Source organism: Pempheris klunzingeri, chromosome 3 (genome assembly GCF_042242105.1).
Source record: "Pempheris klunzingeri isolate RE-2024b chromosome 3, fPemKlu1.hap1, whole genome shotgun sequence".
Lineage (NCBI taxonomy): Eukaryota > Metazoa > Chordata > Actinopteri > Acropomatiformes > Pempheridae > Pempheris > Pempheris klunzingeri.
In genome coordinates, this window is record NC_092014.1 from 3,216,758 (window position 1) to 3,503,876 (window position 287,119).

At 42.3% G+C, this 287,119-nt stretch overlaps 15 protein-coding genes across 19 annotated transcripts; 9 read left to right on the top strand and 6 right to left on the bottom strand.

Moving 5' to 3' along the window:
- The first annotated feature begins 8,150 nt into the window (after positions 1–8,150).
- On the top strand, positions 8,151–10,668 carry LOC139199047 (homeobox protein Nkx-2.5-like). The gene is made up of 2 exons (XM_070828055.1): positions 8,151–8,815; positions 10,025–10,668. Exons 1-2 carry the CDS (start codon positions 8,389–8,391, stop codon positions 10,663–10,665), a joined length of 1,068 nt encoding a protein of 355 aa, XP_070684156.1. The 5' UTR covers positions 8,151–8,388; the 3' UTR covers positions 10,666–10,668.
- A 14,014-nt stretch (positions 10,669–24,682) lies between these two features.
- Positions 24,683–33,780, bottom strand: LOC139199438 (mitoferrin-2-like). The gene is made up of 4 exons (XM_070828510.1): positions 33,288–33,780; positions 27,934–28,162; positions 27,546–27,602; positions 24,683–25,696 (listed from the first exon to the last, which is right to left on the bottom strand). The coding sequence occupies exons 1-4, from the start codon at positions 33,627–33,629 to the stop codon at positions 25,104–25,106; spliced, it is 1,221 nt and encodes a 406-aa protein (XP_070684611.1). The 5' UTR covers positions 33,630–33,780; the 3' UTR covers positions 24,683–25,103.
- A 1,799-nt stretch (positions 33,781–35,579) lies between these two features.
- On the top strand, positions 35,580–46,729 carry LOC139199437 (ectonucleoside triphosphate diphosphohydrolase 7-like). The gene is made up of 14 exons (XM_070828509.1): positions 35,580–35,692; positions 36,029–36,130; positions 36,247–36,429; positions 37,636–37,841; positions 39,283–39,433; positions 39,752–39,855; positions 40,005–40,064; positions 40,175–40,323; positions 40,479–40,645; positions 41,102–41,303; positions 41,577–41,696; positions 41,807–41,892; positions 42,639–42,800; positions 43,825–46,729. The coding sequence occupies exons 2-14, from the start codon at positions 36,123–36,125 to the stop codon at positions 44,039–44,041; spliced, it is 1,815 nt and encodes a 604-aa protein (XP_070684610.1). The 5' UTR covers positions 35,580–35,692; positions 36,029–36,122; the 3' UTR covers positions 44,042–46,729.
- Positions 46,730–54,414: 7,685 nt separating this feature from the next.
- Positions 54,415–80,239, bottom strand: LOC139199177 (CREB3 regulatory factor-like). Of its 4 annotated transcripts, none has more exons than XM_070828203.1 (10): positions 80,174–80,239; positions 73,914–73,991; positions 73,721–73,785; positions 73,500–73,616; positions 71,479–72,283; positions 66,424–66,597; positions 65,420–65,609; positions 61,137–61,210; positions 56,787–56,915; positions 54,415–56,406 (listed from the first exon to the last, which is right to left on the bottom strand). In XM_070828203.1, the coding sequence occupies exons 3-10, from the start codon at positions 73,727–73,729 to the stop codon at positions 56,291–56,293; spliced, it is 1,614 nt and encodes a 537-aa protein (XP_070684304.1). In that variant the 5' UTR covers positions 73,730–73,785; positions 73,914–73,991; positions 80,174–80,239; the 3' UTR covers positions 54,415–56,290. The 4 variants fall into 4 exon arrangements, with proteins under 4 accessions (XP_070684304.1, XP_070684306.1, XP_070684305.1 ...); XM_070828205.1 differs by lacking the exon at positions 80,174–80,239 and adding an exon at positions 79,355–79,588 and having other exon boundaries at positions 73,914–73,969; XM_070828204.1 differs by lacking the exon at positions 80,174–80,239 and adding an exon at positions 79,355–79,588 and having other exon boundaries at positions 73,721–73,782.
- An 8,653-nt stretch (positions 80,240–88,892) lies between these two features.
- atpv0e2 (ATPase H+ transporting V0 subunit e2) lies at positions 88,893–95,417 on the bottom strand. The gene is made up of 4 exons (XM_070828163.1): positions 95,261–95,417; positions 94,078–94,125; positions 91,124–91,222; positions 88,893–88,974 (listed from the first exon to the last, which is right to left on the bottom strand). The coding sequence occupies exons 1-3, from the start codon at positions 95,362–95,364 to the stop codon at positions 91,129–91,131; spliced, it is 246 nt and encodes an 81-aa protein (XP_070684264.1). The 5' UTR covers positions 95,365–95,417; the 3' UTR covers positions 88,893–88,974; positions 91,124–91,128.
- A 4,450-nt stretch (positions 95,418–99,867) lies between these two features.
- On the top strand, positions 99,868–118,619 carry LOC139198810 (uncharacterized). Its single transcript, XM_070827766.1, has 16 exons — positions 99,868–100,065; positions 110,353–110,435; positions 110,811–110,891; positions 112,322–112,381; positions 113,042–113,215; positions 113,432–113,560; positions 113,760–113,805; positions 114,149–114,239; positions 114,343–114,484; positions 114,624–114,728; positions 115,433–115,520; positions 115,955–115,988; positions 116,177–116,251; positions 116,642–116,744; positions 116,893–117,032; positions 118,007–118,619. The coding sequence occupies exons 1-16, from the start codon at positions 100,020–100,022 to the stop codon at positions 118,131–118,133; spliced, it is 1,524 nt and encodes a 507-aa protein (XP_070683867.1). The 5' UTR covers positions 99,868–100,019; the 3' UTR covers positions 118,134–118,619.
- Positions 118,620–122,889: 4,270 nt separating this feature from the next.
- LOC139199041 (uncharacterized) lies at positions 122,890–127,788 on the top strand. Its single transcript, XM_070828049.1, has 5 exons — positions 122,890–122,992; positions 126,097–126,453; positions 126,587–126,796; positions 126,939–127,292; positions 127,535–127,788. Exons 1-5 carry the CDS (start codon positions 122,926–122,928, stop codon positions 127,786–127,788), a joined length of 1,242 nt encoding a protein of 413 aa, XP_070684150.1. The 5' UTR covers positions 122,890–122,925.
- A 32-nt stretch (positions 127,789–127,820) lies between these two features.
- On the top strand, positions 127,821–171,541 carry LOC139199044 (cell adhesion molecule CEACAM1-like). The gene is made up of 12 exons (XM_070828052.1): positions 127,821–127,848; positions 128,501–128,728; positions 128,871–129,224; positions 129,317–129,541; positions 130,088–130,351; positions 131,460–131,714; positions 165,177–165,434; positions 165,855–165,942; positions 166,028–166,082; positions 166,308–166,462; positions 170,776–170,850; positions 171,415–171,541. The coding sequence occupies exons 1-12, from the start codon at positions 127,821–127,823 to the stop codon at positions 171,431–171,433; spliced, it is 2,004 nt and encodes a 667-aa protein (XP_070684153.1). The 3' UTR covers positions 171,434–171,541.
- On the top strand, positions 136,586–143,773 carry LOC139198728 (B-cell receptor CD22-like). The gene is made up of 12 exons (XM_070827655.1): positions 136,586–136,640; positions 137,483–137,839; positions 137,965–138,195; positions 138,330–138,683; positions 139,028–139,234; positions 140,483–140,737; positions 140,873–141,133; positions 141,276–141,536; positions 141,718–141,799; positions 141,908–141,968; positions 143,356–143,573; positions 143,668–143,773. Exons 1-12 carry the CDS (start codon positions 136,586–136,588, stop codon positions 143,744–143,746), a joined length of 2,421 nt encoding a protein of 806 aa, XP_070683756.1. The 3' UTR covers positions 143,747–143,773.
- A 4,676-nt stretch (positions 171,542–176,217) lies between the features above and the next one.
- LOC139199434 (Fc receptor-like protein 5) lies at positions 176,218–189,994 on the top strand. Of its 2 annotated transcripts, XM_070828505.1 has the most exons (14): positions 176,218–176,356; positions 176,455–176,715; positions 178,469–178,723; positions 178,853–179,110; positions 179,284–179,544; positions 179,674–179,931; positions 187,333–187,590; positions 187,764–188,024; positions 188,154–188,411; positions 188,499–188,592; positions 188,982–189,042; positions 189,133–189,302; positions 189,423–189,505; positions 189,794–189,994. In XM_070828505.1, the coding sequence occupies exons 1-13, from the start codon at positions 176,257–176,259 to the stop codon at positions 189,484–189,486; spliced, it is 2,559 nt and encodes an 852-aa protein (XP_070684606.1). In that variant the 5' UTR covers positions 176,218–176,256; the 3' UTR covers positions 189,487–189,505; positions 189,794–189,994. The 2 variants fall into 2 exon arrangements, with proteins under 2 accessions (XP_070684606.1, XP_070684605.1); XM_070828504.1 differs by having other exon boundaries at positions 189,423–189,993.
- Positions 189,995–190,196: 202 nt separating this feature from the next.
- On the bottom strand, positions 190,197–214,105 carry LOC139199432 (venom factor-like). Its single transcript, XM_070828503.1, has 44 exons — positions 214,026–214,105; positions 213,929–213,946; positions 213,804–213,839; positions 213,344–213,382; positions 212,418–212,607; positions 210,942–211,107; positions 210,706–210,776; positions 210,264–210,355; positions 209,572–209,654; positions 209,333–209,420; positions 209,038–209,140; positions 208,007–208,121; positions 207,408–207,523; positions 207,178–207,321; positions 206,046–206,261; positions 205,705–205,905; positions 205,174–205,329; positions 204,893–205,022; positions 203,822–203,890; positions 202,992–203,306; positions 202,199–202,412; positions 200,145–200,230; positions 199,640–199,779; positions 198,877–199,086; positions 198,668–198,728; positions 197,968–198,051; positions 197,685–197,888; positions 197,206–197,281; positions 196,744–196,903; positions 196,416–196,532; positions 196,120–196,273; positions 195,561–195,724; positions 195,274–195,429; positions 195,030–195,089; positions 194,759–194,849; positions 194,271–194,322; positions 194,008–194,095; positions 192,964–193,053; positions 192,694–192,799; positions 191,864–191,953; positions 191,672–191,755; positions 191,122–191,202; positions 190,795–190,942; positions 190,197–190,341 (listed from the first exon to the last, which is right to left on the bottom strand). Exons 1-44 carry the CDS (start codon positions 214,103–214,105, stop codon positions 190,197–190,199), a joined length of 5,289 nt encoding a protein of 1,762 aa, XP_070684604.1.
- A 1,065-nt stretch (positions 214,106–215,170) lies between these two features.
- On the bottom strand, positions 215,171–219,809 carry yju2b (YJU2 splicing factor homolog B). The gene is made up of 10 exons (XM_070827832.1): positions 219,789–219,809; positions 218,598–218,645; positions 218,422–218,475; positions 218,248–218,330; positions 217,811–217,866; positions 217,650–217,710; positions 217,423–217,565; positions 216,971–217,143; positions 216,588–216,726; positions 215,171–215,975 (listed from the first exon to the last, which is right to left on the bottom strand). Exons 2-10 carry the CDS (start codon positions 218,598–218,600, stop codon positions 215,482–215,484), a joined length of 1,206 nt encoding a protein of 401 aa, XP_070683933.1. The 5' UTR covers positions 218,601–218,645; positions 219,789–219,809; the 3' UTR covers positions 215,171–215,481.
- A 118-nt stretch (positions 219,810–219,927) lies between these two features.
- gtf3aa (general transcription factor IIIAa) lies at positions 219,928–221,364 on the top strand. Its single transcript, XM_070827784.1, has one exon. The coding sequence runs from the start codon at positions 219,978–219,980 to the stop codon at positions 221,058–221,060; it is 1,083 nt and encodes a 360-aa protein (XP_070683885.1). The 5' UTR covers positions 219,928–219,977; the 3' UTR covers positions 221,061–221,364.
- An 8,079-nt stretch (positions 221,365–229,443) lies between these two features.
- On the bottom strand, positions 229,444–234,457 carry wdr83 (WD repeat domain containing 83). Its single transcript, XM_070827951.1, has 10 exons — positions 234,335–234,457; positions 234,024–234,137; positions 233,780–233,900; positions 233,498–233,603; positions 233,358–233,406; positions 232,766–232,892; positions 232,553–232,620; positions 232,322–232,430; positions 231,688–231,802; positions 229,444–230,232 (listed from the first exon to the last, which is right to left on the bottom strand). The coding sequence occupies exons 2-10, from the start codon at positions 234,124–234,126 to the stop codon at positions 230,077–230,079; spliced, it is 954 nt and encodes a 317-aa protein (XP_070684052.1). The 5' UTR covers positions 234,127–234,137; positions 234,335–234,457; the 3' UTR covers positions 229,444–230,076.
- A 163-nt stretch (positions 234,458–234,620) lies between these two features.
- wdr83os (WD repeat domain 83 opposite strand) lies at positions 234,621–239,138 on the top strand. The gene is made up of 4 exons (XM_070827936.1): positions 234,621–234,760; positions 235,668–235,773; positions 236,694–236,791; positions 238,740–239,138. Exons 1-4 carry the CDS (start codon positions 234,711–234,713, stop codon positions 238,804–238,806), a joined length of 321 nt encoding a protein of 106 aa, XP_070684037.1. The 5' UTR covers positions 234,621–234,710; the 3' UTR covers positions 238,807–239,138.
- Positions 239,139–287,119: the final 47,981 nt, after the last annotated feature.

The following is a 287,119-nucleotide window of genomic DNA, read 5'->3' on the forward strand; positions in this document are numbered from 1 at the left end:
CCAGCAGAGAGGAAGCTTTACATTCAAACTCACTATGGGAAGTGAGAATTTTTTTTGGCGCGTAAATCGAAAAATTTGCCCTTTTTTCCTATTTTTCCATGCGTTTTTTTCTATATTAATGTTGGACAAAAAGGTGTGGATGGGGGAGGAGGGGGGAATAAAGAAATAGGTGTTGCTTTAATTTTCCAATTAGTTGCCATAGTGACGGGATGAATCCGGAAAAATCAGAAAGCTGAACTGTATTTTCTGGAGACGTGTGTGGCCGCTTGGCTGCGTCCTGCCGGGCGGACATAGACGTTACGGATCACTGAGATAGCGTCTTCCCACTCGGCTTAATGGAGCTATTACTGGCTGCAGGCCTCTGCTATCTAAACACACGCACGCACGCGCCGCCGCACCCGCGCACGGCTCTTCCTTGGAGCCGCAGGCACCGAGACGCGCGAGCTTTTACGCACGGCTGCCGGACACGAGAGGCGAACAGCGCGAAGATTTATTCTTTATTTACGTGTGTTTTGTGTATTAAAATGATTGTTGTCACGAGAGTTTTCAGGTTTATTAATTGAGGTTTTTTTCTAAATTGATGAAGAAATTCTGTCAGATGGTTCTCTGTGTTTCCATCACTGTGGATAAATCAAATATTAAACCATGAGGGGAAAAGTTTTATGGTAAATGTTATAAATAAAACGTGAATTTAATCGTGAAAACTGAATTAGATTACATTTTTTTTTTTAACGAACCAAGTGATCTATGAAAGGTCACATGAAGCTGTAGATCTGATCAGATTCATTAATTACTTCATTAGAAACACGATCAAGTTATAAAAACAGAGTCAAACTTTTTAAACACGTTGACAAGTTGTTTCTGATGTGAAGAAAAAACAAGTAAATTAAAATTAAAGCAATTAAAAGCATATTTTAACTCAAAACGCGTTTAATAATTAATTAGGGGGAAAAAATAGAATAGAGTAGAAATGAATTGATTAGACCTGAATATCTGCTTTAAAAACCGTGTTTTCCTTATTTAAACAAATCTCTTGTATTGCTTTCAGACTTTCAATTTAATTTGCAGATCGATAGTCCAGATTTTGATTTGTTGGTTTCTTTTATCACTCAGAAACTTTATTGGAATATTTATGTTTGTTAATTTTGCCTGCAAATGTTGTCAACATGAATCTGTATGGTTCTACAGAGCAGCAGCCTGAGTGGATTATTTCTAATAAACTGGGATGTTCATCTGCACCTTAACATATACATTATAAGTGTGTGTGTGTGTGTGTGACAGTTTTCAGAGGATGTGAACACACACACACACACACACACACACACACACACACACACACACACGTATTGAAGCGGTTGGCTGAGATTATCTCTCCTCTCTCTCCATCCACCCATCCAGAGCCGCCTGGCGCCTTCGCTGGGCCGCAAATGACAGCAGACAAGAGGTGTAGCATTTCCTATTGTTACCTCCGTTTGTAACACACACACACACACACACACACACACACACACACACACACACACACAGAGGGAAATACCATCAGTGCATCACCACTAACCCTCCCCCTGTTCTCTAAAACTCAAGAATAATCGACATGTCAGAATAAACACACACATATTTCCACATGTCTCTGCAGGCTTGTTATATAATATCATATAACAGGAAAATTGTAATACATTTATGTAAAATAGTCTTTACCCCTTATCATTATTATTATTATTATTATTAATAAAAACAACTGATGTTTATGGTCAATTTCATACTTATATTTCTACACTGATAGTAAATTCTTTGGGTATTCTGCTTGTCATACAAGGATGAATATTAGAAGAATAATACTAAGACTTTAACTGTAACAGTGGTGCGAAGTAATTAAGAATATTTACTCAAATATAGAATTTGAGTAAAATTTTGAGGTACTTGTACTTTCGAGTAATTCAATTTTACCCAACTTTATTCTTCTACAACACTAAATTTCAGAGAGAAATATTTACTCCACTTCATTAATTTGATATATTTAGTTTTTAGTTATTTTACAGATTCATACTGATGCAAAATATTATCAAACTATAGAATATCATATATCATTATTATAGAAAATAAAAAGGAGTACACAGCAGTGTAAATAAAATAAAAAATATTGTTACCAGCTATTAAAGTGACACTTTAATGTTAAGAATACTTATCAATAACGATCAGAATGATTAATGATTACAATCTATTAATAGAGCATGCAATATTCTGAAATGGGCAACTCTGCATAAGGTACTTTAGGTACTTTAATTATATTTAATTGTACTTTTACTTGCAACAGAGTATTTCTACACTGCAGTGCTGCTACTTTTCCTTTGTTAAGGATCAGACTGCGTCTTCCACTTATTGTGAAAGTCTAAAGTTACATGTTTGTTTCGTTATTTTCAAAATCTTGTCATTTAAGTAAATGATTGTCATTGTTGTAAGTTTAAGTAAATAAAGGTTTAGCTATATGCATACCTTTTGAGGCAATTTAGCCCTTCAAACTTCTGTTAAGTGTTCACTGACATTTTAAACGGACTTATCTGTGTTTGTGTGGGAGATAAAGGCCCAAACAGAAGCCCCACAAAGGTCACAGTCTTTCCTTCCAGCTCTGTCAGCACCAGTCAGGTTGTACAAGCTGAAAAAAACCACAACCACAGTCCTCTACAGGCTTCCCTGCATGGCTTCACACACAATGACAAAACCTCAGGGGCCCCAGTCATGATCCCTGAGGTTCACACTCGCACACTATTCAGAATACATTCACACTGTTTTTTTTTTTAAATACTACAAACAGCTGCCTACTGCTGCTGGAAACAACGTTAATGAAAGTGGAGAGACCGTATCAGATGTGGTGTAAGACCAAAATCATGAGCTAAAAGGGGCTAAAATTGGTTCTGATTGCTCTTCACTGGCTCCCCGTCACATTCAGAATCCAATTCAAAAGTTTCTGTGATCACCTGCGGAGCTCTGCATGGTCAGACAACTGCACATTAGAGATCTACTGCAGCCCCATGGAGAGGAAAAAGCCCCTCCTTTTCTGGGGGCCTATCTCCAGACCTCATTTCAGCAAGTGACAAATAATGTTTTGATCCCCTTTGAATTGTGCCATGAATTATACAAGAAAGTTGCAATTAGCCTTAAAACTGTTTAAGTATAACTGTGTTCACACTAAAAGCTAGATACATTTTTAACCTGCCTTACTTGTTAGACCAACACACAATTTACTTTAAATTAAACTGAATAATTTCACATCATCATTCACGCTGCCAATCTGTCGCTTGCATTAAAAATTTACTGATGTGATCTTGACCTCCTTTAACTCTTTTTCCACGTTGGTGTTGGAGACGTATTTGGTGCAAGGCAATAGATGAGCAGTTCCACACCAAACTAAATGGTAATTTTACTGTCTATATGACAAACAGTGAAGTTTTGACTTGTAAAATTGAAATTTATCATATGTGGAAAATACAAATAGGCTCAAAAATTATTTGGCTCCCCACTTTAACTACCACGCCTACTTTTTTCCAAATAAGGTGCCACATGGTCCACTGGGTGGGAGGGACTTTGCCTTTCTCATTTTGTGACATCTCTGCTCTGCAAAGGTGCTGTAAATATATAAATAAAGTTACTTGCTTACTGTGAAGCAGCAGGATTTCAGGGCACAATTACAAAATGAGAATCTTCCTCTAATGTCAAAAATGCAAACGTATGGTGGATTATTGGAGACATTTTTTTTGCAAAACAAAATGTCTGCTCATCAAGTTTTATGATTTTTGTGTCTTTTGCAGCTTAAAAACATCCAAATTAAAGCTGAGATTCCTGAGAGAAACACAGGATCAGTCAGAGACAGCTTTCATTTCCCATTTACCACCAACAGTCAAAGTGTGGTTTATTCAAAAACACGACCACAATCGTTCCCTAACTTTAAAACAAAGAAAAATGTGAAATGAGCACAAGCTCCTGACACCAAATTATGTGGCGGTGGCACAAAATGAGTTAGAATTACATGCCGGCACCACAAAAACCATCGACTATGAAATGTAATGTCTAACCGCAGCAAGTGTAACGGTGAGAGTGATGGTTGAACAGTCACAGTTTGGTTAGGTTAAGGCATCAAGACACCATGTTTTAGGTTAAAATAAGTTCTCACTTCCCTCTGGCGTTGTGTCCTCGGTAATTTGGAGTGAGGAGCTTGTAGTCATTTCACGTATTTTGGTTATATGAGTCTTAACCTTAACAAAAGTCTTAACAAAAATTGCCTTAACCTTAGCAGAGAAGTAATTTTAACCCAATCCTTTAACGTAACCGAGGTTGTTTTTGTACCTAAACCTAACCAAACCTCAACCCTTGAAGTTGTCACATCATAAAACAGATTCACTTTTCAACTGTGTGTAGCGGTTTTAAAAGGCACAGGCAAATACTGCTGTCCTACCAATCAGTAAAAATCTCCTATGTGTCGTTCTAAAGGTACAAACAACGTCTTTTTTTTTAAAGAATTTGAAGAGCTTGGTTAAAACCAGCTCCAGGTGGCAGAGATTTAAGGGTTTTAGCCTCTTTAAGGAGTTCTTAAAAGTTTCCAGATAAAGAAATAATAGCACCAATGGCACCCATGTGAATTTGACCCTCTTGAACTCCCCATAGGCTCCAGGCGCTGCTGTTTACACTGTGGACAGTTTAATATGATGACATGTTATAATGAAAATGTGCTCAATGAATAGTGATATTATTATTATAATATTGAATTTTCTATTTTTGAGGTGTAAGTTAAGGTTTTTGTTGGTCAGATTTTCTTTCTTTGCTGGTTGATTCTTAACAAGTCTGCTCTTGTTCACATTAGACAACAAATATAACACATGAATTTCCACTGAGATCTGTTCATCCTCCTGGAAACCTTTTGGAAATCTACCCTTTAAACCCCTTCAAGGACTCCTGGAAACCCCCTGAGCCCCAGTTTGACGCCCCTGAATCAGAATAATCATCCTACCAAAAAAACCAAACGTCCCGTCACTTAACTTTAACTAAAACAGTTTTAATTTCTTTCCAATAGCTGTTGTAAAGTTTTGGCCCATCTGACACACAGAAAACACAGCGTTCAGCCTGGCGTCATTGGATTTAATGCTTATTTAAAGTAAATGGAGGCCGCTGGGTGCCAGTCTAAACACTATCCTGCCTTGTTTGGCACTTTTTTACGAGGACGCGCTGATGATGATATAGCATGAATTGGAGAGAGTCGCCGAGGAGTCTACAGGCACAACCACACATATATCTGCCTGTTTCCAGAGCTGCACATCAGGATATTTACTGCCTGCTGGGCTGCATGCAGGGACACAGCTGAGGGGAGACCCCGAGCTTGATCCAGTTTAGAGACAGGTCTAACTTTGTAGTTACAACAAAGAATCAATAAAAATAATTATGATGTGTTGTGGATTATTAAACCCTAAACTGTGCCTGCACAGTGTACTCCTTATACAAAGCTCAAATATGACTTATTTCCTTTGTGTGTGTGTCCAAAAATGTGTTTCTCATAATCTCAAAATGTGTCACTCTGCCGTGGAAGCCTAAATTTGTTATTTGTTCAAATATGTTTTAGATGTGTGCGAGCTCGGACACTTAAATGTCCCCCCAGCTCACAAAACTGGAGGATTTAGGGCCTAGATTTCTAAATTTATTATCACAATATGGTAAAAAGAAATAATCAAAACAGATAAATTACACACCCAAGGACAACAGAGAAACTCAAATGGAGTTGTGACCTTGTTTAGGGGCCTCGGATAGTTTTCAGGCAGCCTTGAACCAAAGGCCCATTTACGCCTTTTTGAGCTGAGATAAACAGTTTAACTGTGTTTTTATTAACACTAACATCAACATTAATTTTGTATTAAACAGGATAAAAGTTATAAACAGTATAAAAGAGCATCAAACTAATTTTACCTGAGGTCTCTGCAGAGTTGACATTATGGATTCTAACGATAAGTTTTATGATCTGAATTCATTTTCACAGCAGAAGCTCTGCTGAGAGTTTTAATTTCCATTTATGCTCTAAATAAATTCTATTTCCAAGCTGATAAAAGCATAATTCTGGGGAAATATCTGTCATAGAGCTACTGAAGATGATCCACAATTTCAGAATAAAAGTATTGGTATCTGCAAAAACCTTTAAAGCCGACTACACTAAACATAATTTACTCATAAGTCATGTGTATGTCTGCCTAAAAATGTTGGTAAACTTAGATGGAGTTGGGTTTAACGTCCACATCATGAGCTTTAGCTGTTGATCTCCAGCTCTTTAAACTGACTTCAGCTGTTTAAAGAGACATTTGAACAAAAATACATACAACAAAAGTAAAGTTTAAGCCCAGACATCATTTTTTCTTTAAAAAAAAACTAAGATTTCATAGATGTCAGTCTAAAAGCATCTTCAGCTTTGGTGCACAACACAACACGCAAAATGTCCCTTAAAAAGCGGCTCTATTTCTTCCCAATCCATGAGATCAGGCTCTATTTCTATGTAAAGAGGGAGTTGTTGTGCATTCAGTATCAAACAGCACTGAGGCTGCTCCAACTAAAGGTCACTGCTGGGAAATACTGGGAGTATCATCATGGTTCCACTGCAGGAGTTTAATAGCTTAAAGAGGAGTTTATATTCTGTTATCACACACACAGAAAATTGTTTTAATAGCTTTCTCCACCAGAATCACATGCTGGTAAAGAAACACGTGGAACATTTAGACAATTAGAAGATAATTATTTAACTGGTGCATGTTTACCTTTTGTCCCTTGATCATAAATACACGGAATACATTAATGTTCCTGTAATATGAATACATATGAAAGGTTTGTTTTTCTCTGTTTCAAAATATTGTCTAAAATCTATTTTTTTCTTTTTTATAATATTGGAGGCTCTTCGTTTGCAGAAAAAAAACCCCAGCAGAAGAGGTGGAAGGGAGCGGGGTGACAGAGGCGAGGGGTCCCGCTGGAAAACGGAAAGGGGAGCTGATAGGAGCAGATTAGGCCGAGCTAAAAACGTCAGTTAGTTTTCCTGGAGGAATCTTAATTGCCCCGGGGGGCCACGCTTATCGGCCCAGGGCGGTTATTAATACAACACCCGTGATAAAGAGGACGGAGACACACCGAGAGCAGCTGCTGGACGACAGGGCCGCAGGGAGAGAACAGGGTCTCACTTTGAGTTTTAAGAGTTTCTAGAATTTAAAGTTATTTAAAGTTGCTAACAGCAGAGAATTAAACCTTAAACGGCCCTTTAAATTTAAAAGTTACAAATCTGTATTTAAAAAAAAAAGAGTTTCAACAAACTTGAGCTTGGTAACATGTCCTTGTAAGGAGCAGAATCCACAAGAGTAACTCCTCAAACTGGAGTCTTTCTAAAAAAAAAAAAAAAAAAATACAAGTGGACCTTTTAGATCGCTTTGCTTATAATAAAGTCTCCAAGACGAATATTGTTATAGAGCCTGACAAAATCAAACATTTTCCGTATGTTTAATCTGAAACACTTTAAAGAAAGTTAAACTTCTTAGCTGAAAGCCAGGCCTGGGTGAGGCAGGTTTTGCGTAATGGTGGAGGAATCCCCCCACTTTTGGTTTATCATTCAAGCACTGGGTGAAGTTAAACTACAAGGCAAAGAGGTTCACTCTCTGACTCTATTGTCCCTTGACCTGACCGCTGACCTTGACGTGCCACCATTCAGGCAAGTGTGCCACATGGTGCGCCTCTCCAAAGAGCGCACAGATTTACGCACGAACCAACCGGAGGGCCCCGATGTTCTGGCCGACTGTAGAGTGATTAAAACTACAAATAACATAATAAGAAGCCAAAGTACAGGTATAGGTCACGTGTGTGCAGTCACGGATCACGGCTATTAACGAGCTTCTTGGAACAAAAATTGTGCGTAAAATGCTGTTGGAGCAGATTCAGCGAGTACGGAAGGATAAACAGACTGGACAGCGGAGTGTCAGTGAGATTTTCTGCCCACCATATTCACACAAGTCTGAAAACAAACCCAGTATGTGAACATACGTCACGTAGGCCCCACCTTCCCTCTCTCGGTACGCTCTCTCTCCCAAATGCTTCCCTTCCAGCAGACACGGACTTTCCATTTCACACACCCCTCCCCCTGACATCAGAGGAGGCAGAGGCGCTCCTTCGCCCCGGTCCAAACTCTACTTACAAAGCCCGACATAATATCTGTCAGAGTGGAGACCTGCGTGGACAAAACCGGGACTAATACCCACGTTTTTGTGCGATTTATGGCGATGAGGGATTCCAGAGGCTTAACGCACCTCCAATTACCAAAGAAGGAGCTATTAAGCTCAATTATTTGTTAGGAAAAATTGTGGAAAAGGAGAAGAGGTGTGCATGTTACTCGGAGGGCTTCATTTCCTCGGTGCTGCAGAGCAGGAGCTGGATGACATGATGCTGCAGAGCCCGCTTACATCCACGCCGTTTTCTGTCAAGGATATCCTTAAAATGGAGCTGCAGCAGCAGCAGTCCGGGTCCCTGGAGCTCCAACACCGGGCCCACGCTCAGCAGTTGGCTGGGTCCCCTCCCCAGCAGCAGCAGCAGCAGCAGCAGCAGCATTTCCAAACCCCGCCGTCCTGCATGCTCGCCGGGGCCCGGGACAGTCCCTCCTTCTCGGAGGGAGAGGACAACCTGGCTTACCTCAGCGCGCTGGCGGTGCGGGAAGGAGAGCGAGGGGAGACCAGCCTGTCCCCGGACATGTACGTCCATCCCGGCCTGCAGGGAGCCAAGCTGGGGGGCGCCGAGCAGGACGAGCAGGAGAGCAGTGAGTTGAAGCACAAGCTGCGACTGTACAGGCCAGACAAAAGGCAACAAAGGACACGTGTAACAATAATGATCAGAGTAAATATCAATTAGAATGTCTTACAGAGGAAATGTGGCAGTGATACCACATGGATGGTAAATGTAAGCAGCTGTTTTACATGTAAAATATTGTGGCTACAAAAACAAAAACAAACGAACCTGTAAAGTTGTGTATAATATATTTAATTATGTAAATTAAAAAGAAAAATCCAAGCATTTTAACAGCTCGGTGACCAAGCAATGAAGGTAATATCTAGACTATTAAATCGGCAAACACAATATGAGCCAACTGAAGGAACATTATGGTGTCATTTTCTAAACACTCCTGCAGCTCTTTTGTGGCGAATTATTCCAGTAATTTTAAAAATCATTTGGTCACATAAAGATCTGTAGCTCAAAACGTTGTGCAGAGTGCAAAATTATATAAATTCCTGTACAATATAGTGAAAAAAAAAACCAGATTGAGTGGCACAGGATCTGTCCTCGGCTGCTCCACCTCCACACACCAGACATTATCGCAATAAAGAGCTATCAAATGGTGGAAGTCACCATCACCGCGGCCAGAGGCCTGAGACGAATCCAGTAAAGTCTGGAGATGTCAAACACTTTCTAGTGGTTCAGCTGCGCGCCTGCTACGCGGAGTCTGTTATGATGTGTGGACCATAAACTGACAATTAGTTTAAAGAGGCTTGTAAAAGAAATGACACCGCGAAGTAGCGCTAATAAACACAGTCACAGAGACACATCTTCCTCACATGGGACATATAATTATTCATTAGACATAAACAGCTCAAGGAACGAGGTTCAAGCTGCTTGTGGGTTTCTAACATGTAAATTATCTGCCTAAAGCTACAGATAGACACGTCTATATTCTGGACTAAAGAGATTATTCTCTGTTTTTTTGGTTTTCTCCTTAAAGATCAACCTTTTCTGTCTCTTTTTTAGAATAATTTCTGAGCTTTAATGTTGTGCACGAAAGCTTTTGAAAGTGTGAGGGATTTTTTTTTAAAAAAAGGAAACAAAGGAGATGTGTTTAAGTTAAGTTAAGTTTAAGTGTGTTGTGGCTTCTGTTGAAAACTGGTTTGGTTCCAGACTAGAAGAAGTGGCGTAATGTTCCTTTTAACGCAAACAGGAAAACAGCATTTCTTATGTGACTTTTCATCCTACCCAGAGAGCTGTGGTTTGGTGTCCCGGGAAGAGGCAGCGGAGGGCGGGCAGGTCGACTCGGAGCGGCCGGTGCAGAAGCAGAGGAGCCGGCGGAGACCCAGGGTGCTCTTCTCCCAGGCGCAGGTCTTCGAGCTGGAGCGGCGCTTCAAGCAGCAGCGCTACCTGTCCGCCCCTGAGCGGGAGCACCTCGCCACCACCCTGAAACTCACCTCGAACCAGGTGAAGATCTGGTTCCAGAACCGCCGCTACAAGTGCAAACGGCAGCGGCAGGACAAGTCTCTGGAGGCGGCGGGGCAGCACCACCCTCCCCCTCCCCGGCGCGTCGCCGTGCCGGTGCTGGTCCGAGATGGGAAGCCGTGCCTGGGCGGCGCGCAGAGCTACGCCGCCGCTGCTCCGTATGGATCCAACCCGTACAGTTATAACGGATACCCGACATACACATACAACAGCCCCGCTTACAACAGCAACTACAGCTGCACGTACACCAGCATCCCCGCCCTCCCTCCTTCCAGCGGCTCCAACGCCTTCATGAACATGAACTTGGGGAACGTGAGCGGCCTCGGCGGCTCCCCACAGGCCCAGACACATCAAGGGACAGCGGTCACGTCCTGCCAGGGCTCCCTGCAGGGGATCCGGGCCTGGTAGCCTCACCAGTGTCTCTTTTTTTGACGGAGCTCTTTCATTTTGGCCAAACCGCAACCTCTTAGAAGTGCGTGATAAGTTGGTCAAAACGGCCCAGAAAACAGAACTGCTTATATAATGGATGTGGGTTTGGATTCACCTGCCAGACGAGATGAAATCCCACTTATATTTCCGGCTATTTCAACTGTGTTACAGCCGAAATGAGTGTGCGTTCAGGCTGGACGTCACACTGTGGCATCTGTGGCGTGAAATTTGGGGGTGAAATTTCATTTTATGGTCCAATAATTGTTGGTGCTCTTGTTTGGCACTGAAGCACACCGGGGAAATTACGCACAAGTTTGCGCATTTCTCCTCATTTGAACTCAAAAAGATTTTTTTTTTTTTTTAATGTTTGTTTTTAACATGGTATATTTTTAGGTCATGGAGAGACTGAATTGCTTTAAAGTGTTTTTTTTTTTTGTGGGTTAAACAGAGAATTGTTCTAGTCTATTTCACATCTATTCAAATAAATCAGAGAAAATGAGACAAGGTGCGTTTGATTTTGTATTCGGGGGAAAAAAATAACCTTTTTTTTATTTTTATTTTTTTGGATGTTAAACTTTCATTGTGTTGTTGGGAAAGAGAGGTCGAATTATTACTATTTTCCAAAGGATAAATACATGAAACTGTATGTTCCCCTGAAAGTGAAAAGAAAGATTAACAATAATCCATGTGGGGTCACTTGTGTCCATAAGCGAATCAAATTCACGCAGGCAAATTTTGCTCATAAACACATAGAAGGAGAGCTGCTGGAGGAGGCCTGGCCACAGGAACTCTTTGTCTCGGCTCCAGGCGACGTGAAAAGAGGAAGTTATTCTCCATTTGAGGTCCTTTAAAGGACGCGATTAAGCACCTAAAATACCCCCGAAGAGCGAGCTGCAGCCGGGCTGGGGAGAGGGAATAATGGCTCTTATTGGATTGTCGGACAAAAGGTGTGTGGTAGGCAGAGCCGGGCACTCAGCAAAGACAAAAGCGCACAGGGGCCGTGAGATTGACGTCCTAATATTCCCATTTGAGGGACAGGCAGCGGGTTATTCTGCGCGGAGAAGGGGACACGGAGGAAAAATGTGGTCACTTTTGTTCCCCTTCAGGAGGCTTTTTTTGTTCGCGGAGAAAGGCTCTCCGAGAGCCCCAGCCGCGAGGCTTCGGGGGCAGCCGGGCTGGAGGTGATGGCAGCGGGGAGGCGTTGGTGTGAAAGAAGGGGGTATTATTGCTACAAGTTTCACCATTTATCCCAATCAGGAAAATGGACGGGAGAATGTTAAGGGGGAGCCCGATGAGGAGGAGGGAGCCAGCTTCGTGTCCTGTACGCTATTATTCCAGTTAAGGGGTGTTATTTCAGCCCGGACCGATGTTATTCTCACAGGTTAAAGTCTGATCTTGAACTGAAAATGACAGAAAGTTTCACAAATATCACAGAAAAACTGCAATATTAAAGTGATTTCACGGGTTCTGTGTGCCAAACGGCCCCAATTACGCACCACGGGAGAAAGAAAAGTTCTGACAGGGATATTATAGGAATATTTTGCTCGGCTGATTCAGTGGTTTTTACAAAGGCACAAAGGATTTCATCGGAATGGCCAGGTAGTGATTCAATAGGCGAAATGATCCCAAAACGAAAGAAATGTAGGTTTAGTTTGGTCAAAATGCGTTTTAGTCGCTCAAAAAATTCAATAGAGAACAAATTGAGTTATTTATCACGTGAAAACGCCTCATTGTAGCTTGTCTTGTGTCATGATTTGCTGCTTTTGTCAGTTTAAAATCATTATAAATTTGGCGTTTTGGTGATTTTTGGACTGTTGGTGGGGGGAAAAAGGTGATTTGAAGACATCAGAGTGGCTTTTGGAAGTTGTGGTGAGTATTTTTCAGACTAAATTAACAGATTCTTAATAAGTACAACTGGGGAAACTAGAGCTGATGTCTAGGAAGGTTAGAATTCGTCTGTATTTAAGGTTGTGCAGCCTAATTGGCGCTGGTAATGAGCCATTACGCGCAAATAAAGGTTAAAGAATTACAAAGAGTAGAAGCAGGGCTCAATTTCAGACCGAACACGTCATAAACCTTCGTTTTCTAGCCTATGGGACAAAAGCCTGCCAAATTAATTTGCTGGAATAATCTTTAAGGACAAAAATGATCGTGGAAGTTGTGTGAAAATCAGGGAGGAAAGCATCAATTGCTATTTTTGTCTGCGCGTAATGGCTCCTCCGGCCTGAGAACAGTTGTTTCCCAAACCCATTCTGCTATAATTATACCCACACACTTTTCTAGTGTGAGACAGCAGCCAAGACAGCAGGAGCCACATTTACTAAGATGTCTCCCACCGAAACCTCCAGACCTCGTTTACACTGATTCATACGCGCTTGATGAAACAGCGGAGCAGCTCTGGTGACTGACAGGAGTTCAGCAGTTAGTCAGTGTGAGAAGTTTTACATCTGTTGAAGGAATTTTAATATTTTAATATGAGGCTTCAAAGGGAGTAATTATTTCCTGACTCATAACGAATTCCGAGCGATTTTACGCACATTTCCTCCTCTAAAGCTCAGATGGTTAATTAAGACCAGAGGAAAAGACTAAACGGGAATAAATACGGTCTTATTGTTATCGGCAGAGATCAATGCGTCTCTCCGGCTCCTGTCCGTGCCAGACAGTCCGGCCTCTGCGCTCAGATTGAGATCTGTCAGTCTGAGCTGTTAACCAGCTGATCTCCTGTGAGGGACTAAACCACGCTAAAGTCCACCGGAGCAGCCTGATGCCTTCTCCTTACTAATGGGGATTAATTGGGGAGGTAAACAGAGAGCCGATAAGCGCTGCGCCCCGAGGTGCTGTCCGGCCGCAGGACACTGATGGATGCAAATAAAGACGAGACAGAGAGGCGTCTGGGAGGTAAACACCTCTACCTGCTGGGTCAGGAGCAGCCACAATAATATCAATACTACTACTACTAATAATAATAATGTTTTCATTCTTAATAATTTTAATTTTCCTGCAATATGCTGATGTGATAAGACTTTTCTTCCTATTTTAAATTAAAAAAAAATACACTGTTGCCCATAAAGTTGGAATAATTGTTCAATTTAAGTTTAAAGTATAAACTTTATTTATCAAGAATAAATCACATTGTCGCAATCATTTCACGAGAAGAGGTAAAAAAAACAAAAACATTTTATTCCAACTTTATGGGCAACAGTGTAGATATACTTACTCAGTGTCATCTTAAAAAGATAAGCAAGAAAAAGTAAAAAATATCAAAGTACAGCCTCCAACATTCATTGAAAATACAATTTTGCTAGTTTTTCTTTTCCAGGAGTTCCCTGTTTTTGTGTTTGTGCCCTGAAAGTCAGTTCCATCTGCAGTCTGTAAATCTGATCTTTGACTTTCTAACCTTGTAATGTTCATCTAGTACTTATACTAGTGCTACTATTGGACTTTTAGTACTGCCACATCTAATACTCAGCAGTGAAAGAAGTAGTAAAAGTACCATGTGTGAGCAGCTACTTTTACCTGCTTTATGAGCTGTTGGGCAATTTAATCTATCAAAAGGCATCATGTTATATATAAGTGGTCGTATATTACTCTGTAAAGTAACTACAATAAGTACAACATTTTCCTCTGAATTGCGTATAAAGTATCAGAAAATGGAAACACCAAAGTAAAACACGTGTAAGTTGCACAGAACCCGAGTGAATTTACGTTGAATTTCAGTAAAATGTCTGAAATTATTAAGTAAAAGTACGAAAGTATTAACAGTAAAGTAAAAGTAAATGTGTGTGTGTACATGCATTACTGATGTTTTAACATGTAAGCAACATTTTAATATTAGAGCTGGAGCTCTTTTTTCCTACTTTATATACTGTTGGATAGTTTGATCAACAGCACACACTGTAAATCTGACATCTTCATGAATGCAGTGCAGTAAAAAGTACAATATTTGCCTCTGAGACATAGAACTAGAAGTAAATACTAGAAATATTAGTATAAATACTGGAATAAAAAGAAAAGACTCGAGCAAAACACAAGTAACACAATGTTAATGCTGCTATTTCAACATGGGAAGTTGTGCTTCGACACTTAAAGTATATTATTGGTGCTGCCAAAGCTCCTCACCTGTAATCACACATGAGTGGTGGTAATAGAAAATGCATTAGGATGCCCACAGGCCATTCATTCTGACACACACACACACACACACACACACACACACACACACACACACACACACACACACACACACACACACACACAGGAAAACTTGTGTCACACCACAGTTTTTATTATTTGCCTCATTTGGTAGCTTGCTAATCTGTTTACACTCAAGCCGACAGCTAACCACAGCTGCACGATCAAACACACACCAGTCATCACCATGTATACAGTAGCTGTGTGTGTGCGTGTGTGCGTGTGTGTGTGTGTGTGTGTGTCTTATATGCACATCTGTGTTTTACATCTACTTTGAATCATTATTGGTCCGTGAAGCAGTCACATTTCTACAACACCGGCAGCCATATCAGTTAATAACCGTCCCTCTGGGCCAACGGCTGCACACATCACACACCCTGAAGGCAGATTGAGCCTCAGTGAAAGTAAAATTATTGGGATTTTGCACTACGCACACAACTGATGTGGTTAAACGCGACAGAGCTTGTTCCCCTCATTCATAATACAAAGTGCAATTTGCAAATTATTACAAAATAAGTGGCATTTACAGATAAAATCTGGAGCTTCTGTTGTGTGAAAAGTTTGATTTGGATTTAAAAAAAAGCTTCCTGATCAGCTGTCAATATTGTTTAAATACTGATTATGTCTTTTAGCATGTTTGTTTTAAGGTGAAAAAGAGGTATCAGTAAAGTAAATCAGTTTGAGCAAAACTCATCTTATCTTATCTAAACCTAACTTATCTGAACCCTGAATAAAAACACCAGAGCACGACGCTTACTAGTCTGTTAAAGAGCCACAAATCATCAGTCATTGTACAATTACTGTACTTTTTACTCCACTACATTTGTTTGACTGCTTTCTAGCGAGCAGATTCAGATTAACAATCCAAAATATAATCAAGGAATAAACAATGACAGTGAGGATTTACTGGGCCTCACAAGCTCCCCAGCAGCATGTGAATTAATATATGTAATTAAAAATAGCTCCACATTTACCAGCTGCAACATTAAAGGTGGTGAAAACATGAATGCATCAATAACTAGAGGACATTTTATTCTAAATCAGCCCAACATGAGACCTTTAAGTATATTTTGATGCGAATACTTTTGTTGCTTTTACTCCCGTAACATTTCCGGTGCAGGGTTTTTACTTGAAGCAGAGGACTTCTAGGTGGTATTACTGTTTTTACTACAAGGATAAGATCCAAGTTCTTCTACCGTTGCTGTTTTCACCACTTCCATGCAGAGCAGAAGCTCTAAGAGATCACTGCCAAGGTGTTACACCCATTCAAAGTCATTTAAAACAAAGAAACTCACCAGTTTACATTCAGTTCCTGCATCACTAGCTAGTCCCCTTTAACCTACAATGTCAAGATAGCTCTATTAAAATCTACTTTATGGCTCTTAGAGGCAGAAAAAGTACTTTACGCTGACAGTGGGCACTACTGCTTGAACATCATGTGTTAATGTATCTTGTCTTTTGTATCATTACCAGTTTGGAGAGTGTTTCTTGGCTCGCTCTCTGTTTCTGTCACAACACCCACATGTTGTTGCAGGAGGCCCTGTATGTGCTGCTGCCGCCTCCACCGGCACGGCTCTCACGATTGGCCATCGAGGAGCAACACTCCGCCTATCAGACGACCATCAATGAGCCGCTCAGGCTGCGGTGCTGAGTACTGACAGGCCCGGACAGGCTGCATTCACACACAGAGACACTTCAGCTTATAGCAGAGTGATCTGAACTTACAACAGAGGCCCAACGGCGGTGTTATTACTGCTACTACAGCTACAGCTACTATTAGCAGCACCACTACCTCACCCCTACTAATAATCCTACTACAGCTCTGGTATTCATGGTCGGACAACCTGAGGGAAGGTCCTGGGGCAGAAACCAGCTGCTGGTACCCTCTCCTCCCACTCTCCAGCAATATGAACAATGTTCAACGCCAAAATATCACCTGGAGCCAGATTTGCTGCTTGGTGATATTAATAAACCTGGTTATTTTAGGAGTATGCAGCAGCACGCAGCTTCTTTCATCGTGACACTGTGTAAACAGTAGAAACATGGCATTCCCATTATAAAGTACTCTACCGGGAATGTGTGCTTGCATGCATATGATCTGGTCTCCACAGTGTTGAGCAAAATCAGATCTTCTCACAGGAATCGCAGTGATTGTGAGGGAAAGTTGTTCAACACGGGTGAATTGTTGGTTTTCTTCCTCTAAAGTTTAACTTTGTGTTTATAAGCCAGGTTTTAGCTGACTTGAGTCTGGGCATTTTAGTCTTATCTTAGTTTTAAAAAAAGAAAAACACACACATGGCTGTTTTAGTTAAGTTTTTAGTCAAAGAAAACTGTTGACATTTGTTTATAGTCATCAGATAATACTGAACATTTCAGTCAGACTTATTCTGTGTAAGACTGCGTGCTATCATTTAATATTTCTTCTGAACAAACACAATTGAGAGCTGCACTGACAATAACAACGTACCATAATGACAACTTTGCCTTCTTGAACAACAGAAATAAAAAGTGCCGAAAGGAAACTAAACTGCTGGAGTAAAATTATTTTGTTTTTTAAATATCATTTCAGTCTCCATCTTGTTTTTGGTTAACTGTGCTGTCTCCTAATTACTCATCATAGTCGTAAACACATTTAGTCATAATGTCTGTTAAAATAAAATGAGCTATCGCAGCTTATTAGCTACATTACACCATCCACTTTTATTACAACCACAGCTGTTGTGTAGCAGTATAAACTTCTCCACAATAGAGGAGCGGTTTGCAGACATTTATGAGACAGGAGTCTCATAACAATTCTACAACAGCTTCCTCCATTTTGGACTTTCAAGCTCTCTGTGCAGCATGCTTTGTTCGCCACACATGAACTCTGTGCAAAAAACTAAATGTGTGCAGATCTCCTTCGTCTACCGATTTCAGTGATGCCATTAAAACTTCACTGTTTCAAATGTTGGTGTCCAAAAACAGAACACAGTCTCGGTGTGACGAGCTGAATCCACAAGAGCAGTGGCACACACTGATAAATGTTCAAATTTAACTCTGCTAAATATCACCGTAAACTCCTCCGCACTGATCTCAGTGGATCGCAGCCTGTGGGAGTTTGGCTTCTTAAATGAGATATCCACCAATTGAAAATTTGACACCTACAAGCTTCAGTGTAAAGTGCTCTTCAGAGACTGCACAGTGTCTTCTAAGTCAGCTCACATGTAATGCTCGCTGACGTCAGCGTAACAGATTTTGCAATGGACGTGGATGTTTGGAAATGTCTTTTTAACTGGGTTCCCGTGTCCTGGGATGGGAGACGGGAGGAAGCCCAGCCAAGAGCACGGCTTCAGCTCGTCCATCAGCCCGAGATATCTAAATATTTATCCTGTGATCCACATTTATCCATTCACTGGTGCGGCTTTCTGGGTCAAAAACGTTATGTTTCTGGGAAGACACACGAGTGTACAGTGTTTATCCAATGCTACCCACAGAGATTTATCCTAAACTGTCACGGTTTACAATAACACACATAAATTGCAGTGTGTGTCTCACTAAAAATCATTAGAATCATTAATTCTGCACCAGCTGGGAAAGTCTGGGCAGGAGAAGCGCTTCCATCAGCAGCCGATATCCAGGCGCTCTTGAGCAAGACGCTCACAACAAAGCTGACGAAGCTGATCAACCAACGGTGCAAGATCACGGAAGGGCTGGAGAAAGATGCACTTCAGATAGTTTTACTTGAGTAAACTGCAGGAGTTTAAAACATCCTAAAAAAAAGAGGGGGAACTAATATTTTAAGGGGAAATAATTGGGTCTTCATCCAGGGGCAGGGTGTGGCACAGAAATCCAACACTCAAGTGGGTGGTTAGGAACAAAAGGCCTTTGGTGAACGTGAGCTAATACATACATGAAGCCTCTCAGAGGAGCGTTGGTGTATTTCACTTATGTATTATACTGATTAATGGCTGAATACCATTCAACTGAGTGCCTGGACTTTGAACGCCACGCCCTATCCCTTATCTTTATAACTGAAGATGCGTGCTTCAACAGACCGAAGAACTTTGTGTTTGCACAGTTTGTTGAGGCTACGTACGTATACGCTTAAATCTGCAACACCTGGTTTTCACGAGCAAACAGTTATATGCATCCAAGAATCAGGACACATCTTATCTAAATAAACATCTACGTGTGTTTTCCTCATACAAACTCATAGGAAAGGTCGGTTTTTTTTATCTTCCGTATGAGCAGTGAGCCATAGAATAACGTTTAAACCAGACAGACGACTTTTTGGTTCAGTTGCTGGCAAGTTGTTTGCGGAAGAGATCAGAAGAGTATTTTTTACATAATTCTACTTATTTCTCAACAACAGTTGGCTGGATTGCACATTCATGCTCCCCTCGGGATAAACCGCAATGACTGTGGTGATATATTAACCTTTCTTCTGGCGCCATTCTCGTGTCAAATGTTCCTGCACTAGTAAATACACAATATCTCCACAATTAATAGATTAATTGCCATAAAGTTTTGCAGATATTCATGGTCATCAGATGATTGACCATCAGGTCATGACATTGTTTTTAGCACTAGTTAGTGAATGTTAGATTGTGAGCACACTAAACTAAGAAAGTGAGTAAATGGGCAAAAATGTCACGAGGGTGTTGCTACATTAAACTCAGAAGCGTTCATCCTCTGGAGAGTCAGAAATACTAACTGAACAATTACATTTTAATATATCTTGTGAAGCTACTTTGTTGACTTTGTCGGTGGAAGACAAGGAAAGATCAGGGGAAACGTCAAATTCATCAGGATTCATCCTCTGGGGATCATGAACGGCTCATGACATATTATAATGATGCGGCCAGTAATCGGGGGCATATTTGGTGCTGGATGGACCGAGCAGTGAACCACAGACCATCCTACTAGTAGAGGTAGTTTAATTCACATGGGAGGAGTATCATTAGGGGACATTTAGTGATTTGTAATAATCACGGAGGACATCTGTGATCTTACTCCCCTGCAAATCTTCCATGTTTAAAATTTGTAAAGTAAAAAAATTCCACTGCACAGAGGTGTGAAAATTGATTGATTAAATATCAGTATTAACACTAAATATCTGCATTTCCTGATTTCGGGTTTGTGTTTATGTATTTATTTGCAAAGTTTTCTGTTTTGTCTGTGTTAGTAATTATAATATATTATCATAACTTTGAAAGGGTTAATCTTGCTACACAGCATGATACCAATATTAGGCAGAGCCTTGACATCATATCCACAGAATAATGTCAGTAAAGTCAAGTAAAATGCAGACATGCGCCACACTAAGAGTCTCCTGGTAATACTGGTCCTGTGCAAACAGGGCTTCATGCTAAAGAACAGAAATATCAAAAGTCTACAAAAAAAAAAGGTTAGAAGTGAAACACTTGAGCGAAGTTGGTGGCACTCTCATATAAGGCCAAACAGATGCATATTCAGTTGTGTAATAGAAGATGCACTGTAGTAGCTGTACTAGCTGGATGCTGTCTGTGGAGTGTAATACATCACAGCACAGGAACACCATTTATCATCCTCGGTGGCTTTCAGGGTGTGTTCCTCTGGAGTGGTCCGACTGTAAAACATGCTGGCGGGTGGAGGCACAGATGCTGCGACACGCCATACGGCTAAACTAAATTATGATTAATGCCGTTTATACACATCTTTACAGTTATATGAAGTGTGGCATCGTCTGTATTTGTGTGACCCGCAGGCGGAGCGGAGCGGATGGAGAGATTAGAAACTCATCGCACATTTAAACACCAAGGAGGCACCATTTATCAAACCAACAGGCAGGTCAGAATCTTCTTCTTCTGCCTTTTCCAGCTAAACATACGCGTATATACTCTCTGGATAACTGTTAGAGGGATGTGCAGAATGTGAGCTGGGTGTCTGTCACCTCATTTGTCTTTGTATCTCATCTACACACACGCCTGATGTTGACCTTGGCTCTGACCAGACCTGCCGCCATGCGCCCTCCAGACAAGGACCTGACCTCACTTGCCAAGACCTTCCTGTCCGACTAAATGGATCGCCTTACGTTTCAGAGCACCGGCGCTGAAGAAAGAACAACAGAGGGAGGAAAGGGGTGGCAGGGGGGGTAAGGTTAGACGAGACATGAAAGACAACATTTCAGCTTGTAGGCCGCAGGGAACGACAACAAACACGGGGTCTCAAGTGAAACAGGATCTGCTGCAGAGGGGAGGTGGAGGCGCTGCTTTCTGTCAGCCTGCCTATGTGGAGGCCTGTGTGGAGGCCTGTGTGGAGGCCTGCCTGCCAGTCAGCGTCCAACCAGGCAGCCTGGAAGCTTAATCTCAACAGAAAACTGCAAAAGCAAGATCACCTACGGAAGCCCTGAGGGGACGCCAAATGATTATTTTCTCATCTCAACCAGAGCTTTTTGTTAATGTGCCACCGTTGAGCAATTCTTCTGCAGCCATGAATAACGTCAGCACGGTTGTTGTTTGCTGTGCCGGGATCTGCAAATGTTAAGACAGACTTTGTGATTACAGAATAACTCATTGTGTCCAGAACATAACCTTTAGTCCGATAAGTCTGCTGAGTCTTTTTGCTGTTAGAGAGACAAAACAAATGTTTTTCTGTGTTATCATCTTGAATTATAATTTTTTTTTAAATTAATTAGCCACTGATTTATCATTAATTTGGTCTAAAATGTTGAAATTTCCCACCACAGGAGCTCAAACCTGAAGGTGACATCTCAGACTAGCTTTTTTTTTTTTTTTTTTTTTTTTTTTTTTTTTTTTTTTAAATTGAGCAACTTGTCCACAAGATATTCAATCTACAATTATACAAAACAGAATCTACAAATCTTTACTTGACAAATGCATTAAACCACTGATCATTTATCAAAATTAATTAAACTTATTAATTTAGTTACTGTTTAAGAAATAGTATTAAAATTTAAAAAAACAAATATCTTGGCCTTGGTATCCATCGACATGCTTCCTGCCTCAAACAAACACACAACTACTACTAATAGTTAATTAATAAGCTAATACTATCAGTGACATCCGCTAGTGTAAATCCTAATCGTTTTTACTGGGAGTCTTATCTTTGGAGCGGTCCCTTGATATCCCAGCTCGCCATCATGACGTGTGTTAGTGTCCAGTGGAGGTCGTCTCTGCGTTAGTGACTCCTGCTGGTTAGTTATCACAGCTGCACTGAACTGGCACAGGCTGCTACTGGAGCTTTGCGTCCAACCTCAACGGTCCTTTGGTGCAGACTACAGTACCAGACGTGTAATAGTGTTCACATTTAACAATTCTCAACCCTGATGTTTTGTTTTAGATGGATAAAAAGGTTTGGTAAATCAGGTTTATAATATAAATAAGTATGGCGGCAAAAAAAGTGCAATTTTAGTTTCCATAAAATAATGAAACTAGTTCACTGGACACCAAAGGAAACATCTTAAAACTGATTTTAAGACATTCAAACTATTAATCACATAAGATGATGTGAATCTTCACAGTTTAAAAGCTGTGGCTGGGTAATGTTTTGGCATTTTTGCATAATAAATATATTGATCATTTGTCAGAACTGTCGTCAGTCAACCAGCCGATGTGTCCTGTGTCGTAGCAAGCTTCTTCATGGGGAGCAAATCATATGTAAATACAAAAGGAATAACATAATAAACTGGGAGTTTACAACAAAATCAAGAGGGCCCTTGACACAACAAAAAAAGAAAAGTTACTAATTTGAAGACTGAAGTCTGTTGAGAAGAAAGGAAGTAAGACAAGAAGACAAAGTGAAGTTCTCTCAGCGCTTGGAGAGCCAGCACCAAGAGAAGACCCTGCTTCTGCGAGGAGCTGCCTTAGCGAGTTTATTTACAATTCACAAAATACAGGTGCCGCTTTCAAACAGTGTTCAAGCATTTCACATTAGTGTCGTCATCTGACAAACCACCGGTTCCTCTCCTGCGTCCCCCCCCCTCTATTGCTCTCAGTCTTTGGTTTCCCAATCTTAAAACTTGGCTTCACGTGAGGAACGTTTCTACAATCATTCTTAAATATTCTTTTTGTTTTCCTCACACATATGGTCTGTCTGAATTTAAAAGAATCCAGGTTTTCCTTGGTTGCTACCTTCGGCTCTGAGGATTTTGTGCGCTTTCTACAAAAACCTGGATTGTTTTACAGCGCAGTCTTGATGAAACTCTTGCAGTTTCATATTTGTATAATTCAACATATGGGTTAGCGTAAAAACTTAGCTGGTTAGATAATTTGGGTTTATCTATATTTGTCCATATTTATATATATTATGTACAATTTCATCCTGTTTTATGGCTTCAAAACACAATGTTACATCTCTGTCTGACGATCTCTAGATAGGAGTTGTGCGTTGGATGTACGGCGGCTAACTGAAGGCAAGTGTAGAAGTAATTTTACTTTAATCTGTACTCATTTTAAAGTCAAACTTATTCCTTTGTCCTGATAGTGATAAAGGTGATATTAAGTGCAAGGATACTGTGCAGTTTAAAAAAAACAAAACAAACCAAACACCTAAAAACTAAACAGAGTGATTGTCTCTGGTGAACACTGCTGATAGACTCTTGTTCCAAAACTCTTCATCTGCACTATGGTGGAAAATGAAAAAGCTAGTAAATAAACACTTCTGTGTTTACATTTAATTAACTAAGGACGCTTTCATTAAATTAAAAACAAAAAAAATAAACAGCTGTAACATAATTGTTGCTGCACTGAATGTTTCACATGCCAGTATGTGGCATCTTCCACGTGACCAACATGCGGATTTAGAGCTAAAAATCTAATTTTTCCAGCGTCAGTCTGCAAGTTTATCAGTAATGTGTAAGCCACTCTGAAAGGCTTGAAGACTCTGCATCCTTCAAAACGTGCTCGTGGATCTGATCTGACAGCACTTTGGGTGCAAAGATACTCAAGCGACAACATGAGACTGTTCAAGCAAAAAAAAAAAAACCTCTCCCTCATGTCGTCCTTAAAAGAAATCTTACTGTGGTCTGATGCCAACCAGCAAAAAAAAAAAAAAAAAAAAAAGTCACTGCTGAGCTCTGAATATCCACTCATTCAGTCGTTCACACACACTCACACACACACACTCACACACTCATACTTGAGTATTTTCAATCCAAAACTCAGTCTGACCTACAAGGCTGTGCGTCGCCCAAATGTCAGAGGGATTTGAGAAATTCCATGAAATTCCTTGTTTCGGTGACGACAAACTGAATACGGTATTGCTGATTCTGTAACCTCCAGTTGTTCTTCTACTGTTTCATTTAACGGTAGAGCTGTGCGCCCCCCTGTGGTCAGAAGGCGGTAGTAATACTTTCCAGAAGTGCAACATGTGCAGTTCAGAGAGAGAGAGAGAGGGAGAGAGAGGGTGTGGGGGGGTTAACCTGCTTCACAGTGCAGCTCTTAAGTACTTGGATAGAGATACAGTTTTGTTTTGGCTCTGCACTCAAACACACCGGATCGTAACTATGAGGTTAAAGTGCTGACTTTCAGCTTTAAGGGTATTTGAGCATTTTCCCCATCAGTACTTCAGGACTTTAAGCCCCTTTCATCCTTTTGGGGAGGGGGTGGGGGTATGTTTAAAAAAATACAATTTCTACACAGTTCATTGGAAGTGAATGTAAACACCCTCAAATGACAGCTCAGAGTCAGCACTTTAACTTTAGAGTTCAAGTTTTTTTTTTTTTTTTTTTGTAATCCAATGTACTTGAGTTCAGGGCCAAAACTGAACTCTCTAACCACTAACTGCACTGTAGGTGGTTCAGGGGAAGAGAGCATCTCTTGGTCTCTTGACTGTTCTTTAATAAATAAAGTCCATAAATATTTAGTATTTTGAAAGCCAAAAGGAGTTTGTCGAATTGGACACTAAAATGAAAACTAGTTAAAGCGTCAGAACGTAGTGGAGCCGACTTCCTGTTGGCCGTTTCGAGGCCCTTCTCTTAACTTAGGAGACGTATCGTCAAGCCCACATCTAATAATGATGTTTTCAAAATAACAGCTGTACGTGTCCTCACCTGCTATGAACTAGATCAGACCGCACGTGCTTCAGTGATCTCAGTAAACAAAATAAAAGTTGACTTCTTGCTCAAAGAATCTAAAGTTCTAGAGCTTTTCGAACCTTCAGATGTTTAGAAATCAATACCGATGACGGTGATCAGTACGGGGCAATAAACCTTTGTGTTGCTGATACCCAATCCTGCTGCCCGCTGTCTATTTGTCTCCATCACGGTCTCCACGCAGCATCCTCTCATGCTGCCGCTTGGTGATGATGTATTTGAAGAACTCGTAGACGGACCAGCTGATGGCTGTGGAGGGCATCTGGTAGATGACCCGAGCTTGGACGCCTTTGAAGAAGGCCGGCATGCCTCCCATCCTGTACACCGTCCGAAAAGCCTCGCCCAGACCGGAGATGTGGCGGCTGCCGGGGGCCGAGGCGGTGGCTGCTCCAACCGCTCCGGCCGCCGTCGCAGACTGAGCCTGGATCACATGAATGGCCTGAGCCTCCTGCGTGTTGAGGAGGGTCTTACAGACGTCAAGGGGCGTGGTGACGGCGGCGGCCAGGGCTCCGGCCAGCGCGCCGGACACAACGTGGGAGGAGGGGTTGTACTGTCTGTGGGGGTTGAGGAGCTCCTGGAGGTACTCGTAGGTCATGAAGTGGAGCGCCTGGAAGGGCACGTTCATGGTCAGCTGGGTGGTGTAGCTGCGGTAGAAAGCGGCTGGGCCCTCGCGCCTCAAAAGCGAGCCCATACAGTCAAGCACGCCGCGGTACGGAGAGTTGAACATCTGCATTCGCTGTTTCACAACTGAAGGTGAAAAACAGGGGAGGGCAGGGAGAGTATAAAGAAAACTGCCAGGAAGATCATTTACATGACTGAAAATGAGGAAGGAACACTAGAAAGGAAGGATGGAGTGTAACCTCTGCCTCAAAAACACCTTTCATAGCACAATCAATAGCCCCTCTTCCACCAACATTTCCAGGAACTTTTATTACCAGGAACTTATTTACCTGGATAAAAGAATCCCTGGTAATCTGTGTGGTTTGCGTTTCCACCGCACCTCAAAGTTCAGGAACATTTATTCAGATCAGGACCCACTGCGACTGTTATGGTCCTTCAGCTTCAACTTTTCATGAATCAGTTTCGGCATGTGTCCTACATTTAGCTCCGCCAGCTTGTCGGCTATTCTCCCACAGACTTGGTCGTCCCGCTGAATTTCTCCCTCAGCAAATACCCTCAAAAGAGCCTGGACTTCGTCGTCAGTCCACTTCTCGTAGCGCGATACAGAGAGCAGAGGAGAATTGTAAACACGCCACCATGTAGACCGTGGTGCCGCTGGGGGGCGGGACACCCCCCTGTTATAATGGTCATATAATATAACTGATCAAAAACACAAAACGAACTGAAGCTCGTAGAAATTAAATAAACAAGTTTGCAGCCACACTGGCTTAAACAACAGAAGAGCGGAACGCTGCAAGTGTGTTCGACCAATCAGCACACAGCCCCGCCCCTCAAGAATTCTGGGTAATCTGAAAAGTTCCTCCTCACTACTAGGAGCTTTTCAGGGGAAAGTTTTGTCCCCAGGGTAATTTTGGTGGAAAACGCGCCGAGGTTTTTCAAAATCCCGGGTCAATGAGAAAAGTTCCTGCGGTGGAAAAGGAGCTAACGACAACAGAGGGTTGAATATGTGGTGCTTAAGTTCCACAAATGAACTGAAAATAATTAGTCATCAATCGAACAACAAATTAGCAAATAATCAACAGTGTCATGCTTTAACATCCAAGATTTAACAGCATGTTAAGTTGGTTAATCACAGCCCTGATCACATGTGCTGCTAGTCACATTATCTGTCCTTCTATTATCTATTAAATTGTAGAAAGATCTTCATGCATCTACATGTTTTAACAAGTTGAATTTAAGACTTTTTAAATTCACCATTCAAGGAAATTTATAGGCAATTTTGCTTTAAAAATAAACATCAAATATAAAAATATAGTCAAACAAATACATATGCTGTCTGATCAATAGTATAAGAACAGTGACAGGACAAAAACTGGTTGAGTTAAAGAGCATTTGCTGTATTTTAATGTGTTTTTTAATGCTATCAATCAGTGCAGCTTTCTCACAGTCGGAGTGGTTATGTGTTCAATGAGGCCGAACTGTAACAGGATGATTGATTTTTGATTGAGTTTAAATGCTCACTTTTTCTTCTTGGAGTGGATTTTAGACCACAACATTCAATAAATAAATATTTGAGATGTTCCCAAACAGAATTTAAGATTATTAAATACTTTTTAAGACCTTTTATTAGTTAATTTCAGACTTTTATTTAAAAAAGGACCCATAGCTAGAAGGCAGCTGTGGGCCAGAAGATTTAATTATTATGTTCAAACAGTGTGAACAAGTCTGTAAATCTTAAATCCGATGATGCTAAATACAAAAGTTAACCACAGCTCTGCAGTAACACAGCTGAGTCTGCAGCACCACCAAGTGTCCTGACAGGAGAAGAACCCATCAGCGGGATTTCCTGTGATGAGCCTCTATAAATAGACCGTTAGAAAGTCTTCGTACAGCGTGTGTGTGTGTGTGTGTGTGTGTGTGTGTGTGTGTGTGTGTGTGTGTGTGTGTGAGAGTCAGGTGAGCTGAGAGGTTTTACCTTCGGCTGGGTTCATGACGGCGTCGTGCAGCACTGTGGCCATGCAGCCCGCCACTCCTGCAGAACCGGGAAAGCAGCGAAGAGGAAGTTAAAGCCTCAAGTTTCCTCCATCTCTGACATTTGTATTTGAAGCATGTGGCTTAAAATGAAGTGTTGATCTACTGTCCAAAGCCAAAATAACACTAAACCACACCCAACATGGTTACAAGTAGTTGTAACTTTCTATCATCTGTAGGTATTTTCATCCTTTAGCTCCCTTCTATTCAATTCTCCCTCTCTTTCTATTCATTTTCTATGGGCTCACAATTGTTGACACATACACTGTAAAATTTGGCATCATGAATGAAAAGCACATTTTCATTTAGGTCTGTGTGTGTGTGTCGGTTACCGTTAGCAAAGTGGCTGTTGGCTCCAGGGTGAATGGCGTCACTGAGCGAGAACTTGATCTTCTCGTAGCAGGCAAAGTAGAGAGCGTGGGCAGGCCCCGCCCCCACCGCCAGCACGTTCACACCTCTGATTGGCCGCCACAGACCCTCGGTCCGCACAATCTGCCGCAGGGCGTCCATCACGTTCCTGTAGCGCGCTCCGGGCTCGGGATGCAAGCTCTGCATGCGAGTCTGAGGTGAGAGGAAGAAAACACAGACGCGTTAATGGACGAGTTATTAATTCAAATTACTTTCACAGATAGTCGGCAGGGTTCTTTGTCATAATTCCTCACTGTAGAGAACAAAGGATTTCTTTGTTTGTAAAGGAAAGTTTAAAAGTAACGCAGGACAGAAAACAAAAAAGGATTGATGGAAATAAAAAATGGGGTTTCTTCTGTGCAAACAAAGGTAGAATTGTTAATTAAAACACTAACTTGTGATTACGTACGCTCCGGTTTTAATCACAAGATGCTGTGATATTTATATGGTAGATTTTACAGGCGTACTCAAAGAAAAAATGCGTAGGAAACCAAGCACGACAAGGATTTGCACTTTGTAGAAGCCTCAGGACAGGATCTGTCTGCTCTCAGCTCTAAAATGTCCTGTTTAAGACAAATGTGACTCCTATCACTTTAATCCCGTGTGTGTTTGTGTCCCCACGGTGTCTACACTCTCTCTTTGCAAGAAATCACACCGACTTGTTAACTTAAAGTAGTTTATGGCTCTGCCTCCACTTCAAACTACAACAGAAACGACTGCAGCGAAGTTCCCGACCACAAACCACGACGGAGGGCAACTAGCTGCACGCAGTGAGGAAAACCAAATAAGTGGACAGGCCGAGTTCATCGGCCTGATAAGCGGTGCTGTTTGTTAATGTGCATGGGTGAATAAAAGCAGGAGAACAGAACAGTGGACACGGTTTCAAAAGCCTGAACCGAGATGGCGCAATCCTCAAACTTTTCCGAATGTGTAATAAGTGAATTGCCCCTGCCTACTCCCTCCCCTCAGGGGTAAATATTTACAGCAGGAGGGGGAGCGCTGCTGCCTCCTGAGGGCTTAACATGGACACTCCCGCTCATGGCTTCTGGGAAATGGTAACTCACATGGAATGTGCTCAGTCATCCAGTGTATTCAAGTCTGGTTTTTCTTTACCCAATCCAAGACTGAGAAAGAGCCAGACGGTTGGTCCAAAGGCAGAATCAGGTGTCAGTGAACAAAACAATACAGAGGGCTTTGTGTTCATGGCACTTTCTCACTGGGAGGAAAATGAATAAAGCCAACAGGGGGGGGAGGAAAAAAAAAAAACCAGTCTATGGATGCTGACATGATGCCAGAGAGTGATTATCGTAACATGTACCTCATTTGGCTTCTGGGGAAAGTACAGACGTTGAAGCTTGACCGCAAACAAGATGGCTGGTGCTATTTTGAAGCTGCATTTGTTGAGAAATAAAAACCATGAGGAAGATTACGGAGCCACTGACTCACTCATGTGACATGTGGCGTTATGTATCACTCATTATTATGGGGCCGCGAAGGAGGGCATGTTAAATGTAGGTAGAACGAATGTGAACAACACTTGTTTTCATCAGACACATTGCAAACTTCTTCCATCTATTATTTCACTTACTGCATGCTGGATGTTCTCTGTGTCCATTTATATCTGCTTTTGGCCTGTAGGCTGACTGACAATAATCTCTAGGACAAAAAACAATGATCTCTGGGGGACTAATCTTCAACCTGGCAGCTTCAGTGCAGGTGGCTCGGACCTGGCTTAGCAACAAACCGTCCTCGATTTGATTGGACGGAATAATGAAAGGAATAACTCTGTAATTTAATACGGGGAGCTCTGCGGTCAAGTCGGTATTGCAAATCTAGTGAGTGAAACACCAGATTCCATTCCTCGGGTCAGTGGCATTACAAGGACAGTGCGAATGTTTTATTTTTATCTTTAAGCCACATGTCTTATTCACCCTTCTCTTTAACATTCCTCCTGTTGGCGTCACTAGATAGGTTTCATTTTCCTCTAATTACAAGACAACATGGTGCCGTAGACTTTTACACAGTACAAAGCTAGATGAAAATTCGTCATTGTTTTGATCATTTACACATTATTCTCACACCCACGTTTTACGTAAGAGCCACATTACATTGTGCTTTGTTAGCTAAACAGTTAGAAGAACATGCATGTGTCTGCTTCATCACCAGTTTTAAACATACAGACTTTATTGTTTCAAACTGGTAATGTGCTGTAGATTAGTGTTCAGGAAGTGGTCCGCCACTGATGGAGTTTTACCAATCACCAACTGAAGTGCTGGCGATCGGGTTGCATCGTGGGTAATGTTGGCGCCAGTCTGCTTGACAAGGAAGCAGACTGTGTAGAATAATAACAAAAAAAAAAACTATATATTTGGTTCTGCTGCATTGATTTTTTACTATTTTTTCTTTAAAACTGTCAATCGTGAGTGCAGCGATGCTACAGGAGTGCAATGCTAATTCGGTGGAGTGCTTTTAGAGCGCAACTGAACACCAGCTTAAAATCCTTCTGCTAACATGAAGTGGGTTAAGTTCTTCCTTGCTCAGGGTGTGTTCAGTATGCTTTGACGCCGCCGTCGGATTTGTCCAGAGGTGCGACAGAACAGAGTTACTCTGTAAAGAGCAATGAGGAAACAGAGCCTGAAATTAGTGGAGAATTAACTAGATAAAGAAGTAGCTTAAGATGTTGGTCGGCCTGCTATGACAACAAAAAAGGAACTGAGATTGTGTAAATAGAGAATTCTCTGGAGAGGAAGTCACCTACAAAATATTGCTGTAATGACTTCGAGCTAAAAAGACTTTTGACCAGAAAATGTGTGCAATGCACTTCCTCCTCCTCCTCCTCCTCCTGCTCCTGCTGCTTCTGGGACGCCGGAGGAATGAAAAAGAGAAGCAGGAAGAAAAAAAGACCATGAAAAATGTTTCACCTCTTCTATAAAGTTACAGTCACACCTACAGTTTATTTTAAATGACATTTCCTTGTTTGTTTGTATGAACCTCAGGATCGTGGTGCCTAATTAAAAAGGGCATGAGACACTCAATCATGTAGGTTTTTGTTGGGACAGGAGTTACATAACCTCAGTTCCTGCCAGATTTAGGGCAGAGATTTTAAAGCTGCCTCACTTTTTGTTCAATACTTTCAAAGAATACGAAACTGATGCCACTTGTGGTTGAGGGGCTGTTTCCACATACAAAGATCTTTCTCTTGACTGTCCACAATAACAATCCTCAATCAAGTGAAATAATCAGTATGAAAAACAATCTTTGAATGCAATTAAAATGAAGATATCTGCTTATTATAAAATGGCATGTAACAATAATTCAATGTGTTTATATACAAAAAGCATTTTTACTAAAAAAGTGCTGCTAGTCAACAAAACTTAGGGGTTCTGTGCGACACAGATAGTGAATGAGGATTAAAAGTAGCTATAATTCAGTCCTGACAGGTCAAAATAATCACCAAGAACCCTAATAAGATGTTTTGCTGCACATGATGTAATTCTGATGCAATGATTTGCAATTGAAGCTGCTCTCATGAACAAGAGGGTGATCAGACTAGGGGCTGTTTCACCAAAAACTTTTATGGTCTGGATGGAGCGAGTCATCAAGGAATTTGTTTTGAATGAGAACCACAGAGGATCGTTTGTTCTTTAACTTCTGATACAACACGAGCAACTTAACAACAACAACGCTGATGTGAGTGGTTCAGTTGGTCGTATAGAGGAGTCATTTTTTATTCTAATTCATGAGGGGTTATTGCTGTCAGTCCAACAGCTTAAAGACTCTGTGTTTTTGGGATCATATAGATAAATATATGTGAAGGTCTGAGGAGATTTAACCTTGTCATCAGGCTCAGTAAACAGTGTTGGAGCATCAACATAAAAAAAAAAAAATACTGTACAGTCTGTGTGGCCATGATTATCTTCATACTAATGTTTTAACAATCGGTGCACCGGATATTAATGTTATTTTCCATTTGGTACAACAGGAAATAATAAACACAAACCAACAAAAGTAAGCAAAACTTTTTCCCTGAGATGTTCTTGCCCTCAGCGCTGCACTGAATCTTGGAATGCCATTAATTTATAATCTTTCAACGTCTGAGCATGCAAACGCTTCCTTAGCATTAGTATGCAATGTTTAACTCTGTGGAATAAGTTGTGAGCACAGACAGGTCAAGGTCCAGACTCAGAGAGCTGTCAGAGAGGGACCCCACAGACACAGCTGTCACATTATATAACGATTCTCTTCACACACATTAAGTTATGCAGTAAAACACCGAAGAGTCCAAAACCCTTTTCTTGATGCGTGATAAATTTAAAGTAACAGGATGAACCCGACTGTGTCTACTCCACTGTTGTTAAGCAAAGTTTTTACCTCAATATAGATTGATATGGTTGAGTAACCATAAAATTATCCAGTTATGATAACACAAGTAAAGATGACACACTGGGGGGGGATCATCAGTCACCATTGCCCTAGTGCCTCATGACCCACCCAGCTGAATTAAGTTAATCATCTACTACTTCTGTCTTTTCACAATAAACTTAACTCATGATCTCCTCTGGCAGTTTCACACTAAATGATATGTTTAACTGTGGACCTCTGATCATCCTTCACTTCCACTGTTACACACACTGCTAATGCTAAATCCTTGTTATCTACACTTATTGCTCCCAGTATTTTACAAACAGCTGATGTGTTTACAATAACCATTGTACTTACAGACATAACATAGCAATGCCCACATCAAACTTACAGGAAACACGGTGGCTATATCCGAATGAATTAGCTAGAGGTGTAGAGGAAATGTTGGGTTACATAATGTGGTGAGACGAAATAAGATTTATTATTTAAGTTAAAGATGTGTCCGATAATGGAAGCGTGTTAGCCAAGAAGCTAGCAGGCTAGTATTAAGTAACGTCAACGTGCTAGCTAAGTGAGACGAGACGCAACTGTCAAACCTGAAGGCATCTTATTTCACAGTTATCTGCCAAAATGAAAGCCTGACTAAGACAAACACATCCACTGGTGCTTTAATTTTCACAATGACCACCTTGTGTTGCGTTATTTCACTATTTCGATAACGTTAGTTAGTTAACTGACCTCTGTTAGCAAGGTTACCCCTGTTAGCTTATGCTAGCTTGTAGCCCAACGGTAGTCGAGCTCAGGCTTATAATCGGGCCTCGGTTAGCTCGAGGTTTTAAGCAACCAGTGGCTGCGTCCAGCTGGGCCTGGGCATGCTACAAAATAAGCGGTGTGTGGTGTTAGTTTGCTCTGATACCTTGACACAGTCGATGGGGTACATAAGGCAGTGCTCCATGATTCCAGCCACGGCTCCTGCCAGCATGTGTGTGCTGGTGGCTACTCCCTGAGGCAGTCCCTCATAGTCTACTTCTGGCTCGACAGTGGTCGAGGTCTCCGGAGTCGCTCGATGCAACACCGGGGCAAAGTCCTGTTCCCCTGACATCCTCGGTGGAAGAGACCCGATAAATCCCCCTGTGGTGTCCAGGAGCCTGCCGCCCAGCCATCGGAACTCCGCCTCGGCTGCAGCGCCTGTGACCCGGCTGTCGACGCCTGGTGTTTCCACGGACGCTCGCCGGGACACGAAACCGTCCGCTTCCATTCAAGCAGGAGAGAGTTTACTCCGGCAAATGTCTTCAAAATGGGCGACTCTAGCGGTCCGCCTGCTTGGTGTAGTCTTCCCGGCGGTTCGATGAGTGTCCCAGCCGACCGGTGGAAGTCTTGGCGGGTCGCTGCTACTGCGCGGCAGGCAGCTGTGTGCAGCGTCCGGGAACCGGGAGTCCAGGTGGGGTTGAAGCTTGTGTGTGTGTCAGTGACTCACACTACAAACGGAAGCTGATTCGTCAGACTGGCTGTCAATCATTAAGAGTCCAGCTCTGATTGGTCGACCCGGTCTGTAAATCAGGCGGGCTGGGTAAGTGGGCGTGGCCTTAGCGTCAGTGTGATTTTGTAACATCACGAGGTCACATGCAGCCTGTGTACCGGAAGTGTTTCACTCAGGACGTCCCAAGTAGGAATTATCATCATGAAACACTTTAAAATAAAATGAAAAAGCGTTTCTACACGCTTTTAAATATGTGAATTTACTTCTACTCCCTTTAGATATCAGTACATTTTGGGAATTTGCTATTCATGGAGGTCAGGTGAATGTATTTTACTGTAAACACTGCTCACATCACTGTAAACTAAAAATATAAATTAAACTTAATTCCCTCCATTGTTAACCAAAAGAAAAATAGTTGAATGAGACGTTGATTCAAATTCATGTCCCTCAATGACTTTGTATGTTCTTATTATGATATTGTAGACAGAGTAGTCCTCGTGATGCTGTGAGTATTCTGCCAAGAAAAATAAATTCTGATACTTCAGTATGTTTAAATCAATTAAAACTGTAACGCACCTTTGACAGTTTGTCTACAGAACAAAACTGACAGAAACAGCTAAGAGCAATAATATGCTATTTTCTATCTCTTTACTCCTCAAATGATCCACTACTAATTATTGTTGTTAATATTGTTATTGTATATTTATCAGTCGTCTTTGTCCTGCTTTCCTATTTTATTTTTTCTATTTACGCCTATCTTGCCTCTGTTGCTGCTGTAACGTGCAAATTTCATCAATAAATAATCAATGATCAATAAAGTCTTATCTTATCTTATTTTATCTTATCTTACTGTGGTTGAACTGACTGATGGGATTGGTGGCAGTCACGGAGGCTATCAAATCATTTACAGCATGTTCTGTCATGGCCACATGGTGGCATGTGTTACCTTCAGCTGAGAGCCAAATACTAAGAATAAGATTTCCACTCTTTGTAATGTTGTAAACTGTAGATCATAGGCTACATAAGCATGTTTCATTGTGTCTGTGGTTTATAACAGCGAGTCAAAACCCAGTGGTTATTCACAGTCTCTCTGTCTCTCACACACACACGCACACAAACACACGTGTGTGTCAGTCATAAACTGAGTGTGTTTGTGTGAAGTGAAAGTGAAATGTTTGTTTCATGTGAAGGGGTGTGTGTGTGGCAGATCCATCTATCTATCTATCTATAGAATCAGTCCCAAAATGATGATATTGTAGCCTATGTTGTATTACTGATCACCGATCATTCACTGATCACCACATTTTCCTACATTATGTACATAAGAGTGTGTGTGTGTGTGTGTGTGTGGTACAAAGTAAGACACAGTATCACTCATTCAAATGCACAGTTTTTTTCACAATCCCCCCCGTTTAGAAGCAGTTTAAGCTTCTAACCGATTTAAAAGTATCACCTTCAGAGCAGTGACTTAAGTAATCAACCCCAAATTCAAAATCCACCCTGTAACCAAATCTGGAGATATTAAAACATAAACCAAAAGAAAAAAGCATTGTATTCTTTCCAGTTACCAGAAGTCGGCTAACTCACATGTGCAGTGCTACGTTTTCCCACACCCCCTGAATGCAAGCAGACGTATCGTATCTTATGACGTAGCCACGCAAGCCGACCGGAAGTGTGATGGAATCCTCGGTTCATTTCCTCTTCTTTACCTCCGTCGTCTTGTTTTAAAAAAATAATCCCCGTGAACCGCAGCGAGAGAGGAAAACATTTTATCATCGTTGCCGTCGAAGAAAAATCAGATTTCACGGACGGACTGTGCTGTCATGGCGGAGGATGTTTAGGTACGTTTGTATCAGAGTGACAGGATAATGATACAAGCTAAGTACCGTTAGCCGGTTTGTAAGGGAACAGTTGCTAACTTACATTAATAGATATAGAACCTAGCTAGTAGTTACCAGTGTTGTAGCTAAAGTGGAAAACACAGAACATGTATTCTTTGTGTGTTGTTCATTCCGTTCAATAGGACAGCTACTCTCTTTAATGTTATATAACTATAAAATCTTCTACTGACCTGAACTGAGCCTAGCTGGGCTAATGTTGACTCTAGAGGGATGTCAGCACCGTTATGCACTGCTGAGCCTTTTCTTCTTCTTCTTCTTCTTCCTCCCTTCATGCAGAAGACAAGTCTGAGCTCTGGACAGCATCCAAACCAGACTGCAGGCACCATGAGGTGACGACTGGGGCATCTTGTATTTTTGCCTACGTGGACATATGGCAAGGTAATAAAGTGGTAATATCCTCTATAAGAGCATTATTGAGACATCCAGTCTACGGCTGGATTTAACTCTAAAACTACTTTAAAATACTAGTTCTTCGTCGTGTTCTTCCTCCACAGGATCACCTTTTCCTGCCTGCCAGCCTCCTGGTACTGCAGCGTGTCCCTGCTGTCTCTGGGCTGTGCTCCCAGGCAGAGGCTGCTGCTGTTGCTGCTCTTCATCATGTCTGCCTTCCTCCTCCTGGGAACCTACCAGAGGCAGCTGTGGGACCCGCAGCGGCGACCCAGGGCCCAATTCAACAAGTGAGGAGACAGATTTACTGATTATTGGAGAAGGAAAATGTCAGAAGCAGCTGTACAGATGCCTTTAGGCCTTGTTACGTTGGAGCTGATATTGAAGATTATCAACAGCTTTTCTTCTTGAGAATGAGATTGGATGTTTAGTACACCCCCCCCCCTTACATGCAAAGCTGGAAACATTTGTACCTAGACTGGAAAGTTCATGGTAAACAGAGCCAGCTGATAATCAGCACTGTGAGAACCGTTATCAAGTTTGTTTTTGAAGCCAGACAGCTAGAAGTGGCTCGAACTTACTTTGTGAGACTGACTGCAGGTGCTTTCTTTAGTAACCAAGGACGGACGGAGATGCAAACAAGACGTATAAAGACTTCGCAACTCATCACTTTACAACACATTCTGTGCATTTTTCAGTGTGTCCTGGTCTGGAGGAGGTTACATGTCCATGCCCTTATAACATCATAATAGTAGCAAGATCTAAACTGTGTGTTTTCACACATTGTTACTGAAAAATGTGACAAATGTGACACACATTTAATATGGGACCTTTAACATTCGCCTCATGAAGGTAATTATTTAGCCATTAAATCTAAAATGCTTTCAACTGCTGCCTTTCTTTTGAAGATGAGTTACAGGATAACTTGAGCTTATGTGCGCCACACATCGTTCCATCAACACCACGATATTAACCGACATTTAGAAAATCAATTCTTGACATTTGTGAATCGAGTCAGAATCGTACAAAACAAGAAATGAGATTCTTGCGTGAATCGATTTTATTTCATTACTCCTAACTAAATTTAGCTTAATTAGACATGAACTGTCAGGAGCAGAGTGCCATAAAACATGTCAGTCAGTTTTAACATCTGTTAATAACAAAACTGAAAATAAGATACAAAGACAATAATAATGTACGTTGAAAATATAGACAGGGGAGTTTGGTACGGTATTGTTGTGTTGGTGTAAGGATGCTAATAATTATTTCAGTCTCATATTTCAGACAAATTCTTTAATCATGCTTTAAAGTCGTCCTTAGTGAAAGTGGACGACAGAGCTGTGATTAAAGATCCAAGAGTCTTTGAGTAATGTGAACTGGAAACTCATCATATTCTCTCCCCTTTGTATCACAGATAGCTAAACATGAAAATAAACACTCATTGTTCAGCAGTATACTCTTTATCTCATAATACCTCTGTGCCTGTTCTCCACCAGGTACCTCTCCATCGCAGAGTCCATGGAGGCCACTGACGTCCACAACCCTGCCCTGAACTATGGGATCGTGGTGGACTGTGGCAGCAGTGGCTCTCGGGTCTTTGTGTACTACTGGCCCCCCCACAACGGTAACCCTCACACGCTGCTGGACATCAGACAGATGAAGGACCGCGACCGCAAGCCAGTCGTCAAAAAGATCAAACCTGGTGAGGACCTGAGCTGTTGATGAGTTTGTTACATTTTGTATCACGATCATAACTTTGTTCTTATGTGGACGTTGGCGCTGTCTTGTTAAAGTGTGTTAGGCAGGCAAAGCTTGTCTCTTGGCTTACTGATGACTTAAATCTCTATATTCATTCCCCGGGAAGTGCGCCAGGCTTTGATGCCAAATTTACGTAGTGCCCAAAAATACTTTTTTCCATAAAAGAGAAGCCTGTAAATCAGCAAATACATTTTTTTTTTTTAAGAGTCACAACCTGCAAAATGACTTGTTTCACCATCAGAATTAGATCCACTCTGCCTGATAACATTTAGGAAGTCTTGATTTGATATTGATTTATTCTATTCTTCAAGATCAAATCAAGTCAAGAATAAATCATTTTATCCCCATTCATTAAAGTGGAGGGTTAACAGGAAGTTAACCGAGATGCTAGTTGCTCCACGAGCCAAACTATGAGGAAGATCCTGGTACTTTTATACCCTGGAAGTCTTTCTTGACTTCCTGTGCCACTGAGCCTCCAACGCTGTATCCAGTTGTCTTTATGCATCGACGATTCATTCATGAATGTTTCCTCGGTCTTCTACTGCAGCTCCTTTGACAGGCAGTGCATTCTGGGAAAGAAAGTGGACGTTTCTGATTATGAAGCAGCCAATCCAAATTTAATTTCAGTATTTGAAATAATTCAAAACCAAACTTAAACTGTCATGTGTTGTGCAAATGCAGCAAAATTGGTGTCGAAAGGACAAAAATTGAGATTCAAACATCACCTCTTTAACTTGGTTCTATATATTGTGTGCCGTTATAATGGTGCCATTGTGTACTTATCGTCTCTCCCGTTGGTTCACAACCAAAGAAGTGAAAGACAAAGGGTGTGAAAAGATCAGAGAGAGAGAGAGAGAGAGCATTCACGGAAAACTGACAGTAGAAAGAAGGAGAAATAATCAAATAATGAAGAGACAACTGTGATGCTGTTCTTCTGTGCATAACTTCTGATAACTTTCAGTTCCTGTGACTCCGTTTTATCTCCGTCACAGCAGACAGATTAGATACAGTTGGTTTGTTCCATTAGCAGCAGTTTAAGTCTGCGTGGCACTTTGAACCCTGGGACATAATGTAACAGCCTTCATGAAAGAACCTGCTTTCACAGCTGCTGTCCTTGGAAATATCACTAGAAACATAAATACATGAATGGATAAGATGAGGATCGAGATGGCTAAATGTGCAGTTTGCTCCACTGAACAACCAAGAACACGTCAGTCTTTTTATGGCCTTTATAGATCCTGATACCATGATGACCTCTTTTACGGCCTCATCTTCTCTTATCTCGACATTAAAGAGACAAAGAGACGGATCATTTCGGTCTGGGCTTCACAATTAGTGATCCTGTATGTCTAATCTCTAATTAGCTGTTTTGGTGCCCCTCTCAGGTATCTCCACGCTGGCGAAGACACCAGCGCAGGCCAGCGACTACCTCCACCCTCTCCTCAGCTTTGCTGCTGCTCACGTCCCCGAGAACAAACACAAAGAGACCCCGCTCTACATCCTCTGCACCGCTGGCATGAGGCTGCTGCCAGAGAGGTAGACGGAACAGCATGTGATAGAGTAGTGGACATGTCTGCTTCTTCACTGTACTGTCCGTCCAATAAAGGCAAAATACCACAAAAAACAAACAATTAAATTAAACTATTATGAGTCTATGTGATTTACATGTGGTTAAAATAAGGAAGCTGACATTCTAGTTTCGATCGCAGTTCACTGACGCCTCTTTATTTTTTTTTAAATCTCAGCCTCCACGAAAATGAAATCCACATATTTGGTATTCATTCCAGAGGTATTGTGTTAGACTTGACTGCACACAGCATTGCCTGGTGTTCTTTCTTGTTTCTCCGCATGCAGCCTGCAGGCGGCCATCTTGGAAGACCTGGTCACCGACGTTCCCCTGGAGTTTGACTTCCTCTTTTCCCGTTCCCATGCTGAGGTCATCTCCGGGAAACAGGAAGGTGAGATGACTATGAAGCCAGCGCTTGCTGGTCCTGGTTCGATTGTAGATTCACTGAATTAAGAGACTACAACGTTAACCTTGAGCCTGTCATTTCTAACGGCCTGTTTTTTTGTGATGACACGTTCCTGCCGCCTGTTGACCGTGAAGGAGTGTATGCATGGATTGGCATTAATTTTGTGCTGGGCCGCTTTGATCATGCTGATGAGGGTGAGTGTGAAGAGGTAACATGACTCACTCATGTTTGTTTTGTGACGTCACTCTCTTCAGACGCAATCACAAACTAACGAAAAAAACCATCATTCCTCCGTGTTTCTCAGAGGACGCCACAGTCGAGGTGACGGCGGGGTCTCAGAACCAGCAGCCAATCAGCAGGCGGCGCACAGTGGGCATCATGGATATGGGTGGGGCCTCACTTCAGATCGCTTATGAGGTGCCGAGTGCCATCACCCTTAGTTCACCACAAGAAGTAAGGAAGTGCACGGAGACACTTGTTTTCATTCTCATCTCAAACCCACAAAAATATTCATTTTACAGCGAAGAAGCAGCAAGTCCTCACGTCTGATTGCTTGGCGTTTTTACGATGGAGTTTATGTTGAGCCCTTGTGATGGTTTGGTCCACAGGTGGAGGCAGGGAAGAGCGTCCTCGCAGATTTTAATCTGGGCTGTGACGTCGAGCACACGCAGCACGTTTACAGAGTCTACGTCACCACGTTCATCGGCTTCGGAGGAAACATGGCCAGGCAGCGCTACGAGGACCAGCTGGTCAACAACACAGTGGCCAAGAACAGGTTTTACATTTTATATCTTGTAGCTGCTCTGTTTTTTTTTTTTAAATATCAACACTGCATTTCTCATAACGCTCGTCAATGTTTAGCTCTTTAAAGTTAGGCATGTGAGAATGTTTTCAGTCTCCCGTCGGCGCTTTACTCCTTCCAACACCTGTCAGTGTGAGAAAGTTTCAGCTGTGTTCTCCAGTGAAAGCAGCAGCAGCATAAAGCACACCGTGCATATTTTCTGTGAAATCCAACCAGGTGGTGCATGACAAAAAAAAAGAGTTTACAAGCCGGCCTAGATTGGCAATCTGTTGTTTATGGCAATTATAATAATATCTCCAAATTAAAATGCTATTGAAGTCTTAAGTAGTTTAATTAATGTCTATTTTAATGATTATTTTCTAAAATGAGGCCACAGATTTACTGTAAATGCTGCACCTAGAATAAAATCATCTGTTCTTTTTTGGCCAGGTTTCTAACCACACAAACAGGCCTCAGTGAGGACAAACCGTACCTGGACCCATGTCTGCCGGCCGGTCTGTCGGACACGGTCGTGAGGGACAACCACACGTTGTACCTGCGGGGTCAGGGTGACTGGACGCAGTGCCAAGAGGCGGTGCGACCCTTCCTGGGCCTCCACAACGGCACCATGTCACTAGGGGGCGTCTACCAGGTACGAATCTACATGTTGATACAAAGCGTTTATGATAAGTGGAAGTCATTTTTCAGAGCTGCCTGTAGGTTATTATTAACATAATATGGTGGCATAATGTCTTAACATTTCATTCATGATGCATTTCCTTCATTTGATACCCTGTTTTTACAGGGGAGCTCTTTACTCATGAGCTCACATTGAAGTCACTGCTCGCTGGGTGACCTGATGTGTTTCTCCACGAAGCAGAAATCCCCCAAAAAATTACTTTTAATGCCACGTTTTTTTTTTCAGGCTCCCATCAATTTCAGCAACAGCGAGTTCTACGGCTTCTCCGAGTTTTTTTACTGTACGGAGGACGTGCTGAGGTTAGGAGGACAGTATGACAGCGAGAAGTACTCCCAAGCTGCTATGGTATGCAGACACACATTACATTAGTTAGCTGACTGAAAAATGTATTTTTTTCATCATAGAAAGTTTACTGATTGTGTTCGATGTTTTTTTTTCTTTCTTTCGCCCTGCAGGACTACTGCTCCACCAAGTGGTCGACGCTGAAACAGCGTTTGGACAACAAGCTTTTCTCTCAGCAGGCCGACATCAGCAGACTCAAGTAGGTTCTTCTCTCTCTTCTCCAAACTGTCTTCGTCCTCGTTTGTCATTCAAGCTATAATAATAGTGATAATAATGTGTGAATGAAATGCATCTTTCATGGTGTTTTCTGCTGATTTTGGGTGTCTAGCTGGTTTTCACTTCTAATTCTAGATTACCTGCTTCTTTGTGCATTTATTCTCTGCAAAACTCTCATTTATTTAAAATGATGCATATTGGCATTTTTAAGTTGAAAAATGTAAACCCCTTCCCAGATTATTGTGTCTTACCCACTATATTTTCTAATGGATACATCAAGATCTGGGTTTATTTTTAGATGTGAAGCTTATTTAGTCACAAACTCACCAATTCACATTTATCAGGCTGCAGATTGCCCACAAGGAGGTGCTGTTCAGTCACTGTCGGATTAATTCTAGCAGCAGGAAAGGAAAGTAGCAGCGGCAATTTAGTCTAGCAGGAGAAGTAGGTCCGTGTGCTCCCACAATGTTGTATTTTAGGACCCAACTGGTGTCTAGTTAAGAATCTTTCCTGCTGCCAAAGTCCACGAAGGCCCTATGGGGTCATTTGGCATAATAATGTTGACGCAATTTCATTGTTTATTGTATTTGGACTGAAACTAGTCTGAAACAGCTTGACATGCAGCTGAACAACCGTCTGACGTTCACCGTCTCCTTTGCAGACACCTGGAGAATAAACACCTTCCACTTGTTCCCTCTCTGACACGTCATTCTGCTCTTGTTAACCCAGGTATCAGTGCTTCAAGTCGGCCTGGATGTACGAGGTGTTGCACTCTGGCTTCCGTTTCCCCACCAACTACCCGAGTCTGAAAACAGCCCAGCTGGTTTACGACAAGGAGGTCCAGTGGACGCTGGGAGCCATCCTGTTTAAAACCCGCTTCCTGCCTCTCAGGTAACTCCATCATTACAACACACACACACATGTAGACCAGGACACCATGCTTTCACAGGAATAGGTATGATTTCCACCTTGTAACACTGCCACAGCGATAGTTTTATTTCTACAGCTCCTACCCAGTGTGATCTCATGAGATAAACAAGCAACCAGGTCTATGGAAACAAGCTCAAAAGAAACAACATGGTGCTCATTTATAAAAGGAAAAAAGCCCCAAACAGGCGGCCATGTAATCAGTTTCTATAAATATGTTTTCATTTATTTCGCATTTCATAAGCAACCAACTGGCCAATAACAGCGGGACCAAACTATAATGCATTTAAATGTTCAGGGTTTTTTAAAAACAACATGCACCTGCCAATATTTCTAAGCAACTTCACCATAAAAGCCCAAAGGTTGCTTCTAATAAGCAGACTTGGCAGCTGTCCTGCACCTCTTACCCTTGAGGCTCAGGAAACAAATGAGCAACTTGTTTCCGAGGAACATGCAAAGTGTGACATAATGAAAGAATACTAACCCCCACCCCACCCCACCCATCTAAACTTTCTATCAGGGTGCCTCCCTTCCTCTAGACTCAAGTATTTATGCTGCATTTTTTATTTCTTTATTAGACAGAAATAAAACCTCCAACGCTGCATAAAAGTGATGCAATAGAAGATGAACCAGATTAAAAATGGAACCACAGGCTGGTTTTCCACTTGAAGTAATTCCTCCTTACGTTGATTTACTAATTATGTCGTCTTTTTTTATCAACAGAGGGTCCCCACGTTAGATAATGGTAGTTCAGTAAAGTAGCTTAACCACCTCCACTTAAAACCTCTAATGAACTTTGAAACACTCAGGTTGGTGTAGGCTAACGTAAGAGACTCCATACTGGGATAACTGGATTCTTTTATGTTGAAGGACACAGACAGAGAGCCGATCCTGCTCTGTTCGTCAGTGAGGATTAGTTTTTCTTCAGGATTAGTTTATTTTTCTCGTCTGTTCACACCGTCTGCTGCCCCTCCTGTGTCGTCTCCAGGGACCTGCAGCAGGAAACGCTGCGGCAGAGCCACCCCAGCTGGCTGCGCTCCTCCTTCGTCTACAACCACCACCTGTTCTCGCTCTGCATCCTGGTGGTGCTGCTGGCCATCCTGCTGTACATCCTGCGCCTGCGGAGGATCCACCAGCGGGAGCAGCGGCAGGCCGAGGCCCTGAACCTCCTCTGGGCTGAAGAGGGAGAGGCCATCCTCCCCTGAGGGAAGCACATCTGATGGGAGGTGGTAAACCGATAAGCTGCAGGGTTAACTTGTAACTAATGAATGTGAGTGTGGAGGACGGATAAGAAATCTGGAAATTACTCGCCAGCCAAGGGTGAGACTCGGTCAATCAAGAGCCAAGATTTCCTCACAGTACTGAGACGGTTCTTAATGAGCCTGGAAATCAAACTCCTCTTTATTTTCTTTGATCATGCAGCTTTAAACACACTCACACACAGTCTGGCCAATCTCAGACGGGAAAGATAAGGTCTCTATAAGACAATTTTGGGAGATAAGAATCAACTTGACATAACAGGACTGAAGAGCTTTCATTCATTTACCTCCTTAGATCCAAAGCCGTGTTTCCATGTAGGAGCTCGGCTTCGTTTAACGGACAGATAACCTGGACTCAGTGAATCGATAAATATCTCCACTGCTGAGCGACGAGACGAGAGGCGGTGAATTTTAAGATGGAATCGTTAAAGACTTTGAGGACCGTTCAGAATCCGTTCAGGAGAAGCCGTCTGAGGGCACAGAAGAAATTCAAGTGTAGATGAAAAGTTATCCGTGTGGTCAAGAGGTGTGTTGAAGGCTGCGTCTCCACCAGTCCTGCAGCCGTGACTTCGCTTAATCCAGTGCCACCAAAGTTACACCCGTCCGACATTTCATTTCATGAGAAGATACCTCCAAGACACCTCTAACCAGCTGTACTTTAAGATAAAGGCTCACACACCAGAACGATTGAGAGACATGAAACCAACTTTTTCACGTCATTGGATACAAAACATTTGTATGATTACGGTGTCGGCCATTTTAGGGTAAAAAATATTTACTTGACTACTTTAATTGACCTGAAGTTTGGATGATATTAGTCATTCAGGAACCTTTTTGGGCACTTCTCTATTATAAAGTCTGCAGAATCAGAGTTAGAGGTGGTTACGTAGAAGAACTGGATGCTGACCACCAGTGTTAAAAAGCTTAACATTAACCTGCTGCTCTTAGCTGAGATGTTGACACTGTTACAGTTAGCTGGACTAACTGCGATGGACCTTTTAGCATGTTAGCATGTTGATTTTTAGCTTAAAGCACAGCTGAAGTCTGACCATGCAAAGCTGAGCCTGACAAGCTGATACCGAATGCTCCCAAAATGGCTACTGTGGAGATGTTCAGGGAACAAGTGAACCTTTCATCTGAGGCCAAACTTGACGTGTTTTCGTGTACACGTGACTGTGGAGTATCTTTCCTCTGGTGACAACTTGAACCTGATATTAGAAAAGGTGAAGAGGCTGGCACTAAGCTGGGAACCGATTTTCCTCCGCTAAAATGTTCACGCCTCCAGAGCGATTCAGAGTTGCCCCTGAGCGTGTGGTGGCATCACAGCAGTGCAGCATAGTGTTTCATCTACACCCCTGTCTCTCTCTCTCTCCCCCCCCCCCACCCCCACGACCGGGATGAGTTTCTGGAAAGCAGTCCAGCAGAGCGATGATGTCAGCTGCGGAGCGAGAGCCTCAGATTGCGCTTTGATACTTGAATGCCACTGTTGTCCAGCCAAGATTTTTATCAGAGGAAAGACGGAGCCAAGAGGCATTTTAGCTGAAATTAGCGGAGAGATCTGCTCAGTGTTTGGATGGACGGAGGCGCTGAAAGCAGATGAAGACCCCGGAGGCCTAATTGAAGCAGATGCCATTTGATTTCTGAACGTAATAATTCCATGAAAGGGAAGAAACTCTTCTTGCCACAGATCAAAATCATCGATTCTGTGACATGGAAAACAGCCCTGAGAAGATCTAATACAGTTTTTAAAGCCATTTTTGTGGAGAAAGGCCTTAAAAAACGGTCTTTTTGATGTCTGCTGTATTCCACAGCTGTAAATGAAGCCACTGTGTTGACTTATTTTTCTTGTAGTGATGGACTGATGCAGCTGTGCAGCAAACCATGACGATGCAAATATGTGTCTGAGTAAAACCTGATGAAACTTCCTGAGAAGTTAAATCATTTGTTTGTTTGTTTTTTTCAATACATCCAAATTTGTAATTAATTTTAGTGAGAGTCAGTGTGGAACATGATTCATCAGATTAAACGATGATGACTCCATTGTTTTAAAAGGGAAAAAAAAAAGAAGCTGTTTTGTAACCTGTGCTTTGGTTAAAAGCCAGAAGGAAACAGTTTGGGAGCTTTCTACAACTTCAAAACCTCCTCCCACTTTGTGCTAAATATGTTCCGTACACGCTCGGTCTCCTTCTCTTTCCCATCTGTCCTGACGTAGATGAGCTCTGACACGTCCCTGTCAAACTGTCAGTGTGCGTTTGGTGACTTTCGTCCCCTCGTCCTGTTCTTCAAAAAATACTTTTCCACGTGTGTGTGTGAGAGTCGGCGACGGGAGCGTCTGAAACACCAAATTCAACACTGACAGACTCATTTGTGTCTGATTTCTGACGCCCTCCTGAAACTGTGGAGCTCTTCCTGACGTGGTTTTCCAGGATTTCTGCTGCTCCTCTCATGTTTTGACTCCTGAAAAGGGACCAACGGTTGAGCGCGTCTTTCCAGCGCTGGGCATTGTGCAATGTTGAACAGTAATTCACTGGAGGGGACACTTGACTATAATGATGTTTTTAATGAAGGTACTTTACCACCAATGTGAATAGTAACAATTCCAATCCAATAAATGATCCTTTTGTAGTGAAATCAGTTTGGAGTCCTGTGTGTGTGTGTGTGTTTGGATTAGTGGGCTTTGTACCCTCAGCACTGTCTTACAGACAAACTCAATCTCTATGTCTCTATTAATCAACTGCACCCCCCCCCCCAATCAGGTTAGAAATGTTACCTGTGGATAGAAATTCAGAAACAGCAATGTTACTCCTCACCAAAAATGATTGAAAGCTCCAGAAAAGCTACTAGAGAGCTTTAAAAAAAACAGATTTTATTGGGGTTTTTCTAGAAGTGCTGTTCTTTTAGGCTTTTAGATTAGAGACGAGGTTAAAGAGTCAGTTCAGACTCGTTTAAAAAACAAAACAAAAAAAAAGAAATCACATATTTTCTCACTTTGCATCTGGTGGCGTTTAGCTACGCAGATCAGTTTGATTTGATGTGCCCGGGTTTTTTTTTTTTGGAGACATTCATGTCTCAATTAGTCAGTATGTTCCAAATCACATCCACTTCACACCACGACGGGCTGGATGTGATTTTTGTGAAGCGAGAAAATGAGCAGGATTTGAACTTCTTACGTTCTCCATCTTCCACAGCCCAACACTGTGAACGCTCTCTGGGAGAAAAAAGATTGATCGAAATTGTGCGCCATTATCCTCATTTGTAGTTTTATTGCATTTGATGGGAGGCTTTTGAGTGCAGCTTTTTTTTTTTTGCCACTATAGAGTTTTCTGCTCAATAACAGCCGTCCTTAGTGAAGCCTGTGGATTAAAACATAATTCATCTTAATGATGTGAAAATCACTTGCAAAATTCACCTCCACTGCACTGGGGGAACTTTTTCTGTTTGATGCCATTAAAGATGAAGTTGCTGGAGGAGGAGGAGGCTGACCAGCTTGTTAACATGAAGCTGGTACGACTTGGATCCTGTGGGGAGTCGTTGCCACCCCGCAGAACAATCGCTGCCAGTAAAAGTTTCAAACGGGCCTGTGCGGGTCCTCAGGATGAAGTTATGTAAAAGCTTCTTTCATAACGGATGCAGTGACTCTGAGCGACCTGCTGTTGGTGCTGCGCAGTATTCATGAACTTCTGTTGCTACAAAGGTGCTGTAAGGTATAATGAACAAAAAAGAAATGAATCAATTAATCACGGTGGCATGTAAAATGTTCATTACAGGAATATTTCTGTCGAAGAACATGCGACCACATCACTGTAAATTAAAGAGACACAGCCCCCGTTTTTTATTTTAAAAATATACTTTAATACAACAGCTGCGTATAAATATTAAAATATACATTATACAGGTGTACAGTACACTCACACAAAACCAAAACAAAAAATATTAGGCTTCTATTTGTACGGCACTTCTTGTAATTTTTTTTTTTTTGTGTATTGTTTGTTTTTTTTTTTGTACTATTTTCTTAAAGGTTACTTAACTGACAAAGGAGTTGTACATAAAGATGTGTTAATGTGTTAACAGGTCCGAAGTATTACTGTAGTATTGTGATTACTGGGTTACTGAAAGACAGACAGACAGAGGGGGAGGAGGGGAGGAAAAGGGAGGAAGAGGAGTAAGGGTTGCTGTACAGTATATGACATGGCATTGTGGAATGTTTGCTAGTCTCTTGATTTTCCTTTCCTCCCATCATTCAACATGTTTTCAGACAGGTTAAAGACCCAGCAGGGATGTGATTACTCAGTCTTTACTCCCTCCACAGGACGTCTTCCTCGGATACCAAAGTATCATTGAATTTCTAACAAGACATCATGTTTTTTTTTGTGTCCTTTTCCTGCTCACATCCACCACCGGCCTCTGATCTCGACTCATCGATCTCGACAGAAACGACTGACTTGGTTTCGGTGAAAGCCACGAGGTGTCTCTCTCTCTCTCTCTCTCTCTCTCTCACTCAGCTGCCTCTTGTACATCAATATTACATTTGAGATGCAGAGCCGAGCATCTGTGTTTCAAATCTCTGGCGATATTTCAGAGAGGTCATATTTTTTTTTTTTTTTCTTGTGACGTGCAAAACAAGCAAAGTAGATGTGCCACTTCCAGCTACCATCGTTTTTTGTTTTTTTTTTATTCAGAGGGGACTCATAACTTGGAAAACAGGTGAAAACCCTCTGAGAAAATGCATCTAATTGAATGTTATTTGAGAGACAATTCTGAAAATACAACACTAACTGCTGTTAAAGCCCCTGAAAACGTGGTTTTTATTCTGGCATGTTTCACGATGTCATCGAAAATTCATGACTAAGTAGACAACAATCAAAGTTTAAGCTTAAAAAAAAACATCTTTACCTCAGTCAGAAACTTATTAGGAATGTGTGGTTGTGGTTTTTAGCAGTTTTGATTAACATCCCTTCTTTTCAGCTGGGCCCCGCCCACCTCAAACCACTGAGATAAACACAAATACAGACATTTCTTATGCAAAATAACCAAAACTATTCTAAATTTGGCAGAAAAAATATGGGCAAATGTTTGAAATGTAAAAGGTAACCTATATATTTTTAAACCTGGGCTGAACTTTGACATCTTTTGGGTTTGAAATGACTGGTATGTACAAGAAGTTTCTGGAATTCGGCTCAGCTGGCAGCCAAGAACAGGCTGCAAGAGAGCTACAATAGCTGCAGTGTAATCTGGAGCCCGATCAGTGTACTTCCACTTAAAGTACTTTTTTTCCTCACTGAAAGGCACAGATTGTTATTCAAAGTGGCTAACAACATTACAGAAGGGATCCCTACAGAGATAGACCTGTAGGATCCTTCTTGTTTAACCAGAAAAAGCTGTTACGTTGCACTCCTCAGAGCCACCAGACTCCACTGACAGAAACAGTGATTTTACCTTGCAGAACAAAAGGAGCTGCTGGTCTACTGCTGCTTCGAGTGGTTAGTTTGTTTGTATTATTGTGTAACTTTGGTTTTAAGACTTACTTTGGATCTCAGCTAACATGTTAAAACACCAAAGTCACAGCACCTAGACTAGGGAGATGTCCTGTGTTCTGTGAGGTAAAATTACTGTTTTTGTCAATGGAGTCTGGTGGCTTTGAACCAAGTGATTAAAGTGCCGTTTCTGGTTAAACACAAGTGATCTTAGGGGTCTACCTCTGCAGGGATCCTTTGTGTAATGTTCGTAGACACTTTGAATATCAATCTGAGCCTGTCAGTAACAAAAACACTTTCAGTACACATATGTTGATGGGCGAAGTTGCCCCAAAGGTTTGCATTTACAGCGATTATAGCAGGTTTGTGGTCACCTGCTGAGGAAATCTACTGGATCTTTTGAACCCACTGGTCATAAATCTGACCTAAAATGTGTAAAGATAGAGCCATGGTTTTAAAAAATCTGAAAATCCTTTACAAGCTTGTAAAGGAAACAGGTTTTTCAGGGTGTTTCAGAGGACCTCCTCAGTTTTTAAAAGATCACCAGAGATCAATATTTCATTCAGACAGATGCTTAGCTCTTAAAAACTAGTGATATGACACGAGAGGCACAAACTGGAGCTAGCTTCAGCCAGCTACCAACACCTCAGCTTCACTGATAAGAAAACTTCATGTGGATCTGCAGGTCTAAACCGACAACTTCCCCCATCTGGCTTCTTCCCAGATGAAGGTTTCCAGGTCAGTGACAAAGGAGATGGGGGCATCAAGATGCAGGCTGCCATAGCAAGCAGCAGTGATTCCTCCTCCTCCTCCTCCTCCTCCTCTGCAGCTGTCAGAGTGTGAAAGAGGGGCGGAGGTGGTGGACGAGGAGATTAAAAGGTTTCAGATAAACTATTCTGAAGCCTCGGCTAAGTGCCGTTTCCCCCGGCCTCCTCTGCCCAGAGGCCTGTCGCGTTTGAAACCGGAGAAGCCCGAGTGTCTCTGACAATGTGAGCGCTGGGGCAGAGCGGGGACGGGCACCCGGAGGTCAGCAGCGTCCCACCAGTGTAGGCTTACTGATGGGTCTATTCAGCCCACCGGTCCACAACGCCTCAACGCCCTGGTACAAAACCCCACTCCACACACATGGAAGGTGGTGAGGGAGGCCGGCCAACAGCGTCTCCCTGCCCGCATCACTCCCAGCGCTACTTCTCCATTCGCCTTCCTCGACTCAAGTTAGTGTTTTCCAAGCAGGGGCTATTATAGACCTCGAGTATGTTAACCCAGGCATCCCAGCATGGGCACAGAACAGAGGCAGCTGTAAAACTGTTCAGGCCAATAAGGGTGCAACTAACAATTTATCTATTCATTGTTTAGTTTATTAAAAAAAAAAGGTCAGAAAATAGTGAAAAATGCCCAACAGGAGTTCCCAGAGCCAAAGCTGAGGGGTTCAAACTGCTCGTCTTTCCAACTAATGGTTCAATACCCAGAGATATTCAACAGAAATGCAGCAAATCCTCACATATCGGAGGCTTGAACAGCCAAAGTTTGGTTGTTTTTTTTATTATTTAAATGATTAATCGATAATCAAAGCTGTTATTTCACATCATTTTTAAGTTTTTCCGGTGGCTAACCCCAGATGACGACTGCATGTGGCTGCATCACCTTCACCATCTCTGTCAAACGTGGAGTTTAGAGTCGCTTTGCTGTCATTTTTTTGGGCGTTTTACAACCAAATTGAAAACACAGTTGCTGCTCTTTAATGTGTTAACAAGCACCGTGTAGTGGTTTTAATTACTGCACTACAACAGCCTGTTGTCCTCATTTTGTATCGGTGTTTTTCAGCTGAAGGAAAAACACAGGCATCCCCTCTCCTGCTTTACACATTTTGGAGAAGTAGCGACATGACAAAGCAGTCAGTAGCAAATGTAAATGCTTCATTAGAAGGAATAGTTTTGTGAGATTTGCTTTCTTGCCTCGGGTTAAAGATGAAACGAGGGACGGCTCAGCTTAGCATAAAGACTGGAAACAGGAGGAAACAACTAGCTCAGTCCAAAAGGTAACAAAAGGCCAGATTTCCCACAGCATGGCACTCTTAGCCGATTGTCACGGTGACATCGCATCATCTTCAATGCGACACAAACACAAAGGAGTGATGGAGGATGCTGAGGGGATGGTGGTCCTGATTCTCTGTACGTGGCTGTTTGATTTTGCAGGTTTGTCGACGGTAGCTCGGCTGTTCCGACGACGGACAGCTCTTTGAGAAATCGACTCAGCTCGCTTGGACCCTCAATGGAGACGATGCTGAAAACAGAACCCTGCAGTGACTTCCTGGACCCCTTTCATCACTTTGAGACTGAAAGGTCAAGGAAATTAAAAAGTCCTGCACAAAAAAAAACCCCAGACCCATAAATAAGTATGTTAATCAGTGGGCTTTGGAGGTGCTGGTAGGTCAGTGTGCTACCTTTAGACAGAGCCAGGCTAGCTGAGGCCCTCTGCTTCCAGTCTTTACGCTAAGCTACGAGCTGCTGAGCGACTGGCTGAAGCTGCACAGTCAGCAAGAGGCGAACAAGCACGTTTCTGAAAATGTCAAATTATTCCTTTGGATGTTTGACTCGTGTTAGATGACTATAAATATCAGCATTTAAATAGATTTGGAAGTGAACTGCACTGGTGGACAGCAGATCCTCTCCGGCAGCCGCAGCAGAGCCACAACACAACACAGCCGGGGGCTGGGGGGGCAATATTTGACTACTTGCTCCAGCAAAACAGCCAAATATGGAGGAAAGTAGGTCCTCAGAGTAAAGGGTAGTTATCCACAGAGGTGACTAACAGCAGATCACAGCCAAACACTACCGGACATTAATTAATTAATTAATGCATTAAACACAGATTTCCTCATTAGCAGCCCAACTGTGACACCAGCCATCTCAAGGAACATGAGGTAAAGCTCTTCTGTCTGTGTGTGTGCTCTCCAGGGGTTCAAGCTAAACTTTCTCTTTCTCAGGAAGAGAAATCAGTGACAGACAAGTTTCTGCTTACTTCTCTCCACCAAACGCCCCAACGAAGGAAGTAACTCAGATGAGAATCATCCAGTTCACCTAAAGTCACCGTCCGTACCAGGCCTGCCTCGGCTGAGAGCATCACTTCTGTACGCTTTAAGTCTCAGCAGTTCCTCGTCTCGACCCAGGGCCGACCCCACCCTGTAATGACCATCATGAAAACAGTTAGAGACCAAACAGCAGACATCTTTGGGTCATTCCAGTCCCCCCCCCCTCCTTCTCTCATATCTGCCTCCTGCTTCCAGGTACACATAAACAGAAACTTTCTGGGAAACTAAGTCAGGAATGTGAGCAGAGACAAGTGGCCTTGCCAAAACTGGCCACTCCCCATTAAAGCTTTACAGTTAAAGGGATATTCCACGATACAAAAAAGTCAAAATGCTTCATTTTTTAAAGAGGAGTAATGCTACAGTATCAATACAACCCTTATACCAGATAACTAGCTGCGTAAAATCCGCCGTCATGTCTTGTTTGTTGTTTGGATCTGTGGCAAGAATTCACTGTGTTCTCTGCAGATCAGTTTTTGGCATATAGATGAATGTACACAGCAGATGGTGTCTTTTGTTACTTAACACCACTTTAGTAGAAGGAAAACATCAGGACAAACTTGCGCACTCAAAGTGGAATCCCTCTTAAATCCCAAAGGCGGCGTCCTCCTCCGCCGTGACAGATGGGGGCTGCGCAACATTAGAAACTTCAGGGATATGTACAGTTGTTTTCAGCTGTTTCCTCTCGTTTTGTTTGTTGCTGCGTGAGGGCATGTGAAGGGAGCCGCTGCCAGCACGAGATCCTGTGACTCCGCTGGCAGCCTCGCCAGCTTCCCAAGCCTCAGGACAGAGTGGGAGGAACTACTTCTCAAGCGGCAGAGAGAGTGCACCTTCACCAAACAGGTTTATTCTACTGGCCGCAACGACCTTCTCCTAGATCATCTGGCTTTTTCACTGTAAAATGATCACATGAACCTGACCAGTTCTTTAAGAAGCTGCATGTGCTGCATCTCGCAAAGCCACAGACTATCAGTCTTTAGCATCAGAGCTTAAAAAGCTGCAGAGCCCCACGATGAAACCTCTCCGGCTGAGCGACAGGAATCCTCTGTTTACAGTACAGTTCTACACTCGCACAGCCCACGAGCAAAACATTTCCCAGAAGCAAAAGGAAACAGAAACTTAAACAGGAGCGGGGACAAGCTGCCCAGGACTCTCGTATCCACAGCTTTTAAAAATGACCACGAGAGAGTCCTCGAGGAGGTGAAGAGTTTAAGGTTAACTGCTCCTCTCCTGGTTGAGACAGGAAATGGACTTTCCATAGGAGGGGAACAGCGTGTTACGGAGAAGCAGCTTTGGAACGCAGCCCAGCCGAGAGCTCGTCAAGGCTGAAAAACAAAAGGGGGGATTGCTTAGCTAACAGCCACTCCTCTACTTATATTTCCCAGAGATGATGTTCACAGAAACCGGCGCCAGCTACTGTTTCCATGTATAGGTTTTAATCTGAAAGCAAAATATTTTGGTTGACTTTTTTGGCTGAATATGTGACAGATGTAACACAGGCCTGCAGTTTTTTTCTTCTTCTTCTTCTTCTTTTTCTTCCTCTAAGTAAAGTGAAGTGAGGCCAAGCTCGGAGCAGTAGTCACGGGTTAGGTTTTACCATGTAATAGGGTTTAAGATCAGGCATAATAACACAGGTCCCTGTGGCTTTAAGCTCCAGGCACTTCAGAAAGGCGTCATTATGCAAACAAACTGCCTATTACAACAGTACGTGCTCGCAGGCCAAAACCCAGTCAGCAGTTACTGCCTGATGCCTCCGCTCAGGTTTGCATTGCTTTTTATTTTTTCATCATACAGTAGCACCACGCTGGAACAAACCGAGACCACCATTCGGCCACAGAGCACCGAGCGCCCACGGTCTCTCAATCAGTGTCTGTCTTTAGACAAAAGGTGCCAAGTCTTTTTTTTCTCTTTTGGAGGATCTGAAGCCCTCTTCGAAGGTGCTTAGTTGCTTCTTTTTTTTTTTTTTGTTTTTTACCACAGTGCAATTCAAAGGGTCCTTGACTTTTTTTTTTCTTTTTTTTTTTTTTCTCTTTTTTAACGTCCAACAACATTTAGAGACCTTGGACAGGTTGGTCTACAGCTTCAGCAAAGACCACAGAAGAAAGGCAGATTTCAAAACTCTCAAGACTGACGCCCACTGTGTGGGCTGTGGCATCGCCAAATAACAATAAAAATCAAAATAAAAAAAACAAAAAAACAAATTAGACTTATTTGCTTTCTAGATCTACAAGTGTTTTTCTCTATATGTCATTGCAATTCAGGAAGGTGCGCTACATAATCAGGTCAGGGGTTGAGGAGAGGGCTTGGGGAAGGCATTGAGGACACTTCCCTTTAGTGGGTACAAATAAAGCCACTGCAGATACGCTAAAGGAGCACCAGGCTGCAGAGCTAAAAAAGGTGACCAAATAAACTGTCAGTCACAACACGGCCTCTCAGGTCCATGACAGTAGTGCATTTAGGTGAAGGGGATCAAAGTCCGTTCAGTGATGCCGTCCTTTGAGGACGCATGTGGGTAAACATGGCAACAATCAGAATACTTCAGTCACTTATCCCTCCCTTCCCAAAACAAAATGATGTGTTAATGGTTGGCAGCATCTGAAGCAGTGAGAGGTTTTGGTGTCCGAGTGGTTCAGCAGTGTCAGATATCTTTGGTCAGTTTGAATTAAGGTGCAATTTTCTCTTTCATTTTTAACTTTGCTTACATTTTGATGGGGTGATGGGGTGTTGAAGTGGGAGTCAGGTGGTGGTGGTGGTGGTGGTGGGGGGGGTTATTAAAGCTCCAAGGACTTTTTTTTCCGCAACAAACAGGCTGTTGTTTCCATCAACAGCTGGTCTGGCATCAGGACTCCATCACTTGTTGTGGGTCACAACACTTACTGACATTTCAGATGCTGATGGAATCTGAATGGTATGCAGTGCTTCTATAGGAGCCCAGCCAACAAAAAAAAAAAAAAAAAACACACACACACACACCCGCTTCTTTGTCTTTCAGGCCTGGGCTCCTCCCACTTCCTTATTTTAGCACTTCCTCTATCCTCAAATGCCCCCTCGCCCTCGGCTCACTACCGGTCCCCTGCCGGCAACTATGACCATCTACAAAACAGTGCAATGTCTATTCATAGGCACACTGGGATACAAATACAGCACACAGAGGGAGAGAGGAACACTATACACGCTCATACAGTATGTTACATGTCCAACACCCACACACACACTCACACAGACAGACAGACAGACAGACAGAACATATAATACAGAGACGTCAGCAGCAGCAGCAGCTCTGGCCTGGTGGTGGTTGTGGTGCAGCCTGCAGAGCGGTGAACACGGCTGCTGTTTGGAGGGCCAACAGGAGAGGACCAAGGTGGCAATTTACTCCCATTATGTTTAGGCTACTCTCATTCCTCCTCCTCCTCCTCCTCCTCCTTTTCTTCTTCTTCTCCTTCTTCTTCTTTCCCAGCATCTCCACCTCTTTGCTCTTCTTCACATGTGTACACATGGGAGTGGAGGCGGCGTAGGGGAAGCTTGGTCAGGTCAGCTTGGTAGGAGGCGCTGGGAGAGGAAGGTGTGGTAGAGCGCGGAGGAGGAGGAGGAGGAGGAGGAGGAGGAGGAGGAGGGGATGCTGGGATGCGAGTTTTAGCCTGCCGCCTCATCATCTCCCTGCGGAGGCTCTTTGCGCTGGTTCTGACCACCGGCGCTGGCCGCCAAAATCCTCTGCACAAAGTCTTTGGTCCGCCCGGCAACTAAAGGACCTGCAGTTGTCATGGAAATAAATTTGTGTGATGGACAGAAATATTTCTTTATGAAAGAAAAATCCAAAAATGAGGGTAAATGTGGGAGAATGTATCACTAAAAATAAAATAATGCAGTTTTAGTGATGGTAATGCTGTTTTTAATAAAGAGTCACAAAAAGTACATTTAAAAACATCACACACTAGTTGATATGTGCAAAGAATACAACAATATGTAGGTGCTTTGTAGGAAGTATTTACTCCAGCTGGTATTGGAGAAGCTCCACTCACTGTTTTGCTGTGAATGCATGAATGACTTGGGGTAGTGGGATCTATATATTTATAAATTTATAGCATGACAGGACAGGACTGTATGCACTTTGTGTGTTTGTGTCTCTCACCACTGGAATCCCGCAGGATGTCCTCCAGGCGTTGGGTCATCCCGCGCTCGTCCGTGTCCTCTTCTTCGCTGCTCTCCACCCGCCGTCGGATCACCTCCTTGATCCGCAGCAGAGCTCCCAGCAGGTTCTCTGTGCAAATAAAAACCAAACAGTTGTCATCTCAAAAGCACGACGGGCCAGAAAGCTGTTGCCAAAGCAGGTATTCTGGATTCTGGCTGCAGTGTCAATAACACTGACACCAATTTTTCCTCACAAATCCTCTTTTAGTTCATTAAAGGTCACATGTTCTGCTCACTTTCCGACTCATACTTGTGTTTGGAGGTCCCACTGGAACAGATTCACATTATTTTTCTCCTACAGACATGACTGCTGCAGCCGTTTACAGCTTCTGCCTGCTCACTCCCTTTTATAAGAGCACAACAACCTGCTCCTCTTTGCTCTGGAGTCAGTAAGGAGATGTTTTCAGCCTGCTGAAGGGCTGGAGGATAAAGGGATCATAAAGGGTGTCAAATCTAAACGTTTTTCTTTTTTACTCGCATTTAGTGAGAGACGGAGCAGAGAGAGAGAGAGAGAGAGAGAGAGAGAGAGAGAGAGAGAGTTTGGCAGTGTGAAGGGTCCCATATTTATGTGGAGAAATAATTAAAAAGTGGATTTTGCTGAATATGAGACGTTTAAACAAAACAAGCTCAGCTATTCAAACACATCACATTGTTTTCACACAAAACAGCTGTAGAAGAATGTCGCCAAAATAAAACCCTTTTCACTGATTTGATTTAACAGATGATTCTGACAAAGCATTCAACGCCAACTTTCGGTTCGTGATCATTTAAATCAAAACTCGGTGCCTTAGCTTTTGTTTCTCAAAACTTTAGAGCACGTTTGTCCAAAAACTCTGCTGCTGCATTGTAACGAACAAGATGTTCGTCTTTAAGAGCAAAAGGGAAAGGAAAGGGAGAGTAAGCTTAAGTGAAAGTGAAAAGTTGGAGTGGGCTTGTGACCAGAAGGACAGATTCAGGAGGAGGAAGTGACAGAGTATGACGTGTCCTTCCTTCTTTAGAGCCACAGTTGACTCCCAGCTGCCCCAGTGGAGCCAACAGACCAGACTGGGGCAGCTTCTACCTGTGAAACTGCAACGATGAAAGCAGATGTTGAGCAGATGTTTCTGAGAAAGACATCAGTGCTTCCTTGGTTATTTTTTGCTGAGTAAACATGTTTCCTGTGTTTGTATTGTGAAAAACTGCAGCAGATTATCATTAGCAATTATTCTGATGGTCGATTAATCGTTTGAAGCCCGACTGAGTCTTTGCTTAGAGCTTCTCTAGTGTGAAGATCTGCTGGAAAATATCATTGCAAACTTAAACTAGAATCACCGCCTTGGTGTTGTGTCTCTCCGCCAACCTTCAGTTCACACCCACATCCGATTAGTGTCACCAATTCAGTGTCCAACATGGTCTCAATCCCCCCTTCTGTTCCCGGATTATGGCGTCGAATAACGGCCGGAAAAGTGTTTTTGCTGAACATTAGATTGTCACAGTGACGTTTGACCTTTGACTGATATAAAATGTCATCATCTTCATCATTTTATCCTATTAGACGTGTTTGCGTGTGTGAAATGTTGTCATGTGTCACATGTTGTCATTGACCTTCGACCACCAAACTCACAAAGTTCATCCTCTGAGTCCGAGTGAACGTTCACGCCGAATGTAATGAAACATAACGCCTAACTACTGTCGGTGCTGAGGCAGAAAAATGTGGGTTTTGGGGCAACTGAAGGCATCACAGTTCCTCAGAGCGCCTCTGAGGAACTGTGATGACATTTAATATTAACAACACAAATAAAGATTAGCTGCAGCCCCGACTCAAACACTGTCGAACGCAGCGTGACCAGCTTTTTCTGCACCACAGATAACCAACTTCCACACGTTCATTTGGACATCAGATCCTTTCCGCTCCAAAACAAAGGATTTGCTTGAGGTTTATCTTCTGTGATTCTGGCTCCTCCCCCTTTGTGGGGGTCATGTGACCAGATGGCGCCACGACAACCCCACCCCCCCGCCCCGCCCCTGTCGGTGTACATTATTCTCTTATGGATCTGATTCCTCTTTTGTCCAGCGCTCGTCTCAGCATGGAGTGTGTGTGTGTGTGTGTGTGTGTGGGCGAAGGGCCACAGTGGGTTTTACTCGTTTCTTTTTTCTGACACTTTGGATATCCCTCTCTCTCTGCCACACACACACACACACACACACACACACACAGTAACTGAAGTTAGGAGGCTTCCCGGCACTGGCATAGCACCAAAGTCCTGCTTATTAGAAGTTTCCTGTTGAATCTGCTGCTGTGCATGTAAAGAGTGTTTTGTACAGATGCAAATTACAGGGATGGGGAGAGAAAGAGAGAGAGAGAGAGAGAGGACACAGAGAGCAAGTGAACGTGAGAGAATGAAAAAAAAAGGGAAGAAAGAGTCACAGGAGGAAGGAGAGGGGAAAGAGGAGGGAAAGAGGAAGCGAGGGGATGTACTGTATGAGGTTAAGCCTTGTGTGTTTTGGCTTCCCGCCAGCAGCACAAAAAAATGTGCAGGAGCCACAAGTAAAGCTTTCGCAATGAAATGCCGGCCCGGGATCAGGAATGAAAGGAATGTTAAAAGACGGGAGGGAAAAAACAGGGACAAAAGGAAGCAGGACGCCGGTTGGGGTTGAATTAAAAGACGTCGACTCGAACCCGAGGAGGAGGAGGAGGAGGAGGAGGAGGGGGGACCCGGCTGACAGATTTGGCAGAGTCGAGGTGTTGATTATCATGAACGAGGTGAAGACACCCTTCTCGGGTTTTTCGTCATCCAGCGTGTTTACACGCTCCTCGGTGATCTCGTTATAATCAGCCTTCTGCAGTAACCTGATTTCTTAAACAGGGCATCTTCAAAGTGGCCTTGGGAAGACGCTTTCTCAGTAATTTACAGCCCGATTTGTGTTTTATTCCTCTATATAAAAAGAGGCTGGAACATGTCAGCTCTACGGCACCGCAGACGTGTTATTTGTTGCATGTTGGGAGGGGGGGGGTGTGATTTTTATCATCAATGACTTAAACTGCCGTGTGCGAGTAAAATAAATAAACTTAGGTCCAATCTCCACAGCTGAACACAAGGTTATTTCTAAGATTTAGACAAATGCACACAGTGAGAAAAAAGTGGGCGCCTGTAGGAACCTTTCACTGGCAGGTTTTTCCACAGAGTATCATATTGGCCTCGTGCCGTGTCGCCTGAAATAGAAGAGCGCTAACTGATATGATAACACTTTTATGAAAAATAACATCAACCTTGTGGGAAAGAGCAGAAACAGCTGCGTCACGGCAAAAGGTCAAACATTCAACGAGCGAGCCTGCTGTCATGTGGTGACCAAATCAATAATGAGACAGCCACCAGGATGCATCTGGGGTTCAGAGCAGGAAATGACGGTGCTGGAAACACAGCGTATGTTTGCTTGGTGGCAAAGTCAGAGATCAGAGCGGCTAAACGTAAGGGATAAGAGACGCGCCGGCTGTGGCTGTGTCATCAATCTAAACGCTCCAGGAAATACTTCAAAACAATAACAAAGACAGGCATGGGTGAGGTGGCTTTGGTTTTTCTGGTTGGGCCGGGGACTGATGGGTTTCGGGTTGCCAGGCAGTCTAGGAAGCACGGCTGGTGCTGGAAATACTGATAAGGGCAATAACCAGGCGTGAGTCTGACGAACTGTTTAACTATTTATCCAATAAGCCTCCACCTAAAGGTTTCATGCATCTCCATGAGTAAAATTCTTTACATGAAGGATGTAATGGGTCATTGTTCGAGCAATGAACCACAGAAGTTGCTGTGAATGTTATCTAGGTTGCACTAAAATCAGTGGACTGGGAATGATCGATTAAAAATGGGATGCAGTGATCTGTAGTGTAAAGCGATTGTGGGTCAGGGGCGTAAAGTGGACGCCATCATGGTGACAACATCCGTCCACACACAGACATATAAACACACGCACACAGACTCCCAGCGGCTGATAAAAGGTCATGCATATTAAAATAACAGACTCTGACCTCAATCTGCTCTCTCATGGCCAACCATATTTTCCCTTTGAGTGATATCACTGAATCATAAGAGGGTAAAAAAAAAAAACTTTTCATGAATAAAAGGAGCACAGTTTTTTTAAATTGCTCGCAGCGCGTTTCTGCGTTTATCCAATTTGAGCCAAACGAATTCAATAAAAGCACCAAATTCCTCAACACAGACAGAAGAATGTGATCCTTCAGTTGGAGTCAGAAACCTAAAAACCCTCAAAATAGGAGAATTAGATGTGTGGTGTGTTCGCAGGCCGCAGGACTGACCATACTCCTGGTTGAGCCCCCACAGCTTGATCTTGTTAGCTTCATGCTGGGCCTTCTTCTTCAGCCGGCAGGCCCTGAAAACACAGGAAAGGAAAACGCCGTCATTCTCTGGAAGAGGAAACTCTGGGCTAGTATTGCCGTTCTCCACATGATCCTGCTGCTGCGTCTGCTGGTTCACACTGGGAGCAGCTGGAGAGAGATGAGCGGAGGATGTATTTCTAAACTGTGAGGAAGATTGACTGGGAACCTCCCTCATGTCTCCGCTCCTCCAGCAACCATTTGACACCGCGACTCCGAGAGGATACGGCCGCTTTGGTTTCAGAATATGTGGGGTTGAAAAACAGCAGCAGAGAATGAATCAATCAATGCATGTTAAATATTAATGCGTCTCATGGGGACTATTCTATGCAGCTTGCAGAGAATTCCTCTTTTCTTACAGCTGTGAGTCAGCTGAGTGAAACGTGAGGAAACTAAACACTTAAACGCCAGTAAGTGTTGGACAGAATACATTTTTTTTTTGCATGTTGAAATGTTGGATTTCGCCTCTCAAGACACATTTTTCTCTATTAGAGTCCCAATTCATACCACAGTCCCTGCTGGTTTAAGGAAATGACGCTGAAGAGCAATTTAGCCGCTCTTAATCATTGCTGAGACGAGGCTGACAAAGTACAGAGGATGTTCCAACATGTACCACATGTTTTTAAAATTGCAAATGCGTTTTCCTGCCTCACCACAAGAGCCTAAACACACCAGCAATGTGGAGTTTTCTTTTTCGAAAACAGTCTCTGCTCTCAATGCAAAAACCAAAAATAGACCCAAAGAAGACACGCTGTTCATTGTGATGGCGCACCTACAGCTGCAAATTGATTTAAGTGGCCTGCTGAATGAGAAGTGGCTGCCTGGAAGGTAGGAGGAACACGCTCGCCAAATTAAAAGCTTGTGGTGGCGGGGTGGGTTTGTACAGTGGATACTCAGAGGTGTATCCACGTCTGAGATCAAACCCAGCAGCCAATCACACAATGAGAAGTCCAACTGCGTCTTCAGAGAAAGAATGGCCCAGAAGGCGCACAGCAGGGCCACTGCCATCTGAACAATAGCTGTTTTCTTATATGAGCTCCGGACGATATCCGAAGAATCTGGTTTAGACGTTGACCTGAGTTGCCCTTTCACAAGAGCACAGCTTTCATACAGCTTTTTAAAGAGCAAGACTTAAGCATTTAACGGTACTTAAACTCTCAAAGCCTCTATCATCACAATGCAGTTGTGAAAAATACAGATGTTTGCTTTGATCCTCATTATCACCTGGTGTGAGACGGCAGGATTGTTGGATTTTTTGAAGTGATTTTTGAGTCACAGTGTGGATGAAACATCAGACTTTGTTGAAAATCAAGTATTTTTCATGGATTATTATCACATTCAAGCACAGTTCTAACCTTGGCGGTTGAAATTAACCTTCTAGCACACAACATATTTATGAAATGTTTGGTGCGTTCGCAATGGTGGCGCCGATATCTGTACCACTCCATGATGTCATATCAACATTTCCACTCGCTTTCTGTCAGTTTTCCAGGAAATAACCCACTTTTTACACACACGGGCTCATTCGGACTTTACAAGGACTTTGTATCTGGCAGGTTGAAGCATGTTTAACGTCCAGTCCGACTGATTCAGACCTCCGCCTTCTAAATAAGAACAGGGTAGCAGCGCATATGTGTGAGAGGAAATAATAAAACAGACTATTTTACAGTTCACTTGGGAGACAATAAAGGAGTATTCATATTAAGTCTTGCTCAGTACTGCATGATATTAATTTTGTAAATTATGGTCTCATTTAGGAGTAGAATAGACGACGAAGCAGGCTACCTAGTGACTAACCAATCAGAGGAGGGGAGAAAAAAAACTCACGTATCCTGATGAAGTGAGTCAGAAACTACTGTGACAATTCTGAAAATGGTAAACTCACATTATCAGGAGTTAACACCAACAGGGAATCTCATTCACACAGTGCCTTCGATAGGCCGATATGACTGACTGCAGACCACACTGCATCTCTAATGTGGAGCAATTTACACTCAGGGAAAGGTTAGAGAAGCTAATATATGGCTCTGGACTGTGTGATCCATCAAAGCTCAGCACCGTCAGCACCGTCAGCACTGCAGGCAACTGGTCAAGGGCGCCAAGTGGCATTTGTCACATCATCAAAGTTTGCACCAAAGCTGCAAAATTCCAAAGTAGTTTATGGGTTTTTTGGCCTAAAAGTTTGCTGGTATCAACGCAGCGTGTAAGTAGATTAAAATCTACAAACTATTCAGTCAGTGTGTGTTCAGTAAAGGTTGTGGTTCAGGTCATATTTAGCCCAGCTCTGCATGAAGGCTTCCATCAAAGAGGAAAAACACATCTACCAATGGCTCCAAAGCGGTTTTGTTACATATTGTGTGTTGTAGTCAATAAACTAACTGCTGTGGGTCAGTGAATCCCTCCTGTACAATCTGCTCACTTAACTACAACATATTGTTTTCTATTTCTATGCAGGAAAGATGCATTTAGACATATGGCACATTTACATGTATTCACTTGGCAGAGGCTCTTACAGAGAACGGCCGTGGGAGAGCGAGGACGACAGCAGTAGTTGGGTAAGTTACTCTCAAAAGGTTTTCAAACAGCTTCTGAAGATGGAGAGGGACCGAACCGAGTTCAGTAACCCGTTCCACCCCCGAAGGAGGAGGAGAAGAGACTGGGCTGTGATTTCCTGCCCCCCCCCCCGCGGTGTCTGAAGTGTGAATGAACAAAAACCCCGTGAGCTGTTTGAGGCACCTTTGAAGGAGCTACGCTAAGAGTTTCCACCTGCTTCCACTTTTTTGAGCTAAGCTAAGCTAAACATCTCATGGACCTTTGCACTGGACAAAGAGACGACTGCGATATCAATCCCCTCACGTAACTCCTGGTTCCCGTAAGTCTGTGGTCTCCAGATCAGCCGCCAGGACACGATGTTTCCACAGCTAACTGGGGAGAGCTAGCTCATCGCCGGGCGCCCGGTCCAGCTGCAGGCACCACAGCTATGAGCCGGGCGAGTGTTTTTCCTCTACAACCCGCCCCTGAACGCCTCGGGCCGGTTGTTTTTGACAAGACTGACAAAAAAACGGGTGAGACTGGGGGCGGTCAGGATAATCCCACTGCTAACTCTGACCTGTTCTCAGGCAGCCACAAGAATGACAGTACAAAAAGATGCGAATCTTCGCAGAGGAAATTCCTGCATATTAAATTAAAAGGTGAACTCAGTCACATTGCAGTACGAGCGCACAGTGACAGCCTACATCCACCCTCGCTGTCTGTCTTTTTCCCCTCCTAACTTTCTGTCTGATGGTGTGTTTGTGTCGTGTTTAATATATGTTTGGAATAATAAGATATTCCCAGAGTCCCTCTCCTCTTTAAACCGCCTCTAATAATGTCCTTTACTCCAAATTCTCCCTCTCCCTCCCTCCTTCCCTCCACAGATGAACTCTCTATGACCCTCCTCTCCTTCCTCATCTAACTCCTTGTCTGCCTCCTCACTCCTGCCCTGATTTCCTCCTATTCAGCCTTTCATCCTGCTTCCCTCCATCTCATCCCTTCTGTTGTTTTCCTCAGCTTCCCTCCATCTTTCCTTCATTTATTCCATTACGCTCATGTCCAACGTAAAACTGGCAGAAAAAAAGGGGCTCAATCGGCTCAAAAATACATGTCATGACCAACGTTTTTCATTTGTTTTGTGCGTGTCACGCTCAGGGACATCTTTTAAATGTCGTGCAGTGCAAATTTAAAATGGATAGAAGCTTATTATGGCCGTTCCCCCAGAGGTTGGGTTTTTTTTCTCCAAAGGTCATCGTCAGTGCGGCGCAGTGTGCTGCACTGGGGAGGAGTTGAAATCAAATGCTTCCTGACACTTCAACATAAGAATGCTAGATACTGAAATTAAGCCCACTTTCCATCAAATCAAATCAACTATGCCTTAAATTCCCCCGAAGACTAGATGTTTTTCTCAAAGCACTTCTAACCGTGTCCTCCAGAAGCAGCATTAGAAGGTCAACTATTTAAATGCGCCGCATACTTGAAAGCTGATCATATGAAAAGACTGCCGATACCAAACCACGGATCCCTGCAGGATTCTCTTCTGTACTTTTCAATTCACAAACACAGAAGAACTCTCAAATTGCCCACTCATGTCTGCCCGATCGATACAGAAATTCTCCGGGGTTCGGACTCGGCGCAGAGGAAGTGGGTGGGCAGTAAGTGGAGTCTGCTACCTGGAGGCCAGCTTGTTCTTCTCCTTTCGGGATCGGGCTCGAGCCACGGCGGGCAGGTCGTTGACGGGACCCATGCCGTCGATGGCGGCGTTGAGCTTCTGCAGCTGCTCCCCGATGTTGTGGAGCTTCTGGGGGTTTGGGGTCAGGTCGCTGGCGTCTGTCTTGCGAGCTTTGCGGCGCCCTTTCTTGCCTGCACAAAGAACGATTGAATGAATGAAACAAGTGGCTGTGAAAGCCGTTAAGCCCGTTAGTCAGAACCACCAAACTTTGTCTTAATATTCTTGTCAAGGTCTCAAATCCAAACCATTTATAAATCGACGTGCAAGACATCCACATTTTTTCAACTTGCTGTAAAAGCGCAATTACAGAAATGGCATCCAACCCTTTTAATAGCCCTTTAATATCTCAATTAACTGGTGGAGGAGTTGCAGAGACATGTGACAATGTTCATTTTTGATGCAGCGGTGTGTGATGTGACTGGACTGGATTAAACATAAATGAACTGTGTCGTGTTTGATGCCTGTGAAGAACGCAGGCTGCCAAGCTGCTGCTGCTACAGTCATGTGTGACGTTCAGGGCCCTCTTATCAGGGAAAAAGCTGAAAAATTCAGATTTTGACATGAAAGTTGTATGTAGGGCACGTGCCTGAGGGTCCTGATGTGTCACAGGAGAGGGAGGAAATGGGACACTTTGAGCTGCAGCGCGGATGTCAGCTTAATGCCTCCCGCTGCTAAAAGGCTCTCATTCAATGGGTCTTTACATTTTCATTTACAGCCTCACTTTACAGCTCTAATCTATGTGATTAGAGCTGCATCTAACCATTAATCTATCAGTTATTGTTCTGATTAATCAGTTAAACAGAATGACAAATTGCTTCCATTGTCTGTGCAACAATCAAAAACAACTATATGGCATTTTTATACTTAATAAGTGACTGTTTTGTTTACTGCTTGATGGTATAGAGATCTAAATGTCGGAGTTGGTCGGCTCCGCTGTGCTCTCACCCTCGCGGCGGTACAGCGTGCTGGGCAGAGTGCTGGAGCTCCAGGACAGAGACCAGTGGACGTCTCCGCCCAGCTTCTTCTTGGTGGCCGTCTCGTGGGCGCGGCGGTACTCCCAGAAACAGCGACGCTTCGACGGGCGCTCGCCCGGCTGCCTCACTGGCTCGGCCTCCACCTCTGAAGGGAGACACATCCAAAGAAACACAGTAAAGTACAGACTGATGTGAAACTCTATGAAGTTATCCCACTTGGAGCCTTCCGCTCTATTCTGAGGGGACAGACAGCGTGAGTCCACTGAACAGTGCTTGTGTTTTAAATCTTGAAATATTGTTTTGCTGTTGTGTTAAAGCTCCGGCACTTTCTTATTGAAAACATCACTGCACCTTTAAAATTGTATGTTTTAAACTGTACTGTCATTTCTATGTAACTGTTCTTATGACATGTGCTGCTGACCTCTTGGCCAGGTCACCCTTATGAAAGAGATCTTGATCTCAATGGGTCTTTATCTGGTTAAATAAAGGTTAAATAAAATAAAAAATGACGAAGGGGAAAACATTATTAACTGAAAGATGTAAGCAGCATATGGAGCGAGATTAAAAGTCTCTCAAAGTAGAAAAGGAGTCAGTGAACAACAAATATACAACTTTTCTAATCTTACATTATCACGACAAGTGGATCAACATTGTGAAGTGTGATTTAAGCCCTGCACCAGAAGAAGAGAGAGAGACTCTCGAGGAAGCGGCAAAGTGTTCAGGGACTTGTTTGGCACCCATAAGCCTCATATTGACCGGAGGGTGAGGAGAGGCAAGAAGAAATGGCAGAAGGAAATCAAACCCATAAGTATTTAACCGTGACTAACTTTGTGGGAATCTGGCTTTTCACAATATCGTCAAAAACCAAAATACTGGACCAGTCTGGTTACAGTCCAGCAGCATGTTGAGGTGACAAAAAGTAATTTAGACTTCCAAAGCATCTACTCATTGTTTTTAATAGTTTGTTTAACATAATTATTGTCAAATCCAAGCATGCTGTATATACTGTATCTCTCTCTATATATGTATATTGTTTCTATTTTATTATTTATTATACTTCCTCTGTCTAAACCGTAAATATTTTTTACATCCTCTCGTCTGCTGTAACGCTGTAAATTTCCCCGTCGTGGGACTAATAAAGGATCTTATCGTATTTTATATACTGTACACATCCGCATCCTGTCATATCCATAAACCTCATGCTTATAATGGAACCTGTACATAATCGTCCCGTGTTTATCCCACCATCTTTGCCCCGCAGTCTTCTTCATCATCATCATCATCATCTTTCACAGCTGCTTTTCATATATCTGATGAGATTACTGTGCATGAACGCAGTCAAGAAAAGTCAAATTCCTTGTATGTTTGGAGAAGAAAGTCGAGTCTCATTCTGAAAACGAGCAGAATTCATCCTCTGGGTACCATGAAAGTCTGTTATCAAGTCCCGTGGTAATCTATCAAATAGGTTTTTTGATATTTCCCTCTGGTGTTGGCCCAGCAGAGACATCCCACAAAGTCAGCCCTGTGACTTTCCCAGCACTTTGTGAAACAACGAAAGTGTCTCTGCGGTTGTTTTTCTCTTATCGTGTCTGACCTTATCTTCTGGGTTCACTTCACTGTGAAGCGCTGCCCTGCGCTGAATTACAATTAACTACGTAAAATAAGCGACAGAGCAGCCGAACCGTCGGAGAGTTTGTTTAAACCGTAATTGACCTGTGACCAAACATTTGTGATTCACCACAGAGGCTCTTTCAGGTTTGTGATCTTTCCACTTCCAGCAACACAATTACAGTTCAGCAAATCTGATATTATCATTATCATCATCATATTTTTATTAAAAAAAATGAATTACAGGTCTTCATTATTGTGTCCAAAAGCACATTCTTAACATAGCAGGAATTCAACAAGCTATTCATTTTTTACGATTACAGAAATAACAGTTATTAAGTGTAATCTGGGCCAGATGTTGCATCACAGTGACTTGAGGTTTGGGACGTATCGTAGAGGAGCAGTGATATCATGAAGAAAACAAACTCTAATCCATTATTACGGAGGTGGGAAGCATTGACAGCTATATGCAAGATATTTAATAAGAGGAGAAATACCCTGCAAGTTAATATGACAGATGAACCTTAAGCATAACTGACATGTTTTAATCTTTACGTTTCCCTGGTATGAAATCACGCTGTGCACCCTAATCCACAAACACATGCTGTATGTCCTAATGACAAAGCCACCACCGGCTGAAACTGTGCGCATGCACGCCGCTTCAGAGGCGGACACCTACGAGCACACAGACGTCACAGACGATTAGCCTCAGGCGCGCAGAGCCATGAATAATGGTGTCATAAATAATACAACGTGCAAAGCTCCACCAGCAGGAGCAGAGAGGAGACGCTTCTTCAAATCCAGCAGAACGGAGTTTAAAACAAAAACAACAAAAAAACAAAAACATGCTGCAAATAATGAAAATAATGGTGGGATTAAATCAGACTGAAAGTTAATAACCATGAAGTGATCCTAGTCATCAGACAAGCCTGTCCATCTCACACACACACACACACACACACACACAGAGACAGACACAGATGGCTTATGTAACATCATGTCGTCTGGTCTGGTCCAGTCTGCAGTTAGCGCCATTGTCTGCACTCTCAACTCAACTAGATCTTTTCCTCCATGGCTCTTTTTTTTATGGTTTTCAACACACACACACACACACACACTCTTTTCCATCCATCACACGATCCTTTGCAATCGCCACGGGCTAATGGCAGGAATAGCTCAAGCGGGCAAACACACACACACACACAAACACACTGCCGCAACAATACTGAGTGACAATGGTGTCTCGCGACTGTGGAAATGTGACCCAGGCCGCTCTTTGAGAGCGAGCCAGCGACCTCTCCATTACCTTGCAACAAGAGGCCCGAGATTTGTTTATCTAACGTGAGGACGATCAGAGACAGAGAGAGCCTGGGAAAAGATGGCAATCTGAAGCCAAGTCAGTTTACACGTGTGTTATCGAATATACGTGTTTATATTTCGTGTCCTGTGGGGGCGGGACATGAAATCACCTCTGACATTTAAGCTGACGCTCTAAGCAACACAGCAACCGGTCACTTCGTCTGAGGAACAAGCTTCAGTTCATTAATGTGGAAAAAAACGCTTTAATATAATTACCTCGGCCAACTGGCCTTAAACTCAACGTTTGTGTTGATCAGCACAGATTTATTACTGTATGTTCATACAGTCAGACCTCAAAGAAACCAAAGACGAGGCTGGGGTATCCTAACTTTTAGTCCCTAGCATGGATCAGCTTCAAAAACATTGGATCCTATAATTCCCATACTGCAACTCGATACCCTACAACCTAAACCTTTCTAGCTTTATAATGCAGCTTTCTCCATGTGTGCACTCCTCCAGAGCCTCACAAGAAATATATCTACAACTGCTGTACAGGCTAAACAATCCCCTCCACATGACAAGCAAACTGATTTACAATCGGTCCACAGTGAAGCAATAAGTGGTTCAAATCTGAGAATTTTGCAGATCTTACTTGCAGATGTTCGCATGGAAGAATAAATCATGTATCAATGCATGCATCCTCTTTTTTCATGCACCGATATGTACGTACATTCTTTGATGCAGTCAGTGGTTTTACTCTTTTAGGTCTGCATTCAGAGGAAGACTTTCTACAAGCCAGGATTTTAGAAACACCGAGGTCACGATTAAGCCAGTGCCAAAAACATTCTGGTGGAGAAATACTGAATTCTGTATTTAAATCTACTCACCAAATTTAGTCAAAATTAAATATGTCGAGTCTAAAAATACAGGGATGCAAGACACACCCAAATTTTGAGTTCTCAGCATCAGCCAATGCCACAGATTCACATTAATGTGGTGCACGTGTGGCTTTTTGGTTTTTAGGGAATTCTGCCATACGTTCGGTTAGCGGGAAGGTCAAAGGTCAAAGCTGCAGCTCTTGTACTGGGGTGCAACTGATGATCATCACCACTGTCAATTATTCTGACAGTTACTTTCCTGATTAATTGTTCATCTGTGAAACATAGATCTGAATCATAGAGACCTCTCTGATTCCGGCTTCTTAAATGTGAGTATTTCTTGGCGTCTTTACTCCTCTATGACAGTAAACTGAATATCTTTGAGATGTGGACAAAAAAAAATCATCATCCTGAGCTTCAGGAAACACTAGTCGCCATTTGTTCACCATTTCCTGACAATTTATCGATTGATTGAGAAGATAACCAACAGATTAAGCGACTGTGAAAATAATTGTTAGTCACAGCCCTGATGAAAAGTCCAGTTTCTCGAAAACCAAACTACTTCATACGTCTTGTTTTCTCCGACCAACAGCCTGAAACCCAAAGATAAACTTAACTGAGGCTAAAAACGAGAGAAGCAGCAAATCCTCACATCTGAGAAGCTGAAAACAAGCACGTCTTTCACATTTCTTCATGAAAAATAACCTCAAACAATTAATCAATCATCAAAACGGTTGCATGTTTATCTGCTCTGATAATTACTTCGCTCCTACGATAAGTGAGGTGTAAAGAAATAATGAGCCAGCAGCTGAACGCTGCAGTCTGAAGCTGGACCGTCTGCATGTGAGCGTTTGAACCTTTAAAGCTGCAGAAAAAGTTCTACTGTAATGGTTGTTTAACAATATGTACCAACTTTCATACTCTATTTAACACGTTCAACTAGAAGCCCCTGCTCCCCCAACAAAGACGCTCCCAGATGGTATTTGAATACACGAGGAGGCTCCAACCCTCAAAGCCAATTTTAACAGCGAAACTGCAGCCAGTGAAGCGGCGTGTTGTCCGGGAATAACACCCGCAACTTGGGCTTTTAACGTGGTTCTGCTCAGCCAACCACAGCGAACCAGGCGGTCTGAGGTCTCATCTGGACCCGAGAAGGATTAAAATGGTTTTTCTGTGTGGGCAGACGGACCGCTGGCAGTCCTCGCCGCACAGAAACAGGCGAAACTGAAAGCAGAACTCACCACATTCGGTTTCGGAGGAGCTGGAGAGTTCAGCTTCCACCGCCGTCTCTTCCGCTCCCTCCTCTTCCTCCTCTTCTTCTTCTTCCTCCTCCTCCTCCTCATCCTCCTCCTCATCCTCCAGCTCCTCGTCCTCGTCCTCAAGATCCAGCTCAGTCTTAGCCTGGCTCTCCTCCCGACCCCGCACCTCCTGCTGCGCCTCCCCCACGCGCGCCTCCTCCGTGTGGGAGCTGTGACCGGGCCCTGCCCCCGGCTCCCCTCCCTGGCTCAGGGAGTAGTTGTGCTCCTCGCTGCAGTGCTCCAGAGCCAAACCTGCCGCCGCCGCCGCCGCCACCACCTCCTCTTCCTCCTGCGCCACCTGATACACCTCCACCGTGCGCTCCCTCGACATCCCCCCATCCCGTCCTCCTCCGGTTCCACTTCCTGCAACACATAGCTCCCTCTCTGTTGTCGTGGCAACAGAGATACGCCCCTCCTCCCTCCCTGCGGCAGTAGCCTGGACTTCCTGGGCGACGGGAGGCGCCGCGAGTCTGTTCCTCCTCCTCCTCTCCTCCTCCTCTTCCTCCTCCTGCTCCTCCCGGCTTCTCCCCCAGCGGCCCATCAGGACGGCCTCCTCTGAGCCGGCCAGCAGCTCGCCTCCCACCCCGAGGCCCAGCTTGGTGTAGCGGGCCATCTCGTCCAGCGCTGACACGTCCCAGCGCTCCGGATGCAGGTCCTCCCCGAAGCCACCGTCGTCCACCAGGTCGCTTAGCAACTCAAAGGGCCGTTTCCTTGGCGATGCCGGGGAGCCCAGCATGAGGAGCACGCTCTGAAAGGGGACAGAGAAAAACAGACCACAGCTTTTACAATATCCTGCAATTTTAACATCACCTCTGTCTCACATGCCAGCATGCACAGTAAGATATTTGCCCTGCTGCTTGGTAATTAATCTCATCGGTCCACGCGGTGTTTTAGCCATTAGCAAATTACAGGAGGTTGTTCTATACAAGGATAATCTGCAGGAAAATGATGTGATCATCACAGGAAGGCTTATAAAATTGTTTCATTTAATGTTATATATATATATTAGTAATTGAATTATCTACTCAGACAGCTCTTTTTTTATGCCTTTATGCTTTAACAATAAGAGAGAGACTGGTGCCTGCAAAGTGCCCGTGCTAAATGTGTGCGGCTCAATACACATGGAACCAGTTCAGCTCTACAAAGGCCCGGCTGGATCACCTGCGAGCTGACATAACAGAAGCCCATTTAATAAACTTTTAGGTTCTCGCTTATGTAATGTGTTTTTTTTTTTTTCCCCTTCATCTCAAATTGTGCGCTGAGCTGATGGCACCCGGCAACGGAAAATGCAGACAACGGTAAGTGGTGCTTCACTAATTGTAATTTAGTTAAACGCCACCTGAGTTCCACGGCCAGCTATCAACCAGCCGGGGGACTCGGAGGCAGACGGCTTCTGTGGGCTGCCTTCTAAATTTTTCCGTGACTTTCAAGGTCTTGGCAAATTAACTCTAAAATTAGATATTATATAGACCAAACTTTGCATTCATTATTGTGGAGCAAAGGCAATTGTACTCCGGGAAAAGCTCCTTGAACCTGAGGTGCATAAATTAACTTTAACCCAAATAGGCGTTTTTTTTTCCACTGCAGACGTTTCGTCTCATCAAGTGTAAATAATAAAATGAATGAACGCTGAATGTCGTTTGGCTGCTTTGGTCCGCAGGTTGTGGCTCAGTGGGAGACCTGAATGGAATGGAGCCATGGTTAATGTTATTAGTCACACACCTCTGCTTTGAAAACTCAAATTTTCCGCAGGATGTGAGTGAATCCTGAGTTTGACCGAGGACTCTTAGAAGGCTGAGTCATATTGTCGATTAAGCATTTTAATAAAAAACAAGTCTTAAAACTCATTTCCCAAGAAAAGCGAGGGCCGTGCTTTGCTGTTCTCAGACAAACAAACGTCTACGTGGATATTCGCGGAAGTCTCGTGACTTGCGGCTCCCTCCGTCACGCTCACGTCGTCTCACCTGGTCGTACTCGGTCCTGCCCCCTTGTGGCGACATGGCGAGAGTGTAGGGGCTCAGCAGGCCCCTGTGTCCCCCGTAGGCCTCGCCAAACGCAGGCTCCATCCCATTCATACCCGGCTGAGGGGAAAAGGAAACAGGAAGACGCAAAGTGAGAAAGGACGTCCACGGGGGAGCGACGCTCAGAGGAGACTGCAGGTTTCAGCTGTACGCTCCCACGTTACCTGAGGCATGCCCGAGGCAGGAGGGTGTCAGGTCGAGGTCACAGCGTCAGTTCAAGCGAGTTCTGCTGCAAAAAAGAAAAAAGAAAAAAGAACACAACCAAGTTCAGATTTCAGCACGGAGCTGAAACGACAGGGAGAGAAGAAGAGTAGGAAGATGACAGGGGAGGAAGAGGAGGGCGAGGACGTAACTCACCTTAGGTCGAGAGTTGAGAGGGTCAAGGGGTGGAGCTCTTTTCACATGTCGCAGCCCTGCAGCTCTCAGCCTCCCTGCCTGGAGGGAGAGAAGAAGAAGAAGAGGAGGGACGGGCAAGGAGGGGTCAACAGAGGCCACCATGAAAATTATACAGCAATAAACCAGTGATGTAAACACGTGGTTAAAGCGTAGAGACGTACCAGGACGTAAATGTACGACCATGACGCACACATCATCAGACTTTAACAGATACAGGACAAGTCAGTCGCTGAATTGGGTTGTTTGATCGCCATAATACGAAGAGATGACAGCAGTAAAGAAGATGAAATACAGGTTTTAACAAACTTTTGTGCCTTCCTCACACTAATGCGCTTTTTTAAGCCTTTCAAGGTTTCGCTGAAGTTTCTGTTGATTGCTGTGATGCAGTTTTTTTCTTGTATTCCGTGTTTATGAAGTTAAACATTAAGATGTCGGAGATCTTTTTTTTTTTGTCTGTTCAGCCATGACAGGTATTACTGCTTACATTAGGTGGCTAGTTTTTCTATTAATACACCTTTTTATTCAACATGAAAAAACATGTGCTGCTGCCAGAAATGCACAAAAATGTAGGACATATCATTTCCTGAGGAAGACCTGCCAACAATTGGCATTTAAAATAGCGAATGCAGAAGCTTTTATGCACCAGATAAAGGTTGAATTGTGCTGTGTAGAGTATTCATGTAACAATTGTGGATGAATTTGAGGATAATTACCAACTAACATTTGTTATTTCACTACCACCGTGCGTCGTTACTGTCACAAGCTGCATCAATGAATAACTCGGATGTTATTTTGTTGAAAATTACACAACCTGTGCAGGAGAAAATGAAGCAACAGTGAGGGAGCAGGAAAGCAGGAGGGTCCAGAAAGATAAAGGCCAAGATGAAAACAGATTAGAGCCAAAAGTTACACATTTCTCAGAGGCAAAATCATCTCGCTGTTTTTAATTAAACCTCAGAATCTGGAGCGCGTGCTAATCTAGCTACGTTAGCTTAGCGACCAGTTGGATTTAGCCGCATTAGCTCGTGTCGTGACTGCTGTGTTTGTGATTTATATTTAACCTTCCTCCTATTTTACCATTTAAAGGTTAAAAAAACATTTCTTACTGGTAACAAATCCCATAAAAAGACCAAAACCAGCAATGTTCATCCATCTAAACACTTTCTGACTTTATTACTTATTGCTTCTTACTGAAAACATAACTCTTTAAAAAAAAATAAACGCTCAAAAATATAGAAATATAGAATAAAAGCTCACAAATACAATATTAAAAAGCTAAATAATATTCTGTAACGTCTGATCTGTGTAGGTTTGTAGGAGAAATAGTGCATTTGTTGGGGACTATTTCCAGCAGTGGATTAATCCACATTTGGTGCTCTAGTGAGTATCTGGGGCAGCGGACGGTGTATCTCAGATTGAGTCAAAACAAACAACAGCGTGTGTGTGTTCACGGTGATGAAGGAGCATGTCAGCCAGTGCAAACGTGAGGCTTACTGATGTGTTTTTAATAGTTTCAGAACCACAATGGAGCTCTGCAGCACGGAGGAGAGAGACAGATCAGGTTTTTGATGCACACACACACACACACACACACACACACACGTTGATTTCCTTGAAAGTTGCCAGACTTTTCCTTTAACCGAGCTAACTTTCGACTCCACCCAGTACGGTTAAACTGCAACCAATGGGATCTTTTCAGCCCCGTGGAGCAGCTCCACATCAGTTAATATTTGTGTAACCATAAGTCCAGTTCTCCATTAGAGACGAGGCCACAATGCAAGCTAGTGATCAGACTCTGCTGCTTTCAGACGGGGACATGATGAAACACTGAGCAACACTAACACACTCTCACACACACACACACACTCACACAGAGTGAGGGAACAATGCAGACCTACTGTTCTGTACCTGTGAAAAACCAGGAGAAAGCAGCTCACACTGACCCGGGCTCAGTGATTCGAGAACAATGCCATAATACGGTCTCTGTGGATTGACCTCAGGCACACAAGAATGAGGAAATGAGGATTGGCTGGGCGGTTATGACACTGCCTTGGCACGCCACATGGAAATCTGGAATTTGGCACACAGAGCAAGCCAGCTACCAACATGCTGTGTACACAAACACTTATCAGACGCATACAGCGTTTTGAAGTAGATAACAAAACGGGTGGAAGGAATGTAATAATCCCAGCAAGCTACGAACGCACAAAGGATCCACCTCTTTGTCGTGAAGTTTCACCAGCGGTGCTTAGCGCAGGAGTGTTTGAGATACAAAGCAGTGAGAGTTTACATTGGGATTAACTCTATGTGCATTTTATGCTCGTACCACCGGTTCAGCTTGTTAACGTGGCGATGAGGAGCGTTACTACAAACATCCACACACATACAAATAAATAAATAATGTAAGCTACGTGCCGCTCATTCACCTCAGTGACCTACCTACCACTTCCTCTAATCTCCTCTCCCTGACTACAATGCTCTTTCAGGCATCTGCTGTTTTTACAAGGCAAATTTACACGACGGAGCCGCCGCACCGAGCGGATTCTTCCTCCTGTTTGTTCATGCTACAGCTGATATAGGCGTGCTTTTGTGAAACAACAGTCCCGCAATCATTTATTGTGTGTTGGTTCAACATAGGCTTGGTCCGAAGGTCTCCGTGCTCATAAACACACTCTTGACGGGCAGAGTTCACGGTAAGGCAACAGGGAAAACAAAAGGAAATTGCTTCATCTCAAACCAGCGCGGGTCAATAACCACCAATAACCAGCGGCTTCACATTCGGCCAATGATCCATTTAGCCAGTTGTAAACAAGACTGAATACCAACACAGCTGGGCCTTATGCAACAACCACTCCAGATACATACTGACAAACCCAACATGCACGTTTACATTCCCAGTGTGGGAAGATTATGGCTCATGTGAAGCCGTTTGAGCACGACAGGAGTCACATTTACTTGTTATACAGACCAGTTTACAGTGGAGATTTAAAGGCCGCCTCAACCTCGCAGCAATTCCAGTCATTCCAAGCCATTTGGCCACAGAAATGGCAGAATAAGAACGACCCCATATCCTTCAAACAGCTTGCTGTGTAACACAGAGCAGGGGATTCAAATAGAGGCTATACTGTAGAGCTGCAACTTCACATTCTCTCAGTGTGAAAATGGTTTGTTTTGTTCTTTAAACAAAAAAAAAGAAGGCCATAGCAAGTCCAAGGTGATGTTTTCAAATTGCTCAAGTCCAAATATGTGCAGCTATATTCAGTTTATTATCATTCAAGACAGTGGAAAGCAGCAAATACTCATAACTGAGAAGCTGGAACAAGCCACTGTCTGAAAAATGACTTAAACAATCAATCAAGTATCAAGAACTGCTGCAGATTTATCACCTACCAATCTAAGCTCGGTATTATAATGTGTTTGTGGTGGTTTATGGTGTAAAAAGGTGTTTAAAGGTCTTATACTTTCACTGTTTGCACTCTGATGTGTTTGTACTTTAAAGTGTTTCTGTCCCATCTTAGTGAAAACTTGTTTGTTATATAGTAACTTTCAAAATAAAAGGTGTTAGAATAGAAGATTATTGGCTGATTACTACGCACAGCTCCTCTGATCCAAACACGTGTGGAAGGAAGTCACTGAGAAAGTGGACCATGAGGCAAATTGAGAGCATGAGCAGTCTGACCAGACAATGAACCTTTAGCAGCTGGAGGCCTCTTCAGAGAAAAAAAAAAAAAAAAAAACCCGCCTCCAGCATGACAGACTAGAGGACAACACGGTTACGGATGGATGGAGGTTACGCACAGAGAGACGAGGAGGGGTTTGAGAAAAAAGTAAATTAGACAGAAGTCTACAAGAGGCTGAGATGGCGGAGAGTGTGCCCGTAAACAGCGAGGTGGAGACGGGAGCGCAGGGGAGGGGAGACGGTCTGGCGTGGAGGCCAATTTGCCAAATTAAAGCTCCAAAAATCTGGGCGGCGGACAAAGCTCCGTCTCGCCTGGGAATTCTCCCTGTCTCCTCTAATTGAATAAAAAAGACTTGAATTACAGCAGAGAGAGAGAGAGAGGGAGAAAAACAGAGGACAAACACCCTAAACGACCTGGATGCGCCCCCTGTCTCTCCTCTCCGTGTCCTTGGAGCTCCGTTTCCCGTAAAACGATGGAGAGACGTGAAGTGTCCCCGGTCTGCCGCCCCTCGCCTCTGCTCGGCTCCCTGTCCATCCGGAGCGCGTCCAGCTCTCCCCGAAACAAACAAAAAAAAACCCTCAAAACCTGCCGATGAACCGATGGGTGCAGCGGACCTGATGGGGCATGACGGCGCTGTGTGTCCGCACAGCTGGATCCAACAGCAGCAGCAGCAGCAGCGGCGGCAGCACACGGAGCCGGAGCGGGGAAGGGAAGGGAAGGTGCCATGGTGGCAGCCAGCAGCGTGTCCCGCATGGCACGGCACGGCACGGCGAGCCGAGGAGCAGCCGCACTCCCACATCCACACTCCTCTTTTCCCTCTCACCCTGCACATCATGCGTTTTCTGAATATTCATTTTGAAATAAAGCTGAATTTCCTACCTAAAAGCAGCCGCCGCCGCGCGTCGCGGAGTATCCAGCCGAGACAACAGGGATCCTTTCAGCGCAAGACAACAATAAAAATGGGGCGCAGCTGGCAGTGCCACCGGATGTCCAATATTAATTGTTAATACGGCCGATTTATGAGCATGTGGATCCGCTTCTGCGTTAAACTGCTGCAGCCACATGCAGGTGTGAAGTCTGGATTTGTGTCCACTCTCTCTGACTTTCTTTCTTTTTTTTGTGTGTTAAATATTAAAGTTGACGCGAAGAACAAATCCCAGAACAAGTTTGGCTGCTGTTTGTCCACCTGCAGGTGCTGCTGCCGATTGGTGGTGGTAATGTTACTGTACAGGCCCTGGCAAGTTGGGCTCGGCTTTTTTTTAAAAACGAAGGGTTTATTATAATAAAACTGTAAAGTTTAGCAGGAAAAAAAAAGCGCACTGGGAGCAAATGTATGTCCTCCTACATGCGCACGGATATGGGAAATACATGCAAAGATGTTTATACAAGTAGAAATGTTTGATGCACCCTGGAAAATGTAATAAGCAGCAGTTTAAAGCGATAAATATGTCACAAATATTGGTGGATAACAACAAAGAAGAAGCTTCTATCGATCTTTCGGTGCGTTTTAAATAATCCAAGTGTGCCTCTGTGCCATGCATGCTGCTGCGTGTAAATCCGTGTGAAAGTAGCCATTTTTTCATCACAGGAGACCGTTAAAAGCCAACATTATTTCTTATCTCCACAGTGTGGATATTTGTCAGTAACTTCTCCGCCTGCTGAACTTGAGCGTAAACGCGCGTTTGTGTGCCCACTGGCACGGAGCCGCGAGACGGGCTTTACCTTATCGCGTGTCCTCGGGTGTCCCCTCGGAGTTAAGGCTCCTCCGGACCGGGGTAAAATGTCGGCCTCGGCCTCTCCAGATGATATTATTACGCACCATCCACGGAGAGGAGAGGAGAGGCGCCCGCATGGACGGACAGCGGCGGCCGCTCGGCGCGGAGATCCCGGTTCACCTACAGCCACATGCAGGAAGTTAGTCCGCAGCGGGGGCGAGAGCTGGCCTGTATGGCGGATAAACGGGACAGAAAATACGGTTGTAGGACTGTTAAACCCCCCCCACCCCCCTGCCTCCCTCCCTCCCTCCCCTCTCGCCTCCTCCTCCTCCTCCTCCACCTCCTCCTCATGTCTCTCCCTCTCCTCCATTGGTGCAGAAGCCTACCGTTTTGTAGATAGAGAGAATAAAAGCAGCCCCCCCCCTCACCACCACCACCACATCTGAAGCCAATTCCTCTATTAATAAAGTTTTACAGGCTCGTACCGCAGACCCCCCCTCAGTGCAACATGGTGCCGTCCGCAGGGCTCCATGAACCAAACACTTTCTCTTCGGCTTTAAACCACTTTTCTTTTGGAGAGAGACGCGCAAACACACACACACACACACACACACACACAGAGGGGAAGGAGGGCGTGGATGCGCGCGGCTGGACGTGTTGCACAGGCTGTGTGTGTGTCCCTCTTTGTTGTTGTTGTTGTGTTGTGTTGTTGTTGTGTTGGTGTTGTTGTTGTTGTTGCTGCTGTTGTTGTCTGCGCAGTGTTTAGCTGCAGCTTTCAGGGCGCAGCGCAGCGCAAAGGTGGAGAAACGAGCTGAGAGCGACTGACCTGATCGAAACGGGAAGTGTGTCAGCTGTAAAAACAGTTGCAGCTCTCCACGGCGGACAGGGGGGCACTTGAGTTCACCAATAATCCCGCAGACAAACTGTCAATCCGCAGAGATTAGCGCGCCAAACTTCCTGCATTGGGATTTCAGAATAAAAGCCGCGTTCAGGAATGAAGGAGAAAAACTTAGCAGCTTGATTTTGTTGGGAAAACACTTGATTCATAGATGCAAATATTTAAAGGTTAAAGTCCATATCAACAGATGGAGGAATGTCCTTTAAGATATTTGCAAAAATCTCTTTAATGCATTACAAACAGAAACATCCTCAAATGTTTTTCTTCATCTGACTTTTCCTGCTGCTGGAGTCGGATCATCACTCCTGTCTTGTTTGACATCTGTAGTTGTTTTTGTCTTCAGTAACATCAATTTACATTTTTTGATCATCATCATCTTATACGATAAAGGAGGAAAATGGAAATGTATGATATCATACAACAATATAACCATTTTAATAACAACGACAATCACAACAACAACAATAATGAGATTAATAATAATATCAGTTTCATTAGTACACATTTTAAACTAGGAGGACAAAGTGCTTTCTGTACACAGCGTAAAAGAGAACAATCACAAATATAAAGACAAAAAAATACAGAACAACAAAATACAAGCACACTTTGGAGACCATATAAAGTAAAATTTACAAATAAACCACCCAAAAGGAGAAAAAGTAAAAACTATAACAATGATTTTAAAACTAGAGCTGCATAATGTTGTCAACAAAAACGGCAAGTCTGCAAAAATGTGTTTCATGAACCGATTTAAAAGCAGAAACGGTGTCAGCAGATCGAATGCTAACAGGTTAAGTGTTCAAAAGCTGACGCGCCTGTGCAGCAAATTGTCGAATCACCCTTTGACCTGAACCTGGACTCTGGTACAGCAGATCCAAGAGGCCTTTTAAGTGATAAGCTTCATAATTATACAGGATAATTAATCATAATCATGTGTTTGAAATGACTTGCAGTGTTTATACTGATCAGTTCTGCTATTGTTTATGTTTTCACTGTGTTCATGTCCCTGTAAAGCACTTTGAACTGTCCTGAGTCTGAATGGAGCTACATAAATAAAATTACCTTACCTTATAGTGCAGACACTGGATGAACCTTGTTTTATGGATGTGTTCTACGGCTTGAATATAGATTAAAATGGTGCAAACACATCTTTATTTAAAATTGCACTATATGCCACTAATTTACCCTGACTTAAAAATCTCTAATATCAAGACATGACCCATATTTTACTGAATAGATATCAAAGCAAATGCAGAGTGATCTTATGGATGCAAAAACATATTATTTTATCGTGCTGCCAAGTAGTGTGCGAAATGGTACACTTTGTAGGATCACATTTTTCCTAAAAAACTCCAATATTAAAAATTGTTCTGTGGGTCTTTTACTTTGAAAAGCATGCAGCCGTACTTCCGGCTTTGCACTCATTAACTGCTGACGGTTTGACTCGTGTTGAAGCCAGTGAAAACGGATATAGTTTGTATCTACGACACGGCGTCGTCAGAGGGGCGGGGTCACACGACCCGTCTTTAAGGACACCGGGAGGACTGGGCCTGTGAACCCGCTGACCCCTGCAGGCCCCCGGGCAGCTCCGCAGCAGAAGCCCCGCTGCTGTGGAGCTTCACCTCCGTCATGTTCTCCTACATGTGAGCCTCCACTGCAACTTTAACAGCCACCAGACAAACCCTCCCACCCTCTGAGCTCAGTGGTCTTACTCTCTGACTCTGAACCCTCATTGATGAAAAAAAAAAAAGACAAGAGGGGGTGGACAAAATATTAGAAACACCTCTCAGTATGACACAGCTTGCAAAATGATCCAAAAGTTACTTTCAAAAACAGTTTTAAAGACAACTGAAGCTTCTAACTTCAGAAATTGGCGTCTGAATCACTAAACTAGTGGGAAAAAAATGCAAAATCTAAATATTTTCATCATAATAATATATTTATTGATATCACAGCACAATTGATGCATCACCAGGGCGGCAAATCTTAATATATCAGTATCATTGTAGCATATGTTTTGACATAAAGACATGTTTTAGGTCATCAGGAAATGTATTTTAATCCTCATAATGCAGACTCGGCTGCACTACATCATTTAAAATGTATCTGAGGTCTAATTTTCCTCAGCTAAACTTCAGTATATTGTTTTATCGGTGCTGTTTGTTTGTATTCCTCATTGACGTTGGCTGATATGATGATGAATAACATGAGATAAATATCTCTGGTTGTATTTTCCATTGCGGACAATGTTATAAATCAGTGAGCAGGGCGGCTCTATGGGTGCTAATATGGTTTTTTCATCAATGTGATGAAGTGTTTAGTCAATTGTCAAGTGTTTAATTTGCTGTGACATATATCACATCATATATCGATCGCTATATGAAGATATATGTTCCACAACATCACACACGTCTTGCTATTCCTGATAATTGAATTTCTATCCAATTAGATTAAATTAAATTCATTTTACAAGTCTAAAACGCCACGCTAAGGGATCCCAAACAAAACGTTTACTTGTTTATCAAAAAAAGAGAATATCAGTAGCATTATTAGGTTAAATTAACTATCAAATATCAGTTTAAACAGTAGATCCTGTGTCTGTGAGGTCCTACATTGCAGAATATATATATTTAAAGTGAGATTTAAATATGCATTGACAGGCTTGCAGCAGCTCCCCGATGATGAAAAGAAACCTCCCTCTATTGCACAGCCAGTGTTATTTAGGTCAGCTCATATAGATGTTGTTAAATCTTAATGTACTGTTGGAGAAAAGTAGGTTGTCATGGCGCTTAAGCCACGTTTTATGACTCGCACAGAGGATAAGCTGTCTGTTAAAGCCCGTATATGTGGGCCTGTGGGCTGTCTGCATGACGGCCCTCGAATAATGTGCATTCATTTGGTTTGTCTGTTTAAACTGGAATGTGGGCCAAGCTCAGATTTATCAAAGTTAAAGGACAATACCGCCATTTTTGGAGGAGCAAGGTGAATATATTGGTAGCATCCTCTCTTTCTCCCTTATGTGACGCCCATCACTCTGTTGGTCAACCCGCCACAAACACGCTACCGCTTTAACGAAATGACACGTAGGTTTGATGAGCTGTTTACTCATTAATCTGCAGAGCTGCATCGCCACTCATTTATTATGAATTATAAATGAATGTTTGTCCCCTCAGGTGGTGATGAAATAAGAGCTATTTTATATAACATAATTAGAATCCAGCAGAGCAGTTAGCACAGCGTTCAACATGTTGTGTTACTATCATGTTGCCTGCGTGCGTGCGTGCGTGTGTCCGCAGCTAATCTCGCACACTACTGGATAGCATAATATTTTTTATAATAACATTTATGCCGAATGACCTCTCATGGTTGCAAAAACCTATTTTATTGATGGTTTTCTGGTGTCACAGGGGCCACAAATCGTCAAAAATGCATCATCCATCGGTTTGTGGACCGCCGATTTGAAGCCTTGATTTTGGCCTTATTGGCGTCACCATCTTGGTTTTTTGGAGCCAGAAGTGAAGACGGCCTCTGGTTGGTTTGCATACCCTGCTTTGTCACCTATTTTCCTCTAAATGTGACCAACATTTACTAAATGAATGTCATGCTGCATTGAAGAAGACTTGAAACTAGCGAATGAGACCATAAATTCATCCACATTCTGGAGGATTAACGATGTTAAAAAAAGACCAAATATTGACAAATGAGGTGTAGAACGACAAACACACTCAATTATGTCCCATTACAGCATTTAAACATTTGGAATCTGATCTGAATTTACCCATGAAAGTAATGTTTGTGATAAACAACGATGAAAATCCATAGAAAAGTTTGTTCTCCTTTTGAACAGGAGCATCTGCAGTTTAATTCCATATGAGAAACGTTATGATCCACAAAAGTTACACAAGACACGACATGAATGAACTTCTGCTTCTGTTGTCTTTGCCAACATCTGACTGCATGTGAGGTGGTGTTAACAGGCCCAGTGTCTCAGGCTGTTTCCTGTGGTGCTGGTTTAGGGCAGGTTTGGGACAGGTTTAGGTCAGGTTTAAGTCAGGTTTAAGTCAGGGTTAGGTCAGGTTTAGATCAGGTTTAAGTCAGGTTTAAGTCAGGGTTAGGTTTGGTTTAGATCAGGTTTAGGTTTGGTTTAGATCAGGGTTAGGTTTGGTTTAGACCAGATTTAGGTTACGTTTAGATCAGGGTTAGGTCAGGGTTAGGTCAGTTATAGGTTAAGTTTAGGTCAGGGTTAGGTCAGGTTTAGATCAGGTTTAGGTTTGGTTTAGATCAGGTTTAGGTTAGGTTTAGGTTTGGTCTACATCAGGTTTAGGCCAGTTATAGGATAGGTTTAGATCAGGTTTAGGTTTGATTTAGATCAGGGTTAGGTTTGGGTTAGGGTTAGGCCAGGGTTAAGTCAGGTGTAGATCAGGTTTAGATCAGGGTTGGGTCAGTTATAGGTTAAATTTAGGTCAGGGTTAATCCAGGTTTAGGCCAGGTTTGGATCCGGTTTATGTCAGGTTTAGGTAATTTATAGTTTAGGTTAGGTTTAGGCCAGGGTTAAGCCAGGTTTAGATCAGGTTTAGGCTAAGTCTAAAAGAGATCTCCTGGCAGAGATCTGCCCTCCACTGAGTGCACTTTCCTAAAGTTGTTTCTGAACTTCCCTTGTTGTTCACTGTCTGAGCTTGAACATTCATCTAATTCACCAATCTGATAAAAACAAACCACCACGTCTTTGGACTGTTGGCAGGACAGTGAGGTTCACTGTCCTGCTTCTTCTTCTTCTTCTGCTTCTTCTTCTTCTTCTTCTCATCCTTCAAAAGGCTGAAGCTGATTGTGGCAGAACGTTAAAATGAAGAAAAGATTTTGCACACAGTCGATAACTGCAAACTCAATTCATAGAGGGAAAATCCTCCAATAGCTCATTCCTGAGTTTGACGAGCTCAATTAAAGTATTTAAGAGCTCCCTTGTGCAGACGTGTATTCTGACGTCCTGCCTGCAAACCGCTGCAGGTCCTTCCAGCTAACAAAGCTCGTGTGAGCCATTGTGATGAGAGTCTCTCTTTGTGAGCAAGTCAACCTCGTCCTCGAATGCCAAGGTAACTCGACGAAACCCGCCTCAGCAACAACAACACCGGCACAGCGGAGGTCAACGTGCATCGTGTTTATTCTCCTTCTCAGGGCTCCGAGTGACGCAATTAACCTCAAACAAATCATCACGCAGCCATGTTTGTGTTTGTGTTATCGCATCCTTGGGAGATAAGAGCACGCTTGTGTGAGAGTAAACGGTTAAACTTAGGTATTTGTGGAGTGCTGAGTCACGCAGCGGATGTCTCCATCACCCAGGTGTGTGTGTGTGTGTGTGTTTCATTCACATGCCAGCCTGCTCTGGAGGAATCTTAACAATGCCAACAAAGCAGTCAGATCATATTAGACATATATTCTTTATTGGGTGTTTCACATAAAACGCCACTCACGTAGAAGCATCTACTTCACACTAAGCACAAGGTCACGTTTTGGGGATCTCATCTCCACCAACAATCAGATCAGCAAATTAGTACATTTGTGTAACCATGGTGACTCTTCACACACTAAATATCCGTCTCTCCATCTCCATCTACGTTGCCAGGAATGTTTAACAGTGAGCCAGATATCAGAAAAAGGACCGAACAGATTCATAAAACCAAGAATATGACTTTTTTTTTTGGGGCCAGTTCACAGCCGGCATGTGTGGAGCTGCTAAAGTGTGGAGTGTTCACTCCTGTTCGTTAAGTTTGTTTGGCCCGTGGTGAGCGGCGCCATTTGTTTGTCCGATGATTCACTGACACTCAGAATGTGACTCTGACGTCCTTCTGCGCGCTAACTGTGGCGCGCTTCATCATGAGTGGGATTGGGAGCGTAATCCGAGCCAACTGCGGAAAAAAACAAACCCAAAACACGAGGGTTTATGGGCACATCTGATAGCCCTGCAGTTAATGGTTGGAAAGCCTGACAGGAGAAAATGAAGTGAGAGCAAACCGCAGTCTGGACTGATGCTCGTGTTCAGCTTTTTCTTCGTGTGCTTCTCGCCTGGCATCGAACACCACAGACCTACACACTCTGAGATGAGGTTACGGGACCCGGTGTCGGGTTTAGCCGCGACTCTCCAGCAGCGCTGACGTCTCCAACTTGGCCGGTGGACGGGCGACAAGAACTCCGTCCAATAACGGAGCTACGTGTGAGTCCGTGTGGCTTTATTGTTTCCAAGCTCTGCTTCGCTTGAAACTAAATACCGGCGTTCAGGCGAGCGAAGCCTTACTCTGCTGTTGGCCGTGATAAGTTGTGATCGCACTCTGTTGGATTTGGGCCCCCGCTTGTGTAACTGGCTGTCCGGCCCACTGCTGCGTACCCACTTTGAGATGGATGCCGCCGCCACCACAACTACCGAAGAGGGCTGAAGGGAAAAAGATACAACGCAATTTGGTCTTTCTAAAAAGTAGCTGTATATTGATTTTGATTCTTTTTGGCTGAAGCAAAGTGGTTTTAGAGAGGAGGACGAGGAGGGAAGGAGTTAAGGAAGAAGGAGGGAGGGAGGGAGGGAGGGAGGAAGGGAGGGAGGGGCTCTGAGGGTTGGATATGGGGGAGTGGTGAGGGGAGGCGTAGTTGTGGTGGTGGCTGGCAGCTCCGACTCTTAAAGCATCTTATTCAAAGTAAACGTTAAAATGATATTAAAAAAAAGATAATCCAGCCGTTTTGACCGCAGGAGAGGAACCAGAATATATGCTGTTACATGGACCCACATCTGTACCCACATCTGTACCCACATCTGTACCCAAGAACAACTGAAAAACATTGTTGGCGACTTCCTCTCCAACACGACCATAACATGAACTAGATTTCTGGACACGCCAGGCAGTGTGGACGGACCCACAAGTATCTTTTAGACTATCCTCTACGAAAGCAGAGGAGATAACACCTTCCCATGTGACCGCGGTCAGATTCTTCCCCTAAGTCCTTCCGAATTCTCCGTCACACCTTCCCTCGACACCATGACGACGCTCTCCATCGACGTCAAGGAAAAGTGTTTAGGAAAAAAAGAGCTTTTTGAGCGTTCAGTCGCAGCTCCGGCGTTCGATCGGTCATCAGCTGCACAAACTGTAGTCATAACCTCAAACTCTTGACCTCTGGCGACAGATTTTTCCAGTTGGCCTCGAGCGTGACCGCAGACTAATTTGCTCCATACTCGGATTGCATGTGTGCAGATTAACACGTGCTCTCCATTGCACACGGGGCAGTGCTATTAGTACAGTACAGCTAGTAGTACGCTGGACATGCTCACAACTAGTTTCCTGCAACTTTATGACAAAACATTTTGTTTATGCTCGATTAAATATCCAACGCCAGCCAATCAGAGGCTTCCACCACTAACAGGATGGGATTTCTGACAGATCACAGCCACTGAAAATGTCTAGCAAAGCCTGAAATACCATTTTCTTTTGTTAATGTACTTTTTTTTTTCTTCATGGCTTCATTTAAAAGCAGCTATTTTCTCTGCTACAGAAGATGTGCGAGGGGTCGCTGTGCCTTAAAGAGCTCTTAACCCTGAGAGAATTCTTGAGCTGAAGTTTAAATGAGGAATTTAGCTGCTGTTTCAAAGGCAGATTTTTAAGGGAGAATACTAAGGGAGAAAAAGAAAAGGGGGCAGGGGGGGGGTTACATTTTGAGTTATTTTAGATATTATCACCGGATCTATCAGCAGCGACCGGCAGCTTCAGTCCAACAGCGCGTCTCTACAGTACATCCTACAGTGCATCTGTACACAAGCAGGCGAGAACGGGCAGGATTTCATCAAAAGGGGTCGAGTGGAGAGGGACTGAATTGGGCGATGAGATCACCATGGCAACGAGGACCTCCGCGGTGTGGAGCATGAGGGGAGTGTGGGAGGGAGTTTCATGCTGAAGTGGTCTAAAGTGGAGGGAAACGCTCTTCACTTCTTTTTGCTTTTTTCTTTTTTTTTTTTTTTTTTTACGGTTTTGGGAGATTCTCATGGCCGCGATCCAAGCACTCACAGTAATGAACTCTTCACACACACTCACACACTCTCACTTTCACACACGGCATTACATCACAGATAATAACAGTTATATAACGAGACCGCACGGACACTGAGGTAATTACAGCACGCTTACATCAGTGCACGCAGGCCAAATAAATACACTTAAGAAATTCATGTTCCCTGATGGCTGCAACACAAAAATGTAAACAAACACAAACTAAACTGAAGTATCACAAAAACTGAAGTATCTAAGGATTGCACATTTCAGAGATGGAAGATTAATATCTACTCCTAACAGATGGCGTTACAGTTTCACTGGAAATCATTTTTTATCAGTAACAGACAAAAAAAAAAAGTCAAAGCGTTCTTCATTTTTGATTTTTCTCATGAATCCTGCCATCAGCTAAGTCATAACTTCAAACTGTGTGTGTTGTATTGGATTGGATTGTATTCTCCTTGTTATCTAACACTTCACCATGTCGCTCGATAAAAACCTCTTCAATTTTAAATCCCAGGTGCTCTACAGAATTGTAAATATTTCCAAAGAAAAACTGACTTTTCTGCTGTTGTCTCATCAATTTTACACAATGTGTGTGTGTGTGTGTGTGTGTGTGGGCGGACGGGGGATGTTTAATGGTTAGGAGTTACGTTAAAATCAAGTCCAGCCAACCACAGGATAGGAATGATGAGAGGCATCGCAGTCCTGGAGGAGAGAGGAAAACTGATTTCAGCGTGAGGAGAGATCGCAGCGACACAAATAATAATAATAATAATAATAATAATAATAATAATAATTCCTGCAGTCATGAATATAACGTGCAGGCAGTACTGACTGTGGAGGTCAAAGCAAAATGTGAAATAACTCAGTAATTGTAGGGTCCTGTGTGGATCCAAAGCACGAGTGGCTCAGAGCAACGGTGCCTTTGAAAAATCACAAAAGTGCCTCTTTTTTTTGTGTGCATTTCATCCAGCTCATTTCTTTTCACAGAGTTGATAAATATTCACGCCTGAATGCCACTTCTGTCCCTGCAGGGAGTTTTGTGTCAGGGACTTTTTTCCCACTGCACTCCGAGAGAGAAAAATGGAGTGTGTTTTTTTTTTTTTTTTTTTTTTTTTGATTTGCAAACATGCAAATAGAGCACGCAGCCCGGAGGATCAGAAAGTGTTGGCACAAAGAATATACAAACGTATAATGGGTCTCATTCAAACCTCTGTGTTTCTTCTCACTGTTTATTCTCCTCCTGCTCTCCCTTGCTGGTCTGCAACTTTTTATGGAAACTGAAACAACACCAGTATGAGACGCTCGTCTTAAAGGCCCAATCAGATGTGTGTGTGTGTTTTTTTTAAATTTTTTTTCATGATATCACACTCGTTTATTCCCAACCACGGTGATACATAACTTGAGGATTCAATTTATAGAACACAGCATAATGTGTGTTTCTTAACTCCTCATAATTCAAAGTACAGGCCCGGTTTTGATTCACTTACATTACACTCTGTGTTCCAGTGTAGGTGATTTGCAGGCAAATGAGGTTTATCTTTGTTAAGTAGTAGGAATACATTTGCATAAATTGGCAATTAGCACGGGTTTCTCAGACGTGTAAGAGCCATAACAAGATAAAACAATATGAAGACATACGCTGTGATAATATTCTAACACGTGCGATACTAAGAAATGCTTTACTTTTAGGTGAAAGTATAATGCCTTTGGGAGTATTGAATAATTAATGCTGTAGTGGTTGAACTGTCTCAGATACTGTGCTCCGTCACTGTTATTGAGGAGGAACAGAGAAAGAGTGAAGTGATTTTGTTACCTTTGTTATTTTTCACAGTAAATGAAGAATGAAACTTGGCGTCTCTACTTTGAGTCAGACTGAAACTCAGCCGTGGTCAACTAGCCAAAGCCGTCTGTCCCAGCATAAGTGGGATGGCTTCACCCCTCTGAACCGGGAGTCCTCGCTTTAGGCCCTGAGCACGTGCGTGGTTTCCAGCTCAGCACCAGCTGGAAAGAACCTCGGAGGCATTTTACATCACAACCTTAATCTCCAGCCCCGACATTAAAGGGTCGCGTTCTTTCCAGTTTGAGAAGCATCTTGATAATTAGATCCTTTATTACTTTTAATCATCTTCAAGCAGTTATCTGTGCTTTTATCACTTTTCCTCCAGATTATCGTAATGCTGCGTTTACATGACTCAGCCATAACGTGACTGCACGGCTTCGGGGCGCCCAAAAAAAAACCTGGCGTCGCCAGACTTTCAACGAATCACGAAAGCCAAGATCATATCTCAGCTATTTTAGCTTTCTCCCGCTGGCTGTCTGTTAGATTTAGAACTGATTTTAACATTTTAATCTTGACTTTTAAGGCCCTGCATGGTTTGGCACAGAGGTTTTTAATCAGTACTCACCAGCACATAGTTCGTCTCATAAGGCCGAGGGTGACATCTACCTGCTACATGGTTTTATGTGTTACTTTAAGCTGTTTACTGGTTATTGCTATGTGCAGACTTTACTTCAGGTGGTATTTGATTGCTCACTTGTTCTAGTTTGTCTTTGGTTTTGAGAGGTGCTACATAAATAAAGTTATTATCATCATTTCTTTGACAATCTGGCTGTTAGCTGTGTTCATTGTGTCGGTGCAGGTCGAGATTTTAATGTTATTTAGGGACATACGCTACTTAAAAGTGCTTTATTCTCTCTCTTTCACATGTTTGAAAAGTTCTCCTGGTGGACAAATGGCACACAGTGATAATGGGGGGGGGGGGGGGGGGGGGGGGGGCGGGGGGACATCTGACCCTTTTCATTAGACGTAGATGACAGGTTGTGCCTTCAGGTGTTCTTCTGACAAACTCACCTTGTTTACTCCCAGAAGTAGCGCAGATACCATATAGTTTCATTCTTCAGCTGCGGGCCGAACAGAGGGTTGGCTTGGGCCAGAATGGCTATCAACCAGCTGAGGAGAGACAAAGGAGAGGTTATCAGCCTCTATTATGATAATAATACACAGGTGTAATCTATAATTGATCTCCTCAACGAAAGTTCTGCTGTTTTTACAGCCCGGGCCTCTCTGCTGGTTGTAATCATCACCATTACTGTAGCGATAAGGCCTCACTTACCTGGAGGTCTATATGGACATTATATTATCACCCTATTAATCAAGCACGGTTGTCTTTTGCCCCTCTGAGCTACTAATGAGTTCACCCTGCAGGCTGACCTGGATGCAGCTATGTGTTCTTAATGACCTGGTTACCACCGGTGTGAATTCACACACACACACACACTGAGACATCATGCGGATGGATTAAATGAAGCAAGTTTCACAACCTTATAAAAGTTCTTTGGTTGTGAAGCAGTTTTCAGGGCAGCAGCCTCCGTAATAATAGTGGTGAACACAATGCTATTATAACCTTGGAAATGTAAACCTCCTCCCTATTTACTGGACTTTAAGTCAGGCAGATTGTTGGCCGCCTGTTCCAGGGCCCAGCTAGGGGGAATCTACAAAGGACCCTTGGATCACCTGTGCCATGTGCTCTTCAGGTAAAGTGGTTCAGGATAAAAGCTGCTCTGTGAGTGAGCGAGTGAGGGTGAGTGCCTTTGACTGTTTCTCTGGATGAAACAAAGATTTCGTTGAATCACTATGAAATAATCGTGCTGAAAAATAGCTCCAAAGCTTTTGAGACAGTAAAAGCCAAACACACGTGGTTTTACTGTTTGAACTGTTGCTATTTTGTTGAACAAAGCTCGTGTTACAGAAACTGATCACTTTTAAACAGAATCTGGTGATAAAGCATCTTTGACACGAGCCTTAAATCACCTGCTTCCAGCTTCTCCTCATGTTTGCTACGGCTAATTTTCCTGGTTTGATTCAGCATGGCTCAGAAATGGCTAGCTCGACGTTATTAGGCCACTTGGTATTTACCAGAGCCCTTTAACATGCTGCGTTCTGAAGCAGCACGCAGATTTATGGGTTTTTATTTGTTAATCAATGCAAATCTGATGCTAATTTGTGGAAGCTAACAAGCTAAAAGCTGATGTTAATCACGACGGCTACACCTCACTGATCCGAGCACTGGTTTGTTGTATTTCATCTTCATGCCTTTTATGTGTTTTTGTAAACTTTTTGCATGTCACAAGGATTTCTGTGATGAATCTAGTCTGATGTATTTGAAATAGTTAGAATGCGGAGCAATCAGCAGCTGGTACACAGGACTTAAATAGGAACTTGGCCTGTCTTTCTCCAGCTTTGTATCATTACAATGTGGGTAGTTTAAACAAATGAACGATGTTTATTTATCCTCCATGTAGCCTGGACCCAGAGCTCCGTCCTCATTTAGTCCACGAGCTCTAAAGCTGTTTTCTGTCTGCCCACCTCAAGAAAACATCTGTAATATTTTAATGCTGGAATCAGACCTTCGGGGCAACTTGGATGAGCCAGAACACGCCGGGAGTCGAGCACCCCTAAGTGGTGAGGAGCACGGCGCAGTGCATCATGGTTGTTGTAGGAGTTCTACCTTTTGAGCTAAACAGAATACCACAACCCTCTTTCTCTGTCGTCTCTGGTCACGTAGACGACCTGGGCTGCCTTTCCAGCAGTGAAATGTGTCTTTAAACAATGCAGAGCTGTGAAGTAACAACTAAAAGTATGTTAATAAAATAAAAGATGCAACATAGATGATCCATTATCCATTTTTCAACAAATCTGAGTGTAAATATTCCCTAAAGCTGCAGCTGAAGGAGCTGCGGCTCCCTCTAGTGTTGCATTCACACTCCTGCATGCACAGCCGACGTCTCCTTGCTCTCTGCTTCTTCATCACCTCGTCTTCACAGTCACAATCTTACAAAACATCACTAACTTAGAGCTTTTTCCAGCCTGTTTTAGGATAATTTCTTCAGTTTCCAACTGCAGAAAACTCCCGGCGATAGACCTCTGTGTTGTTATGACCAGCTTAGGCTTTCTTTTTTTTTTTCACCACACAATCATAAAAATTCCCTTTGTGTCCTCTGGTGCTCCATAAATCTATTATTTATCTTGCATCTACCATCCAGATCTGTCACTTCTCCCTGCAGCTCGTCTCAGCAGGAGCAGTAGAGCTGCCGGTTTTTTACTTCTGACATCTCTTTTGCCAGACCTGGAGCTTCCAAGGCTGCTACAGACTCTGAAATAACATTGTGTGTCAGCATATTTAGGTTATCCTTCATGTCTCTTGCAAGATCCACTCTGTAGCTGGCACGAGCCTTATGCATGCTCCATCTGAATACTTGCAACCCATTTTAATTGACCTTCCCTTCTCGTTTCTTATCATGCAAAGCTGCAGACATGAAACCGTCGCCCTCATAGTGAGGCGCACTGTAGGACAGCAAGCACAGCACTCACTGGTCATTCATGAAGATCGCAGGGAGACATTATCAACTTGATTTTAAAGTTTCCTAACAACATGCTGAATGGCAGCAGCTCCACAGTTAGAGAGAACAAATAACCAGCATTAGAACATAAACACAAGAGATGCTTATGGCAAACCAAAGTTGCAGTCATGAGTAATCATATGACCACTGGCTTTACATACTCTGATTGTTTTCACATATCTGTGTACTTACTTTGGTAATGAATTCATGTATTGTATTGCAACTGTATCATGTCGTACTGTAGTGCTCACTGAAGCACTGCATTGATAACGTTGGGCCACCAATTTGTCATGACCTGCCCAGCTCCTTAGACAACTGTGGCACAGTTACACCACCGAAGTGTTGGTTAATGTGCACCGTCCCTGCTTGGTAGGATGGATAGATAGATAGATAGTTTATACTTACAATAGGTAACAGCAGATCGCTGTGAGGATGAGACTGGTGACAATCACACTGTCAAAGAAAACAGAGGTGCAGCTCTATTAACACACTAGTAAGTTAGTTCAATACGAATGTTAATCCATTTCACAATAAAATGTCCATACTGAGATGACGTCACAGTTATCAGGTCTGAATGAAGTGGTTCTTAGATCAGAGGGGGCTACTTTGACCTTTCAGATTTTTAAAAAATACTCGACATAATTTAAAGTAGCAACGCACCAACTTTTACAAGCCTGTAATGGTGCTGGGCGCTGTGACGAGGACAGTATGAACATTTATACTGAGGTAGCTCTCACTTTAATATCTATTAGGTGAATCCAATGTTCAGTTGTGGATTGTTGCATGAATGTACCTTGATTTCTTTCTTCTTTTTTTTTAATTGAAGCGGATAAATCCTAAACTGATATTTCTGTCTAGCTGTTTTTAAACTATAAACACTCCTCTAAGTACCAAATAAATTATTATAACACGGTACTATCAATAGCAGAATTTCTAATGATGCATACTAGTAAAGTCTTCACCCACATCACCCTCTCCTGTCTTATTATCTGTTTGCAGATAAATTCAATAATGCAATAGTCATCGAGATGCAAGCAGTGGGGTAAAAATATACCACACTGACCTCTCATAGGTCCCATAGAGTGAAACTCACAGGCTTACAAATTGACCATTATGTCATAATTAGTTAAAGTTAAAGCCTTTGAGATGAAATGATGAATTACTTCCACTCTTATTTAGTAGTTTGAGTGCACATCCTCACTGTTAAACACATGAAGGAGACTCTCAGGGATAAAACCATCTTGAAATTATTCACCCAAAGTATATTTTTCGTGTTTATTTATTACTGAATTGACCCTTTAACCTTACTGCTGTGTTGGGATGGATGGATGGATGGATGGAGGGATGATGGATGGATGGATGGATGGATGAGGGAGGGAGGGATGGACACAGGATGACGCGCAGGGCCTCCATCACATGAGCAGCAGCAGGCGCGTGTCTTTATAAAGATACTGAACATACTGAGCAAACATTGACTTTGCATAATAAAAAAAATTGGCTAATATCTGAATTTGAATATCTAAAACGAGATGAAATCCCGAACAATCGCCGTAAATTGCAGCCAATTAACGGGACCCGGACCACCTACCCCCTGTTGGGTCCTTTGGGCACTAAAAACGGAGCCACGATCCCCACGAGCGCCCATAGCGTGGTGAAGCAGATCATCGGCAGGGCGAGAGAGTGAGACACCATGGCTGCAATCCGCAGGAACAACCGCAGACGTGGAGGAATAAATCTCGGTTTGTCCTCTTGGAAATAAAGCGCATCAATGGCCGCTGAGCCAGCCCGTCGCTTCCGCAATGTCCTCGCCCAATTAAGCCAACGCGGCACGTGATTGGTCCAGACCCCCGAGATAGCGGCGTCTGATTGGCTGATCCGGCTGTCAATCAGTATTACAGTGACGGTGATTGGACGGATGTTTGTGCCAGCAGACTGCAGGCAAAGAGGGAGGGGCGCGTCAAAATAGAGTGGAGGTGTTTACCATCATCAAATTTAAATATTTCAGTTTATAATAAGCCTCTATTGATTTTTTTATTTCCTGTTTTAGGCTTATTTTATATCTTTATATCTTCTGATAACTAACAACCAACACAAAATGTAAATCTCTATGAAATATTGAAAAGAAACGTGCACACAGCTCTTAATAAATAAGATAAGATAAGATAAGATAGACTTTATTGATCCACCATAGGGGGAAATTTGCATATTACAGCAGCAACAGAGGCAGGGCAAGATAAGCAGTAATAGAGAGAAAAGAAATAAATATTACAGATGAGACCTAAGTATTTATATTAATAAATTGTAAATATCTTTTTTGTTCTTAAACATATATTTGTTTCTATTATGTTAATAGATTTTATTTTTATTTTATTTTATACTGTTCTTTTCTTTCAGTACCTCTATATTTCTATATTTTATTCTATATATTTATCGTGGCTTAAAACCGGGACCTGAGAGCGTAATTTCGTACCTCCCCATGTGTAAATGTGTGTTGGTACGACAAATAAAGTTTCTGGCCTAATTACATGTTTATATTGCATACATGCAGTGATTTATTTTAGTTACTGGTATTGAAATTACTTCTAGTATTCTAAATTATTATGCAACCACAGTGCAGTGTATGGGCAAGTGCATAGGAGCCTTTGACAGAAACTACTTTATAAGATGGCATTTATGTGCAGTGGACGTGCTGTTGTCTGGTCACAAAGTGTTTAGCGTTCATATTATCATTGCTTTCAGTTGTTCATGGAAATAGATGCTTAAACTGCAAGCGCTCATTTCGCAAGATAGAGGCCTTAGCTTACATCTGCGTGTTCAGGAGACTCTCTTATGTCCACTGGTCTGCACTTTATGGCTGTGACATGGATCGGTTTGAGTAAAACCTGCATTTTCAGAGGTGTGTGTGAATCTCTGTAATCTCTGACAGAGCTCAGCTGATTGACGAGCGCCGGCGTTCTCATGGTACAAGCCTCTCCTCACCAGCAGAGCAGCGTGAAAGGAACAGGGCAACATTAGAACAACATTTCAACATGACAGGAGCGGAGCATTATGGCAGCAGAGAACATTCACACTGCAATTTCTCCAGAAATTGCAATTTCTAGTATATTAATGCACTTTAGTGACTTTTCAAATTCCAGTGGAACTTCCACATCGTTAGAATCCCAGCTGGTTGGAATGGTGACCTCACAGATGATGTCACAGTTGGTTGGAATGGTGACCTCACATATGATGTCACATATGATGTCACCAGTTGTCATACGGAAGTTTGTATATAGACCTTGAAAAGATCAAACCCACTGAGTTGGAGTCGACCCGACTCCCTTAGATGGGATGATGCAGCGGGTGTCCCTCGACAAACAGAGGCCTCGAGTTGAGCCGCCGATTTTCTGCAGGGTGTTCCCCCCGCTGTCAGATTCAATCGGCGTGCAAGATCGGGTATAGGGGAAGCCAAGCTTGACTCGTTTCCGTAGCGCTGCCTCTGTTTGTGTGCCGCCTGCATCATTCCATCTTCGTATTTACATTTCAAGTATGAATTTTTATCTGGACTCAGGGCTTGGTTTGTGGACCGCCACTTTGAGGCCTTGAGTCCCCCTTTAAGGGCTGTGCCATCTTGTTTTCATGGCCCTCGCCATCTTGGTTTTTAACTGACTGCCATGTTAAAATGACTTTGAACTCTGTAATGCGTTACAAACCTCTTTAAGCCTACTGAACCAAACGTATGTGGTTCAAGGTGGTAAACGGTCACAGTTTCCTTCTGCTCAACAGTATCAGCTTAGTTTTACAGTTGCATACAGTGAATTCTGATTTTGTGGACCTATTGTGGAATTTGGCTTGAGAAGTTCTACATTTTAAATTACTGATACCTGCAGAAAACCCAGGCGTGCTTATTATGCCAGACTTAATATTTCACAAGTTTAATTTAAAATTTTGCATCTAAAACTGCATTAAACATTCAACATGTAGCATTTTCCAGTGCAGCAAAGAATGAGATGTGTAGGGGCAAAATCTGTATTGAATACAACAATCCTCCAATCCAAGAGGTGCTGCCAGTCCAAACACAAGGCCTCGTCATCTTGACAAGTGCAGATATTGTTTAGTAGACATACGCCATTGACACTGAGCCATAAAACTGATCACTGAATATGAATAATTGGCTCCTTGTGTCCTGCCACCTCGTGCTCTATTTTTATACACTGTTTGGCTCGATTGTAATAATCCAGTGAATGTAACTAATTGTCTTTTGTATTTTTTTCCTCTTCTACAAGTGTATGAAGTTCTGGCGGACATGTACTCATCGTCGGTTCCCTCTGCAGCCGTTGTCTGTACGGTTTTGTTGTGACTTCTCTGATGCCGATGATGTGCAGATGATGGGAGGAAAAACGTCCGCTGACAACGACTTGTTGCATAAAAATAGGTTTATTACAAAACGATCAGTTGTCTAACAGGCTCCATGGCTGCCTGGAAAGACGTAACCCAATGATTTGTGTCATACAGACAGAGTATCCCCTAGCCAAATTAACGTCTTCCCCGAGCTCCTCTGAATGTCATCTTTTATACCTTTTTAAAAACGCTTCCCTCACCATATGGTTTCCCTCAGTAGCAAGGCCCAAAGAGGTCTTGCCTTAATATGGAGGGACGTATAGACAGAGAAGACACACACATATAACATAGCAGATGCCACAGTTTCGATCCTTTGTACAAAGACTGAGCTGCATAAAACACTCAGACTAATTCTTTCTCGTCAGTTTCTTTATTTGTTCTAGATTTTCCGCCACACAAAGTTTGTAGAAATGTGCACTCATCCCAACATGCACTCTACCTTCTGATATTACCCGGGTAAAACAACAAATATAGATATATTTGGGGTTTTAGGAGGAAAAAAAAAAAAGAAGAGCTGCACAAAAAATAAAATTGCATCTCAATATAACACAAACCAAAACGTGGATGTACCTTTAATACCAGACATGTGTCCTCCATGTTGAGCCTCCTCACTATAACTGCAGACAGTGCAGCATTACCACCCAGCGTACAACAGTACAGACTACATTCCTCGTGTAGTTTCCTGCAATTCACGATGGTCTTATCTGTGCCCACAAATATTCATTCCATCCAGACCGGAGACCACTGCTCTCCAGTTTTAAGTAGGTCAGCTTACCAGGAAATACCACATGGCTTACAGACTGTTGTTCTCAGGATATTTCTCATTTCTTGGCAAGACTGGTACATTTGTCACTTATGGGGAAAATGGAGACACAGTTCTGAACAGTGGTACTCAGTTTATAAGCATTTTGGATTTCTAAAAGATTGTTTTAGTTATTGGAAAGTTAAACTTTATCATCTTTGTTGAATTGTATGCTTGTCTGCAGACTTACAGTATATAACATTTGTGCATGTAGCTTATCTGCATGTGCACTGACTATTTAACTCCACTCAATTGGAAGTAATTAATTATAAGTGTGCAATCTGGATACTGTTTCCATTTTACTTATTGCAAATATCAATTTATACCAAATTACATAGTTTTATCCAGAATTTTCAGTTATATAAGATCCTTTCTAGACATCTAAAGCAAGCGTGGGAATCCATGAAGTGTTACGGAAGATAAAGTAAAGTGAACTAGAAGGTAAGATGAGAGAGACTTTACTGCCATATAGATGGATAGATAGATATAAATACTTTATTGATCCCCGGGGGGGGAAATTCTGGTGTTACAATAGCATAGGAGTTAAAGTGACCACCACCATGAATACCAACAAATAAATAAGCAAAATAGAAATGTACAAAATGTTGTGAGTTGCAGGTAAATAGCCATCCATCTGTGTACAGTGCAGTGCAGTACAGTACATGAAGGTTTCTCCTGGTCTCTGATGCAAACAGTCAGACAACGTAAGGTGCAAGAGTTGCATAAAAGGTTGTAAAATGAAATACAAATAAATAAATTAAAAAAACTATAGTTTCAGTGCAGTAATTACCAGAAAATTTGAGAAATTAATCAAAGGAATGTGCAGAAAATTATTTATTAAATCACACTGAGTATCATAACCTAATTTGAATCCTTTTTTTTTTTTTTTGGGTGTGTGTGTGGTTTTATTTTGATGGTGGCACCCGGAAGTTGTTTTATTGTGGAAGGCGGTTACCGGAAGCATTGCTCGTCGTGACAGAGCGGAGTCTGGACCGGACCGGACGGGACGGGACGGGACGGGGGTGGGACATTTCACATGAACCGGCAGCTTCACCGGCGGGCTGTCGGCGCTACATGAAGCCTGGAAACCCGTCGTGTTGTGCGGGGTGACATTTTAAGTTCTTACCGAGCGTGTGGGCGGATAATGCCGGGCCGGTGAAAGCTGATGAAGTTCACCCGAGATATCTGCCGGCTGCTGGGCTTAGGAGGCGGTGAGTGACGCTGCCAGTCAGCCGTTAAGTGAACAAGTCGGTCAAGTTTTTGTGGATTTATTTATTTATTTATTTTTATTTCACAGCCAATGCTAGGTTGTTATAGCACTGACAGCCCCGTGCTGAAAACTATAAATTCCTCTAAATAACACAAAAAAAATATTAAAAAAATAATAATAATAATACTCAGGCGTTATATTTAACTCCTAAATTTGTGTGCTAACACCTGAACACAGCTTTTAGCTAACTTACCTGCTGAAACAGCTAATATTTTTTATTATTTCTGCATAAATGGGGTTTTAAAGTGACTTTATAATTAAATTTTATTTTACTTTTATTGTTTGTTTTTTTTTTTATTTTGTGTCTTCACAAATTATCCTGGCAGAAAATGTGATTTTTCATTTAAATCTTATTTTACTTTATTATGCTATATTACTTTAGCAATAAATATGATAGAACAAGCTAGTTTTTTTAAACTTCCATCTTTTAGTTTGGTCACTTTTTAACTTCTAATATTTAATGATGAGAGGCTGGTGGTGTTTGCCTGTAGGAATGTAGAAATAGATTTAGCTCTGTGTTTATTTCAGGAGGAAAAAAAAAAGGTTGTTTTCCCCATCCTGGCTCTTGTTGCAGTGATTTTTCAGGGCTGAGATGAGAAGCTGAACACACAGATGCAGACCAAGTGTTGAGGCCTCCTTAATAACGACACCAGATTGAAGCAGATTATGTTAATTATCAGTAACAATATGGTTTTGCTTGTATAAATGTTCCTGTTCATATGTCCACAAACTGATGAACTACCAACAGAACTGTTAACAGTAATTTGTGCACGATACAAAAACCTTCTGAGGTGACGTGAAACACAGTGTTATATATATTTGACCAATAAGGGAATCTACTAATGCAGATGAATGAGGAAATGTGCCCCAACATGGACTTTAGATGGCGCTGTATGTGGTGGGTCACTCCAGGGCACATTTGGGCCAAATTTGTGTTTCTACTTAGTTGAACCTGAACCCACCGTTATGCTGCTTTCACGTCATATGGGACTTTCTGTAAATGCCAGTTTTCAACTTTCAAGTCATAATAATCACGAGGAAATTCAGATTTTTTTTCCAAAAAGCTCCGATTTGTAGCCGACTTGAAGCCTAACAATATGAAAGCGGCTTAAACGGTGAACAAACTTGGGTGTCTCATGAATTAACGGATCTAGTTTGCCATCTCTACCCTTCCATCCCGTTAGACATGAACTTGGCATGACCGTTACTAGTCTGCAAAGCCAAACTATAACCTGACAATAACTTATTTTAAGCCCTCGCTAGAAATCGAAACACAGACCGATCTCCTCAGAAGACCAGGACAGTGTCCTTTAGTGGACTCTTTCTTCTTCTTCTTCTTCTTTTTTTTTTACTTATTTTTTGGTCCAATAAAAACAAAGGCTAAGATTTCAAACCAAAACTCCAACAAATTGCGCTTTGTGTTCCTCAGGATGTGTACAAATTATTATTATTATTTTTTTTACTTTGATCAGAGCTAACTTGGCAGCAGGTCATAAACCCAACCAGAAATATTTGACTGCCAAATGAGTTGTCGACTAACCCCACAAGAATGTACAAAAGCTGGTTTGACCACAACTGCAGCTCATATGGTTTTGGCCGGACTGAGAATAACTCTGACATTCATCTAACGAAGGTTTAATTAAGGTCTTTGTGAATAGATATTACACAAATCTGCGGGCCGCCGTCCCTTAAACACAGAAAAAGAGTTAGTGTCTGTCATTTTGGCGCCTTTATTGCTTTATTGTTGTTATTTTTTTTAATAATTCAATGATTTTTGCACATTAGAAAATCATGGCCAAAGCAAAAGCATCAAACCTCTGTAATGTAAAAGTGCAGATCAGGACGCTTATTTTCAGTTGTAACCATTCCCATATGAAGATCACATGGAAACAGTTTTTGGCATTTTAAATCACAATCAGATGCACAACCATGACAGTATTCATGTGCACTGGTTTGAGACTTTATCCTCATTTTACAGAAGTAAATATCAGTTATGGAATGAGTGTCCCACATCTTATCAGACATTTCTCTTCATATTACCACGATGTGCTTAAACTTTTTTTGGTTTTAAATGAGTAATGGCTTTGAGGAGTTTTTGCAGCTGGAGGCGTTTCTGGTGAGACAAACGGCGACGTCCTAAACACACAGTTCTCTTCCTGTTGTTTGTTGTTTTTTTTTTTCTTCTTCAGACTTAAATCAAGTTTATTCCAAATCAGTTTCCTACCTTTTCACTTTAACTTCATGTCCTCGAGTGTTTTTTTAAATCAGAAAGAAACCTCGATGAAATCTCTGCACAAATAATTTGCATTTCTTACAAAGTATACAGACGTTTATTCTTGTGTTTATTCTCAATCAGTCAGGGCATTAAAATCTGTAAATAAATAAAACATTGGAAATAGTAATGTGGCAAAATAATCTTGACTTAAGGGCTACTTACTAGCTTTCTGCACAGCTTTTGTTTTCTACATTATAACTACTTTTAAAGGCTGCATCAGTGCAGTGCTGTTATCCCTCATTTGACAAAATAGAATTTAAAAAAAATCTTGATTCAAGGTAGATTTTTACAGGGCTTTCAGCCACATCTGATGGTCTTCATCATTCCAAAGGCCTGACAATTAAAAACAAATCTTACTGTAAAGTCGTTAAAGTTGTTCTGCTTTTCCTCATTCATTGCTGTATTGACTGTGATCGCTGATTTGACAAAATAATGTGGACTCAGTGTCTCTACTGTTCTGTAGATTTTTTTTTTGTTGTTTTTGTTTTCCCCAGAGCTTTCAACTGCATCTCAATGGCCTTCCTCAGTTTGCCCTTCCTTCACAAGGCGACAACACCCACAGTCTATGTATTTAGTATACTAAGAAACTTTAACATTCGCCTACAAGTGTCTCTGGCCTCATGAGGACTGTGAGATTCAGCTGAAAGCCCAAGAAAAAAAGCCAGTAAGTAGACCTTTAGTCCAGGTTATTTTGCCACATTAATAATCCCAACTAATGCAGCTCCGATTGAGATACAGCAGTCGCACCTCACCGTGCTTTTAAAACTCTCCACGTTCCTACGTTGAGCAAGTATCTATCGATGAGTCAGAGGGAGAGCTTGAACCTACATTCTTTTATTTAATGTCTTTGGGTGTGTGTGAGTGAGTGTGAGTGAGTGTGTGTGTGTGTGTGTGTGTGAGATTTGCTTGGTGAATAGGCAGGAGGGGCCGATGATTTACACACAGCTCATTAGCCTCCTGTTTCCTTTTCCCAGAAATGATTTAGCTAATGATGGAGAGAGAGAGAGAGAAGCAACATGCACCCTTTTTGAATGTTAATGCTGCTGTTGTAGTTTTGTTTCTATGACATTCAAATTAGCTTTTGGTTTGTGTGTGTGGACAGGTCGCTCTCTATTTCTGTTGTTTTTCATTCAACAATTCATTCTGTTTATTTATTCAGGTTAATTTCACTTCATTTCTTTTTCATTTAATGCCCTTTGTGCCTCTGACGACTGCGTCTGGAGGCGTCATGTTTTGCAGTTGCCCGAGGAAGTCTGTCTCTATCTCTATCTCAGGAAGTCCTTGAGAGAACTTAAAATTTGGCACAATGTCCGCTCGGACTCGGGATGAACTGGTTAGATTTTGGTGATCCAGAGGTCATAGTGACCTCCCAGAATACGGTTTTTTTTCAACTCAAGAATTTATAGCTGATTATGACAACATTTCACCCAAATGTCTAATGTGATGAAATGAAGTTTGAAGATGAAGATTTTACACCCAAAAGTTCTGCAGAAACACTGGTCTGGTCTCAGAATGGGGAAATTGTGGCTGTAATTCGCATTTCAATCAATCAATCGATCTTTATTGATATAGCAGCAGTTCATAACAAATGTTATCTAAAGACACGCTCCATGAAACAGCAGGTCTAAACCAAAGTGTTTAGTTAAGAGTTGATTCTATCAGTGACTCAACCCAAAGAATGGCAAAGAAAACCTCGGACACAATCCGGCTCAGAGGTGGGCGGCTTTTCCGTGTTGGTGGAGTTGAGACTATTGAAGCCAGAGAACCGCAGCCAAGAGTACCGCGACCGCAGGATCCTGAGAGATGACAAAGCACAAAAAGGCTCCGGGAGAGATGGCAAGTTAGGAAAAAGTGCAACCATATGAGCACGCTCATACAGTAATCACCCATTAGCCCGTGAGAACAGGAACGTTTCGAGTCTGTTTTTAAACGTGGATATGGTCGTGATGGTCATCAGGCAGCTTGTTCCAGAGAACAGGACCACAGTAATTGATCTATGAGCAAGTCAGGAATGTACCGAGGAGCCAAACCATTAAGTGCTTTTTGGTTGGATACTAAATTGCTGGCACTATTCTTGGGTCTGGACAACCCCGAGCTTATTCTCTCCTTTGGCTCTGCACATAAACAGAAAGGCAAAATTGAAAACAGTGATGTTGAGAAAGAGCGAGGGAGGGAGGGGGGGGGCAGAGATGGGTATGTGTGCTGATATGGGTGTGCCTTTTTAAAAGAGGGGAGGAAACCGTCAAGGCCACCCTGTCCGGCAGCCTTGAGAACCAGCTTTCACCGCATGGTGCTGTCATATCACACATGGTTTGTTACACAGAGCTCATTCTTTGACTATTTCCCACCGCTTAACATTTCTGTATTTGAGATAAAGCCACAGATATTAAAGTCTTTTTGCTACAGTGTCACATAATGTCAGATATCAAAAAAATACTTCAAGGCTCTCATGCAAATAACTTAGGAAAGCGTTGTGTTGTGTTGTCTTTCATAGTCGACGGCAACACTGAACATGCTGATTCATCTGCTGGGTGAATATTAGGAATCTATGCTGAAGGAAAACCAGTAAAACTAAACTGAATCTTGTCAAAATTAGTGTTTGAAAGGGTCAAAAGACTTTTTCTTTAGTTATAACAAAGTTTAATCTTGCATGTAAGAGGAGCGTTTAACAGTGCAACAACATCATGGACAGACATTACAGAGTAAAAGGCTCCACCAGTGAGAATGTGCAGTTGGTTTTTATAGTGGGAGTTGTGGGTGTGGCTCTCACACATCCTGTGATCATCTACTGGCGTGAGGCGAAAGACATTTGGGCTATTCAGGTCTTCTTGTCCTTGTCTACACACCCGTGATTGCCACTCTATCCGGCAATTCACGAGCATGTCCTCGGATGGGAATTCTTATACAATTTCATCTGTATTATAATCCTGAGATTTCATGTATAAATGTGCAAATTTAGCATTGTCTAATTGAATATGCACTGATTTGCAGAACAATAATCCGAACGTGATGAAGTCGGGTTATTTGTTGACATATCGGAGCCAAATGTTTTTAGAGGACATGTTGGATTTCTTTTCTCATCACTCCATAATTCAGAAAATACTATTGACACCCTTAAAAAAACAGTTTATCCTCATATTTTTAGGAATAAGGTGTTATATTAATCAGGCGCTGAATGAGATATGAACATACCTCTCTGTAAAAACCTTAATATAATATAGATGGGAAGAAAAGTGGAGAGTTTGGTTTATGTAGGAGCTACTGAAGTGACAATTTTGGCTCGGAGTGAGACTAATTTTGAGAAAACAGGCTTGTAAAGATGTGAATTTACAAGGAATCTGCAGATGCAAATAGACAAAGTGTAGTAAAATAAATACATAACTAGAAAGAGAACTGTTATTGAAGAAAAATAGCCTCAAACGTCAAAACTGACCAGAGAGCCAAAAACCAATGTTTGGTAACGGTGTGTGATGGTGATCGCGATCAGCTAAACTAACAAGCATGAATGCTGGTTTCTAGTCGGTGATGTGGCACTGCTGCGGACAGACGTGGGCTTTCTCTAGGAACAGCCTGTCGAGTCCACCGAATCATGTGTAAACAAGATAGAAGTGGACACACGGCTAAAAACAGATAGTAGATAACAAATAATCATCAAGTGCTTAGTTGACTCTAAGATTAAATCTAAAGTTCAGACAAGAAAGGAGTGTTTCCCAATCTACCTGGATAAGTTACCACTCAACAATAGTACTAATTCTACTACTGAAGTAATGATAAGGTAATGATAACTGTTGATTAATGATAACATTAATACAAAAAGAATCCATAATCTAGCGTTGTGACGGCACATCGCTGCCAAATAAAAAATCCACATGCCCTGAACAGCTGCGCGTGCATATTATTTTTGCAAATGCTTTCACAGCACTTCTCTGCAGAATATCTCTGCTTGAGGACAAAATCATGCTCTCGGGTTGTCAAAACTTTCACCCGCTCACTTGCTTGCGAGCTATTTTTTCTTTCTGGCAGTCAAGATCTGCCAGGAAACAAACACAGTGTGGTCTGAGAAATGCAGACTTGATTGTGAAGTGATTCTCATGAAATGTGGTTTGTTGTAAATGTGAGAACATGATACTGGTTACTTGCTGGAGTTGAATTTGATTACCGCTTGCTTTTTGTAGTGAAGTCTGCATATCTAAATATGTCTTTACAAGCAGATCCAGACCGTCCCAGTGCGGCAGATGGGCAGACGCATAGCGGCAGCATACAGCAGCAGCCAAAGAGGTGCCTTCTAAGTTTCTATATCTATGAAACGCCCACTTGCTGCCAAAAAGAGAAACCAAGTTTTGCCAGCAGGAAAGCAAAGTTTTCTCCTCGAAGGCTGCAGTATTGCCTGTGTGAACAGAGATATTCTGGGTGTTGGTGTGTGCAGCTCCTCTACATCTGCACATGAATCTTATTTTTTTTTAAGAATCATTTCATGCATTTGAAATCAAACTTATACGGTCAGGAATTCCAGGAAAATAGAGATATATGCCCTGGATGTAATGATCTTAAAATCAGGGAGAAACCCTCCAGTCCTACGTGATTAGTTTTTACAGATGTTTTCTGATCAGACGACTCTAATAGACTGCTTCCAGCTGTCGGAGGGGCGATAATGCTACTGCATTAATGGCAATAAATGTATTAGCAAGAGCACAACACGCACTGCGAAATGGCTGGTAGACTATTCTATAGGCTGTAAGTGATTTTATGTCATGTTCTATGGAGGGAGAATGTGTTTCAGCTAGAAACCTATAATTCAGCATGAGCTAAATATGGATGGTGATCCGAACAAGCTTGCTGTCCTCCCACAAACATGGTCTTTCTTGTCTTTCTGTCCCTGTCTGGTTTGGGCTGACTGTTCTAATCAGGAGGCGTTGTGGCTCGTAATGCCAAACAGATTCAGTTTCTTGTCATTCTTACAGTTTGTGAAGTATTCTTGGACAGCTTTCTGTCCCTCCCCTCTCATCTGTCAACAGCGTGTGTTTGAGGGAAAAGAATGTTGGCTCTCCACAACTCTTTTTGTCTGTCATTTCTCCAGAAATTTCTCAGTATCAGCAGTTTTTTTTTTTTTGTCTTATAAAAGTCTTACAACTGCAACCTATAGCCTGCAGATGAAAGCTTTTACGTTTATTGCACTCAACATGTGGCAGAGCTCAAAGGTTATTAAAAAGAAATATACACTACTCACAAAAAGTTAGGGATATTCAACTTTCAGGTGAAATATATGGAAAATGTAAAAAGTGAATGCTACAGTGATATTATATCATGAAAGTAGGGCGTTTAAGTAGAAGCATGCACTGGTTATTTCTTCATTTTAAACAATTTATTTGAAGAAAATCTAACAACAGTGGTAGGTATACCACAACAAAACATGTTCAGTGTCTCAATAAATTGGGATGTGGCCAAAGGACGTCCACTCCTCTCCTTTCTGTGACTCTTCCAGTCTCTGTATCACTGTTCCAACCTCCTGATGACACTCTGTGACCCTCTAAGCTCAGTGAACACCTCCGTCTGAGGACTTCCTGTTTGAAGCCTCCAGTGTTGAGGTGCTGCTGATCAACTGTTAGGTGTCGTCTTGGTCTCATGATGTCAGAATGTGAACAGCAGGATGAGGAGGACTGTTTAAATACCAATTCTAACTGAAGCAGGAAATGTATTGGTGGATTCATGGATCAAACCTGTTGTGAATGTTGCTGTTAAGCTTCTTGTTAGAGAACAGCAGCTGGTGCAGAAAGTACTGAAACACTGAACAGTTGGACAAAAGTTGCACATTAAGTTCACCTGGAAAGGTTAGAATGCATTTTAGATTCATTTCACCTGAAAGCCGATTATCCCTAACTTTTTGTGAGTAGTGTATGTATATGAACCGCTCCGAATGCCTGGAGCACGCTTGAATTTTTAATATTTCAGGACGCGCACACCAGACAATTCAGTCAAGAAGCAAATCCAGAGACTTCAGAAACCTGCGTGATCATGTGGGCAGATAATTTATCTGCTCCTTTTTGTTTAATGTGTCTGAAGGCCATGACATCAACCATTTGTGTTTCAAACACATTGTTAGTGATCGTAGAATTTTAGTTTCGGAGCACAACCGATACTGGATCTTTAAGACTAATCCTGACACCGAAGAACCTGATAAGGATCTCATCAAAATCTCTATCTGGGTGTCGTTTAACGATGAAATTAAAAGAGCTCCAGTCAAACCTCAGTAGGAAACAACAACAACAATGATGATGAAATGTGTTTCATGTTTTAACTTGTCCACAGTTCACTCGTTCGTCTCGTTGCAACTATTCTTTTCAGCCAAAAAAAAACTTAAGCCTTCAGCCCATAAAACTTTTCTTTATGGTTGTTTATTAAAAACTCTGAATGGAAAACACCAAAAATTAGGGTAGAAACTCCCCGACTGTTTATAAATGAGCTAAATCATCTACAGGGGTTTCTGTTCTGGGATTTCTTGGTGCTAACAGATGACGTATGCACAAACACCCATATAATCTGGAACAAGATAATGTCGTCATTTGTATCTGCTCAGCCGGTGTATTGTTCAGGCTCTAATTGTTGTTTACATGCATTTTACAAACAAATCTGATGCTGTGCTAATATTTTCATTAACACGTGCTAAGATTTTTAGAATAAATCCCACCAGGGTCTCCTACAGCCTCTGAAATCCTCCTCTGTGCTTTATTTGCGCTCTCTGATGCCCCTGTAAATATACTGCGGCATGTCAATACTGCAAGGAAAACAGATGGGTCTTGTAGCAGTCACATGAAATGAAAAGCTACCGGCTGTTGTGTCTCTCGCTGCTGCTGGTGTGGGTGCATGGTAACTGATCTGTGCTAATCTGCCAAATGAAACTTTTCACTATTCAAGTTCCTGAAGCCTAGCTGGGTTTTTACCAAAGCCCTGGAGGTCAATGTGTCAGCAGAGTTAATGTCAGTGTGACAACACGGTTCAGGTTTAGACATGGGAGGAGGAGAGGGAAGCATTTCTCTGGAATATTTCTAGAATGCTTCTGGGTACCTGAGCGCTATTTCTGTCCAGAGGCCTTTAGATATTTCTGGCATGGTGACCTCTTAGTCTGGTATGTGGTACCACGCCAGCCTAGCGGCCCATATTAACATGCACTTAAAGTTGCGGTGCACAACTTGCAACTTTGGATAATTAACAACAACTTACAGCACTTTAAAGAAGCAGCGAAAATGTGTCACATTCTGGATTCAGATTTTTCAGTTGATTCCTTATTGACAACTTTCAAATTTCAATGAAATCTCAGAAAAATCTTGTTGCATGCAAGATGCAGCATTTTCTAACTTTACCCATAATGTATTTACACAAAATGAATGTAGTAGGTTTAAAATCTGTGTGCTTAAGCCACTCACGTTTAGGAAGGATGAGACCTGATGCCTTAGATTACAAGAATAAATGTGGAAACAGAATTAATGTTAGAGTGATAACGTGGTTCAGTTATCTTCGGTGTACCTGAGCACTATTTCTGTCCAGAAATGCTGTGACATCTTAGCATAGTATGAGGGGAAGGGAGAAGTATTCCCTTGTTCAACAGTCACAGCTGCCCGGGGCCATATTAACATTCAATAAAAGCTTTTCTCAGTTCCTATAAGCTCAGAAGTCACCTCTTAGGGGCGGTTGTTAATGCAGCAGGTCTGAACAGGATCTGCGTGGCTTTTCTTTGAACATTTGCAGTAAATGCACTCATTCTTTCCCCATAATTGCATCATCCAATCACAAGTTTTGCATGGGAAATAGGGAAGTCAACACACACACACACACACACACTCTAGACAAACAGAAACACTGAAAACATCGTCCATCTTTACAGTAATTCATTCAAACTAACCGCTAGAGAAACTGACAGGAATAGAAGTGTAATCACGTGTGCGTCTGCTTTGCTAGATGGGCCAGGTGAGGAGGAGATGGAGGTTCAGGATGGAGCTCCTGACCCGACGGACAGGAGGAAAGACGAAGGATCATCACAGGTAGACTGAGTTTAAATCAGGGATCAGTTTGTACTCACTTATAGAAACACTATTGTGGAAAATAAGTAAGAAAATAAGTGAATTACTGGTGAAATAGAAACACTAAATGTACTTGTAGGGGGCTGTAAAAACATAGATCACAATTTCCTCATCTTCAGATACGTACTTTTACATTTGTGATGTCAAGAAGCTGATGCTGATGTGTTTTTAGGTGTAGTATCACTTATGGCCACTAGATGCTGCCTCAAAGTCTCTGGCTTCATAGGGATCTTTCTCCATGAATTTGTTTTCCCCACAAAAGACGTTTTTATCTCTCTCTCTTAAGTTAAATCATTTAATGTTTAGTGTGTGTGTGTGTGTGTGTGTGTTGACCAGGCGATGCTGAACAGCGAGGAGGGCTTGGATGACGAGGAGAGAACAAGAAGGAGAGCCGAGAGGAGGAGAGCTAAAAGGAAAGTGAGTGAAAAGAAGTCTGTCTGACTGAGGAGAGACTAAAGAATACAGAGTAAAGCTTCCACATAGAGTGGATTCTGCAAGTAATATCTAGTTTCAGCTATGTGAGGTGGAACCCTAGAGATGGACGTGACCTTTCTTTGGCCCAAACAGTTGTCCAGACAAAGTGGAGCCAAGAAGACAGAATGCTAACTTAAGGATAGCATACATACCATCTATGGTACATGTTCCTGCAACATGTAACAGAAGAAAAACCTTCTAACAACTAGAATATATCTTTGTGTCCTCTTGTCTTATTGAGTGAGTTTTACAGAAATGCTTTCAGATAGAAAACATCATACAGAACAAACTACAATATGTGCGACACTGAATGGGTTTATATGGACATGAGTGTCCTGGTTATGAGGCTTTGATCATTTCAGGATATGGCCTTTACATGAGAAATCTGTCCATCCATGTCCCTATATACTTAATAAGTACTAATATCCCTGTTACAGATTACTGCATGGTTTTTATCTGGCAAATTTTGAGACCGTTGAATTGCCCCTTCGCTGTACGTGTTCTGTAACCTGTATACTGCAGACCGGAAGAGGTCAACTGCTTTGGTAGTATAGTCATCTTTTATCACCAAAAGACAGAACTCTTTCTTCATCACTCTGGAAGTGGAAGTTTCTGTTGCATCACTTGGTTGAAGCTGCATCTTTGGTAGTCAGCAGTGGCCAGAAACCTGGATAAAGTGTACACATGCAACAATATGCCTGTTTCATTCTCCAGCTAGTTATCTGGATTTGTCAAAACCAGGATAAAGGTGTATCCAGCTTTCTGAAATTTTGACATGACGTTTTCATGCCCAAACACACAAAAACGGGACGCTTCACAAACCCAGTAAAAACTAAATATACTGATACATGTCCATGTAAACACATCTCCACATCAACAACATCTCTATCGATCTTTCTTGGCTATAAAGCCTGCTCCCTCCATGATAACAGATGGGCCAAACTAAAACAAAATCAGCCGGCACGTCAAACAAATATCATTTATACAGAGGGAGGAAGTGGAGGTGCGTCTTCCATCATTATACACAGTCTATGCTCAGCCTCCAGTGTGCTCACAGTAAATAGAATAAGTAATAATAATAAGAGCGTGTTGCAGCTCGTGTTGCGTGTGTGATTCCTCTACTAACTGAAATGAATGTTTCTCCTATATCCCCCACATCACCACACCTGTTACCCCACCCTTATGTACTCACCTGTTGCTCCACTTGTTTCATACATTTCACCACACCTTCTTCATGACTTTTTTTCCCCACACTTCGCTTTCCCCGCTTTTTAGCGGTTGACACGCCTTCGACCGCATATCTGCTTCCACACCTGTGTCCCTGCTTGTCTTTGTGCCATCCCACAGCCACCGTGTCCATGCTCTCCTTTCAGAGGCAGAAGGAACGGAAGAAACTGGAGAGAGAGGAGAAGACAGAGGATGTGTCGGAGCAGGTGAGAACACAAGGGCCTAAACGTGATCAGTCAGAAAGTGATCTTTGAAGTGGAGCACCCTTCCTATAAACATCTTTAAAAAGCAGCTAAAGACTCATTTATTTTGTCTGTGTTTGTAACCTTGTGTATTTTTAAGCTTTGTTTGTATGTTTTTACTATTTTTATGGTCTTATTTTAACCATTTTCACCTTTTATGATCTTGAAAGGTGCTATTCTAAATAAACTTAACTAACTTACTTATTGTTATTTCTCTATTTCGTCAATGCACAAAGCCTTGCAGAGCTTGTATGGTGCCATATGTTTATAGAATCATCTTTATGTCCATATGTTTGCTTGCATTCAGGTGCATTTGTACACATAGTGCATGTTTATATTAACTGGTTTAAACTGGGGAATAAGTAAAAGCAGGCACCTGACAATCGAGGTCTATTTGAAAATACAGGGGAACCAAATCCAACACTAAGTTACTTTATGATTTTGTCCAAACAACAAATCCACTATCACTTTCTAATCGGCATGTTATATTTTAAATGCATCAACATTCCTTTGTAAAAACAGTTTTGCCCTCATGTTACATAATACCACCAAAAACCCCCACTAAGAATGTGGGACTTCTTCTTCTGAGTCACATTTTTTGGTAATAATTTTAACCTTTAACAGGAAGAGGAAGCGGCTGGAGCGGTGTCAGAAAGTGACAGTGAGGAGGAATCGAAAGAAGAGAAGCAATGGACGGCCGTTCGTCCCAGGAACAAATGCAGCCCTGAGTCGGTCCCTGCCTTTGTGACCACAACAAACAAGAGCAACCTCCAGCTGCACCACAGGACCTCAGAGGAGGTACACAAGTACATCATTCATTTCTTCAGAATGAAATAAATGGTGGTGTGTGAGTACATTAAGCAAATATTGCAGACTATGGCAAAACATCTCAAGACACACAAGCAACCACCAAGTTGATTTACTAAACATTTTAATCAGCGTTTCGTCACAGCCGGCGTCTTTCCACATTTGGTCAGGCTCTTTTGTATAAAGTGTTCTCCCTGGTGTTTCCAGGAGCCGGAGTGGGACGTCAGCAGTGCATTTGTGGCCAAAGCTGCCAGCCAAATCAAACTCAAAGCCCTGAAGAACAGAACGGCACAGATCTCCAGAGAGAACAAGGAGAACGAGGCCAGGAGCAGCCAGGTATAAGTATACAGCTGTTCCATCCATTCACCTAGTGCGTAGCCGTTTATCCTGCCTTCAAACTTCTTCTGTCCTTTTGGAAGGACGTAAATATAATACTCCAAACACATCTTACTGACCGATTTGTTCTTTTTTTGCTGAAGACGTGAAATCAGCATTGCTTTAACTGTACTAACAAAGCTGTCTGTTGTAATTGCAGGTGGGGAACACAGAAGAAATGAAGAGGAGGGGGGAGTCTCTTACAGGTGACTCGTCGGTTCTCTCTCCTTTTTTAGATTTCGTCTTGGTAGAAAGAACCATGTTTGAAGGAGTGTGATGTGAACAACTTCAATCCAACATCTGATCAGAGATGTCTCAGTCCAGGATGTATACACAGACACAGTTCACAGCACAAGCTTAAACCCACATCCTCCCTGATCACACCTCTGCCGAGAAAGAAGATGGTGGGGAGACAAGCGGGCATTTCTGGGTTGAAGTGCACTATTTTTAAACACTATCAGAGGAGTCTGCTACTCACTCAAGGTCGCTCTTATCTTCTACTCATGGTGCCCAAGACAAAATGCAAATGTGTGTGTGTGTGTGTTCTAGTGCAGGGCATTCAGATGTTCGGCCAAGGCCAGTACAGCCAGGCAGTGGACATGTTTACAGAAGCCATCTACTGTGACCCCAAGGACCACAGGTGACCCCAGCTCAACTACACCAACCCTGTCCTGCCCTGATTGTACCACCTTCCTGTTCATTTAAATAAATACCTCCATCTATGTCACTCTGTGGTCTCTCAGGTTCTATGGAAATCGGTCTTACTGTTACTGGTGCCTGGAGCAGTACTCCTCTGCCCTAACAGATGCTCAGAGGTCCATTCAGCTGGCCCCCGATTGGCCGAAGGGATACTTCAGAAAGGGCTGTGCTCTGATGGGGTTAAAGGTCAGCACCTGCTGCACAACACACTGATACCTTCCAACCAAACAGTAATAATTTCCATTCTTGCTTCATCAAGCAAGTGTATTGTCATGTGTTTTGGTGTCTAGCTGCTGACGCCTGTGTTTGTGTTTGTGTATTGCAGCGGTACAGCGAGGCAGAGAAGGCCATGGAGCAGGTGTTGAAGCTGGATCAGCACTGCAAGGAAGCATCCAGTAAACTCTTTACCTGCCGAGTCCTGCAGCTCATGGTGAGTCTGGAAGGTGCGGCTTCCTCCGAGTCAATGCAACTGAGGCCTGCACGTTAGCTCAGGAGCTGGAATCAGTTCATTTAGCCGCTTCAGATCCTCAGACGGGGGCCCAGCTGGCCGAGGCTTAAATCTAAGCCGAGGCTTAAATCTAAAGATGGCGGTGCTTCTGCCATCAGGGCCCCTCGACTTTGAGATGAGGCTTTTACATCTTTTTCCTCAGTGCTGGTCTCTTTATTCACTCATTTATTAACTGATTTAATTTTAGTTTTTATTGTTTTTATTATTGCTCTTATTTTTGCATGTAGGTATTTATATTATGTTCTATTTCTCTCCCACTTTCTCTCTCTTGCTTTTGTCTTTGCCTATTTTCTTCTTGTCCTAAATTAATTGTTTTGTTTGGCCTCACTGTGGGGCTCTGATGCCCTGATATTCAAGTATCTGGTTCTATCAAAGCACTTTGCAATCTCTGTTCTTAAAGGTGCTATACAAATAAAGTTATTATTATTTCAACACTGCAGGCGTACCGTTCTTGCATGTGATTTTTTGGGGAGTTGATTTAATTTCTTAGAATCTCAACCAGTCGAGTGTCTGTCCAAATGTTGATTTAGTGTTTCAAAAAAGAGATTTATACATGAGGTAACTTTAACGTTCTTGTCTTTTTAATTTTCTCAATTTATTATTATTATTATTTTTTTCATCTTTAGGAGTTGGGGTTTGTGGAAGAACAGAGTAAATTGCTGCTGGAGAGGTTCACCACCGTTAAGGCGGTCATCACCTCACACGAGGCCAAAAGTAAGATCCAGCTGCAGTACCACATCTGCTCATACAGGGGCAGCACCGCCAGTAGTTAGTCATATCAGACTTCAGTAGCAGAAACACTGATGCTGCTAGATAAAATGTATCCTGAGCAGCACACTACTTGCGGTACACTGATGTTAGGACAGTATTAAGGTGCAGAGAAATATGGAGACTGAGTTTTATACTAAAGCAGACATGTATTCTATTCTATAAGTAAACAGCTGTTTGCAAATGAAGTTGATTAATATGATGATAAATGATAAATACAGTGTCAGCACATTGGTGTAGCTCGCCAGACAAAAAGATGTCATTTACAGCAGACCACAGTCGTTTATTAGTAAAAAAATCATGCGATTGCAAAACAGTACAAACAGAGCATCAATGAGGTGCATTTTAAAAAGGTTCATTCCATCTCCTCTTACTTCCAGCACTGAAGCACACACCTCAGCAGGACCAGAGTGGGTAGGTTGTATGGCTTTAAGCAAAACACATAAAAATATACATGATGTCCTCTGTGGGGAATAAAAAATCTAAATGTAAATGTTCAAAAATGTAAGTTACGTTTGATTCCCCGTCTAATAACATTTGTTGGACGTACTTGCTTTCTTCTGTCTCTCTCCTCTCGCCGTGTTCCCTTTTCTGTATTGCAGGAGCTGTCGTTCTCTGTGGGTCGGGAACATTACATTGGAAGTTACAGAGAAAGACCTCTGGGATCTCTTCAAAATGTAAAAACACTGTGTGTGTGTGTGTGTGTACATGTACTAGTAAAAACTGTGGCAGGGTACGCTACAGAGAATGAACAGAAGAGATGGTTGGAGAAAACTCAGTGAGAACGTTAGACTACATGTTGGAAAATGTGTGCTCAACCTTTCAGTTGCACGTTTCTATGAAGCAAGTTAGCACAAGCACTAGTTGTGGCTCCCCCCCTCATTATGTTTACTCACAAATAGACAAAAATGATCTGGAGATCAAACTCGAGCAGGTAAATTGAGACGGGTATTTGCAGCTTGAGACAGAGTTTAAGAAGAAAGCATTAGCAAGACTGTTTCGGTGAATCGGGCCCCTGTGCCACACTGCCCTGCTGTAGGTTACAATCTCTGTCTACATGGCTGCAGGTTTGGTGAGATAGAGAGCATCCGAGTTCTTCACGAGCGTTTCTGTGCCTTTGTCAACTTCAAGAATGCCAACATGGCTGCCAGAGCGCTGGACAAGCTGCAGGTGAGTGATAGGTATGCTAATTTTTCTCGGATGTCATCCAAGAATCTTCACATGAGGTTTTGATTTGCAACAAGGCAGCAGTTTTTCTCTTGTGCCTCTTTGAATATTACGTCAAGCTTGATCAACTGCACTGTTTCCTCCACTCCAGGGGGTGGAGCTGGGGAGCAGCAAGCTGGTGATGAGGTACCCGGACCGTTGGATCCAGCGAACCCTGCCCTCCACACAGACGACCAACAGCAGCCTCGGCTCCACTGCTGCAGGAACAATGCAGAGCTCAGCTGCTGCCTGGTACCAATCTGTGTGGTGTTGTCTTGCAAAAACATCCCCTACTTTGGAAATGTGAACTCGCGCACACACATTACATGGTGTAGTTGTTTCAGCGTTTCGAGATTAGCATCTAGTCTAGGTTAAAGATAGGGGAAGGATTAATGTTGACATGTCGGCGTGATGGTTTGGGTTTTAGGAATGAAACATGATACTCACAAGATAGATATTAAAGCATGATGGTGCCATTAAGCCGTGTGGATATACTGCACTGTAAAAACACTCTATTACAGCCCTGCATCAAAATGTTACTAAAACAAAAGTATGCAATCAGGAAAACTTGAAAAGTAAAAGTATCCAGTGCAGAAATGTTTCCCCTGTGACTGTGTTACAGATATGATTAGATTATATCATCAGATTATTGTTCCTCATGTATTCAGGTAAGAGCAGCACTGTACGGTTGAGGTGAAGCTCATTTTGAACTGCCGCTGATGATTGTTTTCATTCATCAATCCATCGATTGTTTGGTTTGTAAAAATGATAAGACTAGCAAGACGTAAAAACACATTAGAAATAATGAAATAATTAAAACAACAAGCAGCAAATCCTCACATTCATGAAGCTATAAATGTGAAAAATAATTTTTTTTCCTACATCACCCCTGCTCTTCCTTCCCTCCATTGACTTACTGTAAAATTCAGATCCTGTGGATTACATATGAGGCGCTGCATGACTTTGCCCCCCGCTTACATTGCTCATCTCCTCGTTCCTTATTCCACTTCTTGAACGCTCTGCTCCCCAAATCTCGGCCTTTCATGCATTCCCCGCTCCAACTGCAAAACAAAAGGTGATCGCACCTTTGCTGTTTTGGCCCCAAACTCCTGCAAACCATCAGAAATACCGAATCTTTGGACAGTTTCAATCTGCTTTGTCATCGTCTGTTTTAAAAAGTGCTTTAGAAATATGCCTATATGACACAGGATCTTCTGTCCATGCAGGTCCCGAGGGTGTGCGCCTATAAACGGAGACGAGTGCTTCTACTGGCGGACCACAGGCTGTTTCTACGGCGACAAGTGCCGCTTCAAGCACATACCAGACCAAAAAGGTCGAGACAAGTACCCGTGACAAGAAACCTTAAGGAAGGATTTACACAGGAGAGGATGAAGAGAAGCTGGTCTGCCTGAGAACACTGCCGACTGAATGAGTGTGTGGGAAAGAGAGAGTCAGAGATGGTATGTATGTGATGGCCAGAGTCGGGGGTTCGTGACTTGATGAGGAAAGATGCTTAAAAAAAAAAGATAAATGCATCCGATACCACAAAACGTCTGACACAAGGAGCTCCTCAGAGGAATTTAATTTATTGGAAGGGTCACTGAGGAGTCTCTTAGCCTTATTTGGATCCTAGAAAACCCCCGACATGAGCTCGTGGAGATCCCTGGTCTGTGTGGAAGCACTTCATCTGTCGTGAAAAGGATCGACTGCTTGGACAAGTGCGTTTGTTTGAACCATGTTGGAAACAAAACCAAAAACCCAGTTTTGTGGAAAACAAGCTATTTTCATATCTTTAAGATGGATGAAGCGTTTGAAATGTCAACATTTTTGCACAAAACAATAAATTAATGAAATATACATTGAAATGTTTTCGGGTTTACTTTCAACATCTTCAGTCGGGTGATTACAGTCTTTCAGATCCTGATTAATATTCCGCTAATGTTCCCTTTGACATGCAACTGTGTGCACTGTGGCTCTGAGCTTTGTTTAATGGGTCGGTGTCCTAACATGTCCCCATATTTTTACAGCTTTGTTTTCCAATAGGGTGAAGCAGAGACAGGTTTGAACAACTGTTTTGTACAGCTCTGCCAACCACAACGATCTGACAAGGTGTTTTTCTGTCCAGCCCCACATGCTTTTCAAGCTGAAGTAGTTTACTGTAACCAAGCGATGCACATTATTTGCTCCATAGCTCTTCTACCTCAAGTGCTGCAACAAGTGTCTCAGGTAATGTATGTCACATCGTCACATTTACATTTTAGTGCATTTATCAAGCTTCCTCAGCTGACTGGAGGAAACTTCAGAGAGAGACTCTCAGTTTACCACTTTTCTAGATTTTGATGTGTGATGAGATCTGTTTTTCACAACATGTCACTCTGTCCTTTTAGCTAAACAACACTTATCTTAAATAATGGATCAATATGTGTGTTTCTCTTGAGTGCCAAGCTGTGAAGTTCAGTCTGAGTTTGTGGTTATTAAATGGAAATTGGTGTAAAAAGTCATATGTTTGATGCCGGTAAATACAGCAACCTATGTTGTGAAGCAGCAGGGGGCGGGGGTGCTCTTTGCATTGACTGCACAGTACAATGAGAGAATTTCTCATGGACTAAAGCATTTATTAAGGCCTCAATGACTTTAGGATTTATACTGAAATGGTCCACCCCCTTACTCCAATCAGAATTATCCACCATCAAGTATTTAAAAAAGGAAATTCTCTGCTTTCCTCTAAAGTTGCCCCGGTACAATATGTTATAGGATCTTCAATACTAACATCAAGGTTAGCATTTGATGACATTATCATCATTGTGGTGGCATGCTAACATGCTAAGATAAGTACTGCCCGGCAGCTATTGGAGTAATGCTAACGTAGCATGTAACATAGCTTTACATGCTAAATGTCAGTTGACATGCTAACATTTGTGTAACTCAGTGGTACTCTGGAGTGTAATGCTGGCATGTTGATATGAGATCTGTGAGCGTTTTACAATGTTTTAGCTGCAGGCACAGCTGTGGAGTATCTGATAAAGCACGACTTGGGCTGATAAAAGAGTCTGTTCAGCCTAATAAAGCTTTAAAGGAGCTTTAAGGATTCAAGAATTTGAATGATGTCTTTTTCCAAAATGTTGGTCTGCCTGATTAAAACCTTGTGACACAACTAGCTCATTTTAAAAAGCTTGTTTTTTGTTATTACAAGGTAAGTTTGAAACACTTAAATGATTCTAATACTGTCCTAGATTACAACGAACCTGTCCTCACCACATTTTATGTAAAAGTTGATATGAAACGAAAAGTAATGCTGTGATGTATATTTAACATTTTAGTCTGTTTCATATCCCCCATAATGTTACTTAAAGGAGAAAAGGGTCCGGGTTCTTATGGGATACATATGTATATATATGCATGTGTATTTGTATAGAACTGCTCATGAGATAAAGTTCTTCATTCCTCTGCAGTTGGCCTTCACACCTGACCACACAGAGGAAATGAACTTTAATGTGCTACATCCTTCTAGGAAATCTATGATTGACATTTATAAACTTCAGTTGAACTGCAATCATGTTTACAGTTTGCACCTTTATGTTTGCTCCTTTCGCCTCTGATTGCGGTTTCTAATGCGCCTGTAATGTGTTGCAGTGGTGCAGAGCAGGTATGGGATGACCCACAGTTCTGCACAGATCTGTGCTGTGGGAGGATCAGCAGTGGACATGCACTGGATCTACAGACAGCCATCCACAGTGCAAAGGCAAGGCAAGGCAAATTTATATATATATATATATATATATACAGTGTTGCCTATAAAGTTGGAATACAATGTTTTTTACCTCTTCTCATGAAATGTGTATATCTTCTCAACTTTATTGATCAAACTCTTAGCCACAGTAAACAGTGATGTTTTAAGGCCTGATTTGAAACGCGCTGACAGTTTTAGCAGGCCGTAGGTGTTCAGGAAGCTTGTCCCACAGGTGGGGAGCAGAGAAACTAAAAGCTGCTTCACCTGGCTTGGTTCTGATTCTGGGAACGCTGAGTAGACCTGCACCAGATGACCTGAGGGCTCAGGATGCCCCAGACCTTATAAGTAAATCAGAAATGTTTTTGGGTCCAAGACCATGTATTGCTTTGTAAGCAAATAATGTATCCTTTGGCACCCTGGAAGTGTGTGTGAGAAGAAGACCTTAGAGTTAGACTTTCTTTATTGATCCCCCACAGGGGGAAATTCACGTTACAGCAGCAACAATAGAAAAAAGAAAAAGTAAAGAAAACAACAGTAGAAAATAAGCAATGGCAGATAAATATATGTTGTAATGATAAATAAATATTTACACTATGGACATAAAATGTACAAGTGTGGACAGGAATATGAAATTAATGGAATGATATGAATGAAAAACAGTGCCAATTAGGAACTATGTAGTGACTATGGACTGTTCCTCAGTGTGTTAACATCAGCCAGTGATGCTGATGTTGAAGAGTCTGATGGCTGATGGGAGGAATGACCTGCGGTAGCGTTCCTTCTTGCAGGGTGGATGCCTCAGCCTGCTGCTGAAGGAGCTGGGTGAGAGGGGTTGTCCATGATGGACTTGAGTTTTGTTAGTGTCCTCCTCTCACCCACCTCCTCTATGGAGTCCAGGGAGCAGTCCAGGACAGAAGCGGCCCTCCTGACCAGCCTGTTCAGTCTGCAGTCACTACATAGAGGACTGCAGACGCCACCACAGAGTCATAGAAAGTCCTGAGCAGAGTCCTGCACACTCCAAAGGACCTCAGTCTGCTCAGCAGGTGGAGACGACTTTGGCCCTTCTTGTACAGGACATCTGTGTTGTGAGACCAGTCCAGTTTGTTGTTGAGGTGAACACCCAGGTACTGGGTGCAGGTACCACCTGCACTTTAAGAACAAGACAGGAGAACCACTGGCGTACCTGGAGCCACTTTATCTGTCACAGGTTACAGTTTTCACTTTCTAAACACTGAACCACTGGGACATGATATTAATTGTTATGTATTTGCATGTGAATTGTGAATAGTAAAATTTACATCAACCCTTTTTACAGTGTACAAAAGTTGTCGTGTGGTACGTCCCCCCCCCCATGAGCTGGTGCAATGGATTGGATTTATCATCACCTCCAGACTGAAGACATGATGTTAAACAAGCAAAATACTGTAAGGACTGTAAGACCTCGGTTCACTGGAGCACGTGGCTGCGCTTTACCACCACCACTTCACACCCCACCCAGATTGCCAGTGAATAATTCACACTATTCACACAACATTAAACCCATCAGTTCTCACCTACTGACACTGTTTAGAATAAAGGCTTTAAACAAATGGAAACAAATCTGCCTTAGCAGTTTACACAGTAGACCTGGACCACGGTTCACTACCCACATTACACCTCTATCTCAGGGGCTTTATAATTTTCAGTTTTGTCATTACTTTTTATTTGGTTTTTAAGTTTTCAGTTCAGTTTCCAGAGAGTGGGTTCTCTAATTTAAAAGTTCTCAGTTTTGGTTTAGTTTTAATTAGTTTTCAGTATTAGTTTTAGTTGTTTTTTTATAGTTTAGAGGATATTGGTCAGGGGCAGAATTAGGAAGTTCAGTATTGTTATTACAATGGCTCCCAGTTATGTCGACATCTAATGATGTCTCAAACATTTACACCAACATTTCCTTACACTTGTGTTGATTGACAAAGATTAAAGCTAAAGAAGTAGTACACACTACAGTTTTTATTTTTATTTCACTTAACTATCATGTTAACACCTAGTTTTAGTTAACTATAATAGTCTAACTTCTAGATTTTATGTCCTAAAAGTGTCACTGCCAGACCACAAAATGTCTCTTGTACCGTCATTTTCATAAAATGTATTTTAAGGTCGTGCACGATTTGCTTAAGAACAGTAAGAATCATTTCTTCATTTCAGCGTGGGGATTTACAGTCATTCGCCTGCTCATGCATATTAATAATGTGAAGAGGAAGGAAGCCGGGGCTTTGAACAGCTTGATATCTGCGTACCAACCACAAAGACAGAAACGGTTTTCAAAGATCACATCCTTCTTTTATGATGTGCAAATGTTTACTGTCATTAACTGATATACAGTTTTTCTAATGTGTGGGATCTACGTGCTGGTGTGACTTAACCTGAGGAGCAGCTATGAGTTCAACAGCAGCAGCAGCAGCAGCAGCGAGTGGATTTGTTGTCTTCCTTCTGTCTGTACAAGGTACTGTACGTCTACATTTATATTCCAAGGCCGTCTGCACATTTCACATATTCAGAGCGAGGTGGTTTGTTTGAGTAAATAAAAAAGACTTGGTGTGGGATGTTAGGTTATGTGCGCCAGACATTCACTTCTCTTTCTTTAAATAGAAATCTTTGTTCTCTGTTTTTAACGCTGCTCATATATACCTTAACATTATACATTTTTACTCCTAACTTTTTACCCATTGAAGACATTAAAGCTACATTTGTGCTCTGAAGTAATGACTGTACAAACACAGAAAACAAAAATCCTCTAAATCATTTGTTAAATAAAAGAATTGCTCCGTTGAACCTTCGACATCATTCTGCATCCCCCAAACGCAACTTCAGCGAGCGCTTGAGTGCACTAGAGTAAATTTAGAGGCCATTAGCTTTCCGGTAGCACGGCTAACAGAAAATACAGAGTGAAAATAACATATCATATCATTTAGATCAGCAATGAGTCTAAAATGAGTGTATAATGTGGGAAGTGTTGCTTGCTGTAACAAAACCACAGAAGATGATTACCCAACTCTACAGTTTCCCTCAGGCCTGAGTGTTTTAGTATCCCTCAGTTCATTGGTTTGGTTTTCTGCTCTAAAACCACACTGTACACTGTCTGCCCAGCACAAAATGAGACCGCATCTAGTTGCAGAAGAGCCAGATATTTCCCTGGCAGAGACCAGACCAGAGTGAGTGAATACTACTTGGACTAAGATTTATCAGACAGCCAGAAACATGAATGCTAATGATGATCTGTCTCTCCTTGATGCGTAAATAAGCAACACCTCCGCCATAACTCGGCTCTTTGAGGAGACAAAATGTCCATGCTGTGTTTACAGCTTGTTACGCTGCCTCCAAGTGGCAAAACAAATTCAGATTTGTTTTACTAAGTGTTTTTATTCATCTTTAGGCATGAAAAACAAGCCTTTTTTTTTTTTTTTGCACTGCATATTTTATAGAGATATATTTACATGCCAGCATGCATTCTTGTAGAAATACGCATTTAACAAACAATAACCAAAACATGAATAACCAAAACACAGAAATATACGGTGCATCTTTGCACATCCTCAATGAGGTTGGATGGGGAGCGTCGCTGCACAGCTGTTTTCAGGTCTTTCCAGAGATATTCAATCGGATTCAAGTCCGGGCTCTGGCTGGACCACTCGAGGACATTCAGAGACTCCTTTGCCATCTTGGCTGTGTGCTGAGGGTCGTTGTCCTGTGGGAAGGTGAAGCTTTGCCCCAGTCTGAGATCCTGAGCACTCTGGAGCAGGTTTTCTTCCAGGATCTCTCTGTACTTTGCTGCATTCATCTTTCCCTCTATCCTGACTAGTCTCCCAGTTCCTGCCACTGAAAAACATCCCCACAGCATGATGCTGCCACCACCATGCTTCACCGTAGGGATGGTATTTGCCAGGTGATGAGCGGTGCCTGGTTTCCTCCAGACGTGACGCTTGGCTTTCAGGCCAAAGAGTTCAATCTTGGTTTCATCAGACCAGAGAATCTTGTTTCTCATGGTCTGAGAGTCATTTAGGTGCCTTTTGGCAAACTCCAAGCGGGCTGTCATGTGCCTTTTACTGAGGAGAGGCTTCCGTCTGGCCACTCTACCATAAAGGCCTGATTGGTGGAGTGCTGCAGAGATGGTTGTCCTTCTGGAAGGTTCTCCCATTTCCTCAGAGGAACGCTGGAGCTCTGTCAGAGTGACCATCGAGTTCTTGGTCACCTCCCTGACCAAGGCAGCCAGCTCTAGGAAGAGTCCTGGTGGTTCTGAACTTCTTACATTTACGAATGAAGGAGGCCACTGTGCTCTTCGGGACCTTCAATCGGGACAGACATTTTTCTGTACCCTTCCCCAGATCTGTGCCTCGATACAGTCCTGTCTCGGAGGTCTACAGACAATTCCTTTGACTTCATGCCTTGGTTTCTGCTCTGACATGCACTGTCAGCTGTGGGACCTTATATAGACAGGTGTGTGCCTTTCCAAATCAAGTCCAATCAATTGAATTTACCACAGGTGGACTCCAATCAAGTTGTACAAACATTTCAAGGACGATCAGAGGAAACAGGATGCACCTGAGCTCAATTTTGAGTTTCATAGCAAAGGGAGTGAATATTTATGTACGTGTGATTTATTTTTAATAAATGTGCAAAATTTTCTAAAAAACATTTTTCACTTTGTCATTATGAAGTATTGTGTGTAGAATTTAATCCATTTTGGAAAAAGGCTGTAACATAACCAAATGTTTTTCCACCTGTCAACATGTAGGATGTTCACACTACTCCCCAAGATCCTCCCGTGTGCACACTCCCAATGAACCATTAGGAGACTGAATGGTTTCTTGTCCACAATAACTATCAATCTATACCGGTGACTGGAATTGAACTCTGAATAGGGAATTTTACCTCAGTTGGTACATTACTTTCTGCAGAAGTGGCCAAAAATACGATTAAGGGAGTCTTACAGGAAATCATAACTCCGCATATCCAGACACAGATTTACTGCCAGATGGTGCAAATTCAGCAGATTTGAATTTTGGAAGCAAAATTCACTAAGAATCTGAATTTTATGTGTTTGTGTTGACTTTTGAAAGCCACCACCAGTGAAATGCTAAGAAAAATGATCTGATACGGTTTACCTCATTTCTTAACACGGCTATAATGGTGCTTCTCTCTCCTGAATAAGCCTCTTTGTGTTAAGAGACGCCTCGGTCTTCTACAGTCTCCATTCACACCCCAAAACTACACCCTTTTCAGCATCTTTTTATCCAGTGAATACTGTGTTAAAGTACACATTTTCAGTGCACTGCTGTTCCTTCAGCGTAGGATTTCCTGTCTCAGTCCTTTTAGGCTTCTTTGCATTATAGATTCTAATTTAAAACTAATTATTCCCATTTTTGAAGTTGGAGTACAAGAAAAGAATGAAGAGAATACAGAATATATCTTAAGCTATAGTATTAAGATAACGGAGACTGCAGTAAAAGTCTAAAATCAGACTAAAACAGAGATTTGTCAAGCTTGCCTCACTCCCCCCTGATGTTGTTCTGAGTCTGACTGTGGTTTCTGCTGTGCTCTGTGTTACAGTGATACAGGGTCAGAATGACTGGGGAGTGACCTTCACCTCTACTAACATCTGTGCCCTGAAAGGATCATCAGTGGAGCTACACTGCACCTACAGACACCCGTCCACAATGGATGGCCGTGTTGCTGTAGTTCAGAAAACATTCTGGTTTACTAAAATGGGAGGAAATGAACCAGTGGATCTGAGCACAGATGCAGAGTACGCAGGTCGTGTGCAGAACAGGTGTTATGAGAAGAGCTGCACTCTGAGAATCACAGACCTGAGAGAGAGCGACTCAACTGAGTACAAGTTCAGGTTCATAACAAACCAACAAGTTGGAAGGTTTACTGGTTCACCTGGAGTCACTTTGACAGTCACAGGTAACATTTTCATTCATATTTTACTAATTTCCAAATGTTCAACATCCAGAAAACAACAACATGAATGTATCATGTGTTTATTTCCATGTGTGTCGACAGTTTTGAGATTCCTGTTTCTTCTTCACAAATCCAGCTCTGCAGGTGAAGGAGACATCTTCTAATTCCAGGACTGCTCTTTCATGCCACAGTGATTGTCGTCTACCTGATAATCCTTCCTACGTCTGGTACAAGAATGGACAGAAAACTGAGAGAAAAACATCTTCTTACTCAGACTACATCAGTCCTGGAGACAGCTATGTCTGTGCTGTGGAAGGACATGAGGATTTCCACTCTCCTCCAGTGTGTGAGTTCTCCACAGTCTTCTACTAACATGACACCATCTAGTGGAGCCTTCTAACTACATGGATATTAAATATGGAGGCTCCGACTGTGACTCCTCAGCAGCTCTGGTTTAAAAATGATCATATAATTGTTTTATCTTTCAGGTGTCGGTGGACAAAGCTGCAACAGAGTGACTTACACTCACAGAAGCATCTGTGCCCCCAAAGGCTCTTCAGTGGACATTTCTTCCACATACAGCAGTTATAGATCTATCACATCAAAACTCTGGTTCAGGTCTGAACGTAGTCATCAGTGGGTTTATCAGTCACAGCCTGAGGACCTTAGTGAAGACCCCCAGTATGCAGGTCGTGTCCAGGTCCTTGAAACAGAGGGAGGACGCTCCACTCTGAGAATCACTGAGCTGACAGAGAGAGACTCAGCCCAGTATCACTTCAAATTCACAGCAGGAAGCTTTGACTGGAGGAGCAGTTTACCTGGAACAACTCTGACTGTCACAGGTACTGATGAACACAACCTGACGGAGACACACCAACACAGGAGATTTAAACACACCACACATGTTGATAATGATCAACCAGCATGTGTTTGTGTGATTACTGTTGTATAAAGACATAAATACACTTATCAATGCTCACTATTACTTCTAGGAAATGTAGCTTTGGTGTTGAGGTGTATGTACATCATCATTAATGTATTTTTTTAAAGCCGGTGATAATGTTTTTTCTTGTTTCATATCCAGCTCTGCAGGTGCAGGTGACCACAACAACACATCATCAGCTTTATACCGAGGCAGAGCTGAAGTGTAACAGCAGCTGCAGTCCAGCTGGTCGTCTTTCCTTCGTCTGGTTCAAGAATGGACAGAAAAACATGAGGGAGGAAACTTCTTCTTATAAAGACTACTTTTCTCCTGGAGACAGCTATGTCTGTGCTATGAGAGGACATGAGGATTTCCACTCTCCTCCAGTGTGTGAGTTCTCCACAGTCTTCTACTAACATGACACCATCTAGTGGAGCCTTCTAACTACATGGATATTAAATATGGAGGCTCCGACTGTGACTCCTCAGCAGCTCTGGTTTAAAAATGTTCATATAATTGTTTTATCTTTCAGGTGTCGGTGGACAAAGCTGCAACAGAGTGACTTACACTCACAGAAGCATCTGTGCCCTCAAAGGCTCTTCAGTGGACATTTCTTCCACATACAGCAGTTATAGATCGATCACATCAAAACTCTGGTTCAGTCCTGAACGTAGTCGTCAGTGGGTTTATCAGTCACAGCCTGAGGACCTTAGTGAAGACCCCCAGTATGCAGGTCGTGTTCAGGTCCTTGAAACAGAGGGAGGACGCTCCACTCTGAGAATCACTGAGCTGACAGAGAGAGACTCAGCCCAGTATCACTTCAAATTCACAGCAAGAAGCTTTGACTGGAGGAGCAGTTTACCTGGAACAACTCTGACTGTCACAGGTACTGATGAACACAACCTGATGGAGACACACCAACACAGGAGATTTAAACACACCACACATGTTGATAATGATCAACCAGCATGTGTTTGTGTGATTACTGTTGTATAAAGACATAAATACACTTATCAATGCTCACTATTACTTCTAGGAAATGTAGCTTTGGTGTTGAGGTGTATGTACATCATCATTAATTTATTTTTTTAAAGCCGCTGATAATGTTTTTTCTTGTTTCATATCCAGCTCTGCAGGTGCAGGTGACCACAGCAACACATCATCAGCATTATACCGAGGCAGAGCTGAAGTGTCACAGCAGCTGCAGTCCAGCTGGTCGTCTTTCCTTCGTCTGGTTCAAGAATGGACAGAGAATCATGACGGAGGGAACTTCTTCTTATAAACACTACTTTTATCCTGGAGACAGCTATGTCTGTGCTGTGGAAGGACATGAGGATTCCCACTCTCCTCCAGTGTGTGAGTTCTCCACAGTCTTCTACTAACATGACACCATCTAGTGGAGCCTTCTAACTACATGGATATTAAATATGGAGGCTCCGACTGTGACTCCTCAGCAGCTCTGGTTTAAAAATGCTCATATAATTGTTTTATCTTTCAGGTGTCGGTGGACAAAGCTGCAACAGAGTGACTTACACTCAGAGAAGCATCTGTGCCCCCAAAGGCTCTTCAGTGGACATTTCTTCCACATACAGCAGTTCTGGATCGATCACATCAAAACTCTGGTTCAGTCCTGAACGTAGTCGTCAGTGGGTTTATCAGTCACAGCCTGAGGACCTTAGTGAAGACCCCCAGTATGCAGGTCGTGTTCAGGTCCTTGAAACAGAGGGAGGACGCTCCACTCTGAGAATCACTGAGCTGACAGAGAGAGACTCAGCCCAGTATCACTTCAAATTCACAGCAGGAAGCTTTGACTGGAGGAGCAGTTTACCTGGAACAACTCTGACTGTCACAGGTACTGATGAACACAGCCTGATGGAGGCACACCAACACATGCATGGCTTTGTGTTTGCGAATGATTATTGACATTTCTGTTTTGTTATCCAGCTCTGCAGGTGCAGGTGACCACAACAACACATCATCAGCTTTATACCGAGGCAGAGCTGAAGTGTCACAGCAGCTGCAGTCCAGCTGGTCGTCTTTCCTACGTCTGGTTCAAGAATGGACAGAGAATCATGAGGGAGGAAACTTCTTATAAAGACAACTTTTATCCTGGAGACAAGATCTCCTGTGCTTTTAAAGGACGTGAGGATTATCGCTCCCCTTCAGTGTGTGAGTTTACTTCACTGTGTCTGCTACAAATTCTTTTAACTAAATTGCATAATTTTACACCTTCGGGCTGCAGAATGATGTCTAAATGAGACTGGAAAGTTTAAATGGGAAATGTGTCTGTGGTGCGAACAACATCAGCAGACAAATGTGACAACTACACACTGCTTTTTTTGTGAGAGGTCACAAATTTAAAAAGGTTGGAAAGCACTGATTTAATCTTTAATGATGTGTTGTATCTTATACAAAGCTTAATATATTCTCCTTCTTGCATATTATACATACATCCATCAATTAAAAAGTAAATGTAATGGAGTAAAATATAGAATATTTTCCTCTGAAATATGGGGGATTACAAGTATAAAGTAGCATAAATTGGAAATACTCAAGTAAATTATCTCAAAATAACTGCTCTCTAACTAACTAGCTACCTAACCTGGGGCAGCTCCAGGATCAGCCTCTGTGACAAATGCTGGGGATAATCTAAAATAGCAGGTTGTCTATAACACATTCTTATCTTAATATAACACATGTTCATATCTCCCCCAGATGCTCCAAAGCCTTTCTCTGTATCAGTGAACTCCTCTGAAATCATGGAGGGCAGCTCAGTCAATCTGACCTGCAGAAGTGATGCCAACCCAGCAGCTAATTATACCTGGTACAAGGATGGAGATCCCGACCTTAAACCTCTGAGTGAAGATCCACATCTTGTCCTCACCTCGGTCCAGTCCTCCAACTCTGGAAAGTATTACTGCATAGCTGAGAACGCGCTGGGGAGGAGGACATCTGAAAGCATCTCTGTCGACGTGAGATGTGAGTGAAACGGCTTGTTTAAAAATAACAAGCAGCTTGAATCTGTCCAGTGTTTGCAGGAGAAGAGTTTACTGATCATGTGACTGCTTTCTTCAGCTCTAGTCTAGTCTAAAATGCTCCTACACAGCTATTCAATTCAAATGCCATCATGTGCTACTGCAGTAACACACCCTCAGTTAAGAATAATCTCTGTTAACATACTGTATCTCCCCTGGATGCCCCTCAGTCCTCTTCTGTGTCAGTGAGGCCCTCTGGTGAAATCATGGAGGGCAGTTCAGTGACTCGCCATCAGTTCATGCCCTCCACTCCACCGAGGGGTGAAAGGGTGAACTTGTTCTGGATGCACTCTATAATCTGTAATGTTATGGTTTTGGCGATCTATTTTATTCACAAGTTGTTGCTCACATTCTCGCTACTCAAGCGTAATCTTCCCTCTCAGCAAAGCATGTCAGTTACGCTGACACAAAAAGCGTTTTACTTCCCCTTCTCACACACCAGGAGTGGAACTATATGCACTTCACAACCCTGTGGTCAACAGTAGGACCGCATGAGCACACTCATGGCATTTCAGATAAGGACAGAACAAAGCAAACACACAAACAAACTACATTATGGCTCCAACACATACGTAAGGGCAGTGTCTCTCCACACCAAGCCATGAGAATGACACTGAACCCCAACTTGCTCCTGGCTTCAGTGTGTGAATGAGTATGAGAGAATAGTCTCCTCCTAATTAGATTCCTCCTGTATGAATGATGTGTGAATGGGTGAATGAGGATGTCATGTAAAGCGGTTTGAGTAGTTGAAATAACTAGAAAGGCGCTATACAAATACAGCCCGAGCCCGAGAAAATGACAGTGCACTTGTGTCTGCCAAACCTTGGCTCACAAACTGTGGAGAAATAACGCTTTGGAGAGTCAGTAGCGGTCAATAAAGGGGACACCTGTGGTTTCATGTACACATCTGTAATGTTTATCTGTCTACTATGTTATTATAGCCTGCTCGCTGGCTGTGCAGGGGCGACAACAGCCTTGAAATAATTGTATTGCTCATGACAGTCCATGCCTGTGAACAAAGAATCATTAGTTGTTTCTCTTTTGTCCTCCAGACCCTCCAAAGCTTCCCTCTGTGTCAGCCTCTGGTGATATAGTGGAGGGCAGCTCAGTCAATCTGACCTGCTGCAGTGACGCTAACCCAGCAGCTACCTACACCTGGCACAAGGAGAACAGAACGCTTCCTGTAGGATCAGCAGGTAATCATCACTTCACCTCCATCCGCTCTGAGGACAGCGGGATCTACTACTGCAAGGCTGAGAATCAGTATGCCCCGATCAACTCCACATCTGTCCACATAGACGTCCAGTGTGAGTACAAAACATCAGCAAATCACTTTGTTTGTGAAGCAGAATCACAAGAGTTTTAAAAGAATTTTTGTCATGTCGATGTTGATACTACACTCACATGTAATCATCCTGGAATGAACTTTAACTTACAAAGTTCTTCACAAAGTTGTTTTACTACAAATCTTCTACAGAATCCCTTTTAGTGTTTGTCCAGTGACTCTTTGCTGAGCTGCAGCCTCATCGCTGACCTCAGTAATCCAATGCTATGAATCTGTACTCAAACTTAAAGGTATAAAATCAAAACATTATTTCATATCCAGTGTTATCCAGTGGTCGGCTGTACTTTTGCGATCCCACCATTGTCTACTGTCCACTGAGAAAAATTAAATCTAATATTCTCACAAACTGCAGGTTTCAACATAGGAGGCGAGTAGAGTAATATTGGAATCAAACATTCAAACTACCTAATTAATTTTACATTATATGTAGACATCTGTGAGATCCAAAAAAGATGCAAGCTGCTGCTGGATAACAGTGGAACTAAACCTACACAGCCAGGACAAAGATACTCATTCACTTCAGATCAATGTCTCTACTGGTAGGGGCAGTAGAGACATGCTGCAGGATGTAAAAAGAAATCCGATGAATTTAGGTTTACAAACACAATGACATGTTATATGGAAGCCAGATTAAGACTTAAACAGTTCTACCAGCTGCAGACTTAAAGTCTACTTGAAGAGGGTTTGCAGTTTCCTCATTGGGTTTGGAGGAAACTGTGGTTGTGTGACTGCTGTCGCAGTGGAAAAATGGTTGAACGATTTTCACACTGCATGTGTGCATGTCTGCTTTGCATCTCCGTACACATGCGTGCTACCATTATACAGTATGTGCCCTTCCCAGCTGATGCCACTCTCAGAGAGCCTTTGCCTAAAAAAAAAAAAAAAAAAAAAAAAGTCTGCACACATGAGTTTATGCATATTTTTTTTCAACAGATGCTCCAAGACTTCCCTCTGTGTCAGCGAGTCCCTCTGCTGAGATAGTGGAGGGCAGCTCAGTCAATCTGACCTGCAGCAGTGATGCTAACCCAGCAGCTACCTACACCTGGTACAAGGAGGACGAAGACTCACCAACAGCATCAGGACAGATCTTCACCATCACTGACCTCAGAGCTGAACACAGTGGGAATTATTACTGTGAAGCCTGGAACAAAAGGGGACGTCATAACTCCACCTTACATTTGATTTCTGTGTCGGGTAAATCATGCTTATTAACCTAAATGCAGTAAACACTCATTCACTTAATCATTTGAACCTTCCAGTCAGACAAGCCAAAGATGATACCAACACACTGACGGGCCTAACGCTGCTTTAAACACCTTATTTTGTGCTGTTGGTAAAGTAGTTTTCCGGGGGATCATCCCTGTGTTCCCACAGCCCTGTGTTCCCACAGTCCTGTGTTCCCACAGCCCTGTGTTCCCTCATTTCTAAGTAATCTAACTATATAATAGAGAAAAGCATGTCTGTGTGAGGGTTAGGGGATAGGGGTTAAGGGTTTAGGGTTAAGGGATTAGGGGATTGGGTTAAGGGGTTAAGGGTTTAGGGTTAAGGGATTAGAGGATAGGGTTAGGGGATAGGGGTTAATGGTTAGGGTTAGGGGATAGGGTTAAGGCATTAGGGGTTAAGGGTTTAGGGTTAAGGGATTAGGGGATAGGGTTAAGGGTTAGGGGTTTAGGTTTGGGGTTAGGTTTGGGTTGGCTTGGGGTTAGGTTTGGGGTTAGGTTTGGGGTTAGGGTTAACCCAATGAGGAGAAAAGAGGCTTCAGACAGGCAGACACACACATAGACACACGTTTCTCTATTATGTAGTTAGATTACTTAGAAATGTGGGAACATATTTGGGCTGTGGAAGTAACGGTCCGCCGAACGTTTTTTTTTGTGGCACCTCCGTTTGCTTCCCTCTCCTGGAATAACCGGCATATTTAAACAGTGTTTTAGGACTTTTTAACAATGATTTTAATAATGGGTAACTAGTTCCTGTCATGATGGGAGAACACTGTGTTCTATCAGTGTAGATGTGACCGGCTCAGCCATCACTGTATCTTCTCCCATCACCTATCTTTGGATGGTCTCAAATGACCATGTGTGTATGTAGTGATTACACCTGCTATATGCCAGTCATATCTATGTTGGTAGGAAATGGCCAAACATTATGCTACCACGGTCGCTACCGGTTACTCATTCAATAATAGTAATTAGACATACGTATGCCTGGTTAATGTGCCATGTTGTGGAGTTTTATATGATGTAATGTGCAGCGCATCCTACTCATAAACATGCCAAAAATAAAAGTAATGTTATTTTTGGTTATGGACTGGCTATGGTGGCTAACGTTGGGTTAACACTAAGCAGGTTAGGTGAGGCTAGCTGTAATCAGCTTTGGGTAAATCGGCAAAGATGCATGAAATAAACATTTTCCTTTATTTAAAAGGAAAAAACACAACCTGGTGGTATCTGTGTTTCGCTTCTGTCTGATCATTTAGAATTTAATGTCCAATTATCAGCTGCTAATGGACCCAAACAACCTGTAACTCCATAATTAATTGACAGTGTTTTCGTTTTGATCACCGTTTCCCAGGTTCAATGAATTCAGTAGCTGCTGGATCAATCATTGCCGTTTTTCTGGCCCTCATCTTCCTCTTAGCCTTCCTCTTGATTAGGTGAGCAGTTTGGATTCACTATGATCATATCCAGTGATGCGTCTTAAATTCAGTCAGCTGTTTGTTCAAACTCTCATTTTCCCAACCAGAAGAAAGACGTCCTCGAAACAAACCTCAAGAGAGCCGCAAGAGAGACCAGGCAACAAGGCACAGGTGAGGAGGAAGAGCTCAGGTCCACTCACACCTGAAAACTCATTACTTTCTTTACCACCTGTCCCTCTCTGTCCTTTAATCCTTTTATTTCCCTTTTGATGAACATGCAGCCTCATATCTGTGTCATATATCTGCACAATCCCACAGCTGGCCATGAGTTCAGAGTGTGCACAGAATAAACGGGCAGAGGACCAGGATGACCTTTGCTACGCCAGTGTGCAATTCTCTAAGAAGCAGGAAGACCCTCTTTACTCCAACGTCCGTGTAACTCAACCAAACATACACAACAGTGACGAGGAAGAGGAGGATGAGGATGGTGTAGAGTACTCTGTTGTCACCTTTTCCACTCCTTCCTCAAAGTGAGTCCATGAGAGGTTTTCTGTGGTATGCAAAGGTTGAATAGGTCCCACCATTTTATTATTGATGCATCTGTTATTGATGAGCTGTTCTTATATTTTTTTTTAATTCTCTAAAAAGTACTTTTATTCACTCACAGATGTCAAGACGCTGCGGAGGATCCAAGTGCACTTTACAGCACAGTTACCAAAAGATGAGAACAACACGGATCCGCTGCACTTTACAGTGTTTAAGGAGGTTTTTCCATTAATTAGGACTGACCTGGTCCATAACGCACAATAAAGACAACTGTCAAATATCAAACAACAAACAGAATTAGCTCATGACTACTGCCAACACAAAGAAGTTTGTTCACGGGGACCAGGGAAAGACGTCCGCTGCCATATTTAACGTTTGTAATTTATAAATTCCAACACAGAGTTAGCCTCAAAGTGCTAACAAACCATTTCCAACATCTTATCATGTACATTTCTTTAAACAGAGTATATCTTTAGCAGTATTTTCTTGCTGTTTTTTCAGTTTATCTGTATTCATTGTCAATTGCTGCCAATATTCCTCTGTTTATTATCTGTTTTTAATTCTGCATTACCATCATAAGTTAATTTTGTTTGGAAAAAAAACATCTTTTTATGTTCTTATAAATGTATTTCACAGTTTTTACACTTTGCTATAATTTAATATCACTTAATTGCACTGATTTATGTTATTTAGAATCTGATATTTTATTGAAAGGAGATATTCAGTTAATAAATTCTTTCCATGCAACGTGTTTGGTGTTTATTCCAGGGGAACCAGGTGGGTATTGCTCCCCTAAGAGACCTGAATTCCCCTGAAATTAACAAAAGTTTGAGTTTGGGGCTTTGCAAACGCTGGGAAAACTATCAACCATCCTCTGATGATAGCAAAGTTGTTGTCAGACAATTCAATTCAATTCAATTCAATTTATTTTGTATAGCCCAATATCACAACAGAGTGTCTCACAGTGCTTTACAAAGTTCACTGAAACAAACAAGAAGTGTAAGCGAACAAACAATCTAATAAAGAGTCCAGCAGTCGATGAGGCCAATGGATCAGTCCGAGGCATCACCCTCCTTCTTTGGGATGGAAAAACTCTAGAAACCCACACCACAGTGACACAGACGGACATCTCCTTTGCTGCCACCTCCTGCTCGTGAAGTGAAAACCTTGCAAACATGCAAACATACAAACATACATATGCTGCAAGGCTGATGAGAGAAGTTGGAAAGAGGTGAGCAGGTGGGTGGGGAAGGCATGGGTTCAAATTTCCATTTTTGTCTGAGCACTTTGAACAGAGTTTGTCAGCTATGACAACATGGGCGTCTTTAAACAAGCAGACCTTGAAGTTAGACTGTTTTTGTCAACTGTGTTTTCCAAGAATGATCTTTCAGCCCCCCCTCTCCCAGAAAAAAACAAAAAACAGAACATTTCTTCATTTCAACTTGGGAGTGTCTGTTCATGCATGCTAATCATATAAAGAGGAAGGAAGCCAAGCAACCTTATCAGTTGTCTTATGGGGCAGCTGGAGAAAAAACGCACATCTTTTTCCCCAAGACTACTTTAAGCAGAGCTGCCTATCTGTTATTATCTAACTCACATACTCTCTGCTTCCTGATGTGATTTAGCAGACGGAGATGAGCAGAGCAGCGATGGGTTTAACTGCAGCAGCGGGTGGATTTGTTGTCTTCCTTCTCTCTGTGTCAGGTACTGTACATCCTTTATTTACATTTAAAAGTATCAAGCATGCTTATTTTAGTTGATGGACTTCGAGGGAATTTAGGTTTAAGCAAACTCCCAATGAATAACTACCAGAAATTAGTCACAGGAGCACTAATAGATTTGATGATGTTATGATAGAGTCTGATATTTACCTTTTTAAAATCTCTTTAAAACACAGAACATTGTCTGTTATAAAATTTGGACTATGAAAAACCTCATATTGAGCAACTGATAAAAAAAAAAAACCCAAAAAAACCCTTTGGTTTATACCGTAAGCGCACAAAAATAGCCAGTGGAAGAAAACTGAGTTTCGATTCTGCTGAGTTGGTCGGACTGAAACCACATTTTCATCAGTAGAAAAAAAACACATCCCAGCCAACAGAAATCATAATTCAGCCACGTTATTGGTGATAATAAAAAAATACTATCAACACTTCAATACGTGTGTATCAAACCTTGCAATTTCTGGATCAGTAATTAGAGGTAATATTACCAGCGCACTGGCAGTGAAGAGTTTCACATCCTCATTGTGCTTTTCTCTGTAGTTTCACACTCCTGACCCGACCACACAGGAAACACACCATTCACATACCACACCCCCTCTAGTAATTACCCTTCTGATCACCTACATGGAATACAGTCATTTTGAATGTCACCATTTACGTCTGCAATGTTCCATCTTCTAAAAAAAGAACTATTGTCGCTCTCTGTAATTAAAAAATCTCCATCTTTTTCTGAAGCTGGCCCAGGTTACACCTTCTCCGTGCGCTTCCTGTCATTCAAGCCTGAGAGTCTGACTGTGGTTTCCACTGTGCTCTGTGTTACAGTGATCCAGGCTCAGAATGACTGGGGAGTGACCTACACCTCTACTAACATCTGTGCCCTGAAAGGATCATCAGTGGAGCTACACTGCACCTACAGATACCCGTCCAGAATTAACGGCATTGATAGTACTGTTGAGAGAACATTGTGGTTTACTAAGCTGCAGGATGAAGAGCCTGTGGACCTGAGAACAGACCCACAGTACGCAGGTCGTGTGGAGTATTCCTATGATGTGAACGGCTGCACTCTGAGAATCACAGACCTGAGAGAGAGCGACTCAGCTGTGTACAAGTTCAGGTTCATAACAAACCAACCAGGTGGAAAGTTTATTGGTTCACCTGGAGTCACTTTGACAGTCACAGGTAACATTTTTGTGGGAACAGTACTTTGAATCTTCTGTGTGTATTATCGTGTGTGTGTGTGTGTGTGTGTGTGTGTACGCTAACACTTGAACTAAAATTAGATTTTTGCTTCTTTACAAATCCAGGTTTCCAGGTGCAGGTGCTCAAATCAAAATCATGCAGAATTGAATCCTGTGCTTGGTCAGAGCTTAAGTGTAGCAGCAGTTGTCGTCTACCTAGTCAATCTTCCTACATCTGGTACAAGAATGGACAGAAAGTTTTGGGGAAAACATCATCTCATATAGACTACGTTTATTCTGGAGACAGCTATTCATGTGCTGTGAAGGGATATGAGCATTTACCCTCTCCTTCAGTGTGTGAGTTTACTCCACAGTTTCACATGATTTTATGTTCTGCACCACGACTTCTCATGTATTTTACATCAGCAATACAACTAGCTGTGAATTACTGCAGTTTTCATTATGATAATCAAAAATGTTTCATTTTCCAGGTGGCTATGGTTATTCATGCAACAGAGTGACTTACACTCACAGAAGCATCTGTGCCTTCAAAGGCTCTTCAGTGAACATTTCTTCCACATACAGCAGTTATAGATCTATCACATCAAAACTCTGGTTCCGGTCTGAACATAGTCGTCAGTGGGTTTATCAGTCACGGCCTAAGGACCTTAGAAAAGACCCCCAGTATGCAGGTCGTGTTCAGGTCCTTGAAACAGAGGGAGGACGCTCCACTCTGAGAATCACTGAGCTGACAGAGAGAGACTCAGCCCAGTATCACTTCAAATTCACAGCAAGAAGCTTTGACTGGAGGAGCAGTTTACCTGGAACAACTCTGACTGTCACAGGTACTGATGAACACAACCTGATCATGTAGTAAATGTAGCAGAATTGAATGTAGATTTTAAATATCTGTATTTATCATGAGATTATGTCATTCCTGGTAGAAAATGATCATTTTGATGGATGCACACTGAGGTGAAAGTGAAGTTTAACACAAACATGTTTGCTGTTGTGTATATTTTACTTTCATAGAATATAAGAGATTAAAGTGCACTTAGGAAAGTGGTAGATTGTAGATGCTTTGATGATCCTCAACATACACACTCACAAGTTATAACACAAACTGCTGAAATGTGATAATGACATTGGATAATTTTATGTAGCATTCGTTCGTTTTCCTCGCTCACAGATCCAGATCTACAGGTGCAGGTGATCTGGTCTTCTACTGGTCCAAAGCTGGTCTGTCACAGCAGCTGTCTTGCTGGTCGCACTTCTTTCGTGTGGTTCGAGAATGAAACGGAAATCCAAGGAGAAACATTTTCTTCTTATCTGGGACACGTTGATCCTACAAACTGGTACTCCTGCGCTCATGAGACTTACCGCTCTCTTCCAGTGTGTGAGTTTACCCCACTACACCATGATCGAAATGTCCTCTGGCAGAAACTTTGAAGCAGGTATAATGAATATTTTTACAGAAACAATGGCTCACACGGCCACTTATTTGTGACATGATGTGCATTCGCTGCTAGAGAGCAGACAAAAACAGCTAAATAGAGAGGGAATATTGGATTTACATTCATCGGGGGAACTACACACAACTCAAACAACTCCAGATGAATGCTAGTGGGAGTTTCTATCTGCTGGATGTGTAAATACTCACCTGTTTGCTTGCAAATTTAGCCTCAGTGTCTCAGTCTTCTGCCACCAAGTTCAACACATTTCAAGCCTCAACCTCACTGCAGAATAATCCACAATCAAAGTAACATTTAGAGAGACTCGGTTGATATTGTCAAGGGCCTGCACATAAAAGAAGAGTTCATTTAATGTCTATGCAGCTTCCATAGTGGTCGCAGAGGGTCTGGAGCCAATCAAGGGGGGGGGACGCCACAGTACACACTGGACTGGTTAGGCACAGCACACATGGAGACAGACAACCATTCACATGCAAATTCAGCTACCAGTTAACCTAATCTACATGTTTTTGGACCGTGGGAGGAAGCCGGAGTACCTGGAGAAAACCCATAAAAGGAAGGAAGGCATGCAAACTTCACACAGAACGGTTCAGCAGGTTTGACTTTGAACCTACTCGCTGTGAGGCGACGGTGTTAACTGCTGCATGACCGTGCTGCCCCATATAAGGATAGCATATAACATAAATCAGAGTGTATGGTAATGAAGTGTTTACCGCTCAGCCAGTCACTTTGCTCCTCTCAACACTTTCAAACAGCTCTGCAAAGCAGTTTGGCACAGCTAAAAACATGTGGCAGAACAGTTAAGGAGCCATACAACTTTAGTAATGTTGTCATTTGATTGTGGAGGTATTGGAAATCTGGTTAAAATGTTTACCATGGATGTTTATAGTTCATAATTCTTTATTTTTTGTGATAGAAGTAGATAGAAGTGGTTAATTTAAGGTGCCCTGTGGAGTTTTTTTCTTCGTATCTACCACGTGCACAAAGGTGCAAGCTTTGCATTTCACATTGTGCTGTTGGTTTCACATGTATTCCACTGATTGACACTTGGTTAAGAATGTGTTAGTGACAGAGATTGGTGGATGTAAACAAACACAGTTGCCACATATACTGAATTGTCTGTATATGGTTGGTTGGTGAATAACACACTCTCATATTCGTATCTCCCTCAGATGCTCCAGTGGTTCCTTTACTGATGAGGCCCCCTGGTGACATTATGAGGGACAGCTCAGTGACTCTGACCTGCAGCAGCAGCGCTCATCCACCAGCTAAATACACCTGGTACAAGAACAACCTCACGCTGCCCAATAAAGGAACGCAGATTATGTTCAAAAGCATCCAATCATCTGACTCTGGGGAGTATTACTGCACAGCTGAGAACGAGCTGGCAAAGACGACATCTGAATATGTCTTTGTTAACGTGAAATGTGAGTAAAAACAGCTTATTTAAAAGCAACATGTAGCGTAGATTTGTCAGATTTGTTGTTGGTGGTTAACACAGGACAGATTTTGCAGACCTCGGCTCATAAACGTCTGTGATATCTGTAATATCTCTCTTCCAGATGCTCCAAAGCTTCCCTCTGTGTCAGTGAGTTCCTTTGCTGAGATAGTGGAGGGCAGCTCAGTGACTCTGACCTGCAGCAGTGATGCTAACCCAGCAGCTAACTACACCTGGTACAAGGAGGACCAAACACTGCTTGAAGGACTGAAGGACATCATTCATTTCTCCTCCATCAGCTCTAACGACAGCGGGATCTACCACTGCCAGTCTGAGAATCAATACGGACGGATCAACTCTTCATCTGTCTGTATAGATGTCAAGTGTGAGTAGAAAACATCAGCAGATCATTCAGAAATCTACACTAGAGACATGAGAGCATATTTATCATGTTAAATAGAAGCCAGATTTTAATGTGCCTTTTCCACCTGATGCCACATTCAGAGTTCATGCATATTGTCCTCCAGATGGTCCAAGACTTCCCTCTGTGTCAGTGAGTCCCTCTGCTGAGATAGTGGAGGGCAGCTCAGTCAATCTGACCTGCAGCAGTGATGCTAACCCAGCAGCTACCTACACCTGGTACAAGGAGGACGAAGACTCACCAACAGCATCAGGACAGATCTTCACCATCACTGACTTCAGAGCTGAACACAGTGGGAATTATTACTGTGAAGCCCGGAACAAAAGAGGATTTAAAAAGTCTGCCTTACGTCTGATTGTTTTGGCAGGTAAGTTACATTCACCTACACTCACCCCTGTTACAGGTGTTGGCAGAAGTCCCTCACACATCCTTGACCTGATCTTAAACATGCATCAACACCTTTTAATAAAACTGACACTGACACAGTCTCTAAACTTATAGAGGTGAGCTTCTCAACCACTTCTGATTATTTCCTTCTGATCATCCAGGTGCTTGGAAATCTGCAGCGATAGGAGTGACCACCGCCGCTCTCCTGGCTGTCATCCTCATCGCCGTCTTACTGAGGATCAGGTGAGCTATTGTGCATCACTGTATGTGTTCGCTAACGCATCTAAAATGTTGTCGCCTGTTTGCTAAATGTAGAAGCTTATTCATTCGATTGCTCATCCTCTCCTGCAGAAGACATAAGCCCTTCAGACTGCAGTGCTGGGGAGGAGAGAGACCCGACAACAGAGCACAGGTGAGGAAGGAAGAGTTCAAGGATTTCTTCACTGCCCACCCAAAAAAAAAGAATATTAACTTGCTTACCCAAAGTAAGGTAAGTAAGGTTTAGCTAGTCAAATACTTTGCCCAGCTTTTAAGATGTCTCTTATACTGCCACCAAAATATAACGGTGGTGAAATGAACATAGTGATGAGTTATGTGGATTATCTGCATGGTGGAAATCTCACGGCAGAGGCCTCACCTGCATGGCTGGATACCACTAGTTAGGAAAAAATTAAGAGAATTAAGAGCAGTGACTCTAAAACTTCCTCACATGCACGTTTATCACTAAACTAAATTGTGATTTTTTTGCAGCCACACTTCAGGATTAATTAAGTCTTTACTTTACCCTACCGCTTTATTTATTTTCATGTGTTAAGAACATCCAGGGAGAAAGTGTGTCAAGTTTATTCATATAGCTTAAGAACCACTAACAGGAATACTATGAATTTACTGTCCCAAATCAGTATTTGCTCTCAACTTAGCCGAGTTATATAAGAACACATATTGTATAAATGAAAACAGATATTATTTCTAAGTGAAATATACTGTCAAGGAATTCTAAATTCAAGAAAAATATGTAAACGCCTTGGTTTTTTCTCATCAGTGACCATAACACCTCCATTACAGGTGCTTGTTTTTGCCACCATCAGGCTCAGATTGTTTCTGACAACAGAAATATATCTGTAATGTCCTTTTATCTAACCAGAAAGAGGTGTTATAATGCTCTCTTCAAACACACCAGACTCCTTTGACAAAAACAGTATTTTTTCCTTGCATAACAGAGGAGCTGTTGATCCACTGCTGCTTCGATCACTTAGTTTTTTCATGTTTATTGTTTGACTTTGGTCTTTTTGCTGTTTTTGTCACTGGAGTCTGGCTGCTTTGAACCAAGTGATATAAAGACTGTCTCTGTAGGGATGTTTGCTGTAAACACACTATTTGGACACTCTGAATGACAATCTGAGCCTGTCAGTGGCAGGAACAGCTGCTTTTACTGGACACACGTTGACTGGTTGGACCAGTTCTAAAACCTTTTGTACCTGCAGTCATTTGGAACCCAAATTATGCAAAACAATGGGCCAAGGTTTAAAGATAAAGGAGTTATCATTCAAGCATCGTTTGAATATGATTCTCTGTTGGTAACCAGTAGGGATTGCAACAGCAAAAACACATATTTCAAGTTTTAGGACCACAGTTGCCTGACCAAGCAAGTAAGTGTTGTTCCCAGAAAGTCTTGGGGGAGAAATTGTAAAGAACTGAAGATCCGATCCCTGTCGAATGAACCAGGTATTTTACTGTAAAGTCACTTTGTGCAGCAGGGAAATGAAGCTGTAATTGTGCTTGACTGTTGCTTCCGTCAGCTGAAAATGGGTCCAGTGTCAGCGGCAGCACAGAGGCGGCCAGAAGAACGGCAGGGCGACCTTCACTACGCCAGCATCAGCTTCTCTCCGAACGAGGCGGACGCTCTCTACTCCAACATCAGGCCGGCGTGGGCCCGCAGACAAAGAGAGGAAGAGAGCAAGGAGGACGATGTTGACTACACTACTATCAAGACTGACGGTGCCAGCAGCGCCCCGGGGTGAGCATCTCCTCTCACACTGACATTTTAGTCAGTGAACGACTCTGAAAAACTGGAAACTTACAGTGCGGATGCTTCATTTTTCCCTTCACAGACCGACACGCCAACAACATGGAGAGGACTCATTTGCACTGTACAGCACAGTCAGCAGAAGCAACATGAACACACCATGAGTTTGTAGTCGCTCATTTACACATGGATTCTTTTTTTTTCACTGCACGTTGTTAAAGCAGATAACCACACGGAGGTCAGAAGTGGTACTTTGTTTTTGTTATTTGGGTGAAATGAGCATTTATTGGCAGTCAGCTGTAAAACAAATGTACCTGAAACTTTACTCAATGTAACAATCTATCTCTCCTCAGACTTTCCCTCCTTTCCGCCCTCCCCTGACTGCCCCACCTCCTCACCTGCATCTCATTCCCTCATCATCCACTCACCACACTTTGCTCTTTGACAGCCTCATGTCTTTGTCCTGTAGTCTGTATAATCAAACCTGTCTCTGCCTGCCTGACTTGCCTCTTGCCTGAGTTGGATTTCTGCTTGCTCCCTTTTGGATATAATTAGTTTTGGACTGATTTCTCAGGTCGTGACCCACGTCCGCCTCATGATTATGTAAGTCTTGCACCCTCATTCACAACACAAATACACCAGCATACTACAGTGCATAGTGTAAATATATTGTAAGGATAAAAAACAGTCAACATTTGTGCAACATAATTTGTCAGAAACCTGTTGTTGTAAATATCCTGGAGGATTCAGAGGGACTTAAAATGTAAAAACAGGGCCACAGTACTTGTGAGAAGACTAACATTAATGCAGCTAGCTCTGATTTAAAAACCCTAACCACAAAGTCTATTGAATAAGGTTGAAATAAAGCTTCTGTTTTTGACTGTCAAGTAGCTGTGACATAAACAAGATAATTCCCTCTTGGGAACAGGAATTACTGGTTTACTAACATTTAGTTTGTTGGATTAAAAAACAAAACAATTATTACCTTTCATAAAATCTGCATTGTTACAAACTACTGTATTTTTCTTATTCTGTCTTTTTGTGGTAATGTCCTCTTGTTTTAAAGGGGTACCTGATAATAATAATAATAATTATTATTATTATTATATTGTTGTATTTTATCAGTCTTTTTGTCCTGCATGACTTTTCTACTGTTGCTTATCTCGTCTTTGTTGCTGCTGTAACATGTAAATTTCCCCCGATGGGGGATCAATCAAGTCCATCTTATCATATCTTAAATAAAAATACCCACCAATATATAAAGAGTATCTGCGAACTCTGACCTGATACTTATATTTACTTAACCCTTTCATGCATGAATTATGATAACCGTGTTTTTATTCATCTTTAGGCATTTTTTCCAACCCATATTTTATATATAGATTTTATAGATATTTTTACATGTCCAGTAGTTGAAATCTAGCCAGTGATGCATGATGTACAATATAAAATCAATACATGGGAAATTTAGCAAATGCATGACTCCTTAGATGTTACTAGATGTCCCCATATTTTTCTTTCCTGCAAGGGTTTCTCTTTTCACTCTTTTTTTTTTTTCCTCTTCCCACTGGGTAGCAGTCGGTGTATGAGATGATGCAGTAACATCCACTGTAGCGGCTGATGTGCAACTACGCCATCAAAACCCATGCATATACAAGAAAACAGCTTTTGAAGAGCTGCACACTGTAGTGACCTCTATGCATGAGAGGGTTATGGATAAATGTTAAATATGTAACGATGATAATACAGTAAGTTTGAGTACTTTGTGGTACTTGCAGTATATTTGGGCTAAACCACTAAACCACTGCTGCAAATGAGGGATAAAAAGTTTGCCACCACCAGGTAAAGTTAATCAAATATCTTGAAGCTAAAGACCCTGACATTTCCCTTGGGGGAAGTTGGTGGAGACCAAACTGGAGCTAAATTCGTCAAGAGGCAAGTCTCCAGTGTGGCCTCATGTCTGCTGGATGTGTAAGTAAACCTTCCACATTAGCCGTAACAACTTCAGCCTTTTATGATCATAGCATGTCACAGTAGAGCCTTGTCAGCTAGTTATTAAGTTACTCAGGAGCCAAACTTAAACTAGCTTCTATCTATCTTACAATATTTTAATGACATCCAACTGTCTTCATGGCTCTGGACTTCTCTCTTAGATAGCAGGTGGTATGCTTGTAATTTCAAATTCCAATTTAGGATTTTTCCAGTAAAGGGAAAAACATGGAGGGATTTGAAGAACGTACTGTTTGCTGATACAGTTGTAGTTTCTTACTGCTGCTGCTAGATGATGGTAAAGAGCCATATTTGACTCGTAGCTCAGTTTTTTTCTTTGCTGCTCAAATCAAAATTGTAGTTGTAATATTGTCTGTTTCATACCAACAGCCTCAGGACGCCGTATTCCTGCAGTACCACCCTCAACTCTTCCCCCAGGAACAAAACCATCAGGGTTTTTGTGAAGTAAATGAGATGAAGGCTGGTCCACTGTTCTGGAGGCCACTTTGCTCGTTCTGAATACTGAGTTGTCAATCAGCGCCCTGGTTTAGGCTTCAGCAGGGAGGCCGAAGAGCACCATGGAGTATTAATTGCAGTATTGAATAATGTGAAGAGGAAGGAAGTCAGACCAACGGGTTAATGAAGCCGGTGCAGCGAGGGGAACAAGAATACATTAGATCTGTGAACGTTAATGCAATTTAAAGGCACACAGTAAGAGATGACATCAAACGTGGACGTTAACACCCTGAAAGTGAGTCAGTCAGTGGATTGTTACCGGGATGAGATAGAAAACCTTGGATGCTGTGCTGATCGATCCGACCAAGGAGCCATAACAGTGGAAGGAGGAGGTAAACTGTATTTTGGTGGACGGCACAATAGATAAACCGAGACTAATTCCTGTTGCCTTGCTGTATTTGTCTCTTTAACCTCACATGCACACCAACCTTTATGAAGTGCAACCAGTGAGGCTGTTCCTCGTGTGAACAGCATGGCAGCTGTGGCACCTGAGTCCTTCTGTGTTTGGAGGCGTGGACACTTTTTACATTAACAAGACTGAAACAAAACCAAGCCAACGACTTCTCTCTGTAGCACTGCTTCAAATGACTAACAGATGATAAGCTTTTGACAAGCAGATGGTAGTAAAGAGACAGTGTTTTGGGTTTTTTTATCTTTTTTTTTTTAATAGTTAGTTTTTCACTGGTTTTATTAAATCCTCAAATATATATTTAGTTTTTTACACACTGTCTGAATGACTTTTAGTGCTTTTAATATTACCAAATTGGCAGGAACTAAAGGCAATGCACTGAAAAGCCTTCTTCCCAGTTGTTTTCTGGTCAAACAGCACATTTATAGGATGGACTTCACACTTATATCAGCCACTGGCCATAATTGATCAAAGTAAATCAGAATTCCTTTAATAATCCCCAGGGGGGAACTTGCTTTTTGTTATACACAGCTCCAAAAAAATAAGAATAAACTTAATAAACACAAAAGTAAAAAGTATGTATTAAAAATTATTACTCAGAGGTAAATTATTGCACCAGGTGAGTCCAGAGTCCCATAACAACAATAATAACTCTAATTATAATAATAATACCACTACTAATAACATAACATGTACATTCAGAGTAAGGCGTTGAACTATATAATACTAATAATAAGAAGGAGGTATTCGTATAAACTAGACAGCTAGTGGGCTTCTGCTGTCAACACTAATGCAAAGTGTTGGTTGAATTTGTTGATGGCTGACATTTCCTTCTCTCTGTCACACACACACACACACACACACAGCATGAGCTGACAGCTTGACAAGCTGCGACATGGCTTGTGCATTCATTGATCTACAGTGAAGATAAGGATCTGTCATAATTTTACTAGGGAAATCAGCAGCTGACATGCTTTTGTCTCTGCTCAGCTCCACTCCCCAAGCTCAGTGGGCCACTTTTACCATCGTAATCTTCAGCGCTGCTCTTGGTGGTTCAGTTTACAGAACTGGACCAACTTCCCTTTTAATTGTTCCTAAATGTTAATGACATTTAACAACATTAAACATTTGAAAGATTCCAGTATTGATGAGTATTTTTTTTTGGTATTCTAAACAAAGAAATCACAAATATCTGAACATTCTCAATGTAAATGTTTATCCTCGTGTAGTTTTTGTGTTAGAAGTTTAATTTCCACTATTTCTGTTTTAGGAAATATCACAGTCAACAGGAACTGCAGTTGTTCAGATAAAAAATTAAAATTCCTCCCTGACTAGGAACATGACATTCATCACAGTTAATGCCAACCGCAGCTTCCCTGTGCATGTGTGTGGGGAAGCTGGTAAAGTCAAGGTTATTTTATCTCTTTTCTTTGGTACCACAGACTTATTCAACCACCTTTCTCACCTGTTTTGTAGATGATAAGAAACTCTTTTGCATAGATTAGAGTGGCAAGTTCATAAAACAAGCAAACAAACAGATACATTCCATTACAGCACCTGGCTTTGATGTTTACTGGCATGTATATTGCATCATACATGCATAATAAAGAGGAAGGACGGTGGGAGGGTGGGTGGGTCGTTTTAATGACCTGGTCTCGGTCATCTGTGTACAGACAACAGCAAAGTCTGTCCGACCACTTCTTTAAAAAGTCTCATTGTCACTGAAGCGTAAAGAAGCCATGGGTTTTACAGCAGCAGCTAGTGGATTTGTTGTCTTCCTTCTCTCTGTGCCAGGTACTGTAACCATCCATTTTCACTGTAGGTCAGTCAACATGTTTATTTGAGGCTTGTGAGTTTAAAAAGAAATAAAATACTATGTAATACACATCTTTATAACGACGCACCCAATACTCCTTCTTTCAGTTTTCTGTATTATCACATTATTGTGTTCTTTCACCTGAACATTGCAAATTGAAGATTTGAACTGTTTTTAAGAGAAAACGGGCCGTGGGGATGAAACGCGATTGATTCTGAGATGCACTGTAATTTTCTTTTTGTATGATTCCTCTTGAATCAACGCACTTTAAGTTGAGGGTACAGTCGGTGTTGACGAGTGAATGCGACACACCAACCAGGACTTTATTTTCTCATCATTCATGTTGCAGCGTCCACTCACAGTTATGGACAAACTGATATGCTCACTATGTAAAGTATCAAGTACAAAGTACAATAAGCAATATTTGAATATTATTCTGTGTTAACTGTCAGATCGATATCTAGTAGGGCTGCTTTTCACACAATTGACTCTAAACACACTAGCCCTGAGATGTCTGACAGCCACTCCATGATGATGTTGAATCACACCAGTTCCTGCTTTCCAAGCAGTCTCGGGTCAATTTATCAAAAACAAACAATAATGCCTTTTACAATAAATCAAACAGATGATCCGGTCTGTCTGTCAAGTGTTTCCATTTTGTTTTTTTTTTCAATACGCCAACTTGATACCACCATTAAATCTTTTCGGTGTCGTCACTCGACGGTGATGGAAACAAATTTAAAGACGTTCGAGATTGCTTTAAAACTTTAACCCCTTTATCAGGCTAGGCACCGTATTTGGTAACTTAAGTGGGAGTTCAAAATGCCACCCCTTGCCTCACCATGAGGCAGCAGAAGCACGAGATTTCTCAACCAATCAGCGACAATCAGGCTGCACGACAGACAAGAAACCATATATGGTAACTTCATTCACCTTGATTTTCACCATAACGTTAAATTTCTTTCTTGAAAAACTCACAAAAGTAAAGTAAAGTCTTGTAATGACCACCAGTAAATGTAAAAGTATTTCAATGAGTGCCCTATGAAGGGTTAACCTCTTCAGACCCGAGCTCTTGTTTGATATGCATTTTTTTATTTCTCCTTGCTATTTGGGCTTATTGGACCCTGATAAGTATAAAACCTAAGCATCATCTTTTTACATGGTGTAGTTTTAGAGAAACATTATCGGTCTTAATTTCCAGAAAACACAATAAAGTCACCTTTGTGCAAAACTCTTTATTTCCACCCTGAACATAGCAGTTTTGTTTCCTGACTGCTTTTGCATGTATTTATAACACATACAAAACATATTTTGAACATGTTTTGAAAATCACGGTGCAAAAAACAATATGAAATATCAACAATTTTGCCCACATACATGTCCATACGGCCCCAGCTAAGCAGAATTAACTACTATGGTAATATAACCCAAAATGTGATGTCCACGCATGTGTACACCAGGTCTTTAGAGGTTAAAGGAACCGTTTACAGGTCTTGGGAAGTACTACTGCATATGTGGGGTGAAAAAGTTGCATAGAAGATAAAACTGAGGTCATTGTTTTTGGTGCCACAGCAGAACGACAAAAAGTTAGCACTCATCTCCGAGCAGTAATGCTGAAAACCACAGACCAAGCCAGAAATCTAGGTGTAGTCATGGTCTCAGACCTGAATCTGAACAACCACATTAAGACCATAACAAAGTCAGCTTACTATCATCTTAAAAACATATCAAGGGTAAAAGGACTTATGTCCCAGCAGGACTTGGAAAAACTAGTCCATGCATTTATTAGTCCATGCATTTAGCAGCTGATTCGAAACGCTGCTGCTCGAGTCCTCACTAACTCCAAGAAAGTGGACCACATCACTCCAGTCCTCAGATCTTCGCACTGGCTTCCAGTTTCTCACAGAATAGATTTCAAAATCCTGCTGATGGTTTAGAAAGCATTAAATGGTTTAGGGCCGAAATACATCTCTGACCTCCTACTCAACTACGAGCCGTCCAGACCTCTTAGATCATCTGGTACTCGTCTTCTATTGGTACCTAGAGTTAGAGGTAAACAGGGTGAGGCAGCATTTAGTTTCTATGCACCCACTATCTGGAACAAACTCCCAGAAACCTGCAGGTCTGCCAGAACCCTCAGTGCCTTTAAATCAACACTGAAAACTTTCATGTTTGCTCACGCCTTTTATTAACTGCACTGTAACATCGTTTCATTATTTTATATCTTAATCTGTTTTATCTCCCTTTCTGTTTTACTTCTTTTTTATATCTGTGTTAATGCTCTTTTAAATAATGTATGTTTAAATTTGCTTTTATGTTCTCGTTTTGCTGATATGTAAAGCACTTTGAGTTGCCAAATTGCGGAAATGTGCTAAACAAATAAACTTGCCTTGCCTCGCCATAGCCTTTTGTGCCTCTAGAGGGAGCTGTGTGAGTTCTGCTAAATTTCCTCAAGTCAATCAATCTTTATCTATATAGCGCCAATTCACAACAGCGTCATCTCAAGACGCTTTCCATAAAGAGAAGGTTTAGATCAAACTCTTTCATTAAGAGAGAGACCTCCTCATCTTCACTCTTGTCTTAGCATCTCAAGGCTACATTAGCTGCTACTAGCACAACACATCTGAATCTCCAACTGAACTGTTTGCAACCAAACACGGCATTAAAACTTGCCATCACTCCCATATTGATCTGTCTCTTAACTGTAGGACTAAGCAGCAGCTATATATACTAATTTCACGGTTTTGCACACTAAACATGGCTCTATTACAAACTGTAAGAGAATACTAATTCCTATTAATGTGGTCAAAGTGTTGCTAATTAGTCGTAGTCTGCAAAAGTTAAACACTAACATGTGATTGTCATTGTGCAAAAATGTAACCCACAGTCTCTCAACCACGTCTTTACTTAAAACTGCCGTAGAAATGGAAAGTCTGATCAAGATACTGAACCTACTTGTATCTGTATCTTCATTAGACCCTCAAAAGAGGTCGTAGCCAGAGATCCCACAGGCGGATTCTGCCTTTTTGACAAACAAAGTCGAGATAGGTGCTGGAGAGATGTCCGTGTTTTGAGTAGGGTGTTTGGAAACTTCTGGAATCAGACAAAAGCTTAAGCAATTTTGGGAAATGTCATTCAGTTCTGTTGTAGGTTTAAATATTCAACTGTCCACTTGTTATGCATCTGACTGTGGTTTCTCGTGTGCTCTGTGTTGCAGTGGTACAGGGTTCAAATGGCTGGAAAGTGACTTACTCTTCTACTCAGATCTGCGCTGTAATAGGATCAGCAGTGGACATGCAAAGCACCTTTGAATACCCACCCACGTGGAAAGGCAACGTTAACACTTTTTTGAAATCATTCTGGTATGTAACACAAAACTCTGACCTGAAAGAAGACTCGGCGTATTCAGGTCGTGTGCAGTATCACTCTAATGAGAGCGACAGCACAATGACAATCAGTGATCTGAGGGAGAGCGACTCAACTGTGTACTACTTCAGATTTATAACAGATCAAGCGGGATTTTATGGTATAGGTGGAGTCACTCTGTCTGTCACAGGTAACGTTTTCAACCAAATATTTGTTAATTCACTTCCAAGTGTTCAGTTCCTTGATAATACTAGGAATGTTTGTGCATATATTTGAGTGTATTTCTGAATATAACTGACATTTCAGTTCACTTCACACGTATTCAGATCTCCAGGTGGATGTTAGAAGCTCAGATTCTCACCTGGAGTGTGCCAGCAGTTGTCAAGGTCCTACATCTTACATCTGGTTCAAGAATGGTCTGAACATTTTTGTGGGTCCCACCTATAACTATTCAGACAGCTTTGATCCTGCAGGCACCTATACCTGTGCTGTCAAAGGATACGAGGACTTCCCCTCTCCTCCAGTGTGTGAGTTTACTTACAGTCCTCCACTGACATAACACTAATCGGATGGAGACCTTAACCTATTGTACTGTGCCTTAACTGCATGTAACTCTGTGATATTTGGTGATTCATTGTGCAGAATTAGATGAAAACCAAATCATTGCCACGTGTCATATAATTATGTTATTAAGACTTAATTTACTTCATCTGTTCATTTTCTTGGTGAATATGTTAATCGAAACAATCATGTGTGATACACATTTGCATTGTGTACTACACTCATTTATATCTTATACATTTATATCTATTTAACAATATATGAAAATCAATTTCTTTGTATTCTTATATCAAAATCCAATCATGGTTTCCTTTCGTAAAACAAAATATGATGTGTGCTTATGTAGACTTGAGCCAACCCATTTAAACCAATACTATCATGACATCCACCCATCAATCAATCTTCAGCTTTCAGCGTCACAAAGCTAGGATTCATTAGCTGGCTAGCTAGCCACAGCACGGTACATCGGTGTGCTCAAACCTTGTTGTGTTTCCTCAAAGTCCTGTGGTCATGAGCCCACTGGCTACTGAATTTATTCACTTTTAAGGAAAGGGATCTGTGGCTGTTCAAGAATTATGTGCAAGGCATTTTACAATGGGCTGCTGCCATGCCACTGGTGTTTGCTGTCTGGGCCTCTGGCTCTTTTCAATGCTAGAATTTATCTTATCTATCTATTCATCTGGGCTTTAAGTCTGTGATGTTTGTGCCTTAGGTTTTCTGTTTGATTTAAAAAATAATAATAATAATAAGAGCAACATCCCTGTAGTGTGATATTACTAATATGAGGATGCCATTGCAATTCACAAGCACATATTCTTGTGCTAGCCCCTTACCCTAGCCATCACAACTTAATGCCTTACCCCATCCCTGAACTTAACCTAAACCTAATTCTATACTTGGCCTAAAAGTCAGCCCTTTTGAAGTTTTGAGGACTGGCCTAAATGTCCTCACTTCTCAAAACTGTCCTCACTCTGGTAAAAAAAGACACACTGGTCCCCACCTTGTCGCAAGTACATACATACACACACACACACAATACAGCAGCTGCAGTCTAAAAAATTAACAAAATAAGACGGAAACTTCTTAAAAGACCACTCTCCTTCAGTGTGCGCCTCCTCCGCTGTGTCAGTAACAAATTATAAAACTTGTGTCCATGGTAAGAGGACGTCATGTAGGGGAAGAAATCAAGCTCCAGCACTTACTTGTATGAAGAATGTATGTAAATTAAATGTTAAACGTATTCGTGTTTTCTCCTCCAGATGCCCCCACAGGTCCCTTTGTGTCGATGACTCCCTCTGGTGACATAATGGAGGGCAGTTCAGTAACCCTGAATTGTAGCAGTGATGCTAAACCAGCAGCTACTTTTAACTGGTACAAGGAGAATGGAAATCCAGACGCTCAATCTCTGAGTACAGAGAGAGAGCTTTTCTTCGGTCCCATCCAGCCCTCTGACTCTGGAGAGTATTGCTGTACAGTTGAGAACGTGCTGAGGGAAATATCTAAATGCATCTTTGTTGATGTGAAATGTGAGTGAGAAAAGAAAAAAAGCAGTCTGTTGTAGCAGGTGTCTGATGGGCAGTTTCAGCTTCCTCTTTTGTAGTTAATTTTAGTTCTATTGTCCTTTTAGATGGTCCAAAGCTTCCCTCTGTGTCAGTGAGTCCCTCTGCTGAGATAATGGAGGACACCTCAGTCAATCTGACCTGCAGCAGTGATGCTAACCCAGCAGCTACCTACACCTGGTACAAGGAGGACCAGGTACTGTTTCAGGGAGCAGCTGGAATTTATAGTTTCACCTCCATCAGCTCCGAGGACAGCGGGACCTACCGCTGCAAGTCTGAAAATCAATATGGACAGATCAACTCTACATCTCTGCTTTTAGATGTCAAGTGTAAGTAGCACTGTGTAAATCCAACAAGATGCTTTTTGTGTCATACTGTCAGAACTGGACCGAGAACCCAAAATGTGGACACAGGACCAAACCCAAACTCAGGTTCACACGGGTTTATTAACAACAGAGTTAGGAAAATACAAAACGACGAGGCTGCCACTCCTCATGAACAAAAGGGGAACAACTAAGGAACAATGGCAGAGCGCAAAAATAGAAAACCAACAAAAGACAGAACAGCTAACAAAGCGAAACACAAAAACTTAGCTGCCGAGTTACAGGGGCTGATGACTACAAACGAAAGGTGAACAGCTAACAAAATAATCCATAAACTTAGCTGCTGAGTGCAAGGGCTGATCTAGGCAATCAGAGCTCAACAAGGTTCTGAAGCTGGAGGCAGGAGCCGGTATCCAGGACAGGCAAGGCAGAGCAGAGCAGGGGTCGTAGTCAGGGCAGGAACAGGTCTGAGAGGGAACAGCAGAGTTGACAAACTGACAGGGGGTGAATGCCTGAACCAGACTTAAGTAGCAGACAGGCTGATTAGTTGCAGGTGATCACACACAGAGAAAGAGAGAGACACAGAGACAGACAAACAGTGCCACCTCTGGCCATAGGCAGGAGGACACTTTCTTTACCTTTGACTGTTAGAACCTGCATCACAAGACAAAATCTACTCTTCCGTAGCTTACTTTGACTTTTTTTTTTTTTAGATATTTTGTGCCTCTTTAGCATTCAGGACATTTTAGGAGTTTGTTTGATTAAGTGCATTTGGTTTTGTCTTTCTTAATTTCCTACATTTCCAGCATCTTTCAACACAAAGAAAGAATGGACTTGCATTCAGCTGTAGTTTATCTTGGTCTCTACAAAGCCATTTATAACAAGCAACCATACATAACACATCTAAACACCATCTTGCACACTAGTATTAATAAAATATGTTGAAATGTCCTCTTCTAGATGCCCCAAAGCTTTTCTCTGTGTCAGTGAGTCCCTCTGCTGAGATAGAGGAGGGCAGTTCAGTGACTCTGACCTGCAGCAGTGAAGCTAACCCAGCAGCTACCTACACCTGGTACAAGGAGGACCAGGTTCTGCTTCATGGACCAGGCGGCGTATATAATTTTACCTCCATCAGCTCGGAGGACAGCGGGATCTACCGATGCATATCCAGGAATCAATATGGACAGATCAACTCTTCATCTCTATTTATAGATGTTCAGTGTGAGTATAAAACGTCTCCTTTACAAGTCAGGGAGAGCCAGTGGGCCAAAACACTCCTTTTCATTCATTCCAAATGAACTTCACATCTGAATTAGCTTAATTTGCCAAGTATGTGTACACACACAAGGAGTTTTGACTTTCTATGCAATGTCCAGTGTACTCAATGTACTTTGGACAGAGTGGAGGACAGAAATGCAGGTATGAACAAAGATAAACGGAGTAAACATGAATATATAACATGTACATACAAGCAAGGACATTTATATATATATATATATATGCAAATATATAAACAATAAGGTACTGTAGAACATCTTTATAAAATAATTGGAGTGCAAGGAGTGTTGGAATAAATTCTGAATGGATAATGTGATACTTTATATGCATGTAGTAGGTGTTTATGTACAATATATGAATGTCTACCTGTCCATATAGAATACATACAGCAGTCTTGGATTTTTATTTCTTTATTGTTGGAGTCATTCTTACGTCATACTTATACTAATATATAAAGTTAAATATCTCTGCATACGTGTCATGATGATGCAAGTCATTGAGGCTGAGGTAAAACCACTCAAAAGTCGTAGTCGGGTTGATCCTGTTACAATCTTTAGACGACTGGTGTGAACTCGATGTGCTCTGTCATGGTTTGTGCTCCGTCATGGTGTGACTGTGGTACTGTAGCAAGAGAGTGTGCCAAATGAATTGTAACGTGGATAAATGTAACACCATAAATGTGGCAGCATTAAATGCAGTTTTCCCGACAGACTGTTCTTTTTACATGACCCCATGTGATTGGATGCGTGTCATAAATGAAATATACCTCTGAGAACATGTAGATCAGTTCACTGGCACACTAACTAACCTGCTGCTTCCTCTTCCCTCTTCAGTCTTCCTCCCTGAATTTTACAACATGAATGTGCTGTTTTCACCTCGTATTAATTTATTGTAGTTAATACAATACCTTACGCCCACTGAAACACCACATCTTTTAGCTTCACAGTGTTTTAATCATATAAAGTTACACGTATTAAATACATGTGCAATCAGTCCTGTCCATTATTAAATTCAATTTTTGCTTTCCCATCTGGAATCAATCTGGTAAGATTTGATTGTAAATATATTTTTGGATTCAAAGTGTAGACATGATTAATGCAAAATAGGTCAACCAAACCAGCAGACTAATATATTGCATCACTTCAAAAGCATCCCAGTTCCACCATCATCTGTTACTGATTTTTCTACAAGGCGATGTAATAAGCATTTTTGAAAATGTAAATGAATGTGACACTCTACATATTGTCCATCAGATCCTCCAAAGAATGCATCTATGTCAGTGAGTCCCTCTGGTGAGATAGTGGAGGGCAGCTCAGTCAATCTGACCTGCAGCAGTGAAGCTAACCCAGCAGCTACCTACACCTGGTACAAGGGCAACCGAATGCTAATTCGAGGACCAGACGACGTTTATCACTTCACCTCCATCGGCTCTGAGGACCGTGGAATGTACCACTGCCAGTCTGCGAACAAATACAGACAGGTCAACTCATCGCTTCAATTTATAGATGTCCTGTGTAAGTCATGTGATTTACAAGTTCATTGTATTATTAGCGATACAAAAATATCTCAATATCAAGCGTGCTAATATAAATAAAATATCTCTGTATTGTCCTCCAGATGCTCCAAAGCCTCCCTCTGTGTCAGTGTGTCCCTCTACTGAGATAGAGGAGGGCAGCTCAGTGATTCTGGCCTGCAGCAGTGATGCTAACCCAGCAGCTGCCTACACCTGGTACAAGGAGGACGAACTGTCACCAAAAACTTCCGGGCAGGTTTTCGTCATCACTGACAGTACAGCTGAACACAGTGGGAATTATTACTGCAAAGTCCAGAACAGCCAAGGATGGCGTAGCTTCTCCATACGCCTGTCTGTTGTGACGGGTAAGTTTATCCACTGGTGATGATTTTAACGTGTTCTGTACTTACTCTGCTGTATTCATGTTTTAAAAGACTTTTGTCAGGCTGTGGCAGTGGGTCCATGCATGCATCCTGTAACACCCCGATTAACTGTCAGTGTTTTCATTTTATTCCAACTTCCCAGGAGAATGGAAAGCAATAGCTGCTGGAACAATCATTTCAGTCATTTTAATTGCCATAGCCATCGCTGTCTTGCTATGGATGAGGTGAGCGGTAAATCATTGTTTACTGAGACTCTGAAAAATCAAGCAGTCAACTCTACGATTAATTTATTCGTCCTTATTCGTCGTTTTTCATTCATTCTCCCAACCAGGAAGAGGTGGGCTCCTAAGCAACCATCTGAGCTAAAGGAGATCGATCAATCAATCAATCAACCATCTGAGCTAAAGGAGATTGATCACTCAATCGATCAACCATATGAGCTAATGGAGACATCAGGCCGGAGCGCACAGGTGAAGAAGATCAGCTCAAGCACAAACGATGTTTCCACCAAGTGAACTTGCAGTAGTACCTCAGGGACATGTAGCATGTTTATAACTAAACTAGAACAAAGCATCAGGACTTGTTTTATGTTACCTGATTCTGATTCATTCGTCTTCTTATGTGAGCTAAAAGATCGATCATTAGGCTTCGCTGAGCTGCTAAAAGATACAACTTTTTTTTTTTTTTTAATTCCTCCAGCTGGTGCTTTAACTCACAGTTGCTGTGACTTCTGTTTGTCAGCTCCAGAAATATGAGTATTCTTATTTGTCTAATTTCTGTAGAATCAACCAATAGAGCTGAAGGATGACATTCACTATTCCAGCATTGACTTCTCTAAGAAACAAGCAGATCCTCTCTACTCCAATACCACAACAGCTCAGCCCCAAACACACAAGAGGAAAGAGGAGGAATACAGTGTGGAGTACGCTATTGTCAAATTTAATAGTGGCAGAACTACACCAGGGTGAGCAGCTCTTCACACGGGAGCATCATAAAACCAATTCAGGGCTTCATTGAGTGGATTCAGCTACTGCACAGTTAAGGTCAATGGTTACAAACTGTCATTGCTTCTCTTTCTGCTGAGCTTTGAAGTGGTACAAAATGTATAAATCAAATGAATAACCTCACTACATTTCCCTGTATGCAGATGATGCCTGTATGTCAGTCTGATGTAACATGATTATAAGATTTTTTCCAGTGCATGTTGCACAAGGAGTCCCTCCTTTAGTTCACATAAATCAAGTTCAGGCATCTTTTTATTTAATGTCAGGAGCTTCATCAACTGGGGATCAGGCAGTGCCAATATTGCTAGATGCTGATAGTATGAAATTGTTTTTTTTTTCTTACAAATGGTTTTACGCCAAAGTTTACACTCTTAGGTATTCCTCGGCAAAACGACTGTAGTCTAATACAAAAGGTCTATGATTAATCCTCCCTTTGTGATGGTTATAATGTTCAGTTTTTGTTGAAACTGTTTTAAAACAGTATGCTCATTTTGAAGGATGTAGTTTGTGGTGCTGTTGGACTGTATTGCATTATACAGAGAGGTGTTTCTGTTATTTAGCCTACTGTCACTGTCTGTTATAAAAGCAGTATGAAATAAAGAATAATAGAAACACGTGCCAGAATAACACAGTACAGTCCAACACCACCTCACACTGCATCCTCCAAAATTATAATGGATTATTTGTAGGTTAGGTGCACATCGTATAGTTTCTTATCACTCTTACAATATATCAATAAAGACCAATATTTTACATAGCAACATTTCTCTCTTGTACAATGTACCTTTGCTGGCTCTATCTTAATAAACACAACTGATTCTTTGTTTATATCTATTGTGGATACTAATTTCTTAATTTGTTCACTGCATTGCCAACACAATTCATTACCAACTAGCATATATACATATTGTTGTGGCCCATCAGTCATTCTATATATGTACTCTGGTTTTATGTTGACTCGTTTTCTGTAAATTTAGTTATTGGATAGCCAAAAGAATGAAAATGTCTTTTCCTTTTTCCCCCTCTGACTCCTGTTTGGTCCGATGAGTCAGTTTGTGTCTGGCAAGAGAAAATCACTATTGTGGAGAGAAAAAAATAACAAAAAATCATCACTTAAGAAGAAAACTTCCACTAAATCGCAAGAATCCTAAAACACAAAGTACAAGGTGAACTACGGCTCGAAGCTCTTAAAAAAACTCAGCTAACTCAACTAAATGCTGCTCTGACACAAAGGAAAAGACGAACTGGCACAGAACAATGGACATGGATTATCTATATCTCTATCTCTATCTCTATATCTATAGAGAGATAGACATAGATATATATATATATATATATATATAGATATACTATACAGTGGAAAATGTATCATGAAAGTAGAGCATTTAAGTAGAAGCATCTCAAACACTTTATTTAAACAAAAGCTAACAACAGTGGTGGATTTACCACAACAAACAACAACAGTGTCTCAATAACTTGTCATGAGTCCTTGAGCATCAATTACAGCTTGATAACGACGTCTCATGCTGCTCACAAGTCGACTTATTGTCTGCTGAGGCGACCTTGATGATGAGGCCTTGATGAGCTGGGGCATTGTCGTCCATGAAGATGAAATCAGGCCAGTGTTGTTCATGCGGAGGCACAATGACTGGATTAATGATGTTATTCAGGAAGTATCGGCTTGTCACAGTGCCATTCACAAGGTGTAGGGCAGTTCTGTACTGACTAGACACACCTGCCCACACTTTAACACCACCACTTCCAAAGGCTCCTCTGGTGACATCCATCCATCAAGGCCTTTGTTTCTGCTCAATGTGAATCGACTTTCATCAGAGAACAGCACTGAGGCCCACTGGTCCCTCGTCCAGCACAGATGCTCCCTGGCCCATGCAAGACGATGACACCTGTGCCTGGTGGGGTGGTCAGGTACCCTTGCAGGTCGTTTAGCACGCAGACCATGCTGATGTAAGCGGTTTCGAATGGTCTGACGGGACACTCGGTTGTCTCTCATCTCCCTTAAATGTGTCTGGAGCTGAGTGACATTCACCATCCGGTTCTGCAGGTCACTGTTCACAATGAAGCGGTCGTCAGTGTGGGATGTGGCCAAAGGACGTCCACTTCTCTGCCTTTCTGTGACTCTTCAGTCTCTCTGTATCTCTGTTGCAACCTGCTGATGACACTCTGTGGCAACTAACCTCTGAGAACATCCCGTTTGAAGCCTCGCAATGGCCAGGTACTGTTGATCGATTGTTAGGCGTCGTCTTGGTCTCTTGATGTCAAAATGTGAACAGTACGATGAAGAGGACTGTTTAAATACAAATTGTCACTGAACCAGAACATTTCCAATATGCTCACTGCAATAAAATTGTATGCAGTGCTTTATTTTACAGCCAGAATATCTACAACTATACTGTATTTACAGTAACGGTCCATATTAACATGAGAATATGTTTAAATGGTTTTCAAAAAATAAGACAATGCTACCTTTTAAATAAATGGTGAGAGTTTGGAGGCAAGAAACGCAAGACGAGTGATGGCATGGAGGTAATAATTTAATATAACTGCAGGGCACAAATTGCTGCAGTGCATCTCTTTGAACTCATGATGGTATAAAAGCTTAACATGCATTAGAAATGTCACATCTGTCCTGTTTGAACTGTGGTTGAAAAAGAAATTGATAATGTCTCATCCCTTCTTGAATGGTTTTTTCTTGTATCAGTGGGATGTTGGCAGCCAAACAGGTTTGGCTCTGACTTGTTTCATACTTAAGTGTGCAGCTCATCGTGCATAATAGTCTAAAAGAGGAAGGAAGTCCTGCTGTTTAACGGTGTGATATCTGTCTACTGCTTTCACATCGGGCATGTCTTATTGTCTCTGAAGCCTCACAGAGAGATGAGAGGAGCAGCTATGAGTTTAACGGCAGCCGCGAGTGGATTTGTTGTCTTCCTTCTCTCTGTGTCAGGTGCTGTATATCTACGGTTGTAATCATTTGATTAAAAGAGGGAAGCCCGGGGAAAATATGGGACTAGATGATCAGAGTTGTGTGAGGGGCAAATGATGATGTTGTTGCCTCTTCTGCTTGTTCCTTTTGCATATAGTATCTGTGTGCTAAGCACTTTTTCATGCTGTAAAGCCTGTGAAAACCTGTCACTGCTGTAAAACCTACATTTGCTGTGAAACCGACCCTGGCTGCAGAAGTGCCAGCTGGTTAGTTTCTGTCCACAGGTACTTTTACTTGACTTTCATCTGCATCAAACCCTGCTAGTTTCGTCTATACTGTATGATCTCTGTGTGCTGTTCCCATGCTCCGTGTTGAGATTTTATCTTATCTTTGTATTACAGCTGCTGACAGACTTTTGTCAAACTTCATACTTCTGCATTTCTTTGTGTTTTCAACACTTCAGACAGACGCAATATGACCACAGAGTGAACAAAGGGGAAACTAACTAAGAAGACAAGTCTTAAATATGATAATAATAATCGAATACTTTAAAGTCAGTAAACTGTATCAAAGAACATAGTTCCACTACATTTTTGTGGTGTTCATCCACTCCTGTGCAGTGACTGTGTAACTGAGCAAGCACTTTGTGGACTACTCTCTGCCCGTGTTTACCCCCAATTCATTCAGAAATAAAGTCCTGAAGCATTGTTTTTACCAGGACTAAGGAGGAAGTCAAAAAGGGTGTTGACATCGGAAAAGAATGCCTTTTATTCATTTTCTGTTTAGAGGACTTTTTGTTGACACATAAGATGCACTTTTCAGGAATTTTGTTGACACCTCAAGTCCCCTCACTTCACCTGAAGGCTGCTCCTGCTTCAAATGCTCCACAATCATTCTGGTCCCCAAGAAACCCTCTACCGCAGGATTAAATGACTACAGGCCCATCGTCCTGATGTCTGTGTTCATGAAATCCTTCGAGGGGCTGGTGTTGTCCTGCCTCTGGGATACCACAGGCTCTCTGTTGGGCACTCTGCAGTTTGCCTACCTGGCAAACAGCTCAGTGGATGATGCAGTCAAATTAGAACTGCAATACATCCTGCAACACCTCAACTCCTTAGGGGAGTCCCAGCCCCCACTCGTCAGTGGATTATGATCCTGGATCCTGATAGAGGGGAGGCAGCAGGTGAGGCAGGGGGACATCACATCCAGCATCCTGTCAATCAACACTGATGCTCCCCAGAGACGTGCGCTCTTCCCTCTGCTACTCTCTGAAAACAATGTGCAATAATCCTGTTACACCAAACATCCAGTGCACTGCATTCATTCTTGATTTTATTTTTGTGCTTTATACACACAGTTGCCAAATATAAATCTGAGCACACTGTATGTACTGTATACATCCATATCCTAAATATCCTAAATATTTTCACAATCTAAATGTTTGTGTTTATGTTTATATTGTCCTTTTCTTTTGCTGTATGTTCAGTGGAAAATATGATGTATTCCACTTCAGTTGAATGCATGATTTGGAGCTTTTTATGACAATGACTGCAGATAATTGGTGTGATGATTGAGGAATTTGAAACTTTGCTTTTGCCCCCAAACCGTACTGGTTGTATGATACAGTTTGACTTATTAACTGACTGTTAACTGAACTGACTGTTGTTCATTTTGATCCTGTGTACTCTGTGTTGCAGTGGCACAAGGTCCAGAGGGCTGGAAAGTGACTTACTCTTCTACTCAGATCTGCGCTGTAATAGGATCAGCAGTGGACATGCACTGCACCTTTGAATACCCACCCATGTGGAATGAAAACGTTAACACTTTTTTGAAATCATTCTGGTATGTAACACAAAGCTCTGACCTGAAAGAAGACTCGGCGTATTCAGGTCGTGTGCAGTATCACTCTAATGAGAGCGACAGCACAATGACAATCAGTGATCTGAGGGAGAGCGACTCAACTGTGTACATCTTCAGATTTATAACAAGTCAAGCGGGATTTTATGGTGTAGGTGGAGTCACTCTGTCTGTCACAGGTAACATTTGTATCTAAATATAATATAATATAATAATAAAATGCTGTGAATGTTTCTGTAAGTCTTTGAATGTATGTACGAACATAACTAACATGTCTGTTCTTTCTACACATATTCAGATCTCCGGGTGGAGGTGACGGGATCACGATCACGTTCACTTTCACTAAAGTGTGTCAGCAGTTGTCGAGGTCGTCCTTCCTACATCTGGTTCGAGAATGGACAGACAGTTTCTAAAGGCACATATTATACTTATTCAGACCCTGCACATAACTATTCCTGTGCTGTCAAAGGATACAAGGACTTCCCCTCTCCTCCAGTGTGTGAGTTTACTTACAGTCTTCCACTGATATAACACCATCTGGTAGAGCCTTTAATCTCTTGTACTGCACCTTAACTGCGTGTAACTCAGTGATATTTGGTGATTCGTTGTGCAGAACAGGATGAAAACCAAATCTCTGGCCAATGAGATTACACACACGTCATATAATTATCTGTTATTCATCATTTTCACTGGTGTTAAGTCTGTGAGGTTTATGCATTTAAGGTTTACACACACACACACACACACACACGGTGCAGCAGCTGCAGTGTAATCACAATAATGACTGAAAGAAGATGAGGGAAACTTCTTAAAGGACCACCGCTCTCCTTCATTGTGTGTTTACGTGAACTGTTGTCCATTTAAAACATGTTCCACTGCAAAAACTCAACCTCCTCTTCAAATTAAAAGTTAAATGTGTTCATGTTTTCTCTTTCAGATGCCCCGAGGATTCCCTCTGTGTCAGTGAGTCCCTCTGAGATAGTGGAGGGCAGCCCAGTGACTCTGACCTGCAGCAGTGATGCTAACCCACCAGCTACTTACATTTGGAACACGAAGGGAAATCCAGATCCTGCACCTCTGAGTAAAGAACCGCAGCTTTTCTTCGGTTCCATCCAGCCCTCTGACTCTGGAGAGTATTTCTGTATAGCTGAGAATGTGTTGTCATGGAAGACATCTGAATACGTCTTTATTAATGTGAAATGTGAGTAAAACACACATGATAACTACATGGATCTTCAGGGGACACAAACCATCAGTTACCCTGAAAACCTAGCAATGATGTTCATGTACAAGTAGTTTGTTCTTCCCCATACATTTTTTGGACTGTAGAAAAGGCTAACCATACAAGTTTCCTTCAGTTCAGCCTCCTGCCTGTCACAAAGCCACCTCAAGAGTTTGAGATGCTTCCACACGCAGAACTATTACTCATATCAACACAACACGTAGCACCAAAAAAAAAAAAATCCTCATTTTTGTTGATGTATTTTATGTTTTTTCAGATGGTCCAAAGAATGCATCTGTGTCAGTGAGTCCCTCTGCTGAGATAGAGGAGGGCAGCTCAGTCAATCTGACCTGCAGCAGTGATGCTAACCCAGCAGCTAACTACACCTGGTACAAGGAGGACCAGGTACTGTTTCAGGGACAAGAGGGAAGTTATTCCTTCACGTCCATCAGCTCCGAGGACAGAGGGATCTACTATTGCAAGTCTCAGAATCAGTATGGACAGATCATGTCATCGTCTCTATCAGTAGATGTCCAGTGTGAGTATTAAACAGAAGCATATCTGGTTTCCTCGTGATTAAGTGGCATATGCTCTGTAGCCACAGTGTACTTGGTATTTTTTGGTACAAATCTACTCACAATGTCCAGAGAAGTATTGTGAACTCATTGTTTAGTTGTTTCAGTGGTCTATTTGTGTAGGTTGACAGACAACGATGGCTCTGAAAAGGCAAAGCACAAGTTTTTGTTCACAAAACTCATGCCCTCAAACAAAAATGCAACATTTGCCATGTTAACAATTAATACGTACATCATCTTCTGATGTGAATAACACATGTGGTCTCTTTAAATCTCCTCCAGATGCTCCAAGACTTCCCTCTGTGTCAGTGAGTCCCTCTGCTGAGATAGTGGAGGGCAGCTCAGTCAATCTGACCTGCAGCAGTGATGCTAACCCAGCAGCTAACTACACCTGGTACAAGGAGGACGAAGACTCACCAACAGCATCAGGACAGATCTTCACCATCACTGACTTCAGAGCTGAACACAGTGGGAATTATTACTGTGAAGCCCGGAACAGTAGAGGACGCCATAATAACACCTTACATCTGGCTTTGGCAGGCAAGTTAAGATATATTACATTGTCCATCAATGTCAAGTGTCAGTGATCCAAGACAAAGAACGCAGAGTTCAGTCCAGTATATTATAAATATAGCTAAATATCAATATTGTTATCCAGTATTGGTCCGTCTGTGCAACATGGGCCCACAGGCCGAGATATTCCACCTGTACTGAGCAGGAAATAAATGGATGGAATATGTCTTTTGACTGTTTTGCCATATCACTCCATAGGACCAGTGGGCTGTAAATCAATCAATCTTTAATTCACAACATTAACATTATGTCAAAACGCTTTCCATAAAGAGCAGAGTCTAGACCAAACTCTTTAATTAAGAGAGAGACCCAGTGATTCAGGAATTCAAGATGAAGGATTCAAGAATCCCCACATGACTGTAATCAACTGTCTGTGCTTCCTTTTAGATAAAAGATTAATGAAATTAACAGCAGTTGGAATAATCGCTGTTGTTCTCCTGGCTGTCGTAGCCCTCTTTCTACTCCTGTGGATTAGGTGAGCAGTTGTGATTTCACAGATTATTGAAAATGAGTTTGTCTAAAACATTTGATAATCTTTTTAAATTAATTCCTCTCCCTAGAAAAAAGCCTGAGGAGCCTGAAGAGCCTGAAGAGAGACCAGACAGAAGGGAACAGGTGAGAATGGTCGTGTATATTATTCTAGTAAAAAAAAGAAAATCCACTCCTGTGCAGTCTCATCTTGGATGTAATAGATTCCCAGCACATCCTGAAGTTTTCTCACTTTCTGCCTGCCGTTGTTTTGACCTTCACTGACCTGGCTGCAGTCCTCTGCAGGAATCACATGAAAGACCTGCTCATGCAAAATGTGTAGCTGCGATTAATTTGGATTTACCTGATCAGGAAAAGCCAGAGGAGCAGGATGAGCTTCAATATGCCTCCATCCACTTCTCCAGCGATCCTCTCTACTCCAACATCAGATCAGTTCAGCTCCTCCGACACGCCGAGCAACAGGAAGTCGTTGAGTATGCTGCTGTCAAGTTTAAGGCTCCTCCGAGGTGAGCATCACTGCAAGATTAAACTGACATAACTTAAATTATGCATTCAGCTTAAATGATGAACGCTCTGATTTTACGTTTTTGCTATCACAGTTGAGATATGATGGGAATGCGCCTGATTTTTCTGAACCAGAGGTCAAGAAACTGAAGAGGATCCGGCTGCGTTGTGCAGCACAGTCACCTAAACCCAGTGATCACAACACGGATCGCATTTATTTGTTTCTTTTTAAGATTTGTATTCAAGCAGATTTTTAAAACAGAGTTCTGCTGGCGGGCCTCTCCAAGAGTAAACCGTAGAGACAATCATATATCTCAGAGAAGCTTTTTTTGATAGCCTACATTCAACTTTTGCAAGTGCTCACCTTGTCTTTTTTCCTTTGCGTGAGTCAGCTGTGCAGAGGATGTAAAGTATTTCATGACTTCATGCATTAAGCTGTAAATATAGTTTGTGTAAACATGCTTTTTACGGCCACCTGATGAATGAAAGGTCAGTATTCAGTGAGCTTTTATCCTTGGCTTGAATTGATCTCCAACCACTTGTCTTATTTTATATAGATTCTGATATTTTATGTAAATTTTATAAGCTGCGTCACAAGTTTCACACATGAAATGAAGTGAAATATAGTGCAATGGATTCTATGTGGCATTAAACACCATCTGCATGTTGATAATGTGATATTTTTTTTAAAGTAAATCTCCTTTTGATGGGGTAATTCCGTGTATAGCACTGATTTTATTGGATGCAAATAAAATCAGCTTTCTGAGTTAATCATTGTGGAATGATTCATCCTCATAGATGCATAAAACGTTCTTGTTGAGTGGAAACCTACTCTAATGATATACTTTAATGATATTATGGGGTATATTCTAATCGCTGTGAACTGCCGAATGGTTTGCCAGAACTTCCTTGAGGCCACGCGAAAGTCCTTCTCCGTAGCCTCCCCAAACCACGCGAAAGTCCTTCTCCGTAGCCTCCCCAAACTCCTCCCACACCCGGGTTTTCGCCTCAGCGACCACTGAAGCCGCAAACTTTCTGGCCCCCGATACCAATCTGCTCCTTCAGGATGATCAGATCAGATCAGATGACACGACCACAAAGTCGATCATAGATCTTTGGCCTAAGGTGGTCTGGTACCACGTCCACTTATGAATCCTGAAACCTATGAAACCTGCCTGCTGTGAGAATCCCTCTCACCTCCGTCTCCGTCAGAAGTGTGAGTTCCGTGCCTCCTCTGTCTCATTCCTGGGATACATCGTGGCTGAAGGAAGTATCCAAATGGACCCAGCGAAAGTTTCTGCAGTCACCTCCTGGCCTGTTCCTGACTCCCACAAGCAATTGCAGCGCTTCCTGGGGTTCGCCAACTTCTATCGTTGCTTCATACGCAACTACAGCTCTGTGGCCGCTCCTCTCACTGCCCTCACCAGCTCCAAGATACCAGTGGTCCCCCGCCCGCCCATGAGGCATTCCAGATCCAGAAGTACAGGTTTACTTCAGCACCCATCCTCCAGATACCTGACCCTGATCGCCAGTTCGTGGTGGAGGTGGATGCCTCAGATCTGGGGGTAGGAGGCGTCCTGTCCCAAAGGTCCGCCTCAGATCAGAAGCTCCACCCCTGCGCCTTCTTCTCTCTGCGCTTGTCACCTGCAGAGAAGAATTATGACATTGGGAATAGGGAACTGCTGGCAGTAAAGATGGTCCTGGAGGAGTGGCAGCATTGGTTGGAGGGCACCAAAGAACCCTTCGTGGTTTGGACTGAACTCTTGTCAGGCTCGCTGGTCTCTCTTTTTTACCCGCTTCCACTTCACCCTCTCCTACCGTCCGGGGTCCCGCAATGCCAAGCCTGACACCCTGTCTTGGCAGTTCCTGAAGGGAGAGGATTCTGTTGAGGGGCCTGCTACCATCCTCTCTCCCTGTGTCATCGCCGCCCTGACCTGGGATATCGAGGAGAGAGTGAGGGCCGCCACCGAGGGTCAGCCTGGTCCCAGCACCTGTCTGACCAACTGCCTGTACGTCCCAGAAGCCCTGAGGTCGGAGGTTCTGAATTGGGCCTACACCTCCAAACTCACCTGCCATCCGGGTTCCCAACGAACGCGAGACATCCTCCTCCAGCGCTTCTGGTGGCCCACCGTGGGGGAGGACACCCGAGAGGCCTGCCCCATCTGCAACCAGCACAAAGCTTCCCATCAGGCCCCAGCAGGACTTCTTCAACCTCTTCCAGTCCCTCATCGGCCCTGGTCTCACATATCCTTGGACTTTGTCCCGGGCCTCCCTCCTTCTGATGGGAGAACAGTCATCTTCTCGGTGGTCGACCGATTCAGCAAGATGGTCCACTCTGTGTCCCTGCCCAAACTGCCATCTGCCAAGGAGACTGCTCAGTTGGTCCTGCTCCACGTTTTCCGGCTGCATGGTCTCCCTGTTGATGTGGTGTCCAACTGGAGTCCTCAGTTCTCTCCGGTCTTTTGGAAGGAGTTCTGCAGCCTGATGGGAGCCACTGCCAGTCTCTCCTCCAGGTTCCATCCCCAATCCAAAGGGCAGACAGAGAGGATGAACCAGGAGATGGAGACAGCCTTGCGCTGCATGGTCTCCCAGAATTCATCTTCCTGGTCCCAGCAGCTCCTGTGGGTGGAGTATGCCCACAACTCCCTCACCAGCTCCGCCACAGGCCTTTCCACCTTCCATTGTGTGTATGGTTATCAGCCTCTGCTCTTTCGGGCCTGGGAGAGAGAGGTCTCCTGCCCTGCTGCTCAAGCCTTCATCCGCCGTTGTCGTTGGACCTGGGCCCAGGCCCTCCAGCACTCCGTCGGTCGCTATACTGCCTCTGCCAACCGGTGGCGTTCTTCAGCCCCAGTCTACCAGGTTGGGCAGAGGGTATGGCTGTGCGCCCGGGACCTGCCACTCCAGGTAGAATCCAAGAAACTGGCACCCAGGTTCGTTAGCCCATTCCCCATCCAAAGAATCATCAGCTCGATGGCAGTGAGACTGAGCCTTCCGCGCTCCATGCGCATTCATCCCACCTTCCATGTTTCCAAGGTGAATCCCTCTGTCGCCGGCGGTTCCACCTCCTCGATGGGGGTCCAGTCTTCTCTGTCAGACGCCTGGTTCGTTCTCGTCGTCGTGGGAGGGGACTTGTGGTATCTGGTGGGTGCATCAAAGGAGTGTTATTAACGATTGTGTCAGTTTGGTATTTGTGTCTGTTTATCTAAAGGAATCAGACCTGGGAAAGCATGACCTAGGCAGGAGTGACCTGACCTTTGCCTCCTTATCTGGACACAGAGAAAAGCAGATGTTTATGTTACATTCCTTTGCATTTCAACAAAGACACCAGATGCTGAGCTAGGTGGTCAAGAAGAGTATATAAGGTGACCACAGAGTGGGCTCACGAGGAGACGAGGACAAAGGCAGTAGATTTGGCTAGGGGTTATGCTTTCTGTTCCTACAATTGGCTGAACGTCTTCTCAGGCCTCCATGGTGCCTGTTAGACTACTGACCTTTTTGCAATAAACCTATTTTTATTCATTAAGTCGTTGTCAGCGGAAGTTTCCTTTCATCAGCTGCACATCATCATCATCAGAGAAGATACGACAGACTCCAGTACCTCGTCGACTGGGAGTGCTACGGCCCTGAGGAGAGGTCCTGGGTTCCTGCTCGCCACATCCTTGATCCAGACCTCATCCTTTGTCAGGAAATATAAGATGAACAGGATGAACAAAATGCTACTACAGTTACCCTGAGTGGGTGAGAGGGGGCTGAGATGGTTTGTGACCACAGCTTTCAAAAAAACAGTGGTTAAGCTACCGGCTGTACTGCAAATTGTCACATTTATACTTTTTTTAATGCAAAACTTATAAATAGTAATAGATCTTGCTTCAAGGCATCATATGCAGACTTGATTATTATGTGGTGCATTATTTCATAGTCGTGGTGGTGAGTTTTCAGTGAAAGTGTAAAGTGACTTCTGCAGGAACTTGGTCAAGTTGTTCACTGCTGAGAGGATTAAAGGAACACTTTTTAGATACTCAAGTTTGCCCTCATTTACAATAAATCTCTTTTAACAGCAAGCCACGAGACTGGCGTCCCATTCTGCTAAAAGAAACAAGTCATATTCTTGGCTGTATTCTGGCGTCGGGGTCATCATGCATGGTAATAATGTGAAGAGGAAGGAAGTCAGGTTTATTTTAACAGCCTCCTCCTCACTCTCCAGACCACAGAGAAGACACTCCTTCTATATTGCCAGTAGACATGTTTAAGGTGACTTCTGTTTCTAGCTTGTGCACGTTAATTACTTACATTTGTGCTCTGTTGTCTCCAACAGAGGTGAGAGGAGCAGCTATGGGTTTAACAGCAGCAGCAGCAAGAGGAGTTGTTGTCTTCCTTCTCTCTATGCCAGGTATGTGAGCTCAGAAATCCAAACTAATTTAATCTCAAAATAATCTCAGCTCAAAAGTCCACTGATGGACCTTTTTGGAGGATTAAAAACCAGCTTTTTTTGGTCCTTTAATCTAACTGACGGTGAGGTCCTGTTATAATTAAGGATTAACCTGCTGGTTGTTTTCTGGATTGGATCAACTGCTTGTTTGGTTTGTTAAAAATTCTGACAACAGAGGGAAATGCCGCCATAATTACTGTTACTCACTCAGAGACTCACAATTACTCGGAGCCCTAAGTGACACCTTCACAATGCTTCTTTTGTCCAACCAATAGAACAAAATTCTATATTATCTATGTTTGTTACGTTTTGTGGACAAAAATTGACTTGTAACAAGAGTAACAAGAACAGTATTTCCCTCTAAAATGTGGTGCAGAAGAATTAGAAAGCAGCCTGAAAAGAAAAGACTTCTCAAATTTCTACTTGAACAGCACTTTATACCCTTATACCCTTCACTACATATCTTGGAAATCTCGTATGATGTTATGATAGTGTTTGTAGCGTCTGCTGTGCTCTGTGTTACAGTGGTACAGAGTCAGTATGACTGGGGAGTGACCTTCACCTCTACTAACATCTGTGCCCTGAAAGGATCAACGGTGGAGCTACACAGCACCTACACACACTCGTCCAGAGCAAATGTTGAGAAAACATTATGGTTCACTAAATTGAGTTATGGAACACCTGTGGACCTCAGAGAAGACCCAGAGTACGCAGGTCGTGTGCAGAACAGCTGTTATGAGAAGAGCTGCACTTTGACAATCACAGACCTGAGAGACAGCGACTCAGCTGAGTACAAGTTCTGGTTCATGACAAACCAACCAGGTGGAAGATATACAAGTCAGACTGGAGTCACTTTGTCAGTCACAGGTAACATTTTCATTGTAATTCATCTTTTGTTCCAAATTTTGAATCTGAGCGTAATGACTGCTGTGTGTGAACGTTTGGTCACACTTTTGTTGTAAAGGTGATTGTTCACACTCTCTCTCTCTGTTCAAGAGAGTCAGTTCAGTTATTCATCGCTGAGAGAATTTACAGAACAGTTCTTTAGATGCTGAAGGGTGCCCACAGACTTTTAAAATAGGGAGATGGTTTGATGTGGAAGATACGGATTTGGTGCCACGGGCCACAAAACTCTCTCATTCTGCAAAACAACAAATAACTCAATGTCTAGGTGATATACTGACATCCAATTCGCAGTGCATATTAATAACGTCAAGCAGAAGGAAGTCTTCTGTCTTAACTGTCTTCTGCATCCTGCTCATCGTCCTAACTACAGAATATTTGAATATTTCCTGTCCAAATCTTCAAGATGAAGGTGATGGAACTTTGAATGCATGATGAAGAAAAAGCTGAAGAAAAAGGTCCTTGTGGCTTAAATATGAAATTTAGGTCACATACTGGGGGCCGTAGCTGTAGGATTTCTTTTATTTATTTATTTTTTGGGAAGGCTGGTGTTCATACAGCTGGGTGCAATGCTGCTGACTGCCTCCACATAACCACAGGTGTTGTAACGCCCTACTGACTTCGTGCTTCTCAGTGACAGAAAATTTACATTAAAGTCACGTCATGGCAAATCAGTCGGCTGTGAATGAAGAGCACTCGACCTGACTGAAGGCTCATTAGTGAAATTATCTTTAAGATATGTTGTTCCCAAGAGGCCAGTGTGAACACCCACGCTTTGATACAGTGACTGTGTTTGCGTATTAACATACACTGCTCACAAAAAGTTAGGGATATTTGGGTGAAATTTATGGAAAATGTAAAAAGTTCATGCTACAGTGATATTATATCATGGAAGTAGGGCATTTAAGTAGATGTATGCACTGGTGAATTCCTCATCTCAAACAATTTATTGAAACAAAAGCCAACAACAGTGGTGGGTATACCACAACACAAAATGTCAGTGTCTCAATAACTTGTCATGAGTCCTTGAGCATCAATTACAGCTTGACAACGACGTCTCATGCTGCTCACAAGTCTACTTATTGTCTGCTGAGGCATGGCATCCCACTCTTCTCAAAAGGCGGCCCTCAGGTCATTGAGGTTCTGGGGTACAGCGTTACGAGCCTCTACACGGCGACTCAGCTGATCCCTTAGGTTTTCAGTGGGATTCAGGCCTGGAGAAAGCGCAGGCCACTCCATTTGAGGCACCCCAGTCTCCAGCAGCCGTTCCCTAATGATGCGACCTCAATGAGCTGGAGCAATGTCGTCCATGAAGATGAAATCAGGCCAGTGTTGCTCATACGGAGGCACAATGATGTTTATGTCGATTCATGGATCAAACACCTGTTGTGAATTTTGCCGTTAAGCTTCTTGTTAGAGAACAGCAACTTGTGCACAAAGTACTGAATCATTGAACAGTTGGACATGTGCATTCAAAGGTTTAGAGAAGGTCACATTAAGTTCACCTGGAAAGGCTATAATGGTTGCTTTTCTGGCTCCCCCTGTCAACCAATCTCTCAACCTAAGTCCAGAATGTAACTCGCATAGTGTTCAATTCTATTATAAAACTGCCCCTCAGACAAAAAATAGACATATAGATGTATGATAAGCAGCCAAGCTTCCCTGTGGAAACGACAATGAAATGGAAAAATATGTCCCAGTTGGGAAAGATTGTGCATTTTTTAACTGACTCATGTTGAACTTATATCCTTCCTACAGGTTCTTATCAGCCATAATAATGTTCAAAGAGTTTGTATGCTCTAATTACCCTCTTTGCCGTAAAAATACAATGTTCTTTTAAGTATATATTTTTAAATATGTGCAAACTCAGCACAGACTCAAACAGACGTGCATCAATGCAATGTTTTCAAATTGTTTTATCTTTCAGGTGTCGGTGGACAAAGCTGCAACAGAGTGACTTACACTCACAGAAGCATCTGTGCCCTCAAAGGCTCTTCAGTGAACATTTCTTCCACATACAGCAGTTATGAAACTATCACATCAAAACTCTGGTTCAGTCCTGAACGTAGTCATCAGTGGGTTTATCAGTCACAGCCTGAGGACCTAAGTGAAGACCCCCAGTATGCAGGTCGTGTTCAGGTCCTTGAAACAGAGGGAGGACGCTCCACTCTGAGAATCACTGAGCTGACAGAGAGAGACTCAGCCCAGTATCACTTCAAATTCACAGCAGGAAGCTTTGAGTGGAGGAGCAGTTTACCTGGAACAACTCTGACTGTCACAGGTACTGATGAACACAACCTGATGGAGACACACCAACACAGGAGATTTAAACACACCACACATGTTGATAATGATCAACCAGCATGTGTTTGTGTGATTACTGTTGTATAAAGACATAAATACACTTATCAATGCTCACTATTACTTCTAGGAAATGTAGCTTTGGTGTTGAGGTGTATGTACATCATCATCAATTTATTTTTTTAAAGCCGGTGATAATGTTTTTTCTTGTTTCATATCCAGCTCTGCAGGTGCAGGTGACCACAGTAACACATCATCAGCATTATACCGAGGCAGAGCTGAAGTGTAACAGCAGCTGCAGTCCAGCTGGTCGTCTTTCCTTCGTCTGGTTCAAGAATGGACAGAGAAACACGAGGGAGGAAACTTCTTCTTATAAACACTACTTTTATCCTGGAGACAGCTATGTCTGTGCTGTGGAAGGACATGAGGATTCCCACTCTCCTCCAGTGTGTGAGTTCTCAACAGTCTTCTACTAACATGACACCATCTAGTGGAGCCTTCTGACTACATGGATATTAAATATGGAGGCTCCGACTGTGACTCCTCAGCAGCTCTGGTTTAAAAATGCTCATATAATTGTTTTATCTTTCAGGTGTCCATGGACAAAGCTGCAACAGAGTGACTTACACTCACAGAAGCATCTGTGCCCTCAAAGGCTCTTCAGTGGACATTTCTTCCACATACAGCAGTTCTGGATCTATCACATCAAAACTCTGGTTCAGTCCTGAACGTAGTCGTCAGTGGGTTTATCAGTCACAGCCTGAGGACCTTAGTGAAGACCCCCAGTATGCAGGTCGTGTTCAGGTCCTTGAAACAGAGGGAGGACGCTCCACTCTGAGAATCACTGAGCTGACAGAGAGAGACTCAGCCCAGTATCACTTCAAATTCACAGCAGGAAGCTTTGACTGGAGGAGCAGTTTACCTGGAACAACTCTGACTGTCACAGGTACTGATGAACACAACCTGATGGAGACACACCAACACAGGAGATTTAAACACACCACACATGTTGATAATGATCAACCAGCATGTGTTTGTGTGATTACTGTTGTATAAAGACGTAAATACACTTATCAATGCTCACTATTACTTCTAGGAAATGTAGCTTTGGTGTTGAGGTGTATGTACATCATAATTAATATCTTTTTTTAAAGCCGGTGATAATGTTTTTTCTTGTTTCATATCCAGCTCTGCAGGTGCAGGTGACCACAGCAAGAAATCATCAGCATTATACCGAGGCAGAGCTGAAGTGTCACAGCAGCTGCAGTCCAGCTGGTCGTCTTTCCTTCGTCTGGTTCAAGAATGGACAGAGAATCATGACGGAGGAAACTTCTTCTTATAAAGACAACTTTTATCCTGGAGACAGCTATGTCTGTGCTATGAGAGGACATGAGGATTCCCACTCTCCTCCAGTGTGTGAGTTCTCCACAGTCTTCTACTAACATGACACCATCTAGTGGAGCCTTCTAACTACATGGATATTAAATATGGAGGCTCCGACTGTGACTCCTCAGCAGCTCTGGTTTAAAAATGGTCATATAATTGTTTTATCTTTCAGGTGTCCATGGACAAAGCTGCAACAGAGTGACTTACACTAACAGAAGCATCTGTGCCCTCAAAGGCTCTTCAGTGGACATTTCTTCCACATACAGCAGTTATAGATCGATCACATCAAAACTCTGGTTCAGTCCTGAACGTACATCCCACACAACCCACCACGTCATCAGTGGGTTTATCAGTCACAGCCTGAGGACCTTAGTGAAGACCCCCAGTATGCAGGTCGTGTTCAGGTCCTTGAAACAGAGGGAGGACGCTCCACTCTGAGAATCACTGAGCTGACAGAGAGAGACTCAGCCCAGTATCACTTCAAATTCACAGCAGGAAGCTTTGAGTGGAGGAGCAGTTTACCTGGAACAACTCTGACTGTCACAGGTACTGATGAACACAACCTGATGGAGACACACCAACACATGCATGGCTTTGTGTTTGCGAATGATTATTTTATGATCATTGACATTTTTGTTGTTTTCTCCAGCTCTGCAGGTGCAGGTGACCACAACAACAGATTATCAGCATTATACCGAGGCAGAGCTGAAGTGTCACAGCAGCTGCAGTCCAGCTGGTCGTCTTTCCTTCGTCTGGTTCAAGAATGGACAGAGAATCATGACGGAGGGAACTTCTTCTTATAAAGACAACTTTTATCCTGGAGACGACGTCTCTTGTGCTTTTAAAGGACGTGAGGATTATCGCTCCCCTTCAGTGTGTGAGTTTACTTCACTGAGTAACTAACAAAATAAATCAACGCAACATAACAATATGGGCTTCATCTACTATTAAGCAAATACATGTTTTCTACTTCAGATGCTCCAAGACTTCCCTCTGTGTCAGTGAGTCCCTCTGCTGAGATAGAGGAGGGCAGCTCAGTGACTCTGACCTGCAGCAGTGAAGCTAACCCAGCAGCTACCTACACCTGGTACAAGGAGAACCAGGTACTGCCTGTAGGATCAGCAGGTATTCATCACTTCACCTCTATCAGCTCTGAGGACAGAGGGATCTACTACTGCACGTCTGAGAATCAACTCGGCCAGTTAGGCTCAAAGCCTGTGTTTCTAGACGTCCAGTGTGAGTTTTAAACAGCAACAGTGGGTTCACACACAGGGAACGCATACAGTGGGGCAAAAAAGTATTTAGTCAGCCACCAATTGTGCAAGTTCTCCCACTTAAAAAGATGAGAGAGGCCTGTAATTTTCATCATAGGTACACTTCAACTATGAGACAAAATAGGGGGAAATAATCCAGGAAATCACATTGTAGGATTTTTAATGAATTAATTGGTAAATTCCTCGGTAAAATAAGTATTTGGTCACCTACAAACAAGCAAGATTTCTGGCTCTCACAGACCTGTAACTTCTTCTTTAAGAGGCTCCTCTGTCCTCCACTCGTTACCTGTATTAATGGCACTTGTTTGAACTCGTTATCAGTATAAAAGACACCTGTCCACAACCTCAAACAGTCACACTCCAAACTCCACTATGGCCAAGACCAAAGAGCTGTCAAAGGACACCAGAAACAAAATTGTAGACATGCACCAGGCTGGGAAGACTGAATCTGCAATAGGTAAGCAGCTTGGTGTGAAGAAATCAACTGTGGGAGCAATTATTAGAAAATGGAAGACACACAAGACCACTGATAATCTCCCTCGATCTGGGGCTCCACGCAAGATCTCACCCCGTGGGGTCAAAATGATCACAAGAACGGTGAGCAAAAATCCCAGAACCACACGGGGGGACCTAGTGAATGACCTGCAGAGAGCTGGGACCAAAGTAACAAAGGCTACCATCAGTAACACACTACGCCGCCAGGGACTCAAATCCTGCAGTGCCAGACGTGTCCCCCTGCTTAAGCCAGTACATGTCCAGGCCCGTCTGAAGTTTGCTAGAGAGCATTTGGATGATCCAGAAGAGGATTGGGAGAATGTCATATGGTCAGATGAAACCAAAATAGAACTTTTTGGTAAAAACTCAACTTGTCGTGTTTGGAGGAGAAAGAACGCTGAGTTGCATCCAAAGAACACCATACCTACTGTGAAGCATGGGGGTGGAAACATCATGCTTTGAGGCTGTTTTTCTGCAAAGGGACCAAGACGACTGATCCGTGTAAAGGAAAGAATGAATGGGGCCATGTATCGTGAGATTTTGAGTGAAAACCTCCTTCCATCAGCAAGGGCATTGAAGATGAAACTTGGCTGGGTCTTTCAGCATGACAATGGTCCCAAACACACCGCCTGGGCAACGAAGGAGTGGCTTCGTAAGAAGCATTTCAAGGTCCTGGAGTGGCCTAGCCGGTCTCCAGATCTCAACCCCATAGAAAATCTTTGGAGGGAGTTGAAAGTCCGTGTTGCCCAGCGACAGCCCCAAAACATCACTTCTCTAGAGGAGATCTGCATGAAGGAATGGACCAAAATACCAGCAACAGGGTGTGAAAAGATGAAAACGTTTGACCTCTGTCATTGCCAACAAAGGGTATATAACAAAGTATGGAGATGAACTTTTGTTATTGACCAAATACTTATTTTCCACCATAATTTGCAAATAAATTCTTTAAAAATCAGACAATGTGATTTTCTGGATTTTTTTTTTTTTTTCTCATTTTGTCTCTCATAGTTGAGGTATACATATGATGAAAATTACAGGCCTCTTTCATCTTTTTAAGTGGGAGAACTTGCACAATTGGTGGCTGACTAAATACTTTTTTGCCCCACTGTACGTACATTTCCACACATTTGAAAGATGAACTTATTTACTCACAGTGGAGTATATGTTCAGGCACACATGTGCTAATAGTAATGATTGTCTCTCTGCATATTGTCCTCCAGATGCTCCAAAGCTTCCCTCTGTGTCAGTCTCTGCTGAGATAGAGGAGGGCAGCTCAGTGACTCTGACCTGCAGCAGTGATGCTAACCCAGCAGCTACCTACACCTGGTACAAGGAGGACCAGGTACTGCCTGTAGGATCTGCAGGTATTCATCACTTCACCTCCATCCGCTCTGAGGACAGAGGGATCTACTACTGCAAGTCTGAGAATAAACTCGGCCAGTTAGGCTCAAAGCCTGTGTTTCTAGACGTCCAGTGTGAGTTTTAAACCGCAACAGTGGGTTCACACACAGGGAACGCATACGTACATATCCAGAGTTTTAAACCTGTTCAGGCACACGTGTGCTAATAGTAATGATTGTCTATCTGTGCATATTGTCCTCCAGATGGTCCAAGACTTCCCTCTGTGTCAGTGAGTCCCTCTGCTGAGATAGTGGAGGGCAGCTCAGTCAATCTGACCTGCAGCAGTGAAGCTAACCCAGCAGCTACCTACACCTGGTACAAAGAGGACCAAAAACACATCAGTAAAGAACCACAGCTTGTCCTCACCTCGGTCCAGTCCTCTGACTCTGGAGAATATTACTGCACAGCTAAGAACGAGCTGGGGAGGAGGACATCTGATTGCATCTCTGTTAAAGTGAAATGTGAGAAAAACGCTGTAGAAAGAACAGAAGTCTTAATTCTTAGGTTTCAGTCAAAGGGGTCTTCCTGGGTGTGAATGCTTTCTTAAGCTCCAATAGATGTTTATGGTGAGGTTTTATTCACTGGCATGTGAGGCTGATTTGATATTGAACTTGAGTAAAATCATCTCTTCTAGACCCTCCAAGGACCCCCTCTGTGTCAGTGAGTCCCTCTGGTGAGATAGTGGAGGGCAGCTCAGTGACTCTGACCTGCAGCAGTGATGCTAACCCAGCAGCTACCTACACCTGGTACAAAGAGGACCAGGTACTGCCTGTAAGATCAGCAGGTATTCATCACTTCACCTCCATCCGCTCTGAGGACAGAGGGATCTACTACTGCAAGTCTGAGAATACACTCGGCCAGTTAGGCTCAAAGCCTGTGTTTCTAGACGTCCAGTGTGAGTTTTAAACAGCAACAGTGGGTTCACACACAGGGAACGCATACGTACATATCCAGAGTTTTAAACCTGTTCAGGCACACGTGTGCTAATAGTAATGATTGTCTCTCTGTGCATATTGTCCTCCAGATGGTCCAAGACTTCCCTCTGTGTCAGTGAGTCCCTCTGCTGAGATAGTGGAGGGCAGCTCAGTGACTCTGACCTGCAGCAGTGATGCTAACCCAGCAGCTACCTACACCTGGTACAAAGAGGACCAAAAACACATCAGTACAGAACCACAGCTTGTCCTCACCTCGGTCCAGTCCTCTGACTCTGGAGAATATTACTGCACAGCTGAGAACGAGCTGGGGAGGAGGACATCTGAGCGCATCTCTGTTAAAGTGAAATGTGAGAAAAACGCTGTAGAAAGAACAGAAGTCTTAATTCTTAGGTTTCAGTCAAAGGGGTCTTCCTGGGTATGAATGCTTTCTTAAGCTCCAATAGATGTTTATGGTGAGGTTTTATTCACTGGCATGTGAGGCTGATTTGATAGTTACGTTTACTTTACTTTACTTTTGACTGTTTTGTCATATCACTCCATAGGACCAGTGGGCTGTAACTCAATCAATCAATCAATCTTTAATTCACAACATTAACATTATCTCAAAACATTTTCCATAAAGAGCAGAGTCTAGACCAAACTCTTTAATTAAGAGAGAGACCCAGTGATTCAGGAATTCAAGATGAAGGATTCAAGAATCCCCACATGACTGTAATCAACTGTCTGTGCTTCCTTTTAGATAAAAGATTCTCAATGTTAATGAGAAAAACAGCAGTTGGAATAATCGCTGTTCTCCTGGCTGTCCTAGCCCTCTTTCTACTCCTGTGGATTAGGTGAGCAAATTGGGATTTCACAGATTATTGAAAATTACTTTGTCTAAAACATTTAATAATCTTTTTAAATTAATTCCTCTCCCTAGAAAAAAGCCTGAGGAGCCTGAAGAGAGACCAGACAGAAGGGAACAGGTGAGAATGGTCGTGTATATTATTCTAGTAAAAAAAAGAAAATCCACTCCTGTGCAGTCTCGTCTTGGATGTAATAGATTCCCAGCACATCCTGAAGTTTTATCACTTTCTGCCTGCCGTTGTTTTGGCCTTCACTGACCTGGCTGCAGTCCTCTGCAGGAATCACATGAAAGACCTGCTCATGTAAAATGTGTGTTTGGATTTACCTGATCAGGAACAACCAGAGGAGCAGGATGAGCTTCAATATGCCTCCATCCACTTCTCCAGCGACTACATCAGAGCAGTTCAGCCCCTCCGACACGCCGAGCAACAGGAAGTCGTTGAGTATGCTGCTGTCAAGTTTAAGGCTCCTCCGAGGTGAGCATCACTGCAGGATTAAACTGACATAACTTAAATTATGCATTCAGCTTAAATGATGAACGCTCTGATTTTATGTTTTTGCTATCACAGTTGAAATATGATGGGAATGCGTCTGATTTTTCTGAACCAGAGGTCAAAAAACTGAAGAGGATCCGACTGCGTTGTGCAGCACAGTCACCTAAACCCAGTGATCACAACAGGGATCGCATTTATAGTCGCATATCTCCGTTTCTTTTTAAGATTTGTATTCGATTAGATTCCTTTTATTGTCATTGTAAATAAATACAATGAAATTTAAAAGCACAAAAGTGAAACAGGACCCATAAAAGATATAAAATCAATAAATACTAAAGAATAAATGATATTTCATTCATACTCCACACCCAGTGATCATAAAATAAGGCATTTCAAGCTGATTTTTAAAACAGAGTTCTGCAGGCGGCCCTCTCCAAGAGTGAACCATAAAATGGTGTGCTACCATTTATGGTCCCCAGATACAAATACAAATATTCCCAAATACAAGTATGAACCAGAAAATTAACCTTTAAAGACAAACTATATCTCCGCAGTACTAAATGAGACATAAAACAGGAGGCAAGCTTGTAAATAATATATTTTTTAACCTAATTCCAATATAAGATTTGCTGTTTGAAAGCACATTGAGGGTTTTGGAGAGCAACATGTATTTGGTGATGTGTAGTTTCTTGCAGCTGCCACCAGATGTTGATCAAGAAGCATATTTTTCATTTTTTTACATCTCTTCAGCGTATACGTCTGTTGTTTACAGTTTACTTTCTGTTATTTATCCGCTTCTTGTTACCTAGCTTACATTTTGTACTTATTTTTTATTTAATTAGTTAGGCACTATTTCTTTGCATCCACTTAGACACTCTTTGTATTTGTATTCTGGTAAAATAATTTCCCTCAGGATGAATAAAGTTGATCTTATCTTCTCACCACATTCTTTTTGTCTCTCCTTACATTATCACATTCAATTTTATTTCCTTTATTGTCTATTTGGTCTCAAGTCATTACAACCATATCTTTTAACCTATTAGTATTATTATTAGTAGTAGTATAACCCATCTCTTGCATTTGTTCACATTTTGCGTTAATAATAATTCTGCTCTAAAGCCTTAACCTGTGATGAAAGGTAACAAGCACACATTGCTTCATTTTTAGTGCTCACAAGCAAAACAGGCTAGACGCCATTTTACTGACCGTCATATCCAAAATCACCGTGCAGAGGGACTGCAAGAGTTCAACTTAAATAAAGCCACTGAAAGCTAAAATCAAGTTAAAATCAAACAGGCTTTGTCAGGAGATGAACAGGATGAACAAAATGCTTCTACAGTTGCCCCGAGTGGGTGAGAGGGGGCTGAGATGGTTCGTGACCACAGCTGTCAAAAACACAGTGGTTAAGGTACCGGCTGTGCTGCAAATCATCACATCTATAATTTTTTTTTTAATGCAAAACTTATAAATAGTAATAGACCTTGCTTTAAAGTTTAAAGCATCATATGCAGACTTTATTATTATGTGGTGCATCATTTCATAGTCGTGGTGGTGAGTTTTCAGTGAAAGTGTAAAGTGACTTCTGCAGGAACTTGGTCAAGTTGTTCACTGCTGAGAGGATTAAAGGAACACTTTGTAGAGACTCAAGTTTGCCCTCATTTACAATAAAACTCTTTTAACAGCAAGCCACGAGACTGGTGTCCCATTATGCTAAAAGAATCAAGTCATATTCTTGGCTGTATTCTGGCGTCGGGGTCATCATGCATGGTAATAATGTGATGAGGAAGGAAGTCAGGTTTATTTTAACAGCCTCCTCCTCACTCTCCAGACCACAGAGAAGACACTCCTTCTATATTGTCAGTAGACATGTTTAAGGTGACTTCTGTTTCTTGCTTGTGCACGTTAATTACCTGCATTTGTGCTCTGTTGTCTCCAACAGAGGTGAGAGGAGCAGCTATGGGTTTAACAGCAGCAGCAGCAAGAGGAGTTGTTGTCTTCCTTCTCTCTATGCCAGGTATGTGAGCTCAGAAATCCAAACTAATCTAATTTCAAAATAATCTCAGCACAAAAGTCCACTGATGGACCTTTTTGGAGGATTAAATTAACCATCTTTTTTTGGCCCTTTAATCTAACTGACAGTGAGGCCCTGTTATAATTAAGGATTAACCTGCTGGTTGTTTGGTTTGTTAAAAATTCTGACAACAGAGGGAAATGCCGTCATAATTACTGTTACTCACTCAGAGACTCACAATTACTCGGAGCCCTAAGTGACACCTTCACAATGCTTCTTTTGTCCAACCAATAGAACAAAATTCTATATTATTTATTTATGTCATGTTTTGTGGACAAAAATTGACTTGTAACAAGAGTAACAAGAACAGTATTTCCCTCTAAAATGTGGTGCAGAAGAATTAGAAAGCAGCCTGAAGAGAAAAGAAAAGACATTACACCCTTCACTACATATTAGTGCTACAATCTTTGTCTTGTCTCGTTGGCTCATCGCGGGATGACGCAAGAAATAGATTAGTTTTGTAGAACTATTTGGAATTTGCCCATTTTTCAAGCAGGTTTACAAACAGATGCTCCACAAAATCTTGGAAATCTCGTATGATGTTATGATAGTGTTTGTAGCGTCTGCTGTGCTCTGTGTTACAGTGGTACAGAGTCAGTATGACTGGGGAGTGACCTTCACCTCCACACAGATCTGTGCCCCGAAAGGATCAACGGTGGAGCTACACAGCACCTACAGACACTCGTCCAGAGCAAATGTTGAGAAAACATTATGGTTCACTAAATTGAGTTATGAAACACCTGTGGACCTCAGAGAAGACCCAGAGTACGCAGGTCGTGTGCAGAACAGCTGTTATGAGAAGAGCTGCACTCTGACAATCACAGACCTGAGAGAGAGCGACTCAGCTAAGTACAAGTTCAGGTTCATGACAAACCAACCAAGGAGATGGTATACAAGTTGGAATGGAGTCACTTTGGAAGTCACAGGTAACATTTTCATTGTAATTCATCTTTTGTTCCAGATTTTCAGGATGATAGACATCTGAATCTGAGCGTAATGACTGCTGTGTGTGAACGTTTGGTCACACTTTTGTTGTAAAGGTGATTGTTCACACTCTCTCTCTCTGTTCAAGAGAGTCAGTTCAGTTATTCATCGCTGAGAGAATTGACAGAACAGTTCTTTAGATGCTGAAGCCCACAGACTTTTAAAATAGTGTTGGGGGAGATGGTTCGATATGGAAGATACGGATTCTCTCATTCTGCAAAACAACAAGTAACTCAATGTCTAGGTCATATACTGGCATCCGGTTCACAGTGCATATTAATAATGTGAAGCAGAAGGAAGTCTGGTGGGTTTTTTTTTTAAACTGTCTTCTGCTTCCTGTTCACTGTCCTAACCACAGAGGAGACTTTTTATTTGAATATTTCCTTTACAAATCTTCAAGATCAAGGTGATGGAACTTTGAATGTATGATGAAGAAAAAGGTCCTTGTGGCTTAAATATGAGACGTAGGTCACATACTGGGGGCCGTAGCTGTAGGATTTCTTTTATTTATTTATTTATTTTTTGGGGGGGGCTGGTGTTCAGACAGCTAGGTGTGATGCTGCTGACTGCCTCCACGTAACCGCAGGTGTTGTAACAGCCTACTGACTTCGTGCTTCTCAGTGACAGAAAATTTACATTAAGGTCACGTCATGGCAAATCAGTCGGCTGTGATTGAAGAGCACTCGACCTGACTGAAGGCTCCTCTCTCATTAGTGAAATTATCTTTAAGATATGTTGTTCCCAAGAGGCCAATGTGAAGGCTTTGATACAGTGACTGTGTTTGTGTATTAACATACACTACTCACTAAAAGTCAGGGATATTCAGCTTTCAGGTGAAACTTCAGGATGAACCTAAAATGCATTCTAACCTTTCCAGGTGAACTTAATGTGACCTTCTCTAAACCTTTGAATGCACATGTCCAACTGTTCAGTGTCTCAGTACTTTCTGCACCAGCTGCTGTTCTCTAACAAGAAGCTTAACAGCAACATTCACAACAGGTTTGATCCATGAATCCACCAATACATTTCCTGCTTCAGTTAGAATTGGTATTTAAACAGTCCTCCTCATCCTGCTGTTCACATTCTGACATCATGAGACCAAGACGACACCTAACAGTTGATCAGCAGCACCTCAACACTGGAGGCTTCAAACAGGAAGTCCTCAGACGGAGGTGTTCACTGAGCTTAGAGGGTCACAGAGTGTCATCAGGAGGTTGGAACAGTGATACAGAGACTGGAAGAGTCACAGAAAGGAGAGGAGTGGACGTCCTTTGGCCACATCCCAATTTATTGAGACACTGAAAATGTTTTGTTGTGGTATACCTACCACTGTTGTTAGATTTTCTTTCAATAAATTGTTTAAGATGAATAAAACTACCAGTGCATGCTTCTACTTAAATGTCCTACTTTCATGATATAATATCACTGTAGCATTCACTTTTTACATTTTCCATAAATTTCACCTGAAAGTCGAATATCCCTAACTTTTTGTGAGTAGTGTATGTGTATGAATAGAAATTACATTTCTGTTCCTCCTTCACACACCCAGGTCTACAGGTGTCTCCTCCTGCCTACTGGAATTCAGCCTGGATAACGTGTGACAACAGATGTGTACCTGACAGTGCTTCTTACATCTGGTACAGGAATGGACAGGAAATTCAGGAAAGTCAGAAATATTTTTATTCAAACAACCTTGACCCTGCAGACAGCTACACTTGTGCACTTAAAGGACATGAGGACTTCCACTCTCCTTCAGTGTGTGAGTTTACGCCACAATTTATTATTGTGTTTTAGTCTGTTTAAATCAATGAGATCATAAAAACCTTGGACGGATCTGGTGAATCACTTTGGAAATTTACTGATCATCTGTTTTCGTATCTGTAACTTGTTTTTCTGGCTCCCCTGTCAACCAAGCTGTCAACTTAAGCTCGCATAGTGTTCATTTCTATTATAAAACTGCCCCTCAGACAAAGAATAGACATATAGATGTATGATAACATTAAAAAAGCAGCCAAGCTTCCCTGTGGAAATGACAATGAGAAGGAAAAATATGCCCCGGTTGGGAAAGATTGTGCATTCTTTAACTGACTCATGTTGAACTTATATCCTTCCTACAGGTTCTTATCAGACATAATAATGTTCAAAGAGTTTGTATGCTCTAATTACCCTCTTTGCCTTAAAAATACAATGTTCTTTTAAGTATATATTTTTAAATATGTGCAAACTCAGCACAGACTCAAACAAACGCGCATCAATGCAATGTTTTCAAATTGTTTTATCTTTCAGGTGTCCGTGGACAAAGCTGCAACAGAGTGACTTACACTCACAGAAGCATCTGTGCCTTCAAAGGCTCTTCAGTGGACATTTCTTCCACATACAGCAGTTATGAAACTATCACATCAAAACTCTGGTTCAGTCCTGAACGTAGTCATCAGTGGGTTTATCAGTCACGGCCTGAGGACCTTAGAAAAGACCCCCAGTATGCAGGTCGTGTTCAGGTCCTTGAAACAGAGGGAGGACGCTCCACTCTGAGAATCACTGAGCTGACAGAGAGAGACTCAGCCCAGTATCACTTCAAATTCACAGCAGGAAGCTTTGACTGGAGGAGCAGTTTACCTGGAACAACTCTGACTGTCACAGGTACTGATGAACACAACCTGATAAGGCACCCTTAAAGGGAATTATATACTGTAACTAATGACTTTATGGACCAAAAAATCCTTTATGAATGCTTAATAGATTGACGTTGAACCATCTACATGTCTAAAGGGATTTTTGAGCCACACAGTATGAACCCCTTATACAAGTGCATTGTCAGAAAGTGGTAGAAAAAATCTGACTCTTAGTTAATTCATAATTATGACAAATTGATTGTGTTTTCATGATTTTTGTAGCTTTTGTATGAACCTCTATTCCTACTCTTTCTCTTCTTTTTTGGGTATTAATAATTTTTGCTACTGATGACAAAGTATTTAATTTACAGCTGTTAAGGTTATTGTATGTGTGTGTGATTTTTGTTTTCTCCAGCTCTGCAGGTGCAGGTGACCACAACAACACATCATCAGCTTTATACCGAGGCAGAGCTGAAGTGTAACAGCAGCTGCAGTCCAGCTGGTCGTCTTTCCTTCGTCTGGTTCAAGAATGGACAGAGAATCATGAGGGAGGAAACTTCTTCTTATAAAGACAACTTTGATCCTGGAGACAAGATCTCTTGTGCTTTTAAAGGACGTGAGGATTATCGCTCCCCTTCAGTGTGTGAGTTTACTTCACTGAGTAACTAACAAAATAAATCAACACAACATAACAATATGGGCTTCATCTACTATTAAGCAAATACATGTTTTCTACTTCAGATGGTCCAAGACTTCCCTCTGTGTCAGTGAGTCCCTCTGCTGAGATAGTGGAGGGCAGCTCAGTCAATCTGACCTGCAGCAGTGAAGCTAACCCAGCAGCTACCTACACCTGGTACAAGGAGGACCAAAAACACGTCAGTACAGAACCACAGCTTGTCCTCACCTCGGTCCAGTCCTCTGACTCTGGAGAATATTACTGCACAGCTGAGAACGATCTGGGGACGAGGACATCTGAGCGCATCCCTGTTAAAGTGAAATGTGAGAAAAACGCTGTAGAAAGAACAGAAGTCTTAATTCTTAGGTTTCAGTCAAAGGGGTCTTCCTGGGTATGAATGCTTTCTTAAGCTCCAATAGATGTTTATGGTGAGGTTTTATTCACTGGCATGTGAGGCTGATTTGATAGTGAACTTGAGTAAAATCATCTCTTCTAGACCCTCCAAGGACCCCCTCTGTGTCAGTGAGTCCCTCTGGTGAGATAGTGGAGGGCAGCTCAGTGACTCTGACCTGCAGCAGTGATGCTAACCCAGCAGCTACCTACACCTGGTACAAGGAGGACCAAACACTGTTTCAGGCACCAGAGGGAAGTTATTCCTTCACCTCCATCCGCTCTGAGGACAGCGGGATCTACTACTGCAAGTCTGAGAATAAACTCGGCCAGTTAGGCTCAAAGCCTGTGTTACTAGACGTCCAGTGTGAGTTTTAAACAGCAACAGTGGGTTCACACACAGGGAACGCATACGTACATATCCAGAGTTTTAAACCTGTTCAGGCACACGTGTGCTAATAGTAATGATTGTCTCTCTGTGCATATTGTCCTCCAGATGGTCCAAGACTTCCCTCTGTGTCAGTGAGTCCCTCTGCTGAGATAGTGGAGGGCAGCTCAGTCAATCTGACCTGCAGCAGTGATGCTAACCCAGCAGCTACCTACACCTGGTACAAGGAGGATGAAGACTCACCAACAGCATCAGGACAGATCTTCTCCATCACTGACTTCAGAGCTGAACACAGTGGGAATTATTACTGTGAAGCCTGGAACAAAATAGGACACCACAATAACACCTTACATCTGGCTTTGGCAGGCAAGTTAAATAAAATTACTTTTAAATGCTGTTTTTGTCATGCCATCCTGTAACAGCCTCATTAATTTATCATTCACTATTTCCTAGACACATGGACATTAGCAGCCGCTGGGACAACCGCTGGGACAACCACTGCTGTTGTCCTGGCTGTCATACTCTTCTTCGTCTTTATGCTGGTTAGGTAAGTAGTTTACATGCTTTAACTCATTGTTTATTCAAGTTGAATTATGTTATTATATTCGCTTAAAACTTGGATCTCATATTTCTTTTTAAAAAAAATATAATCATCAGTTCTGCAATCACCAAAGTAATGAACTGGGGACAAATTAGTCCACAGAGGAAAGAAACACGAGATGGGACAATAGTTTAACCAGATTTAAACCACATTTTAGAGGTTAACCTGGAAGGAGGAGGTCTGTGTGTAACCTACAACAGATGCTGAAGTTTCAGCTCGCTGTTGTCATAATTTCTGAAAAGGATAACGGCCAAAACCTAAAAGAGGAGATGTAGATTTTCTTTTCTTAAATCACTGAAAAATAGTCAGTTTGTCTCTTAAATTCTCCCAACCAGAAAAAAGAGGGCGTCCAAGCCGTCGTGTGAGCCTGGACAGAGAGCAGACAGCAGGGAACAGGTGAGGAAGAGGAGTTAAACAATTCTGGTGCAAAAGAAAAGTCCCTGTTTCCACAGTTCACCTTCATGTTCCTCCTTCCTGTTTGCACAGTATCATTTAACCAGTCAGAGACAGCCAGAGGAGCAGGACGACCTTTACTATGCCAGCGTCCAGTTCTCCAAGAACAAACCGGACTGCATCTACTCCAACTGCAGACCAGCAGAGGAAGAGGCCGTCGAGTACACTGTGGTCAGATTTGATAAGAGCAGCACTGCCCCGAGGTGAGCAGCTTCTCTCACAGGAAAATTATCCCGATTTAAGTTACATAAGCTTGAAACAGCTGTAACATTTCATCTCTTACCTGCAGAATTCTCTAATCATTTGCTCCCTTTTACAAACAGGAGTCAGGAGTCAGCGGAGGAGGATTCAACTGCACTGTACAGCACAATCAACAAAACATGCTGACCACAAAGGGAAGTAGTAGTCTAACACTGATTTAATGTATTTGTATTTGTACAAACATACAAAGATTTAAATTTTACAAACTGAAACAGGACATTCAGAAACGTTTAGCTTGTTAATTTTACTTAGAACCAAATAATGTGTAAATGACCTGATGCCTTTTATTGTATATATTAAATGCTTCACTGACGCACCCTTTCCCCGATGTGTAGAAAACCCACTACAATTGATTACGTGAAGGGAATTGATGCCAATAATTTTACATTTATGACGTTTACGACGACGTGATATTACGAACAGTCATTTGTGCTCTCCCTGCAAGCAACACATGCTCTTGACCTTGAAATAACAAGTATGAGTTAAGTATGATAAAGGTGGGGCGCCTTACTTTCATCAACACATTTTATTTCAGCTTAAGTTTAACAGTAGGCATTGTGACAGTTTGTATTATTAACCATTCTATAAAAGCTGTAATCCTCCTGAGGTGGCTGCTGGTGTGCTTTTATTACATTTTTCCCGCAAGTGGTTTAGTTCCTCATCTTATTATATCATTACGGTAGAGAAAACCTCATGAGTAAGTTTCTATAACCAGAAGTTCTTTTTTCCACATCAAAAAGTTGTTTTTAAGTCCTCATTGCACAGGCTGAGTTAAAATGATCACCGAGTCTTTACATGCACGGGCGAGCGGCATGCAGTTGCTGCTCGGGCCCCGTCTACAGCCTGCAGGCGTTCACAGACAGTTCATATGCAGTTTCCCCGAGGCTCTTGCATTTGGCCTCCAGGCTGGGGTTGCTGGAGCACTCTGCGGACGAAGGCCAGCGCTCCACCCACGTGTCCTTTCCTAACATGTAGATGAATCTGACAAACAGGGAGGCAAAGGGGCTCTGTCACTGCAGTTAAAGTATTTCAAGAATAACAGTGGAGTAATTAACATTTCTCTGTCCATTTTAATCTTGTGAGCGATTATAAAATGGTCAGTCAGAGTTTGTGCTTATGAAGTTTGTGATGCAGCAAACACACATTGCTACCAGTACGTAAGACTGAAGGCCTTAAAAGAAGCATGGCTTGACTTTTGATCAGATGGCATATTGTTACAGTTTCTGGTTGTTGTGAAGAGCCAACAGTTTCCCAGAAACATCCCATGTTTTCTATTTTGGTAGCTTATATGCATGGTGGCTGGAAAAGATGCCACATTTAAGGGCAATGTTAGACAAATACTCGTCCACAGGCAGAAACGTATCAGAATGGCCTTCCACTTTTTGTCTTAAGGCTTTGTTATAGATACATTAGTTGTTTTCTTGCTCTCCTTACTTGTTGGTGTCGACATCAACGCTCCACCGATCCTCTTTGGGGCCGATGATTAAGTACTGGGAGCCCTCTTTCAGGCTGAGTCCGTCTCTGCAGCCTCCGTGGGACATGAAAAACCTCTTCTGGCCCACTTCAACTCCAGCCTCCAAACCTGGATGGCAGGAGGAAGACATTAGGATAATATTAAGCTGCATTTTAATGCTATTGAATGGGTCCGTCTAGCCTAGAGTTTCTTACTCTGCAGCTTCCTACCACGGGGGTTTCATTAATCGACAGACCTTTATTTAAAAAGAAAAATATAAACGACACATACTTATGACATTGACTCACCCAGCTTGATAACTTGTGTGATCTCCATCTCATAACTGTCGTAGTAAGTCTGGCGGACGCTCAGCACCTTCACCTGGAAAACTTAAAAAAAAACAAAACAAGAAAAAAGGTCATTTGTTTTGTTCACAATGAAATCGGTCCAGTGAGGATGAATCCTAATGCTTTCACCCACCAGTGGGGTCAAACTTGTTACATGTATACAAAAAATAATGCATCCTGATGGGCAAATTGCCGTGAAATGTACAAATACTGTGTATGTGAATAGTTATATAGCTGAACCAATATCTTATCATTAATCCTACCACCAATAGGTAGTTAGTTTCCCACCTTTCAGGTGATATTTTCCTGTACAGATTCCTCATTTATGTGCTAGATCCAGCCTTCTATTGATCTTTTTCACTGTATATTATACCAAGAATTCATCTCATGTTATCCTGTTAAAGCTTATTGACAGGATACAGGATGTTTAATGGATATGATTGGCTATTCGCTCAAACCAAAACAAACTTAAGAAACAGTTCAGGTGTGTGCATGTTTGTGCATTTCGTACCGTGGTGTAAACTCTTGCAGGCAAATATCTCTCTCTCTTTGTTGGGGAAGTTTTTGCTATCATCTTTGGAGATGCAGCAGTCACCTGCAGTTTATGAGCAAATGGAAAAAAAAAAAAAAAAAAAAAAATTAATAGAAAATGGTGCATTCCTGCGTCCACTAATGCGTCGCCGTGGGAGCACACTGGCTTTACCCTGCGTGCAGCGGCAGACGTCGTCCCTGCAGATCTGAGAGAGCTCCTCTTTGTCCTCCCTGGGAGAGTAAGTACGGCTGCAGCGGTGATCTGTGACAAAGAGAGAGAGCACGGATGTAACACCTGCACTGAAGTGTTTGTGGTAGGGGAACATTTTGTTCTCTCATACTGAGAGAAGACGTTTAGGGAAGTTAACTACCTCTTCTATGTACCATAATCTGTATGTAACTGTGCCAGATGAAAGCATGATCCCTAAAAGTGGTTATTTATAAAAGGCTTTTACATTGCTCAGTGCAAAGCCACCAGACTCCATTGACAAAAACAAACATTTTATATGGTATTCGCTCGTCTACCACTGTCTCGATCAGTTAGTTTGTGTTTTAAAGGGTTAGTTCGGAGCTAATACAATATTTGTGTGATATCAATCTATCATATATAATGCCAATTCACAGCAAATGTTATCTCAAGACGCTTTCCATAAAGAGCAGGACTAGACTAAACTCTTTAAGAGGGAGAGACTCAAGGATTCAAGGGCCAGCATCAGGCGACAGTGGCGGGAAAAACTCCCCTTTAACGGGAAGAAACCTCGAACAGAACCGGGCTCAGAGGTGGGCGGCTTTCTGTCGGGGTCCGTGTGGGGTGAAAGACAACATACCCAAATTACTTAGCAGTCATTTTGAAAACATAACCCTGGCCCTGGTTTTAAAATGTTCAGTGATCCTTTGAGGCTGATCCACAATAATGCCTTACTTTTATATCTAAATTGAAAACATAGTAAGAAGTTACGGGTGAGATCTGCTGTGAAGTGGTGTCAGGATGCGCTCTCATACCTGGGTTGTAATACTCATAGACGGTAACCGAGGATGGCTGGAGGAGGCCCACTTTGAAGTTCTGCTGAAGCCTGAAGACCAGGATCTCTGGCTCTTTGTGAGACACCTGAGGGGAGGACGGGGGGGAGGGTAGTTGCAGAGCCAGAGAAAATATTAATTTAAGTATGAGGTCCTGTTTCAAGAAGCTTGATTTAGGGAGTCAAACCTGGAATCTCCTCAGATCCAGGACTATTGCAAACAAGTAAATCCGACTGTTATTTACAGTTTTACCTTGAACAGGTGGATGATCAGAGAGCCCCGGTCACTCAGGTTATCAACAATCTGGAAGTTACTGATGTAGTGGTCCACAGAGTTGGACAACTAGACAAACACACACATGCAGAGAAATGGTTAACAACCAGGCTGTGGTGTGTGTGTGTGTGTGTGTGTGTGGGTGTCTTCAGATCCTTTACTAAAGTATTTATATCGATACCACCCTGAGAAAATACTCCACTATAAGTAAAAGTAGTCATTCTGCAGTAAAATGTTCCCAGTCAGTGTTTTCCTGGATTATTCTGGATTAATGCTACTACACGTTGAGCTAATTTTAACAACTCTATATGCTGTGGTTTAATCTCCAGCAATGCATCATGGTCTATAAGATCATCATATGCTTGTACCATCCCTTTCCTGTGAGAACCACAAAGTCAACTCTTCATGAGTTCAGAAAAACAGCCTGCTTTTAGCTTCGTGACGACACGTTTCACAGCTCATCTAAGAGTTTGTTTGTAATTTAAATAGTTTATTTAGCTTGAAAAGGAGGACGAATGTCACAAACATTCAAAATCACCGAATTGGGAGATGCATGCATGAGTAAAAGAAAAGTAACTAAAGATGTCAGATAAATTCAGTGGAGAGAAAAGTAAAAATTAGAAGTATGAAGTTGCACAAAATGGAAATACTCAAATGAAAGACAAGTAGCCCAAATTTTAACAGTACTTTTTAGCTATAACAAAACAACATTATCACGATATAGTAAACTTTAACAAACTTCCATCTGAGTTTGTTTCAGTGAGACGTTGCACTGATAATCAGGTGTAACATGTCAACCCCATAATTTCCCATTTTTGACTGTTTGAATGTGGCTTGAATTGTGTAAACGTGTAAAACTACTTCACTTCTCTGTGTTGTGAAACAGCATATTAGGAGTTTTTCCCAAAACAAAAGCACTAAAACTGTTCTATTGTAGCTTTAGCCCTTCAAACAGCTTTCCCATGAATGTAATATAAGAGGAGATGCTCTACTCTACAAGCACTAGTAGAAAAGGCTGATTACCAACTCCAGGTCTGAGTTTTCTGGGGTGAAGCCAGTGGGCAGACTGATGTCCAGAACCACCATCCTGACGTCTCGAGGTCCTAAAGCCCTGTGGAATAGAAAGAGATCAGCTTACTTTTAATGTAAAACCAAGAAAATCACCAAACTTCACTGACAAAACTCTTTAGAATAAAATATGACACCAACCTAAGAACGTTTTTAGTCTTTTAACTTTAATAAAAGTTAAAAAGGTTAGACATAAGTGCAAAACAGCAGTAACTCACCTCACTCTGATGGTGATCTGGTAGGATTTTTCTACATCAGCTGGAGGCTTTTCTGTTATGGAGCAGAAACAGAGCATTTGTACAGAAGTCAGGCTGCTTAACCTAAATGTGTAAAATACTATATTTTATTCAGTTATTCAGCTACAGAAGAAGAAAAAAAAGACATGTACATACAAACTATATCATAAAATGCACTTGCATTCATTTGTTTCGCATTTTCTGGTTTTGTATATTTTACTTTCTTTTCTTCTGTCTCTATAGAAAATTACTAAAATAACTTGTTAATGTTAAATGTTGCTTTATCATTATTCTTGTGAAAATGGTGATTTACATTATAACCGTCAATAAAATGTTCATCTCTGACATCGTTTCCTGCTGTGTTCTGTTTATGTCTTTGCAGATGTTTAAACTTTTTTTCAATTCAAAAAAGGAAATTTGATCAGTTTAAACATTTTCCACCCTCCTGTGGCACTAAAAGAGAGAGTTACCGCTGGATTCTTCTACAGTGACGTTGAGCTCGAAGTTCTTGCAGGGCACTTTCTCATCCACCTCATGCAGCTGGTTGTAATAGGTCACAACCTTCAGTCAAAGATCAAGAGACAGGAAAGGAAAACACCCATCAACCAGAGGAGAGACGCACAGAACCATTATGGTCAAATAAATACTGTAAACCCAAAACATTTACCACTTAGAAACTAACTCATATATATAAAATGATATAAAAAAAATGTTTTTGCTGAACTAAAAGTGTGATTGTACCTCCAGTATTCCCTGTCCATTCCCTCGAGCCACCACTTCCAAATCAAGATCAGTAGGCATCTACAGAACAAAAGAAGCAATTTTTGGTAAAACACATCTGAAAAACAGGACAAATCAACTCCCTGATATTGTTACTGCACCCAGTGGTGTTCTCAAATCCCCAAAACGTCCTCCAACGTCACAGTTTGATGTTTCTAAACTGAAAAAGGAGTGAGAAACACGGTGGCACTCTCATGTCTCTCACCCTGGAGGAGCGAGCAGCGTAGGCCGTCTTGGGGTCGAAGTGGTAGCGGATGTCCCTGCGTCCCTTCAGCCTGACGTCCACGTCCAGAGTGACGTCATTAGCAGGAGGTCTATTGATCAGATACTCCGACAGCGCCTGCAACACCACCATGGTGGACTAGGAGAGGACATCAAGGCAAGACATAGATTAAGAAGGGCTGTAGTTCTTCTGTTGAACCCTGTTAAAACTACTCTAAAGGACAATCAAAAAACGTAGGATTCACAGTTACTGTTCCATCCTGCTGTTACCTGAGTGGAGCCGAAGCCCCCTCCACTCCTTCGCTGGCTGTTTAGCCATTTAAACGGTGCTTCAGCTTCTTCCATGCGTCCCATTTTGACCAGTGCCAGCAGGGCGTAGCCCGTCGCCTCCAAGGTGAACAGGGAGCTGTGAAGGTCGGGCCAGTGGCTGCCACCTGCAGGACCGAGGAAGAGAGACGGAGACGGAGAGCGGCACGCTATCATTGCTTCACCATATCATTATCGAGAGGGACTGAATGTTATTTTCTACTCTATTACTTATGTTCATGGTCAAGGGGACTGGACGAACATGGGAAGAACGAGTATTCAGGCTTTGACGATGCTAATTTGCAAAATTAACAACAACAACATTTAGATGACTGGTCTGTTTGATGTGAAATCATTTATTTGGCTACATTCTATATGCTTGCATCTAATCTGCTCACTCTGAATAACCTGTGCAGGAGGCGTAGACAAGAAAGGAAGATGGGATACAGTGGGGGAGGAACGGAAAATAGAAGCACTTTGTGCCAGCTTTGACATAATTTGCCGAATATTTGTGATGTGATACCTGGAGCTGCAGCTCTGAGTAAAGATGTTGCCAGGTCGTTGGTTTGATTCCCCAGGAGAGCCAGTGCGTAGGAGGCGATGGCCACAGTGTACGGCCTCCTCCCTCCTCTCATCACCGCTCCTCTGAGGTAGTTTGTTGTGCTCAGAATAACCAACTACAGTAGACAAACATGGCAGACGACAGTTTTGAGTACAACTTACTGATATTATCACCATTCATTGTAATAATGAGCTAAAAAGTGCTTCACAGGCAACAGACAACAGTTAACTAAAGACGACCAACTCTCCGTGAATCACCTCCATGTTCTCGCTTGGATCGCTGCCGCAGCTGATCCCTGCTTGCTTGGCCTCAGCGAGCGCTATGGCGACGAAGGCCGTCAGGGTGATCTCGGGGTCGTCGCCACGCATACCACCCTGGAGGCACAAAGACGGGAAGAGAGTTTTTCATTATAGATCTTTATTATGAAGACCTGGAAAGTAAAATAATCCACCTGCAGACACACAGAACAAGTTCATTCCAATATCTTCAGTTTCAACATCGATTTTATAACCATGAGGACATTTGTGTTGAGAAAAGATTCCTTCAGTTGTTAGCATGGTGTGTTTTTAAGTGTGTGAGTCTCACAGTCATGGTCGTGCTGTACACTGGGTTGCTCTCTACGAAGTTCCCCCGAAGCCCCAGCTTGTTCTTCACCAGGTAGAGCAGAGGGTCGCACACTTGCTGCTTGTCGATGCCAATGATGGAGTGAGCCATGGAGAAAACTTTCACCACGTATGCAGTGATCCTGACATCAAGGGGGACATTAGCATATCAGGACATAATGACGATTTCATTGGTTTTCATTTCAGAATGTGGCCCAGCAAATGGTTGTATATATTGTTTATACATTGTTCTTTTTTTTTTTTGCAAAGGCATTGTGTGAAAATCCAAATAATTTATAATTTGTGAATCTCAGACTGATAGAAAAAAAACAAACATATCACCACTGAGACTGAACTAATTATAGAATATCTGTCTACCAGATTATCTTGGAGATCAGGTCATGAGTTTTAGAGATTTTTGTTTTTTTTTTAACTTTGACAGTACCATGTACTGGCACCTTCCTTCCTGTATGGCGGGTAGGAGCCGTCACTCTTTCTGTATGCCAGCTGGTTCTCATAACCTGAAAACAACATGGATGAATTTAAATATGGGATGTGACGGCGGGAGAATTCACAAATATTCAGAACAAAGCTCGGTTCACCCATCCATGTATCCAACTAGACTTTTATCTCTATATTCATCCATCCGACTAGCTATTCACCCTTTCCTGCATCCGTCCATCCATCCACCGATTCATCTATCTATCTATCTATCTATCTATCTATCTATCTATCTATCTATCTATCTATCTATCTATCTATCTATCTGTCCTTCCTCCCAACTAGCATTCACCTATTGCAGTATCATCATCCACCATTGATTCATGTGTCGTTTATATATCCAAATAATCATCTAGCCATCTGTGAAGGACATCCTTCATCCATGCATCCACTTATTCCTGTTTTTTTTCCTTTCTCACTCACCTCTCCTGATGTATTGGAGAGCCTCCACCTTGCGCTGCACCCCTACAGTCTCCCAGTTGTTGGTTCGATCCAGGTAGAGGGTGGCGATGAGCGGCAGAGTGATGGTGGCCAAGTTCTGCTCCACACAGCCGCCGGGCATCCGGATCAGAGAGCCCAGAGAGTCCTCGCTGATGGAGTTATCGATGCTGTCCGCCAACACATTGCCTGGAGAAGAGAAAAGGAACCAGATATCATTCTCCTAGTTTCATTTTCAACCCGTGTCACTGCTCTGTCAGTGACTGACCTCTGACGTTGATGAACGTCTCTGGAACCGAGTTTGGAACGACTGACTCCAGTTCCACTTTGCCCATATGAACGGTCTGCGTTCCTGTAGTGGACAGAAACAGAACCATAAAACTAAACTTCACGACTATCTAAGGATCCATTACTTGAAAAAAGCTAGCATGCCAATACCCAAACCTTCATACATCAGACAGCTAAAGGTTTAGCTGGGCCACGTATGCTGTTTAGAGCCTTCTTACTGAGCTGTGAACCAATATGGAAAATGAATTGTCTCAAAATCTAAAATGTACACAGCATCTACAACATGATTAAGACACACTGAAGTCATCTTTTGTAATTCTGTTAACTAATTAATGATGCAGTATGTGCCATTATGGTACCAGACCATCTACTCCATCTGCTCACATGTGCTCTGCTGCTGTATGACTCTGCTCTGTCCTAATTACCGCCTGCAGCCCCAGGAGCAGAGATACATCACCTTCGCTGGCAGTCACTGTTCCTGACCGAGACTAGTCAGTAAACTGCACACAGCACTCGCAAACACGTCTCAAAATGAATGAATAGACTCTGGATTGCAGCGCATTGAGTCAAAGGATTGCGTGTCTACAACACAACACCAAAATTAGAGGCTGAATCAACATGAAACCCCATAAATGTGGTCCATCAACATGCGTCTAAAATGGTCGCTGTGATCTTCATACCTCCCTCAGCAGACGGGTTTAACACAGCACTCCTAACTTCAGTCTTCTGCACTCCGTCCAACTGTTTGGGTTGAATAAAAGAGTTATTTTAATAGCAGATCTTTACTCAAGTACGTCTGTGACTGTGGATCCCTCCTGTTTTGCACACTGTCTGTAAAGTGAATGTTTTGGGATCACAGCAGTACCACAGGAATAACATTAGCACTCACCACCACCCGTAGAAGTTTTTGGATGCGGTCTGCTCCGCGGTTGTCTCTTTCGACCACCATCACCTCCAGAGGAAGTTTCCCCACCACCAGCGGTACGATGGTGTACGGCACCGCAACAGAGGAGCCGGCCGCCAGCGTTACTTCCTGAGTGTGTCTGTCCTTGAAGGCGATGCTGCATATGCCCTCCGTCTTCATCAGCACCACCCTCACCTGAAACCAGTCAGCACAAGCACAGATGTTCTAGCTTGATTCCATTCAACCTTTTTTTTATTGAAAATTAAGTTTTTAATTAAGTTTAAGTGGAACCAAGATGGACTCAGTATCTGATTTATAGCGAATGGCGATGTGGCAACTATCTAATAGACATTCTTGGTCCCCAGAGGATGAATCCTTCCTCCTAACTTAGTGAAATGTCCCTGCAGTTTGGTGCATGCATGCATGTTCCCTTCCAGTATGAGTTTTTAAGACACCCAGTGCCATTATTTTGGTGAAATGTCTGTATGTCCAATACTTAATACCTGTGAAACAAATGACATTCCCATCAGCCTCTGCTGTACTTTGCGTTTAGTGCTCAACTCCATGCGAAATATTTAAGCAAACGTAGCATTGCCATAAACTCTTAGCCTTGTAACTTCTGTAGGGAGAGATTCTTTTATCTGTCAGGCAACTCATATTGTAAAAGATGCATTTTATATTCACTGATTCCTCAGTTGAAGAAAAAAGCCGTGACGGAGCTGTTTTGTTTTAGAGGTGACCTTCTTACATGTAGGTCCTCGTAGCCATAGTTATGAACCACGGCTTTGATCTCGATCTGTTCGTTCCTCGCCACTGAATACGGCAGCCTCAGGTCCACAAAGAAATGCTTCCACGCTCTGATGTTGTACGGCTCAGCAATACAGAAACCTGCAGACAACCAGAGGCACGTTAGAGGTGGTTGATTTATCGTTCGTGGTTCAATTATCCTTTGAGTTTCAAGATCTAAACTGAGAGTGGGGAGAATTTTTGTCAGCCTTTACTTTTGTAGTAAATTGTAGGATTAAGAATTAGGTTCTAAGGAGATTTAAAGAGATGATTTGATCCCTTCAGTTCTTGCCAAACGTAAAGTCAAGTACATATTTATATTCCAGTTCTCATAAAATTGGGGGCACTCAAAATAATGATGCTTAAATGACATTGGCATTTTTCAGACAACTGCCTAATTTTTCCGTCATCTTAAAAGCCAGAGCTGTCATTACAAGCCAAACATCTTCACCTCCTCCTCCTCCTACCTGTACGAGGTGATGCGCTGACAGCCAGAACTCCCCACTCTGTGATGCTGTCTGGTAAAGGGTGGTCGATGTCCTTAGATGCCAGCCTGTTGAGATCAGATTCGTGTCTGTGTTATCACCAGCAAGGTGAAAAAGCAGCTGTGACTTTTACAACTGATGCAACAAAGAAGTGTACAAGCTCGTCACAGTGAAGGACACACGTAGGTATCTGCATTAGTACAGAACATGAGTGAATAAAACTGGGAAACTGAGCCAGTAGTGTTGATTCTGACCTGTTTACTCCGCTGTTATCACTGACCAAACAAAACATGATGCAACTCAAGGAGCCTCTGATCCATATTTCTATCCTAAAGGCATGGTACGTCAAATGTGACTGGCTGGATTTGGACGTGACTTTGGGGACCCAGTTGCTGCTTCATTCCAGCATTTTCAGATTAACAGGCATGGGGGGTGCTATAGTACAGTTTAAACATCTAGATACGGCAAAGAGGGGATAAGAATCTCGCTTTTAAAATGGGAAGCTGAGCACACAATATCTTTGGCACTCAAGCGGTTTAAATCTTGAAAAATACAATAAAAGCTGACTGTTTACTGCCAGTATTATTACAGGAACAAGATTAAAGACAATAATAAACATTTAAAAGTAACCTTCATCAGTTTGGACGCTTTTCGAACCATCATCATACGTTACAACTTGTTCAAAGTCTCAGATTCATTCAAACGGACACTCAAACGCTGTAAACGGCATCTTTAACGTTGCAAAACCAGTTAGTTAGCAAACATGAGGTCTTTTTGGCCCACTAAATCTATGTGTCATCTTCCAGGCATGACTTGTTTACCGTCTCCTCCCAGTGGGGATGAACAGTGGACTCAAACAAAATGAGTCACCTACTCCCTCGCTGCACTGCAGGCAAATAAAACTGCAAACTTAAACCATATTTATTTTCTTTTTAAATCGGCACTAATGAATCTGGAGACTTACTGGAAAAAATAAAAATAAAAAATACAATTCAAGAATCAAGAATCGTCATTTCTTATTAAGGATAGGAGAAAGAATCCTCTTTAAATCCCATTTCAAATATTTCTATAGACTTTAAGTCTTATTTTCCCTGATAAGATTTTAAATCTCTATGAAGGAAGAATATAGAATATGAAGGAAACTCCTCACATTTTAAAGTTCTGCTTTCCACATACTTGACACTGAGGTCTGACATTTCTCTGTGGTTCTTTGACAGACACACACTACTCACTAAAAGTTAGGGATGTTCAGCTTTCAGGTGAAATTTCAGGATGAACCTAAAATGCATTCGAACCTTTCCAGGTGAACTTAATGTGACCTTCTCTAAACCTTTGAATGCACATGTCCAACTGTTCAGTGTCTCAGTACTTTCTGCACCAGCTGCTGTTCTCTAACAAGAAGCTTAACAGCAACATTCACAACAGGTTTGATCCATGAATCCACCAATACATTTCCTGCTTCAGTCAGAATTGGTATTTAAACAGTCCTCCTCATCGTGCTGTTCACATTCTGACATCATGAGACCAAGACGACACCTAACAGTTGATCAGCAGCACCTCAACACTGGAGGCTTCAAACAGGAAGTCCTCAGACGGAGGTGTTCACTGAGCTTAGAGGGTCACAGAGTGTCATCAGGAGGTTGGAACAGTGATACAGAGACTGGAAGAGTCACAGAAAGGAGAGGAGTGGACGTCCTTTGGCCACGTCCCAATTTATTGAGACACTGACATGTTTTGTTGTGGTACTGTTAAATACATTGTTTAAAATGAAGAAATTACCATTGCATGCTTCTACTAAAAAAATAATCAGCTTCCTCCTGCTTCCCACCTGCCACAGGTAGTCAAGCCTCAGGTTTACATTTCAGTCTCATCTTTTTACTTGTTTTTAATTGCTCACACTATATCCGGCCTTATTTCCATGCTGATCAGTTTTGCTCCTGCAATAGTAACTGGATTAACAAAATACACTAATATGAATCAAATCCTAAAGTGATGCTCCTCCACCAGATTAGGCTGAAATCTAATCTTTCACTCACCCGTCTCTCTCCGCCTGCTTGGGTAGGTTCACGTCCGTCCATAGCCAAGACTCGTAGAACTTGGATCGCAGATACACTTGAGTCTCGTCCAGGTACTCCCACTCTTCCTCCTCATCCTCTCCCTCCAGCACCCCCACTCTCTCCACTCCCTCCACTCTCACCACTCTCTCCATTACCTCCATTACCTCCATTGCCTCCGCTTTCAGAGGCACCCGCTCCATGCTTTCTTCTCGAGCCGTCTCGAGTGTCCTTGTATAAGACTTACGTGCATGTCCCCAATCTATGTCAACACATTTATGTATCATTAGCAGGTCTTGGCATCTCATTAAATATTTCCAATATAGCAATCTTGAAGTTGTCAGTATGTCCGCACCCACGCATTACAACAAATTCATGGACGTTCATTCATTTTTCAATAACAGCACCGTATAACTATTAGTGGTCAAACACTCTTATGCTGTTGATCAGCTTGGTGGATGGTCAATCCACCAGCAGGTTGACTTTGGAGAACAACTACTGGATGGACAGCCACATCGTGCAGACACTCATGTGCCCCTCAGGATGAATTGATTATCTCCTGACTTCTCATGCTTTTTATCATCAGATCAAATTTCTCATTTGTCCAGTACTTTGATTTATGACCTTGTATCCACAAAACTAAACTAAAACTAAATCAACACTATACAATCAAATGTCAAAGGTGTTAAAAGGTTTCAAGATATCCTACTAATAGCCAGGATATCTGATTTAAATGTGATGGAAATAAAAAGGTTTAAGGAGCAGTAATTACCAGAATTACGGGAGGAGAGGAGTAATTTGCTATGCCTGGAGATCCCCACTTTACCAAAACCAACAGCACGCACAGGTGGAGGGGTGGTGGTGGTGGTGGTGGTGGTGGCGTAAGTTGTGGTCATGGGTGGTGGGGTGGTGGGAACCTCAGTGTCAAACACTTGGTGCCTGTAAGTAGCGCAGCAGTAGCGGAAAGCCCGCATGCATTCCCAGCCCTCTGTGATGTAGAGGGAGCGTCTGGTGCAGGAGTACGGCATGGGGATATCCCTGAGGCCGTCCTTACAGCAGCGACGCTCCAGCTTCTCCTTGTAATGACTCCCTGGACGCAGAAAGGCGAAAAGAAGGGAGCAGAGTCATCAGTGCTATTAATTTATTATCAGTATTTGGTATTCAGTTTAGTTTTAATTAATCAAATGACCAAACTTTCTGTTTTTGGTCGTTGTTTTGTGTTTTAATTGCACATTTGTTGCATACAGATAAAAAAAAAAAAGCATCTAAAAGAGCTAATATCTACCCCAGCAGTTGGTGGAGACCAAACCAGAGCTCTAAAGAGAGTGAATATTGAACTTCAATGAATCAGTTAGACTGAAGCACAACTCCAGTGGTTTGACAACGGTGCTCAATGTTTTCCGAAGAGTGTAAAAAGGCAAATGTTGCTAAAACAAGTTTGTAATTTTACAGTATCGCTCCCAGGGTGGCCGATTAACACAAGCGATTCACCTTTGAGGTGGAATTTCAAGTTGGACAAGCAGAGGAAGATGATGTTATGCTAGTCAGCTGTCCGAGCTAATAAATGCTAATAACCAGACCCCTCCGTGCTGAGAGGGCACTCACCTAGCTGGGCTTTACGCTGCAACTGCTCAGCAGAGCGCCGCCTTCTGGCACTGGCTGGACACTGCAGGGCTGAGGAGAGGACAAGAGGGCACAAAAACATCTTTCACAATCATTTATTTGTTTGTCTCTTTTTAAAAATTAACTTTGCAATAAGTGTTTTTGTGTGACATCTGATCTTTAAAGTGAATTAGCTATGGATCTTGTTGTAAGTCTCTTTGGATGTACAGTAAGTGTCAGCTGACAGTCAGAAATTACTCCTCAGCACAGCACTTTAACATACAGTATAAGACAGACCGACTTTTTTAGGCTCTATATGAGAAACTCACCCAGCAGCTCCAGTATTGCGCCACTTTAAGCAAACACACAGTGCAAACATGGTCTTCAGCTCACACTGTGACTCTCTGCAGCATCTACTTTGGGAATTTTACAATTCATGATGATGTATAATTTTCTCTACTGGTATAACAACATATATATGTGTTTAACACCTTTAAAGTTAACAGCAACAACAAGTGAGAATGACTGGCACACACACTCCCCATCAATGCTTCTAATACTCAAAAGTTAAAGTTAAAAAGTAGATTATTTTTTTAAATCAGTTAAAAAAAAAGCTAGTGAATACCTGAATCTATCCATCTATCTACCTGAGATATTACATCTACTAATCCATTCAACCGTGAGACAGTTTTGCACCTAATAAATAAATGTATCAATTAAAACTAAAAGATGAAGAGAACATCTGCTCGCGTTTATTTTGAGGAACAACATGTGTCTCATCTGTGATGGGAGAAGCTTGACTGTGTGGATGACTGCCTCCAGTAGATTTCAGATATATATATATATATATATACACACACACACACACACACACACACACACACACACACACATATATATATATATATATATATATATATATATATATATATATATATATACACATACACATAGGCTATATTTTTATTTATACATATAAATATATATATATTTTTTTTTACAATATCTTAGTCGCTCAAATTCACCAAACACAAGGACTAAGCAGCCGGCTGCTCGCCCTGTGCTTGTGGGTACCTTGTCTGGGTTGGGTTGTGAACCCGGCGCTGGAGCTGTAGAGCAGCCCTGCGTCTGAGAACACAGCCTGAGCCTCCAGGCCTCCCCCTCGGGTGCACCCGATGTCTCCGTGCTCCACCATATCCCAAATCTGACATTAAGGACAAGGTAACACAGAGTGTGCTCAGCAGAGCACAAAAACAGACTCTGGACTTTGTAATGTTTCAGTTTCGGGGTATTTGGGGGCTTTGTTTCAATTAGCGCCTTCAGTTTTGATGCACAAGCAGGTTACAAACACTCACCTTGCTCTGTGTCAGTCTGTCCCTGCTGAGCAGATATACAGCGTTGTCCACAGCCAGCAGGCTGACCTTTGCACCTGGATCACCTCTGACCTTAAAACGAAGGTTCTTCCCTGGCGTGTAGTCTCGAACTACACCATCCACCGGCCCGACAGTCAGCTGTAGGAGAGAATGAATAATGTGCATCGATATGAAACAGTGAACAAAAGCCTGAAGATCAGAACTGATATTGATGATCTTGTTTCAATCAATATGAAGAAGCAAACACTCAAACAAACAAATTTAGTAAATCAGAATAAATCAGAGATATTATGGAATTATTTTTTATTTTTCCTATTGTCAACAAACCCCACGAAAACACTCTCAATACTTCCAGATTATAATCTAAGTTTTAGTAATTTCCTAAAACTAAGTATTTAAGTTTCATAAAAACACTTTTTGCATGTTGACAGACACACGCAGTGAGTTGCTGGACTTTTTCAGCCATTATACAAACTGTGGCTAAGATCCTCTGAGACTGAGCTCGTCACTCACCCCTCCCACACAGGAATCTACCACATCCACCCAGATGGAGTCCGGCACCACCTCTTCACGCCCCACCCAGGGAATACTGTAGAACGCCACAAAACGGAAGGACGGCATCATTTCCGGGGAGACAACCAGTCCGACGCTGGTAAACAGCTGACCAGACACATCCACGCGCTCAGCGGTGATGATTTTACCTTTATTCAGCACCTGAGAGAGTTTTGGGGAGAGAGTCGTGAGCAATGCATCATTTTCGTAGACTGTGGGTTGCTTGCTGATTGTTTTTCTTTTAATCCCAACTTTCTGATTCCCAAGTGTGTTGGAAATGTGATGTGGTGTTTATTTCTCACCAGGTAGGTGATGTGCTTAATGGATTCTTTGATTGTCTGGTCTGCAGCAGCGAGGTTCAGGTTCAGGGCCAGTCTGTCTCCTACAGAGACCCTGTTGGTCCCTGTGGAGATGTACAGGTAGTTCCGCTGGTCCTTGTTAAAGGTGACATACGGCTTAACAGTGACCTGTTTTTTGGCCTGCTGCTCTGGTCTCAGGCCGACCTCTGCGGTCTCAGCCTGCGAAGTGGACAAAATAAAAACAGTTGACAGTTTAGTCTTTAAAATTTCATTTTAAGAAAGATGTCCTGTGGTCCAGTAGCCACATGGGTAGATAAAAACAGGACATTAAAACCCAGGGAGCAACAATACAAACACACAAAAATCAAGAACAAAAGATTTTTAAAGCCCCAGAATGTAAAGTAGCCACATATCTATAATTACTAATGACAAAATAATCAATAATCAGGTTTCAGGCTTTTAAAACCACCTCATCACATTAAAAAAAGTAGCTGCTACAGTGACTTAGTGTATTATAATTGAGTTTGGGGGGTTGTAAAATTAACAAGAACAAAACTTGGATATTGTCTGAGATCATAATGAGGCTGTGATACGGTGCAACTACCAATCGGTTTTTATTATCGGTTAATCTGCTGATCAGTTATTTGTTTGTGACGATCAGAAGCTGATCATAAGGTGATGCCTTCAAATAGCTTGTTTAACCCCCCACAAAAAAAACGATTGAAAAACCCAATAAAGTTAATTTACCGTCTTATAAAGAAAAACAGAAATCCATCTGGAAACACTGGAACCGGCTCTTTTTGGGCAGCTAATAAATATCTTTAACCATTTATTGTTGTTCCTGACCAACGTTCTACTGATCAACACATTTAATTGAATCTACTAATCAGTTAAACTCAACCGGCACAGAATCATCATGAAAGAACATTAAATTAGATACCAAGATGTCTAAAAAGAGCAAATATGTTAAAATAGAGGCAATAATTCAACCGACAATAGAAACAGCAGAATATCTGCAGCAAAGCACGAGAAGGTGACAAATTATAAAGCATTGATGATGATTGATTCATGCTACAAAGTTAAATCAGTACATTCCCGCTCCCCCACGGCTGGGTGTCAGCTCAGTCATACTAACAGTGATGGTTTGAGGGTGCTGATCGTTGGGCATGTTGAAGGAGACTCTGGCAGTGCCGGAGAAAACGACCACGGGCGTGTCCATCACATTCAGCTTGACGGGGACGCTGCGGGGCGGGGGGCCATCGTGGTGGCTCACCTGGATCTGGACAGTTTGGGGAACATTTCTCTATGAGTTTATACACTTTATATATATATATATATAGTATTAGTAGGTATGTTCTCACTCACTGTGAAGTCGAGGGGCAGGCCCGGCTTAAAGTACTTTGGCATGTCTTTGAAGGATAAGATGTAGGGAGACTCCACGATTTTAATGCCAGTCTTCTCTGCTTCAACCAGATCACTGCCTGCACAGAAGAAAAACCACCTCTAATAACCACAAACCTGAATAATTCAAGGAATCTAACATCTGCGTTCTCTTTTCAGTTTCACGGTCCCATATCTCCCAAAAGCTGAACAACAGGGAAGAGACCCACTTTTTAATGACTTGAGTTTGTCCACAGGGCCGAAGGTCACGTTGGTACACATCTGACCCCAGGTTATATTTAAAAAGTGACAACATGACAACATCGATCTGTCCCGAAGAGTTTGGTTTCAACACATGACAGTTTGTTTAAACTCCTACAACAGTTTCCTACGTCCTTTCGAATAAGAAAAATAATCACTCTTTTTAAGAACAGCATCACTTGTTTTCATATTTTTGTTTGATACATATATGCAAAATTTCTGAACGACTAGTTGTTTTCATCAGTTGGCTTTAATAGTTTGTCAAAGGGTCGACAGGTGTCTGTAATTTTTCAGCGTGCCCGCTGATATCAAGTGCTTGTTACCTGACTTGGTGAGCACAGAGGCCTTGACGTACACAGAGCTGCCCACCAAAGATGTGACGTTGGGGTAAGCGGTCTTGATCTCGTCCATGCTCAGACTGACGACTCCCCCATCCAGCTGCAGGAGAACAAGAACACAGAGTAATTTTACCAAACATTTGACGAAAAAAAAGCAGATTTTACCGTTGTTACATCTGATTTAACAACTTATTAACCAACGTCTAGTGTTGACTAAAAACTTTTTCTCAAAGACTTTCTCTTGAGCTTTTAACAGCACCTCATGGTCTCGATACGTGGAGTGTAAGTGGGCACTTCATCCACAAAGGATAGCTGAAACCTCTAGAGAAAAGCCAGTGTACCTTGAGCTAAGATTTTTGTTTTGTCAAGCTATTTCCAAGTGCAAGAATTACGATGAATTACAACAAATTACTTATCAAATTATTATTTTAACTTATACATGAACTGTATGGTTGGTTGAGTGTCACGGCTCTCACCAACTCCCCATGTAAAATCATAGACAACCATTTAAAAAAAAAAAAAAAAACATTTAGCAGCTAAAGATTTCCTCTGTAACTGGTGGAGCCAGAGTGAATAACATTAATCAGCCGGACAGAAACACAACTCCAACGCTCGTGTTTCCTGCTGTCTGCTGGATGTGTAAGTAGCCAGTTATTTGGAGGCACGTCAGCCTTTTAGCTGTCAGCTGAAAGTATATCAAGACTGTATGTTTGTGGTTTGATTTTCTCAACAACCGTTCATCCAAGTAACTTCACACTGGGCGGGCGCATCGCTGAGGAGCCAAGGAAGTGCACTGTTGAGCTCTTTAGATCTACAGGACATAGCATGCTCTACATTGCTACAGTACATTCAAGAACATTTCAAGCGTTGTAATTTGTGGTGCCTGATCGTCCTGTTCTGAACAGGCAGGTTTTAAATGGGAGCAAAGTAAACCTAAAGCTTAGCATTCAGGAACAGAAGCAACAACAGAATAACTACTAACATCTGGTGAATTCATGAGCAGAGCAGTGACTTACGTCCGACACTTGCTTCACTGAAGGCAGCCTTCTCATCTCATTGTTGGTCATCACTCCAAACACCACATAGGCCGTCCCCTGGACCGGCTCCCCATACAGGTACCTGAGGCACCATCACAAAAACGGTAAGTCAATAGCTTTTAGAGTTAACATTAGAATTAGGTTTGTGTTAAACTAACTAATTCTCACAACAGATGATAATAACACTTGAAGTAAAGGTTCAGTTACGGGTTAGTGAATGAATATGGCTGAAATATTATTATAGATTAATAGCAAACATGTGTGTGAGACCAACCTGGCTGAGATCTCAACAGACAGCTCGCTGTCATCCAGGTTAAGGAAGGACTTCTTGGGCGTCAAGGTAACATTGAAGGCGGGAAGCACTGAAAAGCAAAGAATGTATTTCCACAGTTAGACAGCCTTGCAACTCAAAAATGTGACATTGAGCTGATGCCCTCCTGACAAAAGGATTTGTAGCATGACAGAAAATGTGCTCCTGATGTTCTTAGCTAAAGTAACCGCAAGCCGACCTACCGTATTTCTTCACCGTGAACTTGGAGGTGAAAGTGTTCTGCGCCCAGTGGTCAAACTTTGCAGTCACCATCCACGTTCCCTCACTGCCACGGACATCCAGCCAGACCAGAGACAGTACAGAAACAGAGAGGTTTTAGGTGCTTTGTGGAATATTCAAGACATGTCTGTATGCAAGCTCCATCTTAGTTTGGCATGTTAGCATGCTAACATTTGTTAAATAGCAGAAAAGCGATTATTACAAGTCATCCTAAGCCAGACATGAATGTCTGTCTCAAATGTGTTGGCAATCCATCCAATAGTTGTTGAGACGTTCCACTCAAAACCACAAATGTGAATCTGATGCACAAGATGAAAAGTCACTGCATCAAAGTAAGTATAGTTCATCCTCTGGGAACCATGCATGCCTGTGAAAGATTTTGGGCCGATCCTGCATAGCAGTTCATCACACGGCTGAGATATTTTAGTGTGAACCAAAGAAGAGAGATTGACGGTTAATGGCATCCCAAGAGCCACGCTGCTGGCAAGGCTAAGAAATGTTGGAACAGGTGGGAATAAATAAGTGTGATTGTGATAGTACTGCGTGAATGTGAGGCAGGATATGCTGACGTCACTCGATAAAGAACGTCAACACCTCTAAATCTCTTGGCAGTGGAGAAGGTTGTTGAAAGATGAGTTCAACCAGCTGATCTTACTTGACAATTTCAGAGAGAGGAAAAGTGTCTCCGAAGACGCCATCGGTGGCTCGGACCCTGGGGATCTGTTTAACCACCACACCGTCTGGATTCTGACGCACAAACAGGTCGTGTTAGTTAATATAATGTAGAATTCAACAAGATATTGCAGGAATATCACCAAAACCCATGATCCGTTGTGTATACAGAGTTATCGTGCTGCTCCTTCCCTCTGCATCCTTTTGTGCTCCCATTTATTTATAGTACAACGTCACATTTACGTTGCATTTAATGATTATTTTCGTTGAAAATGTGTTAAAACTTTAGACAATAGATTGTGAAAGGTTGTGAAAACAAATTGTTCTGAACATCCAAGGAGATATTCTCTTGTTTTAGCCTCTGAGAATTGGAGTTTTGGTTTGCTGATTTATTCTCTGTGGATCTACTAATCAGTTATGTTTACCTGGATATCTATTGAGACCGAGCTGTCAAAGGCCTTGAAGAACGGAGAGGACGTGAAGGCTCTGAATCGAACTGGAGACGGAGAGAGAGCGAGAGGGAAACGGATAAAAGATACTCAAAATAAAGATTTCACGAGTTCTCCATCAGTCTAGCATTATCCCCTTGTATTATCATGACTGGTTCTGCTTCTCTCAGTACTGTTTCTGTGACATCTCTCCATCTACATTTTCACCTCACCAGTGTCTCCAGGGTTGTAGATGGGTTTGTCTGTCTGGATGAAGATGTATCCAGAGTGAAAGGACACCATCAGCACCCTCTCCATCTCGTGGAAACCTTCAAAGTTCACCCTCAGATACACAAACTTGTTCTTCTCCTCTTCGCGATTCAATTGATCCGACGAGAGCTGGGATAAAATGAGAGCGAGACACAGACTGATGTCAATCCTGATAAAGATGACTGATCTCTAACCTGCAACTGGTAATCGGTCTTGTCTGGTCCTCTGGTCCTGGTTTTTCACGCACTTAAATAACCTTTAGTCACAAAATTTATGTAAACAGGATAAGGAATTAGAGATTATTTTCCATGTGTATGCTGATAATATGAGCACAAACGGTGTCCTCTTTCACAACAAAGCCCGTTTTCTTGCTGCGTCGTCGGTTCAAACGCTCCAACAATCAGACTCCAGCCTCTTGCATCACATGTACACTGAAAATAAGTAATCCATGGTTCCAAAGTGAGGTCACATCAGATTACCAACCTGTGACGTGCAAATTTGACAGATTTTACAGAAGCCAGGTCATTACAGCGCGTGGAAAAGTATTCCAAAGCATCTGGTTTCTTGAGTGCATGTAAATGTTCTCAATGAGAACTCAAAATTATCATGATTTATAAAAAAGGTCTCGTTGTGCTGCAGTCTTCAGGCTGGTCCGTCTGGACCACGCAGATCTGATCACTTTCCATCTATATCTACTGGTATCAGTTTATTTTATTTGTGATGAATAACTTAAAGCTGATTCAGTTCTAGTTGTCTGACCTAATTTTAGAAACAACAAAGACACCTGATCTTCTGTGAACTTTAGATCTATCTTTAACCCTTTCATGCATAGAGGTCACTACAGCATGCAGCTCTTCAAAAGCTGTTTTCTTGTATATGCATGAGTTTTGAGGGCATAGTAGCACATCAGCCGCTACAGTGGAGGCTACTGCATCATCTCATCCACTGACTGCTACTCAGTGGGAAGCCATTGTAAGTGAAAATTTTAAAAAAAAGTGAAGCCAAGATGGTCGACAGACAGCCAGAAACACCAAGTTGCTCATTTTGTGCAGGTAAGAAAAATATGGTGACATCAAGTAACATCTAAGGAGTCATGCAATTGCTAAATTGCCAAGTATCCACTGAATTGTACATCATGCATCACTGGCTATATTTCAACTACAGGACATGTAAAAATAAATAAAATTTGGGTTGAAAAAAAAAAGTTCAAATCTTGTTTTTCATGCCTAAAGATGAATAAAAACTCCTGACTGAGGTTATCATAATTCATGCATGAAAGGGTTAAAGAAAAACACCATCTCTGACATATTACAATGATCCTACTATCAATATGATAAACAAGTCACATTTTTTTCCAAAATAAATAACAAATCAATACAAATCAAAACACATTCACATCTTTTTTTTTTAACTACATCTATGAGCCCCTTATGAGTCACCTCTATACTCTTGAGAGTGTGGTATCTGTTTCCCACATTGAGCGTGGCAGAGTCCTGGAGGAGCATGACGGTCTTACTGAAGTCCAGGATGCTGATGGAGACGGTGATGGGGTTGGACACACCGTCTGCCTGTAGGTAGATGTTCTCCTGGCTGTCTGTCCTCAGCAGGTCTGGGGCCAGCAGGGTGAACCTGAAGGAAAACACCCCAACATTGACACCACAGCCACCACAGCTGACACCACTTCCACTACCTCCATTGGTGCTACTTCATTAACTACTGATACAACAATAATAATGATGATGATCCTTTATTAAAAGGTCCTTTAATATCTTGATCACTTCCTAGAAAGGATCTAACATTTATCTGTTCTTCTTCCTGAAGCTTACGGTCAGGTTCTATGTATGTTGTTTAATTAGTTCAGCACATAACCTGGTGAGTTGATTCTTGGAGCATAGAAGGTCATCTGAGGTTATCAAAAGTCAGAGCGGACAATCTGAGATACATGGAGAGTAAAGTGCACAATTTATATTTACTTTATTTAAACTACCACACTGCTGCTATTCATACTTTTAAATACTAAAAGAAGATGTCAGTGCTTTCCGACTATAATTCAGAGAAAATATCATTTTTACAGTAAACTACATGACTTGAATTGAAAAGACAATCCTGAGACACTATTTTTGGTGTGTGCTCCAAACTTTCAAGCCGAGGAGGGACTTGGATTCATTGTCTCCGACTATGACCACTGCTAGTGCCACTAAAAACAAACAGCAGGACTTAAAAATGTCAGATGGTGTTCTGAAAGAGAACAGGAACACTGCAAAGCTTGCGGAAAAGGCACATAAATAAAGCGAATTGATGAGTGATGTCTGCAGAGAATGAGAATTAATGGCTGTAAGACCAGACATTTGATCGGGAACTGTACCTCGGTGAAGAACTAATTGTGACTATCGGTTCCGGTAGGCTGCAAATAAACAGGACAAGTGTTTATTTCAGTCATGACACAACACTGTAACCATGACGGAGATAAAATAATCAGCAACATGTGGTTTTATAACATGGAATTATAAGTCACAGGGTGTTTGGCTTCAGTGTGGTAACATATGATACTCATGTAAGGCTACAGGGTTCATACACACTAAAAAAAACAGTTGGCCAATTGGAAAGGCTGGCCAACTGTGACAAGATGGTTTTTGGTTGGGAAACACTAGATATCTACAAATCCATATGACTGAGTCAGTAAAAAGTCAGTGCTTGAATCAGCAAGAACTGTCAAATCCCTGTTTGTTTAAACCCTGATATAGATTGTTATTGATGAATGTTGCAAAAAACAAATCTGCATCTGCATTTATGTTAATATGTAAAGTCCAGTTTCAGTGACTTACTCTTGGACGTCCCAGAAATCCTCTATAGGCATAAATCTAAGGGAGTGAATTCAGAAAGACTAATTTAAGATTTCACAGACTAAACGTGTCAGCTGTGTGCATGATCTCTGCGCACGCATACGTACCTGTCTCGCCAGGGCTGCCTGCAAAGAACAAAAGCTTCATTAGTAAACAATGCTGTAAAGATGTATACCGTCCAGAGAGCAGAAAACAGAGAGGTACCGTCTCCAAGGGTCAAACTGCCCGTTGGAAGTGCAGAGAAGCATGAGGAATAAAATGCTGGGTAGCGTCCACCGACTCATGTTGACTGGCAGGGATCCTCCGTGGACTGTGGCCACAGGAGAGACAGTCAGCCGCTGTAGTAGCCCCCCAGTCTCTCCGTCACATGTGCTGAAGAGGAGGGGCTGCAGTTTCTGATCAATAACAACGACCAAACACTAAAAACAAACCGCTGGCTTCTGCTGCTGCTCCCATATTCCTTCACAAAGTCAGAGGAATCAGCTTTAAAATGTGGAAAACTTCAGATACACTCACTGTGAGTATTAAACAATATAGCAGATTTGTTATTTTTAAACCATTTTCACCCCATATTAACTCCCAGACCCTAAAAAAAGGACAAACACACGTATGAGCAAAAAATAAATCACTCATTTTATCCAAAGTGGTCTTTCTATACAGCTAAACCTGAGTAATTATATGTATGTTGCCAAGACAGATAATTACATTCACCATCACTTGTGTGTTACATTATTTTAGTCATGCTTGAATGTGGGTCTTGAACAGAGCCCACTAAAGGACAGAACTGCTACATTAACTGTTAAGTAATGATTCTTTATCGGAACTAAAAACTTCCCCCATTTCAGCAGTTCCCAAACACCAGATATTTGAGGTGCAGCAAGTGTTAAAAGATTGGGTGTTTCGAGACACACAGCTGATCTCACTTCACCAGCTTGATTGAATCACTTCCCTGTTGGCTGTGTTGAACTTGTTCCAGCAGGACGACATTATCATTCCTTATTCTTATTAACACACGGAGCCTGGTGACGTCTAATCTAAACTTTAACCTGAGCAAAAAGGTCTAATGAATCAACAGGAGCAGCTGATGGCACCTGGAACATGCAGTGCAAATAAAAAAATACATAAACTCCATTATACAAAAGTGTTTTTTGGTGAAAACTAGAATTTCAATTTTGTGCCACAGTTATGAGAAAAATAACAGAAAAGTAATGTTGAAAAATAATCTCATTTTGGTGCGATTGTTTCTAGGTCTGAATCAAAGACCTGACATAGAAAGTTGCAACTATTTGTAGTTTTCAGGTAAAAAAAGTCAACTCAAACAACAGTTTAAAGATATTTCACATTTAATTTACAAGGTGCCTGACAGTGGGTGGGAATCTATAACTCAAACTACCCAAACATTTTAAGCTGGGTCTGCAGTGTGCGTCAGATATAACACCTAAAATATTCATTGAGGACAATGCCCACTGCGGGCCACCAAGCTTCAGATCCAAACCTTATTTCACATATTTGGTTTTAGATCTTTGTTCTTCTGCGCCTGCGACAAGCTGGCATCTCCATTTTGTGTTTCACTCCCCCAAAATGGCACGCCCACTTTGCTTGTGACCTGGATTCACTAGACACAGAAACCGTCCCATTTAGCTCAAGATTCTCACGAGTGTCATTGTCCCGGGTCTGAATCTGAGTCGCTGTAGTCCGCCACCAGGGATGTGACTGCTCCTAAACTTCTGTCCTGTTCCTTCTCCTTCGCCAGTCCTTCGTCTGCTTCCTCTGTGGTTTTGGCATGCTTCTCCCCGGAGGCACTGCCATTTGTCTCTGTCACCTCCCTTCCCACTTGTGCTGGCACTATACTTGGGGCTTCCTCTCTCTGAGCCACCTTTGAAATCTCTCCGTTGCACGTGTCGATTTCAGGGAGTGACTCTCTGCGGGTGACTGTGGCGCAGGGTTCGCCTCTGGTTCCCGGTCCTCCCGAGCGTCTGCGGATCAGGGGGCTGTGCGAGGAGCTCAGGGCTTTGGCCACTGCTGCTTCTTTCCCCTGCAGGCCGAGCTTATGGAGCAGGCTGCCCGCAGCACTCCCTGGTGTAGCTGAGGTGGAGTTGAACCATGAACGAGTGGAGATCTCTTTCCGCTTACTGTGCTGCTTATCGTCGTAGGCTGGTTAGGGAGGGGAGGAGAATGATGTTAAAAGGAGTATACATATGTGCATTGAAGAATATTAATTTTTTTGTTAGTTAGCAGGATATTCAAAGAAATTACAATAATTCTTTAAAATGCTTTGTCATTTTCCTTTTGGCAAAATATATCCTGGTATTTTCTATCATCATTATTTCGTGTGTATTTAGATCCAGCTGCAGATTAAAGATTTTAATTGGGGTTTTTTGCCAGCTTTTTAGGTAAGTTCAGCTAAAATAAATGCAGTCGAACAACACAGCTCCACAAGATGTTCAGTTTTTAATGAAACAGTTTTAGAACGGGGTTAATTAAAGTTTTAGTTTGTAATATCTTTAAAGCCTGATTACCTCAATGCAGGTGGAGTAATTAACTACATATTAATGTGAAATGTTTAGTCGTGAGTTTCACACAAACATTTTCCTGATCCTGGTCGAGCACAACAATAACACTTTCTGTGGCAGGGTCCCCTGAATGTGCAGTTTTTTTTAAATGTTTATCCTCCAGAAGCTTCAGGGGGTGACGGTGAAAAGGTCTTGACAAATGTATTTAATCAGTGTGTGTGTGTAGAGCTGAGAGCCTGTGTGTGTTACTTACAGTCAGGCGCCTGGTAGGTGAGCAGTGCTGCCAGTTTCTTGTCCTCCTCCTTCTCTGGCAGCAGTGGGATGGACAGGTTGGTCCTCATCCTCACTGTGTCGTCCTTCTCCTCCTGCTCAGCCAGAACTTTCTTCTGTGTCTGCGCGGACAATTAAAGCAGAGCCGTCAGTTCAGCGACAACAAATGCGACGCAATCTCAAAACATGTCAAGCTTTTAAAATGACTCGCATTTATGTGCTTTATCTTGGAGTGAAAAGAAGGATGCACATGCACAGAGGGAAGAAAAAAACAAAAACTAGCAAAAATACATCCATAACAACATCCATACTACTCTTGGGTAGTGATAATGCAGCAGTTACCAGCACGACAGATAACTGTCCTACCCTGAACTTTTTGCGGAGGGAGCTGTTGAGCAGGAAGTCGTCCTTCCAGCCAGACTGATGGTCTTGGATCTCCGACAGCGACGGCAGAGCTTTCTTAAGCTTCTCCTTGTCTTTCCCACCGTGGTCCAGTTTGAACATGGCGTCCGTCTCCAGTTTCTCCTTCTCTGTCCGCTCTGTACAGGGAGACGGAGGAGAGAGTTGATTAGGAACAGAAAACGAGCATGCAAAAGAGAAAAATCATGTGAAAAAGAATATCCGCCTTGAAAAGAAAAAGATCTGCAAGACTCTTGGACATCTTGAAATGGACTGTGAGTTTAAAAAAAAAAGAAAAAAAGTGCTAGGTGTCATTGTCACGGTGCTGATTTCCAGCCTGAATTACACCATTGAGAAAAACAGTGGTGAAGTGAGCAAACCATTTATCTTTTGATTGATAACAAATATGGATTCTTTACCTGTGGTGAGGATCTGCTCATTTTCAGCCATGTCCCAGCGTTCCTCCTTCCTGCATGCCCCACTTACAATTACATAGTCACAGGACGCCGGATCTGTCTGCATCTCGATGTAGTTGACACACAGATGACACTTCATCCTGAACCTGATAGGACACGAAAACAATGGTTATATCTTAAATTTTTCAAGAACTTCACGTCTGCATTCAACCCAGCCCGTCTGTGCTTACCTGTAGATTGGCGTGGTGTAGTAGTTCCCCACTTTCTTCTTCTCTGCATTGTAGCGGACCCCTGTACAAGCACAACATCAGTGTCATGGACATGAAGAGACGCTGTGTGAGACTGTGACACCGTGTCTGATTAATTGGGTCATGCTTTTTTTCAGACTTACCCATGCCAATGTGATTTTTGCAGCCATCACACCAGATGTTGTAGGGCATCTCAAATCTTAAAAAAAAAAGAAGTTGAGTGTCAATAAAAAAAAAAAAAACAGCTGTTTAATCTTTTAAACATCTTACATTATGTTTTATAATATGTTATCAACATCATATGGCAATTTCCATGTTGCCACATGATATTTCATGCAAATATTTCACACACACTCATAATCATCAGTTTATTCCAGCTTACTTCATCATATCTTAACAACACACTTATTTGTGGAAGCAAAATACATTACAGATGCACTGAAAGATTTGTGTAAATATGTCTTACAAAAACAAATGAATTTAACATATATACTAACATTTTGGATTACTGGATTACAAATGCTACTTATTTATCATTTCCAAAAACCTGTTCATCTTTTCTGTGAGCTTGAATACTAACCTGATGATGAGGATGCCCTGGGACAGTTTCCTGGCCCTCTCCCGCAGAGCGTGAGTTTTATGGTAGCCATTGAGGGATCCATGCTAAAGAGAGAAGATGATGGAAAGTCAGTATCTACACGCCAGAGCTGGACTACAAAAACTGACGCACGCTTGTGTGTTTGATCATTCACACCTTGGCTGGATCAAAATCTGGAGGGTAGTATTTGTTTGTTCCTTTTCTTTCACCCTGTCAAGAAAACAGTAGAAGATATTTTGTGAGTAAAGACAACAAAATGATGATTTATACATATATGATCTGATCATTTGTATCTTGATAGATAAAGGTGAATTGTACACATCATGGCTTACCATAGTGACGACTGGATCTGCACACCAGTAATGGATTCAGTCCTTTTTCTTTAGATATAAAAAGAAATGTAGTTAACACCATGATAATAGTTCATTAGCTAAATTTAGCTACAACTAAGCTTAGGGTGTTGTTGAATTGTATTGTGTGATAATGACATATGTTTCTAGTATTTTGTCCATGTTATATTAATGAGGGTAGGTTAGTCATACATAGTCATGTGTCACTACATGGTAGATGATTGGCACTGTTTTTTTCCATCTCCATACTGTACAGTTATGTCCATAGTGTAAATATTTATTTATTCTCATTACAATTTATATTTATTTACTGTTGCTTATTTATCTACTGTTTATTTTATTTCTTTTCTCTCTATTACTGCTTATCTCTGCTGCTGCTGTAATATGTAAATTCCCCCCTATGGGAGATCAATAAAGTCTATCTAATCAAATCTAATCTTAAAGTAGAGAGAAACACCTCTCTGTGTAAAGCAGCACACCACATGCAACACAACATTTTCAGCAGAAAACTGAATATTATAACCTTCATTAGGCAAAGATATATTGCTGGATTATTTATTAAACTGGCCTGGGAAGCAAAACGTATGGATACTATAGGACAGCCTATAAAACAAGACCATGACTGGAAAATGCTCAGGTTAATTTTGACCAGTTAATAGTTAATAGTCTTTGGAGACATACACGTGTTGATAAGTCATTTAATGACAAACAAATCTATCAATGCAGCAGGTCATCCAGTGTAGATATGGTAAACTAAATTCAAATCATACCAAAGTCTCCAAGCTTCATTATCACTATCAAATGTAAACACCCTTGTAGTTAGTGTAATCAGTTAATTAGCACAACAATTCTTTGGCTGAATAGCTAACAAACGCTTGCTTGATTTTCTAAAGTGTGTGTCGACGAGACCATAAACTGATATTGTTTTATAAGGTAAACAAAAGCGTTAAACTACCAGATTTTTTCATGGAGTCTGGTGCGACGCATCAGAGCTAAAAAACAAGCTAACATTAGCAACAGCTAGCTAGCGTTTGTAACATTAGCGCCCTCTTTGTGCCAATATAAACAACAAATGGCAAAATAACAACGACAAACTTAAACCCTTTGTGCTATCGTGTTTAAATGCGCCATGTCTTTACTCTCGGGCACAAACTTTTAAAAATAAATACTTACAAAAGCTGTTGCAGCTTCACAAACTAGCATCAACCAAACATCAGAGGGCTGATGGGTAATGAAGACGTAACTTCCAGATGTCGGAAGTGGCGTCACGGTGCGAAGGATTATGGGAAGTGCCGGTGTCAAGACGGGAAAACGTGGTCAGATCCGAGCAAAATATTATCAACTCGTATCTGTCACCCAGAAATGGAAACTAAACCGGAGCCACAGAAACGTTTCATCTGCTCGTTCCCGGACTGCTCGGCGGCCTACAACAAGCAGTGGAAGCTGGACGCTCACCTGTGCAAACACACCGGAGTGAAGCCGTACTCGTGCGACCGCGACGGCTGCGGGAAGTCGTTCTGCAGCCCCTACCACCTGGCGAGGCACGACCTGAGCCACAGCGGCGCAAAGCCCTTCCAGTGCGGCGTGGATGGCTGCGTGGAGGCCTTCACCACCAACGGGAACCGGGCCAGACACATCAGCCGAGTCCACACGCAGGATCAGAAGAAGTATGTCTGCAAGTTTGAGGGCTGCGGGCTCGAGTTTAAGAAGAACAAGCTGCTCAAGTCCCACGTGTGTGAGCAGCACACCCAGATGCCCCCTTACCAGTGCACTTATGAGGGGTGCCAGATGCGATTCACCTTCCCCAGCAAGCTGAAGCGCCACGAGAAGGTGCACAGAGGGTACCCCTGCAAGGAGGAGAGCTGCAGCTTCACAGGAAAGACCTGGACAGACTACCTGAAGCACAGGAAGGAACAGCATAGGCTCGTGCTGAGGTGTGACCAGTGCAGCAAGGTGTTCCGGGACTCCTGGTGCCTGCAGCAGCACCAGCAAGTCCACTCGGAGGTCCGCGTGGTCCTCAGGTGCCCCCGGGACGGCTGTGACAGGTCGTTCACGACGATGTTCAACCTGGAGAACCACATCAGGTCCTTCCACGAGGAGCTGCGGCCCTTCACCTGCACCCACGCAGGCTGCGGGAAGACTTTCGCCATGAAGCAGAGTCTCCAGCGCCACAGCATCGCCCACGACCCCGAGAGGAAGACGCAGAAGAAGCCTAAACGCAAAAGATCTCTTGCGTCCAGGTTAAGCGGTTACAGCGACGCAAAGAAAGTGATCTGCCAAAAGCACAAGAAGCCCGAGTCCCTCAGAAAGCCTGCACAGAAGAAGAGTGATCCACCTGGATCTGTTGAGCTGGTGTCACTCCTGCAGGACACGTCCCTGCTGTGCAGCCCTGCTGTGGACACACATGGACTCACCGATGCCCTGACCGCCCCTCTGACCGTGTAGTCACACATTATCACTTGGTGTTGCAGAAATTTAGTCTTTTAGGTTCCAGTGACTTAATTGTGGTTGATTAAACTGTCAGCTGAGTTTATTTTCCTTTGCTGCCTTTTTGATAATTAATCCTGAAGGAAGAAGTTGGTGCGGCCACAACACATTTTTGGTGGGAACCACATGCTGGTGTTCCGTCCATCTGGAGTTTTTCACTGTCTAAATATATTTTGGGGACTTTAATCCACTTAATTTGTGCCATTTGTGTTTATGTATTCAAAGAATATACACTTCATTCATATTGTAAAGATAATAAATATTTCTGATATAAAATGTCTTGGAGCTTAATTTATGATTTATTTGTCTAATCACTTCTATTTTTTTTTTTTGGGCTAAAAACAGTTTTGATAAGAAGGATTTTGGCTGTTTTTTTGGAGTTAAAATTACATGAACTTTTAAATCTGGCCACTTCAAAGTTGAGATAATTAAATGTCTCAAAGAATAAATTCAATAATAAAGATGATGGTAAAAGGTATTTTTATTGAACTTAAGGAAAAATGATTAAAATATATGTAAAATGTGCTGTAGATTAATTTACTATATTTGCCAACATATAAACAACATTATGATAAATAGCATCAGTTTTCAGCCAGAATCAGTCCCTTTATTTTGGCACTGCTCTCCTTTCTTACTATTAATCTCTTTCATACACTTCTTTTTGTGTGTTTACGTCAGTAGAGTCTTTAAAATCTGCAGCTATGACTGACAGCATGCGGTGTGCTGTCACCATGTTTACCTGAGCGCCCTCTTGTACTGAACAGATTACATTTCGCCGTGACAGCACAGTCACACCATGTGGTCGGACACACGTGGACACACGGTCACTTAGACGTGTATCTACATTTGGCCTGGGGCTGTTTTGTCACAGCTTGGGATAAACCTCTCAGCTCCAATTAAGGGAAACTTTGTGCTCCACCACACAGTCATATTTCCAGCATTAGTGATTGAGTAAGGCCCCTTTTTGTGTCTACGTGATGATCCCTCCGAGCACAAAGCCAGGTCCATGTTTGGTGTCGAACACCTCCAACACCTCTGGGATGAACTGGGACGGCGACTCTTGTGGCTGAATGGTAGCAAACCCTCTCATCCCAGGCTGTTATAGCAGATTATTGATGCAGAGACACCTGAAAATGATGAAATGACATGCTTTGGGTTATGTCATCACGGTCAAGGAGCCTGCAGCTGATGTGACTGACTTGCACGTCTTCAACCAAAGGCGGGGGCGCGTGTGTTGTCAGTGAAATCACCTGCTGCACAGATCGGCTGGAATGAAAACCTGCAGATTCTTGTGCCATGATGACACACGGTGGAGAATCTCAGCTCCGACCAACAGATTTACGGCGTAAACAGGAGCCGCTCCGTGCGAGTTTGAGATTCCGAGGCTAAATCCCCCCTCTGAATATTTCCCGTTACAGGAAAGCTGTTCCCCACATTCCTGCCCCGTTCAGCTCAGACGAGCCCTATATGGACTGACTGTCTGACCAGCTCACCCAGGAATGCACCGCAGACCTCATCCATTTAGTATTCATACAGCTAACTGTAACACGCAGTGTCCTGTAATCATTTCCTCTTTTAAAACCTTCCTACATGGCAGTTGGAGTGATAAAAACCTGTGTTCATCGTGTGAAACGGATGCTCTGATTTGTCTTGATTGACTGAAGGGACACTGACAGCTCACAGGAACAGTGCCATCGCAGAGAACACAGAAATAATGTATACCTGAGATTTTGCCTCAAACCAAACACAAATATTTCTGTTTTCCTTCATAAAGTCTCTTTTCTTTGCCTTTGTTTGGTCACTAAGTGTAAAATGTTTTTCACTTTAACCTCTTTGTGTATATACACTTTTCCTGTTTCCTATTTTAACCTCTCCACATCAGTTTTGGCATGAGGCTACATTTAGCCGTGTCTAGAGTCTGAGCTTCAGCACAGAAACACAAAATGACTGTGCTGGGTTCAAAGGTAGCTGCTGATAAACCCCTACAAGTTATCTTTAAATCAATGTACTGAAACAAAATGGGTAAAAAAAAGCCCTTACAGGCGATATACAATGTTTTCTGCTATACGTAGACGTAGTGTGATTATGTACAGCAGGTCTGAATTTTTAATGAAGCTAAAAATTTGTGTGGATTTAAAAAGAAATGGGTTCATTCTGGTGAGGAAACGACCTCATAATTAATAAGAATAGTCCGTGTATAAGCTGAAACCCACGAGGGAGCACATGTCTTATAAATCCTCCAAAGTAGAGGATTTATTTTCATTTCTATTCTGATTTTCTGTTCAGGTAGACATACAGGAAGCAGTAAATCATAAGAAGATGTAGATTTTTGATGTACTGTATGTCTGCCTCACGAACCAACAAAACAAATGTGCTGAACGTGCAGGAATGCGCCAAAGGAGACAGAGCGCTGAGGAGGAGTGATTCTCCCCTAAAGATCTATGATTCCTTGAAAAAGATTTAAAAGCAGACAAGAAACCAGACAATTATGACATTTATGGAGGGAGCCAACAAGCGGCCCAGAGGTTGGAAAAGCTGCAGTGTCACTGTTAAGAAAGCTGGAAAGGAAGTGGTTTGGAAAAAAAACGACAAGGAATGCATTGATTGTAACTGCCCCAGTAGATGCTGCTCATCAATGTGAATGTTTGTGTTGAAGCTAAATCAACTAACATTACATTATACTGTTTATTTCTAAACTATCACGTGCATCACTGGTGCTTTGAGCGACATGCTGACGTGCTGATGTTTAGTAGGTATAATGTTCAACCATCTTAGTTTAAAGAGTCAGAGGATCATCAACGATAGGAAGCAGGAATATCTTTTTCAAGTTTTGTGCCGTCAGCGTGGCTAAAAGCCCTCACATGGTGGAGCCCATGTGCAAACATGTTAGCATGTTACCCAAGAGCTTGGGTTGCCTAATAGCTGTCCAAAGGTGCTCTACTTTGTTTTAAATGTGGTGACACAAATGATGGGTATCTAGTTTCGGTTTTTAGATCTGGCCACATCTACCACTGTATAAAAAAGTGTCTTATTTTTATAGAAATCGATGCCACGTTCTTTGCATTCTTGTTTTTTGACAATGCTGAATTCCAGACTGGTTATGTAGGCCGTAATCCAAAGGGATTGCTCTATCTCCACAGTATTTCTCCCACCACCTCCTCCACTCTCCCTGTGTCTTTTTATCTCTCCCTTGGCCTTCATCCTCCTGTCTCTCTGAGAGGTGGAAGGAATGTGTCAGGCCCTTTGCCCTTTCGTGCTCTTGTTTTCCTTATAAATTACCGGGAAATGGATGCTGTCCGTGAGAAAGATTACAGTTGCTTGAGGACAGATGAGTTAAGGAGGGTTCTTGTATTGTTTTCAACTTATGCAGGTTGACAAAGGTCTCAAAGGTCCCGGCAAGGCCTTTGTGGTTCTCAGGCTGAAGTCTGGGACCCCCCCCCCGCGGTCCTTGACAGGGTCTCAGAAAATGGGGAACACTTCAATTTCACAACTGTTTCATGAATTAGAAGTTGGCACAATGAGAGAATGTATACGGATGACTATTCTGTTCATAGGTTTCACACTCTTCTCTGTTAATCTGCCAATCTACAGTATAGACAGCTATGGAATAACTGCACTAGAGCATCTGGACTTTCTAAATGGCGCTTCACCTTTACTATATGTGAACACAAACCATAACCGCAGGCTGAGGCTCTGACGTGCTCTCGGGAACGATTTCATTGGCCAGCTGCACGTAGGTCAGTCGCATCACAATGTAAACACTGTCTGATGCCTCTTTTGCTGCCAGAAAAGTGCGTCGTTTCTGCTTTATTAGACGGGACAGTAGAAACCGGCCAGGCAGGGGAGAGAGGGGATGATGTGCTGCAAAAGGCCTGTGCTGGACCTGAACCCTGGAACCCTGGCTGCTCCATCAGGGGAGATACAAGGGCGTCCTACAGTAATTCTCACTGAAGCCTCGAAACCTACTACTCGGGACAGCGCTACCTAAAACCCACATTTGTTTGCTTGTTAAAACCACTAAACCTTTTAAATTTTACTCTGTGAGATAAAATAAATCTTGAGTCTTGAAAATATATATTTTTTCCAATATTAGCTCCATATCTACCAGTACATAACAATAGCATGCTGTGATGAAGCACACTGGTAAGTATTTTGGGTAAAAATCAGATATATTGAGTGGAGCTCACTTTAAAAAAAATGTTTTTCTAATGTTTAATTTAGTGCAAGTCTTAAATCCTTTTCCATGAAAGAATTATTGAAATTCCTGGCAATAAATTTCATGGTCCCATTAATAGTTCAAGATTTAAGGCTGAGTAATTCCTATCAACAAAGCTGTAATACATGAGAAATGAGGCTGTTTAAATATGATAAATAAACTAAAAATCTGTCTAAATAAGTGAAACCAGGAGACAGGCACTAAAAATGCAGCAGAGGTTTTTTTTACAGCATTGTAGTGTATATTTATTAACGTACATATTCTACTTTTCTCTCATTGTTTAGCTTTTATTGGTTTTGCCTGCCATCTCTAATATACACTACTCACAGAAAGTTAGGGATATTCGACTTTCAGGTGAAATATATGGAAAATGTAAAAAGTGAATGCTACAGTGATATTATATCATGAAAGTAGGGCATTTAAGTAGAAGCATGCACTGGTGATTTCTTCATTTTAAACAATTTATTGAAAGAAAATCTACCAACAGTGGTAGGTATACCACAACAAAACATTTTCAGTGTCTCAATAAATTGGGACGTGGCCAAAGGACGTCCACTCCTCTCCTTTCTGTGACTCTTCCAGTCTCTGTATCACTGTTCCAACCTCCTGATGACACTCTGTGACCCTCTAAGCTCAGTGAACACCTCCGTCTGAGGACTTCCTGTTTGAAGCCTCCAGTGTTGAGGTGCTGCTGATCAACTGTTAGGTGTCGTCTTGGTCTCATGATGTCAGAATGTGAACAGCAGGATGAGGAGGACTGTTTAAATACCAATTCTACCTGAAGCAGGAAATGTATTGGTGGATTCATGGATCAAACCTGTTGTGAATGTTGCTGTTAAGCTTCTTGTTAGAGAACAGCAGCTGGTGCAGAAAGTACTGAGACACTGAACAGTTGGACATGTGCATTCAAAGGTTTAGGAAGGTCACATTAAGTTCACCTGGAAAGGTTAGAATGCATTTTAGGTTCATCCTGAAATTTCACCTGAAAGCTGAATATCCCTGACTTTTAGTGAGTAGTGTATGTGTGTATATATATATATATATATATATATATATATATATATATATTATATTTATATCTATTTATTTATTATTATTCTTTTTTTTTACCGGCTGTCAAAATGTTTTTGGAAATAAGTAAACGATTTATTGTCTTCTCATCTATATATTTACTTGAAAAACAGGTTGACGATGCACAAAAACATGAAATACAGTAGAGGGACCATTTATTTGATTTCCTGGAGAGTTTTCTAAGTATTCATGGGTGTAGTGATAATGTCTGATACAGAGCAGGACAGACAGATTTTAAATGTTTGGGAACTCACAAGTTAATTTGGGTTCAGTTCATGCTTCCAGTCCTGTCAGTTGCTAAATAAGGTGCCCTGAGGTGTTTGACCTGCACCTGGATGGTCGACTCAGGGTCCAAATATGCACTTTCTTCCAAACTCCAAATTCCATTCGCTGCCTGTTTGGGCCCTATAACTGTTACATAATGCATATTCTACATATTCTACATGTCAGCCACACATTGCTGATGAAATCCCTCAATTTATGGGCCAGCTCAAGACGAGTTACCCATCGTGGAATGTCTGCTGAAATGGCCCGTTGTGTTCTAATTATAACCCGACTTCCTTTTCTTCTTTGGTGTTTAACCTTTTAAAGTTGTTTTTTTTTTTTTCTTTTGCTTTCCCGTATCGATCCACAGATGTACGCTGATAAAAGTGACAAAGCAGAATAAAACAGAGGCCTATTTTAAGACATTACACTTCTTGCTTTACATTTCCTACACGGTTGATTGTCCTATTTATGGATTGATAAAGTTCTGCCTGTGAGTGTATCTCTTGGCTGCTCGCCGGCCTTTCCACTTCCGTTTCTGTCTAGCTACCTATCTACTGATTCATTCATCACACATACTTCTCAGCATCATTTGTGTGACATCACTGTCCACAGCTTTTAAGAAACCCCAAACCTCTGGGAATCCATATTGCCAGGGGCCAACATCCTCTGGAAAAACATCTGGGGGAAACTTAACAATAAGCCAGTGATTTACTCCAATTAGATAATCCTAACAGGACAAATTCTGGGTCAAGCGCCCGCCTGCCCGCCTACGCTCCCTGTCAGGCTCAGGTGAGTGGGATAGTCTGTTGGCAAGTAACGGGTTAGTGTCTGTCTCCCCTCTACACCTCATCCCTTCACCCCCCTTCATCTCCGAGGGCTATATATTGGAGGTTGTGACTCGCCTGCATCTTAAGCATCACTCGCACCCGAAGACACTCGCAGACATACAAACACGCACGTGTCTGGTTCATTTTGAGCGACGGCGCAGACGAAGAGCAGACTCAAGCCATGAGGTCCCTGTTGAAGCTGGCTGTGATTTTGTTTTGCGTCCAGAGGGGAGAGAGCCATCGGCTGAGGTCACTGATGGGTGAGTGCTGGCTGACAGGAAGGTCGTGACCTATGACCTCTGGGCTGAAATCAGATTTTTTTGCTTTCTTTGAGAGCAATTTCTTAAATATCGTGTCTAGACTTGGATACGTATCACCTCAAACTTTAGTTTTCTGCCTTCTTAGAACTTATTAATTTTCAGTTAACAGTATAAATAACAGGTGGCTGAATGTTGACTGGGGTAAAGCTTGAAATGAGTTGATCTTTGCTGTCAATTAAGAGTATTTTTATTCATTTTCTATCAGTAATCAGGTGTACAGATAACTCTTTCTCCTTTTCCAGATCTGAAACAAGAAACAGCATCTCCACACACGTCCCCACATGAGGACAAGAGAGACAGAGATCCAGCTGCAGAAGACGGCCGAGCAGAAGCTTCTGGAGTCGGGCCATCACCCGATCCCATCATCCCGCTCCCAGTCCGGGCGCGCCGCTCTGCTCTGGACTCCCAGTGTGGCCTGCGCTCCATCCTGCTCCAGGTTCGAGACCTCGGGCTGGGCTACGACTCAGACGAGACCGTCCTCTTCAAGTACTGCAGCGGGACGTGTCCCCACGTCCGCTCCAACCACGACCTCACGCTCACCAACCTGCTGTTGAGCGGGGTGCTCCCTCAGCCGGCACCTGGGGAGCTGTGGCACAACGCGCCCTGCTGCAGGCCCACCCACCACGAGGACATGGCCTTCCTCGATAACTCCCACCGCTGGCACAAGGTGGAGAAGCTGTCGGCCGCGGGCTGCAGCTGTGTGGGCTAGACAGCTGAGCGTAGATGGTTGAAGGGTGAAGGTGAGAAGGGAAGGGCTTATGATGATTTGTGAGGACAAGGTTCTCCTGTCATGTCTGCAAATGAAGAGTTTCATTCCAAAATGGCATATCGGTGAGGAGGCTGAAACCCATTCTTGTGAAGTTATTTATGTAAAAAAAATCAATGAGCACAAAATTAAGCTGTCCCTTTTGAGTGAAATCCTCATGATTTAAATGTTTTGACTTAAACTGGTGATCTAATGGGCCTCAGAGGAATTACATTTTATCACTTTTGGCATTTGTGAGCATTAAAAAAGTACTCCGATGGCAGCCATATGCTATAAGGTCACAAACAATCTGAAAAAAAAGCAAATTTTATTTGACATTGGCAATAAATACATCTGAGGAACTAGAAATGAGCTCTTCAAATGTAAGTGCTTTTTAAAAAATGCTTTCATAGACTGATTCTGCCTTATTCTGAATCTTTCCGGACAAAGAAGAGTCTAAAAGGGTACAACTGAACAGAGACATGATTCTACTACAAACTACTTGACTATTTTTGTAAATAAGCTGACGAGTATTTATTTAAAATCTTCTATGCAATAACAAGAGCGTATCACATGTACGAAGCTGCGCAGATATACCTTGTGATTTGACAAAAGCAGCTGAGTGAGTTCTTTCCAATTCAAACAGTCCAGCTACAGTTTAAAAGAAAATGTATTTATGTAAGATAAATTATTTATTTATTTCTTGCCATATTTCTTTTGTCATTCTGATTAATTTATTTTGCAATGTGCCCATATCTGAGTTCTTTGTGTGTACGATTCCTAATAAAGATAAACTTGTACAGAACTAAACTGCGTTGGTTGGAATGTCATTAGTCCAAAGAGAGAAATTACACGTCGTGTAATTTATACAAGAAAATGTTTATTCAACGTTTGGTACAAAAATATATGCTTGACACACAAAAAAAAAAGATCCAACATCATTTAACTCTTGTGATTCACTCACCAGCTAAAATTAGATTTACATCCAGATGATGCTCTGTGTCTGTCTGTGAACCAAAGTTCAGCATCATTCTTTTGAATTATTTGTGTCGGCTGGTATGTTCAGCATTTAGTTTCCTCTCTAGAGAACTAAATCTGTGTAAAAGTCATCTGGACAGACTGAAGTCAGCTGTACCTGACTGTCCAATGTGTGTCTATGTAGCTCAGCTATGAACAAAGTAAAACATTTTCCCCCAAAGTCATTGACAAGTTCGTATAGATTCCAGTTATGATGGGATTCAAGCTGCCCACATGAGCTCCAATAAATATCTGACTGTCCAGGCACGTATACTTTTCACTGGGCCAACACTTTATCACATTTGTCAAGTAAACCAGGATTGCAGGTTCTGACTTGGCTAAAAATATAACTTCCACTGCACTTATGTTTACAGACATAAAAACTAAATGTGGGCCTCAAATATTTTTCCTGCCACTAAAAGGTTTCTTGGCTTTTAAAGTTATTGTTGTTTGTTTGTATGTTATTGGATCCTCATCAGCGTACATACGGCAGCGACTAATTTCACCGTCTCTATGTGGCCATCGCATCCTCCTCTGTCTCCTCTGGCTCGGCCCCCCACACCTGGACACGCCCCTCCATGGCTGTGAGGAGGCAGGTCTCCGTCGGGTGGAAGGACAACGACTGGACAACAGCTTTCCCCACCGGCAGTTTTAAGGACAAAGATCCCTGGAGGTCAGAAGAACAGCAAATGAAAAGCCGCACTATTATACAGCATATACTACTTCCTCTGTCTACACCGTACACATTTTCTTATATCTCCTCCTGTCTGCTGTAACGTTGTACATTCCCCTGTCGTGGGACTAATGAAGGAATATCTTATCTTCTATGTACATGCTTTTAGTGCACTTTGAACATGTGCTTCTAATGTAAGTCTGGCCATATTTGTCTAAACCTGGGGTGTCCAAACTACGGCCCGCGGGCCAACTGTGGCCCGTGGTCCAATTTTCATTGGCCCTCAGGAAATTCTAAAAATGTATTGTAATACGGCCCACACATGGAACCTGCGCTGGACTGTGCTGTACTTCTTAGTCTCACCACTAGGTGGAGTAACTGTCTTGAACGAGGCAGCTTCTCAATAAAATGAGTAATCGAAGAAGAAATGTGCTACAGGTGACCCAAAATGGCAGAATTAAGGAAACGTAAGAGAGCAAGTGAGAGTAGAAAGTTTCAGACGCGGTGTGCGATGAGAGCACAGCTAATAACTAATGACGATCACATTACGGAGGAGCTGTTTGATGTTAGCAGTCTAAAGAGCACCACGACGGGTGAGGATGTTTTTGAAGCTGTGCCAGATGCAGTTGGGATGATGGGACTTAAATGGGACGAGTTGTGTGGAGGTACGAAGGATGGGGCTCCAGTTGGGACAGGGGAGCGCAAAGGAAGGGCCTCTACGGTGTCCGCCGAGGGGCAAGAAAGTGGAGGTAAGGCCGTTAATTCGAGCACCAGGGCTCTAGCACAGACTATTTCAAGCTTCCCTCTCTGATGCTGATGCTGGTGCTGGGTGCTGCAGCGGTTTTATTCCCCAAGATCAGAAATGGACCAGTTTTGAAGAGAGAAGGAGCTCTTCATGAGCTCAGTGACCCTCTCTGGTGGATCTCACTGATCACCTGAACACACTGAACAAGAGCCCACAAGGCAAAGACCAGCTTGTACCACTACTAATAAATGAAAGCCCACTAAGGGAAAGGCTGTTTTTTTCCTTGAATCATATTCAGTTATCAAGCAGAATTTACCTGCATTTGATTGATTTTGCCAACTTTAATCCACTAGAGGTGAGGCGATATACATCACCTCTAGTGGATTAAAGTTAGCAATATAGCTCACTCCTAGTGAGCGGCCCAGCCCTTTGTATGTTTTTCTGTATGTGGCCCTCAGTGAAAAAAGTTTGGACACCCCTGGTCTAAACTTTCATGGAGACATTTCTTAACTTTTTGATTTTAAGACATAATTATCCCGCGTCCATGCTGGGACGCAGGTTACAGGCTGCTGTTCTGTATGACAGATATCTGTTAGAGAGCCAACTAGCGTCCTCTTTTGTCTGCGTTTCTGTCCACTTTAAATGCTTACGGTGAGTCTATTATGTTAAATGCACTACGAACACAAAAGTAACCGGGCACTTACTTCCACCAGGTCCCAGCAGTAGACGTGTCCGTCCTCTGAGCAGCTCAGGACATGAGTGTCTTTACTGGACAGGCAGCAGTCAAGCTTATAGCCCTTCATCTTGTGTCCTGTATACCTGAGTCACACAGACAAACAAACCACAGCATCAGCATGCACATCATACCTGTTTGAATCTTCACTTGATCGTGTTGACTAAAACTTTTTAAAATTTCTATTGGTGGTGTTGGAGTCATTCTGTCATAAGGTTTTGCTGAATGGTGGCTGTAATATCAGCGTGTATTATGAACGGTAAGAGTAATATCAGTCTTTAAAATGACAAAGGCTCATTGCTTTTGTTGGCGTAGATGATTAATACCTGAATATACTGGTATATACTAATATACAGTAGGATGAAACATAGAGAGAATATGCAAGTGAGCTGCTTGGTCCCTAAAGGTAATTAAAACATTAAGCCAATAGCTTTTTACATATTTCAACTTCTAGATGACTTATTTTTCTAATCAAATTTTCAGATGTTTTAAAATATGAAAAAGTGTCATGGTTTACAATTCAGATATTTTTGGGCAAAGTGAGCTGCTAAGTTAGGTCATGATGGGAGCACAGCACTCTGTAAATGAAACCAAACAGCACTCACTCTCCCAGCATTTCCCCGGTGCTCTTGTCCAGCAGTCTGACTGCTGAATCCAGGGTGGAGCTCAGAGTGCACTGACCGTCCTGACTGAAACACACACACGTGATGGGACCTGGAGCACACAAACATGTACACTGGTTAGAGAGTTCAGTGTTGTCAGTGTTATTTACAGTATCAGTAATAGTTATTTCTCTTTATGAATGTTGAAAAGACATTATGAAAAAGATCACTAACTGTTGATGAAGTCAACGTGCAGCTGCCCCATTCTCAGGTCATAGCGCCTCACTCTGCCATCCACCGACCTAAACACAACACAACTGTTTTCAAATTATGCTGCAGTGAAATCTAAAAGTCCAATCTGTCTAACTGGTAGATAAGTCAGGACAGGATTGATTGGAGTCCAAAATGCTGATGACTCGTATTGACTTTCACGTCTACTGTGCTGACCCGGTAAGCAGCTCATGTTGTGCCACCTTCAGGCTGCTGACGCCGTCCCGAGCCTCGTCTAGAACCTGGATGGGCTCATATCTTCTGGACCTGGTATCCCAGCACCGAACCGTCCCATCTATGGACCCTGGATGAGGAGAAAGCGCACACACACACACATAGACAACAAATAAACATACACAATCACAGAGTTAAAACTAAAATCAGTTCAGGATCAAGATTTGTGTTAATGAGTTGGTTATAGACCAGGACACTTAAAAAGATGACTCAATGTGTAAATGGCAAGATATCTCACATAATGCACATTGCACTATCTAAGAAAATACACAATATACAGTGAATGGAGTCTGGTGCATTGTAAGGGTGAAAAGATGAATTCATTGATTATTAATTGATTTTGAAAATCAAATAAGCAGCTGATTCACTTTTCAAGCAGAAACGCCAAAATATCTGGTTCCAGCTCCTTAAATGTGCGAATGGGCTTTTTACTTTTTAAAAAAAAAAATCATTTTAAATTTAATATCTTCAGGTTTTTTGACTGCTACGAACAAATTCTTGCCCTAGTGCATTCTGGGCATTTTACATGACTCACCAGACAAGATGACAGTTGCCTCCTCGTTGAACTGGACACAATTGACTTTCTGTGAGCAGAAACTTTGAGTGAGCTTTTAATTAAATCAAAAAACATTTCAAATTAACTTGACATGATTAAAGAAGAAGAAGAAGACTGACCCCAGCATGACCTCTGAGTTTGCGTGTGACCTGGCCTGTTGCGACGTCCCACAGGATCACCGTCTTATCAGAGCTGCAGGAGCAAAGCAGGCTGTTGTCATAGGAACTGTTGATGCAGCCAGAGGGAATGAGAACAATGAGAGAACGATTAGGTTCTTGCAGGGGGGTCTTTTGAGCATTTTCTCTTTCTTCATGTGATCACGACACTCATTTATCATGTATCATGATCCTACATTGCTGAATTAGAGACGCTTGTGAAGGAGGCCATGACAACTCTCTCACCCATCAGCGTCCAGAACCTCGTATCCGTGGCCGCTGTACGTCTTCAGCAGGGTCCCTCGGCTCACACTCCACAGCTTAAGGGATTTGTCACTGCCACAAGACAGCAGGTAGTTCCCATCAGCTGACCAAGCAGGGACACATGACACACAGGCAGGTATAAGTTAGTGGCATTTCATGGGTGACTCATGACTCACATGGAGAGGTCACACACAGGGCTCAGGGGCCTGTGGTGAGTATTTCTTACTGTTGAAGCGAACAGCCCTCACAGCTCCTTGCTGACAGTCTATAGTCCTGAGCAGATGTTGGGGAAGCTGAGGAGCCTGAGGTCTGGGCTGAGGGAAGGCCATGACCAGCTGCCCTGTGAGGAGAAAACACAACACACACAAACATTTGAGCCACACCTTCAACGTTATTACAGTTAACTGTGGTGTTTATACTCTATTTACACTTTTCTGCCCAAAGCTAGGCTAACCTGGCTAGCCTGGTATTATAAAGCTAACAAATATTTCCCACTCACAGCAGTTTTTTTTCGTGCCACCAACTAAATTAACTTACTTGAAATGTACAACCAGAGTCCAAATTCAGGAAAATCCCATGTTGATACGTTTAGTGAGACTTGTATTGTAATAAAAACAGTAATAATGGGACGTTTATCCCCAGTTTGTAACCATCAACGGCTTCCTCCATTCATTTTACCCATCATGCTCACTAGTACGCGCAATGCACCCTGGGACTGAACGCTCCTGTCAAAATAAAAGTTCAATCCCCCTTCCCACCGTTTCGTCTAATGCTGCGGATTCATTTACGTCTTTATTTTGAAATTCGCCGGATACAGCTAGACCCTTTTACTCCATAGGTGACAGGGCCGATCAGCTGTAGTTCGGCCACCGGGGTATAAATTTCTCAATAATAAGTCATACTTGGAGTTATTATGTCTTCCAACAACATGTCAGACCCGAGGAGACAAAATAAGATTTTAAGGTGAGTATTTTCATGCGAATAAACAGTGTTTTATTCTCAGTAGAATCAGCCGAACATATTAGCTTGATTAACGGTAGCTAAGAGCTAACTAGCTTACCTTTAACACAAACCATGAGTGTAGCTTAAAGGGATTAACTATGATTTAGCTGAAGGGTTTACACACCACTGAACGCCCTAAAAATAACGTTAATTGCTTAAAAATGTGTTAGCTGTGAGGGGTTATTCAATTAAATAGTTCATATTTTAGTAAATGGGCTGTTTTCATCACTATTTTCCCTTGTGTCATTCGTCACAGTCAGTTAGCAAGTCAACTTATTTTCAGTTGTTTACCACTGATTTCTGTAGTTATTGTGTGAAATCACAGATCATTTCTAAGTATGTGTGGACATCTCTGTCTGCATACTTAAGTGTAATTTTGTGAAGGTGTTCAGGGTTTGCATTAGTCTTCTTTCAGAGAAGGTAAATCGTGGACAATAGTGTCCCTCCAACATCATCACAGCAACATGATGAAGACTCTTTACTGTTTCACCGTAACAATGCTTCTACGCACAAATTCATGCCCACAATGAAATTCTTTGGAGGAACTTTACTGGCCTGCGCACACATAAACCCAGATGTCGACTAGGCCTTATCTCCTGACATCAGAGTGGGATCTCACTAATGCTCTTTCTGCTGAATGGGAGCAAAACCTTTCCGGAGAGGTGGAGGCTGTTACAGCAGGAGAGTGATGGCTATGGATTTGAGAACAAGATGTGTTTCAACAATCACATATGGGTGTAATGTGTTATGATTGGTAGTAACAGTGAACCAGTGGTTTAACTGTATATCTCTCATAAATAAAATTAAATGCATGCTACACTGTTTTATTTTTTTTGGGGGGGGTTAATATGTTTTTGTGGTGTTGCAGGTACAAGCCGCCCAGCACTGAGACCAATCCCACACTGGAGGACCCCACGCCAGACTACATGAACCTGCTTGGAATGATCTTCAGCATGTGTGGGCTGATGCTCAAGGTGACCTACACACACACACACACACACACACACACACACACACACACACACACACACACACACACACACACACACACACACACACACACACACACACACACACACACTAAACCTCTCTGACTCCCTTGTCCTCTGTGTATGTCTAAGTGTGTGTTTGTGTGTCCACGCCAAAGGGGCGTTGCCCCTGAATGGTAGTCCTTGGTCCAGCTCAATCGTTCCATTTAGAAGATTAAAGGTTAGGTCACCTTTTTAGATGAAAGGATGAAGGGCAGCTTTTGACTTTCAGCCCCAAGGAGAACACAATAAACAAAACAAAGGGGGGCAGCAGCAGGCTCTTGTGGCCTCCCTGCCCAATAGATAATTTAATTAATTGATTTTCTTTCCATCAACAAAGAACTAGTTTTACTTGTTGGTGTAAAGTGTTGACATTTTCCCAAAAGAAATGGCACAAATTGTTTCCTGAAGATATATTGGAATTAATTTGCCAAAGACAGCCAATGAGTTTTCTGTCAGTGGAGGAAACACTACTGTATGAATATCAGGAAGGAGTATCAAGGTCATATTTAGCCTTCAGAATAGCTCCTTGCTTGTAGTGCTGTATGGTAATTGTGTGTGTGTGTGTGTGTGTGAGGAGGGTAGAGTACATTGTGCGTTTCTGTATACTGGCCAGAGTGTGTTCCAAAGGACACCACTTTAAATTGTAGGCATGTACTCGTTGGTTTTTAGTGCTATTATCAATTATCTCCAGAGTAAATTTCAACTGCTGAACTTAATCATAGCTAATATAGTCTGTCTGTTAACTAGCAGCAACATCTCATGTCTAAGTATATAAATCAGTCCTATTGTATAGAAGTTTTAGTCTTTCTAATCACAGCTTTGTACTGTTAACCTTTACAACATGTGCACTGTGTGTGTTTCAGCTGAAGTGGTGTGCCTGGATCGCAGTCTACTGCTCTTTCATCAGCTTTGCAAACTCCAGAAGCTCAGAGGACACCAAACAGATGATGAGCAGCTTCATGTGAGTGTTCGGCAGCATGTGTGGACACAGTATATACCATATATGTGTGTGTGTGTGTGTCCCTTGTGCGCCACTGTTAGACTGATATATGCTGAACTTGAATACATAAATCTTATAACATCACAGTTCATCGCAATTTGTTTCGTTTTACATATATTTGCCACATTGCTGTGTGTTGATATCAGAGAAATATTCCTCACTTTAAAGCTCCCCCTGCATTTGCCAGAGATGTGTGCTTGCTCTTAATACAGACAGACAGTCTCAGTTACTATGGATGTGGCCCTCCTCTTGGCTACCACTCTTCGTTATGATGAGGGTTAACAAAGGTACCATGTGTTTACATTGATGTCTTGAATTATGCAGCTTTAAAACTGTAGGTTAGACTCTCTTCTGCCTGCCATTGCGATTTGAGATGAGCCAACTCTAATGTCCAAAAGCTTTTAACTGTCTGACCTCCAGGGGTGGTTCGTTCCATTTGCTTATAAAAGAGTACTACAGTAGGGCACCTGTCCAGGGCTCGCAGACAGATTTGCAATGAGGAAAAAACCTCCCAGTCCATCGTCTAGATGAGGTTTTATTAAAGACAAGCTTGATGCACTCATAGTTCAGTAACGCAAAATGTTTGGCTCAGCAAATAATGTCAGACGGTGAACTTAATGCACCAGCATCGTGTGCAGAGAAGCTGGTTCAAGGCCAGTTTTAGGACATTTGTCAGCAGCCAGGATATGATGTAAGTACCCCCGTGTTATTAAACACAGATGAGTGCCTCTACAGGCTCAAAGAGCCGTGGAGGGCAGCTATGTCATTGGGTGTCACCGGGTGCCTTCGTGCCTGTTTGGATGAATTAACCCCTCGTTGGCTTCATGTGGCTCGAGGATGAATTTTTTTTTTTTTTCTGCCTGCAGAAAATCTCATTGACTAATTAAAAGACAGCTGGGTTTTGGGTTTGCTTTATAGGCAGCAAGTAAAGAGTCATTTTGAAAAGTCACACAAGCAAAGGTTTTCAATGACGTGACAAATGCAACCAAGAATGAAAAATCTAAGGCAGCAAAATAGTTTTTGGCTTTTGCCAAAATGCATATGTCAAAGTGTTTTGTTTTGGATGTGTTTTTTTTAAATTCTCTAGACCAGGAGTGTCAAACTCAATCAAAGAAAGGGACAAAATTTAAAACAGGGTCTAAGTCGCAGGCCAAACGGGCTCAACATTTAGTGAAGACTCTAAAAGTGACTCTTTTATTATAGTATATAATATAATAATAATAATAATATATATTTTATCCAGAAATATGAATGTAAACAGCCAAACTTCAACAACTTTTCCTCAATAAAATAAATAGAATTTTAAATATTTTTTAAATTTTTTTGTACTATCCTGATGTTTTGTCTCATAGTGTCGTCTTATATTTATATTCTTTAATTATGGCCACATCAGCTCCACAAACAAGACACACAGGTTTACCTCTGATATCGACAAACAGGTAAAACTCTGCCCCCCACCTGCTTTGAAAGTCTCTGTTTTCAAAGTCCACTTTTCTTTTTAGCCATTTATTTTGGGGGGGACTAGCTTAATGGCGAGTTTCCACTAGTACCTACTCCGTACCTATGCCGAGTAGAGCTGAGTAGGTACTAGTGGAAACGCGCCATAAGTATCACTATAACAGCGCTGATCGGTGTGTCATTATACCTGCAGGAGGAGGGGCTGCTGCACAGGTCCTGACTAGCGCGGCAGCTATTCAGTGCATTGTGGGATTTGTAGTATTAGAGGTGGGAGTGCTGTTTACTGACGGGCCATACTTAATAGTCACATGAAATTATCTCGCGGGCCGTATATAATTGTATTATGGCCCAACCCCGTAAAGTTCTGGACAGGAAATTCATTAAATTTGAGTAGCAAGATGTTCACAATGATTGACACGATGTTCACTCCTGCTCTCTGTGCCGCCCGCAGGCTGTCCATCTCAGCAGTGGTGATGTCCTACCTCCAGAACCCACAGCCAATGTCGCCTCCATGGTAACCTGGAGCCAATCACAGAAGAGCCCAGAAGTAAATTGTGGATGCTGGGGTTGGTGACGAAACAGCTGATTGGCCTGTGAGGGGGCGGGGGGGCACCATGGAGGAAAAACAGAGACAGACAGGAAGATAATGTGATAGGAAGAGAAGAAGAGAGGAAACAGATGACCACGAGGGGTGGACAGTAAGGAGGACACTACGTCAGGACGGAGACATCAAATGGTCTTTGACTGAATCGGTTCTTTCTCCTTTTTTTTAACGTTTTCTAAGTTTGTTAGAAATTTTACTGTCGGATGCAGGATGTCATAAATAAACTGTACGGTTTTAAAAAAAGAACTGCTTGCTTCTGTTTGTCTTGGGATGAACGTGTTAAAGCCATGCTCACATTACATTTAAAGCTGCCTCATTTACTAGACTATGACTTTTAATCACAGCTGGGATTCTCACACGTTTGGGAAAACTTCAATCCGACTGCGTGCTAAATAAGAGGAAATACGAATGTGTCTCTTAAAGTAAAATTGCCCGTTCAATTTCTCTTCAATTTGGCTAACTTAATTTAACCAGGGTAATTAGCTTAGTCCTAGGAACATGTGTAGTAAGGCATAATACAATAAGGCAATTGAAGCACATTGAGCAGGTGGTACAATATTAATTAAGACTTTTATGTAACTATATACTCATTTAATGCCAAGTTGGTCCTTTCCTACACTTTTTAAAAAACATTTACCTTCTATAATCATCTCTGCTTGTTATATACCGCAGATACATTTGACTTGATTTAAACAGCACACTTAATAACAGCATGTGAAGAAAGGAGAATCTCAATAAAACATTGTTCTGTAGCACTTGCAACTAGATGAAATCATTATTATTAATACTGTAGCTTTCATTTCTGCTGTAAATGGTGCATGAAGCCCACCTCAGCCACTGCAAGATGTGAGATTATTTAATGGTGATTTAAGTCTTAGATATCAGATGTGAAAGAAAAGTTGCTCACAGCTAATTGTAGAAACAACTGATTCCCTTGTACAGTTCTCAGTTCAGGAGGTGCTACATCTTTTGATCAAACACACACACACACACACACACACACACTATCCTTCAGCCTCTTGTCTGGTAAGGACACTGCTCTTTCTCTTCTGCAGCACATGCAGACGCACACACTGGCTCATTGGCTGCTTGTGTGTGTGTGTGTGTGTGTGTGTGTGTGTGTGTTGATGATGGGCAGGAAGCTTGGGAGTCAGCTAGACGTGAAGCTGATTTAGTGGCACATAACTCATGTCCCTCTGCTGCAGCCACACAGAGTGGGTACTTGGGCCGCTTGGCTTGCAGCCACCATTTCAGCAAAATTTCCTCACGATTTTGTCCTGACTCACACTGCTAAGTCGTTCTTTTTTTGAGGGGTGGGGGGTAGGGGGGCACCAACCAGCACCTTTATCCCACTGTAGTGGTTTTTAGATTGTCTGGTCCAGTCAAAATAGTGCATTTGTTGTTGATTGCGATCAGAGGGGAGGATATTGAATTTGTCCCGAATCAGCAATTATCGTCTGCATTGATCAGTGGGCTGCGTAATTTGGATATTAAAAACTGTCACAGTTTGCTGAATGTAGATGTTAAGTTCAGCAGGTGACGGGCTGGAGGCGATTTTAATTAAATCTAATCTCCATATTCTGCTCTGCCCAACGAAAGCACAGTTTGGGGAAACAGGCCTCAGTCTCACTCTGTAACACTAGAGGGCACAGCAGCATCACGAATGAGTGGGTCTCCAACGAATCGCACAAATAACATGAGCCCAGTCTCCATGGTCTGCACTAATTAGTTAATTTGTTGATGAAAGTCAATAAAAGTCTCTCGGTGGTAGGGCGGTAAGGCATCAGGGATAGTATCCTTAATGGATTACTCTTTTCTTTACAATGTTTCTTCGTCATGTAGAATAAAGAAGACTAAAGGAGACCAGTGACCCCACATGATCCCTCTCAGGTCCACCATAGGCGCCCAATCCTACCTGCTCCCTCCGCCAGTCAAAACAGTCAAGGACACCACAGTCTGTTTTCGTCCCTTCAGAAGAAGCCCATTTACCTGCTTTTGAATTATTCCACACATTTGAAACTTGGGCTACAAAATGCTTTCATTCTGTTATGGCCCCCGTCGCTGTGCCTCGGTTGAGTGATTTCATATCAGTCAGAGAGCGCATTATGCATATCTCTCTATTGAATTATGTTTTAGGTTTTAGACCACGCTCTCTCCCTGCCTTGCAAGCTGGCTTTAAAACACATTACTATGCATGTTTAAGTGCCTTGCTGAAGGGCAACTTTTGACGGGCTTTGAAAAAAAAAAAAAAACTGCTTTAGTGCAACTTGCATGTATCCGACCTTCTTATTAGCTTTAAATACGGATGTCATGTACTTTTATGGGATAAGCAGGGCCACTTGACAAAAAATCCCAAAACATTTGATGTGACAAGTTATTTGATGGTGCACATGCAGACTTTAGGTTTGCCTAGAAAAGCCCCATTAACAAAATGCATTTCATTAGAAGTCTCTAAGCGACTTTTACTTAATTCAGCCCCTTTACGGTGATCTTTATAATTTAGTAGAGGTCAAGGGTCCTAATCTAGAAGGTGAATAGTTTATAAAAACATCGCCCATTAAGAGGACTGCGACACAACCAAACTTTACTCGTGGCTGTAATCACAATAACAACATGTAAATCAAGGTTACAGCCAAGCTGCTCAAGCAGGGCTCTCTCGCTTCAACAGCAGGGCTGATAGGATTAAGAAAAAAGCAGCTTGAAATCAGCATCAGCAGCCAGATCATCATCAGGTTCGGGGGCTGTGAACCGGTGACCTTTCAGATCTAATACACTACTGTCTGTCTATCAAGATGTGTTGACTATATTAGCATTGCGGCTCTTTTGTCACCGCGTGTCCTTGTGTGCGCGTGGACGTGGGTGTTTCTCTGCATGTCTGCTGAACCCCAGCGGGACTCTGCAGCAGCACAACAGCCAGGTTGGCCTTCTGTGTCCTCAAATGAGGTTAAACTGCGCTGCACCTCTGCAATACCTCAATCCCTTATGTGTGTGTGTGTGTGTGTGTGTGTGTGTGTGTGTGAGAGAGAGAGCTACAGGCTTTCATTTTCAGGAGTAAGGTGTTATTATTGGATGTGAACACCGGCAGTGTTTCGTGGGAAGATGCTGAGTCGGGCGTCCTCTGTCGTGAGGCTACACACACACACACACACACACACACACACACAATAGAGATTCCCGGCACATCACATAATACACAAAGGCTTCACAGCCATAGAGAAATGCTAACACACGCACACATTCAGATGTTAGTGTGGACAGCAGTGTCACCGGCAGTCTGAGGAGAGTTTTCCAGCTGCATCACAGCTTGACGTTGGATTAAAAAAAACAGAAAAAGAAAGGGCCCAGGTCAGATCCCTGTGGTTTGGTCGTTGGTCCTGCAGCTACAGCCTAGTTACTTAAAATGATCTCAGTGTCTCTCCATCGCCCTCCTAATCTCCTTTCCTTCTCTCTTAAAGACGCACACCTGTGAATGGACGCAGATCTTTGTGGATCATCTGGATCAACAAATGTGTCTTTAATATATTCATGTGTTTGTGCATGTCTACTGATAATCATAACACAGTACGTTGAGACATTCAATCATGGGAAAATGTATTGTTTTTACTTTATTTATGTCGTTTGGGGAAATCAACCATGTTTATGCTGCTGTCTAAGCCTTTGTATGTGGTTTGTATTGTATTTGTTGCTGTAACAATGTCTTTAATGAGACTTTTACCTGGTTAAATAATAAAGGAAAATGAATGTCTGGTTTCCGCCACGGCCCGCAGCACACATTTGTCTTTCCAGTCGAGTCAGATAGTATCTTGTATGGCCCAAAACCACACAGGGGTTTGCCAGTCGTCACGCTACACTACTGTGGGGTGTTCTTCCTGCAGAGTGGACCGACATGTGGCAGCTCAGGTGTCATAGACAGAATACTGTGGGACAATAACAGGCCAATATCAAGTGAATCTATGCAAAAGTGCAAACCGTGCAAGATGTTTCAAATGCTGTGCAGAAACTGAGAGACAGCATGAGGGGAGCTGGGAAGTGTGAGGGTGAGATTTCAGATAGGGGGAGAGAGGTGGGGGCTAGAGACACACACACAGAGAGAGAGAGAGAGAGAGGGGGGTGGAGGGAGAGAAACAGAGGAGAATGGAAGTTGGAGAGAGAGAGGGAGGGAGAGGGAGAGATGAGTGTAGTGGATGGGGAGCAGCCAGTGCACAGACCGAAACGTCCTTTTAAGAACAGCAGAGCTTTGAACGCGGCTGGATGGTGAAGACACTCTGCCTGCCTCCACACTCCTCCTGCTCAGAGTCTCCATCACCACACGCTACGGGATACACTCCTCAGCTGACACCTCAGTGACATTCACTGTCCGGCGGACATCACTTTAATCGGGATGTTCTGGATGTGAACATGGAGTTTTCCTCCCCTCCGGTGGTGGACTCGTCACTGTTCCTTCTCCGCCCGTCCAGTCCTCCCAGCACCGCTGACCGGTGTCCAGCCGCCGGCGCCCGACAGGTGAGCAGGTCGGTGAGCCGGTGGGCGGGTCTGGAGTCCCCGGAGCCCGCAGGCTCGGTACCCGCCGGACAGCAGAGCACCTGACAGACAGGTAAGACTGCAGGGACACGGCCGAGCTGCATTCAAGGCACTCTGGCTAGCCGGAAATTAGATTCACTCCAAATGCAAGCTTTTTTCCCCTCACCAGTAGGTAATGTGAAGTCCATGCGTCATTTGGCTGAAACAGGAAATATTAGCAGGCTATGAAGTAGTGTTGCACCTAATAACTCCAATGTTTTCTTTTTTTTAACCTCTAATTCGGTCACAGTGGTTATAATCTGGCAAATTATACAATGAAGCACCAAACTTGCAATGATTCGATGTGGATTTGTGTTAACGTCATGTTAGAATAGATAGATAAATAGATTGATAATTGGTCACTCAACAGGCAGATCAGCCAACTGGCCAATGACATTGCATTGGGAAGCTTTATGCATGTGTTTTTGTTTAGAATTTTTCTCAATCTTTGCTTCGTTTCTCCAAAAATTCCAAAAAAAAGTCACCCATCACAAATGACACCTGAAGACACAGTCAGCAACATCTTAAAGTCAGTGACGGCACATAAACAGTTGATTAAAATGATTCCAGATATGATGGTATCAGAATGTGACCCTGTATATTCATCTTATTCTTGAGCTTTACGAGTGTGATTGCTAATATTTGCCAGCAAATGTCCAGAAATCAAGAAACAATTTAACCTTGAATATGTCTGATGGCGTTTCAAGTTTAAAAAATGTGACATTCGATTACAGCATCTCCGCACAGACTATCAAAGTGTTTTCTAAATGGCAGAACTTTGCTTCCCTTCAACTTTTGTGCACAGCCTACTATATAGGACAACTGTTGTCTGAGAAACTGCAGTCAGACCATTACCTTTTAATGCCTCCATAGGCCAACAATTGTAATTTGTAAGGACACAGAGATTCGATTTGTGGCCAAATCGAATCTCTGTGGATTTGTGTTTCATCCAAATTTGCAGTGTAGGAGTAAACCTAATTAGGAGGCTTCCAAATGCACTTAATCAAAATTAATTTGGGTAATTCCCGAGTCATTAAAAGGTTTTGGCCTAACTGTTTAAATTGTGTGTCCTGTAATCACGTGCCCCCATCAGGCCTCCAAATTTGGTCAAATTCAGACCAGCTGGAGTTTGAGATTTTCTATCATATGACACGACGTCAATCACATTTGACTGACGGACGAAACAAACTGAAACACACAACAGTGAGACTCTGGAGCATCTTTACCTCGACGCAATAACAAATCTGTTTGCTTTTGCTCGGTCTCTGTTGATAACGTGCCCACAGAGGAGGTGCGGTGGTTTATTTACTGTAGACGGAGACCTTTGCACTCCTCGTTAGTTCCCTGTTCAGTGACTCAAGGAGAATTAAGTCTTTGTACTGTAAGTTGCTTATGATAAGCACAACAGCTAAATGTTAAAATGCAAAATGCATCACTCAGGAAAGCAGGTAATACCTCCAGACTGTGTCCATGCAAAACAACACTAGTCTAGTCTAGTAAAAAAAACAAAAAAACAAAACAAAACAAAACAAAAAATCCTAATTTTTTTATGCCGAGTCATGTTATTGTCCATCAGGAGAGTAGAAGTCCATTATTCACTGTCTTTAAGCTTTGATTTGGTCTCCACCAACTCCTAAAGCAAGTATTTGTCTTTGTAGCTGCTAAATGTTTGCTAATTTAGTCGCTAACTTTAATTCTGTCTGCATCTGGTGTGCAGAGAGTTAATCAGTTAACTGGAAATAACGCTGATGAGAAAAAAAACACATGAAACCAAAACAACGAGCTGAAAGATTTTTGCTCCGTAGAACTGAGGGAAAATGCAGAGTCGGCGATAATTCTGTGTAGATTCATCCCATTTTACATATCGTTAATGTGAGAATATTAAGTAGAGCAGCTTTAACCTAAAATTAAAGGATAAGTTCACAATTTTTCAGAAAGGAAAACCACATTTTATATCCTTTAACTCTTTAACTTTTACAGGCCACACACTCTCTTCTACATCCTGACTAGATTGATGCACCCCGATCCTATTTATGGCTGCTTTAAAGGCATTAAGTTTAATCATTAAGCACAAATCATCACAACACACATATCGCATTGTGCTCTTGACATTAGAACAAAAGAGACACACACACACACACACACACGCACACACACTCAGAGGCATGTTATGAGAGAAGATGGGGTAAAATGCCCTCAACCACATTAAAAGAACATGTTTTACAAAGAAAATGTGTATTGTAACTGAATATTTCTTTATTTAAGAGCACTTTTCTGCAAGAACAAATATGGATACAAGCCATTATTTCTTCTTGTGTGTCCCTAAAGGCTGCTCACTTACTAAGAATACCTCTAGCATATCCCATCATATATGGTGCAAATATTTGTTTTTGATAGGATGAATACACACCAGAGTAAACAGCCTTAAGAATATGCTGTGAAAACTGGACCCACACAGACAAAGAAACTAGATTACAACCATGAAATTAATTAATCTGTATTACAGAATGATTGTACATGTAAACACACTTCATTTTATAACTCTAATGAACATAATGTGGGACGGAGATTCAAAATAGTGACAGCTGAAGCCATGTGTACAATTACAATATCAATACCTAAAAGAGGTATCTCAGCATCCTCAGTGGGTTGATAGAATCTGAGCCTTTAACCCTCTTAAAATCCCTCATGGCTGCTATGGAGGTCTAGAAAAGACTAAAAAATGGACTCCAAGCTCACTAATAGTGTGAAAAATAATCATTTTATATACTTGCTGGTATTGACCCCTAACTAAAATTCTATATCTAAGACAAAAGAGCTAGAAGGTGGGGTCAAACTGAAGCGATGCCTCAAGTCGGACACCACCCTGTATCTACATAAAGAGCCAGCAGCCCTCCTACTGCAGCTGAGGAATAAAAACGACTCTGTGATCCCTCGACTCGTCTCCTAAAGGAGTCACGATAGACAGTGAGGTTTTCAGGCTATTATTGTATCAGATCTGCCGTTGGATGAGTGAGTTATGTAAAATCTCTATGGACAGCTCTCTCTAAAGTACTATTGCACCTCTTAGCCAAAAATATTCTCTGCTCTCTCTGTTCCTTTACTATTTTGGCGCCTGTTGGCCCAAACCTGACATCAGCGTAACATCATCAGATCTGAATGTTATCGAATCTTTACAGGGCGCAGATTTCCTCCTGCTTCAACCCCCACAGAGCCAACTTTGTAGAGAGGATTAGAGTCGTTCTGACAGATGCGTGCATGTGTGTTTGTATTCCTGTTTACTAAATGCAATCTCACACCTGCACTCTTGCCTATTGCTTCTGGGTCAGCTCTCCCCTTCACCCTCTCTTCTGTCTCAGCACTCCATTTGTCCATCTCACCATCCCTTTATCCATCAATCCATCTCGGTGTTTTTTCCATCCCTCCGTTTGTCAGCTTTGCTCGACTGAACAGAGCCTTATTGGCATGAGACAAAACAGCAGTGCTGTCAGAGTCCGTAGCTGTCAAGCTAAGCCAACAATAAGCAGAAGTTGCCACAGATGAAAAGTCAACAATGTGCAGCAATGGGCACAAACAAGATACACGAAGAGAGCAAACAGATAGAGAGTGCAGATAGTGATATGATGCTGCCAGTCACATCGTTTGATTGGAGGTGATCAAATCAGTGTCATGGCGGCCTGTATTTCAGATTAGTGGACTTCGGATGCTTGTTTCTATATTGTCAAGAACAGCATCTTTGTTTGCTCTGGATCCGCGAGAATCATGTGACCGATGACATACGAAGCAGTGGATGGTTTGAACTGGTCTCAGCCACCACAGTGTGTTATAAAGGTCAGTCACACACACACACACACACACACATTTTGTGGGTTGTAGCAGCAGTGGAGCTGAAGAGAGCTGTCATGAGTGATCACACAAACATAGTTACTTTAATGAACCTAGATCTGGCTGCAGATACAGCATGATCCAGTACAACACACAAGATCGTTATATTTGTCTGATTATACAGTGTGTCCATCTGATCCCTACTCTCAGGTTATGTTCAGCTAAAGCTAGAGCTTTACAAATATGACAAGAACATTAGACACAAACTAAAATCTACAAAAAAAGAACTAAAATCTACAAAAAAAATCATTAATTTACATAAAACATTGATTTAGATATTATTTTATTGACTTAAAAATAATTTTATTGCTTCCATAGCAAAGGTCTGCTACAAAGAAATACACAATAATGCTGTAATTGACCAATCAGACTCCAGTATTCCACAAAGCCATGTAATAATTAAAGTTAGAATTCAGTCTTGGTCTTAATGTTATTCAATTTTTATCATATTATCAGACAAAATCTATAACCCTCAGATTTGACAAACAAATCTTCAATTGCTAAGCTGTTTGTACTGCACACATGCTCTATTTCCTATGAGGCTGTGAGTAAATACCCCACATCCTTCACAGTGTGCTGGGTGGACATCCACTGTCTCATTGTGCAGTAACACCCACACAACCACCCCTTTATATACCCTATATGGTGATAGGACTAAACCACCTGTGGGGGAGTTTTCTATACACCTACATAAAAAACTTCTTATTTTGTCCAAATAAAATATTTACAAATGTGTCCCGAAGTCTCAAAATAAACAGGAGATAAAACTTTTAAATATCCAGCAACTCCGGGAAAACATCTTTTGTCAAAAACACACATATTACAATATACAATCATGCCATACTTCCCCGTCTCCTTAAACATGGCAGAACCAGGAAATGTTAATAGGCATGAGATCCTGGCCGTGCACTTTTCCCTCCAGACAGGAAAGCAGGTGAGTAGCAAAGTAAAATAATGCTTGAACAGGTGTTAGTAGTGCTTAGTGTGACATCCTACTGGGTTGTATGACTTAAACGGAGAGCGTGAGTGCATTTTTAATAGATTGTCGGGGCTGATGGCTTTTTTTTTTTTCTTTTTTGGCTTTTCTATCAAAACTTTTGTTAAATTCCCAGACACCATATGTCTATAACTGAGAGTGAAAATGGTGATTGAAGTGGCTTGTGCTTGTAAAGGCCACTAATGGGAGCGGTGTGTAGTGTACCCTCAGAAAATGAACAGTCAGCACTCACATGTTTCACTCACACCGTGTAGTGCTGATGTCTATCGCTGCAAAAACTGCAAAAACAAATCCTCCAATGTTGCACAAACACAAATTTAATATACAAGGAGGGTGAAGGGAATCTCCCTTACAGCCAGTATATGTTGAAAGATATTAAAGGCCCTCCTTGGGAATGTAATCCCTGCTGCAAATGTTTAATTTGGGTAAAATGTTCTTTATAAAGCTGCTGCACACCGTGGTTGGACCTCTCCTCAGCGCTGGGGTAGCGTGACTGGCTTGGCTTGATTGACATCTCATTTACACTCCTGTTCGTTTTTGTTGCAATTATTAGGGTGCAGCAACTAATACATTATTTTCAGAGTGTGGTAACATCACGTAAATCACAACATGGCTCTACCCACACTCAGCCCGACCAAAGTTTAATCAGCCAGAGTAATTGAAAACATCTGTGTGGGTGAGAAGGACCCTTAAAGTCCAGCTGAAATTGAATTGTAAGTGTTTTTTGCTACATGAATGTGTGGAAAAACTGGTGAGAATGTCTTTGTCTCTGCACAAGGCAGAAGGGATGTTTGCATACAGCCTATACGGCTCAAATCGGTGCCATACACCTCCGACTCGCTCCAGGAGCAGCAGTCTAATCTGACTGTAGCATGAGGGCTGAGGAAAAACTACTTCCTCTAGTGAGTGAGGACAATCTTCACCATTGTAGTTGTGATCATAGACTGTATAAGCGGATAAGCGGACGTAGCTTCCAGGTCAGAAAGGTGAAGCCGATGCGGAGGTGCCCTCAACATGCATTGTTTCTACTGGCCAGAAGGGGGCGACTCTGCTGGCTCAGGTCAGGTTGTACAGGATGCTGCTTTGTGAGCTTGTGGTTACGACATGGGAGGTCGTGTATACAGCATGCTCGGTGTCCGACAGTTTTACAGTTTGTTTTCAAGACTTATAGCTAAAAAGCCATTAAGCAATCTAGGCTAACAGTTTAGCTAGCAAGCAGCAACATTTATCCCCTTACTGCCTGAATTTATTTACAATTATATAAAAAAAATAAATGATTTGTGTTTTTGCATTCAAGCAGATGCTAAATTAAGTGGAGATTGTTAATTTGAATATAGAATAGCATAGACTAGTACAATATAATAATAGAATATTAAACTATATATGTATATACGCATAGAATATATATATATATTTATTTATGTATGTATGCATCTATGTATATATAATATATACATAGAATATGCATCAACAAGACCGGACGAGGTTTGAGGCGAATTCGCGACAACAGGCAACAAGGGGTTAAATGGGAGTTTGAGACCATTGGGAAAATCAACATTTTCCTCAGACATAATTCCAAGAAACTTTATACTATATTTACTATATTAAGTGATTTAACCTACTCAACAGTATACAGAGTGGTTACACCAACCAGCTACACCATGAGAATAATGCATCAGTAAAAAAATATATACTTTTGATGCTTTAGTATATTTTCCTGGTAATGCAGCTGTACTTTTATTGAATACAGACGTTGTGACGTCCGTGCTGTTGCTTTTCTCATGGAGCGCATGAACGAAGTATTTCTTCCACCACTGTGTTTGATTAGAATCTAATTTTGTCGTATCTTTATACGTCTACTGTCCCATGAGCGGTCGCTGGCTGTCTGTGATCCAGGTGAGTCTTCCCACTCAGAAGAGCGTGACGTAAATCAACTGTTGGTTTTCATGGGTGTATTAGGCTCAGCGGAGTAAACAACATCCTGCGTTCTGGCTTTTATGCAGACGTTGGGATGAAAGCTGGAGTGAGTCAGTGTGTCGCGGTACCCTTGGGTGCACCCCAAAGTAAACTTCTACTGTGAGACCCCGGCAGGGTTCAGAGGAGCACTGATGCAGGCAGCAGCCGCATGTCTGTGTGTATATTTTGGTAAAAACAAGAGGCACCTTGCCACCACGTCTATTTTGTCTGTCTTTGTCATGGCTGTCTGTCTCTACTCCATCACTAACTCAGATTTATGAGCTCCGGTAATGCTTCTGTCTCCTCTGCCGCCCCCATAATTTTGGCCACCTCTCTTAGAATAATGGCTCTCAGCATGTTGCCAGCTGATTTTATTCATGTCCAGAGCTAGTGTGGTGACTCACAGAGACAGTTTACAATTTAATTACGTTTCCCCCAAGCCAAAATCACTTGATCTCCATTTGTTAATTGGAGAGAACATTTTTTTTTTTTTTTTAGCAGCATCACGGTGGGGTGATCTTCTTACAACCTGACGCATTTGGTCGAAGAATTGGGACGTCATAGGATTCGGCATCTGACATCTTTGCTGGGAAGTTCCCATCTGATGTCTGCAACGACGTACTGCTTATTCCTTTTTATTTTTGTTACTGCAGTTTATGGTGGGGAGTTGGTTGGTAATCCTAATGGTTTGGATAACACACACACACACGTAAACACACTCTCTGTAATTGTGCAGTGCTCTTTTCGCAGTTCAATGGTCCAAGAAAAACACTCTCACACTTCATTTAGCTCAGTACATTTACTCCTCAATGTTCCCCTGGGACTTTTCTGCAGACATGAGATGTACATTTTAGTGCACAAACGACAAAACCTACCCACCTGCTGAGAGTCGCACACAGCTGTAACCTACTGTATACCATTTATACAATATGAGGAGGGTAGGGGGTTGTGTGAACCATATGTTGTGTGTTATCTTAGCAAATAAGTGGAATTTTAAAGCTGAAAATATATAACTTTCTGCAGGTTGTCTCACTTTGCAGCAGCACAAGGTGATTGAAACCACCAGATATAATTTCACCTTGGTGAGGTGAATGAAAATCTCAGTGACCAGCAATTTATTCTCCCCTTCCACAAAATGTAGAACTCAAACTGTATTTCTGTGCCAGTGCCTTAAATGCTTGGTATTTCTCCAGATAATGAAGTTGACTCATAATCTTGTTTTTCTCGTTGAATTGAACTCCGTGTCTATGCAAGCGCAGCCAAACTGCATTGGGAACCACGATTCTGGCAGTGACCTCAGTTAAATGAATTAAAATGTGTGTTACCGTCTGACTTCAAACAGAACAGCTCCACATAGTCTACCATTAGACCGTTTTCTAATCCAATTAAGTATTCCACATCCATGTAGTGCAGCTTTGGGCTGGTTTAAAAACACCACTGTCACACATGAGCGGGAAAAGAATAGGAGACTTTTTTTTCAGGCTTCTTTTGAAAAGAGAAAAACTGTAGTGCTTGTTAACATTCACCTGCTCCTTGATGGATGCAGCAGTCACAGAGCTGAGCTGACCTGACCTGAGAGGTCAGAGCCTTTGGGGGGTTGACAGGCAGAAAGAGGTCAGCGGCAGTCACACAGTCAGAACACCAGGAGACCAGGAACTGCGAGTGGCTGCTAAATGAAAGGCCGGGCTGCTTTTATCCCTGCTAAATGATGACTAACGTAGTTGCTGCCTGGTCTGTTGGACTGATTTGAATGACTGACTTGCTGATTGCTGTGAGCCATTTTATCTCAAAATGAGGGTTTTTCTTCACGAGGATATTAAAATCTTTTTCTGCCTCGACTTTTCGGCTTGATTTTTAGACTCAGTGACCATATTGTTACCACTCCATTAAGCAGTTATGGATCTGGGGGGGGAGGGAGAGGAGCTGATTGAGTGACAAATCCAGCTGCCTTGACATTTCAGCCTTTGTACACTGAGCAATGCAAAATGTTTGCCCAATTACAGTACAGTTTACAGAGAAGCTGCCCCACACTAAACCTTTCATCATCTCTGCTCTGCTCTCTGATTTTAAAAAGTGTGCATCCTGGTCGTAGTTCAGTAATAAAATCCTAGCGCACCATAGAGTGTCTCTCCAGATTAGTTGCTGACAGGACTGACAGCTGCCAGGGCAGTCGATCACACGGGGCGGCAGTAAAGGAATTTGTACCAGCATCTGGTTCAAGAGTAGTTTAGCTGACTCCGCTGCATTCAGCACTGGAGCTGAGCTCATCAGAGCGGCGCTCACAGGAGTCGTGCTGTTCTAGTTGTGTGCCATGAATTACACGTATGATCATCATATGTCAGTTCAAAAGAAACTTATGTCACTTTTGGGTGTGTTGTCTTTCTAATTACGTATTTTTTTTACAACAAACTGCAACTTTCTTGACTTACAAACATGTGACATATACATATGATGATCATGTACATGTCAGTTTTTCCAGCGCAGGACCCTTGGGTGACTTTCTGTCCCACACCACTGGCACTAGTCAGTCCTTGCTGTTCGCTGTGTGGCCGATTCAGCATGTTAATCTGCCTGAGAGGCTCTTGCACTGTAATTAATTGGACCACACTTCACCCAAAAAATTACAATTACTATGCGCTGTTGTATTGTTGCTATTCTCTTATTTATGTGAATAGGGAAAAAAAAAAAAAAAAAAAGCTGTTTATTGGCTTAGATTTTTAAAGGTTTTTGCATCCCACTCCATTCAGTTTGTTATATTTGTTAATTATTTAATATCTTATTCGTTGTGAAAAGCATTGTTCGACTCACTTTTGTTACAAAATGAAGCGGTATCTTCCTTTAGGATTAACAAACATATTGTCGACGCTCATGTAAAACATCTTCTATTGCAAAAATATCTCTGCCAGTCAGCTCTACCCCTGCTGAATTCACACTCATTACTGTATTGATTAAAAGGTGTTTTTCACAGTAAATTTAGAGAAATTATGCTCCAAGTAGTTGCTCAGAACTGCTTCAAGGGTAGCAAAAGGTTTTACTCATCCACTTTTCCCCAGCGCCGCTCAGGGATTCAGTTCAGTGACCTCCCAGTCAAAGTCCTGTTCCTGTGACTTTGAGACGTTGCTCCCTGTTTCCCTTCTCTGTCCCTCTTAAATGCAGCAAACCTCTGCTCTTTTTTATACTCTTACTCTTCTCTGAAACAAGAGAGAGGACAAAATACTGGAAACGTGCCAAGAAACTTTGATTTAAATCACCGTTGTAAATCCAGCCATGTTTGGTGAGCTGAGTCGGCCTGTTCATCCCCACGCTTGTTTTTTTATTGGTGTCATGCTGGAAACTAAAGGTTCTGACACCGGTGATGCATCAGGAGTCTGCAGGATGAATAAATATATTCAGTTAAGTGTTTAACAACAGTCCCTTGCCTAATTACCAGCTGAGCAGTTTAATAAGAGGATCATGGATGTGGTAAAACAGAAAGCATATTTTAAATGGAGGCGTCTGAAAGGTTTAAGGTGGTTGCACAGCAGACTGTGACCATAGACTGGATATAAAGATCCACCTCCTCCCGTTATACAAAGATGAAATCAAAATATCCCGGATACGGACGCAGAGTCAGCGCAGTAGTGTTCGGGGAGCTGAGTTGTGCCGACTCCGTCTCTAAATACACCCGCCTGACCCAGTCACCTGTTACAGTTGATATAACTGTAATAACTAATTAAAACCAAGCTGATCAGAAAAACACTTGAACAGGCATCAGCGTGATAAGAGCTTCTTAAAATGAAGGAAAAATGCTTAGTTTGGCTCAGGTCCCATCTGCTAACATGTTTATGACCAGTACTGCACTGGTGGGGAGCCGTCATGTCACATGTGACACACATTAGGTGTTTTTACCAAGCATTACCATGAATCATCATCAGATTCAGCCACCTGTGGTGTAGTTTGGTCGTAGTTTTGTGTCTTTGCGTCATCAACAGTGTGAAGCCGAGCTTGGATGATGTGATGAGGTCAGTCGAGGGAAACACAAACCAATTACCCAAATTCAGGTTTAGTTAAAGGCCTACTTGTGATGGAACAGTAGTTTAAAACCTCCCAACAAGACAAATAGTAAAAGAAGTGCCATTTACAAAAGCCCACTGTTATGTTAAACAAAAGATTGACTTGAAGTTTTCAGTTTTCTGGGGTTTTATTGACACCAGCGACTAATGTAATCTAATATGTTAAGTTTATAAAATGTCATAATAGGAGGATGGATAACCATTTCACGTTCTCAGCACCCAATGTGGCTTCTTATGTGCTTATCTTGTGCTGAATAACCTGTTTGCTTACGTCATAGTGAACTTTCTGTGGATGTATTTTGCCTCATTGGACAGTTGTACCAGTGAGGAAATGGACAGGGTGGGTCAGAGGGGAGGATATGAGGCGTGTGCGCTGACTATTCGGCATCTTCAAGCTCTTTTAAAACTGGCCAAAGCATTTAAGCCACAGTGGTTGCAGCTTGGCCTCACACAGTCTACAAGATGGTAAAACGTTGATATCCCCAGTTGTAGATGCGATGCTTTGGTGGGCTTCTCTCCTTCCTTTGTACGGTATTGTATATGTATAGTATGTAGACTTGTAGTAGCTCCCTGCTGAGACGAGTGCAGAGGCCTCCACTTGTACCCTCCGCTAGCAATCCCTGGGGGAGAGAGAGAGAGAGAGAGAGAGAGAGAGAGAGAGAGAGAGAGAGAGAGAGAGAGAGAGAGAGAGAGACACAATGATAAAAAGCACGAAAGGATTTTGCTTCATCTGCATGGCTACTGCTCAGTCTGTCTCTCTGCAATTACTCACTCGTCCACACATCTGTCATGTCCCCTAATCTCTTCCACTTTTTCCTACTCATCCTGCTGGCTTTTGCTGCCTCTGTACCTTTTATTAAAGTGCTCTCTCCATCATACCACTGTGCCCTTAGGGTAAATGCTGGTTGCTTTTCTCATCTCTCCTCCTTTACTGTCTTCTCCCTCATCTGTTCCACCGCTCACCCTCTTCTTTCTTCTTTATGCGTCCCTCAACCTCTCCGTCTCCCCTCATAATCTCCCCACCTCTTTATCAGTCCTCCGTGTCCGTGTTAGTCCTATAGTTTGCCCTTGCTCTGTGTTGTGTGCATGGTCCGGAGTTTGTGTGTTCGCTGCCGCTACCGCTAATACAACTAGACCTGTGTTATTCAAGCCCTGCGGCGCTCACACACACACACACACACACACACACACACACACACACACACCACCTCAATCACCCAACAAAGTCCTTACCATAGCAGTATGTCTCATCATTGTACCTGCAGTGTGTGAGCGTAAATCTGTGTGTGTGTGTGCCTGTCTCTGTGAATTAGTTTTCACTTTACACCATGTCAGGAAGAAATAATGTGTAATGCACTCTCAGCAGATAACTGGTGAAGAAAAATGCTGTTTCCCCATACGTTTGTGCGCACACACACACATGCACAGACACACATGAACACACACACACACACACACACATGCACAGACACACATGAACACACACACACACACACACACGAACCAGCAGCACTTTTTTTGCAATTACGTAGTAAAAATTGAAATGCTTGGTTAGTGTCGTTACTCTTTGCAGGCGGTTAATTAAGAGTGTTACCTCTTTATCTTCCCGTCCACCCTGCTTTTCTTTTCTCCGTTTCTCTCCCCACCTCTCATTGTTGTTTGTCCTCTGTACTTTTATTGCATGTCTGGTTTATTAATGTGCCCCCACTCCATGTGGATTCACATTCTTCACCTTTTCTCACTCTTTGCCAAGGGCAAAAAAACAAGACTTTAACCTCTGACTTATACTTATTTTTAACCTACGAAGTTGAGAGAGCCGCCTCCATTTTTAGTAAGGATAGCGGAGGTTTGCTCGAAAATTGCAAATGAATTGACGTACTGTTGCACTATATTTAAGGCTGTCCGCAGCAAGTCAAGTTCATCAATCCAGTATACAGAAGAAATGGGAGCTGGAGGAAGTGAGATGGTGTCGCAGCATAAATATATAACTGGAAAACGTGCACATTAATCTCTCTAGTGTAACACTTCTTCTCACTGTGGCCTATAGGACACTTTATTTTGTGCCCTGAGCTTGACTGCACTTGCTTGATGTGGACAAGAAGTTCACAAGGATCTGGCTAAAAGAGAGCAAAGTCCAGCTTATATCTCTGTTTTACCAACTAACAAGAACATTTCAGTTATAGTAAAGTAACCCAAACATGAAGGAGGGCAGCTGTCACCGTGGCAGAACCAAAAAACAACATTGGATGTTTCTGCAAAAGCCCAGATTAGGTTGTTTTTTTAAAATATCCAATGCCTTTTACAATATTAAGAAGAGCTTGTGGTTAAGGGAAACCAAAGCTAACTATCTGATTGTGATGGTGCACAAACTCCAGTGTACCACATGCAAGGTCAGTGTGTCACACACCCATCCACCTCCCCGTCCTCCGCACGCTTACTTGCCACCTTGCAAGTTAAAGGCTGTTCCACTTCTGCAGTGTTGGCAGTGGATGCAGATTGCACAATGCTGATTCGTCCAATATGAACACAATTTTTGGGGATTCTGGGCAAATCAAAATCTGACAGGTCCTATACTACACTCCCTTGATGTAGTTTTATTTATTTATTTATTTCACTGAAAACAGCGGTCTTGTGTTCTCTTGAAGTAAAAACGAGGAATAATGTCTGTATCTCTGTTGGATGAACAAACAGAAATGCCTCATCTTATGGTACATGTTCAGTAAATCGTGTAAAAATGGTGTTTCTCTTTTATTCAAACACAGCTGAAGTGTGAAGCTGCTAAAGCTCTGGAGTGGGTGGTTTTAGTGGCTTCTGGGACAATATCTGTTATGTTATTTTTCATTCTTGCACTAACGCCAGCTTGTGAAGTTTCTGCTGTTTATAACGTGAGTATCTGTGGAAGCAGCTTGTCCTCTTACTAAACAGCTATTATCACATAGTGCATTTTATTATAGATGGTGTTAATATTCTTTTTATGGTGAGTGAACAGGATCGACGGAAGCGTTTTCTCTCTCGTTCAGCCTCACGTCCTTTATTGATACCAAAACTCAATTAGTCACAACTTTCTTATTCTTGTTCTTATCCCCATTTTCACTCTACAAATCCCTCGCTCTACTGTATTTCACTCCCTTTGTTCCCCTTTTCACCAGGGCCTTCCCTCCCCACCAGCCCTTTTCCGGCCCTCAGGCCCTCCACATCCTTTCCTTCCTTTCATCCGTTTGTCAATTCTTCCGTTGACTCAAGTGCTCTCTGAGCTTTCTACCTCCTGACTGTCACTCTGACACTGACACTGCATTCAGGATTGTGGTTGCCGTCTCCGTCTGATGTTACTCTGGTGAAAAAGTAAAAGAGAAAAGATGTTTGGTGCAACCTTCAGCAGATTACTGATTTTATAAAGGTTCACTAATGTGTGTTTGATTCCTCCGATAATGATCCAGTAATAAAGTTAACCACTCTAGATATGAGTATTTATATCTAACCAATACTGAGTTCTTGGTTTAGTCCACAGAGTTCAAACCAAATTTGGTTTGGTTAAGGGAAAAAGACGAGTATCTACACCACACAGCATCCTTATCAAAGGCTCCAACTGTTGTTTTTTTTCATTTGCCAGTACTATTTGACCTTAGGCTTGACAGGAACTAGGTCGAAAGATGTGTCGTCCAAACATCTTTTAAAGCCAAAAGTGTTTCTCCCTGCACTGAATGGCCACACTGAAATCTGGGGTGAAAAGCCTGCCATCACAGCCCCGTCCTGGCGTCAATGCGCTGCCCTGAGTCTCTGCAGGATGTCTGCGGTTTGTCCTTGAAGGCATAACATCCCCGTATTGGAAATGTTTGACCATTTGTTAAATTGAAACAATTAATCAATTATTATTAACGTTAATCTTGTTCTGACTAATCGATTAATCCATAATCTCCAAAGCCACAACCCTTCCAGCACTATCTCTATCTGGAGTTTAAGTAATGAATGTTCTTCTAAGAAGTCTAAACTGTTCTCTTCTCTTTCCTCCCATCCCTCTCTCCTCTCCACCTTCCCCCCGTCCTCCAGCTCCATGCTGTCCCCCCTCTATCAGGACCATGGCGGCTCGGTGGTGTGGCCCCAGAACTCGTCCTGCTCCTCGCCGTCTCAGGGCCTCCACCGGCCTCTACGTTGCCACCCTCCCCCAATCAGCGGGAGCAGCGTGGGCCCCAACCCCACCTATTACCACGCCGTGTACGATGTGCGGGTGGAGCAGTACAGAGAAGTGCCCTTTATGGCTGGAGGCGGTGGCTATGGGGTTCGCTCCGGCCGGGGCTCCATGTCCCTGGTTACCAGCAGCACCGACCCCACGATCCCACCGGTCCGCCGGAGGGGAGGGCTGGTGGACCACCGTGATGTCATTCTAGCCCACCAGGCGCACAAGCTGCACAACACACCGCAGGCCAGGAGGAAACAGTGGGAGTGAGTACACTTCACTTTTTTTTACCGCTGAGATAACAATAGAGTTTTTGAAGGGGAGGGACTGCAGCTTTTTAATGATGTCCTCAGTGTTACTCACTGTAACAGCAGGGGAGTCTCCTGGATAATGTGGTGACGCCATTGGCTCATGTTATGACCATCAGTGGCAATATGTTTCTGAAAAATCCTTTTTCTCCTCAGTCAGGATTATTGATTATGGTTTTATTCATCTTTAGGCATGAAAACAAGATTTTTTTAATATATATATTTACATGTCCAGTAGTTGAAATCTAGCTGCTGATGCATGATGTACAATTCAGTGGACGTGTGATTAATCATAATTTCCTCCCAATATAAAATCAGTACTTGGAAAAAGTAGCAATTGCATGACTCCTTAGATGTTACTTGATGTCCCCATATTTTTCTTTCCTGCAAGAGTTTCTTTTTATAGAAGGTTTGAACAGGAAAACATGCTGAACATGTGAGCAGGTTTCTACAAAGCAAAAATCTTTGGGCTCTGCTGGCTGTGAGGACATGCACTGTGAAACTTAGTAGTAGACTTCTTCTGGTATGTTTTTATGTGCACAAGCTTGTGGTATGAGCTTCACCTTTGTCACCTTTGGACATGCTCCAACTGCCAGTCAACTCAAAGTTTGGATTTCAATCAGTTTATCTCTGGCTCCAAGGAAAACCAAATGTTTTAGGGATGTTAGCAAAGTTAGTGAAAGGTATGAAGGTAAGAACCTGGCCAGGCAGCATCCAGAGGGTTTATCAGAGCTTGTTTGTTGACAACAGCTGCCTGTTGTTGCTGGAAAAGACGATGATGATGATGAGAACAGAGCGACGAAAGCAGTAAATGCGCCGTAAAACCAAAACAATTAGCTTGAACTTGAGCTGCAGAATTGGGTGATAACTCTCAGTGAGACAGTTTCTTCATGTCACATGTAGTCACATTATATTTCATGTAAATATAACCAAAGGAAAATGAAAACGTTACACTGCAGCTCAGGTGGAGAATGTTTTTCTAGGAACATAACTAAAGATGAACACATTGTATAACAAACGCTGATAATTGCGGCGTTGTATCAGCTAATCAGCTTGTCTCAGAGTGCTCTCCCTCCACCTCTCTATATGTCCATCCCTTTATCAGCCTCTCACCCTCCCACCTCCTCCACCTGTTTCCCTTAGGGACATTATTCATTATCCTGCACACCTCATATCTCATGTGGGCAAAACGCCCTCTGCTTATCTGTTGTTACCTACCTAACAAAGGGCTCTGAGCAGGTTACCTAGAGACAGTGGAGGCGCCATAAAGCATAATTATTATTGTTCAACACTAATGTTGAAAATCACATCTGGGATCTTGCCGTGTCAACAAAGTCCCAGTTCATCCTGATTATAATTATCGAATACAGGAAAGTTAATAAGTCGGTAATGAGTAAGTATTAGTTAAGTAAGTGCTGCAAAGGAGGGTCACATTAGGTTGCACATAAGATGGAAGCTCTTGACGGCTATAAAAGCTGTCCGGCATTCAGCAAGTTTTCAAAGCGGCTCCGAAGAGGCTTCATTTATCAAACTTTGGAAAATGTTTAGGGGAACATTCTCAAAAGACTATTACAATTTATTTCAAACAAAGACAAATGATCGTAATTTGAAGCCTCCCAACAAAGACGTAACGTGAGGGATTGATGAGCGCTGCTCAGCCTCATAAAAGTGTCGTGATTGACATTGCAGGTGTGGCGAAGGATAAAATGAACAGGAGACGAGTCGGCTCTGCCCTGCTGGTGTTGTTTAACGGCACAGCGAGAAGAACAGATTGGATAGATTGATTTTACTCAACAGAAGGTGTTTTCACTATGTGCTCTTTGATTCTTCGTATCTATTTCAACCCACGGATGGAGAACGGAGCTAAAGTCTCCAACCGAGGCTGCGTCACATGGTAATGCGGCCTAAGAACTGGAAGCTATAAGCTATACGTTGCAGGATCAATACATCCTGTCCAAATAGTGCAAGAGCTTTCAGTCCAAAAGTGATTCAAACAACCAAGAAAATCAATAGCTTTGTGTCTTCATTGATTGTATGTCTCTGACAGACAGCTTTGGGAGATAATGTTAGAGAAACAAGCTGTATTTCTAGATTTGGTAATAACTGTGAAGCGGATCGACGAGAGAAGTCTTCAAACAGCATTTAAAAATTCTGTTTGGTTTGAAATATCAAGATTTTTCCTTCGTCAGTCCTGTCGTGCAGTGAAACGTCATATTTTTAATGTTGTGAGATCAGCGATTTATTAAAAGTTTGATATATTTAGTTAAAACCACAGAGTCACAAATGGAGAAATTTGCATCCAGTGTTTTAGGATGTTCATTCGCCAAAGAAACCTGTCACTTTATAGTTGCCACATTTTTTTTTTTTTTAGAGGGGGGGAAAGAGCTCCGTGTGCAGCATCACATTTTTACTGCAATCAAACTCTACAGCAGCTGATTCGACTGACTCACACGCTTTCAAACAGAGAAAAGGAAGTAATCAGTGAAATGAAAGTGAGTTTGGCTGCAATAAGAACAAGCAGACTGTTCATTCAACGATGCCGTTGAGCACAACTGCTCTAAACGTCACCTGAGTTGACTCACTTATCAACCAATGACAAAACTTGGCTCTTCCCGTCCTAAGACGCCGTGTCCTTGAGGTGACAGAAGGAGAATTTATGTAGCCTTGTTTTTTTTTTTTTTGACAGACAAACAAACACTAAGACAGGCAGGCAGACAGCTGCTGACCCAGTTGCAGATCAGACCAGGTGTGTCAGCGAAGCCCGGGGGGGGCTAAGCTGATTTTTATTAGACATGACAGGTTAAAACCCCACTTACCCTGTCATGCAGTAGATCCATGGGTGGAAAGATTGCCGATGGGTTGGATAGATTCTTCCTGCCCTCTGGTGCTGCTTGTCTGTCTGCCTCTTCCCCCTTCTGTCACTCCCTCTCTTTTATTGCCCCCTCCAGTCCCTTAGGTAGTCCATGCTGACTAGATGATCACACCCAAATGGCACATACTGCAAGAGGACCGATAGCCGCAGCAGCTCATCTGTCCTCTGCCATTATTCCCCTTTTAATTGTGATGGAGAGCATGTTTACGGCTTCTGCTGCATCACCTGTCTCCGTTGTCTCGCTGACTCTGGCAACCAGTTCAGTTCAATGAGTTCATTACTGGCAGAACACAGAGATTTCATGTGTTGCCAAAAAGAAAAAAAAATAAATAAATAAGATAAAACAAAAAAAAAAAGATCAAATCAGTCCAATAACAAATGAACAAATCATTTAATTAAGATGAGATGTAATTAGATAAGATCAGTCCCCAGGAGGGAAATTAGTTTTCTGACAACAAACAGGCAAAAAAAACAAGCCAAGGTATGAAAACTCCACAGACACATTGAATAATTACTGTGGCGTGTGCTGTCAAAGTGATAAAGATGCTGTTTTGTCTATTTTTTCCTCTGTTTTCTTACGTTGCAGTGCGTTGAGCGCTCATGTTCACTGAATGCATTAGTAAAGGAGTGAGAAAATGACGGGATATAATGAAGAACGTGTAGCAGTAGTGTGATATGGGTTAGGGGTAGGACATTCTTCACTATTTTCCTACAGCCACATATTCCTTTCTCCTTATCACATGTCACATCAGCCGTGCTAATTGCTCTGTAGAGACTGAACTCTAAGCTAAACGCTAACATCTGTTTAGCATATTAGCCTGCTAACATTTGCTAATCAGCGCTGAATACAAAGCACATCTGAGGCTGATAGGAGTGTCATTAGCTTAACAGGTATTTGGTCACGAGCCAATGTATTCATCACCACCAAAGTCATTCCAGTTCATCCAGAGGGGGATATGAATGTGCATACTGAATTTAATTTAATCTGTCCTGCAGTTGTTGGGACATTTCACTCAAAACCAACAATTTAGATATTGTGTTGGTGCTACAGGAAGTGGATCGCCAATGGGTGCATCGTCTGGGAACCATGAATGTCTGTAGGAAGATTTGTGCTAATCCATCTTGAAGAAGATGTTGAAATATTTCACAGGATTTTAAACCCTTTACTACATTTTGTGACATAAAAAGAGAACAACTAGTCATAAATGAACTCTGATCCACCTTCCTTACCTGGTTTTATATTTCTAAAGCCAGCCAGCCAGCCTCGAAAGTCAAACCAGACACTGACCCGGTCGTGCACATGTTTCTTTAAAGTCTTTGCTCAGTTACTGTAGATGTGCTTTTTAGGCTGTGACATTCCTAAGGGTCACGGTAAGCTGAGAAAGCCTGTGGTTTGGGAAAACGCGAGGCAAAAATAGGCAAAGGCAGGGTCAGAGAGGAGAGCTGACCGCCTCATGTGTTCGCCTGCCACACATGGAAGCATGCTGAAGCGAGAGGTGATGTTGTTTTTTTTGTGTTTTTATGACGGCGGATGATCCAGAAACAAGCAGACCACTACATTATTTATATTAAAATACATCTTCTGCATACAGTAAATCTGCTTTGTGGATCCTCCCCTGTTAAAATCCTGAGACTTAGAATAATAAAAACCCTCCTGCAAGGTGAAATAACAGTCACCTCTTCATTTTTTGACATCATTAAAAAGTCTCCTTAGCAATAAGAACATAATTAACTAATCATCAAGTGGAATAGACCTTTTTTGAGTGCTTGACACACTGAATGATGATCACACGCCCCAGTTCTATCTTTTAACTTGACTGCGGTGGCACACCTGAGCAGGAGAGCCTAATTGTGAGTCATTTCGTGAGCGGCCACCTGGGGTAGTACACGTCCTGTGGTTGACATCAATCACGGCTAATCGAATCAGCTGTCTCGGGCTACGTACAAACAACACACCCGCTCTCGCGCTGACAGAGTGGAGAGGCTTGTCCAAAGAACAAACTGGTCGCAACAGATGGAAAATCTGCACTGACATACTTCACACTTAGATGAAAACACGGTTCATCAAATATAACATCTATGAATGATCGCATCTGCACATCTGAGTTGTTGGCTGCTTGCGGTTTGTTTGATTTGAATGAGTAAAAAAAAAAGATTAAATTGAGTTTGTGAAGCTGAAATGTATGTTACAAAGAGAAAAAGGCAAACAGAACATAGAGACGAACAAAAAAAAAGATTAATATAATAGATACAATAGATTATGGACAAGAAAATCAAGCACAAAAACCCCACTGATGTCATAGTGAGGCTTCAAGAAAATTAATAAAAGCATACTGAGGAGATTCAGCACAGCAAAACCTGCTTTATTCCTTATTTCTCTTGCACTATTTTACTCTTCCAAGCTTAAACCTCGTTCCCTTTTCATGTCGCTCCTCCTCCTCTCCCCTCAGAGGGAGGTGGCAGCCATTTGCAGTGCCCTCACGCCAAAGTTACAACTTCTTGCCAAAGCCTGTCACCCCCACACCACCGACACACACCCATAAACCACTGTGTGTGTGTGTGTGTGTGTGTGTGAGTGTGAGTGGTAGTGTGAGCAAACTATCTCTTTTTTTATTCATTTCAGGTGCAAAAACATTGCATAAATAAAAGTTTTTGTCCCCAGAGAGAGAGAGAGAGGGAGAGGAACAGAAACAGAGAGTACGGGTTGTATGTGGTGCTGAATGTGGAAGATGACAGTTACAAGTGGCCTCTGTTCTGTTTTCTGTTCGTCGTCCTTAAGGGACTTAAAGTGAGCGTTTTCGTGACCTTTTTGACCTTTGAGTGCTTTTACATGCACACAAAAAAATCAGCTTACGGGGAGAAATCAAGTTGCACAGAAAGACTGTAAATATATATATGAAGAATGGACGCCTTTCAAGTCCTGCAAGATTCTTTTGCAGACTTTCTATAATTTTACTCTGTTGATTTTGTGGTGGTTTTCTCAATTTCTGCACAGTTAAAGGTTCTTTTACTGAACCTGAATCACAAACTTGTCATTTATAATATTGGACCATATAAGTTGACTTCATAATGGGGAAACAGGAGTTAAAACTCTTGCACTTTAATGCAACTTTAGGAGTTATTTCCACAGCTTTTGGCTATCATTTATCTCAAATGTGCTCACAAGGTTAACTGTTGACATCTTGGAGCGTCTGACATCTGAAGCTATAATGAAGTCTGACAGGATAAGAAGCACAAGTGGTCAGACAGGCTGTAAACAAGCCATGAGCTAAAGACACTGAAGCCTGAAGGCTCTGCTCCGCTGCATACTGACAATATGCTGGATTTGTATTGATCAAACTGTCAATGCTCTTAACAGCCCAACTCACTGACGGACTGTAATTTCACAATATCATACTGCTGTTCACACCAGATTACACCATATATAACCCTGTAGACTCTCTAAGGTCAGAAACTAGCTAGATTTTTTAAATACCTTGATTTATTAGATGGACACTACATCTCTATTTGAAGATTAGATGCATAATTTCTTTTTTTTGGCAATAATAACAAGCAATGTGGAAGCTATGACAAAAACATTGTATTAGTTCCTTTATGGTTTAAACTGGTAAAAGTCCAGTAGAAAACAATAAATACAAAATACCCCTGTTCTTTTTATACATTAGTTGGTGAGGTTGTTCCATTACTGGAGGCTTTTTCTCATATTTTGATGATTTCAACTCTTTTTAAAAGCCCAAAAGTTTCTTTCTTGACAGGATCTTTTACTACTACATAGCACCATATCTTTGGAGTATCTCTTTAATTCGATATGTCACAACCAGCACGACCAGATTGCCTTGGAGGAACATTTTCTTTCTCTCTGTTCAGTTAAAGTCTCCTGACTGACCCCCCTCCCTTAACTTCTGTGCACGAGCAAGACTCGCCCTGTTGCCGTTGATCCAGGCAGCGACTACGTTTCCTCCAAAATGTATCTTGGACATATTTTAATTAGACGGGGCAAAAAGTGAAACGTCCCTGTGCCAGTCTCTCTGTCTCTCCCTCAGCGACGGTCTTTCTGTTGCGTTGTATTAGTGCCAACATCAGTCAGTTTGTTTTGCTGGCTTGGCGACACCGCTCTGCTGCCAGCTGCACTTCTGCCTGGAGAGTGCACATCATTCATTTTAATATTTCTCCTCCTTCTCCCTCCCTCCTCCTTCCCATTCACCCATCAGCCCTTTTTCTCTCCTCTACTTCCCCCCTTTTTCTTTCCCTCCCTCCCTCCGGTGCCTTTCCTCGCTTTCCTTTTTCACCTTTTTGCTGTTTGAGTTTCTGTTCTATCATTTTGTGAAGCACTTAACTATGTTTTGAAAGGTGCCACATAAATAAAGTTATTTTCACCCTCCATCCGTTCATTCATCCCCTCCCTCCTTCCTCATCTCCTTCCCTCTTTCACCACTCTTCCCTTGTCTGTCTCTCTGCATCTCCTCCCTCCCTCTTTTTTTCATATCAGTCTGAGAATTACTTTTTAGATTAGCAGCAACTATTCTCTGCTATTTTTGGGGATTTTTCCACCCAAGGTTGTTTGGTTTCATGAAATGTGATTTAATTTCCAGGCCTCGGCGCCCACCTCTATTCGAAGAGGCTGTCTGGAGTTTATTAACATAACTGTAGCATTTTTCACATTACTCTGGCTGCATTCAATCACATTAGAGAAAATTGTAAAGTTTAATTTTTTTTCCAGTCCATTCAACTAAGATTCATGTCCTGATCATTACATTAAAGTAAGTTAAAAGTGAACATGATGACATACCGTTGTCTCTGGACACATCTGCTGAATGCTCTCTTGCAATACAATATCTGCTTTCAGCAACCAAAGCATGATTATTTTTTTTTAAACTAAATGAAGTTTTGGTTCAGTTAAGTTTGTGGTTTTGGTGTAATATTAAAAAAATAAAATAAAATGATAATCTTTCCTTAAACAAAACCACTTCCCCACAAAATGTGTGTCTTATCCATGGATGTTTATAAGACGTGAGCATCACCACTGTGATGTTTTGGATGCCGCCATCTTGGTTTTGGAGCCACAAGTGACCTTCAATCCACAAAGGTTTTGGAACGATCGACTCTGATTGGTTAGTCACGAGGTAGTCCCGCCCTAAAGCGTGCCCCACTTTATGGTCTATTTTCCTCTAAATTGGATCATAATTTATAACATTTTGTCTTGAAGAAGCGACTGAGACCATAAAACTCATTAGGAAAATGCTCGAGCTAATAAATCAAGTGAGAAGTGGAGTCATTTGTCCATAGACTTCCATACATTTGGACTACAGCAGAGTCGCCTCCTCACTTTTCAGACGTGAGAGCTGCATCCACTTCTTTCCTACAGTCTGTGGTCTTAAATGGAAAACAAATGTTGTCAGCGAACATAATTCAGGCAGCAGTTGTGTATTAAATGTCCCAGTCAGTGTATCTGCACCACCACCACCACCACCACCACCACCACCACCACCACCACCACCACTACTCTTTTCTTTCTTCACACACACACATAATTCACCTTTCTCTCAGAAGGAACAAAACACAACCCACAGGAGTACAGCTTTAGGGCTCTAACCTTTTTAATGGTTGAGAAGAGCACGATCAAACTCTCATTACCGTCATTTAAACTAAAGGTTGAATCTTTCTTCAGTTTCTCATTTGATTTAACATTTTGTGCGCATAATGCAGCACATCACCGTGTCCAGCTGTCCTCAGCGACCTTGTCCACAAGAGGGTTTTTGGCTCGATTTAACAATGTTGCGACACTTTGCTTCGGCTGTTCCCACAAAGGTTGCTTCTGAGGAAAATGTAAAGAGGAGGCTGTTTTTATTGCTTTCGTGAAACGAGCGCTGCTGTTATTTGTCTGGTCAGGACGGTCTTAAATGATCAGGCTCGCCCCTGCAGAAGCCTTCATCTCTCTGTCATTTATCCCTTTCATCCAAACCCTCAGTGACTCACCCTACTTCCTTTCCTTTATTTCACCTCGACCTGCCCACCATCCGAACCACATGGGCTCATGCAAACACACACACACACACACACACACACACACACCAGCCAGTCAGTTTGATCAAAGGTCTGATGGTTCTTTGACTGACAACCACTCAGACTGACACAAACACACACAAACACACACACACACACAAACACACACAAACACAGGGGACTGAAGCTTTAGTGTGAGGAGGAAGTGTAGGAGTCCTCGTGTGTGAAACTGCTGCCCTCTTGTGTTTATGGCGATAAGTGATCTCATTATCTGTGATGTCTTTGATTTTATGTATTCAAGAGAATAAATTAGAGTTCTCGTTCTGTGCGTGTGTGTGTGTATATGTGTGTGTGTGTGTGTAACAGCAAGGTGATACAGGACCAAGTGCGTCATGCTGACACATGCTGTGACGCAGGTGGGCTCCATGCCCACACACACACACACACTCACACACTCACACACTCACACACTCACACACTCACACACTGGACTTGAATTATGGATTAGGAAAACAGATTATTCAAGGGTTTGAAGTTCCATTGCATTGCTGTGTCAGGGATGTTTTTAATGGGGAGGGGTTTGTGCTGTATTCATCCATTAATCCAAAGTGTTCACACATTATCTCAGGATGGTTCCTGCTGCTCGTCTCGTCTCGTCTCATCTCTTCTCGTCGTCATACCATTTGACACGAGCTACTTCCAGTGATTCGCTAAAAGTGTGTGACTCTTCATCGTGTTAGTGTTGCTACTGATAGATTTCTAGATGCTTTTAGATGTAGCTGCCATTTATTGTGGGAGATAAGCAACTATTTCTGACTTACAACTAGGAGGCTGACGTGGTTTCTTTCCAACTTGACTGCTTGTTTTCATGTCAAAGTTGGAATAGTGTTGCATCCTTGAGCTGTTATACTGATTAGTTTTCATCAGATTCTTTCTAACCTCTTGGTAGTCGTGCAATGATTAGAGAGCTTTTTATTGGATCTGTTATCTCTCTTCATCACCGTTACATCTCGTAATCTGTGCATTTATTATCTGAGGAATGATCTCTGCAGCCTGAACAAACAGGAACAGATTAAATGGGTAGATTTTACCTCTGTTAGCACATTGGTAGATCACCCTGCCTGCAAGGATCCCTCAATTAGTGCACCATTCTGGACATTTAAAACCATTTTGATTTCCTCTCTGACATTTAGAGGTCACTGCGATGAGAGAAACTGGGCAGATAAGAAGAAGGGAGAGAAGACACACGAGTTTAGGACATGGAGATGAAGGATTTAGGACAAATATGGACTGAGCTTTGATGCAGAATGAGGAAGTGATGGAAAGTAGAGAGTGTGAGGACGGACAGGCATCAGTAAAAAAGAAGAGCTTTTGGTAATTATAGTTCTGTAAGAGCAATCAATGCTGACACCTCCTTTCCTTCACCCCTCCCCTCTCCGCCTCAGAGCCTCGCAGTCCCTCTCGGCAGATTTGACTACAATGAAGGTGTTTTGACGCAGAAGCTTTCGAGCTTCGAATGCTGCATTCCCATCTCGAGCGTTGTTTTGAGCCAGTCCTTCAGTATCTCCACTTCAGATGAGGCCTGCTGTGGCGAAGCTGCTGTGGGACTCCATGCTCTTACTACTGGTTCTCACCAGGTTAGCCCAGGACTGTGCTGGAGACTGGAAACTGTGGTTTCTGGCGACGATACAGTGTCCCGGCCCCTCGGCCATAGAGTTTGTGTGGAGACAGATGGCCTGATAATGTGTATATTGAGATATTTGCCACCAAAGGAGGCTGAAGCACGCTTTATCCAGTTTCCTGCTATAGTTTTAAAACAGGATGCTTCCAAGATATTAGAAATCTGGTACTACTAACGGCTTACTCTTAATCCTGGAAGCAAGTGATGGTGAGGGTGTTGCAGGGTGGAGGAGGAGTGGGGGGGGGGGGTGGACTCTGCTGGCACAATACCTCAGTGTTTGCTGTGTTCCCAGTGAGAACAAACCTGCTGTAGGCCTTCACAAGCAGTTATTAAGATGGCCTGCAGAGCCTCTGGTGTATGTGCCCCAAAGGAAGAGTCATCTGCATCCACATGCATGTAGCCCACAATCTCACCACTGATCCCTTCCAACTCTTTGTGCAGCAGCCGAGTGACACTTAAAAGTGTGTGTGTGTGTGTGTGTGTCGAAGACAGTCATCCAGACCAGTCCAAAGCAAGTCCCTATTGACGGTGTCGAAGGCTTTTAACGGGTCCACGAAAGTTATGACTAGATCTTGAAGTTGCGCTCTGTTGCTGCTGCTGCATATGCACACACACACACACACACACACACACACACACACACACACACACACACACACACACTCATACACACCGAGGTTGTGGGACAGGAAACGAACAATGACTCGCTGTGGTAGTCTGTGTGACCACCAGGTGCCAGCAGACTACAAGTACACACAGATCGACTTCTTTTCTTAACCAACAAAAGCCACTTTCAGCACAAACGGAGTCTGGTTTTAGGGGTTTAAGCTCCAGTGCCATTTAGTGTTTACATCAGGAATTTTAGGATTTTTTTCTCACACCTAACTTGAACAACAGGAAATGTCTGGTGGAGCAGTGGGGGAAGAATTACTCAGATCTTTTAAAGAAAAAAGCACAAATATCAAAGTTTGGAAATAACCTACTCTGTTACAAGCATTAAAATCTCTCAGTAAGGTCTTATCATTACCTGATGTAATGGATCACAACTTACATTATCAATCTAAAGCTGCAAAGTAACTGGTCAATAAAGCTGTTAGATAAATGCAGTGGGGCAGCATGGTGGTGCTGTGGTTAGCAGCCTCACAGCAAGAAGGTCCCGGTTTGAACTCGGGATCTTTCTGTGTGGAGTTTGCATGTTCTCCCCATGCATCTCTCTCCGGGTACTCCGGCTTCCTCCCACAATCCAAACACATGCACATTAGGTTAATTGGTAACTCTAAATTGCCCGTAGGTGTGAGTGTGAGTGTGAGTGGTTGTCTGTCTCTGTATGTGGCCCTGCGATTGGCTGGCGACCAGTCCAGGGTGTACCCCACCTATCGCCCAATGTCAGCTGGGATAGGCTCCAGCTCCCCCCGCGACCCTGACGGATAAGCGGTATAGAAAATGAGATGAGATGAGATAAATGTAGTGAATTAAAGGTACAATAATTGTGTGTGTGTGTGTGTGTGTGTGTGTGTAGGCTGTCTATTCTTATCTGCAGTACCTCATGTGTCCACAGAGTGTCAGTAGAGGACCGTCCAGATGAATCGGCCATGATACCGAGCATCAACACCATCACTATAAACTAGTGTTTTCATGGTATATTGGGTCAAATGAATGAGGTGAAACAGCAACAATAACAGGTGCTTCCTCTTGTTTAGAGCTGACAACACACCTGTGAAGTGAAGCTTTGTGTAATTCTCTGTTCCAGGTAATTATTCTCTGCACTTTACTCCAGCGGACACAAGTGACGCTTGGCTGTTTCTTCAGCAAAACCTTCCCACATGTGAAATAAATTGCATGTGCTAAAGTGACATGTAAAGCTGGTTATAGTGGGGAGATGTAAATATATGTAAGGGTGTAAAGATGAGGAATTAGAGACTGTAAAGCTTTTCTGCAGAGAACAAAAAAAAAAAAAAAAAAAGCCTGACTGCTCAGCAAATTCTTCTGCTGGATAAATAGAAGGTTTACAAATCATTGATTCGTCCTTTATTTTAATGAGGAGAAATCCACTGGGAACGTGTTTGTTCTCTCCGAGGAGTGAACTGTGCACAAGGCAGCAGTTTAAACAAATATCCTTTTTTCCAAAACCACGCACAGGGAAATGCATGTACTTCATGCACTGTTACACACCGTCATAGGTATTAAAACCCCTTAACCCATACCATCCCACAGCAGGCTTCACTTGTGTCTAATATAGAGTGTTTTTTTTAACAAGAGTGGTCTGCTGGCCTGAGTACATGCGTTAAAACAAATGTCTACTTCCGGATTAGACACCGTTACAGAGGAAGGGCCAAACCAGCGTCTCGAAGGTGGAGGATTTTGGTTTCTAACTATCCACCATTTCTATTAGATCCCATTCACATGCAGGTTTTTTGTTTTTACGAGTTTAGCTAAAGTGCCACACGTAAAAAACATAAAAGGATGAAATTCTTCTTCTTCTGCAGGCTGGAAAAAAATCCTTTTCTTTTCTTTTCTTTTTTTTTTTTGTGGTATTTTGCAGCCGTCTCTTGGAGTCAGAAATGATTATTGCAGAAGCTGAGTGTGCTGGTTTTGTTGTGTCAGCCTGGACGATCAGCCGAAACAGCGGCCAACACAGTCAGCCTATCAATTAGCTAATAGTCTCAGTCACAGCTATCTTCCTGTAATGACACAGCCGTTTCTCTGCTCGGAGAAAAAGGCCTCGCTGGACGGTGGTGTGGTTTAGGGTTGGGCTGCACAGCATGGCGATAACGGCAGTGGTGGAGATTTGGAAAGCCTCTTTTTCCCCAGTCACATTGCAAATAAAGGCTCTAATTAGTCGAGTGTAATTCTCCATCTGACTCAAACACATTTTTATTTATTATTTGCCCTTCTGGGTTTAATTATCTCACAAGTCAACATATGTTGTTGCTTAAATGGTGAGTTTGGAATTCAAGATGTTGGTTTTTTTTCCACCAGCATATGAAACAGTGTCACAGCTCCATCTTTTTTTTTTTTTTTTTACTTTTTTTTAATTCAATTAAAAAAAAAAAAATTCAATTATATTTTCATCATGGGTGTTACATTTAAAATCTCAACACATTTTTCTCCATACATCATGTCATACTATTTAAACAGAGTGCATACATAATTACATTTTCCCCCATTGTTCAGTACATTTCTCTAAAACAAAAGTAAGTCTCTCCATACAGTAGATTTCTTTCACTATCCGGCGCCACTGGGCCAATGTTGGAGGGTCAACCTGCAACCATTTTCGGGTTATAGCTTTCCTGCTACCTGCCAAAAGTATCTTCAATTGATATTTATCTTTGTGTAGGAGTGTTTCAGGTATTTTACCAGGATATAGAGTAACAAAAGAATAAACTAACTCCACTCCCATTATTTTGTTTATCTCATTAGCCACCTCCCCCCAGTATGATTGGATTTTTGGGCAGGCCCAAAAGACATGGGAATGATTCGCCATTGCAGCCCCCTCCAACAGAATCCGTGAGCCCGTTTGCAGTGCAGTTATTTTGGGAGTGATAAAGAATCTCACTACAGTCTTCCAGCCGAACTCTCTCAACGATCTTGAGTTTGCAGTGGTTGTCATAGCTCCATTTTTAAACATGATAGTAATTCTTTAAATCAAACACCCTCCTTCTCCTCCAGAATCTATGGATATTCAGATGTTTTTCATTTCAGAAGTTGAACTACTGGACGTAAAGTGTCTCCTACTTCTCTGAGGAGAAGTGGAGGCTGGAGGTATGTTTAGCTGCATCCTGGACGATCATTGGCTGCAAACTATTTGTGATGTCACAAAGTCCTGCTGGTGCGTCCACGTTTTAAACTCAGGTTTAAGGTGAGAGAGAAACTTTCCCCTCCTCAGCAGATAAATGAGAAAACAGTCTTCTTGCGTCAAACTCTGCCTCATTCTGCAGAGGGAAGGTCAAACATCCAGATGATGTAACAATTAACAAAACACACATTTGACTTTAGGGGGACTTTAAAAAAAAAAAAGAGACAAATTGGCACGTCACAGCAGAAAAAAAGCACGGAGGTTGATGATATAATTAATGAGATCAGAGTCCTGGATCAGCCGACAGGTTTTTCAGCACTAGACGTCACACTAATTCTGCCTTTAGTCCACAAAGAAGGGAGTCGCATGAGATAAACCTAAATTTAACAGCTGCTTTCATATGTTTGAGTAAATGAGTGATGCCGTCACTCACCGCAACAATGACGGCATCACTCACTTCACATCCTTTAGAGTAAACTAGTGAGTGTTTTATGAAGGGAAGAGTGAATGAGTGAGCCGAGGGCGTGCTCCTCCCTGATTGGTTCATGGGTGACTGCATCATTTGTGGTAGATGATATTCTGCTTTTCTTAAGAGCTCTTTACGCACTTTCCCTCCCTGCCTCTCTCTCTCTCTCTCTCTCTCTCTCTCTCTCTCTCTCTCTCTCTCTCTCTCTCTCTCCAGCTGTCACTCAGGGCCGCCCTCTCTTTGTGATTGGCCGGTTGCCAGCCACTCCGGTTTAGTGAGGGCACCGCCTTGCTGTTGATGCCTCAGCTTTTTCTCAATGAAACCTCCACACCCGAGACGTTTATGGCACTCGCACACTGGCATTATACGTGTGTGATATATTGACTTAGTAAATGAGTTTAAACTTTCAGTGGCTTTTAAACACAGTAAAACTGCACTCAGCAACGTCCTCTTACTTCATATGAGTTATGGTTGCAGCGCACCCTTTCCCACATAGAGACCACCCTGAATAACGAGATGACCGGTGCCCCAGTGCATGAACACAACTACAGAACTTTGAAATGCAAGCGTCTCTCTGCTGCTGGGTTTTGGGGCTGCTTCATCTGTTTGTTTTCAGGTTGTCATCTCTCATGAGTGACTGTGTAGTTAGTCCCCTCAAAGCTTTGTGTTGTATCTCAGCTCCATTGTGTCGTGTTGCAGTCAACTTGCAGTGTTTGCTTTATTTTCTTGCGTTTTTCCTGTGTGCACAGTTGATTTCTTTATTTGGTGTGTGTGCTGGCGAGGATCTTCTCCTCTTGTGTTGCAGTGTTTTAAATTCTCCCGGTATGGGCTCTCATGGGTATTCACAAAAAGATAATTCACATGATTTCCCTTTACAAACATTATAGAAACTATTCCAGCAGCTGCACTGCATTTCTTTTATCTGTTTAAATCTTTAAGATGAGAGATTACTCATGCAGCTACTGAATGTTTCATTTCAAACCTATGAATCTAATTCAAAAGTTCAGGATGAAGCGTGGACCTCCTCTTAAACCACATCTGTAGCTGCCAAAATGCAGCAGCGTCTCTCCAAGTCGCTGCACTGTAGGAAAAGTACAGCTTTCACCAAGCTGATCTCTCATACTGAGCATGCCTGTGAATCCACAGTGTGAAAACACGTTACAGTCATACACCTTGCTTTGGTCTGAGGGAGACTCGTGGTTTGACTGTTCGTTTTCACCTGAATGTCAAATGTGTTTCATCGGAGTTGCACTTATTTCTGAAGTTTCATCGTCTGTTTAGTCGCCAAACTTTTCTTTGTTTGCTCAGAAAAGCCCGAAGGAAACAGTGCGCTGCTCCCACTGCTGGGTGATGGACGCCACTTGTGATTCTTCCTCAGGAATGTCAACTCAGTTTGTAATACCGTAGAACAGTGCAGATGCAAAGGCTTCGTCGGTGACTGTTGTGTTAACACATTCTGCGACAGATAGCGACTCTTATTTAGATGCTGACGTTTATTTGACTGAAAATCTTCGATTCGATTGTCAAGGATTTGGTCATTTGGCTTGTTTAATATGAAAATCCTGCTTGGTTCAGTATTTCATTGTCCAAGTTGAACCGGTTCGTTACCTTGACAGCATACTGGGGCAGGTACAGTGTATTTACTGTGAGGACACATTGTCTTTGTCTCACTTTGTGAACAGTGTAACCAAGGGAGGAGGAGGAGGAGGAGGAGGAGGAGGAGGGTAGGTCTAAAAACTTCCTGCCCCAAGGAGATAAGTCACATCTTGTAGTTTTAACTTTACAACAACAGAACAACCAAAAATGCCCATTTAGATTCAACTCTTTTCACTCAAACGCACAGACGTAGATCTGTAGTCACACTAAAACGCTGGAAAGAGAGAGAGAGAGAGAAAAGAATGATGAACGAGTGATGACGGAGAAGCAGAGAAAGGGAGAGAGGAATGGAAAAGAGCAGAGCCGCAGTGACGTGGAGAGACTGAAACATGAGGCAGACTTTGGGAGAAAAGAAAGAAATGAGATAGGTGGGAGACAAAAGCAGGTGGAGTTGAATGATTGAGGAGGAGGGAGAGATATGGGGGCATCGAAGGAGGGGTGAGGAGGACGAGATGGAGTGAGAAAAGGAAGGAATATTTAAAAAAAAAAAAAGGGATGTGAGACTTTATATTAGGCAAAAAGTGAATCAGAGAAGCAAACGACACAGGAGGAGATGATGAAAGGTGGAGGAGGTGAGAGAGGGAAGGGCAGAGAAAGGAAAGGAAGGAAGGAAACGATCAGAAGGAGATGAGGGGAGAGGGGAGAAGGTGAAAAAAGAGAGAAAGAGGAGCATGAAGTTACGAAGGGGGAGTTAAAGTGAGGTGAAGGAGAGACGACGTAGGGAGGCTGAAGAGGTGTGAGAAGAGAAGCAGGGAAAAGAGACGGATGAGGAAGGACGGGGAAGGAGAAGGAGAGGTGTGAGGATAGAAGGACGAAGGGGAGGAAGGAGAGAGGACGAAGGGGAGGAAGGAGAGAGGACGAGGTTCAGATGAGAGCAGCAGAGGGAAGAAGGGAGAGAGATGAGGAGAGCCGATTTATCCGGGCACTTTATCACTGCCTGGTTTACCTCTGTGTCCTGGTCTACTTACAGTACACACACACACACACACACACACACACACACACACACACACACACACACTACATTATCGTTGATTACACAGAATTCCAATGATTAAGCACATCAAAGCCTGTTATTCAGGTCTTGAGGAGTATTACTGCATAAGATTTCTCTAAAGCCTTTCGTCTGCACAAAATCTGTTCAGAGCAAAAGCTTGAAAATGAAGTTAAATTAGCCGCTACAAGGCTAACGCACCTTAATAGTGTCTGGTTGCATTATGGGTAACGTAGGTAGCCTTAATAATCAGTGGACTACTCCTGTCATAGCTGAGATACTGGGCCGTCTGTAAGGATTATTACAGACGGTTCAGGTTACGCTCCCTCTCAGTTTTACCTCCAGTAAAATGATCTGAATAAACTGTTTTAGCGTCCTGAGCTTTGTTGTGACGACGTCGCCGTGATCCTGACGTCAGATATCAACTTAGAAATGATCACCAGAGCCGTGAGAACTCAAATCTGCACTTAAAGACACGTAACACACAGACAAATGCAAATTACAATGGAGACATGAACACACACACACACAGTTAAATGCATGGAGATGCACAGTGTTGAAACTTACACACACACTTACACACACTTACACACAGTTACACACAGTTACACACACTTTCACACACCTCTGGTAGCAAGAAGAGCAGATAAATGCACACATTCACATAGTGAGCACACACATACACTCAGGAGTGAGCAGAGAAAACAGGCTGTTCTGTTCCCCTCCTTCATATCTCTCCTCCTCCCCCCTCCTCCTCCTCACCCTCCTCCTCCTCACCCTCTCACTATCTCCCTCTGTCCCCGCTCTCCTCCTTTTCACCTTCCTCCACCTCCTTATCTTTCCCTTTCAATCGCTCGCTCGCTCTTCTCATCGTCTCCTTTTTTTGTCATTTGGCTTCCTGTCTTCTCTCGCTTCCTATCTGACCTTATTTCCTGTCCCCTCTCTCCGTCGCTCCTCCTCCACCCTCCCTTCTCTTTGCCTTCCTCTTCTTCTCATCACAGTTTTAGCTCCTCCAACTTTTGTTTTCGTCTTTTTCTGGCCACTTCTTCTCCTTTTTCTTCTCCTCTTATGTCGTCGTCTTTCCTTTCCTGTTCTTTCCTCCTTTCTATTTCATCTCCTTCTTAATTCCCCATCCTTCCTTTTCAGTCAGAGGAATTCAGAAAAAGTATTAGAAAACTGCGCATGTGTGCTTTTTGGCAGGAATAACACTTTTATTTATTTTTAGTCTTATTCTCCTCCCAGCTTTGCTGACAGTGCCTGTAACAACTGTGAATTTATTTTCCTACCATTTGTTTCTATTACTGGTCCCACCATGCTTTTGGTGTGGGGCAGGGAAACCACCTGGAGAGACGAAGGTGCAGTCCAACACTAAAAATAATTACTCTCCGGTCCACCTGCTCTAGCTTTATTCAAACAGACCCAAGCTCGGATTTGATCCTTTCTTCTTCCCGCTGCTGAATTTCTTGTAAAAGACATGCATCTGTTCTCGCTGAGCTCACACTGCCTACCACACTGTACTGTTCTTGAACTCCACACTGAGACAATGATGACTGGTCTCTAGGGGAGCTTTGCTATAAATGAGGCTATAGGAATAAATAATTTGGCCCTGATATGGGCTTTCTTCCATCCACTCTTTTCGCTCTCTGCTCCAATATAATGACCGATATAAATGATTTATACTGGACAAATAATGATGATTTAAGAGTCTGAAACTTTAAGCATTCTGGTTCACATGATCAAAAACTGGAGTGGTTGTTTAGTTTTAATGTGTTTGTTCACAAACTGTCTTAAAATCCAAGAGGGAATATTTAACGTGTAGTTTTCTTGTACTGTAAAGTAAAAGTTTTTGTCACTGATTTACAAATGTTGTTGTCGACAATGAAAGTTTGAAGATTTGACTGTGAAAGTTGTTTCTCTACTTTTTAGTTGAGTTCAGTTAGTTAAATAGTTTCATGGATCTGGCTTATCTGAATTGATGGTGTCTTGCGAGCCTGTGTGGGTGAGGTGTGGTGGGAGAGGGTACAGCCTGATCATCCTTATCAGGTAATGTAAGTTTCAGTTCAACCAGAGCAGAAGTCTAATGAACCAGAATAAGAGAAAACGCTCTGATAAACTAGCCAGGAACAGTCAGCTGTGTTTGGTCATCCAAAGTGGTCGTGTATCAAATGTGAAAGTGGGAATTGTTCAGAGAAAAGATGCGTCTACAAAGGGACGACATTTCTTTTGTCAGGGATTAAAAATACTGTGATAAAACTACAGTATGAACCTGGTATGTGACATGTTAACCAGATTACTCCTCCGGTTGTTGCTCCAGAGGAAAAAGAGCACAGACGACACTTCTGCTCTGGGCGCACTGGGACTCAGCTCAGAGCACCGGGAGCACTTTGATGTCAAGAAAAGAAAAATGACTACTGCCGGGATCGCCGTCGCTTTGGCCTACTTTTGTTTTTCGCAGGTGGAGCTGTGCATGTGCATGTGATCACGCTCTTAATTGTTTAATTGGCTCAACATAGTCGTAGCGCAGGGTTGTGGAAGAGGAAAACAGGGAGATAGATGGTGACTGAAGGTGACAGAGCGTCTTCATTTAAAGGTAACCTCAGCAGCACAGTGGGTTTAGTTATGTTAACTTCATCCAACTACCTTTTCATCCTGCTCCTTCCTTCTTTCTTCACCTGCCTCATCATGGTGGACCACTCTCCTCCTCCTCCTCCTCCTCCTCTCAAATGAAAACATTAACCTATTAAACCCTCCGTCTCATCCTAATAATGACAGAGCTGCTTTTTTTTTTTTTTTTTTTAATGAGAAAAAGATGCATTAGGGGAAAAAAAAGAAAAAAGCTGTGGGTCTTAGCATCGTCCTGACTGTGCTCTCTTTAATCAGTCAGACTATTTGGAGTCATAATTCACTCACTCACAGTGAGGAGCAGCAGTTCCCACACTGCAGCCCTCTTTGAAATGACTAATCATTACGTTTCCTCTGGTTACACATCATCCAAAGGAAGTGTAGTAACACTTAGAACAGAACAGGGATTGACGACAGACTGCAGGCCTGTTGAAAATCATATGACGGGAGGATATTTTGGGAAAAGAGTTTAATTATGTTAAAAGGTAAGTTAATGTTTTTTGACTGGTTGCTGAAAGATCTAAATAACTTTATTTGCTGGAACTTTTCAGACTTTTTTTTGCCTGGTTGTCGTTTCCCAAATTAGCCGACTCTCTGGCAGGCCTCCTCACTGTTACAGAGGGATTTTCAACTTTAACCAAGAGCTGCTATTTTTAAAACATCCTCTCTAGAATAACTTCATACCCCGCAGCCAGTGGACGCGTTAACCAAAACGGAGTATATTTATCTTATTTGGGTTGATTCTCCTGTAAATTTAACATTTATCCGTCTGGATGGCGATCAAAGCCCCTCGGTGGGTCTTAGACATCCTGAGACATATGGGCTTGACGTGCTTGACTTGCCTTTGCATCGGCCGTCCCTCAGACTCTGGCGGGCTGCCACATATTGTGCTGCACTGAAATGAGCATTCTGGGTTTTCTTCTGCAAGATTTTGGAGCTTGGATTTGGCCCGTTTGGGGTTTTTATATTATATTTAGTGGTGGTTTATACTATTCTGAATGTTTGCCAGTGGATAAAGTAATGGTTGTCTGTCTGCACAGTCTGTCTCCGTCTCTCTTCCAACGAAGCCACTCCCCAACCTATTAGTGAGGATTATTTCAGAATAGATTATGGTTACGTACGTAATATACCAGAGCTGACAACTAAATTGTTAGCTTTTGAAGCATTCACGTTATTCAGCGAATCACAATTCACAGAGTGTAATAAGATCCAAGTGTTACTACTAAGGCCGTGATTATATCATCACACAGTATTTGGCACTTTTGATCCTTTTCTCACAAAAAGTCAGCTTCTCAGAGTAAGATTTACCAAATAGGCTGCCCGTTCACTACTTGCTAACTCTAACTTGATGGATTTAATTCACGGTTAGCTGGTTAAATCTCACGAGATGGTCAGAAAGCAGTAGGCTGTAATATATCCATGTCTCTTTACTCTGTGATGCTCATAGTTGGGGTGTCAGTAGGTGTCAGTCAGTGTAACTTTATTCACATCCACTCTGTGAAGTGACTCATATGTGCAGAGGTGAGACAGTAGGCAGGATTTAAACTTATCTCTCAACTTTTTTTTTCATTCTTTGCACAATTAGGTCCCAATTTTTGTGTGTGAAAACAATAAGAAAACAACGGATGCCCTTTGAGGACAGATTATTAAGAATTATCACAACATTTCAGCCCTTTTTGTGAACACTAGGAGTTCACTCTGCTCTCAAGTGCAGCTTTTCAGAAGAGCGAGAAACACTTTTGCCTTTTCATACAACATGTCGTGCGAACCGGCTCGAACCAAACGCCGACCTTACATTTGGCATCTGTTGTGATGGCAAGCATTTTTGGCATCGCAAACTGTGGACTCACTGCAGCTGTGCTGGAAAAGCTGTTAACACTGACATCCACAAATTTTCACGAGTTGACACTATATTAAATAGGCGAAATTCTTGACCTTAGAAATAGCGCTTTGATGACTATGAATAAATTACTCAAGATCGGCTAACTAGCTTTCCAGCTAATAGAGCCTCCATCTCACCGACTCCAGCAGTGGATGGATTTTGTTCACTTGTCATGAGATAACTCAGTCGTCGTCTTGTGGCGTAAGTGTGGAACTTAAGTCCACTTTGGTGGCATCAAGTGGTTCAAAACGATCTCTAGCTTGTCCTTTTTTTTACTGTTCATTCAGTCTTGCCCTTTTACTGATGTAGTCTTCAAAGTAATGTCATAAATCACTGCACATGTACACTACTCACAAAAAGTTAGGGATATTCGGCTTTCAGGTGAAATCTCAGGATGAACCTAAAATGCATTCGAACCTTTCCAGGTGAACTTAATGTGACCTTTGAATGCACATGTCCAACTGTTCAGTGTCTCAGTACTTTTGGAATATTCATTCAGTTAGAATTGGTATTTAAACAGTCCTCCTCATCCTGCTGTTCACATTCTGACATCATGAGACCAAGACGACACCTAACAGTTGATCAGCAGCACCTCAACACTGGAGGCTTCAAACAGGAAGTCCTCAGACGGAGGTGTTCACTGAGCTTAGAGGGTCACAGAGTGTCATCAGGAGGTTGGAACAGTGATACAGAGACTGGAAGAGTCACAGAAAGGAGAGGAGTGGACGTCCTTTGGCCACATCCCAATTTATTGAGACACTGAAAATGTTTTATTGTGGTATACCTACCACTGTTGGTAGATTTTCTTCAAATACATTGTTTAAAATGAAGAAATCACCAGTGCATGCTTCTACTTAAATGCCCTACTTTCATGATATAATATCACTGTAGCATTCACTTTTTACATTTTCCATATATTTCACCTGAAAGTCGAATATCCCTAACTTTTTGTGAGTAGTGTATAAGAACTGACTTTTATAGCAGCTGTAGAAAATAATAATAATTATAATATTCAATATTTTTACTATAGTGTGTGTGTGTGTGTGTGTGTGCTGGGAGGAATGCAGTTCATTAAAAAATGTCTCCCTCTCTTTCACAGTCAGTTTCTCCGGCTCTGATCTCAGCCGTCCTCTCCTCCCTCCCTCCCTCTCTCCCTTCCTCCCTCCCTCCCTCCCTCCCTCCCTCTCTTTTCTGTCTTTCTATCCGTCCTATAGTGCTGATTCTTTGACTAGAATGCTTACTCCACACACCAGAGCAGGGCCCATTAGCTGAGACCAGCACCCTCCTCCTCCTCCTCCTCCTCCTCCTCCTCTTCCTCCCTCCTGCGTTCCTCCTCTCCACTTCCATTAACCAGCCAATCAATTAATACAGGTTGAGTCGGCGTGAGAACGAGCCAAAAAAAGAGCAATCCTCTAATTAGCTTGGACGCTACATCAGCTCGCTATATCTTTCTTCCTGTCTGCATACCCCCCCCCATCACCCCCACCACCACCACCACAGCTATTCTGTCTCTCACTCACACACACACACACACACACACACATGCACAGTTCGCATAATTATCATGAGTATTAAGAGATGAGTTTCCTGAATATACTCTGCTCACACACACACACACACACACACACACACACACACTTACACTCAGAGAAGCATCATGTGACCAAATGTTACATAAATGCTGATTGTTCTCATCTGCCACATGGAGTTAAGTAAAACAATGCTAGTCGGCATTATGAGAGAAGCCTTGCACGAGTGTGTGTGTGTGTGTGTGGAATAGACCACCAGCCTAAGACACACACACACACACACACACACACACACACACACACACACTATCAAATTTGCTAATTTGTTGTGCTCTCAGAGGCATATTAGTTTGTTTGTGACCAAAGTGAAACGTTGTTTTGGGCTCAGAGTCATGCTGAAGTGGCCTCAGTCTTCAGTCTTATAAGTACTTTAACAAAACCCTCCACGTCTAAAGACGCACCTGATGTCAGTAAGCAGATCTTAAATGTGTTTGGTATGTTCTGCTGAGAATGTTTTGCAGTGGTTCGATTAGATAGCTTTCCATAACACACCAAAACTGGATTTTTCTTTGAATATACTGTAAGTCTCAGTGTTGCCACTGTTATAGAAATACACATAGCTCCATTTCAGCAAGCTGGACATCCAATTCAGTGTCACATCCAGTGAGCAAATACATTTTAGCTGGAAGTTTAAAGTCCAAAGAGGAGAAGAAGTGGAATAGTCAAGAGTTATAGTTTTGTTCTTCAGTGTGGATATTATAAGACACTAAGAACAATATATGAATGAAACCATTTAATTTGTGGAATTGGCATAAAGTTGTGTATTAAAATTGGTACACAACATTTCATTGTAACAGAAAAATCATAGTAAATTGAATTAGTGTTGTTGTTAGTACGTTGTATTCAAGTATTCATGTGTTTATTAGGACTTAAATGTGTGTTAGAAAATAAATGGAGACTTTTCCTGTTTCCTCTCTGTGTCGCTGTAACTACAGATCAGAGTTTAATAATGAAGATACATTCCTACCATAAATAATGAAGTCCACATGCGTATGTGCACACACACACACACACCAAAAAAGATAAATAAGAAATATTCATTGCCGTTAATTCGCTGAGGAACCAGATTCTTTCAGCATGTGTTACCAGTTGCACAGTAAAGATGCAGGGTCATTTTAGTTTGAGGTAGTAACAGAAGTGGGTGACACTTGCAGTAGTTAGAGTCGTAGCGATTAGGTCCACTGGAGTAAATAGTAGTAGTAATAATAGTGATGCTTGGTTGTACAACATCAAAATATTCTTTACACCTTCAGATCTATTTGTCTTCTCCTCCTCCACTGCTTTTTTTTTTATATATACGCCTCTTCATGCTGATTTTGTTATGGAGCCCAGTTGGATTTAGTGGTGTCACTTTTTTTTTTTTTCAAGAAACGTTGCTTCATTTTTCAAACCTTTCTGTATCCAGGGCAGGGTTTTGCTGATCATGCAGGCTGTTTTCTTTTCTTTTCTTTTTTTTTTTTAATCACCAACATGTTCCCGCAGTTATGCATTCACACCTGAAAGTTTCCAGGCACAACCACAATATTCTCCTACTGCTGTTGGTCATTAGAGGAAAGGTGCATCGTTCAAGAGAGCTGCAGCTCCGTATCTTATAATGGAAGATATTTAAAGTGAGGGGGGGACATTCTACAACCTCTTGATCACACAACTACTCCTCCTGTAGTATATATCACTATAAGCAATACAACAAAATATAGTATGTGTTCTGTTGTCATAGGTAAAATTGTGCAAAAAACTGAAAATGTGATGAAAACATCGTTCAATGTAATACGTAATGTTGCTTATTTAAATGATGGTTAAATCCCTCGTATCCTACACTTCCCATAATTCGAGTTGATCTTTTTGTGAGACTTTTGCTGCTCTAAAACTCCAAATCCTCAATTTGTAACGCAGGCTTTTCTGTTAAACATCGAGGCGGCTTCAAGTCTAAAATGAGGTGACCCTGAAGATCACGGGTTCTTTTCTCAGATTGCCAGCACTAAACTGGTCTTGTGTAAAACTGTAGTTCCATGATGGACTCTGTGAAGCTCCATAAGCAATGTTTTATACATTAACAATTGAAACATGAAAGTGCTGTTAGTTCTGCCGATCCCACTGAGAATCAACACGCCAGTCCCTAATCTAACAATGACATTTTTTTTGTGTGTACTTAACTCATTTTGCTTAAAGTATTTCAGATTTCAGCTATATTTACTGTAAGGTGCAGCCATTAGAAAGTAAAAATAAAACTGCCATTTAACAAACTGCAGCCGCAGCAGTCAATGAAGAGAATGAGCTGTTGGCACTGGCAGCCTGGCACTCAGCTCCACTTCAGAAAAGGATGGAGGAGGTCCTTCCTGTGGACCTAGATCTATCTGAATCCCCATTGGCTGGACAAAAAAAAAAACATTCTGCTTTAAAGGAAACCACTTCATCTTCCAAGTTAAATTCAATAAAATGAGAATCCTGTTTATCGCCACTTATTAAGTTTCTTATCATTTGTGAAACACCAATTATTTTCTGAAGTATTTTGCTTAGAGAAGTTGCCACCATTTCTACTTCTAAAGTAAATCAAACGGAGGAATAAAACTCTGAGTTGCCATTGTCAGGCCAAAGTCATAATGTCTGTATCCATTTTTTGAGCTGGACGTGAATTGGCCCTAATCCCGCTGTGTTGTCTCTCCCTCTCCTTCTCCTCTCTACCTCTCAGACAGCTCTGTAGCTTTGGCTTGCTGAGTGAGATCAGAGAACAGGAAGGGAGGGAGGGGGTGAGGAGGAGGAGGAGGAGGTGGAGGAGAGGAAAGGGGGGGTGGGGGGGCATCGTTTCAAGGGGGAGGTGCCAGGGCTTCCTGCGGGGGTTGCCTGTGTGAACGCTCCCTGAATGACAATGCTGCGCATCAGGGCCTCAGCACGACTCCCTCAGCAGCAGCAGCAGCAGCAGCAGCAGCACACACACCCACCCACACACTCACAGGGAGAGAGTCAGTCTGGGAAAGCTGCATGGGCATGCAGCAGCGATAACAGAGGCATGCCAGTATGCAAAAAAAAAAAAAAGAGAGGGAAGAGGTGGAGAGGGCAAAATATCTCCAGCCATCACCGTCCGTCAACACATCCGTCCTCATTATCAATAAGTGAGAGGGGCTGCTTGTCATCTTTGGCATCCGACCACCGCGTGGTTTCCCGTGATCGAGCAAATCACAGGCAGGCTTGTCCACCAGCAACAGCACCCACCCCCACCTCGCCGTCTCTCCACCACCACCCACCTCTTCCCGACACTCTCTCTCACTCTCTCTCTCCCATGCTGTCAGCGGGAACGGGCTTTTATCGTGCCTGTTAGTGGCCACTAGTCTACGGGAATCAGATGACGAGCAAATCCAGTGATGCACACACGTTGTGACGTTGAAAAGGCATCTTGTAAATAATAGCATAGCTCTGAGACCACTACAGTGTGTGGGTTATATACACAGTGTGTGACCTCAGGGTGCCAGTAGAGTCCAGTCAGTCCAGATTACTCACTCTACCGAAACTACTCAACTCCCATCTACGGAAAAATGCATCAAGTTACATCTGAGACCCACAAAAAAAGGCCTTCATCTATTTTCTGTAATCTCTGAGGGCCACATTTATTCTAAACAGCTAAACAAAATAAAAACGGACACAGTGGGCTTCATGACAAACAGGTGAAAAGAAATGTGTGTTCAGGGCTGCACAGCATTACACGTGTGCTTCATCATGGTCGCTGAAGTGAAGGGAAGCAAGTACTGTTGAGATGCTGAGATATTAAACCTCTGCTCAGTGCCGTCATTTGATGAGCACCAGACAATTGCTCCTTTTCTGGCGCACCACCAGGTTCTGGTCCTCTTTCATGAAGTTTTATGAGACTTTGTTGACTTCTGCAGAGTCTACCGCAGTTTGCCTTCAGATACAAACCAGATCCCACCATATGGCCCACTTTGAGCGTTCCACCAAATCATTTTTTATTTATTTTTTTTGTTTTAGAGCAGAACCAGACCTCCAAATGATGGGTGGTTACCTGCCAAAGTAGATGGTGGAGAAGACAAACAGCGAGCAGAACTCGCAAACACTTCTCAGCGTTTAACAGATGGCCGGAGGTGCAGCAACTAGCCCACCCTGATGCACAACGCAGATAATCTCTTCCAAAGGCGTGCAGGTGGTGGTCAGGCTTTAGACTCTTGTTTCAGCACTTTGGACGGCGCCAAAAGGGCGTTGGAAACGTGTCAGTTGTTGTTTCAGGACCAAGGACAGCGTCAAAGTGCTACTGACCAAAGTTAGTGTTGTTTAAATGCCCTGTAGCTCAATTGTTCTTATTTTCTTTATGCAACTATAAATAGAATATCAACAAGAATTGGTTTGAAAGGGATCCTCTGGCCACTGTGGGTTTTTTTTTTTTTATAGCCCCCCTCCCTCCCCAGGCCCCTTCCCATCTCTACCACCACCTTCATATTCCTGTTTTGGAGAAGTGACAGCTTGGTCGGTGTAGCCCAAGCAAACAGCTTGCTGAATTGCATCAAAGTCAACTCAGATGCCAGAGCCAGAATGACAGACGGCTTGGAGGAGAAGGGAGGAATGAAGGGAGATAAAACCTCTTTCAAATTGTCCTCAAAATAACAGTAGGTCCTCAAAAAAAAAGAGAAAAACACACACACAGCACTCTAAACTCTCCCAGCTCTCCCCTGCAGATGAAATGATGCTCTAACTTACTTTATTGGCAACACCTTTTTTTCATACATTCAT

Excerpts from the sequence above, each read along its gene's own strand:
- LOC139199047 (XM_070828055.1), top strand. The coding sequence starts at position 8,389 with ATGTTACTCGGAGGGCTTCATTTCCTCGGTGCTGCAGAGCAGGAGCTG. Across the intron at positions 8,816-10,024 it reads GCAGGACGAGCAGGAGAGCA|AGAGCTGTGGTTTGGTGTCC; the intron begins GTGAGTTGAAGC and ends CATCCTACCCAG.
- LOC139199438 (XM_070828510.1), bottom strand. The coding sequence starts at position 33,629 with ATGGAAGCGGACGGTTTCGTGTCCCGGCGAGCGTCCGTGGAAACACCA. Across the intron at positions 27,603-27,933 it reads CAACAGCCACTTTGCTAACG|GAGTGGCGGGCTGCATGGCC; the intron begins GTAACCGACACA and ends CCGGTTCTGCAG. Across the intron at positions 25,697-27,545 it reads CGTCATGAACCCAGCCGAAG|TTGTGAAACAGCGAATGCAG; the intron begins GTAAAACCTCTC and ends TTTCACCTTCAG.
- LOC139199437 (XM_070828509.1), top strand. Across the intron at positions 39,856-40,004 it reads CATCTCCGGGAAACAGGAAG|GAGTGTATGCATGGATTGGC; the intron begins GTGAGATGACTA and ends TTGACCGTGAAG. Across the intron at positions 40,065-40,174 it reads CTTTGATCATGCTGATGAGG|AGGACGCCACAGTCGAGGTG; the intron begins GTGAGTGTGAAG and ends CGTGTTTCTCAG.
- LOC139199177 (XM_070828203.1), bottom strand. Across the intron at positions 66,598-71,478 it reads CTCCTCCGAAACCGAATGTG|AGGTGGAGGCCGAGCCAGTG; the intron begins GTGAGTTCTGCT and ends GTCTCCCTTCAG. Across the intron at positions 65,610-66,423 it reads CACGCTGTACCGCCGCGAGG|GCAAGAAAGGGCGCCGCAAA; the intron begins GTGAGAGCACAG and ends TTCTTTGTGCAG.
- atpv0e2 (XM_070828163.1), bottom strand. The coding sequence starts at position 95,364 with ATGGTGTCTCACTCTCTCGCCCTGCCGATGATCTGCTTCACCACGCTA. Across the intron at positions 94,126-95,260 it reads CCCAAAGGACCCAACAGGGG|TGTGATTGTCACCAGTCTCA; the intron begins GTAGGTGGTCCG and ends TTTCTTTGACAG. Across the intron at positions 91,223-94,077 it reads GCGATCTGCTGTTACCTATT|CTGGTTGATAGCCATTCTGG; the intron begins GTAAGTATAAAC and ends GTCTCTCCTCAG.
- LOC139198810 (XM_070827766.1), top strand. The coding sequence starts at position 100,020 with ATGAAGTTCACCCGAGATATCTGCCGGCTGCTGGGCTTAGGAGGCG. Across the intron at positions 110,892-112,321 it reads GGAGGAGAGCTAAAAGGAAA|AGGCAGAAGGAACGGAAGAA; the intron begins GTGAGTGAAAAG and ends CTCTCCTTTCAG. Across the intron at positions 112,382-113,041 it reads CAGAGGATGTGTCGGAGCAG|GAAGAGGAAGCGGCTGGAGC; the intron begins GTGAGAACACAA and ends AACCTTTAACAG.
- LOC139199041 (XM_070828049.1), top strand. The coding sequence starts at position 122,926 with ATGAGTTCAACAGCAGCAGCAGCAGCAGCAGCGAGTGGATTTGTTGTC. Across the intron at positions 122,993-126,096 it reads CTTCCTTCTGTCTGTACAAG|TGATACAGGGTCAGAATGAC; the intron begins GTACTGTACGTC and ends TCTGTGTTACAG. Across the intron at positions 126,797-126,938 it reads TTTCCACTCTCCTCCAGTGT|GTGTCGGTGGACAAAGCTGC; the intron begins GTGAGTTCTCCA and ends TTTATCTTTCAG.
- LOC139199044 (XM_070828052.1), top strand. The coding sequence starts at position 127,821 with ATGGATATTAAATATGGAGGCTCCGACT. Across the intron at positions 165,435-165,854 it reads CTTACATCTGGCTTTGGCAG|ATAAAAGATTAATGAAATTA; the intron begins GCAAGTTAAGAT and ends GCTTCCTTTTAG. Across the intron at positions 165,943-166,027 it reads TTTCTACTCCTGTGGATTAG|AAAAAAGCCTGAGGAGCCTG; the intron begins GTGAGCAGTTGT and ends TCCTCTCCCTAG.
- LOC139198728 (XM_070827655.1), top strand. The coding sequence starts at position 136,586 with ATGGGTTTAACTGCAGCAGCGGGTGGATTTGTTGTCTTCCTTCTCTCT. Across the intron at positions 141,800-141,907 it reads GCCGTCTTACTGAGGATCAG|AAGACATAAGCCCTTCAGAC; the intron begins GTGAGCTATTGT and ends CCTCTCCTGCAG. Across the intron at positions 141,969-143,355 it reads GACCCGACAACAGAGCACAG|CTGAAAATGGGTCCAGTGTC; the intron begins GTGAGGAAGGAA and ends TGCTTCCGTCAG.
- LOC139199434 (XM_070828505.1), top strand. The coding sequence starts at position 176,257 with ATGACGGAGGGAACTTCTTCTTATAAAGACAACTTTTATCCTGGAGAC. Across the intron at positions 178,724-178,852 it reads TGTGTTTCTAGACGTCCAGT|ATGGTCCAAGACTTCCCTCT; the intron begins GTGAGTTTTAAA and ends ATTGTCCTCCAG. Across the intron at positions 187,591-187,763 it reads CATCCCTGTTAAAGTGAAAT|ACCCTCCAAGGACCCCCTCT; the intron begins GTGAGAAAAACG and ends CATCTCTTCTAG.
- LOC139199432 (XM_070828503.1), bottom strand. The coding sequence starts at position 214,105 with ATGAGTCGGTGGACGCTACCCAGCATTTTATTCCTCATGCTTCTCTGC. Across the intron at positions 200,231-202,198 it reads AAGCAGGCGGAGAGAGACGG|GCTGGCATCTAAGGACATCG; the intron begins GTGAGTGAAAGA and ends TGATCTCAACAG. Across the intron at positions 191,203-191,671 it reads CTGCAAGAGTTTACACCACG|TTTTCCAGGTGAAGGTGCTG; the intron begins GTACGAAATGCA and ends TTTTTTTTTAAG.
- yju2b (XM_070827832.1), bottom strand. Across the intron at positions 218,331-218,421 it reads CAGATTTTGATCCAGCCAAG|CATGGATCCCTCAATGGCTA; the intron begins GTGTGAATGATC and ends TTCTCTCTTTAG. Across the intron at positions 217,566-217,649 it reads TACACCACGCCAATCTACAG|GTTCAGGATGAAGTGTCATC; the intron begins GTAAGCACAGAC and ends GTGTCCTATCAG.
- gtf3aa (XM_070827784.1), top strand. The coding sequence starts at position 219,978 with ATGGAAACTAAACCGGAGCCACAGAAACGTTTCATCTGCTCGTTCCCG.
- wdr83 (XM_070827951.1), bottom strand. The coding sequence starts at position 234,126 with ATGGCCTTCCCTCAGCCCAGACCTCAGGCTCCTCAGCTTCCCCAACAT. Across the intron at positions 233,901-234,023 it reads GAGGGCTGTTCGCTTCAACA|CTGATGGGAACTACCTGCTG; the intron begins GTAAGAAATACT and ends CTGCTTGGTCAG. Across the intron at positions 233,604-233,779 it reads GAGGTTCTGGACGCTGATGG|TTCCTATGACAACAGCCTGC; the intron begins GTGAGAGAGTTG and ends CTGCATCAACAG.
- wdr83os (XM_070827936.1), top strand. The coding sequence starts at position 234,711 with ATGTCTTCCAACAACATGTCAGACCCGAGGAGACAAAATAAGATTTTA. Across the intron at positions 235,774-236,693 it reads TGTGTGGGCTGATGCTCAAG|CTGAAGTGGTGTGCCTGGAT; the intron begins GTGACCTACACA and ends TGTGTGTTTCAG. Across the intron at positions 236,792-238,739 it reads CAGATGATGAGCAGCTTCAT|GCTGTCCATCTCAGCAGTGG; the intron begins GTGAGTGTTCGG and ends TGCCGCCCGCAG.